This window comes from Megascapheus bottae, chromosome 1 (genome assembly GCF_031878675.1).
Source record: "Megascapheus bottae isolate mThoBot1 chromosome 1, mThoBot2.hap1, whole genome shotgun sequence".
In the NCBI taxonomy this organism is placed as follows: Eukaryota; Metazoa; Chordata; class Mammalia; order Rodentia; family Geomyidae; genus Megascapheus; species Megascapheus bottae.
In genome coordinates, this window is record NC_143509.1 from 99,766,013 (window position 1) to 100,051,603 (window position 285,591).

At 45.1% G+C, this 285,591-nt stretch overlaps 7 protein-coding genes across 13 annotated transcripts; 5 read left to right on the plus strand and 2 right to left on the minus strand.

Annotated features, from left to right (window-relative positions):
* Nucleotides 1-38,585: 38,585 nt before the first annotated feature.
* Setd4 (SET domain containing 4) lies at nt 38,586-59,447 on the minus strand. 4 transcript variants are annotated; one of them, XM_090349160.1, is made up of 11 exons: nt 59,367-59,447; nt 57,809-57,918; nt 55,615-55,710; nt 53,319-53,356; nt 51,337-51,422; nt 49,471-49,900; nt 46,923-47,097; nt 43,829-43,910; nt 42,028-42,108; nt 39,776-39,899; nt 38,586-38,809 (listed from the first exon to the last, which is right to left on the minus strand). In XM_090349160.1, exons 2-11 carry the CDS (start codon nt 57,879-57,881, stop codon nt 38,675-38,677), a joined length of 1,320 nt encoding a protein of 439 aa, XP_090205286.1. In that variant the 5' UTR covers nt 57,882-57,918; nt 59,367-59,447; the 3' UTR covers nt 38,586-38,674. The 4 variants fall into 4 exon arrangements, with proteins under 4 accessions (XP_090205286.1, XP_090205280.1, XP_090205292.1 ...); XM_090349154.1 differs by having other exon boundaries at nt 51,337-51,425; XM_090349166.1 differs by lacking the exon at nt 51,337-51,422 and having other exon boundaries at nt 49,471-49,653.
* A 121-nt stretch (nt 59,448-59,568) lies between these two features.
* Nucleotides 59,569-65,237, plus strand: LOC150069685 (carbonyl reductase [NADPH] 1). The gene is made up of 4 exons (XM_090349182.1): nt 59,569-59,663; nt 61,793-62,098; nt 63,324-63,431; nt 64,579-65,237. Exons 2-4 carry the CDS (start codon nt 61,810-61,812, stop codon nt 65,013-65,015), a joined length of 834 nt encoding a protein of 277 aa, XP_090205308.1. The 5' UTR covers nt 59,569-59,663; nt 61,793-61,809; the 3' UTR covers nt 65,016-65,237.
* Nucleotides 65,238-75,436: 10,199 nt separating this feature from the next.
* LOC150069686 (carbonyl reductase [NADPH] 3) lies at nt 75,437-82,175 on the plus strand. The gene is made up of 3 exons (XM_090333712.1): nt 75,437-75,883; nt 77,428-77,535; nt 81,692-82,175. Exons 1-3 carry the CDS (start codon nt 75,595-75,597, stop codon nt 82,126-82,128), a joined length of 834 nt encoding a protein of 277 aa, XP_090189838.1. The 5' UTR covers nt 75,437-75,594; the 3' UTR covers nt 82,129-82,175.
* A 3,538-nt stretch (nt 82,176-85,713) lies between these two features.
* Dop1b (DOP1 leucine zipper like protein B) lies at nt 85,714-179,250 on the plus strand. Of its 4 annotated transcripts, XM_090349191.1 has the most exons (37): nt 85,714-85,799; nt 90,506-90,670; nt 112,418-112,599; nt 113,075-113,245; nt 114,594-114,783; nt 116,528-116,626; nt 116,939-117,062; nt 119,624-119,733; nt 120,766-120,880; nt 124,880-125,000; nt 125,988-126,107; nt 127,645-127,747; nt 129,091-129,282; nt 131,988-132,672; nt 134,177-134,448; nt 136,850-137,002; nt 139,008-139,108; nt 139,775-139,965; nt 143,351-144,959; nt 145,379-145,490; nt 146,367-146,555; nt 147,624-147,746; nt 149,881-150,015; nt 151,383-151,438; nt 153,819-153,923; nt 154,020-154,086; nt 158,928-159,072; nt 164,580-164,659; nt 165,014-165,123; nt 165,475-165,621; nt 168,818-168,879; nt 169,520-169,648; nt 172,965-173,101; nt 174,198-174,253; nt 174,552-174,713; nt 177,315-177,444; nt 178,656-179,250. In XM_090349191.1, exons 2-37 carry the CDS (start codon nt 90,533-90,535, stop codon nt 178,908-178,910), a joined length of 6,876 nt encoding a protein of 2,291 aa, XP_090205317.1. In that variant the 5' UTR covers nt 85,714-85,799; nt 90,506-90,532; the 3' UTR covers nt 178,911-179,250. The 4 variants fall into 4 exon arrangements, 3 of the variants coding, with proteins under 3 accessions (XP_090205317.1, XP_090205326.1, XP_090205332.1); XR_016538164.1 differs by lacking the exons at nt 174,552-174,713; nt 177,315-177,444; nt 178,656-179,250 and having other exon boundaries at nt 173,035-173,101; XM_090349200.1 differs by lacking the exons at nt 172,965-173,101; nt 174,198-174,253; nt 174,552-174,713; nt 177,315-177,444; nt 178,656-179,250 and adding an exon at nt 165,911-165,968 and having other exon boundaries at nt 169,520-169,609.
* A 7,776-nt stretch (nt 179,251-187,026) lies between these two features.
* On the plus strand, nt 187,027-227,473 carry Morc3 (MORC family CW-type zinc finger 3). Its single transcript, XM_090349216.1, has 17 exons — nt 187,027-187,080; nt 194,035-194,107; nt 195,717-195,849; nt 196,547-196,761; nt 198,005-198,152; nt 200,199-200,346; nt 203,907-204,035; nt 204,210-204,329; nt 204,956-205,053; nt 209,738-209,842; nt 212,177-212,299; nt 212,406-212,480; nt 213,823-213,868; nt 217,143-217,306; nt 220,859-221,720; nt 223,438-223,592; nt 225,374-227,473. Exons 1-17 carry the CDS (start codon nt 187,042-187,044, stop codon nt 225,525-225,527), a joined length of 2,787 nt encoding a protein of 928 aa, XP_090205342.1. The 5' UTR covers nt 187,027-187,041; the 3' UTR covers nt 225,528-227,473.
* A 3,817-nt stretch (nt 227,474-231,290) lies between these two features.
* Nucleotides 231,291-250,619, plus strand: Chaf1b (chromatin assembly factor 1 subunit B). Its single transcript, XM_090333718.1, has 14 exons — nt 231,291-231,370; nt 232,163-232,320; nt 233,512-233,644; nt 234,744-234,861; nt 235,696-235,799; nt 238,891-238,987; nt 240,681-240,765; nt 241,891-241,984; nt 243,459-243,528; nt 243,616-243,707; nt 245,351-245,510; nt 246,348-246,779; nt 248,710-248,804; nt 249,298-250,619. Exons 2-14 carry the CDS (start codon nt 232,195-232,197, stop codon nt 249,387-249,389), a joined length of 1,698 nt encoding a protein of 565 aa, XP_090189844.1. The 5' UTR covers nt 231,291-231,370; nt 232,163-232,194; the 3' UTR covers nt 249,390-250,619.
* Nucleotides 250,620-267,880: 17,261 nt separating this feature from the next.
* Nucleotides 267,881-268,964, minus strand: Cldn14 (claudin 14). The gene has a single exon (XM_090333723.1). The coding sequence runs from the start codon at nt 268,955-268,957 to the stop codon at nt 268,247-268,249; it is 711 nt and encodes a 236-aa protein (XP_090189849.1). The 5' UTR covers nt 268,958-268,964; the 3' UTR covers nt 267,881-268,246.
* Between the last annotated feature and the right edge of the window lie 16,627 nt (nt 268,965-285,591).

Consider the following 285,591-nt stretch of genomic DNA (forward strand, 5'->3'; position numbering starts at 1 on the left):
AGAATGACATCGCCCCATTTGTTAGGAAATGGAAAGACTTAGAAAAAAATCATATTAAGTGAAGTAAGCCAGACTCAAAGGAACTTAGACTCAATGGTTTCCCTCATTCGTCATAATCAATAGAAACCTTGGGCTCTACTAGCAGAGATTTGCAATAGAGCAAAATCTTGATACATAAGGACATATAATGTGAAGCTAATTGAAAGGACCTCCAGGATATTGAAACAAAAGCCATATAATGAATGATTGTTGTCCTTAATGTACTATGTTGTCTCTCATCTCCTTTGCTGTCCCTTGGTTATCTCATATTGTTACAGTATCTCACTTTGTTATCTGATATATTGAATTTATTTGTATTTGGATATTTGAAATTTGATAGGGAAGGGGGGAAAACCAAGACGGGTGGGGGGTGTGGAGGGGAGGGAAATGGGTACCAAGACATGTGAAAGGGTATCAATGTATGTGAATTAATGCACCTTCTATCTGGCAAATATCATGTAACCCTTTTACTAATTACAATAAAAAAAAGATAAGCGGGGGGGGGAGTGGAGAGGGAAGGGTCTGGTGGGGGGAGAGGGGGGAGGGAAATGGGGACCATGTCATGTCATGAGAAAGGGTATCAATGCTTGTGAAGTTATGCACCTTCTATCTGGTGAATATAATGTAACCCTTCTATTAATCACAATAAAAAAAATTACTTATGAGAAAAACCCAAGGATAGTGCTCAGGCCCAGAGTTTAAGCCCAGGACTGGCAAAAAAAAAAAAACCAGCTAATACAGACCAAGTCAAATGTTTTTCATTTTTGCTTCTTTTCAACACCTCAGCTAAAGGGAATCTGAGGGAATAGGAGATGAACTGTCTTCAGACTTCAAGGCCCAAGGAAGCCAAGAGCTTGTGAAGATTCATTAATTAACATTGCGGTAGTATCATACACTAAGGAGATAAAGTTCCAAAGCTCTTAAGAACCAGGTACCTCTAGCAGGCAGGTGGCCCAGTGGTGCCAGTGTCCTTCCTTATCAGGACATGGGAAGGACAGCCCAAGAATAGACAGTAAGGCTGAGCAATGATGGGCGCTATCTTTAGGTGATGCAAAATCCACAATTTGATGAGAGCTGGGGTCTTTCATGTTGCTCCAAGGGCAACACAGAGATTAAGAGATACCATTTGCAGCTTCATGAAAGGGAGAATTTTCAATAATTAAAATTATTCAAACTCTGGACCATCTTCTGATGTGATGAATTTTGCCATGGCTCCTGATCCAGACTTCTTTCCCCTCTCCAGGTCCAAGAGAATATAAGATTCTTCATGCTTCAAGGTTAGGTTTTACAGGAAATTTCCCACATGGACAGAGAGGTTAGGTTGACTGTCATCACATGATGACTTGACTCCCAGCTAATTTCCTATTACAAAGGATAGATCTTCAAGGAACATCCTAGAAGCATCATAAATACTTCCATCCTTTTTCCACCCTGACTTCCTCTCCCTATGACCTCTTATGCTCGGAGACATTTATGTGGTCCTCTCTCCTCCCCACCAACCAAATGTCACGCCCTGGGTCTTACTAAAAGCTGTCAACTATAAGCCTTATCATGTATAATGCAAAAATGGAATCAATGATTTTGTTCTGATTAGTCATCCTAATGCTTTTCTCTATCTCTACTTAATCACTGTGGTTTCTGAGAATAGAAAGCTTTCCTTTCTTTCTATGCAAGAATCTAAAGAGCGCTCTATACAGACACCAGCTGGGCAAACTGTACAGCACAAGGCCCAAGGCGATAAGAACAGCCACACCCTGAGCCCAGAACAAGTTCTCCAGTGCAGAGGCCAAATCACAATACAGAGGCTCCTACAGCTCTGACCATGGGGCACTTCCATTTCTTAAGAGAATATTTCATTCAGTGTTGCAGTTAATTGTAACATTTCAAATGATCAATGCACTAGAAAATGGACTAAAGCACCTGAGTGCTTCCCTTCCAGGACTGGACATGGACAGTGGCTGAGCAGAACTTAGAGAAGTGAGGAAGCGAGAAATAAAGCTGAAGCTGGGCAACGGGTGTAGTGAGGTGTTTCCACCACTGCAGCCCTCATTTACACAGCAGGCCTCCAGCGCTGCCTGGCATGTGGTCCTCGTCCTTGCACCCAGAGAAGAAGGCCTGTGTGCCTGTGTGTCTCTCCACCCTTACCCAGAAAGAAGACAAGATGGTTCGCAAACCCAAGCACTGATAAGACTTACTTCAGCATTCAAGAAAGCACACTGTGTCTTTCACTCTTTTTTTTTTTTTGGCCAGTCCTGGGCTTGAGCTCAGGGCTGGAGCACTGTCCTTGGACTTTCTCAAGGCTAGAGCTCTACCACTTGAGCCTCAGCACCACTTCCAGCTTTTTCTAAGTATGTGGTACCGAGGCATCAAACCCGGGTCTTCGTGCATGCTAGGCAAGCACTCTACCACTAGGTCAAACTCCTGGCCCCTGTGCCTTTCACTCTTAGAGAACATTTAGAGAGAGGGGAGTGGGGAACAAGCTGTGCCAGCTTATAAACTTATATAACACAGAATGAGAGCAAATGAAAAAAAATGGATGAATGGAAGAATGGATGGATAGAAAGATAGATGAATGAAAAAAGGAAAGGAAGGAAAGAAAGAAGACGAGAAGGAAGGAAGGATAGATGGCCTACATTAAATACTTGCTTAAGGAGGATGAGATGGGATAAGAATGAATGAATCTGTGAATGAAATAAGACTCCTGTGAAGTTGTAACAATTTTACTTGATAAATTTCATGAAGCTTTAACTCTTCTATAATAATACCTAGCTCAGTAAAGGCACAAAGGTGATGATGGTGGTGGTGGTGGTGGTGGTGTGTGTGTGTGTGTGTGTGTGTGTGTATGTATGTGTGTTGATCAACCACAGAGCCTTATGCATTCTAACAAGCTACCACTAAGCTACATCCCTAGCCCTTATTTCCTTTTTCAATCCTTATTTTATAATCATTTTTAGCATTCTTTAAACTTTTTGTAAAAAACTAAGACATAAACACAGACACTCACCTATGCCTTTACAGGGCCTGGAAGGGGCAATATCACCCCACCCCTACCACTGAAAACCACTGCTTTCACCATGGAAAGGGCAGGGTGAGAGGGGAAGCAGGACAAGAGGACAGAAGGTACCGTGTAATGTAGTTGGAGATCGTAGTGCATTGGAAGGGTGCATGATGTTGCACTCACCTGCCTCCTCATCTGAGGGCAGCGTAGGATGAGCAGCCATTCACAGCTGCTAACACAAAGCATGCTGACATTGGGGGGAGGGTAAAATGGGAGACGGACATTCCATCTTCAAAAGGAAAAACATCAAACCTCCGTGTCCACACCATTCTCCTGAAGGTTAAAAATACATAATGTAGACAGTGCCAGGGGCTCAAGCCCATAATCCTAGCTATTCAAGAGGCTGAAATCTGACGATCACAGTTCAAAGCCAGATCAGGCAGGAAAGTCCATGAGACACTTATCTCCAATTAACAGCCAGAAAACCAGAAGTGGAGCTATAGATCAAAGTGGTATGAGTGCCAGCATTAAGCAGGAAAGCTCAGACAGAGCTCAGACCTTGAGTCGAAACCCCAGGATCAGCACAAAACACATCAACCACTATGGAAAGCAGTGTGGCAGTGCCTCAAAAGCCTAAACAATTCCACTACTTGGCATTTACCTAATCATCCAGAAACAAGGGCATACTAAATCCACTAGCACAACGATGTTCATTGCAGCATTATTCACCATAGCAAAGATATGGAACCAACCCAGATGTCCCTCAGTTGATGAGTGGATCAACAAGTTGTGGTATTTGTACACAATGGAATTCTATGCTGCTGTCAGAAAGAATGACATCACACCATTTGTAAGGAAATGGAAAGACTTACAAAAAATATTAAGTGAAGTAAGCCAGACTCAAAGGAACATAGGCTCAATGATTTCCCTCATCTGTCATAATCAGTAGAAACCTTGGGCTCTCCTAGCAGAGATTTACAATAGAGCAAAACCGAGATACATAAGTTCATATTATGACCTCCAGGATATAGAAACAAAAGCCATATAATGAGCGGTTGTTGTCCTTAATGTACTATGTTATCTCTCATCTCTCTTGCTGTCCCTTGGTTATCTCATATAGTTACAGTATTTCACCTTGTTATCTCATATATTGTATATATGCTTATTTGGTTATTTGAAATAGGATAGAGAAGGGTGAAAACAAGATGAGGTGGGGGTGGGGGAGGGAAATGGGGACCAAGACATGAGAATGGGTATCAAAGTTTGTGAAGTAATGCACCTTCTATCTGATGAATGTAACTCTTCTATTGCAATAAAAAAAATGGAAAAAAAAACACAACAAAAAACCATACCTTTTAGCTAATGCAGAAATAGCACTAGAATCTGCACAATATATACTTTCATTCCTACATAAAATGTTAAAAACAGAAGGTCTTGCAAATTACTCCCTTCTCTGTATCCCCATGCAAAAACAAACCATCCATTCCAGAAAGGGCGAGTTGCTCTGCTGAACTTTAATGGAGTACCTTCGCCATCTGGTGGCCATGTGAAGAGTTGTCACCAAAACATGCATATCCCCTGGGATACTTGGCCACCTACCTTGTGGTCATCTCATTTCCAGTTGTTGATACTGGTCCTCCAAATCCATTCCCAGCTAGAGTATGATAGTTTGGAATAAAGGTAAATTACCACCTATGAGATTTAGAAGTCAAGTAACTCCTTAAAAACACAATTATTTGGTGTTCATTTAAAATGTTCCCTCAGCAGCTAACATTGTTCTGCAGCATTAATCCTCAGAAATACTTTAAATACATTACAGTGTTGAAAAGCAGGGCTTACACCTGTAATCCTAGCTATTCTGGAGGCTACGATTTGAGGATCAGGGTTCAAAGCCAGCCTGAGCAAAAGTTCATGAGACTCTTTTTGATGGTGGTAGTGGGACTTGAACTCTAGGCCAGGACACTCTCCCTGAGCTCTTCAGCTCAAGGTTACTGCTCTTCCCCATGAGCCACAGACCCACTTCTCATTTTCTAGTGGTTAATTGGGGATGAGTCTCCCGGGATTTTAATGCCTGGGGGCTGGCTTTGAACTTTGATCCTCACTTCTCAGCCACCTGAGTAGCTAGAATTACAGGCATGAGCCACCACACCCAGCCATGAGACTCTTATCTCCAATAAACTACTCAAAAAAAGCCAGAAGTAGAGCTGTGGCTCTATTGTGGAAGAGCACTAGCTTTGAGGGGGGGAAAAAAGTTCAAGGACAGTGCCCAAGCCAAAAAAACTAGCACCCAAAAACTAAATAAATATACATTTCAGTGTTCACACTTGGAGGCACAGCCAGTCAAGAAAGAAGAATCGATGGGAAAGAGAAGAAATTGAAAAATGGGGGAGTCAGGGTCACATCTGATAGGGAGATAAGGAAAATGCTAGTTAAGAAAAATATGCCTAGATATATTGAATATATATGCTAATATTCATATATTATGTGCATAGGTATATGTGCATGTACACTAATTAAAGGTTTCAATGGGCATGCCATTTTTCTTAGATATCTTAAAAACCTTCTCTAGGAAAATAAGAGATGACTTTTTAGCTAAAATATTAAGCTAACTTGAAAGTAGAATTGGTAGCCAGATAATTTGGGATGATAATATTTTTTTGCCAGTCCTGGGCCTTGATCTCAGGGTCTAAGCACTGTCCTTTCTCAAGGCTAGAGCTCTACTACTTGAGCCACAGCAACACTTCCAGCTTTTTTCTATATATGTGGTACCAAGGAATTGAACCCAGGTCTTAGTGCATATTAGACAAGCACTCTACCACTAGACCAAAATAACTTTTTTTGCCAGTCGTGGGCCTTGAGCTCAGGGCCTAAGCACTGTCCTTTCTCAAGGCTAGAGCTCTACCACTTGAGCCACAGCAGCACTTCTGGTTTTTTCTATGTATGTGGTACCAAGGAATCGAACCTGGGTCTTCGTGCATGCTAGGCAACCACTCTACCACTAGGCCAAACTCCCGGCCCAGAATAACTTTTTAATAATAAATTTGATTTAAAATGAAGTTGTTTTTCTAATATAACAATTTCATTCCTCAAATATTTAAACTGCTCGCTTCTTTCCATAAACATCATAGAAAGTACATAACACATTTTTACTGGTTAATTTTGACAAGTATTTGCTAAACATCTACTTTGTGCTGGGCACTTTGGAACATACCAGGGAGTGAGAGAGATACTGTTCTCGTGACACTTCCACTCTAACTGGGGGCAGGCACCCCACAAGTGAGCATGCCAAGTGCTCTATCATGTTACTTAGTTCTCCCAGCTCTCTGTCGTGGGCCTTGTTCACAGCCTCAGATCACTGCTTTGCTCAAGTCTCCGGAGAGTAAGTGGCAGAACCAGAGCTGAAGTCTTGTCCAGACTCCAGCCCCTAACACCCAGCTAGGAACTTCATCAGCAAGTACACTCGAGGCCAGAAAGATACAGGTACAATGCCAGATCCTGGGATACCAAGAGACATGGCACTGCCTCAAACACTTGTCCAGCCCACCAGAATTGGTGCCTGTGTCTCTTCTGTGTGCAAGAGCACACTCATCCTCAGAGATCACAAATTCTCCAACGCCCAAAGCCAACATTCTGTTAACAAACTTTGAACCAGGTGCTCCAGTGGCTCACACCTACAATCCTAACCACTCAAGAAGCTGGGATCTGAGGACCATGTTTGAAGTTAGCCCAGGCATTGAGTCCCTGAGACTCCTGTCTCCAAGTGGTAGAGAGCCAGCATGAGGGAAAACAAAAACAAAAACCTAAGGGACAATGCCCAGGTCCTGAGTTCAAGTTCCAGAACTGTGTGTGCACACATGCACACACACACACACACACACACACAAACACACACACACACAAACACACACACACACACACACACACACACACTTAAAAAACCAGCAAAAGTGAAATTCGACAGAGATTCACATCCAGACAGCATCCATGATGGTGTCATCTCCAGAATCCAGTGGTCCTGTTTTGTGAGGCTTTTCCAAAGCCCTCCCTTTGAATTACCAGAGAGCGAAGACGGGGTTAGAGTAGAACTCCGACTTTTTGCCAGTCCTGGGCTTGAGCTCAGGGCCTGAGCACTGTCCTTGGACTTTCTCAAGGCTAGAGCTCTACCACTTGAGCCTCAGCACCATTTCTGGCTTTTTTCTAAGTATGTGGTACCGAGGAATCGAACCCGGGTCTTCATGCATGCTAGGCAAGCACTTTAACCACTAGGCCAAACTCCCAGCCCTAGAACTCCGACTTCTACACTCAACCTGAAATGACACACATGTGACACCCACGAGGTGCCGGACTTGGAAGGAGTCACAAAACCTTGAAAGATGCTCCCCTCAAACAAGTGTGTGGTTGACACTCCCAACACTGCCTGTCCCTAACTGAGACCACATCTCCCGAGAAGCTGAGACCACAGGAGTGGGACAGCCCTGCCCACTCCTCCCCGCTGACGCCCACGGATCCCCAACAGCTTCTGGCAAACCTTTGTTCCCTATTTCTTGTCTGAAACACACTGTTTGCCGGACAAAAATCCAGGAGACGTGAGAACCTCCTACGGTAAATGTTGATCTAAAGGCAATGCCCTAAGTGGCCAAGGATATTTATCCAGCTATTATTTCTGCCACCTGCGCAGAGTTTACCAAGCAGGCGGGGTGGGTCGTTATCTTGTGTGTGCTCAGCTCAAGTTGCCTGGCTACTACATCTTGTGCTCAAAAGAGTCCATAAATGTAATTGTTCCCCTTTCCACCTAAACCATAAGGACTCCAAATTAGATCCCATCCCTGAGCACATGAACGAGCTCTGCGCATCTGAACTCTGTTTGGCTTGCCAGAAAGCAAAGGCAGGAAACTTTACCACACAAACAATGAGTTAGGCCAGGGTCTCATCCAACATGAATGTCTTTCAATAATCCCTCCCTTAGCAGGCCTCTTTTTGGGATCCATCACTTCTAAGTGCTGGTGATATTAAGGAACAGATTTCTGAAGTATGAAATACATTCTATTAATAACATCCGTGCCATTTAGGAGCATGATCATCAATGCCTATTAATTCTACAGCAAACTTGATTTCTATTTTAAAAAAAGGAGGGGGAAGCTGGGCACTGGTGGCTCGTGCCTGTAATCCTAGCTTCTCAGGAGGCTGAAATCTGAAGATTGTGGTTCAAAGCCAGCCCATGCAGAAAAGTCCCATGAGACTCTTACCTCCAATTAGTAACCAGAGAACCTGAAGTGAGCTGTGGCTGGAAGTGGTAGAACACTAGCCTTAAGCACAAAAGCTCTAAGACAGTTCCTGACTAGCCAAAAACAAAAGAAAAAAAGAGGGATAGGGAACATGGCCTGCTACATGCACAGAAAAAGCCAGAAGTGGTACAATGCCTCAAGTAGAAGGCTCAAGGAAAATGCCCAGGCTCATGAATTCAAGCCCCAGGACTGATGAAAGAGCAAGAGGGAGGGGTGGGTGGAGGGAAGGAAGGAAGGAAGGAAGGAAGGAAGGAAGGAAGGAAGGAAGGAAGGAAGGAAGGAAGGAAGGGAAAAAAGGAGATGGGGCAAAAATTTTTTTTAAAGACTCAATTATAGGGGCCGGGAGTTTGGCCTAGTGGTTAAAGTGCTTGCCTAGCATGCATGAAGACCCGGGTTCGATTCCTCGGTACCACATACATAGAAAAAAGCCGGAAGTGGTGATGAGGCTCAAGTGGTAGAGCTCTAGCCTTGAGAAAGTCCAAGGACAGTGCTCAGGCCCTGAGCTCAAGCACAGGACTGGCAAAAAAAAAAAAAAAAAAAAAAGACTCAATTATAATAAGTGTGTGTGTGTGTGTGTGTGTGTGTGTGTGTACATTGGGAATTGAACTCAGGGCCTTGCATATTTTCTTAGTTTTCTTCAAGGCTGGCACTGTTCTACTTGAGCCACATCTCCACTTCTGGCGTTTTGCTGGTTAACTGGAAATAGGTCTCTCAGATTTGTCTGCCTAGGCTGGTTTCAAATCGCAGTCCAAAGATCTCAGCCTCCTGAGTGGCTTGCATTATAGGAGTGAGCCAGCAGCATCCAGCTCAATTATAAATTTAAAGCAGAAATAAACTTCAAAGTTGTCCCTACTGTAGATAGTGAAAAAATGAAAATAAATTTACTACACATCATGGAGATCTTTAGTTTCTCTTTCCATGGAGATCTTTAATTTCTATTTCCATGAAGTCATATTTGAGTGCAATTTCATGTCACTGCATGTATCACAATTGTTAACTAATGAGTTATCTGCATAATGATTTCACACCGATCTCATTGTGTCTCCCTGGAAGAGAGAACCATGTGTCTGCATTCCTGATCTCCCACAGAGTATGGGCACCTCGTGGTATTTCTGTCAAGGACAGACTGAACATGTTTCTGTAGTTCCCCAAGAATTTAATAAAGCTAAAACATTTCTATCACCTCATATTTTTATGTGTGTGTGAACAGGTTTATGGCCACCCTACCACATAGAGCCGCAGCAGTTACAACTATCTAGGTTTGTATGAATTCACACAATGAAAAATTCTCACAAGGATAACCTGTCTAACGATGTGCTTCTCATTCTTAAATGGCAGATGCCTGAACTGACAGAGTAGAAGCTGGGGTTGGAAAACGCTCGGCTCTCTTGGCCCAGAATGTGACCGCAGTCAACCAATGTGTCATCAGCTGTCTCAAGACCACTTTGCTTCATTTCTGGATTTTGCTAACGCAGTTCAGGTATACGAGGCAACACATGAGGGAGACAAGTTAGTGGGGCAGCCCTCCCGAGCACACCTGAGTCCTGTTAGGGACTGTCACACGCTGCTGACAGTGGCAACTTTGTATTGAGCTTCCTTTAAAGTCTTGATTATACGCAGTGTTAATGTATTTCTTCTGTGAATGAGTAAAACTCTCGGAAGTAAACCACTGGGTCCCTTGATGGTGACTGACATACCCTTCCCTTACGTGTGGCAGCCTCAAAGGGAGACCTGTCATCCATTGTCCCCTTCTTGGCAGTCCCGCCATTCAGTGCACTTGGGGATCACCTTGAGGACATTCCAGCAGCTGCTGGGGAGCACGACCACCAGCAGCCTCAGGAAGGACAACCTCCATCCCCACATAAGCCCTCAACCCTCCAGAGGACCCTGTCACCTTGCAGCCAGCCTCCCTGGGGCAGGGGAGCACTTCCCAGTGGCTTAAGGGAAGCCTTCTCAGGGCTGTGATGGGAAGCCTGTAACTGTTCCTATCTAAGGTATGTGATGTGACTGGTGCAAATTACAAAACTCTCTGTGTGCTTGCCACACCCCATGCTAAGCCCTATTCTGGCTAGATAACCAAACTGTTCCGGTCAGCTAGAAGGTGCTTTCCAGCGCTGCCCCTGCTTTTGCAGCATTAAGCCCAATAAAAGCCTTCTACTCTCCGACTTGTTCTTGGCTACTTGTATGACCTTTATCTTGGGTCAAGCAGGTTGAGCTGGTAACACAAACAGCAGCAACAGTAACAGCAAGATGGCAGCTGAAGAACAGTTCAGACTTCACCCAGGAGCAGTGCCCAGGCCCTGAGTTCAAGCCCTAGGACTGGCAAAAAAAAAAAAGGAGGGGCCCCGAGTTTGACCTAGTGGTAAAGTGCTTGCCCAGCATGCACAAAGATCCGGGTTTGATTCCTTGGTACCACATACATAGAAAAAGCCCAATGTGGTGCTGTGGCTCAAGTGGTAGGGTTCTAGCCTTGAGAAAGTCCAAGGACAGTGCTCAGGCCTCAAGTTCAGGGCCCAAGACTGGCAAAATAAAAATAAAAGTCTAGCAAGGAAGTAAAGGGTTAATTGGCCTCTGTATATGTGTGATCATTTCCAAACAAAGTTTGAATTTATTGTAAAGGAGTTTGCTTCTGTCATGCCACCAACTCTTGGGCCTTGCCAAGATAGAAGGGACTCCATTCTGATCCCCTCACACTCATAATAAACTTGACATTGTGGTTTCTACAACTCTTCCCCCGAGCTTCGCTTGCAGCAGTTTAACCACAGCTAGAAACTCATCACCATTTGGCCTCAGTCCTGAACAAAGCCAAACATTTGTACCAAAGCCATCTTTCCCACACAGCCAGCTACAAAGCCAAGCATGGCAACAATTCTCCCAGAATGTATCCTTGTCTCCTCTACACAGAGACCGCCAAATGGTTGTCATATGGTAGGAACATTCAAGAGCTAGCTGGAATGCCAAGGGAGAAACGCCATGTTGAAGAGTGGGTCATCCTCTCAGGGTTTCTGGTTAGCTGTCACATACAGAGCATGTGTGCCTCACTTCCCAGGGGATGAAGACACCCTGAGGGGCAGCCTCACATCACACACAGAATCGGAACACCGAGAGACCAAGTGCCCTGAACCACTGTACAACGTATACTACCGGGCCGGGAGTTTGGCCTAGTGGTTAAAGTGCTTGCCTAGCATGCACGAAGACCCGGGTTCGATTCCTCAGTACCACATACATAGCAAAAAGCTGGAAGTGGTGCTGAGGCTCAAGTGGTAGAGCGCTAGCCTTGAGAAAGTCCAAGGACAGTGCTCAGGCCCTGAGCTCAAGCTCAGGACTGGACAAAAAAAAAAAAATACAAAGTACACTACCATCCACAGAAGGCCTCCCGGTCATAATGTTCAGATTATTACCTACTCCCCAAACTCTCCCCATATATCACCCCTGGAAAAGCTTTAAAATATTACTTGTGAACATTGTCTCCAAAAAATAGATGAAGCAATGTGAGACATACACATAAAGCCCAGCTATTGCTTGAATCACTCAGCGCCTCAAATGGAACATAAGCTTGTATCAACATATCAAAGGACTTCACCACAAGTAGCTCGCCTTGATGTGGCTCTGCAATGTCCTTGTCCTCAGCTGGAGAAGCAGGATCACGGAGTCCGGGCCCGACACGGGAAGGGGATAGTAAGTCTATTGCCAACAGCCAAACATTGGCCTCTCCCAATTCCTGTTTTCCTGCTTCTGTACTTACACCATTCTCTGAAAGTAGATTTTACTAGTGGCCACCCAGAGGGTAAACTTCCCCCACACACCCTGGTGCAGCACAACATCAGATGGCCCACATGCAGAGAAGGATGTGGCCACCACTGCCAAGGAGACAGAGAAAGAAACATCTTTTGCCCACATGTTACAACCATGGCCAGCAGAGACCAGAAAGGAAGCAGGATGGAAGTCACATGACTTACACATCTAATGAGATCTAATCAGCAGCCACAGAATACATACCTTCTCCACGATCTCCATCACACATGTCTTTTAGTCATTTGAGCCAGTGCATTTGGTCTCATCTCAACAAAAGCCCAGCTCTGCATTCAGCATGTTTGAACTTAAGATGGAAGACTGGAAACTGTCTTATCAGGAACCAGGACAAGTCACCCAGAAGCAGGGTGCAGCTGTGAACTCTCCTCTCACAGAAAAGAATGCTCCCCACTTGCTTTGAAAAAGGATGACAACTGAAGGACATGCAATAAATCTACCTCTCCCCCACTTTAAGCCACCTCTTTCCAGCAACCAGGAACATGTCATAAAGTCCATAAAGGAAAGAGAGGCCTATGAACACTGAGGGTTTGTGGTATGCCAGGAAGAGGACTCTTTAGAGAGACCTTTGCTGTCATTGTCTCTCTAAGCATCTTGATGCCAGCATGGCTGTGGTTTGGTCTTCAAACAAGGTAAGTAAATACCCTTCCTTCCATGGGCCATTTAACTTGCTTTCTTCAATCTCAAGTTGGTTTCATGACCAGCAGCAATAAAGCAGAAAACCGCAATACTCCCACAGAGCCCCAACTAGAATAAAACAAAATAAAGCAGTGTTTTCTACCCAAAGAATGAAATCAGTTTTTCCCCTGCCAGTTGTGGAGCTTGAACTCAGGGCCTGAGAGCAGTCTCTAAGCTTTTTTGCTCAAGGCTAGCACTAGAATAAAACAAAATAAAGCAGTGTTTTCTACCCAAAGAATGAAATCAGTTTTTCCCCTGCCAGTTGTGGAGCTTGAATTCAGGGCCTGAGAGCAGTCTTTAAGCTTTTTTGCTCAAGGTTAGCACTCTACCACTTTGAGCCACAGCACCATTTCCAGTTTTCTGGTGGTTAATTGGAGATAAGAGTTTCACAGACTTTCCTGCCCACGCTGGCTTCAGACCATGCTTCTAGGGACCAGGAGTTTGTGCATGCCAGGCAAGCACTCTACTACTAGGCCAAAGACCTGGATTCAATTCCTCGGTACTACATACATAGAAAAAAGCCCAAGTGGTGCTGAGGTTCAAGTGGTAGAGTTCTAGCCTTGAGAAAAATCCAAGGACAGTGCTCAGGCCCCAAGCTCAAGCCCAAAACTGGAAAGAAAAAACAACTCATTATTCTCAGATCTCAGTCTTCTAAGTAGCTAGAATTACAGCCATGAGCCACCAGCACCCAGCAAAATCAAGTTTAATTAAAAGGTAATATAGCCAACTACCACTGGTCATTTTGAATGATAAATGAGAGAATTAGAGAGATTAAAAGCTTGCCAAACATCACAAATGATGTCTTCACAACACCAAGATGAAAAAAAAATTGTTTTGTGCCAATTCCAGGGCTTGAATTCAGGGCCTGGGCACTGTTGTTGGACACTTTTTGCTGAAGGCTAGTATTCTGCCACTTGAAGGCTAGTATTCTGCCACTTGATCCACGGTGCCACTTCTGGCTTTTTCTGTAAACGTGGTACCAAAGAATCAAATCCAGGGCTTCCCGAATGCTAGGCAAGCACCACTAGGCCACACTCGCAGCCACGATGAAAAGTTATACAGTGTACTTAAACCTAAATCTCTGCTTTCCAATTCAGTAATCAACAGCCCTGTGGCATTATTGAAACTGAAATTTTAACTCATCTAAATAATATACAATTTCATATTCAGCTCTTCAGTCCTGCTAGCCACGTTTTGGATATTCAGGCCTCAAGTGGTTTGCACTACCATACTGGATAAACAGATCTAGAAGCTTCCTTCTACCATGGAATATCTCCCATTATCACCATCATTTGCCTTTGTGAAGCATTCTAGTTCCAACTCAGAAAGCTGTTTATTCTTGGGAGCCGGTCTCCAACATCTCTTTTAGAAAGGACCTCTTCCAGAGACGGGAGATTCGATTTCTTGGGAAAGAAATGCCTTTTTAAAGTGTTGGCATGCCCAAAGCAGGAGGCATCAGACACTGCTCTCTCTTCTTGGCAGCCTGAAGTGGTGTAGGAGATACTTCGAACTCCAAAAGCAAAAGCCAGCTCTATCTTCACATCCAAGGACGACTCTCATTGGCCCTGCTTTTGGTACTTCTGGTGTCAGTTTCATATCTTCACTCATAGTCATCATGGTGGGAAAGATAGGAAACTAAGTCAAACACCCACCAGGTCACCAATCCCCCCTTGACCATACAGAATGGAAGAACAATGCTAGGGGCCCAGAGAGGTGTTGTTACTGAAGAGAAACGTGCCAAACACACCAATATAGCAGATATCCACCACAGACTCATTCTGAGGAATTTCTACACTGTCGACCTGAAAAGATTAAGAACAGACAAGTCTAGTGGCACACACCTGTAAAATCAGCACCTGAGAAGCTGAGAAAGGATGTAAAGAGTTCAAGGCGAGCCTGGACCACATTAGAAGACCACCTCTCCCAAACTCTACACTCAAAAGAATAAAATAAAATCACAAACAAAAGGTTTTAATAGGCTGAAAACATTTACATAATATCTGCAAAAAGACTAAAGAATTTAAGAAGGTTATCCAAAAAGAAATATGGAAATGAGATAAGGAGCAAAAGAGTAAATAAACAGAAAGCCAAGAATGACCAAAGATAAGGAGAATAAACTAAAAACCAATAAAAGCTACTGCATAATGGCACCTTTGGTCTACGCACTAAATCCATTTAAACAACTCTGCAGTGTAGATTATAAACCCCAGTTTTAATCGAGAAGTCATGAGTTTCACACAGTCAAATAAACTCACTCAAGGTCACATAGCTACTTCCATGGAAGACATGGAAATCCAACCTAAATTAGACTGACCTCAAAACTTCTCCTTTCACATCTCTCCTCCCTCCCCCTCCCCCTCAACTCTTCCACACCCCAGTTCCCCAACTTGCAAAGTTTTCAGTTTAATCTTGGAAGATTTTGAATGTTGTTAACATGTCTGAGAGTACACGAATAACCATATCAAAAATCAGTGTGTAAGAGTTTAATAACTCCTTTGTGTGTGACTGGCAACTCTACAAGGAGTGTGAGAGGGCATCCCACATGCAAATTTGTAAGCATCTCTGGGCTCTGGTTGAAACTGTAGCTTCTGGGGAGCCAGGAGTTTGGCCTAGTGGTAGAGTGCTTGCCTAGCATGCACGAAGAGATTCCTCGGTACCACATACATAGAAAAAAGCCGGAAAGGGGTACTGAGGCTCAAGTGGTAGAGCTCTAGCCTTGAGAAAGTCCAAGGACAGTGCTCAGGCCCTGAGCTCAAGCCCAGGACTGGTAAAAAAAAAAAAAAAAACCTGCAGCTTCCATGGAGGAATGGCCCCCAAGAGATTCCAATATGTTGGGTCTTGGGTAAGACTCAGGAAGCACAGCATCAAGTACCTCTGAGGCAAGTGTTTAGAAACCCTAGTGAGAAATCATAGCAAATGAGTTATAGGTAGATGAGATAAATGATGGCAATATTTGTGCTGCAATCATGTGGAAGCTGAGAAGTCCCTCCAAGACAACCATGCATCCACTTCTCTGCGTTCAAAGGTACAGGGAGTCTTTACCCCAGGAAGAGACTGTTCTAGAAGAGCGAGGCAACTGGAAAAGGGAAAAGGAAGGGGAAATCAAAGGAGTCTTTTGCAACTCTGAGGGACAGAGAACCAAAGCGTAAGCTAAGGCTTAAAATAATTATTAATACTTGAGCTAAGGTTATAAACTGGTGAGGAATGAAAATAAGAGGAAAGAATGCACTAAGTCAATGTTATTGATTTACACTCTGAGAGAAATGCCAGAACTATTATTTAGATGTCAAAATAACTCTGAGAAGAGTACAAGACTGTTTTGATGATTTGAAACCAAATACCTGCCTTCTTTGAGATGAGGCTTTCAGACATAGAGCCTCCAAAAATTCCCACTGTGATGCTCTGAGCAGGTTACATTTCCTCTTCAAAGGTTATACCGTGTTAAATTATATGCCATTTCAAAAAGAACAAGTCCTTGTCCTGCTTCGCATCCCCCTTCTCTTAAAAGCATGTTTTGACTCGGATTAATTTATAGCCCAAGGAGATTTGGGGAAAAGAAAAAGCCTTGAAATTGCAAGTAAAAATAATGAAGAATTCCAGTCACTTCTTAAATATCAAATAATGTTGTTTTGGGAATAGGACTGGATCTGCAGAGCTACAGGTAAATGGACTGATTGTGGGATTTACAGGGTCCAGCAGTCACTTCAAGGGAGAGTCTTGCTGGACCTCAGAACACTAACTAGCTTTCATGAAAGCCCAACACTGGGCAACATGGAAGGCAGGGAAGTAGCAGAAAAGCAGAAGAAATAGGCACAGATGCTTAGTTAGGGTACAGACATGTTGTGAGGCTGAGGAGTGAGGGCTCACAATCAGCAGGAGGGCTGAGCCTTCGTTTCCAGGCTCCTGGGAAAGATGCAGGCTCCAGGGCATAACCACAGCTTGAGAATTCCAGATTCAATAGCCAGATCATCTCATCTGGAGTACTATTTCTGCATAAATAAACATTTAAAAATAAAAGGCATTTAAAAAAACATAATAGGCAAAAGGTAGAAAGAACTGCATTTGTTTAGTAAATCAATGTAACTAGTCATTGAGGATACTTTAAAGGCCCTGGAGACGCTACAGAGGCAGACCGGACTCACCCTCCTGGCAGACAGGCTTCTCTGGAGCTATCCTTGTGAAATGTAATTTTTGAGGACAATAATGCCTTTATACACAGTCTTTCTAGGAGGACAGGAGCCTAATTTTATAGACATCAATTAGCAGCGAGATGGGTTAATCAGAAAGACAAACATTTTCAAGTTTAGGAAATAACACTACCTGCAACACATCCAATCAACCTCACCATCAACATCCTCCCATAGTTTTCCATTAGTTCATCCCATTCCTTAACATCTCTCTTGCTGGACTGGGAGTTTGGCCTATTCGTAGAGTGCTTGCTTAGCATGCACGAAGACCCAGGTTCAATTTCTCAGTGCCATATACATAGAAAAGCCAGAAGTGGTGCTCTGGTTCAAGTGATAGAGCTCTAATCTTGAGAAAGCCCAAGGCCAGTGCTCAGGCCCTGAGTTCAAGTCCCAGGACTGGAAAAAAAAAAAAACTCTTACCTTCACCAGGCTTGCCTTTATTCCTATCTACTCTGGAGGCAGAGATTATGAGGATCAGGATTTGCAACCTGGGCAAAAAGTTTGCAAGACTTCATCTCAACCAGCAAAATGATGATGGTACACGTGTGTCATCCAAGCCTCTTAGGAAACATAAATGAGAGGATCATGGTTGAAGCTAGCCTGCATATAAACAAAATATCCTATCAAAAAAAATGGTTGATGGAGTGGCGCAATTGGGAAGTGCCCGTCTAGAAAATGCAAGGCCCTAAGATCAAACCCTAGGACTATTAAAAAAAAAATTTTTCCTGCTGTTTATTTTAGTGGAATTGAGTCACATTCCATTTTAGCCTTTCTCCCTAATTATAAATGTCCTTAAATAAAGTCTTCCTTACCTGCTTAACTTTGTCCAGTGCAACTTTTACCTTGGTAAAAGCATGTTATTCTTAGAACTTTGCTCTTTGGAAAAAAGGAAAAGCTTATTTGTTCTTGGATTCAGCAACTTATTTCACAATTAACAAATGGTCCATATTTGCTTCATGGTAATGCTTCTATAAAAAAAAATCTGTTGTGAAGCTGGCACCAGTGGCTCGTGTCTGTAATCCTAGCTACTAAGGAGGCTGAGATCTGAGGATTGTAGTTCAAAGCTAGCTCAGCAGGAAAGTCTGTGAGACTCTTATCCAGTTAACCAGCAGGAAAAAAAAGGGGGGGAAGTGACACTGTGGCTCAAGTGGTAGAATGTTAGCCTTAAGCTGAATTGCTCAGGGCCAATGCCCAGGTCCAGAGTTTAAGCCCCATGACAGACAAGGAAAAAAAATCTGTTGTGAATTGCCAGCAAGCAGCTTGAAAAATACCAACAGTCATACATCATTTAGGGAACGTGACAGATGTACCATTAGACAATTCCATCATTGTGTGAGCATCATAGAGTATTCTTATGCCAGCTGAGGTAGCTATGATATTACAGGAGAAATAATCTTATGAGACTACTATGGTTACTATGTGATCCACGGGTGACCAAACTTGGCATGTGGAACATATAGGTATTTACAGAGGACTCTAATGATATTAACCATCATCCATCCATTCATTCACTTGTTCATTCAACTAATATGCATGGAGTTTTGTCCAGGAATGCAGAGAGTAACATTACAAGACAGAAATCTGGGCAGCATCAACATGTTTTGTATGTGTGTATGTCTGCCCACAGTAGGGCCTGAACTCTAGGTACTGTCCTTGAACTTTTTGCTCAAGACTGGTTCTACTTTCCGGTATTTCTGCTGATACTTCCTAGTCTTGGGGCTTGAACACTGAGCCTCTACCTCTTGAGCCAGAGCACCAATTCTGGCTTTTTCTGAGTAGTTTATTGGTGATAAGAGTCTCACAGACTTTCCTGACCAGGCTGGCTTCACCCTGTGACCCTCAGATCTCAGCCTCCTGAGTAGCTAGGATTATAGGCAGTCTTGTTTTACTTCTGCTTGTCTTTGCTTGCAGTCAAAGGAATCCCTCCACCAAGGGCAAAGATGGAGAAAGAGTGAAAAGAGACAGAGTAAGGGGACCTTCTGTACACTTGAAAAGGTGATCTCAGCACAGGAGTGAGCCTTTCTGGCTGGGTCACTGATCTGAGAAAGAAGGTCCAGCTATCCTTGTTCTCATAGCAAAATACCAAGCAGAAGTCCTCTGCCAGCAAGAGAAGCAGTGTGATTTCCAGCAGTGATAGTTAAAGTTGAGATGAAAACAAGGAAGAGAAAAGGGAAGTTAGAAGTATCTCTGGAGAACTGAGTTTTTAGGAAGAGAAGAATAAGAATGGTTTTTCTTCTGATGACTCTGTGTCCATGCTGAGGTTTGATTAAAGAAATGACCTTGAACCATAGCAGGGAATAATAAAAGACAATTTCCAGTAAGTATGCCAGTTTGAATTAATGATTTACCTTTTATTTTAAAATTGAATTCAGTAGAGATCCACATGCATTAGGTTAAAATGATTAACATTTGAAATCGGACCTTGAAATAGTCTTTACATTGTAAATTCTTAATGACCAAAACAACGTTCTCAGAGATTATAACATATTAGTAATTAATTATTAAAAGAGAATAATTCCAAGTACATATTCCTAAAATCTCAAAAAAGGCTTTTAAACCATTTGTACAAATAACTGGACTTTTTTCACTTTCAAAAAAATCCATCAGTTCTCATTTTATTGTCAATGCATCAACAATGAACAAGACACTTCTATTTTGTTTTCTTAGCAGCTGCAAATGCATATGTCTATCTCTGATCCCATCAAAGCCAAAGAATGAAAGAAAGTTGCTCTATATAAATCAGAATGTTAAAAAAAAAAATTCCATTTCAGGCTGGGAGCATGACCTAGTGGTAGAGTGCTTGCCTAGCATGCACAAAGCTCTGGGTTCAATTACTCAGTACCACATACACAGAAAAAGCTACAAGTGGTGCTGTGGCTCAAGGGGTAGAATGCTAGCCTTGAGAAAGCCCAAGGACAGTGCTCAGGCCCTGAGTTCAAGCCCCAGGACTAGCAAAAAAATTCTAACGAGGTGCTAGTGGTTCACTCATACTAGTTATCCTAGCTACTCAGGAGCTCAGGAGGCTGAGATCTGAGGGTCACAGTTCAAAGCCAGTCTGAGCAGGAAAGTCTAATAGACTCCTAGCTCTAAGTAACCACCAAAAAGCTGGAAGTGGAGTTGTGGCTCAAGTGGTAGAACAAGGCTTTGAGCATTTAAAAAAAAAAGTTTAGAGACAGCACCAAGGCCCTGAGTTCAAGCCCAGCATAAAAATTAAACAAATAAAAAAGAATTCCAGTCAGGCATAGTGAGTCACTCCTATAATCCAGATTCTTGGGAGGCAGATGGTAGGATTGGGGTGCAGGCCAGCTTACTGAGACCCTATCTCCAAACAGCAATCCTAACTGCTGAGACAAATCTATGAGACTCTGTTCCCATTAGCCAGCAAAAAGCTGGAACTGAGCCAGGTGTGGTGGCTCACGACTACAATCCTAGCTACTCAGGAGGCTGAGATCTGAGGATCACAGTTCAAAGCCAGCCCCAGCACTGAAGGCTGTGAGACTCTTATCTCCAATTAACCACTAGAAAACCGGAAGTGGCACTGTGGCTCAAGGGGTAGGGCGGAAGCCTTGAGCTGAAGAGCTCAGGGACAGTGCCCAGGCCCAGGAGTAGGGTGGTAGCCTTGAGCTGAAGAGCTCAGAGATAGCACCTAGCCCAGAGTTAAAAACCCATGATCCACAAAAAAAAAAAAACAAAAACCACTGAAACTAGAGACATGGTTCAAGTTGCACAGCATTAGCCAAGCAAGAGCTTCAGGCTCTGAGTTCAAGCCCATTATACTAGCACACATGCACACACACACGCACGCATGCACACACACACACAAAGATGAGCATGGTAGTATATGCCTGTAAGCACAGCTACTTAAAGAAACAAAGTCAGGAGGATCACAAGAAGATCTGAAGCTGGCTCCCACAGAAGCCAGAAGAATTAAAAAGCTGGAAGTGGTGCTGTGGCTCAAGTGGTAGAGCTCTAGCCTTGAGAAAATCCAAGGACATTGCTCAGGCCCTCAAGCCCCAGGACTGGCACAAATAAAGAAGAAAACAAAAAGAAATTTAGAAGCAAAAACACTAGGGGTGTGACTCTAGAAGAACACTGAAAGGCTGTGTTCAAGCACACATAAATAAGGATATATGGTATCTATATATCCGGGGATGCCAATGGTTTACTCTGGTTTTCTGCTTTCTACTTTGCTTCCTTAGGCTGTGATTTGGATAGCTGCTTCATATGCCCAAAGGGCTGATACAGATCCAGCATCTAGAAGCACAGATAAGAATTAACATACCAAAAACAAAAAAATTACAAGAAAAGAGACTAATAGCTCTTTAACACATATAAACAGGGGCTGGGAGTTTGGCCTAGTGGTAGAGTGCTTGCCTAGCATGCACGAAGACCCAGGTTCAATTCCTCAGTACCCCACATACATAGCAAAAAGCTGGAAGTGGTACTGAGGCTCAAGTGGTAGAGTGTTAGCCTTGAGAAAGTCCAAGTACAGTGCTCAAGCCCTGAGCCCAAGCCCAGGACTGGCAAAAAAAAATAAAAAAATAAATAAAAATTAAAAAAAACACATATAAACATTGAAATCCTCAAGAATATACCAGCACACTGAATCTAGCAGCATCTAAAAAGGGTTATAAAATATGATCAAGAATACTTACCCCTGGAATGCAAGTTTGGTTGATTTGAAACTCAGTCAATGTAATTCACCTTATAAATATACTAAAGGACAAGAACCATGCAATCAAATACAGAAAATTATTTAAGAATCCTTTCATGTTTAAAAAGGAGTAAGGATGGGGAATAAGGAAGGGACAGATCACAACATAGGGACAAGAAGAAACAGGGACCTGAACAAGAACTGAGGGACCCTTAGGAAGGAAGAAGAAAGCCAACAGAGCTCCACAGAGGGGAAAGGATCTGAGGAGAGACTTGGTGGCCCAAGAGACACAGATCAGAGCAAACTGCATGTCTGAGAAAGAGAGTTCTGCTGGGGCAAAAGAACGAGCAAAGGAGATTAGGCACCGCCATCAATCAGTAAACCCCCATGTCACTTAGCCACAGGGACATGTTCTGAGAACCCCATTAAAACGCCATTTATCTTTCCATCACGTGAACAGCTCAGGATGCACTGACACCCACTAGCCAATAATGAATTTTTAGACACCTGCATAGATAATTTAACTTCCACGGGAATGTTACTTTAACTTGAAATTTGCTATTGATTGTCAGCAAACTTTTTCTGCCAATCCACAGTAAATACTTTTTAGCTTTTCGGGCCAATGCTGAAATCTGCCTTTGAATAAAACACAGGAGTGTTTTGGCCAGAAGTGTAGCCTAGTGGTAGAGTGCTTGCCTAGCATACACAAAGTCCTGGGTTCAATTCCTTGGCACCACATACTCAGAAAAAGCTGGAAATAGTGCTGTGGCTCTAGCCTTGAGAAAGTCCAAGGCCAGCACCCAGGCCCTGAGTTTGAGCCCCAGGACTGGCAAAAAAAAAAAAAAAAAACGAAACCCACAACTACAGACAATATGTAAATGTATTAGTGTGGCTGCTTTCCCATAATTTTTTTTTGCCAGTCTTGGGCTTGAACTCAGGGCCTGAGCACTGTCCTTGGGCTTTCTCAAGGCTAGAGCTCTACCACTTGAGCCTCAGCACCACTTCTGGCTTTTTTCTATGTATGTGGTACCAAGGAATTGAACCCGTGTCTTCGTGCATGATAGGCAAACACTCTACCACTAGGCCAAACTCCCAACCCTCTCACAAAATTTTTAAAAAACGGCATCAGGCCAAATGTAGTCTATGAACACAGTCACTCCAGTTTCATACTAGAATGTGCAGAGCCACGGGTTATGCTTTCATCCTTACACAGCTGTTGTCCTCCATGATTATATTTCATACTCATCCTGCTTCACACAAAACACCTTTCTCTTTGTAACTGCAAAACTGCAGGGTGATGCTATGTCACAAATGTAGAGATATCACACTTTAATGGGAGACATCGCTGGAAATCTCTCCAACACTGTCCTGTGGCCTCTAGGGTTGAGCTTCATGAAAATGGAACACTCCAGAAAGCCTGTCTCAAAGGATAGGGGAGTGAAGGCTGTGTTAGCTTATCCCCAGCTGCTCTTGTTCTCCCTATCAGCTCAAGGACCCTGGAGCTGATTCTGTTCTGCAATTCTTCACATGAAAGACTGGCTCTGCTTTGTTGTCCTCTGACCTCCTTCCAAGTAAGGCAGCCCTGGCTCCCATTTCCTTTCCTGTGTTTCACTCTCTCACTCTGGCTGGAGAAGCCAACAAGGGAATAATCTTATGCACTGAGATCAACCACACATCACTTCAGGCAGTTCTGAGAGGAACATAAATAATGTTATAAGAAAATTTAACATCCCTGATAAAATGATTACTCCTTTAGAAACAGAATGGATTAAATATTATCCCCAAATTAATGTCACTTCTAATGTGTTTTCTTGAATTAGGAGAGAAAAAGTTGGATTCAAATGAGGAAAAATACTTAACTACCTAATATTTCCTTCTCCTGCCTAGCCAGTAAACAGATGTGGAAACTACAAGTTGCTCATTCCTTGTAACTTGAGTCTTTATGGTTTCTGTTGTATTCTTTCTTTCTTTCTTTCTTCCTTCCTTTCTTTCTTCCTTTCTTTTTGTCAGTCATGAGGCTTGAACTCTGGGCCTGGATGTTGTCCCTGAGCTCACAGCTACCGCCCTACCTCTGGAGCCACAGGGCCACTTCCAGTTTTCTAGTGGCTAATTGGAGATGGGGATCTCTCAGACTTTAGTGCCCTAGCTGGCTTTGAACCGTGATCCTCAGATCCGCTAGCATTACAGGCGTGAGTCACTGCACCCAGCTTTGGAGCAAACTTTTTAACCTTATGGTCAGGACTTAGAGGGCCAGAGAGGAAAAAAATTACTTCCCTTCCAAATACATATGCCCAGTGACCTAAAGACCTCTACTAGATACCACCTCTCACGAGTGCCAAAATGAGGACCAAGCCTTTGACAGATGGGGTTTTCAGAGACTGTCCACATTCCAGCTATTGCAGCATGCTGAAGAAATCTGCAGCCATGCATATTGATTATTTCCCCGATATGACTATTTAGATTTACCTTCATACTTCATAAGAACAATCGAATGCCTTATTCCTTTCCAAACAAGGACAGCCACTGCAAGCTCTTGAGGATCAAGGCTGCCTTACCAGATCTCTTTATCCTAATAATATTCAAAACAAACTCTGAATTGTAATTTTGAATAAAAGTGGTATAGTTGGAGTGAATGAACTTCTGACACATGGACAAACCCTGAAAACATGTGTTACTGTCTTGGCATAATGAAATAAGTGAAGGAAGTCAGACACCAAAGGCAAAGGTTGTGTGAATTAGGCTTACATGAAGTTCCTCGAATGGAAAAGCAGAGGTTTCCAGCAGAAAAAAAGGAATCGGGAGTTATTCATAGATGCTACCGACCTTCAGCTTAACAGGATGCAAGGGTTTCAAAATTAGATATTGGGCATGTCCATCCAGCAATGGGAAAGCTCTCTGTGTAATGCATTCTATGATTTTTGAATGGCTGAAGTGAAAATTTTTATGTTAGGCTCATTTTGCCACAATGAAAAAAAGTTTGCCCTGTGGGGAGAAAAAAAAAACTTCATGTACAAAAATAGGGATTGGCCATAATTTTCCAAACCTAGGTGTAGAGTTTTCCACATCAACATGGCTCTTTGTGTCACTGTTCCAGGATGATCCCAGAATAACAGACACAAAGTGGTGGGTGCTTTCCCATAACCATCATGGAGCACAGTCATGGGCCTGTGTTTTGATTTCTAGGTAAACATATACAAATCTGGAACAAGGAGGAGGACATTGTTATATTGGCTGGTGTGAATTATGCTACATCCTGGCACTGAGAAAAGCACTGTCTAGTAGAAGGCCCCTGGCTTAGGAAGTCCCACTCTCCCTGTGGCCTTTGTCACATCTCTCAGGTACCCTGGGCCTGTTGGATCAGATGAGTCTAACTTGACATCCTGCCCCTGACCATGAAGCTTTACTCACAGAGCTCTTGAGGGTACACCGTGCCACTTAGTGACAACTGCCACCATCCTGAAGAACCAACACCCCTACAGAAAATGCACATGGAAGGAGAAGCCTGAAGTCATCATGCAACATAGAACAACCTGCAAACCTGGCAGGCTTATTAGGTAGCGAATAAAAATAAATCAAGGTCATGCTTTTCAAATGACTATTCGTGTGCTGTGGTTACTTCTCAGGCGACTGCAAATTGACTGGGAAGGGTTACTTCCTGCACACATTTTTCCTCAAGAATCCAGACACATATCGTGCCTGCAGAAAGATCAAATGTAGTTTTTTTTTTCTCTTTCAACATGGAGAATGGCTTTGAATGTGCCACTCAAACAGCCTTGAATACAGCCTCCGGGGTTGTCCAATTACTACTGACAAATACCATTTGGGCGTGAATGATGGCTTAAGTGAAATATAACAGTGGGAAGAAAAAACAACAGAACATGATAAAAGGGATTTTTCTTGGTCTGCTGAGAACTTACTATAAGTTGTGCATTCAGGATGAAGGCTGCTTCCTGCTTGTGATGAGCCCCACGTGATCTGGAGTGCTAAGGTGACTTTTGTTTGACAGTTTTCATGTCCCTTAAAAGGGATTCTGCTCTTTCTTCCTCCTACCAAAAAAAAAAATGTATATAAACAAAGAAAGGGACACCAGAATGACTGTCTGCAGTCATTCTGTGGGGTGTGAGGTAATGGGGGTAACAATGTCACGAGATGGGCCAGGCCAGCTCGCCCACAGCTCCACTTGTCTCGTAGTGTGACACATTAGAACCAGCTGCAGGATCCAAAGCCACAAGAAAGGGAAAGGAAAGGCTCAGGCAGAGCTCAAAGTGCGCTGTCCTGCTGGGACCTGCTCCTGAGCTCTGGAAGGGCCTTCTTCCCAGATCCTCTGCCCCAGACCCACAATGCCTAAGAAGCAGAGGTCAGACCCCAGCACCAATGCCCATCCCAAGCCTCCATTCTTCCCTGCCCCACTGGAAGGGTGTGGGGGGGGGTACTAGCCTGGGTGCTAACACTTAGCTGTTTTGTTCAAGACTAGCACTCTACCACTTGAACCACAGCTCTCCTTCTGGCTTTTTAGGTGGATAATTAGGGATAAAGATCTCACAAACTTTCCTGGCTAGGCTGGCTTCAAACCTCGAGCCTCACATCTCAGCCTCCTAAATAACTACAATTACACACGCATGTCACAGGCACCTGAATTTTTTTTCTCACTGTAATAATGTATTTTATTTAGCCTGATAGCTCCAAAACATTACCATTTTAAAGCAATTGTTTTGGTTTGAGTTTTTTTTTGGGGGGGGGTACTGTACTTTTTAGCCAGGTGCTGGTGTCTCACATCTATAATCCTAGCTACTCAGGAGGCTGAGATCTGAGGATGCTGTTTGAAGCCAGCCCACACAGGAAAAACCTTGATACTCTTATCTCCAATTGACCATCAGAAAACTGGAAGTGAAGCTGTGGCTCAAAGTGCCAGAGCGCTGGCCTGGAGAACAAAACAAAGCTCAAGGGCTGGGAGTTTGGCCTAGTGGTAGAGTGCTTGCCTAGCATGCATGAAGACCCAGGTTCGATTCCTTGGTACCACATATGTAGAAAAAAAGCCAGAAATGATGCTGTGGCTTAAGTGGTAGAGCTCTAGCCTTGAGAAAGCCCAAGGACAGTGCTCGGGCCCTGAGTTCAAGGTCCAGGACTGGCAAAAAAAGAAAAAAAAGCTCAGGGATAGTACCCAAGTTTTGAGTTCAAGCCCCATGACCAACACCCTTCCCCCCCCAAAAAAATACACTTCAATGTATATTCTACAAAATTAAGAAGAATTAGGAAAGGAGTAGAAAAGGGGGAATGGGTGAGAATGTTGGAAGGAGTGACATAGATCAAGATGCACTATATTCATAAAACCGCTCTGCTGAATGGCAACTGTTTTATAAAACTACTTGAAGAGAAAAAGAACTTCAATATCACAATAAGTGCCTCATTCAGTGCTATTGCTAGCTGTCTGAGGATCACAGTGCCATAGAAAAAACAAACTTCCTTTTTAGACAAAACCAGACTGACTGTAAAATAAAAAAGGGTGGAGGAGACAGCCTGGAGGGAAAAGTCATGTAGGAGCTTTCCAGTCTGTGAGCTCAGACCACCAAGATGTAAGAATGGGTAACAGTCACTGAGGAAGGCCAGCAGAACGAAGAACTCATTCCAAATGAAAGCACCAGTGCGAAGCTACAGGGTAATGCGGTATCAAGTCAGCCCACACCGGGATCTGCAGAGTGTGACCAGCTACAGACAGAGGAATGTGGAAACCTGAGAAACACCCCCCCACCTTGAAGCTCTGTCCTCAGATCAGACCAACACACAACTAACAATGGAGGGGCCTGCCTGCCTTCCCACCCCTGGAAATGATTCTTTCCAGTTCTCCACAAAATGCACAATTTGTACTCTAGAAATAGCTGACACATGAGTTACATAAGGTACAGGACTTCCCATGGGTGATTGACTTTGGCTCAAAAAAAAAAAAAAAACATTGCCAGGTGTGGTCGCTCACGACTATAATCCTAGCTACTCAGGAGGCTGAAATCTGAGGATCACGATTCAAAGCCAGCCTGGGCACTAGAGAACTAGAGAATTAACCACTAGAAAAAGGGAAATGGGGCTGTGGCTCAAGGGGTGGGGTAGTAGCCTTGTGCTGAAGAGCTCAAGGGCAATGCCCAGGCCCAGAGTTCAAGCCCCACTCCTGACATAGAACGAGAGAGAGAGAGAGAGAGAGAGAGAGAGAGAGAGAGAGAGAGAGAGAGAGAGAGAGAGAGAAACTAACTCTTCCTCTGTTTGCCTATCTTGTAATATCTGCCATCAATTAGGATAGAAGTTAAAATCTGCTACATGGTAAGAGAAATTTCTTCTTCTCAAACATGCTAAATATATCCATTTAGTTATAGCTTGTCTGTAGGCAGATAGAGTTGGTCTGTGTGTGTTTTGTTTTGTTTTGTTGCCAGCCCTGGGCTTGAGCTCAGGGCCTGAGCACTGTCCTTGGACTTTCTCAAGGCTAGAGCTCTACCACTTGAGCCTCAGCACCACTTCCGGCTTTTTTCTATGTATGTGGTACCGAGGAATCGAACCTGGGTCTTCATGCATGCTAGGCAAGCACTTTAACCACTAGGCCAAACTCCAGGCCCTGGTCTGTGTCTTATCTCTGCTTTTCTGCCAGGAGCTGCCACAAAGCTTCCCCTGATCCACCTGGCCAGGCCCCTTCCCCAGGCATTGTCACCCTGAATTAGTGTTTATCTGCCATTTCTCATGCAAGGAGAGCCAACGCCCCAAAACAAAACGTGAATGCCTGCATGGCTTTGGTCTTGCACTCTTCCCGATACTGGAGAGGGGGAAGCTTGCAGTACAAGGCTCAAAACAGTTTCTCAGCAATCCTCTCCTGACACCTAGTGTACAAAGATGGAAGTGGCTCAAGGAGACTGCAGAGTCATCCCACCTGTCTATGTAGGCATCAACTCAAACACTAAAAAACTGGCATTTCATATAATGAATGATTGTTGTCCTTAATGTACTATGTTGTCTCTCATCTCCTTTGCTGTCCCTTGGTTATCTCATATTGGTATAGTATCTCACTTTGTTATCTGATATATTGAATTTATTTGTATTTGGATATTTGAAATTTGATAGGGAAGGGGGGAAAACCAAGACGGGTGGGGGATGTGGGGGGGGAGGGAAATGGTTACCAAGACATGTGAAAGGGTATCAATGTATGTGAATTAATGCACCTTCTATCTGGTGAATATCATGTAACCCTTTTACTAATTACAATAAAAAAAATTTAAAAAACTGACTATAAAAATAAAAGGAAAAAAATCCAGACACCAGTGGCTCACGCCTGTAACCCTAGCTACTCAAGAGGAAGCGATCTGAGGACCTCGGTTCAAAGCCAGCTCAGGCACAAAAGTCTGTAAGACTCTTATCTTCAATTAACCACCAGAAAATCGGAAGTGGTGCTGTGGCTCAGTGCTAGCCCTGAGCTTCTGAAGAGCTCAGGGACAGTGCCCAGGCCCAGAGTTCAAGTCCTGCAACCAACAAAAAAAAATAGACACTGCTTGGCAAAGATATTTATTTTTATTTCTAAATTTGAGGATGTCCTTCGGTGGTTTTCCTCCTCTTCCACAGAGAGAGCAACTTCACAAATCCTCTTTACCTTAACAGGCAGTTGACTTAAGAGTGGCTGTGTGTGTTATAATTCACATCCTCAGAATGAGTATACAGTACAGGTAACTGTCATGCCCAGCATAGCAGCCACTGGATGGTTCTCACCCAACAGTTTGGTGCAGTTGTTTGTTAAACCCATGTTTTACATATTATTCAAAGTGGAGTTATAATATAAAGTCACAGTAATTTAATTTTTACAGTCATATTGTTATTATTGTAAGTTAAAAGTTACAAAGTCACAATAACTGAAACCGTGTGCAGATTCTTCTGAAGTGGCACTTAAAATGATTGTTGTTAGTACTTTCTCACGAGAGTCAGTCACATCACTAACACTGAATCCTAGCTGTTAAAAGTATGCAATAAATGAATTTTATAAATGAATAGATGCTTAAAAATAGGAAAAAAAAGAAAAATTGGTCATCTGTTGCAGGAAGGCACATATTTAACTGCAATTGCTGAATCAAATAATAAGGCATCTGATCTCTAGACTTGTCTGTACACATGAACTAGTACATATTAAAAGATTATTTATGGCCAGTAGTTTGGCCTAGTGGTAGAGTGCTTGCCTAGCATGCATGAAGACCCGGGTTCGATTCCTCAGTACCACATACATAGAAAAAAGCTGGAAGTGGTGTCATGGCTCAAGTGGTAGAGCTCTAGCCTTGAGAAAACCCAAGGACCTGAAGGAGGCTGGAGCAGAGGAAGGCGAGCTCAAGAGTCTGAGTGCCTCAGATTTAACAGCAGCTGAAAGGGAAGATACATCACTGCTTACACTTGCTGCCAAAAAGCTGAAAATAGACACCACGGAAAAGAAAGGGAGCAAAAAGTGGATGAGGATGAGATTCAAAAGATGCAAATCCTGGTTTTTTCTTTTTCTGAGGAGCAGCTGAATTGCCATGAAATGTACCACCGGTCAGCTTTTCCTAAGGCAGCCATTAAAAGGCTAATCCAGTCCATCACTGGCACGTCTGTGCCCCAGAATGTTGTTATTGCTATGTCTGGTATTTCCAAGGTTTTCGTCGGGGAGGTGGTAGAAGAAGCCCTGGATGTGTATGAGAAGTGGGGAGAAATGCCACCACTACAGCCCAAACACATGAGGGAGGCTGTTCGGAGGTTGAAGTCAAAGGGGCAGATATCTAACTCAAAGCACACACACAAAAAACATCTTCTAGAACCAAGCCTGGAAAGGCCCACTGATGACAGGGAATGCCTCTCCTATCAGGCTTTCTACACTGGTGCTTCAGTAAGTAGCTGTCCTCTGAGTATTCCAAGGTGACAATTTTAATGTCTTTATCCAAACAAACAAGTATTCATTGCACCTAAAATGTCAGACTTGTAGTAAATTTCAGATCTCTTGTGGCATTTGAGATGCTTTACTCTCAGCTCATTGAAAGAAGGTCCGTGGTCTTCAGCATCTTTTAAACAAAGATGCTGCTTTCAGAGATGCTGAGAGAACTTGATGGTCTCTCACGGAAGCCTAAAGTTGCTAAATTAAGACAAATTGTTTCTTAACTCTGGTTTTCAGTAGATGAAGCAACCAGAAACTTTCCCATTTCTGATACTTACCATGGCGGAGGTGATGACTAGTGGAATAGTTTGTGCTAGTTAACACTGAAGATTTTTCTGTAACTTTTGATAAGTGACCATAATTAAACTTTTTCAATTCGATATATGTTATTCATTTTGTGACTTGCTGGTTGGAATGGAGTTGATCTTTTTTTAATGTCTAAATAAAATTGCTCTTGGCTTTTCCATAAAAAAAATCTATGTAACCTTCTATCTGGCATGTAACCCTTTTATTAATTACAATAAAAAATATATTTTAAAAAAATCTATAGTAACCAAAAAGTCTTTGAAACTAGAATATTCTGGTTAAGAAAAGGGCAACTTGCTCCTGCACCTGAGGCTCAAAGAGGGAACCACAAATAGCGTGATGTGGGGATTTTATAATCCCAATGTCCTGGCAGACCAAGAGCAGATAAGTCAAATCCCCTTAAGGCCCCAGCCTCAAGACTTTAGTGCACAGCTAAGGTTTGGGAGACAGAGGTGCCACAGAACAGGTCTCAGAGACTGACTCAGGCCTAGTTCCTGGCTGCCCTTGGGCTTCACCTGCTTTCTTCATGACTTTCAGAACTCGTTTTCATCAGCAATTTAGAATTGCTCTAACTGTAACTATTTACCCCAATAAGGGCTAAACAGTCCTAGCCTTCTAAATCTAGGTTGGAAATAATATCAATTTGCCTGACTTAAGGAAAGTTGCTTGTAACCAATTGCCAGATCTGCATACATGGACAGGGACCCCTAAGGTCAACAGGTTAGCCCCAGCCCAGAACAGATGCATTTTCAGCCCAGTAATAGCAGCTATTGCCCTTGATGAGATGTGGGTTATGGTGAGATGTGGGTTAAGGTGATGATGTAATATGGAACTATTCAAGGTGAGGTTGCAGAAGAGGGCTTAACCCACACAGACTTGGGAGCAGGCCTTTTCTCTCTGAAGTGCAGCTCTCTGAGCAGAGTGGCCAGAAAAGTGTCCATTGGGTTGCAAAAACACCACATAGCAATGGGCTTAACTGATGGTACCCAGACTCTCTTCAAAGGCAGGGACAGGTACCACTGACAAACCAGACCTGTCCTCCCAACAGACATTTCTGGGTTCAAATCCTTGCTAGTGGTGTGGAGAAGTCAGTGTCTTTATGTTTCGTGAAAGATGCAATGCCCACCCCATAATGCTACTGTGAAAACTAAATGAGGGAAGAACCAGGGAGGACTCTATGCCATTAGTCCCTGCCCCTCTCCTTGAATAGAATCTACCCCTTCCCTTTCTCCTCCCATAGTTCTGCTCCAACTTTCTGGCTTTCACAATCATTGCAGTTGCTCCTGGAGAGGAACTGGGTCTTATAGTCTGAGAGGAGGCAGCAGGAGAAGAGACAGGACATTTGAAACTGTAAAAGCAACAACAAAATATAGTGGGGGGGTTGTCCCTGAATCCTTAATCTATGGCCTAGATCATGCTTCCCCCCCAAAACGAAGGGGGCAGTAAATTATCCCAAGGTTCCTTTAACTCCAATCATCTGATAGTAAACATACTAAGGAACCTCTGGATTCACCTGGTGCCTCTCCAGTCAAGGCAAGTTTATTATACATCAAGAGTTCACAAAAGCACCCCTAGCCATGAGCAGGAGGCTCAAGGTTCAAAGTCAGTTCCAGGCAGAAAACTGGTAAAACTTCTTATCTCCAAGTAACCACCAAAAAGCCAGAAGTGGAGCTGTGGCTTAAGTGATGAGTGCCAGCTTTGAGTGAGAAAGCTCAGGGATAACACCCAGGCAGACCCTAAATCTAAGGCCCAGGCCTGACACCTGTGCACACATGCATGCATGCACACATGCGCACCACACACACACACACACACACACACACACACACACACACACACACACACACACACATACACACACACCAGGAAAGCTCCTTCTTTGCAATCTCACATTGGTAGCTTGCAAATATCACCGTGGCTTGAAATCACCTGGGGTCCCTCTGAACCCCAGCATCCCAAACTCCACTCAAGTGGACTGGGTGGGTGGGCTCCTGCAATCTGGCTGCTCTGATGTGGCCTTTAGAGGAAATCTCACCCTCCACTCATGCACTCTGCACTCACTTGCACCTCCCCCGCCACCCAACCAGGGCACATGGCTGCCCATTCTCAGCCTGTTTCTAGAAAAACACGCCTCGTAATTCTCTTGCTCTGTCTCTCCCTTCCCCTCCCAAAAGCTTTGTCTGTTGTTTTTTTTTTTTTTTTTAACTGCGTCTGCTTATCCAACATAGGCCAGGATACACACAACATGAGAGGACTCTGAAATGCAGGACTGTATCTAACCTCAGGCACCAAAACTTTCTCTCCAGTTCTGACCATTTTCACACCATAAGATTCAAAATACTAATCCGGAACTATCTTCTGGTGTGACCCCAAAGGCACAAGGTGGGGCTCCTTACCTGGCCACTCAGCAGCTGTGTGACTTCCTCAATAATCTGACCCCTCTGAATTCTTATTTCCACACTTAGGAAATCAGAATCCAGAGGAATGAGAAGGTAATTGGGAGAGTAATATGACCAAAGTACATTACATGGAAGTATAAAAACAGCCCAGTAAAACCATTCCGTACAATTAACATAAGAAGGAAATCAAGGTCAAAGGGTGAGCCAGTGTAACAGCGATATTCACAAGATAATGAATAGGAAATGAACTCTACAACCTAAGAGGGGAAGGGGGAGGGAAAGCTGGAGAAAAACCTGAGAAGGGGTAACAATGTTCAAGAAGTAATATATTCACTACCTTACAAATGTAACTGTAACCCCTTTATACATCACCCTGATAAGAAAATTAAAAACAAAACAAAAAAGGAAATCGGGAGAACTGTGCCCAGACTAACCACTGAAAGACCTGAATGAGCAATAACAAAATCCATGGGTCTAACACTGGCAAGACTTCCCATCATCCTCATGCTGAACAAATGAACTTTCCTCAGCTACTCTAAAATGGAGGAAAGGGATATAGCTCAGTTGGAACCAAACTTACATTTAGTAAACAGCTTTGTTGAAATATAACCCACATACCACAAACATTATCCAAGCATACAATGCAATGAGATTGAGTTTCAGAGGTGTACAATTTCCACCACACATTTTAGAACATTTTCAGAAACCATGTCCCCTGCAGCTATCACCTTCTACTTGCTGTGTCACACACCCAGTTCTATGCAACCCAAATACACTTCTATACGCACTATTACTTTCCCTACTTCAGTCCTTTCTACAACAAGCACTCTAATCCTTTCTGAGGCTTAGCAATATTCCACTTTACAGATCACCCATTTCAGTAAAGGACTTAGATGTTTTCATGCACGCGCTCGCATAGCGAGCATACTTCCTTCTTCCTAATCTTGTACCCTTCAATTCAGATATATTTGTACTGGTCTTTAAGGAAGTCCTTGCCAAGGGAATCAACAGGTGGTGTCCCTGATAAAGTCTGACTCTCAGCCAACATTATCAACATGGGTCTTCCCTTCAGAATAAAATATGCCCCACCATACATTAGCACATCACACAGGACACACTCACCAAGTGAGACTAAATAAAATTCTCTTCAGTCCCAGAGAGCAGCACTCAGGTGTTTGGGAGCGAAAGGCCTTCCCACAGAACTGCAGCAGATATGCTAGGACACTGCCAGTTTCTGCCCAAGGGGCAAAAGCGTTTACAGCTCCCAGTGTGAGAAAAGGCCTCTGTCCTTTTTACCTTGAAGGATTTGAGGGATGCCTTCAGTCATCCTGAACTCTCTATCTGTCCTCTCATGCCATTCCAACATTTGGAGGTGATGCACCACAAACTCAGTGCCCAGCTACCCCGCAAAGCTGAGAGAACTCAGGAGCCTCAGACATGGTGAAGGCACAAGCAATAACAAAGCCAAAGGGAAGAAAAGGTATGCCTGGAAGTTCTATAGGAGGGTAGCAGACACTCCAATATAGTAAAATAGGGCCATTGGTAAAAAGCACCACAGGGGGGCCAGGAGTATGGTCTAATGGTAAGAGTACTTGCCTAGCATACACAAAGACCTGGGTTTGATTCCTTGGTACCACATACATAGAAAAAGCCGAAGTGGTGCTGTGGTTCAAGTGGTAGAGCTCTAGCCTTGACAATGCCCAAGGATAGTGTTCAGGCCCTGAGTTCAAACCCCAGGACTGGCAAAAAAAAAAAAAATGCACTGCAAGGTAGTCTTCCCCTCAGGGCAGAGTAGCCAGGAAAATGTGGTATCAACTTCAGGGCCAAATACTGGCCCACAAAAAGCCAGACTTCTTGCCAGAGTGTATGATTTCATATGAGTGAACATACAAGTCTTAAGTCATTCTTCAAATAAGTGCACATCAGACACATCAGAGAGTGAAATAGCAGACATCTGAAAATGTGTTTGAGTAGATGTTTTTGTCATTATTTATTTTCTTTTCATCACTGACCAAGTAAGCCTACAATTCTCACATGGCATGTGTGAAATTTCCAATGTTCAAGGAAGCTTTCACTTTGAACTTATAAAGGGTCTTAAATCTAGGGGACAAGATAAAGACATTCTGGAATTGCACAGGAGTTAAACTATGGTTTGCCAACTATCTTTGTAAATATGGGTTTATTTACACAGCCATGCAGTTTGGCCATAGGCTGCTTTGTAGGAGTTAGTACAGAAATCATATGATCCAGTAAATTTAAATATTCAGTATTCACCTCTCTACAAAGAGAGTTTTCTGACTTCTAGCATGGCATGGCATGAAATACACAGCAGCTATTAAAAACCAGGACCAGTACAAACCACAATGAAGATAGAAGACTGAAATGTTTATTTAAACTCTATTCCAGAGTGGAAGCCATGTACTTAGTTTCCTTGAGTGTCCCAATGAGGAAGTAGATGGAGCTCTAGGGAGGGAGGAGCTCAAAGGCAATGAGGACTCTGGGTAGTAGACTCTCAGAAATCCTGTGTAAGATTTCTCCAAAAGAAAATTCTGTTCATCCTAACCCCATTACTTACCCTGAGGGTTCCTCATATTGGTATAGTATCTCACTTTGTTATCTGATATATTGAACTTATTTGTATTTGGATATTTGAAATTTGATAGGGAAGGGGAGAAAACCAAGACGGGTGGGGGGTGTGGGGGAGGAGGGAAACGGGTACCAAGACATGTGAAAGGGTATCAATGTATGTGAATTAACGCACCTTCTATCTGGCAAATATCATGTAACCCTTTTACTAATTACAATAAAAAAAAGAAAAAAAAAATTCTGTTCATCCTAACCCCATTACTTACCCTGAGGGTTCCCAAAGGCCACAGACTGCTCAAGCTTTCTGGAGCATATGCCCCTTTTACTGCACCCTGGATTGGAAAAAGAGAAAAACTAAACCCAAAAGAAAAGATGGAGTCCACGATGTCATGGTGGCTTTTGATACCAGCCAATAAGCCTGCCCAAGGCACAGCTGTGCTGGGTGGAGCTGGGCTCCCCAAGCAGAAAGGCCTGCCCTGGAAAGATAACAGAACAAAACTGAGCCAAGTATGTCAGAGCTAGTCCTGCCTCAAATGCTCATAGCAAGTCCAGCCTTGGTGTATGGAGGCCATGTGCAAGTTTGGGAAATTTCTTCTCTCTATGACCCAAAAGGCCCCCTAGAAGCCTCATCAACACCTACTAGTGTTCCCACACAAGGCCAAGGGTTGCCTCATGCTCCCTGAGGCCATCACCCACCAACTTCCCTTATTTCCATGGATCAGAGTACCTCAGAAGAACAACTCCTCACCCTGGAACAAACAGGCCAAGTCAGATAAGGAAGCAGGGCATGGAGTGACACTCCACATGTGGCCCTTGGCTCCCTCACAGCCTCCCGACCCTTCAGTACAGCTCTCCTTTTTTCCTTCCCCACTGCCATTCAATGTTTGTAGAGTAGAGGTGCCCATGCATCTCCATATCCAGCGCCTCTTCAGATAGTCCTCCCTGTCCAAGGAGTGACAAGCACTCTACCCCATGAGGAACTGAAAAGTTCAGTATTTGAGCCAGGTGCAGTGGCTCACGCCTGGAATCCTAGCTACTTAGGAGGCTGAGATCTGAGGGTCATGGTTCAAAGCCAGCCCAGGCACTAAAGTGCATGACACTCTTATCTCCAATTAACCACCAGAAAACCTGAAGTGGTGCTGTGGCTCAAGGGATAGGGCAGTAGCCTTGAGCTGAAGAGCTCAGGGACTGCACCCAGGCCCAGAGTTCAAGCCCCACAACTGACAAAAAAGAAAAAAGGAAAAAGGAAAAAAAAAGTTCAATATTTGAGTCAGGAACCAGTTGCTTATGCCTGTATCCTAGCTACTCAGGAGGCTGAGATCTGAGGATCACGGTTCAAAGCCAACCTGGACAGAAAAGTCCATGGGCATCTTGTCTCCAAATAATTACAGAAAAAGCCAGAAGTGGAGCTGTGGCTCAGTGGTAGAGGTAGAGCCTTGAATAAAAAGAACCTTAGGTACAATGCCCAGGCCCAGAGTTCAAGCCCTAGAATAGGCAGGAAAAAAAAAAAAAAAGAAGAAGACAACCAAACAAAATTTAAAAATTCACCCCTGTAATCCTAGCTACTCAGGAGGCTGAGATCTGAAGATTTCAATTCAAAGCCAGCCCAGGCACTAAAAATAAAAAGTCTGTGAGACTCTTATCTCCAGTTAATCACCAGAATTCCCAGGATCAGGAAAATGAATAATAACAGATGCTGGAGGGGATGTGGCCAGGAGGGATCACTACTACACTGTTGGTGGGAGTGCAAACTCATTCAACCACTATGGAAAGCAGTATGGCAGTGCCTCAAAAGGCTAAACATAGAGCTCCCCTATGACCCAGCAATTCCACTACTTGGCATTTACCCAACCATCCAGAAACAAGGGCATACTAAATCCACTAGCACAACAATGTTCATTGCAGCATTATTCACCATAGCAAAGATATGGAACCAACCTAGATGTCCCTCAGTTGATGAGTGGATCAACAAGTTGTGGTATTTGTACACAATGGAATTCTATGCTGCTGTCAGAAAAAACGACATCGACCCATTTATTAGGAAATGGAAAGACTTAGAAAAAATCATATTAAGTGAAGTAAGCCAGACTCAAAGGAACATAGGCTCAATGGTTTCCCTCATTTGTCAAAATCAGTAGAAACCTTGGGCTCTACTAGCAGAGATCTGCAATAGAGCAAAACCTTGATACATAAGGCCTTATAGTATGAAGCTAATTGAAAGGACTTCCAGGATATTGAAAGAAAACCCATATAATGAATGACTGTTGTCCTTAATGTACTATGTTATCTCTCATCTCCTTTGCTGTCCCTTGGGTATCTCATATTGTTACAGTATCTCACTTTGTTATCTGATATATTGAATTTATTTGTATTTGAAATTTGATAGGGAAGGAGGGAAAACCAAGACAGGGGGAGGGTAATGGGTACCAAGACATGTGAAAGGGTATCAATGTATGTGAATTATTGTACCTCCTATCTGGCAAATATCATGTAACCCTTTTATTAATTACAATAAAAAATATTTTAAAAAAAGAAAGAAAATTAGAAGTGGCACTGTGGCTCAAGGGGTAGTGCAGTAGCCTTGAGCTGAAGAGCTCAGGGACAATGCTGAAACCCCGAGTTCAAGTCCCATGACCAACAGAAAAAAGAATTCAGTATTTTAGGAAAGTCACAATGAAAGTACTGGGTATGTAACTGTTTTACAGAAACCATTCAACAAATAATTCCATATAAATTAGTTTAATTCAATACTAGTTTAAAAACACTTAAGCCACACCCACCATAGGAGGTGATCAAATGCTTTTTAATGAAGTCAGGAAAAGGTGGATTGTAATCTGTTCAAGATTTCAGCAGAGACCTGGAGAATCTTCAGTTCTTCCATCCTTAGTGTTTCCACCAGAGTGAGCTGGCTGACCAAAGGCAATTTTTCTGTCTTCAAATGAGAAACCTGAAAGGTTTTTATGCTTTCTTATTATAGTAAAAAATAAATATACTATACAATTTACCACTAAATTTCAGCTGGATAAAAGAACAAGTATGGATCAGGAGTGTGACCTAGTGATAGAGTGCTTGCCTAGCATGCTTAAAGCTACATACACAGAAAAAGCCAAAAGTGGGTCTGTGGCTCAAGTGGTAAGAGTTCTAGGCTTGAGCAAAAGAAGCTGTGTGATAGAGTGCTATGAGCAAAAGAAGCTCAGCGATAATGCCCAGGCCATGAGTTCAAGGCCCAGGACTGGCAAAAAAAAAAGAACAAGTATGGGCTGGGAAGGTGGCTTCATGGTAGAGTGCTTGCCTGGCATGAATGAAGCCCTTAGTTGGATTCCTCAGAACCACATAAACAGAAAAAAACGGAAATTGCGCTGTGGCTCAAGTGGTAAGAGTTCTAGGCTTGAGCAAAAGAAGCTCATGTACAGCACCCAGACTCTGAGTTCAAGCCCCAGGATTGACAAAAAAAAAACATATATATATATATGAGAGCCACTCTACATCAACAGGGCCTATGGTTACTCATAATTCAGACAATATATATGAATGCTGCTAAGAAAGAAGCTCTGAAAGATTCTCCTCACAAAAGAAGGACAAGAGAATACATATGATAATGCATATGATAATTGGCAATATCTACACATATGTATATGTACATATATATGCATATGTGCGAAATATATGACACATATAGCTCAAAACATGAAGTCATACAATATAAAATGTGTATCATAAATGTACAATTTTCACAAGTCCCTTAAAAAGAAAAAATTAAAGATATAGATATTTAACAGTCAAATAAAAAATGATTATTGAAGGCATGTAACTGCACTCTTGTAAAATGTATTACATCTAATACCAGATACAAAATAAGTAATTCATAATCAAAATTCTTTTAAGAAAAAGATGTATTATTCTAGAAACACACCTTTAGAAGGATAGCATTAGTCTCTTCTATGGAATAACAGCATATTTTCTGGGCTACTTCCAAACTTTTCTTCTCATTCATATATGAAATTTTTTCTCCAAGAAGTACTTGTTTCCAGCACATACTAGAACCAAAATGTCATATGAAATCAAATCATTTCAGCAGATGCTGAAAGAATAGACACCTTGACACTGTAATACAACATACAAACTCTTCTATTATTCCAGAATCATAAAGTCATTCCACATACAGACTCTCTGAAACTTGCTACCACTTGCAGCCCCTGTATAGAAGTGACAAAAAAAAATATAAGAAGTAAGAAGCAATCCACAATAATTCAAGGGAAGTGGCAACTCTTGGCTGGCTGGGAAAGAATCTTGTTATCTATCATTTCAACCTTTTGTCAGGCACACAAGTAAGTGCCATGACAGCAAAGCAAAAGACAGAAACAGAAGAAACTGACAAATGCATAACATAGAGGACAGATAGTAAAGCAAGTCTACAACCAAAGCCAGAGTTTTCCTTCCCTTTAGATGATAGTCTTTTCTAAATGATGATAACTGGAATACATTTCACAAAGCAAACTGCTCTAGGTAAGCCTTTCTCTACATGCAGGTCACTGAACTTTGACACCACACACTTGGGAAGCAGTGGGACCAGCTTTCTAAAGACACAGGGGGGTCAGTGCATTAGGGTGGGCACCAGTGAGGCAAAACAGAACACTGAACCAGGGCAGACAGAGTCAAATCTAATTCACTTAGGAGAAGCAGTAGCCACGGAGCATGCATGGAGAGACAGACTGTGGAAGGAAAGCATACAGAAGGGGAGAAAGGAACTGGGAATGAGAAGGTGGTGCTGAATCATGAGGGTGGAGGCAAAGCAGTTGGCAATTCCAATAGCTGACAGAACACAACAGGGAACAGACGGTGTCCAGGCCCTGAGTTCCATTTCTCTTGACTGTGAATGCGACCCTGCCTACAATCTGTAAGGGTACATGTAGCTTCTGATAAATTCAAAGTTTTTATAATAAGTGTATGTATTTATGTGGTAGTGAATGGCAGGCTATTATATTATGGATTCACTTAAAATTTCTCAATATTTTTAGGATACTTCACTAGTCTGCAAGAATTTTAAACCCATGTTGTCCAAGGGTCAGCTGTATGTCAGGTGTTGGGACCAGGGAGATTTTATTTCCCACACCCCTACAGGAAAAGAAGCCAACATCATACACAGCATCACACATGGGCACCGACTACACACCAGCACTTGCTCAGGACTGTTTCTAAGCAGTTAGAAATCATGGTCATGTGCTAGGAATGTGGCATAGTGGTAGTGTTTGCCTAGCATTCTTGAAGCCCTGGGTTCAATTCCTCAGTACCACATCAATAGAAAAAGCTGCAAGTTGTGTTGTGGTTCAAGTGGTCGGGTGCTCAGGGACAGTGCTCAGCCCCGAGTTCAGGCCCCAGGACTGGCAAAAAAAAAAAAAAAGAAAAAGAAAAATCATTTAGTTATCCCAACCACTAGGGGAGAGCATCTCTCTCTTCAGGAAGTTCCCCTCCACACTGGGGGGGACAGCAATATGGCTGTTCTCCTGACCAGGGATCAGACTGGAAAAACTCTCAGGTTGGTCAGCCAATGTGCTGACAGCAGCCACTGAAAGAATGGAAAGCTCAGCCCGGAGTTTGGACTAGTGGTAGAGTGCTTGCCTCGGTACCCCACATACATAGCAAAAAGCCGGAAGTGGTGCTGAGGCTCAAGTGGTAGAGTGCTAGCCTTGAGAAAGTTCAAGGACAGTGCTCAGGCCCTGAGGTCAAGCCCAGGACTGGCAAAAAAAAAAAAAAAAAAAAAGAATGGAAAGCTCACTCATCAGTAAAGAGCCTGTGCGCACCAGAAGTCATCTACCTGCCTCTCCCTCGTGGAGAAGTCAGAGGTCTCCAGCAGGGCTTATGGACCTGGGTGGAGGGAGGGCGGTGGTAAAACCTGGTGGGGAGGCCTGGTTAGGAGATCTACTTGATCCCAGGAAAAATCCACCTCTCCAGAGCCTTCCTGAGTAGTGACAATACACACAGTTTATTTACTCTGATCAGGGCAATATCTGAGTAGAGACTGAAAAATTCTCACTCAGGATCATAATCATCACCCAGACTATGATCCTACAGACAAAATTCCAAAAGAGGGTAGGGGTTAGATGTAAAACACAAAGTTATGTTTCCACTGTAGCTATAGCAGCAACAAATACATGAGAGACTTACAATTTTTCAGCTTCCAGGCATAACAGCTTAAGTGCTGTGAGTAATCTCCAAGACGGTCCATCCCATCCAAACGTCAAATTTCTAAAATACAAAAATAAATCATGGCAAATCTGTAATGGCATGATGAAATAGGGAAAATGACAAATGCCTAAGAAGCCAAATGGTTCCTAATGGGGGGAGGAGCACAAACTATTGTTACCTACAATTTTTGTCAAAAAGGGAAGAGAGGTCAAGTCACAAATGGCTCTTTCCGTAATTCTAGACCCAAAGCATTTTAGTGGTTCAAGGCTAGCCTGGGCAGAAAAGTCTGTGAGACTCCATCTCTAAAAAATTAGCAAAAAGCATTGCTTAAGGGCTGGGAGTTTGGCCTAGTAGAAGAGTGCTTGCCTAGCATGCACAAAGACCCAGGTTAAATTCCTCAGTATCACATACATAGAAAAGCCAGAAGCAGTGCAGTGGCTCAAATGGTAGAGCTCTAGCCTTGAGAAAACCCAAGGACAGTGCTCAGACCCTGAGTTCAAGCTCCAGGACTGGGGGTAGAAAAAAAAAAGCATTGCTCAACTCAGAGAGGACCAAGTAAACAAACAAGCTTGAGTAAGTGTGAGACCCTGAGTTTAAATTCTAATACTGCCCCCCCCAAAAAAGATGGATGAGAAATAAATATGCAAGTACTTAAAAATAAAGACAATAACACAAGTCTCTTCATTTTTTTTTTTTTTACTAATGTAAAACACTATTTTTTTTCTGGTTGTGGGACTTGAACTCTGGGCCTGGGCATTGTCCCTGAGCTCTTCAGCTCAAGGCTACCATCCTACCCCTGGAGCCACAGCACCACTTCCAGTTTTATGGTGGTTCATTAGAGATGTGTGTCACAGACTTCAGTGCCTGGGCTGGCTTTGAACCGTGATCCTCAGATCTCAGCCTCCTGAGTAGCTAGGATTACAGGTGTGAGCTACCATGCCCAGCTAGTAAAACACTGTTCTTAATCAGTTTTCATAAAAGGCTAAAATTGATTGAAGAAGCTTCATTGAACGAATAAGCAGCAAAATGTACCATGATGTAAATGAGGAAAAATTTGGTATATCCTAGGGAACGAAACAAATGGAAGCCACAACTACTGGATTATTCTCACTCTACTTCTAGATTATATAAAACCTGATCTTATCCAGAAAACAGGAAAGGGACACCCTGAACCCTTCCTCTCCTGTGTGGTTGGAACTCGCAAGCCACTGACCTACCCAAGACCCTGTCTCCTGATATCAGGTGGCCTACATGTTCCAATGCATCCCACCTGCCCACAGACAAACTCACCCTAGGTTACTTCAATACATATGGAAATCTGTTTGAGCACAATAATTTAGTATTTTAAGATTGTATCATATTCCTAAATAAGGATTGCTAAGTGTCTTACTCTCGTTGTGTCTGTGCAACACTGAATGTTTGACTCGGTGCTAATTTCAGGTCACATACTGAATTAATCCCTACCTGCCAGCTAACAGTGAGGAGGGTCTCCAACATAGGGAAAACGCCTCAACTGTGCTATGAGAATTTCCAGAAGGAACTATTTATTTATTTACATATTTTATGAGGGGGGGAGAGAAGCACTGGGGATTAAACCCTGGGCCTTCTATGTTTTAGTACTCTACCACTTGAGCCATATACCTACTCCTTTCATTTGTCCATCGAGGTTCTTCTAATCTTCCTACCTCCTGAGCACCTGGGATTACAGACTATACAAGTGCTAAACCATAACCCTTAGGTTCTGCAGAAATAATTTCAAGAGGGAAAGAGAAATACTTACTCTATAAAGCCATGATCCTCTAAAATGGAAATCTTTTTGTGCATCTGCTTATCTATTTGTGGAAGATATTTGACAAGTATTTCTGTGTTATTAAAAAAAAAAGTACAAAATCAAACACCTTTAGCATATAATTCAGACACAAGTAATATCTTCCCTTCCCTTCTTGATCAAGGTACTTTTCCTTTCATTAACAATCAAGACATGTAAAATAGTTTCTCTTAATCCACATAAAAGAAATGTCCTGGGGCCAGGAGTTTGGCCTAGTGATAGGGTGCTTGCCTAGCATGCACGAAGACCAGGGTTCAATTCCCTGATACCACATACATAGAAAAAAGTCAGAAGTGGTGCTGTGGCTCAAGTGGTAGAGATCTAGCCTTGAGAAAACCCAAGGACAGTGCCCAGGCTCTGGGTTCAAGGCCCAGGACTGGCAAAAAAAAATACAAAGAAAAGAAAGAAAGAAAGAAAAAGAAATGTCTTAGCCGGGTGCTGGGCTCATACCTGTAATCCTAGCTACTCAGGAGGCTGAGATATGAGGACTGCAGTTTAAAGCCAGCCCAGACATGATCATGAGACTCATCTCTATTTAACCACCAGAAAACCCGAAGTGGCAGTGCTGTGGCTCAAGTGGTAGAGCACTAGCCTTGAGCTGAAGAGCTCAGGGACAACACCCAGGCCCTACAACCAAGAAAGGAAGAAAGAAAGAGAGAAAGAGAGAGAGAGAAACAAAGAAAGCTCTTCAAGTTCAATTCCCTAAGATCATTAGTCATCCCTAAAAAGCTATAAGAATTCCATGCTATCAGATCAACTACCCCCTGCTCAGCTCAGCCTCCCACCAAATCAACCACACAGCAAAACTCAATACTTATGACTTTAGAACACTATTGTGAAAGTGTAACCCACAAAAAAGCTCTGTAGAAATGAAAGTAAAAAGGTTCATAATACTGAAGTTTTGTCAATCAGCCAGAATTCAAAACAGTCAGATATTAGTGACTGCAACCACCAAACAATAAAAGTGAATATGCAAAAAGCACAAAGCTAGAATAGTAAGATTTCTCTCTCTTCCTCCTCCTTTTCTTTCCCTCCCTTCCTTTCCTCTCATGCTTCTTTCTTTTGTCAAATCTAAGGACTGTGAAATATGAAGCCTATTTTAAATCTGGTTTTCTAAAATACTCTACAACTCCCAGTTTTGACCTTTCTATGCTCATCCTAAGAAATACCGTTATCATTGTACCTACAGGTTGAGGTAGTATCACCTTGACCAAGTCACTTGAGCTTGAGCTTATACATATACCTCAAACTAAACTGTAGGGAAATCCCTACAAATTTCTTCCTGTCTTACAAAACTGCCTCTCTAGTGCTTCACGAGGGGAGAAAAATCCATTTTCTATGTGCTATTATTAGAACCTGCATATAAGAATTTGACAGCTACATTATTACATTGTAGTAGTGAGGTCAATGATGATCATTAGATCACACATGATCAACACACATAAGATCACATCTCATCATGGCAGTAAGCCCTAAAACTGAGGCTCACGTGTTAGACTTCTATCTAAGATTTGTAAAAGTGCTAGTAAGTCTGTATTCCTTCCTGTTCTACATTCCTCTTTATCATCAGTGATAGCAACAGCATCTCAACCTTCACCCTCGCAGGGCTCCTCCACCTGTCTGTCCTCCCTACTGCAGTGACATTCTTCAGGAGTCTTCTCATCCTCACCCTCAATCAGAGCTTTGCTGTCGTCACCTCAACAGTGACTTACACAATCAGTAAGAGCAAGACTAGCTGTACCCAGGAGAAAGTTGTGATACACCTTACATTTTTTTTGGAAAAATAGCTCTGAATATCTATAGTACTATTTCCAGGAAAAAGTATTAAAGTACTAAACTACTAATTTCAGGACGCAGAAACATGGAGGACTTTTTTGTGCATTTTAAAGATGGGGGGCCAGGCACGGTGACTCACACCTGTAATCCTAGCTACTCAGGAGGCTGTGATCTGAAGATTGTGGTTCAAAGCCAGCTCGGGCACTAAAGTCCATGAAACTCTTATCTCTAATTAACCACTAGAAAACTGGAAGAGGGGCTCTCCAGAGGTACGGCAGTAGCCTTGAGCTGAAGAGCTCAAGGATAACACCCAGGCCCAGAGTTCACATCCCACAACCCACAGAAAAAGAAAAAAGAAAGAAAGAAGAAAAGAAAAGATGAGTGGATCAGCAAGATGTGGTATTTATACACAATGGAATTCTATGCTGCTGTCAGAAAGAATGACATCACCCCATTTGTAAGGAAATGGAAAGACTTGGAAAAAATCATATTAAGTGAAGTAAGCCAGACTCAAAGGAACTTAGACTCAATGGTTTCCCTCATTTGTCATAATCAGTAGAAACCTTGGGCTCTACTAGCAGAAATTTACAATAGAACAAAACCTAGATACATAAGGCCATATAGTATGACACTAAAAAAAAGGACCTCCAGGATATAGAAACAAAAGCTATATAATGAATGATTGTTGTTCTTTATGTACTATGTTATGTCTCATCTCTTTTCCTGTCCCTTGGTTATCTCATATTATTACAATATTTCACCTTATTATCTGATATATTGTATATATGTGTATTTGGTTATTTGAAATAAGATAGGGAAGGGGGGAAAACAAGATAAGGGGTGGGGATGAGGGGAGGGAAATGGGGACCAAGACATGAGAAAGGGTATCAATGTTTGTGAAGTAATGCACCTTCTATCTGGTGAATATAATGTAACCCTTCTATTAATTACAATAAAAAATATATGAAAAGAAAAAAAAAAGAAAATTGTCAGGTGTTGGTGACTACTCAGGTGGCTGGGATCTGAGGATCACACTGCAAAGCCAGCCCAGGCAGAAAAGTCTATGAGACTCTTATCTCCAACTAACTACCAAAAAACTAGAAGTAGAAGCTGTGCACAAATGCTAGCCTTGAGCAAAAAAGCTCAGGGATAACACCCAGGCCATGAGCTCAAGTCCCAAGACCAGCACAAAAAAATAAATAACCCAGAAAATGATCACATCTCATAATGGGAAAAACATCCTATTATCTTAATGAAAATGAACTCTAACCTCTTGAGACATAAACACAGGCATGAGGATTGTGGAGGGAAACAAAGCCATACTCCAGAAGCAGCCTCTGATTATCATGAGGACCATAGCAGATGAACACCTCCTCGTGCTTCTGATAACGTGAAGCCGCTCTTATTTCGTAAGAGCCTGTTTCCTCATTAAATGCTGCCTTTACCTGTAATGGAAAATCACAGAGGTTTTTCTTTATGGTATACTACAAGCTGATTAGGTCACTGTTAAAGTAAGTGAGGTGCAGCTGTCGAGCTCTCATTCACTTCTGCGCTTCACCACCTTGGTGAGGGCAGGAACCCTGGCCCGGGGTACTGGGAACAGATCACTGGCAACTGAGACCAAGAATCTGGTTTGTACCAGCCTAGGGAGAAGAACAGGTAGTGACACCAGACATTAGCTGTAATGAACCACAGTAAATAGCTGAGACTACCCCAGTCCTGTAGTATCTGTCACAAGTATTGTTTTTCAATAACCCCTTAAGGCAATAAAAACTTAGCTCAGGACCCTCGAGTCACAGGCCTACTGTCTGTCTTCCTACAGTAGTCCATAAAACCACTGGTTTTCAACCTACACACACAAAAATCCCCAGAACAGGCTACCACATACTAGTTGAGTCCTATGACAGTATCTTACATAGCTGTACCCCCTGACATTCACCAACATCATCCACAGAAATACCCAACTGACCTCAGCCCCTGTGCTTCAGACTCTTGGAAATGTACCTGTCTATAAAAGTAACCACCATCAGGCCAGAGACTATCCTTGGCCTGAGAAAGTGGAGCAGCTCCTCCCTGAGCTGTCTTGTCACTGTCACCAGGACTAAAAGGTGACATGAGTCTCTTGTGGTGGCATGTCCCCTGAGGGGCCAGCACAGGCACAAACCCCATCCTATTGTAACCAGAGTGGGTTATAGGTAAGTAGACAACTGATTCTTCTCTGCCCTCCAAGGCAGGCCTGCAGCCCACTCAACATTTCCTGAAAATACTCTTCTCCAGAGGTGTTACATGAGAAAATGGTTGGGAAACACGAGATCTGTGGTCTCCTAAAGCAGGATTCTTTTTTCAATTTCCCCTTCAATTTCCTTTCTCTACAAATATTCTAACATATCTTCATTCAGTAGAAATGGACTAAAAGAAGCCAGGTGTGGTGGGCTCATGCCTATAATCCTAGCTACTCAGGAGGCTAAGATCTGGTTCAAAGCCAGCTCCAGCACTAAAGAACGTGAGATTCTTATCTGCAATTAACCACTAGAAAATGGGAAGTAGAGCTGAGGCTCAAGGGGTAGCACAGTAGCCTTGACAGCATCCAGGCCCAGAGTTTAAGCCCCACAACCCACAAATAAAAAAATTTTTTAAGGGCTGGGAGTTTGGCCTAGTGGTTAAAGTGTTTGCCTAGCATGCACGAAGACCCGGGTTCGATTCCTCGGTACCACATACATAGAAAAAAGCCAGAAGTGGTGCTGAGGCTCAAGTGGTAGAGCTCTAGCCTTGAGAAAGTCCCAGGACAGGGCTCAGGCCCTGAGTTTACGCCCAGGACTGGCAAAAAAAAACCAAAAACAACAACAAAAAAAATTTTTTTTTAAAAATGGATTAAACAGAGCTGAGCTCCAGTGGCTCAAACCTGTAATCTTAGCTGCTCAGGAGGCTGGGATCTGAGGATCTCATGATTCAAAGCCAACCTATGCACTCAAGTCTGTGAGACCCTTATCTTCAATAAACCACCAGAAAACCGGAAGTGACACTGTGGCTCAAGGGGTAAGGTGGTAACCTTGAGCTGAGGAGCTCAGGGACAATGCCCAGGCCCAGAGTTCAAATCTGACAACTGACAAAAAAAAAAACTGACTAAACAACAAGTATGATATGTGCTAGGCACTGCCCTAAATATTGGAGTTAAAAAAAACAAGATAACATCCCCACCTCAAAGACTTCAGAAGTCAGTGGGGAAGGAACGTGTCAATCACTGATCAGAACCAGGATAAACACTCACAGCTATGCCACCAGGTGTAAGGATGGAACAGGAAAGCATGTGAAACCTCACTCTAGTCTGGGTGGAACAAGAAGAAAGGAAGAATGTCGGGCACAGTGGCTCATGCCTGTAATCTTAGTACTCAGGAGGCTGAGATCTGAGGGCTGAGGTTCAAAGCCAGCCTGGGCACTAAAGTCTGTGACATTCTTATCTCCAATTAACCATCAGAAAACTGGCCTTGTGGCTCAAGGGTAGTGCAGTAGCCTTGAGCTGAACTGCTCGGGGACACAGTTCAAGTCCCATGACCATCAAAAAAAAAGGGAAGACTCTGTTCAATGAGTTGCTGCTACAAGCAGTCCAGCACTCTACATGCCTGGATAGATACCAATATATAGACACTGGGTAAAGTAAGAGTATACTGGGAATGGCAATGGAGTCAGGAAGAAACAGCATAGCAGCCTGAAGGCAGATTAGTCTATTCTGGCTACAGTTTCACCACACAAAGTCCCAGATTATGTGTGTGGAATTCTCCTCTGGAAATAGAGCATTCATCCCCATGTCGCCTTCTCACCTGGACATGTGGGCTGTGATTCAGCAGATCCAGGTATGGAGCCAGTGCGCATGTGTCAGGCTCTGCTGAAAGGCATTTCTGCAGTCTGGGCCTCAGGTACACAGCCCTGGTGTTGATAGTGCACCAGGCCCACAGGAAGGCACTGTAGCTGAAGATGCTGTCAATAGACTCCACAAAAAGAGGCTGAAGAGAACAAAAAAAGTCTCTAGAGGAAGCAAAGAATGTTTGCACATGGGCTCTCTGTGCTATGGCCTTGTCTTTCAAAGGCTGAGGAAGAAGATGCACCACTTCTGGCTCCAAGCAGACAGGGCAGGTGTATGACTTGGGTAAAATCTCTAGGTAGGGTTTCCACAGAGACCGGTCCCCAGCATGCTTTTCTGAAACTAAAAAGGTGCACAGGGCCAGCAGAGGAGATGGAGGAGGCTTCCACCTTGTAAAATTAAAAGACAGATTGAAGGAGTAACTTCTGTTCAAATCGCAGAAACAGCCCAGGGGTTTGTTTTGCTGCCACAGCAATTGCTCAAACTATCAACTATGTTTACTTACTGCACCCAAGAGAGCTGCGTGTTTCCTTACAGCCCTTCCTCTCTGGAGCACACACCAATACAAGTGCCTCCAACAAGACACAGTCAGAGGTCAGGAAAGCTCACTGACGGGGCAACGCCCATGGTGTTTATGAGTCCCTTTTCCTCCAACTATTTGAAAGCTTTTGCTGAAAGCTCATTCATTTCACTTTGTAAGGATATACAATACAACAGGAAAAACTGGTGGGAAAAACTTTGGCCTATACCCCATAACATGTTGACCCTTGGGTTCATGTAACTGTTTAGGGTTATTTACAATTAAATAATATTTAAAACTCAGTTTCTCAGAAAGACAAGACACGGGGCCGGGAGTTTGGCCTAGTGGTAGAGTGCTTGCCTAGCATGCACGAAGACCCTAGTTCAATTCCTTGGTACCACATAATAGAAAAAAGCCAGAGGTGGTGCAGTGGCTTAAGTGATCTCTAACCTTGAGAAAGTCCAAGGACAGTGCTCAGGCCCTGAGCTCAAGCCCAGGACTGGCAAAAAAAAAAGACAAGTCGAGTCACATTGTAATTATGAGTATCTGTAGCTGTTGGCTACCACATTGGACAAGACAAAACAGCTTTGCCATCTACTGAAAGTTCCACCAGATAGTATTGACTTGGCCTGGAAATTATACATCTGTTGTGCTTTATACATTTGTTGCAAGTCTGAAGCCCTTTATTATACTATGAGTTATATAATTTGATTTTTAATATTTATTAATATAGGCTCCCATACATCCTAAATCTACTTATAAAAAGTCATTAATTTTTCAAAGTCCAGACTCTTATATTCTAATACATTCTACTCAAAATTTCAGAATGATTCAAAAGTACAATCCTAAGCACATCCTTGCCTCTACTCATGTATCTAAAGATGTTGGGAGGGGGTAGGGGGAGTAGGCCTGGAGAGGGTAAGGGGAGTAGACTAGAAAGCTTACACCAAGTTAAGAAATAGTGCAGTATCCTCAGAATTTTGGAATTGCAACTGCTGAGGATCTCATTCACTCTGTCCTCAAACACATCACAATTCTGGGTCTTAATACATACATCACCAGCCCTTTTACACTTGAATAAAACTAGCTCCTTATAAGTCAAACCTCTCCACAATTGAAGAATTCTACTTGTAGCCTACTCTACAGAGTAAGCCTACAAGTGAGCTGACTAATATCTACCAAGACCTTCCATGATGGAGTGTGGGTAATACCTCGTATTAACAAGTGAAAGCTAACAGGTGATAGCTTGTCAACATTTTCCAGTGATAGAGGAACTGGCACAGGGGCACCGGTGTGGTTACTTACTTGGTAATGTATGGCCCTAAGTAGCTTTGAATCACTGTGTCCGTGGTGAGGAGGCAACTCTCAGGCAAGGAAATAATCATCTGTCCCTTCTAGCCAAACAAAAGTAAAGCATAAGACACCATGCGGAGGGAAGGCCCAATGACAATGTTCTGTAAGAGTCCTGGATCCCACCATCATCTACCAAGAACCCTCATAACCCAAGCACTAGCCACCAATGAGCAAATGACCTACAGCCCTGGTGCCAATTCCCTGAGGCAGGCAAGGCTGCTGCTGCACTGGGTACTAAAAGCCCAGCGGGAAGCTGGGAAAGTTCTTAGTAGGGCTATGTGCACCTCAACTGTTCACTAGAGGGTATGGAGAAACGTGGGCACAACCCAAATCACGCTGTTATTTCACTTTCTCAGGTGAGGAAACTGTGCCAAGTAGAACAGTCAGAAACCATCATAAAAATTCTATGCAATGAAGCTTGGCACATGGTATACACTATAGTGTCAGTGGGAAGGTCAGCTGAGCTGAGGATCTCAGCACCCGCCGGGTCATATCCTGTCCAAGAAATAATCCTAGCACTTAGAAAACTGGGGCTAGAAAACCACAAGCCAGGTGGAGTACACAGTGAGACTTTGTTTCAGAAAAGACGAAAACTACTACATGACCAGTGCCAGCAGGATTCAGAAGAGCCACCACTGCACCGATCTAACTCTACCACTTGCAAAAAAGTGTAGCTCTCAGTTTTCCCTATGACATGGAACCACAGGAAATATAATAGACACTAAACACCAACCTAATAAGTCACTAAGACGCCAGATATAAGATCCAGCTTTCATTCTAACCAGCACCTAGTGGCTTAAAAAAAAATCTCAGCCAAACATTATGTTTCGATTTCTCATTTCCAAATCCGTAAGTAGGATGAAAAAGCTGCTTGGATCATAGATTCTTCCAGCTGACATCATGATTTCTTCTTAAACAAGTCACTTCATAAAAACACACTTCATCTTTCCTGGGATGGACCTCATTGTCCAACACCTAAGATGTATACATGTAAAATACATCTCTAGTTCTTAAGCTTCACTAAAAAGTCACTTTTGTAAGTATGTACAGACAAATGTATGTAAGTATGTAAAACAAATGCCAATTATTTCATGATCTAAACAAAACTACTTATAGATATTACTGCAGATAAAGGAAAAGTATATTTCTGATTCTCAAATGATACCTCAGGATAAAGTCAATTATACCTTCCCCCAAAATTAGAAATTCTCTTCAGCAGTGCAACTGCCTCTAACACAAGAACAGCTCCACCAGCCCATTAACAATGTGGCCTGGAGCAGGGCAGATAAAGAACACCTACCACCCCCTCCTTTACAGCTAGCACGGCCCATGCCTGACTTCAGGCTAATGACCCAGGTGAGATCACTCTTAAATATGCCTGTCCCTTCACTCCTCCTCCGGTGCTCCCCCCCTGCTGTTTAAGCTCCAAGAGCCTTGGGGAGACCTAGGGACAGAGCTGGAATGTGCTGAGCCTGTCCCTCCAGACCTGTCTAAATGACAGCAAAACAAACTTCCATGTTGTTTTAGCGCTATGGCTTAGAGGTTTATTTTTATGTTCACTTGTTTATGTCCTGGGAATTGAACTCTGGGCTTGGGCACTGTCCCTGGGCTCTTTGTGCTCTACCACTTGAGTCACAACACTACTCTAGGCTTTAGGGGGTTAATTGGAGGTAAGAGTCTCACAGCATTTCTAGTCTGGACTGACTTTAAGCTGTTCTCCTCAGATCTCAGCCTACCACTAGGTCAAACTCCTGGCCAATATTTAATTTTTATAAGCTGCAAACAATCTCCCTTGATACAATCCTAATCAAAACAGAGCAATTAGGTAGAGAAATGCTAGTATGTGTGAACTACAATCAAGTGGCTTGATCTGAACCACAAATACAAGCCAGCAAATCTATACTGGGATTCAAGGATAAAAGTAAAGTTCTCACCTGCAAAGATATTTTGCTCATCAGCCCTCTTCCTGTTCCTAGGCAAAGAAAAACAGAAAAAAGATAAAGCCTCCCATACCTTCAAGGTCCTACACATCACTTTTGAATGAAACATGAATAAATTTCAAGCATATACAGAGCTGATGCTGGGTGTCTCTGAGCCTTTTTCATAGTACAGAAGTAGCCCAGAAGCTATTCTGACATCCTGGTGGGTTTTGCTTCTTGAAGAGCATAGCAAGGTTAGGGTCGAAAGCTAAAGACTTCAGGTACTGCAAAAAGCCTATTTTCTCCTGAAAAACTGGTGAAAAGTCTACCTACATAGTATAATGTAAGAGAATCGTTTTACTTTACTACTCATTCTTCAATACATTAAAGACAAAGCTAAACATTTTGTTTGTGACTAACAATATGGTTCCCAATCATAAAGAAGGGAAGAGCCTAATCGAAAATGCATCTATGAAGTTTTTAGAACCAAAATGAGTCACAAAGAGCCAGGGTAGGCCATGAAGGAAGACTCTCCAATGCTTAATTGTCTTACAGTAGGAACTACACAGCCGGGCACAGTGGCACATGCCTGTAATCTTGCTCAGGAGGCTGAGATCCAAGGATCATGGTTCAAAGCCAGCCTGGGCACTTAAGACTGTGAGACCCTTATCTCCAATTAACCAGAGGTAGGGCAAGAGCCTTGAGCTGAAGAGCTTAGAGACATCGCCCAGGGCCAGAGTTCAAGCCCCAGGACCCACCAAAAAAAAAAAAAAAATAGGAACTACACATACATATATTTGACAACTGAGGATGCCTACTCAGCAATCAAATGCTCAACCTTACACAAATGCCACACTGTTACTGATCCTAGTAGTATGTTTCAAAACAACTTAGTAACCTCCCACATTTACCTGAGCAGGCCCACAGTTCACTATGGCACAAGTATTCAACTATAATGTTCTCACCCAGGCACAATGGCTCCATGCCTGTAAACTTAGCTACTCAGGAGGCTGAGATTTGAGGATCAAGGTTCAAAGCCAACCCGGGCACTAAAGGGCACTAAAGACTGTGAGACTCTTATCTCCAATTAACTGCAAGAAAAATGGGAAGTGGGGCTGTGGCTCAAAGGTAGGGCATTAACCTTGAGCTGAAGAAGAGCTCAGGGACAAAACCCAGGCCCAGAGTTCAAGTCCCACAACCCCCCCCCCCCAAAAAAAATGTTCTCCAATTAACAGTTAACTCTGTTTGGGACAGCGACTTTCTATTAGTTGGGCTGATAATTCAATATCAACCATTTCAGCCAAGTCACCATGTGTAACTGACTCACAGGAAAGAACTTGATGCCCATCACCTCATCACTTATCGTTGGAGACGTAAAGGGGAGCTCTTTGTTCCAGATTTAACTATCTAATAGGTAGCTGATAATAGGTACTCCAACACCAGCGGGATTATTCAGTGGTATGTGCTTTAAGGTTTGGGTAAATTCAAATGTCTGCAGCCTGGCTTGTGATGGAGAATATAACTTCTTCAGTGCCCAGACAGAGTATTAATCTACCTCAGCTCAGGAAACTATGGAAACATACAGCTCTATAATTTACTTGCCACTCACAGAGCTCCTCTTCCACCCCAGTAACAGCACAGGTACAGACAAGCTGAGGGCTGGTATTAGCTGAAGCCTTGCGGCTTGCAGAGCCAGAGCACTCAAGATAATCTCAACTTGCCAGCTGGAACACCCGTCAACCTTGAAAACCACTCTTCCTGGGGCTTGAGATAATCCCACCAGCCTGCATGACACAAAAATCCTATGAAACCGCCTGGGGGGCGCTGCCGAAACATTAGTCACCACACTCTGTGTCTTTCCTCTGAGGAGCCAAGGAGGAGGTTTCCTTCAGGCAGGGATTACAGGAAAACCTGTACTTCTGCTGAGTACACAGTTTACACAGCACTCACTGAGATGCGAATCATTCATCCTAATGAACTGTATGGGTTCTTTGACAGACAGGTCAAAACTGTAGTTCATGTATAACAAATGTATAAAATTCTTATGTGTCTTCCATGTGTTACTCTTAGCTGAGGCTTCTTTTTCTATTTTCATTCCCCTTTTCTAAATTTAATTTTTTTTAATCATTCTGTCATTAGCCTCCACAAGATACTTTCATTTATCTGTGCAGTAAGACGAAGTACAAAGAAGTACTGCACACCTACCCACAGCAATAGCTATGCCCCAGGGAGTACACAGTCCATTGAACCATGGCCCCTGCTTTCCTCTGGGCACCCACTGAGGGCGGGAGAGCGGAATGCCAGTCCTTACCTGGAAAATGAGCAGGTACTAAGTTTACATCTTCGAACTTCCTAGCTTTCAGCCACTTCTTCAGTTCTATAAATTCAGACTTGTAGCTCTCGTTCACTAATCCAAAGAGCAAAGAAAAAATAGTACTTAAAATCACTGTTACCAAGCCAGGTGCCAGAGGCTTACTAAGACAAGTACTTCTCAAACTTTTTTTTTTTTTTTTGCCAGTCCTGGGCTTGGGTTCAGGGCTGAGCACTGTCCTGGGGTTTCCTCAAAGCTAGAGTTCTACCACTTGAACTGCAGCACCACTTCTGGCCTTTTCCTATGTATATGGTACCAAGGAATTGAACCTGGGTCTTTGTGCATGCTAGGCAAGCATTCTACCACTAGGCCAAACTCCTGGCCTCTCAAACTTTTTCATGAAATAGAAATGGGAGGATCACCAACCAAACACATTTTATGAAGCCAGCATAACACTCATCTCAAAACCAGGCTAGAAACCAATTTAAAAAAAAAAAAAGGACTATTCTCCAATCTCTTCAATGAACATAGATACAAATATCCTTAATAAAAATACTTGTCAAGGGGCCGGGAGTTTGGCCTAGTGGTAGAGTGCTCGACTAGCATGCACGAAGACCCGGGTTCCATTCCTCGGTACCACATACATAGAAAAAAAGCCAGAAGTGGTGCTGAGGCTCAAGTGGTAGAGCTCCAGCCTTGAGAAAGTCCAAGGACAGTGCTCAGGCCCTGAGCTCAAGCCCAGGACTGGCAAAAAAAAAAAATAGAATTTAACAACTAATCCAAAAATTATACACTACAAGTGGGTTTTTCTTAGAGATGCAAGGCTGTTTTAATATATGTAAATCAATAAATGTAATACATCACATTAACAGGACCAAAAATAAGAATCACATGGTCATCTCAACAAATACAGAAAAATCCTTTGACAAAATCCAACATCTGAGCCAGGTACTGATGGCTCACATCTGTAACCCTAGCTACTTAGGAAGCTGAGATGTGAGGATCACAGCTCAAAGCCAGCACAGGCAGGAAAATCCAAAGGACTCTTATCTCTAATTAACCACCAGAAAACCAGAAGTAGAACTGTGTAGAGAGCTAGCCTTAGGCAGAAAAGCTCAGGCACAGCACCAAGGCCCTGAGTTTTCAAGCCCCATGATGGACAAAAGAAAAAGGAAAAAAAAAAAATCCCAACAACCATTCATGTTAAAAGTTCTAGAGATGGGATGGTAGTTTTGCCTAGTGGTAAAGTGCTTGCCTAGTGAGGACCTGGGTTCAATTCCTCAGTACCACATACATAGAAAAAAAGCTGGAGTGGTGCTGTGACTCAAGTGGTAGAGCTCTAGAACAGTGCTCAGGCCCTGAGTTCAAGGCCCAGGATTGGCAAAAAAAAAAAAAAAAAAAAAAGTAGTAGTAGTAGTAGCAGTAATAATAGTTCTGGAAAGAAAAATATAGAACGCATGTATCTCCATATAATAAAGGAATAAAGACCCAGGTTCGATTCCTTGGTACCACATACTAAGAAAAAGCCAGAAGTGGTGCTTAGGCTCAAATAGTAGAGTTCTAACCTTGAGAAAAATCCAAGGACAGTCCTCAGACCCTGAGCTTAAGCCCAGGACTGGCAAAAAAAAAAGTAGTAGTAGTAATAGTAGTTCTGGGGAAAAAAATAGAAGGCGTGTATCTCAATGTAATAAAGGAATAAAGGCTGTATATAATAGACCGATTCCCTACTAAATGATAAAAAAACTAAAATCATTTCCTCTAAAATCAGGAGCAAGGCAAGGATGTCCATCTTTCCACTCCTTTTCAATGTAATTCTGGAACTCCCAGCCAGAACACCAAGGCAAGAGAAAGACATAAAAGATACACACGGGGGAAAGAAATCACTGTCCTTATTTGAAGATGACATGGTTTTATATCTAAAAGAGCCAGGAGATGATCCCCAAGCTCCTAGTGATTAAACTTCCTGTCTTTACCACCATGAGGAATACTATTTTGTATAAGCTACCCAGGCCTTGGGGTCTGCTTATGACAGCCCAAACTAAGACATAAAAAATAAAAAAAAAACAGATTCTAATCAAGTGAAATCATACGTGGTAAGCCTTAAAATCAACAGTAAGGAACTAATTCAAAAAATACAATGAAAAGACAAGAAATACAGCACTAATTTAATGCTAAAACAAAAACTTCACTGTACCTCCCCTCATTTCAGAAGTTTTGGAGTGTTTTCGCCTTCTGATTCTGCTTGTTCTCCCCTTTCCCTTCCGCATAATAAAATTGTGGTTTCTGTGCAGCTCGCTGCTCAATCTAAAATGAAAACCAATAATAATTACTTATTTTTACAATAATCCAGATTGAACATTGTACCTCTGAGGACACAAACATACATTTTGGTTAACTTTCTCTAAGTGATTTGTGTACACCAAATCTATATACCCAGAGCTGAATCAGGACCACTGTAAAAACAGAGTGCTCATAATGTGACACTCAAAACACCTGACTTCATTTTAATGTCCCACTAAGTAATTAATCATGAAATTTCTCACAGCAGATTCCATGAAGATGTTTGGGTGAGTTTCCCACCATGATCTTAGATAACACCTAGTAAAGAACCAACTGAAGTAAGAGTTCATAGTTTAAGCTGGGCTCCAGTAGTTTACAACAATGATTGATGCTAACTACTCAGGAAGCTGATACCCTGAAGACTAAGTTTTGAAGTCTGTTCAACCCTATCTTTGAACTATCAGGCAGAAAGCTGGAGGTGTGGCTCAAGTTTGAAACATATATATATATTTTAATTTACTATTTAGTGAAAATGGTACTGATGAACTCTAGTACATTCAGACGAGTTTATGGGTTTTCTCCTATGTCTTGAATGAGTAGACACTGGTTTAGACTCCAGAATCGCTAAATACAATTAAATGGGTGTTTAAGATTCAAGAGACAATTAGAGCCCAGAGCAAACGACCCAGAAACGACCCTCAAGACCCCAAGGAGCTACTAGTTTCAAGATGCTTCCTTCTTGGAAGCATGAAAGTGAAATCTATTAGGGGCCAGGAGTGTGGCCTAGTGGTAGAATGCTCACCTAGCATTTGATCAAATCCACCTGGATTTGATTACCCAGAACCACATACACAGAAAAAGCCAGAAGTGGTGCTGTGGCTCAAGAGGCAGAGCGCTAGCCTTGAGCAAAAAGTGTCCAAGGCCAGTGCCCAGGCCCTGCGTTCAAGCCCCAGGACAAGAAAGACAGAGAAAGAGAGGGAAGGAGGAGGGGGGGGTAGAGGAGGAGGGGGGGGTAGAGGAGGAGGAGTGAGGAGGAGGAAGGGAAAGAAGAATCCATTAAACACATCAGCACCACACAAGCCAGTAAGAGCGCAACTACTACTACAAGTTCATGCAGACACGATGAGAAAACAGAAGCCAACATGTAAAAAGCACAGAACTGCAGGCCTTTCGGGTCTACTTTTGAACAGCTGACCTAATAAATGGTTTTTTAAAAAAGAAAAACGTATTTGAAAACAGAAGACAGGGGCTTCGGTTGTTCCTGACACGCTGGGCGCCCGTGTCTGAGCCCCGTCACTCCCCACGCGGCCCTCGAGGGCAGCGGCGCCCATGCCAGGCCCGGGCCGGAAGCCTCGCGCCTGGCCTCCCCACACGCGCCGCGCCTGCTCCGGCCCTCGGAGCCCCGCGGTGCGCCCGCCCGAGCGCGGTCCTCACACGCGGTCGTCGCCCCCTCCCGCCGGCGCTGGCCCCACCTTCCGGCCGGGCCGCCACCACGGGGGCCGGAGCCACCGGGCCCGCGGCACTCGCTCCTGAGCGCTCGCCCCGACGCGCGAGGCGGCCGCGGAACCCCGTTTCCTGAGCCCAGACTCGCCCCGGGGGCGCTGAGGGGCGCCGGACCCACACACCGGAAGCCGCCGCGGGAGTGCTTCCGGCTCACTTCCGCACTCCCTGTGGCCTGCAGGGGGCGGGCCCCGGGCTGCGGAAGGCGAGTCCGCGGCCCTCCGTCCCGACTCGAGTCCAGCTAGCCGCTAAGCGGGGGGAGGAAGAGGGTGAGCGGAGGGCGCCAAGGGGCCCACGCCCACCTCCGAGCACTCCCAGCCCGGGTGGTGTGAGCACCCACGCCGTCCGCGCACCCCAGGGTTCCCACGAGCGCCTCCACGGGGTGGGAAAGGCGGGAGCCGGCGGGGCCCGGCGCGGCCCGGAGCGGGATCGGGGCGGGGACCGGCAGGGCGAGGGCTGGGGAGGACGGGGAGGGCCCGACGCGCTCCCGGACCTGGCTGCGAGCCCCTTCCGCGCCGGCCAGGGCCCTGCACAGCCCCGCCGCCCCCAGGTCTCGGCCGCGCTTCCCTGAAGCCCTCCGGGACTGCATCCCGGGGACTCGAGGATCGATCTAGTTAGGTGTTGTTAACCCCACCTCCCTTGCTCAGGATTCGTGCGTGGTGACTCCGATTCACATGGGTTGTGTAGAGAAGTAGGTTCAAGGTAGTCTCGAGATGATTCGAGCCCTCTCCGGCTTTACCTTTTGAAAACACGACGAACGGCGTCTCAGGTTCCCTTGCATGCCATTAACTTGTCTCTGAGCAGCTCGTATTAAATTGGATGCAACCCATATCCTTCTAACACAGGCAACAGCTACGTAAAATAGTGATGTTGCAACAATATATATATATATATATTAATACCAGAAAAAGTCTGTTCAGCAGTCCCATGTCTGTGAGCACAATTGTAAATAGAAGGGCAGCTGCGAAAAGAGACCAACGTTAGAGAAGCTGGGATGAGGGATCCATACAAATTGAGTCACTTGGCCAGCAAGTGTGAATCTGGCTGCCAGATTCACTCTTTTATAAAGCAGCTGGCACCCATTCGCCAAGGGCTGGCTACTTGGGCAAAATTCAGGTCGCTTTTCTTTATTTTTACTTTTGCCAAGTTTTGTTGGCTGTCTGCTTGCAAACTTCCTTACAAAACTCCCTCCAGATAAAAGGTCAGATCTGACTGTCTTCCTCCAAGCTCACATTCACTTAGTAATATCTTGCATACTCCAAGCATAAGAAATGACAATATTGGCCCTAAGTTTGACCTAATGGTAGAGTGCTTGCTTAGCATGCACGAAGCCCTGGGTTCGATTCCTTGATACCACATACATAGAAAAAGCTGGAAGTAATGCTGTGGTTCAAGTGGTAAAGCTCTAGCCTTGAGAAATCTCAAAACTTGGGACTAGAAAAGAAAGACAGGCAGACAATATTTCCTTCAAGGCAAAATGCTATAATGCTCTCGAGCAATAGGACAGCATTGAAACACGTAGATGGTATTTAGACAAGCAGCTACTTTTACAAAGTATAAGCCCTGTGAGAGTTGTATACTTGCACTTGTTGTTAGGAAAATGGAAGAGAAAGGAAAAGGAAAACACAGGACTCTGTTCTCAACAAGCTAGGGCTGTATATTGACATAACAGAGAGAAACCCAGCCTTCCCGTGGGCTTGGAGGGTGTAAATCGGGGATTTTATGGAGTCTGAGTGAGGAGATGGGATACTTGAGTTTAGTATACGGGGAGTGACTACAGACACAGGCTAAGACTAGGATAAGTAACCCTTTATCCAAGGGTTCAAGCTTTTTTTGTTTGTTTCTCCAGTCCTGGGCTTGAGCTCAGGGTCTGAGCACTGTCCTTGGACTTCCTTTCTCAAGGCTAGAGCTCTACCACTTGAGCCACAGCACCACTTCCAGCTTTTTTTTTTTCTACGTATGTGGTACCGAGGAATCGAACCCCGCTCTTTGGGCATGCAAGGCAAGCACTCTACCACTAGGCCAAACTCCCGGCGCCGGTTCAAGCCGGTTTAAATGTTCAAACACCTTGCCTAGCCGGTTTAACCATCACCAAGGTCCAGTTCTGTCTTCAAACCTCTCAACCCTTTCCTGGCCTCACAGCTTGGCAGCAGAGCCTCACAGTCCAGGCCCGCAAGGAAGGGTTTACAGCCAGGATCCGGTGGGGTTGTGGGGCCTTTGTCAAGGGCATTCCTGGGGTAACAGGGTCGGGTGGAGGTCAATCCTTCACTTGTGGGCTGACTGCCAATTTCTTACTTTCCCTGCAGCTCCTGAGCTGCGCGCCAAGCCACGCCCCCGAGGGGGCGGAGCCCGCGGTGCGCCTGCGCAGAGCCTCTCCCAGCCTGGCCTTTCATTTCAGGGGCTGCAGACCCGGTCATGTCGTCCACCAAGCGCGTGGCGCTGGTGACCGGAGCCAACAAGGGCATCGGCTTCGCCATCACGCGCGAGCTGTGCCGCCAGTTCTCGGGGGACGTGGTGCTCACGGCGCGGGACGAGGCGCGGGGCCGGGCGGCGGTGCAGCAGCTGCAGGCGGAGGGCCTGAGCCCGCGCTTCCACCCTCTGGACATCGACGACCTGCAGAGCATCCGCGCCCTGCGCGACTTCCTGCGCCGGGAGTACGGGGGACTGGACGTGCTGGTCAACAACGCGGGCATCGCCTTCAAGAGTAAGGGGCCGGGGTGCGCGGAGGGGAAGCGGCCCCCAGCCGGGGTGGGCGGCGTGGGGTGGGGCGCTCCTCACCCGTGGGGTCCACGATCGGCTCCCAGGGAGCAGCCGGGTCTGGACCTTAGGTTAACCCCACGGGGACTCCTAGGGCTCATTTCCAGGCTTCCTTCACCCAGCTTTTCTGTAATGGGTCTTTAGGACAGCAGGATGAACTCCCTTCCTCACCTTCCCCGGGTCCTGGGGCTTGAACTCTGGGCCTAGGCGCTGTCCCTGAGTTCAGCTCAAGGAGCTATCGCTTCTACCCCTTGAGCCACAGCACCATTTCTGGCTTTTTCCTCTGTAGGTGGTACCGAGGAATCGAACCCGGGTCTCTGTGCATGCTAGGCAAGCACTCTGTCACTCAGCCCAAACTCCCAGCCCAAGAGTGCCACGTTCTTACAGTGCCTAGGCTGGTTTTGAACTGTGATCCTCAGCTCTCAGCCTCCTGAGTAGCTAGGATTATAGGCGTGAGCCACCGCACCCAGCTGGATGAATTTTTTTTAACTGATCTTTTTTTTTTTTTTCCCCAGTCCTGGGGCTTGAACTCAGGGCCTGAGCACTGTGCTTGGGCTTTCTCAAGGCTAGAGCTCTACCCCTTGAGCCACAGCACCATTTTCAGCTTATTCTATGTTTGTGGTAGCAAGGAGTTGAACTCCAGTCTTTGTGCCTGCTAGGCAAGAATTCTACCACGAGGCCTGTGAGCCACTTTTTTTTTTTGGTGGGTCTTGGGACTTGAACTCTGCCTGGGCCTTGTCCCTGAGCTCTTCAGCTCAAGGCTACAGCCCTACCCCTTGGCCTGGGTGTTGTCCCTTCACTTCTAGGCTGTAGCCCCACCCTTGAGCCAATCCCCACTTATCCTTTTCTAGTGGTTAGTTAGAGATAAGAGTCTCAGGCCCTTTTGTGTGTTCAAGGCTTTGAACCTTGACTCTTCCTTCATGGCCCACTTTTTAACTGATCTTGAAATAACAAAGTCTGGGGAAACAAAAAGTGGCTAACTCACCCAGTTGTGCCATCTTATAAAAATAATTAAGCATCATCAAGCATCATCAAACCACATGGACAGTGGCACAATTCCGTAACTAGGATTTACTTAAAATACTCAGATTTCAAACACTACTTGACTATGACTTCTGTGAAAGCCCATCCCTCGAATGCAGTTTGTGACTCTTATCTTTCTCCCCTAAAAGGGGTTGATCCCACACCCTTTGATGTTCAAGCGGAAGTGACGATGAAAACAAACTATTTTGGTACCAAAGATGTCAGCACGGAGCTACTTCCTCTCGTGAAGCCCCTAGGTGAGTGTGGGGGAATCTGCCCTGCCCACTAGGGCTCCTCCTCCTCTTACCCAAAGCTGCAGCTGCACCAGTCTTCCCACTGGACCTCTAGCCTGCAGGTACAGCTATGTACTTTTCTCTTATCTTTGTACATCTGGTTCTTTCTTATCCTTCAAGTCTTGGTTCAGAGAAATCCTGAGAACAGGTTTACCTGTCCCCACATGCCATCACGTTATCAGCCTGTAAGATTCACGCTGTATCCCTCTCTCCTGTTGCAGCGATCTTTCACACGCTAATGGAGCCTTCGCTACTGCCCAGTCAATAGGTCATCTACCTCAAGTTTGTCACCAGCCTACAGCACTCATATCAGCACACATCTGTGTCCTGCTTCTACATCCCCGATGTTCCTCATCTACAGCAGGCATTTCCAGAAAGTACTTTCCTTCTCCCTAACTCATCTTAGCTACTATTATCCCCAGGGAATCTCATTATTACTTAGCTCCTGACTTTTTTTTTTGAGGGGGGGGAATACAGTCGTGGGACTTGAACTCTGGACGCTGTCCCTGAGTTCTTCAGCTTAGGGCTACTGCCCTATTCATTGAGCTCCAGCACCACTTCTGGTTTTCTCGTGGTTAACTGAAAATAAGAGTCTCATGGACTTTAGTGCCTGCCTGGGCTGGCTTTGAACCTTAATCCTCAGATCTCTTTTTTTTTTTAATACCCACCAATCTGCCCTGTGTTCTGCACAACAAACTATCCTGATTCCTTCATTGTACATTGCTCTAATACTTCAGGTCATTTACATACCAAGTCACCCACAACACTCACTAAATACACACTAGGGAAGACTCAAGGTCACTTTAGAAGAAATGCAGGGCAGAGTTGAGTGCTTATATGTGCAGCTTTTTCTCGACTCCTCTGTTTCCTATCTTATCCAGAAGGTTCCAGTGTTTCCAGACTCATCACCAGAACCAAAAGGAAGGTCTTTCCCGTGTTACCCACTTCCTTCACCTGTCTTCATCTTGACAGCTACAGCACTGTCTGTGTATAGTCTTCTAACTCATGCTGCTCATTTCCTCTCCAGTGGAAATTTGTAGAAATGTCCTGATCTATAAATTCCAAGCCACCTTTCATTCATACCTCTCTGATCATTTCTGATGTATTTTAGGCAGAGTGGTCAATGTGTCAAGCTCTCTGAGTGTGAAGTCCCTTCAAAGCTGCAGCCGAGAGCTTCAGGAGAAGTTTCGGAGTGAAACCATTACTGAAGAGGAGCTATCGCAGCTTATGAACAAGTTTGTGGAAGATACCAAGAAAGGAGTGCATCAGCAGGAAGGCTGGCCCAACTCCGCTTATGGGGTGACCAAGATTGGAGTCACAGTCTTGTCCAGAATTCATGCCAGAAAGCTCAACGAGGAGAGGCGGGGGGACAAAATCCTCCTGAATGCCTGCTGCCCAGGGTGGGTGAGAACCGACATGGCAGGACCCATGGCTGTCAAAAGCCCAGAAGAAGGAGCAGAGACCCCTGTGTATTTGGCTCTTCTACCCCCAGATGCAGAGGGGCCTCACGGACAGTTTGTCAATGAGAAAAAAGTTGAAGCATGGTGAGTTCAGCTCTCCTCCACCTGTGGTCTGTATTTTTTTCCTTGACCTGATATGCCTGAAGAACATTTACACTCCTAATACCTTACTGAAACAAAACAAAACAAGAAAACTTCCCTTTCAGGTTTTCTGTACTAATCTGCTACTGATTGATAGACTATTTAATGACTAAATCTAGAAAGTCTTGTGATTTCTTCTGATGCAGAGAGAAAAATAAATAAATAAAAATTGAGAATCCAGATATCTGAATGGACCATTTCTGCAGTTCTTTTCAGGTTGAATCAGCTTCTCGGGAGTATAATCCACACAGAAGGTAGGTCAGGGGAAGGACAGCACAGTTCACGGTGGCAGATCTAGGAGCAAGTACCTGCATTCTGTTGCAACTCAAATCTACCACTGTAGGAAGGCAAACAATACAGAAACCCAAGGCAGAGCTGGATGTGACCCTTGGACAGACTTTCTTTAAAGCCTGAGTCACTTCAGATACCTATACACTGGCAACAAGTGAAAAGTAGTTTTTGTTGTTGATGTTTTCATTTTCTTTTTTTTGTCTTGTGTATCCGTCTTTGGGAATGCTAAGGGAGGCACAGAATCGATAGCACTTGTAACTAGAGAAAACATAAAAATACATGGGAACTAAACAATACACTTCCGAATGATCAGTGGATTATCAAAGGAATGATGGTAGGGAGGGATTTTAAATTCCTAGGATCAAATGAAAGTAAAATCATAACTTACCAGAACCTGTGGGATATAATTAAAACAAGGAAATAAGGAAGTTTATAGCTATAGATACCTACAGTTTAAAAATCTGTGGGATAGGAGTTGGGAATGTGGCATGAAGCCCTGGGTTCGATTCCTCAGTACCACATGAACAGAAAAAAAAAAAAAAATAGCAGGTGCTGTGGCTCAAGTACTCGAGTGTTAGCCTTGAGCAAAAGAAGCTCAGGACAGTGTCAAGGCCCTGAGTTCAAGCCGCAGGCCTGGCCAAAAAAAAAAAAATCTATGGGATACATGTAAAATAATTAGAATAAGGAAGTTTATAGCTGTAAATATCTACATTTAAAAATCAAGGTGAGACTGCCGCGTGTGTGCGCATATGTGTGACCTGTTAAAAATTGTCCCTGTCCCAGCTATTGAACAGAAAAGAACGATGGCATTTCTTTTTATATAATTTTTTATTGTAATTAATAGAACGGTTACATTATATTCATCAGATAGCAAGTGCAGGGGCCGGGAATTTGGCCTAGTGGTTAAAGTGCTTGCCTAGCATGCACGAAGACCCGGGTTCGATTCCTCGGTACCACATACATAGAAAAAAGCTGGAAGTGGTGCTGAGGCTCAAGTGGTAGAGCTCTAGCCTTGAGAAAGTCCAAGGACAGTGCTCAGGCCCTGAGCTCAAGCCCAGGACTGGCAAAAAAAAAAAAAAAGAAAGTGCTTTACTTCACAAACATTGATACCCTTTCTCATGTCTTGGTCCCCATTTCCCTCCCCCCACCCCCGCCCCTCATCTTGTTTTCCCCCTTCCCTATCCTATTTCAAATAACCAAATAAGCATATATACAATATATCAGATAACAAGGTAAGAACGGTGGCATTTCTAAACCAGTTTGTGGTGCACACAGTACAGTTCCTCAACTACTTTTCTACAGTTTGTGAGAAGAAACTCAGACCTTTCTCTTCGAATCCAACAAATTGAAATGACACTCAATATTTTAGATGCAAAGTTGTCCTCTATCCCAGGCTTAGATAATGTCATGTTTGAAGTATCTTCTAGAAGTGTCCCTAATGTCACAAATGAATCATGTTATGAAACTACCTCAGAGCAATCACAGGGCTTGAACTGAGGGCCTCACACTCCCACTATTTTCCACACATGGCTAATCCTCTACCACTTGACACACACCTCCAGACCAGCTCTTTCACTGCTTAATTGGAGACAGAGCCATGCCGACTTCTCTGCCCAGGCTAGGTTTAAACTTCAATTCTCAGATTTCAGCCTCCTGAATAGGCAAGAATATAGGTATGAGCCATCGACACCTGGCTTATTATGGAATTTTGTTGTAATTTCTTATAAGAAATATGCTTTTAGCCAGGAGCCAATGGGTCACACCTGTAATCCTAGCTACTCAGGAAGCTGAGATCTGAGCATCAAGGTTCAAAGCCAGCCCAGGCACAAAGAGTTCATGAAACTCATATCTCCAATTAACCATTAGAAAATCTAAGTGGTGCTTTGGCTCAAGTGATAGAAGGCTAGCCTTCAGCTGAATTGCTCAGGACCAGAACACAGGCCTAGAGTTCAAGCCCCATGAAAGAAAGAAAAATTACATTTTTAACATGCCTTATTATAAATTTTATGAACATAAACAGAAATTGAGTAATACCATAAATACTCAAATTCACATTACCTTTTTATTCTAAGTAATTCTTTATGGATATCAAATACAAATAACTTACCTGAAAAGAAACAAAGGCAAACTTTATTTAAAAGGTAGACTGTGTTTATGTGATCATCCTTTACTTAAAACATTATTTCATTTAGGGCTTCAGAATTTTTTTTTAAGTATACGAGTGAAACAAGCAAAGTTTAATGAAGGGATGATTTTATTTGCAAAGATAAGAGCAGAACTAAGGGAAATCATCAAAAGAAATATTCTAGGAGTAGCAAGAGCTGAGAATTGATCACTCTTAGTGAAGATAAGAGAAGATAGGCAACCAAAATGCAGAGAGAAGTAGTGCTGAATTAACACAGCCAATTGAACCAGAGATGGTGGCTCAAACCAGTAATCCCAGCTACCCATGATGAGATCTGGGAGATGGTGGTTCAAAGCCAGATTGAACAGGACAGCAAGACCCAATCTCCACATGAGCTGTATGTGATAGTTCACAGCTAAGATCCTAGCTACATGGGAGTTGTAGAAGAAACTCGTGGTCCTGGCCAGCCCTGAACAAAAGTACAATATTCCACATGAAAATAACTAAGGAAAAAGCAAGTGCATGGCTCAAGTGGTGGAATACCTACCTAGCAGGAATTCAAGCCCCACTCCACCACAAGATTAAAACAATGCTACTTTACAGAAATTATAGCATTATGAATAAAAATATAGCTATCCAATGTAAGTCTGTCAGGAAGGGAGATAGAGATAAGTCTTTTTTTTTTCCTTGCCTAAATAAATCCCAAACATCATGTCTTTTTGCCCTTGCATAATTCCTTGAGCATCTCTGAGAAGATTTTGTTTTTTCACGTAATGTACTTCTTACATAAATGTGTCTATATTGTTTTGTCATATATAATATAATGAACAATAATCCTCTGGTTTCATTTAACCTCGTTACTTGAAGTGTGTCTCATGGACTAACTGCATGGACCTCACTTTGTTTGGTAGAAATGAAGAATCTCAGGCTACACTCTGTAAATTCTGAAACACAATCTTCATCTTAACAAAATCCATAGGTGATTGTATGCTCTTAAAATCTGAGCATTACTGACGTTAGAAAAGCATTTATCCAAAGAGTTGATTTGTTGGCATTTTCAGCCTAATATTTGGTCTTTTATATTTGGCCCTTATGTCTTAATGTTCTTTTATGCTTCTGTATAGATTTAAAAGATCAGATATCTCAGTGGGCTATTAGGATTCAAAATAAAACCAGTTACTTCTATGTTGGCCTACCAAAGTAAAACTAATCAAGTAGATCTCAATATAATTGAATTCTGCATTTCTACTAAGAAGTACTTTTCACAGAATGTTTTTAGGCAATAATGATGTTGATAGTGATGTTAGTAATAAAAGATGCTTATTATGTGCCAAAGTAAAAAAAAAAATCAAGGTGGTCATAAATAATGTAATCATGAAGATCTTGAGTCCCAAGCCTAGAGCACTGGTTGCCAAAAATGGGCAGCAACTGATCCTTTGTAGAGCTTGCATGTACAATGAGGATCTGAAGCCAGAGACACAAGATCAAGATAGGAAAGAATGGAGAGAGGGAGGGGAGGGGAACAGAGAGAGGGAAGGATAGGGAGAGGGGGAGAGGGAAAGGGAGAAAAATACAAGTCTCACAGATTTTCCTGCCCTGACTGACTTCAAACCATGATCCTTAGACCTCAGCCTCCTGAGGCGGTAACATTACCGCCACACTGCCACCCTGCTAAGCACCATATTTCTTAGGTTCAGATGCTTCCCTGACCTGATGGGCCCTGAGTACCCTTTCCTCCCCACCCCCCAGCTTACCTAATACTCCTTGGGTCCTGGAACCCAGGCTTTTTAATACAACAATAACCTCACGCTGCTGTAGCAGGAAGAGTACCTGAATCTAAAGGCCAGGAAACAATTCCAGGGTACCAAAGGGACAGTCACTATGGTGACCTAGAGATGAGTTATATATCTGCTTACCTGGCCTGCTCCAGCCTTGGGGGCCTTGGCCACATTCTCAGCAATAAGAGCAGAGCACATGTGCAGGCAGCTCAGGGGGTGAGACACCACCTGGACTCGGCCACCTCCATGGCATGCGTGGCCCTGTTTTCTTGACCCTGGTACACTTTGTGGCCTGTCCCTTGGAAGGGCAGCAGTGAAGAACCAAGGGTGAAGAGGAGGAATAAAGTGACCAAGCTGTCCCCTTCTGGGTTTTTGGGTTGTTTGTTTTGTTTTGTTTGAACTCAGGGCCTGGCACTGGCCATGACCTCTTTTACTCGAGGCTAGACTGGGCCACTTTGGACCACAGTTCTAGGTTTTGTGTGGTAAATTCAAGATGCAAGTCTCATGGGGACTTTCCTGTGTGAGCTGGCTTTGAACCTCAGTCTTCAGATCTCGGCCTTCCGAGGAGCTAGGATTACAGGCGTGAGCCACCAGCGCCTGGCTGTCTGTTCCCTTCTGTTGACTCAGGAACCTGTTCTCACCTTCCCTCCCAAATGACAATGGACTTCCCTCCTGCCCAGACCTGCCTTCAGCAAGTCTTTGGGAGGGACAGGTGAGCTGCACACAGCTTCTCCAGCCTCCCTTCTCCACTACTGTTGTTATCTGCCTCTAGCAAGTATTATTACTGTGCCTTGCAGAGCTGTGTATCCAAAAGCACTTCAATAGATAGCTGTACACAAGCTAACAGATGGATTTAGGGGCTTGTCTGTCCCTTTGCAGAAGAATAGAATAGATGCCATATGTCCTCTTACCATATGACAACACTCTCCTGAGCTTTCATAATATGAACTCATTTAACCAGCAGCAATCGTAAGAGTTAGCACTAAAATTATTCACACTTTACAGATGAGCGAACTGAAATACTGAGAAATTAGGAAGCTCATCCAAGATCACACAGCGAACAAGACACAGAGCTGGGACCCGTTCCATGGGAGCGGGGTGTTTCCCCAGCCTTGTCGCCTTCTTCCTGAACATAGTATCTGTGCTGTCACGGATACTCTGTTCTTGGTGGCATGGAAGTAAGAGAAGGAAGAGCTGTGGATATCCATTTCAGGGCAACAACAGGACTTTCAAGGGAGAAGAATCCTGACTGTACGGTGTTGAGGGTAAAAGTTTTAGTTTTTACTCTAACGATTCAGGAAACCCAGAGGGACAATCATTTTACTAAGTGAGAGAAATGTCTATTTGAGCAAGCTGGGCACTAGTGGCTTGTGTCTGTAATCATAGCTACTTAGGAGGTTGAGATCTGAGAATCAAGGCTCAACTCCAGCCAGGGCAGGAAAGTCTGCGAGACTCTCATCCCCAGTTAATGAGCACAGATTCAGACATGGGGCTATCACTCAAGTGGTAGAACGCCTTGAGCAAAAAGGTAAGGGCCATCACGCAGGCCCCGAGTTCAACTCCAGTACCATCACAACAACAAGAAAGGTAAAAGGAAAAGAGAAACACCACATCCTATTATTTAAAAACCAGCAGAGCCATTGCTATTCCAAACACAAGCACATGGCTCTTGCCACAGTGAGGATTTGTTTTTGGTCCTGCAGCTTCTTCACCACATTTTTCTTCCCTAAATCACTCCCTTTCAAAAGATTTGCTAACAATACCAATCTCTCTGTGCAAAGCTGCACTGGGTAGCAGTCACACAGGTGCTTCTCTTTGGCCCTGAACTTGGTCTTGAACTTGGGATGGGAATCAAGCTGGATAACTTGAATCATTTCTGATGACTGCCACCACAAATCACCACCAACTCAGAGGCTTATGACATTCATATTACACAAGAACTGTAAAGTTCTTGAGGCCAGAAGTCCTAGGGGCTAAGGAGGTCAACAGAATAATTGGTCTCCTGGAGGCTGTAGGAAAGGGTTCGGCTTCTTCAGGCCACCTGCATTCCTGGCTCTTGGTTCCTACCTCCAGGACCAAAGCTGAGTGTAACATCACAACCTGTGCTTCTGTCACATTTCCTGCTTCTCACTCATAAAGACCCTTGTGATTGTAGCAGGTGTACCCGGACAGCCCAGGCCCCCTCCCCACATTGACAGCCTTATTACACAGATGAACACTAGGTAGTTTGGAATTAAAAATCCCAGCTACTCAGGAAGTAGGACGATTTCCAGTTTTTTTTCTTTCCTAAAAAAAGGAAGGAAGGAAAGGTAGCAGAGAAAGAAAGAAAGGAAAGAAGAGAAAAGAAAAAGGGAAAAATCCTTAGTCCCATCTGCAAAGCGTTGGAAGGCCCTGGGAAGCATAGGTGTGTGTTTTGGAGGTGGGACACTCCCATATCACTATAATAACCTGCGCCAGTTCCAAACCCTTCTCTTTTCTCTTTCAAGAACCACAACTCAAGCGGGCATGATGGCTCATGCCTGTAATCCTAGCTTCTCAGGAGGCTTAGATCTGAGGATTAAGGTCCAAAGCCAGCTGGGCATTAAAGACCTTGAGACTCTTACCTCCAATTAATCATTAGAAAAGGCAAGTGGAGCTGTGGCTCAAGGGGTAGGGTGGGTAGCCTTGAGCTGAAAAGCTGAGGAACAATGCCCAGGCCCAGAGTTCAAGCCCCAGGACTGACAAAAATAATGATGAAGATGATGATGATGATAACATTTACTGGGGACAGGGGGACTAGGAGCATGGCCTAGTGGTAGAGTGCCTAACATGCACAAAGCCCTGGGTTCGATCCCTAGGTACTACATACACAGAAAAAAGCTAGAAGTGGCGCTGTGGCTCAAGTGGTAGAGCACTAGCCTTAAGAAAGCTCAAGGACAGTGTTCAGGCCCTGAATTCAAGCCCCAAAACTGGCCCAAAAAATTACATTCACTGGGCCAGGCATATGACCTAGTGGTAGAGTGCTTGCCTAGCATGCACAAAGCCCTGAGTGGGATTCCTCAATACCATATACACAAAAAAGCCAGAAGTGGTGCTGTGGCTCAAAGAGCTAACGTTGAGCAAAAGTGCTCAAGGATAGCAACCAGACCCTGAGTTCAAGCCCCAGGAGTGGAAAAAAAAAAAACAAAAACTTTTTTTTACATTTATTTATGTTTAAATAGTCGTACAAAGAAGTTACCAGTCAACTAATCAGTTTACCACTATCATCAATGTCACACTTTCATCATTCTACCCCATGCAACCCAACCCTCCCCTTCCCCACTATGTTCTTAATTTTGTAGGATAGCATTGAATTTTATGACTGAATCCTCCTTCCCTGCCCTTTCCTCTCTCCCTCTCTCTCTCTCTCTCTCTCTCTCTCTCTCTCTCTCTCTCTCTCTCTCTCTCTCTCTCTCTCTCTCTCTTTTTTTTTCCTGGTCCTGGACTTGAGCTCAGGGCCTGAGCACTGTCCTTGGACTTTCTCAAGGCTAGAGCTCTACCGCTTGAGCATCAGCACCACTTCTTGCTTTTTTCTATGTATGTGGTACTGAGGAATCGAACCCGGGTCTTGGTGCATACTAGGCAAGCACTCTACCACTAGGCCAAACTCCCAGCCCCCCCCCCTTTCTTTCTTTGTTTTTTTGTTTGTTTTTTTGTTTGTTTGCCAGTCCTGGGCTTAAGCTCAGGGCCTGTGCACTATCCTTGAGTTTCTTTTTGCTCAAGGCTAGAACTCTACCACTTGAGCCTCAGCACCACTTCTGGCTTTTTCTAAGTATGTGGTACCAAGGAATCGAACCCGGGTCTTCATGCATGCTAGGCAAGCACTCTTCCACTAGGCCAAACTCCCAGCCCCCCCGCCTTTCTCTCTTTAACCATCTATCCAAGAAGATCTTCTTAAATTACTATTATTTTATTTTTGGTGCCAGTACTGGCGCTTTAACTCAGAGCCTTGAGCTCTTACTTGGCTTTATTTTTTTTTCCCTCAAGGTTGGCTCTCTACCACTTGAGCCACAGCTCCGCTTCTGGCTTTTGGATGTTAATTGGAGATACAAATCTCATGGATTTGTCTGTCCTAGCTGGGATCCTCAGATCTCAGTCTCCTGAGTAGTGAGGATTACAGGCATGAGCCACCAGCTCCCATCCAGTTTTATTTTATTTTATAACACTGTAAAATATACAATCATTTTACCAATTACAATTCTCTCCCATCACCCACTCCTTATATTTTCATGTGGAGGTCAATTAGCAGATCAAGGAGCAACGTTCTCAAAGTTTTAATAATATACCATTGATAAATGCAATTGGGAGCTGTGGGGGTTTCATTGCTTTTTCTTGGAGGGCTGTGACAAAGATGAGCTTTAGGTTTATAAGTAACCAGATGTGTCAAACTTGCCTTTTCACCAATTCAAACTTTCATAGAGTTTTGGCTGAAAGATGTTCTAAAAATAAAGCAGTGTATGTAGATGTAGTCCTTTGGGTTTGCTTGCAAGGCCATCCATTTTCATAACTCTGTTTTCCTTACTGTTCATAGTTTCCTGGTCTGTGATTTATACTGGCTTAGTAGACAAGGTTAGGGTAGCCAGATGTCCAGACTCCAATGGAGATAAATGTTGATGTTTTTCCTGTCACCATAACAAAGAATGATTTGCACAGTAATTGAGGTCATGAGATTCAGAATTTCTTTCCTTTCTTTTTCTTTTTTGTCGGTTGTGGGGTTTGAACTCTGGGCCTGGGCATTGTCCCTGAGCCCTTCAGCTCAAGGCTATAGCCCTACCCCTTGAGCCACAGCACCACTTCCGGTTTTCTGGCTGTTAATTGGAGATAAGAGTGTCACAGACTTTAGTGCCCAGGCTGGCCCTGACCTGTGTCTCACAGTAGCCCAGGCTGGCTATTGACTGCCATCCTCAGATCTTGGCATGAGCAGCTAAGATTACAGGTATGAGCCACTGGGCAACTGGGCAGTGCTACAAGCCCTCATCTCAAAAAAAAAAAAATAATAATAATAATAATAATAGCAATGAGATAAAATGAATGCCATGGAAGGAAAAGAGGCACACATGACTGCATGAATAGCACCGATTTCAGTCTTCTTTTTTCTTAAAGCCTTTTACTTTTGACATAGTGAATTAACATCTTACACACATGTAAAAAGAGAAGACATGATCACCGTGGAGCGCAGAGAATCTAGTGGGAAAACTCTAGTGCCGCTCAGCTAACGTTAAAAGGGAAGTTGTGGGGAGTGTGCGGTGCTGCAGGGCCAAGGATAAGTGATTAGTACTCCTGGCCTTCTTCCTCCCTCTCGCCTTCAGCAGAACCCACACCAGCCTCAAATCCTTCTCAGGGGCCTCAGAAAACGCTCCTTCCTCCATCCCCTCACGCACGGACCAGGAGACAAAGGCACGCTTGGCATCCACCAGGCCAAACTTGTGATCCAGGCGGGCCCAGGCCCTCAGCAATGGCTGTGGTGTCGCTCCGCATGCACGGATCTATCTTTAGGGGGAAATCAAGGCACTCAGGTCCTGACTGGCTCGAAGGTGGAGTCCAGGCAGCACAGGCTCGGCTAGAAAGACAGCGAGTCACCAAGAGGACGGAGTGTCCTTAGCTCTGGGAGTCCCGCATGGCACACGCTCGGATGCAAGGCCCTCGAGATGACACCAAACGTGGGCTCTGTCCTAACCCCTAGGTCTGGGGCTGCGCGCCTCAGACCCGCCTAGACCTGGACCGACCTCTCCACGCCTCGTGCGTCCTCCCGGACCCAGCTGAAGGCCGGTGGTGGGTCGCGCAGTGGGTCGGGGTTGAGTAGGTCTCGGGAGGCCTCCCTCGGGCTTCCAGGCCGCCTCCATCCCGAGGTCTGCAGAAGCCGTTCCAGGGAACTTCCCTGACAGCTTGGCAAAGGCAGCCGCTGGCATCTGGTAGCAAATCGGCGACCTTACTCAGCCTGTTTTCCTCCCTTTGGGGATCCCTCCCCACCCACTGCCGCGAATCCGTGGCTCCCACCCAGCGGACGCACCGTGGTGCAGCACAGCACGCAACCCCGCACCCTGACCCCCCCACCCGACCACACCCGCAGCCGCCCGCGGAGAAGGCGGGCCACGGGGCGTTCCGAAACCTTAGGGAGCCCAGGGCCCCTCCTCGCAGGGGAGGGACCGACCCCCGCGGCCTTCCTTGTCCTCTAGGAGTCTCCCCGAGCGTGGTTCCTGCTCTGAGCCCGGCCGGGCTCCCCGCGCACCCGGCACCGCCCGCGCTGTGCGCCCCCCGGGGATCGGCGCCCGGCCAGCCCTCCGCGCGGGGGGCTCCGCGCTGCCCGCCCGGCCATGTCGTCCTGCAGCCGCGTGGCGCTGGTGACCGGAGCCAACAAGGGCATCGGCTTCGCCATCACGCGTGAGCTGTGCCGCCAGTTCTCGGGGGACGTAGTGCTCACGGCGCGGGACGAGGCGCGGGGCCGGGCGGCGGTGCAGCAGCTGCAGGCCGAGGGCCTGAGCCCGCGCTTCCACCCACTGGACATCGACGACCTGCAGAGCATCCGCGCCCTGCGCGACTTCCTGCGCCGGGAGTACGGGGGACTCAACGTGCTGGTCAACAACGCGGGCATCGCCTTCAAGAGTAGGTGCGGGGACGGAGGAGGGGGTCCCTGGGCCACTTCCGGGGTGCAGGGTGGCAAGGCCCGGGCCCTCGGACCCTCCTCACGAGACGGGGAGGGCGGCACAGACCCGGCGGGATGCGCCCGGCTCCGCCGATCCTGCGCCCGGTCTGGCCCTCCAGTCCCCGGACTGGGCGGGCTCGGTGCCCTACCCGGGCCTCCCGGAACTTTCGGTTGGGACAGCCAGAAAAGCAGCCGCCTGGGAGGGAACCCCGCCCTGCTAAGCTCATCAGTATTCTATCCAGGGCAAAATCCATTCTTGAATGCCGTTTCCAAAATCGCTGTGGGCTTTGCGCGGAACAACGGCGCATTCACACTTCCCCAGGCCCCTGGCGGACGGGCAGGAAGACTCAGCGCCCGCTGGCACAGCAGTGCGGCTGACAACTTCGCTTATTGGGGCGCTTCCATTGGCTCCCGCAAAGAAAAGGGAAGCGAGCCCCGGTTCCTTCCTCCAGAGAGCTGCTTGCTGGCGGTTATCCAAATTCGAACCTTGATTTTTGGGTTCATCTTCCTTTGGGGACGGGGCGCTGACTTCTAAATACCCAGCTGGAGTGTGGCGGGAATATTAAGTGATCCACATGCTGACTTCGTTGGCAATCTAGTGAGGAAGAAAAGCTGAGGTTGGACAGAAGAAAAGGAATGATGGTGGGCAAGTGTCCATCTCTTTCATCCTGGGCCCTGGACCTCGTTTGTGAGACAAGACGGGGCACCGGGATTCCTTCCAGCAAAGCCTGGTGGCTTTGGGGAGTCTGGGGAGAGCAAATGAGTTCCTTCCGCCCACACCAAGCTGGAGAGGTTGGTGGATTCATTCCTTAGCAACAAGTGTTTGGAACCCTCTGCGTGCTGGAAGGCCCTGCCTGCTCAGGGTGGGCCGGTCTTCAGCCCTAGACACACGCTGTCCACACAGCAGCTCTGGGCACATTTTTGGCACACCATCAGCCTGGGCTACACCCATCCCAGCATCTGATACTGAGCTCCTGTAGCTCACATCTGTCATGCCAGCTACTCAGGAAGCTGAGGTGGGAGGATGAAAAGCTCAAAACCAACCAAGGCAGATAGATAATTCTGAGACTCATCTCCAATTAACCAGCAAAAGGCTGGATGTGGAGATGCGGGCCCACGGGATGGAGCACCAGCTTTAAGTGGGAAAGCAAGAACTCAAGGGCCTGAGTTTCAGCTCCAGTACACAGACAAACAAACAAACAAACACACACACACACACACACACACACACACACACACACACACACACAATGAGCACTGCACAGGAACCACTTGCACTCTGCTTTGAGCAGCTGTAAGGGAATCAAGCCCTCACACAACATGGCTGGATGGCTGTGGCTTTTCCCCAGTGAGCTGCAGACTTGTAAGGTGATGTCCTTGAGAAGCAACCAATGGTTTAAAATGGTTTGAAGATTAGCTTGTTTCTCCTTTAATTGCTTTGGCGATAGAACTGCTGATTTCATAGTAGTCTCGTGAGAAATGTGTCACTTTCTCTGTTTGAAAGTGGATGACCCAACACCCTTCGACATCCAAGCTGAGATGACACTGAAGACGAACTTTTTTGCCACGAGGAATGTCTGCATGGAGTTACTGCCCATCGTGAAACCCCATGGTAAGCCCAAGGTGTGGGTGTTGGATGGGCTGGGCCCCTTGGGAACCAGTGAGCCAGGTCAGGGATCCTTGTCCTACAGGAGTTAACCAGGGCTGCCAGGTCTAAGTTGGAGGAAAAAAAGCAAAAAAAAAGCCTTATTTTCTCAGCATCCTGCGCTTCTCTTGCACCTTTACCATTTGTGTTCAAAGATACATATGGCCGATCCTAAGCTTCTTAGGATCTGTGTCATAAACTCAACATATTGACAAGATGCTGAAAATGCCCAAAAGGCTCTGATCCTTCTCACCGATCCCTTCTCCAGAAGCCAAAGACAGGCCCACAGCTGGCCTGTCAGGAGTCCTGTGGTATGTGGCCTAGCACTACAATTTTTTCTTTTCTATTTTTTGGAGGGGGGAGGCGCAGATACTTGAACCCAAGGCAAGAATACTGTCCCTCAGCTTTTTCACTCAAAGCTAATGCTCTACCACTTAAGCAACAGCTCCCCTTCCAGCTTTTTTGGTGGCTAACTGGAAATAAGAGCTTCAGGGACTCACCTGTCCAGGTTGGCTGGCTTCCATCTATGAAACTCAGATCTCAGCCTCCTGAGTAGGTAGGAGTAGTAAGCAGAAATCACAGGCACTCAGCAGAGGTTACTTTTTTCATTTTGATAAATATTTTATATGGTCACATGTACATAGGCATTGAGCCTTTGTATTCCTCTCCTAAGAATATCCCAGAGGTTACTTTTGATTCTGGACTTAATTTGTTCTAGTCTGAGCAAACAGGTTAAGTGACATTGAACCACTAGAGGGCACTACATACCTGCTCTTGCTAGCCGGAAGCTCTGCACCAGAAGGGTCCCCTGGACCTCAGAGGAGGGTGAAGTCGGTGCAGACGGTTGGGTGCACCTCTCCTGAGGACTGACAAGACCCATCTGGTTTCCTTCTCTTTGTCATCTGGTTTCAGGTCAAACAGAACACCTCCCCTTCAGAGAATTGACATTTCCTCAAAGGCCTTGAAATGCTTTTCCTTTTTGCCCCTTTAAATTTCATTCCTTTCAGTCTCTGAGTGACTCAGAACAGAACAAAGCTACTTAAAAGGTAATGAAGAGCCCTGGTGGCTGACATCTGTAATCCTAGTTACTCAGGAGGCTGAGATCTGAGGATCGCAGTTCAAAGTCAGCCTGGGCACTAAAGTCCATGAGACTATTATCTTCAATTAACCACCAGAAAACCAGAAGTGACGCTGTGGCTCAATGGGTAGGGCGGTAGTCTTGAGCTGAAGAGCTCAGGGAACGCCCAGGCCCAGAGTTCAAGTCCTATTATGGAGAGAGAGAGAGAAAGAGAGAGAGAGAGAGAGAGAGAGAGAGAGAGAGAGAGAGAGAGAGAGAGAGAGAGAGAGAGAAATGAAGAATGTACTGCCATGAGTCTTCCTGTCTGGAAATATATTTTGTGTGGGTACCAATCCTGAGGTTTGAACTCAAGGTCTAGATGCTGTCCCCTGAGGGTTTTTTTTTGTTGTTGTTATTGTTGTTCAAGACTAGCATTTGTACTGCTTGAATCACAGCTCCTGACTTGGAAATATTGACCCAAATATAAACCATAAATCCAACCCATCCAACAAGTAACGGACTATAAAATAATACAGATATGCACTCTTCAAAACAGATCACTGTAAACTACTCTTGATGAAAATATATTACTTTTAGAGCTATGACAACTAAATGCAATCCATGCTCCCACACTAGAACTTGGAATGAAAGACAAGAACTATGAAGAAGCAACTGGAACAACTGGACTCTATGAAAGTTCATGTGGTCCAGCTTCTAGATCCACTGATTCCGTACCTGTGGATTCAGCCAACTAGAGGTTAAAAATACTTGGAGGGAAAGATTGTGTCTGCACTGGACATGTGTAGATGGTTTCTTAATCCCTACAATAATATATAGTTTCTACTTACATAGTGTTCACATCCCACTAGGTATGTATTATAAGTAATCTAGAGATGATTTGAAGTATATGGGGATACAGGAGGCTATGTGTAAATTATATGCAAATACTCTGCCATCCAATGGAAAAGACATGAGCACCTGCAGATCTGGTATCCCATATCCCAGGAGATCCTGGAGCCATTCTCACATAGACAGAGGGGATCACTGCAAATATGCAAATACTCAAGGTCCGCAGGGCACTGGTGGCTTATTACCTGCAATCCTAGATTTTTTTTTTTTTTTGCCAGTCCTGGGGCTTGAACTCAGGGCCTGAGTACTGTCCTTGGGCTTTCTCAAGGCTAAAGCTCTACCACTTGAGCTACAGCACCAGTTCCAGCTTTTTCTATGTATGTGGTACCAAAGAATCGAACCCTGGTCTTCATGCATTCTAGACAAGCACTCTATCACTAGGCCAAACTCCCAGCTCCAATCCTAGATTCTTAAGAAGCTGAGGTCTGAGGATCAAGGTTTGAAGCCAGCCCAGTCAGACATGTCTGTGAGACTTGTATCTCAAATTAGCTAGCAAAAACAAACAAAAAACCAGAAGTAGAGATGTGACTCAAGTAGTAGAGTGCCCACTTTTGAATATAAAATCCAAACAAGGGCATAAGGCTCTTAGTTTAAACCTAGGATTGGCACAAAACAGATAGATAGATAGATAGATAGATAGATAGATAGATAGATAGATAGATAGATAGATATACATGCATACATAATTAAGAATAAGCAAAGATGTATATATTACATTAAGAGGGAGAATAAAAGGAAAAAAAGGCTCAAGTGTTGTAGGTCCCTGGGGATCACTGGGAGTGTTTGTCAAGGACAGATGGACAGTATCTCTCCTTGGGGTCAGGGCCCTTAACAGTGTCTAGCACACTGTTCCAAGCACCCCAAATGTGCACCTGGGGTGCACAGAAAATGAAGCTAAATCTGGAGATCGCATTGGATAAAGAGAATATAGCTTCAGAATACAGTGTTAGACCCCCTCCCCCTCCCACACAACTCACACATACACACCCATACACACATACGTGGCTGAGCACTGGTGGTTCACACCGGCAATCTAGCTATGCAGCTTGGATGACAGGCATGAGTCATAATGTCCAAGCTATTGGGTAAGAAGGGGTCCACCTACCACATTGCTAGGATCCCAGGCCTGTGTCACTATATCCAGATTGGTTTTGCTAATTGCCCATGCTAGCCTCGAACCACGGTTCTCCCATCTTTACTTCCCAGATAGCAGAAATTGCAGCAATGTGGTACTGTGATTAGCAGAAACTATGAATTATCACAGCATGAAGAGCAATACTTATTAGCTGTTAAATACTCACAATATATTCTTACGCTTAATGAATCAGAACCACAATCAGAACCACCCTGGTTTGGGCACTCAAGCTGATAAACAGCTTCCCGTGACCTTAGGAAATCGTGCACATTTGGGAATTGAGAGCTTTGGTCCTGCCCCACAACGTGGGTTTATAAGTACCAGGTGAATCTGTCACTTGAATCAGAGACATAATAATTGGCTAGGAACAAAGCTGGATTGAAATGGTTTCAGGCAAGACTTTATCAGGACAGTCTGCTTCACATAGGTAGGAGACATGGCTCTGAGCAAGAACCAGTTAGCTGGTGGCCCCCTAAACGCAGGGAAAGAGGGAGCTAATACAAAAAGAGTTCCCACTGAAAGTTTCCTTATACAAAGTTCCTTTGTGCAAATAAGGGATTCGTGCTCTCAGAGTGGCTAGTTCTGACTGGTCCAGGCCAGTCCTGACTGGTCCAAGTCTTGGCCCAGGTGTAGGCAGCTCAGGAGTCAGCTTTGACCATTCAGGTAAGGCATGTTTTCAGGAGTCTGACCCTTGCCTGCATCTATGAACGTGCAGTGTGTTTGTAGCCATATCTTTATCTCCAGAGCTGCATGTGAGCCATGTGCTCCCATTTATACCCTTATTTGGCTTTGCTATGAAAGAAAACAACCGGTATGACACTTGCAGGCCTCTTCCTACCCTCTCAGCATTGTATTCCCAATCCACTGGTGTGCGGATTTTATGCCTTCTGGACTCGTTTCTTTCTTTTTTTAATTTTTTATGTATCAGTGCCTCACTGCACCATGGCTTGGCTGTGTGTTTGGTATATCCAGGCAACAAATGCTTCTTGGTGATGGACTTCTTTGTTTGCTTCCTGTCCCAGGGAGAGTGGTCAATATCAGCAGTTTCCAGGGCTCCAAAGCTCTTGAAAACTGCAGCGAAGACCTGCAGGAAAAATTCCGATGTGATGCACTCACGGAGCAAGATCTGGTGGACCTCATGAAAAAGTTTGTGGAAGACACAAAAAATGAGGTGCATGAAAGGGAAGGCTGGCCCAACTCAGCTTATGGTGTGTCCAAGTTAGGGGTCACTGTCTTGTCAAGAATCCTGGCCCGGAGGCTGGATGAGAAGAGAAAGGCTGACAGGATTCTGCTAAATGCTTGCTGCCCTGGCTGGATGCAGACAGACATGGCTGGGGACCAGGGCTCCAGAACTGTGGAGGAGGGGGCTGAGACCCCTGTCTACCTGGCCCTCCTGCCTCCAGATGCAACGGAGCCTCAAGGCCAGCTGGTCCAGGATAAAATTGTACAAACTTGGTGAACATCAGCTTCCTAGCTTAACATTTAATAAATGGTGGAAGGAAGGAATGGATTCTGCTGGGCAGTTTAATTCTATTTCTATCATTGAGAGGAAATGTGCATCTGAGTCTTCTTGAATAGGAGATAGATATCTCGATCCAGAATTTGAGGCTCAACCATTTTGCCATTATGGGTTTTTTTGTTGGTCATGGGACTTGAACTCAGTGCCTGGGTGCTGTCCCTGAGCATTCTCACTCAAGGCTCGTGCACTACCACTTTGAGCCACAATGCCACTTCTGGTTTTCTGGTGGTTAATTGGCGATAAGAGTGTCATGGATTTTGCTGCCTAGGCTGGCTTTGAACTGAGATCCTCTGATCTCAGCCTTTTGAATAGCTAGGATTACAGTCATACGCTACCAGCACTTGACCCATTTTGCCATTTCAATATACATATATATATATACATATACATATATATATATATATTTGGGTTCTAGTACTGGAGCTTGAACTCACGGCCTTGTGCTCTTGGTTTGGCTTTTTTCACTAACGGCTATTAATTTACTATTTGAGCCATACTTCCATTTCTAGCTTTTTGGTGGTTTCTTGGAGGTAGGAGTCTCAAGGAATGTTCCTACCTAGGCTGGTTTTGAGCCATGATTCTCAGAGCTCAGCTTCTTAAGAAGTTAAAATTTCAGGTCACTGCCTATCACCATTCCCACATTTTTTTGGGGGGGAGGGTCATGAGGTTTGAACTCGTCCTCGGCACTGTCCCTGAGCTCTTCAGCTCAAGGATACTGCCCCAACGCTGGGGCTGGGCACTATCCTTGAGCTCTTCAGCTCAAAGCTGCCATCCTATCCTTGAGCCAAGCCCTATTTCCTGTTTTCTAGAGGTTTATTAGAGATAAGAGTCTCAGGTCCTTTTGTGCCCCAGCTAGCTTTGAACCTTGATCCTCAGATCTCAGCCTCCTGAGTCGCTAGGGTTACAGGCATGAGCCACTGTGATGGCCCATTCCCACATTTTTTAGCCTGAGACAGAACAGAACATGTAATAGTTGGGACAGGAGTTTGGCCTACTGGTAGAGTGCTTGCCTAGCATGCACAAAGACCAGGGTTTGATTCCTTGGTACCACATATGTAGAAAAAAGCCACAAGTGGTGCTAAGGCTCAAGTGGTAGAGTTCTAGCCTCGAGAAAATCCAAGGACAGTACTCAGACCCTGAGCTTAAGCCCAGGACTGGCAAAAAAAAAAAAAAAAAAAGAACATGCAATAGTCTCAGACTCTATTGGGTGTTACCATGAACTGGTGCTGTACTGCTTCTTCCATCTCAGTGTGTCTATAGTAGAGCCCACAATTGCATTTTTAATATGCTCCCAGGCAATCTGGATGCTGTCAGCCTTGGGAGGGCGCTTTCAAGAGTGGTTGTAGAATTACAGATTCAGATCCCAGCTGTTTCTCCATAGTTTCTAGTATATTATGTAAAGATGACAATTTATCTTGTTTCCTTAATACTCCAAGCTTTCTTTATACTTATTCTGTTTTGTTAGATTTGAGAAGGTTGTTTTGCTTTTGTGGCAGTCCTCAATCACGATCTTCATATCTGAGCCTCATTTGTAACTAAGATTATTAGCATCTGCCACCAGTGCTTTGCTTGTTGTTTTGAGCCCAGTGTTGAGGCACGTTCTTATTATGTACCCCAGACTGCCCTTGAGTGATTGAATTACAGCTGTGCATCACCATGTTGTTTACATTTTTATTGGTTCTATCAAAAGACCAAATTGTAACAATTTAAAGATGTTAGATGCCTTTTATTTGCAATTGTAAGAATGAGGTCAGCTTCATCTCATTAAGCAAAGCAAGTTACTCTTAAGGAGCTGAGCATAGGTTAGTCTTAAGGATGGAAAGTTGGGGATGAGACTGCCCTGCCTTCTGTTTCACCTTGTTCATGCTTCCGAAACTGGATCATCTTTCTGCTCTGACTAAGATGTCTTTACCTGGTCTCACTCCTCACTAAGCTACAGCCAGGATGACTTAAAAAAAAATATTTGATGGTGGTGGTGGTAGTATTGGGACTGGCACTCATAACGTCATGCTTGCTAGGCAGGTCCTCCAGTATCTGAACCAGTACCCAGCCCTGTTGGTTTTTAGGTTATTTTTAAGATAGGGTCTTTATTTTTGCTTAAAGCCACTTGGCCTCTTTGCCTGCCTGGCCTTCTACACTCTTGAGTCTGCAAGTGACTCCAGGCCCCTTTAGAGTGTCAATGACAACAGGTGAATCCTCATAATAAGATTGGATTGCCAATGGGTCTTCAGAGTTCTTGATTTGGATCTTGTAGAAAAAGGCTTGGGGACGAGAGGATCTTATGAAAGAGAAGAAAGGACCTTAAAATTAAAATGTATATCACATCTATGCCACGTTTCTTTATGAAACATTTACCCAAGCTCACTTGAAGATCAAATAACCAGATAATATCACTTAGATTAAGTATTATCACCCTTAATTTACTATTACTATTATTATTAGTTTATGCAATATGCTTGAACACAGAGGCCTCGCTACCACTTAGCCACATACCCAGAGGGTGGGTCAGGATGACAGGCAGGGTGAGGGTTGGTCTGGAAATGGTAATGATCTATAGAACTGACTAGACGTTCTTCTTCCTGAGCCAGCCCGCACACAAGGAGGCGGAAACGAGCCCTTTCCATGCCCCCGAGAGGGCCAGGTGCCGTCAGCAGCGCCGCCCAGTCCTCCTCACGGGAGGGCCCGCGTGGTCCCCACAGAAAGGGCGGGATGAGACGGATAGCTCTGGTGTTCACCGCGTGCGAGGCTCTCCGAGCTTCAGCCTTAGAAAGGCGAGGGCACCCGGCTCACCTGCGCGCCTCGCTCGGCCTCCAGGCGACGCCCACAGCGAGAAGACGAGGAAAACTCGGGCCTCGGCTTCCCTGGCTGGGCGGGGACGCAGGGTTCAGGCCCAGGGCCCTCCCCTCTCCATTCGAGTCCTCCCCCAAAGCCCGGCCCGACCTCTCAGTCCCCGCCCTGTGCCCGGAGACCCGACCCGATCCCGCCTGCAGGACTCCACCTTCCGGTTTCCAGAAGCTACGCCCCCAGATCGAGGCTCGGTTTCCCAGACACTGCCCCACCAGAGCCACGCCCCCGGGACAAGCCACGCCCTCCAGGAGGCCCCGCCCCGCTCTCAGCCTTTCCATCCAGCCCAACCCAGGCCCCGCCCCCGCCCGCCTCCCGTGACCAGGACCCCGCCCCTCGGAGGCCCCGCCCCGCTCTCAGCCTTTCCATCCAGCCCAACCCAGGCCCCGCCCCCGCCCGCCTCCCGTGACCAGGACCCCGCCCCTCGGAGGCCCCGCCCCGCTCTCAGCCTTTCCATCCAGCCCAACCCAGGCCCCGCCCCCACCCGCCTCCCGTGACCAGGACCACGCCCCTCGGAGGCCCCGCCCCGCTCTCAGCCTTTCCATCCAGCCCTACCCAGGCCCCGCCCCCGCCCGCCTCCCGTGACCAGGACCACGCCCCTCGGAGGCCCCGCCCCCAGGGTAGCGGGCGCCGGGGCTCGGGCGCGGCGTTTCCTCACTGCTCTCGGTGCGCCGCGGCGGCCAGCGCTCCCGGCTCTCTCCGGTGAAGCTTCCTGGCTCCGCCGTGCCGCTTGTGGGCGCGCCCGCCCACCAGGGCTGCTGCCGCTGGTAAGTCGTGCCTGCGCCCTTACCTAGCGTTCACCCCCTCGGCCTCCTGGAGTACCCGGCTTCTGGTTCCCGCGGGGCCCCGGGGCGTGAGGCGGCGCGGACGGCCTGCGGGTTCGGAGGGCGCGGTGGCGGCCCCAGGACGCAGGTGGAGGCGGGCCCGGTGGCCCGGGTCGCGGAGCGCGCTGCTGCAGTGCGGGGCCAGCCCTGGCCTGCGGAGGCCGCGCGTGGGCGCGGGACCCGGGCCGGGAACCCCGGGGCAACCCGGGAGGGGTCGGCTCCGGCGTCCCGGTCCCCGCGGAGGAGGATGCGGGACCCGGGCCGGGAACCCCCGGGGCAGCCCGGGAGGGGTCGGCTCCGGAGTCCCCGTCCTCGCGGAGGAGGATGCGCGGCCTGGGTCCCGTCCCGCAGGCGCCGGTGCCCTGGGCCTGCAGCTGAAGCTCAGCCTTTGTTTGCGGGTGCACACCTGGAGGGACGGAGGAGGAGGGGCTTCCTGCTCTGGGGAGACCCCGGTTCTCCTGGGTTGTCCCCGAGAAGGGATCCCCGCCGCCGTGCGCGCAGGGCGGGCCGGGCCCCAGCCGCTCGCCCTAGCCGAGGCTCCAGGCAGTGACCACAGATGTCGCCCCGCGACTCTGGGGAGGTGTTGGAGACTCTCCGCGGGGGTGGCGGGGGTGGCGGGGAATACCGGTACTTGGGCTTGCAGTCAGTGCCTGGATGTTATCCTTTTCTTTTTTCACTCAGGGCTGGTGCTCTACCTCTTGGGCCACACCTCCACTTCCGTCTTTTTTTTAAAATGCTGATTAATTGGAGATAAGAGTATCCATTTATGGACGTTTCTTGTCTGCCTTCGAACTGTGATCCTCTGAGCTCAGCCTCCTGAGTAGCTAGGATTAAAGGTGGGAACCAACACACACATTGGTGTATGTGCCCAACCAAGTGCGTGCTTGCCTGCTCTTTCTTCCTTCCCTTCCTTCTTTCTTCCTTCCTTCCCTTCCCTTGCCTTCCCCTTCCCTTCCCCTTCTCCTTCCTTCCTTCCTTCCTTCCTTCCTTCCTTCCTTCTTTCCTTCCTTTCTTTCTTTCTCTTTCTTTCTTTCCTTCTTTCTTTTCCTTCTTTGTCAGTCGTGGGGCTTGAACTCTGGGCCTGGGCGCTGTCCCTGAGCAATTCAGCTCAAGGCAAGTGCTCCACCACTTGAGCCACAGCACCACTTCCCCTTCATTGTTTTTCAATACGCCTTAATCATGACTTGAAAGACGAAATTTAGAATAATGTGCCCCGGAGATGATAAGAACCTAGTTGAGGCTGAGTGATTCTGTGCTGCAGTGTGCTCATTATTTACGGATAAATGTTCTTGCTTCTGGAAGGCTTTGCCATTTTGCAGTCTTCATTCTCATCTAACACTTCCTCCTGGTAGGCAAATTAACTTCTTTAGTCTCTGGCAGATGTTTTGATTTGTTTTCACTTGAACTTATTTTTAAGAAATTAAGAGTGGGTAAAATGAGAAATTTCCTGTATACATTTTTTATTGTTTTTGGTGATATTAATTTATTTCTGCTCAAGTGCACTTGGTGTGGATGATTACTACTGTGACTGTCATCTTACTGAACAACCTAACCGCACAAAAAATGCAGGACAGTGTGCAAGATCACTGATGAAAGAGCTTGTGATGGGTCAAGCTAGTCTCTTTTGTGCTCATGTAATGAACTTACTGAACTGAGTTGGAATCCTTTGTCTGCCAGCTGCCCCCAGAGGGACAGGGGAAGATTATTGTTGTTGTTGTTAGTGGTTGTAGGGCTTGAACTCTGGGCCTGGGCATTGTCCCTGAGCTCTTCTCCCTGAGCTCTTCAGCGCAAGGCTACCACCCTACCCCTTGTGCCACAGTACCACTTCCCATTTTCTAGTGGTTAATTGGAGATAAGAGTCTCATAGTCTTTAGTGCCTGGATTGACTTTGAATCGCTATCCTCAGATCTCAGCCTCCTGAATAGCTAGGATTAAAGGCATGAGCCATCACGCTGGTACAGGAGATTTTTAAGTGGCCTGACTTCCAGTATTCCTCATTGTCCTTGGGGACAATAATACCCATGTTGTGGTACTCCTATGTGATGTACAGAACAAACACATGCGGAATTGATGTATGTCCAAGCTCATGCAGAAGAGGAAACTGGGCCCCATACTTTAAACCATTGTTTCCAAACTTCTCACATGTTACGTTATACCAGGTAGTACTTCAGCCAGTCATAACAAACATTCAGCTCTAGTTACCTCCTGTTACCTAGCTGACTGTCTTCTTGCCAGGAGTAAAGTGGTAAAGCACCCTATGCCCTGCCCTCTAGACACACACCTCATCAGCGATGCAGCTCTTTTCCTGGTAGCCTGAGCCACCCACACCTGTAGACTTTGAGGACTCCCCTGCTGTGACTGGACTTCCTCTTTCCTCTTGCCCCAGTCAGACTTGTTTCTCAGAATGCCTCTCTTCCTTAGTGTGTTACCTTAAGTTGTAATTACATGTTAGATATTTATTTCCTCCTTTCATTAGGCTATGGACTTTGAGACTAGGACTCCGTGTTATTCAAGTTCCTTTCATCAGCTCAGACTACACACATGGTATATGTCAGTGCTGCAGGTACACTGAATTTCTTCCCGGGGAACTGAAAGACCCAGCAATGGAATTTCTGCAGATGCCAAGCTTTCATTCTTCACTTCGCAAGACAAAACCACTACCTCTTATTGCATTGTTCCCTTACTATTTTCAGACTGTGAGGGCTGTTGTCTCAGAAGAGGGCATAAAGAGGTCATAGGTCTTCTTAAAAATTAATTTTGTAGGGGTACATGCAAAGGCTTTGTGGTGGGGTGAGTCTGCCTTGAGTCATGCACAGGGCAATGAGAACAGAAGATGAGCCCTTGTGGGCTGGAGATGAAAGAATTTTACACTTATTATAAGCTTAGTAGGAAGAGTTTTGAATGTAACAAAAATAGGTATTTGATTTATGTTTCAAGAGGACTCTTGGACTACTGTGTAAAAGGAAATACATTAAACAGGCAAGGAGAAAGCCATTTGGAAACTTGCTCATACAACAGTGCACTGTGGTAAAGAGCAATTGAATCATTGTTGTGGAAAGAAAACCAACAGGATTTGAGTGACAAGGGCAGGGAAGAGTACAGAACAATCAAAAAATCTCAAGAAGGGATAGACTGAGGGCTGGGAATGTGACTGAGTGGTAGAAGGCTTGCCTCGCATGCATGAAACCCTGCGTTTGATTCCTCGGTACCATATAAATAAGGCTAGAAATGGCGCTATGGCTCAAGTGGTAGAGTGCTAGCCTTGAGTAGAAGAAAGTCAAGGATAGTACTCAGGTTCTGAGTTTAAGTCCCAGGACTGGGGAAAAGAAAAAAAAATAGGACAGACTAAGGAAGCTGAGTGGATGCAATTCAGAATTTAGTGGTTTTTTTGTTTGTTTGTTTTTGTTTTTATTTTTTATACTGGGGCTTTAACTGTTCTCTCATTCATGCACAGCTTTTTTGTTCATGATTGAGCCATGCACGTGAGCCATACCTCCAGCCCAGCTTTTTGCTGGTTAATTGGAGATGGAGTCTCTTGAACTTTTCTCCCTAAGTGGACTTCAAACCTTGTTCCTCTAGATTTCAGTCTTCTGAGTACCTAGAATTACAGATAAGAGGCCTCAGCATCCCACCCAATCATTTTTTCTCTGGAATTTTTGTTTGCCTATTTGGTGTTTGTTTTCAGAGATCAAACCTAGGGTCTCACAAATGACTATGCATTCTTTATTTTTTTGGTCAGTCCTGGGGTTTGAAACTCAGAGCCTAGGCCCTATCCTTGAGTTTTCTCAAGGCTAGTGCTCTATCACTTATGCCACAGCACTACTTCTGACTTTTCTTGTGTATGTTACCCAGGAATTGAGCACAAGGCTTTATGTATGCTAGGCAAGCACTCTACCACTAGGCCATACTCCTGGCCCTAACAAATGGCTGTGTACATATTCTACCACTGAGCTACATCATAGCCCACATCCTTATTTTCTTTAATTTTTTTCTTCCACCTGATTTTCTTGTAGAATATTTCCATTCTAGTTGTAGAAGATTGAATTTCTAAATGAATCTGCCATTCAAGTGAACATCAGTTACAACTATATTAAGATAATAAAAATATTTTTTTAAAAAATAACATGTCTGTAATCCTAGCTACACAGGAGGCTAAGATCTGAGGATTGTGGTTCAAAGCCAGAAAAGTCTCTGTGAGACTCTATCTCCAGTTAACTACACAGAAACCAGAAGTGGAGCTGTGGCTCAAAGTGGTAAAGTGCAAAACTGCTCAGGGACAGCACTCAGGCCCTGAGTTCAAGCCCCGCAACTGACAATAAATAAATGCTGTGTGGGAGAGAAGCTCTGCCTAACAACGTCTTTGCATGTTTGACTTCTAGAATTAACTCTATCAATTAGGTAGGACCTGGTATCATTCTTGCGTCTCATCTGTACATTTGTCTCCCTGAGAATCCATGAGGACCGGAACTCTTTATCTTTTATTTACTGCAGTGCCTGGGCCAGAAGCCTTGCTAAATATTTGAACTGGATTGTCCAGTGAGTGTATGCAGAGTGCTTTTGTAGACACGTGTCTTTTTAGCTCTGGGTCAGGAAGGATTTGCATCATCCAATAGCTTCCTCACTGGTATTCCTGTTTCCTTTGCTTATAGAGACGTTCTTCTTTGTGAGAATGTAAGATGGATCCTGAAGAGCAGGAGCTCTTAAATGATTACAGATACCGGAGCTACTCTTCAGTGATTGAAAAGGCTTTGAGAAACTTTGAGTCCTCAAGTGAATGGGCAGACCTCATATCTTCTCTTGGCAAGCTCAACAAGGTAGGTGGGTAGGTATTGTGTGGGTTGCATGGGTGTTGGGGACACACACCTGTCCTTTTATAATTGCAAAGGACTTGTGATGATTACAACAATTTGAAGATACAGGAAGAAAAAGCCACCCATGATCCTGTTACCCATAATTACCTTTGATTAGCTTAGAGTGAAAACCTCCTTCCAGCATTTTCTGTGCATAGGGTGATTTACAGTGTTGATATGGTTGCATAGACTTTGTGTTAGCCATGTTTTACCTACATGAGATAAAACTTGAAATTGTCAGCTCAGTTATTCAAAAATTGTTCACTATATGCTGCTCAGAATTGTTACTCCATCTTTTTTTGTCTTTCCTCTGCCTTTTTTCCTGCCAGCTTATAATTCTAAAAGTAATGAAGGATGAAATAGCATGTGTATAATCTCGGTATAAGAGGAAGCAACAGGAAAATCATGGTTTGAGGCCACCCCAGACCAAAGTTAGCAAGCTCCTGTCTCTACAGCAGGCTGGGTGTGGCGTTGCACATCCGTAATCCTGGCTACTCAGGAGATGGAGGTCTGAGGCTTACTAGTTCCAAGACCAGCCCAGGGAAAAAGCACAAGACCCTATCTAAAAAGTAAACCAGCCAGGTGCTAGTGGTTTACGCCTATAATTCTAGCTACTCAGAAATCTGAGATCTGAGGATCATAGTTTGAAGCGAGCCTAGGCAGGAAAAGAAGGTCTATGAAACTCTTACTTCCATTAAACTACTCAAAGAAAGCTGGAAGTGGAGCTGTGGTTCAAATAGTAGAGTTCAAACCTTAAGCAAAATAAGCTCAGGGTTAGTACCCAGGCTCTGAGTTCAAGCCCCAGGACTGACACCCCCCCCCCCCACAGATGTAAACTAAAAGAAAACAAGACGGGTTCTGGGTGCTGTAATCCTAACTACTCAGGAGGCTGAGATATGAAGAATACAGCTTGAAGCCAGCACAGAGAGAAAAATCAGTGAGACTCTTATCTCCAGTTGACCACCAAAAAGCCAGAAGTGGAGGTATGGTTCAAGAGTATAGCAGCCTGGGCCGGGAGTTTGGCCTAGTGGTAGAGTGCTTGCCTAGCATGCACGAAGACCTGAGTTCAATTCCTTGGTACCACATACATAGAAAAAAACAGAAGTGGTTCTGAGGCTCAACTGGTAGAGCTCTAGCCTGGAGAAAGTCTAAGGACAGTTCTCAGGCCCTAAGCTCAAGCCCAGGACTGGCCAAAAAAAAAAAAAAAAAAAAAAAAAAAAAAAAAAAAAAGTATAGCAGCCTGGAGTAGAAAAAGCTAAGGGATGGCACATAAGTGCTGAGTTCAAGTCCCAGTATAAATCTGTCAGTTTAATCAGTCAGTCCTTTTTGTTTATGTATATAAGCATATGTAAACACATGTATGTGTTTGGATGGGGAAAAGGTGTGGGACCTGGAAAGATCCCAGCAGGTTAGCTGCAGTCTTGACTCAGGGCTCTCAATTTGAATGACAGAGGGAACCATGGCAGTCTCTCATCCTGCTCAAAGTGAGGGAAACACAAGCTCTCAGGCAATCACAAAGAACATCAGGGCTTAAAGAGATGGCACCCATTTCCATGGGTGTCTGAGGACTTGAGTTTAGATGGTGACTGCCAAGTGGGATTTCTGCAGGTGGAGACTCCCTAGGTCAGACACCCTGAGGATGCTAACAAACCTCAGCCTGAAGAGAGCTAGCCTCCTCTCCCCTGCCCATCTGAGGGTGGGGGGCGTGAAGGGTGAGCAGCATGAGCCTCTCCTGGCAGCCATCCAACTCTTATGGCCAGAAAGTGACTCTCAGCCTTGACAGGTGGCTGTCAGGCTCATTGGAGAAAGGCAGCTGTTACAGCTGGTCCCTTTCTTACAAGGCATTTTACAACATGTAAATATGGAGGCCAACAGCTGGCTGTTGTGTACAAATGTGTGCTTTCTGAGATCTTCTTTTTAGAGAAGAAACAAGAGCTTGAGAATTGTGCAACCCCAGCTGAAGAGATGTGACGCTGGACGTAGCATTTATGTACTTGCCTGAAGGCAGGCTGCTTACTGTTATTATTTTTTGGTCTTGGGGCCTGAACACTGGACCTGGGTGCTGTCCCTGAGTTCTTTATCTTAAGGCTATTGCTCTACCCCTTGAGCCACAGCACCATTTACAGTTTATAGGTAGTTAACTGGAGATAAGAGTCTCATGGACTTTAATGCCCAGGCAAGCTTTGAACCTTGATCCCCAGATCTCAGCCTCCTGAGTAGCTAAGATTACAGATGTGAGCCACCAGCGCCTGGCCTGAGGCTGCTTATTTAGGGAAAATGGAGATACCATACAATGGGACTGAGACAGGTTCAGGTTCTGACTGTTTCATTGGTTCAGTACTTGCTTATCTGGAATCTATGACTGTACATTTTTTGGGTGGAGAGGAAACGGCAGTGTTCATTACTTTTGTCTTTGTTCATGAGATAAAATTCACCATTTTACATTTTAAAGTGTACCGTTGAATGGCTTTTACTTCATTTACAGGATGTCATGATCTTCACTGCCGAGTTTCAGAACATTTTCCTTACCAGAAGGAAACTTTATCCCAATTAAATAGTGCTCCCCAGCATTCTACCCTCTCTAGCCACCAGAAACCACCACTGTGTCCTCCACCTACATGTACACTTCATGTAAATGCTGTGAACACTATGCATCCTTTGCTACTGGCTGATTTCACTTACCCTACAGTTCTGAGAGTACATCTATGTAGTGTGTATAAGAAATTACCTTTTTTGGTCCGGGAGTTTGGCCTAGTGGTTAAAGTGCTGGCCTAGCATGCGTGAAGACCCAGGTTCGATTCCTTGGTCCCACATACATAGAAAAAAGCCGGAAGTGGTGTTGAGGCTCAAATGGTAGAGCTCTAGCCTTGAGAAAAAAGTGTCCAAGGACAGTGCTCAGGCCCTGAGCTCAAGCCCAGGACTGGCAAAAAGAAAAAAAAAAGAAATTACCTTTTTTTTTTTTTTTGCAGTCTGGCTTGAACTCAGAGCCTGTGCACTGTCCTTGGACAATTTTTGCTCAAGGCTAGTGCTCTGCCACTTGAACCACAGTACCACTTCCAGCTTTTTCTGTGTATGTGGTATCAAGGAATCGAATGCTTTGTGCATGTGAGGCGAGCACTTTACCACTAGGCTGACTACCCGTTGTGTGGGTAGACAACATTTTCTTCATCCATTCATCAGTGGACAGGCTTTAAGGTTTCTACCTTTTAGGTATCATGAATAGTGATCCTATGAATATTCCTGTGTACATTTTTGTCTGAACAATTGATTCCTCTCCCCCTTCAGTGCTAGAAATTGAACCTTGTGTATGGCAGGTACCACTGAGTTGCATCCCCAGCCCTGTAACTCATTTTTTTCCACACGTATACTTAGAAGTAGAATTGCTGGGTCATCTGGAAGATCTGCACATAACTTCAGTGAAAAATTACAAAACTGCTTTTCCTGTCAGTAGGCACCATTCTTCAGGCAATTTCTGCCCATCCTTATTGAGGCTTAGTTCCATGTTTTTCTATAATGACTACCCTGATGTGCTAAATTAACACTTCACTGTGGTTTTAATTTGTGTTTCCTAGTGAGGTATCTATGTGTATATAGGCCATTTATGGGGGGGGAAGGGGAGATTGATGCTGGTGCTAGTGCAAGGGTTTGAATTCAGGACCTCAAGTTCTAGCTAAGCACTTTCCCTTAAGGCTGGTACTCTAACCACTTCAACCACAGTTGTATTTTAGGTTTTTAGTTAATTAGAAGTTAGTGTCTCTTGGATTTGTCTGCTTGATTATTTTAGAACTGAGATTCTCAAATCTCAGCCTAATAAGTAGCTAGTATCTCAGATGTATAATCAATCTCTGGCTTACATCTCTTTTGAATAAATTTCTATTCAGGTACTTTGCTCATTTTGAAACTGGGCTGTTTATCAGTTTGTTGCCCTTCATGCTTTCATGCTTTCTTTTCTATACTTTTGATACCCAATTTGCAAATATTTTCCCCATTCTTTAGGATGTCATTTCATGGGTTTGTGTGTTGGTTTTCTGAAGCCAGCATGTCATTGTGTAATCTAGTTTGACCTTGAACTCTGTGTAACCCAGGTTGGCTTGGAGTTCACATCCATCTATAGCCTTCCTAGTGCTGATATTACTAGCATATGCGCCAAAATGTCCAGATTTTGTTTTGCGTGGGTGTGTGTTTTCCATGCATCTATCGTGAGGCTTGAACTCGGGGTCTGGGCACTGTCCCTGAGTTGAGTTTTGTTTTTGCTCAAGATGAGTGTTCTACCACTTGAGCCATAGATCCACTTCTGGCTTTTGAGTGGTTAGAGATAAAAGTCTTATAGACTTTCTTCCTTAGGCTGGTTTTGGGTTGTATTCTTCGTTCTCAACCTCCTGAGCAGGAGTGCAGGTATGAGCCAACAGTGACTGGCTTTTTTAGCTTTTGGATACTGTCCTTCATGCAAAATTTTTTATTTTGAAGCCCAGCTATATTATTTTTGTGATTTTCATTTTAAGAACAGCCAGAGTTGTTGGTGTTTTATATAAACATTGGCTGCCAAATATAAGATCATAAAGACTTAGTTTTAGACCTAAATGTAGGTCTTTGATTCATTTTGAGTTAATTTTTGTCCATGTGTGGGAAAGGGAGTCCATCTTCACTCTGCATATAGAGATCCAGTTGTGCTGGCACAGACTGTTCTTTTCCTGTTGAGTGGTCCTGGAACCCATGTTGATAATAAACTAATCATAGAGTATGGCACTGTTTTGGACACTTGTTTCATTTCCATTGTTCTGAATGTCTATACCAATGTTAGTATTATACTGTAGGGTTTTTTGGGAGGAGGGGGTGGGAAGATGTGTTTTGTTTTTGTTTCGTTCTAGGACGTAAACTCAGGGCCTCATACCTGTAAAAGGATGTGCTCTGTCACTCAACCGTGCCTCAGTTCCAGTCACACCGTTTTGATTTTTGTTGTTGTTGTTTGTTTTGTTTTTGTTTCTGTTTTGTGCAGTCCTGGGGCTTTTAAACTCATGGCCTGAGTACTGTTCCTGCACTCTTTTACTCAAGGCTGGCACTCTACTACTTGAATTGCAGCTCCACTTCTGGCTTTTGGTTGTTAATGGGAGATAAGAGTCTCCTGCCTGGTTAACTTCAAACCACAATCCTCATACCTAAGTCTTCTGAGAAGCTAGGATTATAGATGTGAGCCACTGGTGCCTGGCCTGTAGTTCTAACATTTTTTTTTTTAGTTATGGGACTTGAACTCTGGGCCTGGGCATTGTCCCTGAGCTCTTCCTCTCAAGGCTACTGCCCTACCCCTTGAACCATAGCGCCACTTCCTAGTTCTAACTTTTAACAGCACTACAGCTTTAACTTAGGGCCTGTGCTTGCCAGGTTCCATTGGCTTGCGCTTGAAATTCTAGCTACTTAAAAAGCTGAGATCTGAGGATTCTAGTTAGAAACCAGCCTGGGAAAGAAAGTCTGTGAGGCATTTATTTCCAGTTAATCATCAATAGGCCAGAAGTGAAGCTGTGGCTCCAAATACTTGAGCAAAAAAATCTCAGGTTTAGCTGGGCGCAGTAGTTCACACCTGTAATCCTAGCTACTCAGAAGGCTGAAATCTGAGGATCTTGGTTCAAAGCCAGCCCAGGCATGAAAGTCTGTGAGACGCTTATCTCCAATTAACCACCAGAAAACTGAAAGTGGGGCTGTTGCTCCAGGGGTAGGGCAGTAGCACCCAGGCCCAGATTCAAGTCCCATCACCAACAAAAAAAGAAAAAAAAATCTCAAGGTCAATGACTCATAAGGACTGGAGAGAGAAAAAGGGGGGCGCAGGGAGAGACCAGTAACAAGATGAGTGTGGGGAAGATGAGTGGGACAGGATAAGAAGAGATGATAGAGCTAGCCAAATGTGGTGCTCAGATATGCTTGGAGTGAATCTCAGACTGGGAATAAAATAGAACAACTAATAAATCAAACAGGGTCAGGTTCATCCTTTCAGCCCCTGGTTTGCCAATATTGTAGTGGCCCAGTTAAAGTATGCTATTTTACATTAACTGGCTCAACCCAGGAGAAAGATGCCGCCATTGTCCCATGTTTTAGACAGAAATCAAAGCAGTATGCTAACTTGATATCATGGCCCCAGCTACCACATGCCGGCTTTCTGCAGCTCCTCATGCCTAGGTGTATGAACTCCAGATAGTGTCTCAGTCGTCTGCATGTGCCGTGTGTGTGTGTGTGTGTGTGTGTGTGTGTGTGTGTGTGTGTGTGTGTGTGTGTATGTATGCTGGTCCTGGAGCTTGAACTCTAGGCCTGGGTGCTGTCTTAAAGCTTTTTTGCTCAAGGCTAGTCTTCTACCACTTGAGCTACAGCTCTACTTCCACCTTTTTGTTGTTAACTGGCAATAAGACTCTCATGGACTTTGCTTGAACTCTAGGCCTGGGTGCTGTCTTAAAGCTTTTTTGCTCAAGGCTAGTGTTCTACCACTTGAGCTACAGCTCTACTTCACCTTTTTGTTGTTAACTGGCAATAAGACTCTCATGGACTTTCCTGCCTTGTCTGGCTTCAAAGGATGATCCTTAGATCACAGCCTCCTGAGTAGCTAGGATTACAGATGTGAGTCACTAACACAGGGCTCTAAGTATCATCTTGAAGCCCATGAGCCCTGAATACCACACGGACCTGGCCTAATTTTAGTTTTGGATCCTAGTGATGTAGGAATGACCCCCACTCTGTGTGAACAAGGCCTAGATCAGAAGGCCACAGAAGTGCACAACACTTGGGCATAGCTCTTCCTGCCCTCAGGAATATAGCGGGCAGACAGGTTCCATCACCCCTTCTGGAAACATCCTGTTCTCCATTGACACCCATCCACCAACCATTTGTAGGAAGAAATGATGTAGTCTTCTGTTCATTCCCTTCCAATCTCAGGAAGGACCATAGTCCAGTTGCAAACATCTTCCCTTCTTGGAAGAATTGCTCACTGATTGTATAAAAGTTCTAAAAGACAGCAGTTTGTTAGGATTGCTGTCCAGGGGTCCCCACTGCACTGTCAGGGTGGCTTCCCTCCCTGTCTTCTGCCACCATCATTGAGCCGTGACTAAACCAGCCTCCCTGAAGGATTTGAGGCCCTGAATGACACTGTGAGATTCCACTCCTGCCCTGTCTCTGGTGGTTGATGTCAGAGAACTAGCTGTCGGTGTTCCAGGGACTTCTGTGCAGTGTCATGCAATTTCTGCAATGTATCTTGAGATCAGGGTTAAGCAACTTGTGCTGGGTCACAGACAGCTGTGGTAGGGCGGTCTCCACCCCCTTGTGGCCTGGCCCCAAGCTGTGCTCTTGAGGAGGAGTTCTCTGCCTTTTCTGTGGTGGTGGCTGTGCAACATGAATAAAGGGAAAGGGTGGGGCATCTCCATTGTCAGGGCCTAACATCATTGCCTAAACAAGGCTGGGCCCTTTACCAGTGCTTCGTATTTTTTTTTGTTTTTTTGTTTTAATTTTTTTTAAATTTATTTTTTATTGTAATTAGTAAAAGGGTTACATGATATTTGCCAGATAGAAGGTGCATTAATTCACATACATTGATACCCCTTCACATGTCTTGGTCCCCATTACCCTCCCCCCACCCCCCCACCAGTGCTTCTTAACTTACCCATTGTCATATAACTACAGTGGTTATGGTTTGAATTCTGTCTTCCAGGAAATGGGCTCTTCATAGAGATGATTGAGCTAAATTGAGGCCATTAGTATATGGCTGTAAGCTGGCGTAACCCGTGTCTTTATGAAAAGAAGAAGTATGGACACAGACCCAGACATGCACCGAGGGAAGGTGCAGACCAAGGCAGGGATGAGGATGATGTGTCTGCCAGCTAAGGAGCATGGCAGAGATGCTGCAGACCACCAGAAGCTAAGGAGGAATATAGGGTAGCCTGTCTTCCTTAGTGTTCCACAGGAGATCTGTTGGCACCTTGACTAAAGACTAGAAGTGTATGTGAGGCAGGAAAGTTTTTGTCATTTAAGTGTGTGGGTCCTGGTGACAGCAGCTCCATCAAAGGTCCACAGAGCTAGAGCTGGGACTCCCTGAGAGCTGGATTGCTGGGACATGGCATTAACACCAGATCACCACCCTCCCGGGATGGATGCATTTACTGGTAGGCTAGGATGCTTTTGGTGCTGAGTGCTAAGAAGAAAATAAAGCTGGGGTATGGGGTGGTGAGAAGGAGGATGAGGTGCTATTTTAGACAGAGATGGCTCTCTGATACCCTGACATTTGAGCAGAGACCTGGGTGCAGTGAGTGAGCTGGCAGGGAGACCATCTGCGATGCAGGCCTAGGTCCAAGGCACAGGAAGGGGACAGACGTGAGGCAGCAAGGGAGAAAAGTGTAGGAAGAGAGGAAGGAATGGCGGTGGGACCAGATCACAGATGGAGCTTTTATTCAGGAGTTGGGAGAGGAAGGGAGCCCTGAGCTCTCTTCCAGTGAGGTTCTTTCTGTTAAAAAATCCCTCTGAAGTCAGGTATGATGGTGCATGCCTGTCCTTCCAGTGCTCCAGTGACTGAGGAGGAAGAGCAAGATTTTGAGAGCAGCTACATACAAAACAAAAGACCCACCCTCTGGCTGCCTCTGCACAAAGGAAAGTGAAATGGCGCCTTGGCGCTGAGATCAGTTATGAACTGTGAGGCTTAGGTGGCACTAGAAGGTACACTCTGAGACTTGCAGCTTGTGGTGAACCCTGCCTGAAGGAGCTAATGTGAGCAGTTTTCTTAAGGCTTTAGGTCAGATACCTTGGATTATTATTATTATTGATTTATTTTTGTCAGTTGTGAGGCTTGAATTCAAGGACTGGATGCTATCCCTGTGCCCTTTTTTAAAACTATTTTTTTTATTAAAGAATTTATTAATGTTGATTTTTACATCATATTTTAAATGACAAGTTAAACAAGTGTTCAAGGAGGGAATCTCTATTTACAATCACTGGGACTTAGTATTTAGAACTTAATCAAAATTAGGCTAAGGGTTTGTATGTCATAGAAACATATTAATTTATGAAATAAAACATTATGTCTATAGAGTCATAGGTTTTTATGTCTATATAGTTATGTTTATATTTCCATTACCATGTCCATAGCTTTGGGTATACAGTTATTGAGTCCTCGCTCTTGTACTCTTTGGATTTAATAGCCACATATTAAGGATACCATGCGCCTTTTGTTCCTTAGGTCTTGACTTGTCTCACTCAACATGATCCTTGCGCCCTTTTGTTCAAGGCTAGCATTCTACCACGTTGAGCCGCAGTTCCACGTCCAGTTTTCTGATGGTTAATTGGAGATAAGAGTCTTATGGATTTTCCTACTCAGGCTGGCTCTGAACCTTGATCTCAGCCTTCTGAGTAGCTAGAATTACACTCATGGCACCTGGCTATCTTGGATTATGAATGTGTATGCACAGAACTACAGTAAGTTAGAGCTGAAAGTAAGAGCCTTTACAATGCAGATGTAAATGGGGCTGTAGATCAGGGGTCATAACCCCTGATCGAGGTGGCTTTTTTTTTCCATTTTTTTTTTTTTACAAATTTGCTAAACAAAATTTGTATCATATCTTGAAATTGCCTATTTTAGAAACTAATTTACCTTTCCTAGCTTTAGGTATATCAACCTGGACAGAATAATGTTTGCTTAATTGCTTATCTGAGATTTTAAACTGTCTCATCTTTTCCTTACTTTAAGATAAATTCTAATCTGTAAAATAAACACAATGACATGTAGTTCAGCCTTCACAAAAGTGGAAATTCATGTCGGTTAGGAGAAGTGGTTGAATATAAAGGTGTTAAGTGAGAAAAATCCAGATATAAAACAACAAATAATGTGGAGTATAAAAAGTTGAACTTCTAGAAGCACATAGCATGGTGGTCATTGGAAGTGGGTATTGGAAGAAGTAGAGTATTGCCCAAAGAAATAAAAAAATGTCACTTGGACTCTGGGCCTAGGCATTGTCCCTGAGCTCTTCAGCTCAAGGCTACTGCCCTACCCCTTGAGCAACAGCACCACTTCTGGTTTTCTTATGGTTAATTGGAGATTTAAGAATCTTATGGACTTTAGTGCTTGGTCTGGCTTTGAATCGTGATCCTCAGAACTCAGCCTCCTTAGTAGCTCAGATTATAGGCATGAACCACCACGCTCGGCCCAGTTATTGTTTTTAATCACCAAGTACTTCCTTGAAGCTTTACTCTTCCAGCCACTGTGCTAACTGCTGGTGCCAGTTGGGTTTAGAAAGGACTGGTAGTGATAGGTAACTATTGACTTTTAAATTTTATCACTAAAGTTTCTTTTTGTGTGTGTGTGTGTGTATGTGTTACTAAGATTTGACCTTAGGGCTTTGTATATTAAGAACCCCTCCCCCTCCTTTTTTTAAAATTGCACTGGTTATCTTGAGATGGGATCTTCCTTACTGCTCAGGTAAAGATTGTGGTCCCCTGCTTCCTGCTGTAGCTAGGATCACAGGCTCACATCACCACGCCCAGCTATTGAGCAAAGATTCTAATATGCTGAGGTTATCCTAGAACCATGATCTTCCTTTAAAAAAAAAGTCATAATTGGGGTTTCATGTGTGGTGCAGTCAGTAGCATGGTTGCCAGAGAGAGAAAGCATCAGATACTGAGTTCTAATGTCAGGAAAAAAAAGTCATAGTGATCCTCAATGAACCACCTCTTTTTTTTTTTTTTGTGCCAGTTCTGGAGCTTGAACTCAGGGCTTGAGCACTGTCCTTGGGCTTTCTCAAGGCTAGAGCTCTACCGCTTGAGTCACAGGACTACTTCTGGCCTTTTCTATGTATGTGGTACCAAGAAATTGAACCCAGGTCTCCGTGTATGCTAGGCAAGCACTCTACCAGTAGGCCAAACTCTGGGCCTGAACTACTTCTTTTTGGATTCTTTTATTCTACAACCCTCTACTGTCGCCCAGACTGTCCAGCAGGCAGGTTTCATGAGTAGCATGCACCGTAGGTCTTGAGTATCCCAGTTCAACTACTAGTTGTAAGCCCTACTTGTGAAGCAGCTTTTTCAAGGAGCATCTCTTTATTATATGTTTTAGAATCAGTGCTGCAGCACAAGAGAAATGTGAGCTGTTCTCACCTTTTCTAGAGTCCAGACATAACTTTTTTTTTTCTTTTTGTGGGTCATGGGTCTCGCACTCAGGCCCTGGATGTTGTCCCTGATTTCTTTTTGCTCAAGGCCAGTGATCTACCACATTGAGCCACAGCACCACTTCCAGTTTTCTGTTGGTTAATTAGAGATGAGCCTCACAGGGCTGGGAATGTGGCTTAGTGGTAGAGTGCTTGCCCAGCATGCATGAAGCCCTGGGTTTGATTCCTTATCATCACATAAACAGAAAATGCCGGAAGTGGCACCCCAAGCTCTATATGTAGCACACTAGATTGGCCCACCAGGGGGCTTCACTGTATCTTAACTTCACTGTATCTTAACTACTCTTTAAAAGGTCCTGTCCACACCTATAGGCCTATTAGGAGATATTGAAAGTCAGACCTTCAATGTGATTCAGTTCATAACTAGGTCTGAAGATGAAGTGCAGATTGTCTCCCACATTCCACCTTGTTTAACATGTTCATTTCTCTTAGAGTTCCAGATGTTTTGCATCACATGCCTTATGGATGCAGTGTTATTTCTTGAATCCCTTTCACTACCCACAAGCACCATGGAGGCCTTCTTGTCTGTGCAAGTTGTGCCAAGCTGCATCATGGTACGTTGCGTACCTTGGTACCCAAAACAGAGGGGATCAGAGCAGGACACAGCCCTAGGGTATTAGCAGCCATCCTGGTCCACGTCCCCTCCTCTCTTCCAGAGCTCACCACCAGTGTAGTCATGCAGGTCTGCTTGGGAGGGTCCTCAAGCCTTCCTATGTCTTGCCAGGTCTTGATGCCACAGTTTACCCATTCCTCCTCACCCCTGCTGGCTAGACTCTGAGTAGGAGGCTGGGAGGCAGACCCCTCAGCATGTAGGATACTGATTTGATCTGTCTTTTCTCTAGCAGGGCCCCATCTGTTAGTGTCTAGTACTTCAGTTTGGGACTATTGCCATCAACCTTCCGAGTTCTCTCTGCCTTCAAGTTATCCTGTAAGAGCCGTGTTAGGTCCTGTTGGGATCTTGGAAGGCCCGAATTCCTTCTGTCATGAGGTCCAGTTGAAAAGATGCTAGCGATTACTCTCCTTACTTAAAATGAAGTAGATCCTGTCCCTTGAAGTTGAGAGGCCAGCACAGGATCTGTTTCTGGCAGTGTTCTGATGTCATGGCACCATAATTCAGAAGATGCTGCTAGAGTTAGACATCCTGCCTAACTCTGGCTCTAATGTGCAGCAGAGCTTCTGAGTGCTGTCTGTTGTGAGTGGTGGGTGGAACTCGGGTGGCTTCATTCTCTCTTCTGAGTTATCTGGAAGGCATGAGAGTCTACAAGGGCATTGCCATTCAGGCCTGATTGGCAGCCTTGTGTGAGCCATCCATGGGGCTGAGATGGTCTTTTGCAAAAACCATTCTGTTTGCCAAGGAGTCTGCTATGCTTTTCAGTAATTTTGTAGCTGGGCCAGTCTGTTTATCTTCTGTTTGAATAAAATGCGTACTTTTGCTTTCTTCCTCTCCATCTGATGGAGAGACAGCAGTAGTCCGGGCCTGCACAGATGACTTAACTTTCCATAACCTGGTGACAAAGCTCAGTTCACAGAACCAAGTTTATACATAGAGGAAGGGGCCAGTCACCTGCTTCAATATTCTGCCAACTTTCAGGTCAAACATGGTGTGGAAGGAATGGAAATATTCTTCTCTTCCACCTCAAATTTATATCTGGAGAAAGGGGTGATTAGCAGGCAATTTGATAAATGAGATCCTAATCTGATAGGGTCCTCATCTAGTAAGACTATGGCATTAAAAGAAGAGGAAGAGGACTAGCTCTCCTTTCCCACTCCCTCAGCCAATCAATGTGAGGACACGGCCAGAAGGCAGACATCAGCAAGCCAAGAGAACTTAGGGACTGTCGCCTTTGAGAAGCAAGGGTCTGTTGTTTAAAGCACACAGGGTGTGGCATTTTGTGATGACAGTCAGATCAGAACAATATGGAGCAACACAGATAAACATGTCTGCTTTTCAGTTATGACAACCTTTACATCTGAGCACCAGCATTCAGCCTAGTGTGTGAAGTAATGTCATTTATCTCTCTCTCTCTCTCTCTCTCTCTCTCTCTCTCTCTCTCTCTCTCTCTCTCTCTCTCTCTCTCTCTCTCTCTCTCTGTTTTTGTTTTTTTGGTCGTTTGTGGGGCTTGAACTTAGGGCTGGGTGGGCGCTGTCTTTGAGCTCTTGGTGCTCAAGGCAAGCACTCTACCACTTTGAACCATGGCCCCACTTCTGGCTTTTGAGTGATTAATTGGAGATAAAGACTTCAGGGATTATGGGGGACTTCTCTGCACAGGCTGGCTTTGAACCAAGAGTCTCAGATCTCAGCCTCCTGAGTTGCTAGGATTACAGGCATGAACCATGGGCACCCAGCTTTATTTATCTCTTAAAATAGCCTTTTCCGTTCTTCTCTTTCAGCTTTACTGACACACAGTAAACTGCATGTGTGTGGCAGGTGGAGGAAGGGAGGAAGGAGATAACTGTATAGTATACACCCAGGTTCTCATAAATGCTGGACAGTCTCCTTCTGAGCCACATTCCAATCTTTCATATATTTAAAGTATGTAATTTTATGGATTTTTATACACATACATCACTGTGAAAACTTCACTGCAATCAAGTTAATGACTGTGGGTCTGTCAACCTAGCAGTCACCCCTCGCCTTCAAAACTACTCTCTCCCGACCTATCTCCCAGACAACTGCTGGTCTGCTTTCTGTCACCATAGATTCCTTTGCTTAAAAATCTTTTGTATAAACAGAATCTTCTTTATTTCTTCTGGCCTGGCTTCTTTGTCCCAGCAATGCTGTTCTGAGAGTCATCCAAGTTATGAATATTAATAGTTCATTCCTTTTTGTATTGCTGAGTAAGATTCACAAGATATGCACTTATCCATTTTCTTGTTAATAGACATTGGGTTCTTTCCAAGTGGCCATGTTTAATTTTTTAAGAATCCACCAAACCATTTTCCAAGGTGACTGCATTTTTTTTTTTTTTGGTCAGTCATGGGGCTTGAACTCTGTGCCTGCTGTGAGCTCTTCTGCTCGAGGCTACACCTTTACCACTTGAGCTACAGCACCACTTCCGGCTTTCTAGTGGTTAATTGGAGATCAGAGTCTCACAATTTTTCATACCTGGTCTGGCTTTGAACTGCGATTCTTAGATCTCAGTCTCCTGAGTAGCTAGGATTATAGGTGTGAGCCCCCGGCTCCTGGATTATGACTACATCATTTTAAACCCCCTTCCCCATCTGCCATGTATGACAGCTGTGTCTTCCCATATCCTCACCACCACTTGTGTGGTCAGTAGTTAGAGCCACCTCAGGGACAGCAGAGTCCTATCTCATGTTGGCTTTTGCATTTCCCACACAACAGATGACAGATGATTAGAAAAATACAACCTGGTCATTGTAAATTTTAATCCCATAGACATATAGAGATAATTGTGGGACTCTTCACTGTTTTGTTCTTGGTGTATGCAGTGTTCAGGGCATAAGATGCCTTTGAACAGAGGTGACTTAGAGTCTCTAATCTGACAACTCCTTGAGATAAAACAAGGGGTACGGAAGAAGGTTATCCATTTATATACAGCTCATGTGTGTGTGTATGCAAATGCATGCATGCATATTGTCTATCAGTACGGACTTTTCCCCCTAATATTTTGCTAGTATTTTCTAGACTAATGTTAAATATTTGTGGTACTGTCTCTGAATTAGTAATATTAGCTGCTCTAACAAAAAAGTCTAAAATATTCAATGTTGTATAAAACAGGAATGGAGAGGCATTTTGTTTTTCAGTGCAGAGCAATACATATGCCTTCTGTGTGTTATGCAAGTGCTATACCACTAAGCCTTACCCTGAACCCCAAGTGAGGTGGTATTTATTTATTTAATGTTCTGGTATTGGGGCTTGAACTCAGGGTCTTAAGCTCTTGCTTAAATTTTTTTTTTTTTTTTTTTTTGCCAGTCCTGGACTTGAGTTCCAGGCCTGAGCACTCCGGGCCTGAGCACTGTCCTTGGGATTTCTCAAGGCTAGCGCTACTACCACTTTAGCCACAGCACCATTTCTAGATTTTTTCGGTGTATGTGGTACTAAGGAATCAAACCTGGGTCTTTGTGCATGGTAGGCAAGCACTCTGCCACTAAGCCAAACTCCCAGACCCTTGCTTAATTTTTTTACTCAAAGATGGTACACTTGAGCCACAAATCTACTTGCAGGTTTTTGCTGATTAATTGAAGGTAAGAATCTCATGAACTTCCCTGCCCTGGCTGACTTTGACCTCAACCTTCCTAGTAGATATGATTACAGTTTCGAGCCACCAGTGTCCAGCTTTTGTTTTTTTCTGAGTTGGAGATTGAACACAAGGCCTTATGCATGCTATGCAATACTCTACTACCACACTGCCATCCCCTCTGGTGGTGCTGTTCGTTTCCTGTTTGTTTTCTTTCCAGAAAGAACCTGTTCATGTTTAGATGTCAGGTGGCAGTGTGCCCAGGAGGGTGGCCCCAGTAGTAAATGTTGGACGAGTTCTCCTAGTCATCCTGTTTCCCTTGGCAGAGATATATGTATGTGTGGACCCGTGACTTCTCTGGCCCATGAGATGTGGAAGAAAGCCCCTGAGCCAGCTTTTGGAAAGGGGCTCTCCAATACAAAGATATATAAAATCAAGAAAGTCTTGTTTGTTTGTTGCATTGGTCTATATGAAACTTTAAAGCCTGCATCTATGCCCGGCATCTGAGACATGAAAGGAAAAAAGAAGTTCAAAGTTGAAGCCCACTCTTGGCAGCACACAAGCATGAAAAGGCTTTTGGTAGTGTTCTGGGGCAGTTTGCATAAAGCAAAGCCAGAACTGTGCTTCTTTGCACTGAGGTGTCTTGGCCTGGTTGGGTGCCAAGCCCTGGAAGGTGTTTTTTTTTTTTTTTTTTTTTTTGCCAGTCCTGGGCTTGAGCTCAGGGCCTGAGCACTGTCCTTGGACTTTCTCAAGGCTAGAGCTCTACCACTTGAGCCTCAGCACCACTTCCGGCTTTTTTCTATGTATGTGGTACCGAGGAATCGAACCCGGGTCTTCGTGCATGCTAGGCAAGCACTTTAACCACTAGGCCAAACTCCCGGCCCTGGAAGGTGTGTTTTTAACCATCCTGGCTTCTTCTCACTCCATGCCAGGCTACCTTCCCCACTCCATGGTGATGGCTACAGCATCTCCTGACACTGTGAAATGTCCCCTAGTGACAAAGTAACACTGAGAACTATTGCCCTAGACTGGGTTTTGTAAAACAGTATGTTTTCTTCGTTGAAGCCCATGTGCCTAGGTGGGCCCTTCTCTGCCACCTTGGATCTCCCTTCATGGAGCCTGTTTCTCTCCAGGCTTGTCTCTTGACAGTAAAGACATTTTCATGTCCTCAGAAAAAGCAGGCAACCCTTGCTCTCGCCATCTGCACTGCAGTGGCTGCTGACTGGGTCCAAACCACTAAGCAGAGGCTGTTGGTGTTCCAAGTATAAAACCTTCATTGCATTTCTGAGGAGGTCATGTTCTGCCAGCGCTCAGCACTCCGCTCTTTCTTCTGAATGTCCTGGAACCACATTTTAGAGCCAGTGGTGTTTGGGGCTTGACTTTATTTGGAAGAAGCCCAGCTTTAGAGTCCTTGTCCCACTTCCTGTGTAGCCACCAAAGGACAGTTCCAGCACAGTCTCAGCCCCTTGCAGATGGCTTGTTTCCAGGGCAGCGAAGCAGAAAGAAGGAAAGCCTGACCAGACCAGATAAGCAAGTGCTGTCAACCCAATCATAGAGAGCTGTGCCCTTCTCAGCCGGTTATTCTTGCTAGTTGGCCTGTCACCAGCTGTCTCATTGAGTAGCCCTATACATTTCAGGTGTGGGGCATCTTGTGTGCTGGAGGGTACCAGAACATTTTAGAAGCTTTCCCCCAAGTTCTAGAAGCTGTTCTGTTCCAGCACTGAGGATTGATATTTAGTTCCAGAAACCTCCAAACAAAGGCATTGTGGAGGAAGAGATAACACGAAGTCCCAGCAGACTGGAACATGCCAGCTCTGTTCTTCTGAATGTGATTCTTGAAGAATACTGAGTTCTGTCAGTGGAACTTTTGGGGGCTGAGATCTGTCAGGGATTTGTAATGAGACTCTTGTTTTCCAGGATGTTCTTTCTTCTCTCCTAGCTCTGACGTTATGAAGTTGTTTCCCATATGTGTTAGCTCTGTGTCATTTGTTAGTTCTGTCATTTGCATGTAGATAAAAATATGGAATCATTTGCTGATTCCATGCCTGGTACCATTACACCCATTAGACCTCTGACACATGATCGTATATCCTTGTATTCCATGTATTTCAGTGTTCTCTGCATTGCAAGCTTTAGGCAACCTTCAGGGTGTGTGCTGCATCTTTCCTCTTCCCACCACTTACCATCACTTGTGAACTTATTCTTAAGTCCTGAAATGGAAATTATATCCTTCTGATGCATGTTTTTTTTTTCCTCTGTGAGCACCTGTGATATGCGTGTTCTCTGTTCTGTTCAGATTATGGTCCTCCACATCTGCTGCTGTTTAGCCTCTACTGATTGATGAAGACACTGATTGGTACTTGCTGGAGGCTTCACAGTGCAGACAGCATTTCCCTTCCGTGTTCTGGCGCAACCCGAGCCTCTGCAATGCCCATGCTCTCTGGGGATGGGTAGGTGACTATATCAGGGGAGCCTCAGGCATGTGCAATGTGTGTCTAGAAACAAGTAGTACTGGAGAGCCTTGAGGTCATCCAAAGTTGCTTTGTGGGAAGATGGGAAAAACATCAGTGGGCAGATGAAGTGGCTTTAAGAATCTAAACTCTGCTGAGGAGTAGTATTTGCATGTCAGTTGTGGCTTGCTGACTGTGAGGTAGTGCATGTGTTAGGGTGTATTTAAAAAGCAGTTTGTGCTGAGTGTGGTGGTACAGGCCTGTAATCCCAGCTTTTAGGAGGCTGAGACAAAGGATCATGAGTTTGAGGCTTATAGTGAGACTCTTAAGAAAAAAAATCTACATAGATTCTCAAGCCAACTTGAAGTCATCGTAACCATGAGACTGGACACACCCTGTGTGGTTGAAGGGCCTGTGGCTCAAGACTCCCATGCATGTAGAGTTGTGTGTACATGTGTTTGTGGGATAGCGGATATGTGTACATGTGTGCACTGTGTGTACTTGAGATGTGTGAGGTTGTGCTCTTACATATGCATATGTTCTGTATGTACATGTGGGGTCTATACCCATGTGTGTGCAGGTGTGCACATGTGTGTGGAATGCCACTGTGTGTGTGTGTGTGTGTGTGTGTGTGTGTGTGTGTGTGTGTGTGTGTGGTCTGTGTTCAGCATTGATCTTGCTGCGGGAAATATAGATGGAACAGTTGTTGCTTCAGCTCCTGTCAGAGGGTTGGTGACAGCATGTTTATGTGGAGCAGACAACACCTCAGAACACTCAGGGAGCCATGATAGGCTCAAAGAGTGAGCCCCAGCCTAGCCTGGTCCAGCTGGTCAGAGCCTGTATGCCCTCTTCACTGCCATGCCACTGGCTTTCTGGACACTTTCTGGGAGAGAGATCGGCAGAGCACTCCCTCCCAGACAGACATACAGACAGAGCCAGCTCTGGGTAAATAGTGAGGCTGCAAGTGCCAGCTGTGCAGCTGCATCCTGGGGGCTGACCACACCCTCTTTGTTTACCCCACCCCAGCAGCAGGGCATGCTGGGAGAGCAGAATCAGCGCAGTTAGAGCAAACTTCAGAGCAAACGTCTGTAAGAGGGGACAAGAAGACTGCTGGTTCATAGTCAGAAGGCAGTTTGAAGAACATTCTCAAATGTGTCTCTAAGCTATGTGGAAAGTTGGGCTAACCCATGTGTCTGCAGCTTTCCTGCTGCATGCCCAGTAGGGATAGGGGTTGGTGGTTGGAGCCCACTCTACCCAGGATTCCACGGCTGACCATCTGGGAGGAGGCAGCTCCCTCTGCCTGCAGGTGGTGATGTAGCAGTGGGCGACATTCAGAAGGCAGCTTCCTCTTTATATAGAAATTGTAACCGTTAAAGGCCACCTGTGGGACCCCAAGGCCTGAAATGCTCCCAGAGGCCTTGCCAGTGTGCCCTTTCTCCAGTTTGTCTCTTGCAGCCTCCACTTCCCAGCCCCCAAACCATGCTAAACCCTGGCCAGTTCGTTCTTACTCAATGTCTTCTCTCTCGATCTGTCTAAAGGGCACTGTTGGTGTCCCTTGGCAAGGATGTCACCTGAATGTTGAACTTTGTGCTGCCTGACCAGTGTGACTCAACTGAAATACCTTACAGTTTCATCGTAATGGGTGACAGACTTGCAGAAGGAAGCCATGCCGGTGCTGTCTTTGTTCGCCTGTTGAGAGGTGTAATTGAAGTTGGCGTGTCCATGGTTTTTTGTAGACAGCATATGGGATCTGTGAAAGCAGGTTTGCACTGTCCCTTCTGGGAACTTCTAAAGGAAATATTTTGCTACATTTATTTAAAAATTAACCATAACTCTTCACCTTTCTTTCCCATATTGTTAATTTATCTTTGCTTTAAACATTGTTACTCAGTGGTAAAACATGCAGAGCCTAAAATTTATCACCTTAAACATTTTAAAGCATATCAAATTACTTTTGAGTTCATGGTCTGCCTTTCTAAATCAGTTTGTGTTCTGGAGAATGTCATCCTGTCAGTTTGTATAATGTTGGGGAAAAAAAAAACCATGGCAGAGATGTTTCCTTGGAACCAAATGAGCTCTTTCTTGGCATCTAGTTTATAAATATTTTTTCAAACTTATATTTTATAACTATATCTTTATTTATTTATTTATTTACTGATTGTTGCTGGGGATTCAACCCAGGCTCTTGCACATGCCAATAAGCACGTATACACCACTGACCTACATCTCAGCCCCTACTATTTTAAGATCAGTCTATGAGCCTATGAATGTAATGCGGTCACAAATACTATAATTACATCTTAACTATAGCTCTGGAAATGCTTTTAGGTTAGTATAGTCCCTAAGTGAAATGATAGAAAGTTTAATTTCCTGTTAATGCCAGTGTTTTCTTTCCCATACAGCACATTGAAAACATGGCCATTTGCCCCTATCAGTTACCCTCCTTCTCTGAGAGATTTGCTCCTTGCTGTAGAATATTGAGACATTTAGAATATCCCCTAAACTACAACTAACTAAGCTTATGAACTAGCCAGTTGGGGTTTCTGATTTCCTGAAAAGCCACACCCACATATGAAGCTACTCTAGAAGTATTTGCTGAACTTTTAAAAGTCACTGGAAAAAGTTCTTGTCTACACAAACTTATTAGCTGGAGGCTGGCAAGGGAAAGATAGATACTGGCTGCCTACCTACCAGAATGCCAGCCTTGGTAGCTCTCACTGTGGGAGGAGGGATAAGATGGAAGGCATGGGAAGAGAGGTGGTTCTTCACATGGGCTCTCCTATAAGAGGAGCCATACAGTGTCTCTTGTGACTGACAGGGTTCTCAGGGTGTGTCCTGTTAGCATGTGTCAGAGCTGCCTTTCTGTTCAAGGCAGTGCGTTAATCCCCTCCTTCATTTGTAGACACCTGGATGGCTTCCACATGGGGAGGATTGTGAGTGGAGTGGTGCTGCAATGAGCTTGGGAGTGAGTCCTTCCCCTAGAAGGGGGCCACTGGGTCATGTGGTAACTGGATGTTTAGCCATTGGAGATGTTCCCTCACTGGCTGCCACAGTGGCCATGTTGAGCCCTCCTTGTAGAACACTTGTATAAAAGCATAGACAGGGGGCCGGGAGTTTGGCCTAGTGGTTAAAGTGCTTGCCTAGCATGCATGAAGACCCGGGTTCGATTCCTCGGTACCACATACATAGAAAAAAGCCGGAAGTGGTGCTGAGGCTCTAGTGGTAGAGCTCTAGCCTTGAGAAAGTCCAAGGACAGTGCTCAGGCCCTGAGCTCAAGCCCAGGACTGGCAAAAAAAAAAAAGCATAGACAGATTTGAACCACTTGCCCCCAGCTCCTGCGTTCTCAGATGCTGCTGTAGTGTCTGAGAGTGTGAGCACTAATGGCTCACAGGTTTCTGAGTCAGGAGGTCTGACCAGAATGAGCCATCAAGGCATTGTTGGGCTCCATGGAGCGCTGAGCTGGCAGCAGCCAGAGGAAGGGAGTTTGTGACAGGATAACTCATTCTTATGGATAAGTCATAGCATTCATCTAAGAAAGACGCTTCTCCTTCTCTTGCGTCCTGCTTGGCATGTCAGCCACCCCTGTGCAGCATCTCCATACTGTCTGATTGCTTCTTGCCCATTTGTCACTTAGTAGCATTGTGGTCAGCCTCTTAGCAGGAAGAGGTTTTCTGCCCCAATGCAGCATGTGTTTTGAGCAGTCACGGATGCCTGCCTCTGTTCCAGCATTGCCGAGCTATGGCTCTCCTCTGTCCTCCGTGTCCTTGTCCTGTGTACCCCTTTCTTCCAGCAGTTTGGAGGGCTTCTGACCTGGGAGGTTTGCTCGAATTCTGTGTTGCACCCTTGCCTTCATCTTCACTTCTCCTTTTTCTGCAGGCACTTCAGAGCAACCTGAAGTATTCCTTGTTGCCAAGGCGCCTCATTATCAGCAAGAGATTAGCACAATGTTTGCACCCTGCCCTACCCAGTGGCGTGCATTTAAAAGCCCTGGAAACCTATGAGATTATCTTTAAAATCGTGGGGACCAAATGGCTGGCCAAGGACTTGTTCCTGTACAGGTACAATGACTTCTCTGCTGGAGTACTTTTTATTACCTGTGCAATCCACATTTCAGTGCACAAGATTAGAACTTATACAACAGGCAAACAGCAGGGACACATGGCACAACTCAGTCATGAAACCCACATGCAGTGGGGGAAGGGTGGGGAGGGGATCACCCGGGAAAAGTCTGCATCCAGCTTATGAAGGGAACCCGGATACATGGGCATATAGCTTAGCACCTTGCTCTTTAAAAAATGATGTCTTATGACTGACTCCTGTCAAACTTGAATCTGCATCACTGGTTCAAATGGCACTCAGGCTCTTTATAACTCCCTTCTGGGGATGGGGTGCAGTTAGCGACATGATTTGCCCAGCATGCATGCTGGGGGTTCCATCTCCAGCAATGGTGAAAACATGCGATCGCCAGAATCAGGATCTCTCCCTTCTGATCACCTATAACTTCTAACTACCACCCTGCTTTTCTTTCTAAAGCTGTGGCCTGTTTCCCCTCCTGGCGAACGCAGCCATGTCCGTGCGTCCAGTGCTGCTGGGGCTATATGAGAAGTACTTCCTCCCGCTGCAGAAGCTGCTTCTACCCAGTCTCCAGGCCTTTCTTGTGGGCCTGCTGCCTGGCCTGGAGGAAGGCTCTGAGATCTACGACAGGTAAGTTGACATTCTGCAGCCACATTTTTTTTTTTTTTTTTGCCAGTCCTGGTCTTGAGCTCAGGGCCTGAGCACTGTCCTTGGACTTTCTCAGGGCTAGAGCTCTACCACTTGAGCCTCAGCACCACTTCCAGCTTTTTTCTATGTATGTGGTACTGAGGAATCGAATCCAGGTCTTCTTGCATCCTAGGTAAGAACTCTACCACTAGGCCAAACTCCTGGTCCCACATTTTATATCAGATAGATCAGATAGAAATAGAAAGAAGCCAAGACACATGCAGTCATGGGGCTGCTTCCCATGCCTGTGTGCCCTACTTGAGGTAGCATCTTTCCCCAGGAGCCTTGCCCCGAGCCCACTGAGAGGACATGCTTTACCCATGGAAGTGCCCTGGCTCGGAAGGGAGACTTTGTTTAGATCTCCATTGTGCCCTGTCCTGGTTGTCTGTGGCAGGGGTGACACATATGACACATGGCTCTGGGTCATGACACACTTGTCCTGGAGCCTACCACCAGGAGTTGGACCCGGAGAGAGCTGACTCTAGAACCCCAGGTGAGCTGCCACGGCACATACTGGGAACATGTAAGAAATGGAATCCTTAACTAGGAGATTGGAAGGGAAAGGATAGCATTGTCCAAAAAAGAAATGTACTCACTATCTGACGTGTGTAACTGTAACCCCTCTGTACATCACCTTTACAACAGTAATAGAAAATTTAGGAAGTGGCGCTGTGGCTCAAGGGGTAGAGCGCTAGCCTTGAGCTAAAGAGTTCAGGGACAGCACCCAGGCCCAGAGTTCAAGCCCCATGACTAACAACAACAACAACAACAAAAACACAATTATGTATTTATTTTTTGTCAGTTGTGAGAAATGTAATACTGCTCCAGATGTATGGAATTTTCATGCTTGCCCGGCTGGCCTGTGTTCTGAAGTTAATACCACCTGGCACATTTCTGGCTGTGATTGCACAGGGAGGTCTTTATAGTTGTAAGCCTTCAGTTTGTCACATCAGCATTTTGGTGTGTTTTCTAATACATGGAGGACACCTTGCACTCTCACTATGAAGCCATTGATCTGCTTCCCTCTTGATTGGGCCACGCCTGGGGGTGGAGGCAGTCCTTGAGTACTGGTGACATGACTGCTCAGTTTCCTGTTGGCAAGCTCACTGTTCCTCTCAATGATATGTTTGTTTTTAGGAAATTTCCATTCATTGTGACATCTGAGGTGGGAGGGGGGACAGCAGCATCTCAGAACAGGAGAAGGATATGCCTCCCCAATAGGGGGTGAGTCTGTTCGTGGAAATCTGGAAGATGAGATGAGCCACTGAGTCCTTTCATCTCCTCTCTACAGGACAGACGCCTTGCTCCTGAGACTGTCTCTGGTGGTGGGAAGGGAAGTGTTCTACACTGCCCTATGGGGGAGTATCCTGGCGAGCCCATCCATTCGCCTCCCTGCCTCGCTCTTTGTGGTGGGTCATATCAACAGGGACTTGCCTGGCAAGGAGCAGAAATACATGCTGGGGACCGACCACCGCCTCACGGTAGGTCCTGCACTCTTCCCAGGGGTGGAGGTGAGGGCATGGTCTCTGGAATGCCAGGGTTGTTACCAAGGCTGCAGAAGAGCATCAGGGAGCAGGGAAAAGGGAGCATTTGCTGGTGATGAGCTACCAACAAGAGATGAGGCTGCATCACCATGGCATCATGCAGTCAAGTTTGGTGATGGGTTTCTTTTGTAAACTTAGGCATGAACGGTCATACATTTGGGGAAGTTACATCCATGAGATTCTGTGTGAGTTGTATCTGAGCATGCCTGGAGAGCCTCTGAATTGAACCTCAGCTGCTTAGCTTCAATCTTGTTGCTCCCTTGCCTCGTCCAGTCCTGCCGCTTTCTTTTTCTCTGCTCTCCTCTGACTGCTCTTAAACCTAAGTTTCAGTTTCTCCAGGTGTTGGGCTACAGGCCCTTGGCAAGAAGCTGTGTTCTCTGGGCAGCTATGTCTCTTCTCATGAGCTGAGAAACATCAGTTTCCCAAAGCTTTGTCCTTGCCCATCCCTACCTCTTGTGTTTTTAATGGCCTGCTGTGTCTCACCACCTGCTGGTAGATCCTCACTCTGACTTTAAAATGCCCAAATTGAATGGGTTACACAGCCTGCCACTTGGTATAAGTTACCCCTCTGAGTCTATTGTCTTTGCAGAGTGGGCATGGTAGAGCTCTATCACAGGACTTTCTGAGGATTCGGTGAGGATTAAGAGGGATGAAGAGTTTCTCGTGATATTCTTTCTCACCCAAAGCTGTTTCCTGTGCCCATTTCTCTTCATTCACAGCTGCTCTTGGACCAAGACATAATTTTCTAACTGGTTTTTCTCCATCTGATCCATATTCATTGTCAAGAGATTTGCTTTGTTGAAGCCTAACTCTGCTTATACCTACCTTAAGCCTTTGAGATACCTGGCTTCCTCTTGCTTGTAGAGCAAGCCCAACCTTAAAGAGTCCTTTCCTGCCCTACCACTCACTGGCTTTCCCCTTGAACCTTTCACACTTGCATTGAAATCTGGCCTCCTGTGGCTTGAGGTTGTGTCCTCACCCTGGCCAGTTTTCTGCCTTTATACTCAGTGGCTCTTCCAGCTCCATGTCTATACATGTCTATATGGTTGTTTTTGACCTTGGAGCCCAGCTTTCTTACAAAACTTCATTTTCCTCCATTAGAAAGGGTTCTCTCACTTGTCTTCTGATTTTTCATAGCTTTTTAAATTAAAAAAAATTGGGGAGGGGATATACTAGGGTTTGAAATCAGGGTCTTACATTTGCTCAGCAGGCACCCTACCACTTGAGCCAGGCCTGCTAGCTTGCCTTTCGCTATGGCTCTTAGCCAGGATCATCTGTGTAGTCCTTGCTGTATTCTGAAAGACACTATGAGTAGGTATTTACATAGAGTGATTTGGAGTACACTGGCCTGAGTGTCTTCAGAGCTTTAGTTTAAGCTGAGGTTGTTGTTGTGTCCGGGTCTAGGGATTACAAATTGAGATCTGTGAGCCTGGCCATCTGGTCAGTTCCTCTGATCAGCTCTCAGGAAGGGCAGGCGAGGTAGGCAGCTATATATCTTTCCCTTGTTACTCAGTTCCCAGCCTGTAGAGCTTAATCCTCAGCCACTGAGCCCCCACTTGCTGTCTTCCGTGTGCTCTGACGTGGTGGCGGCAAGTCTTACTTGTTAGGCCTGCACAGGGCATCCTATAGAGACTATTACATGTGCTTGGAACAAACTTGGATTGTTGTTTATCACTTACAGGTGAAATCGCTGTGTGCATCTCTGCTGGACTCGAATGTTCTTGTGCAAAGAAATAATCTGGAAATTGTCTTGTTTTTCTTCCCATTTTATACCTGCCTGGTAAGTCACACATGCAGATGTGGACAAGTCCTCCCGATTCCCCAGTCAAAGCTTGGGGCTTGGACTTCTGGGTCTTTGTCAAGGGCAGAACATGGTTCTCCATGATTACCTTTTCAGCCAGTGGGAGGCCCACAGAATTTTGTGAGGATCATGTTTCCATAGCAGATACTGGTGGTTAGCTTCTTTCCATGGGAAACAGGAAGAGCCAACCTCTTCTGAGAAATGGCTTTTGGGGATGGATGAATAGATTAGAAGGAGCAAGTATCAAGAATTTTTTTTCCACTTTACCACTCCCTTTCTCTGTTCTCACAGGATCCCAATGAGCAAGCCATTCCCCTGCTTAGATCTGACATTGTACGCATCCTTTCAGCCGCCACCCAGACCCTGCTGAGAAGGGACATGTCTCTCAACAGAAGACTCTATGCCTGGTTACTAGGTACAGAACACTAGGGAGAGGGAAAGCTGTAGCGCTGGGTTTGGGGGGTTTCAGTCTTGGTGATATAGTTCGGCAGTGTGGAAAGACCCTGAAGTGACTAAATGCATCGGTGAGTTGAGATCTCCTTCCTACACATGGCTTCTATTCTCAGCTTTTTCCTTTCTTTTAAAAAGAGAAATAAAGGGGCCGGGAGTTTGGCCTAGTGGTTCAAGTGCTTGCCTAGCATGCATGAAGACTCGGGTTCGATTCCTCGGTACCACATATAGAAAAAAGCCGGAAGTGGTGCTGAGGCTCAAGTGGTAGAGCTCTAGCCTTGAGAAAGTCCAAGGACAGTGCTCAGGCCCTGAGCTCAAGCCCAGGACTGGCCAAAAAAAAAAAAGAGAGAGAAATAAAATACTTAGGCTTTCCAGCCCAAGATTAGCTAAAAAGAAGAAAATACTTAGGTAGTGGGATATTGTGTTTTTCATTTCTGTTATTTCACTGGTCTTTATTTGATATTATAACTGTTTGGAATCTAGGTATGGCTAGATTTTATTTCTCATCTTTAAAATTTCCTCTTTGGGGGTGAGTGAGAATGTTGAAAGGGTAACTCTGATCAAAGTTCATTGTATGCATAAACTCTTATATAGATACTTAAATAAAAATTTAAAAATATCTTATTTTGGGCCAGTAGTTTGGCTTAGTGGTAGAGTGCTTGCCTAGCATGCACGAAGACCCGGGTTCGATTCCTTGGTACAACATACATAGAAAAAAGCCTGAAGTGGTGCTGAGGCTCAAGTGGTAGAGCTCTAGCCTTGAGAAAGTGCAAGGACAGTGCTCAGACCCTGAGCTCAAGCCCAGGACTGGCAAAAAAAAAAAATCTTATTTTAAACTAGTAAAAAAAGAGAAAGAGAAGTAAATAGGATTTTTTTTTTTCAATGCTATCTGGATGACGGTGCCATGGCTCAAACAAGCACAAAACCCTAAATACACAACCCCAAACCATATAAACAGAAAGTCAGCTGAATTCCATCTTAAAATATAGAATAAAAAATTACAGCTAAATGGTTCTAAAGCCAGGCATGGTAATGCTTCATGTAATCCCAACATTGAGATGACTGAGGCAGAAGGATCCAACATTCCAGGACAGCTTAGGCTATATAGTGAAACCCTGTCTCAAATTTTAGAAAGGGCTGGAGCATAGCTCCCTAGTGAAGTTTGAAGCCATCCCAGGCAGGAAAATTTGTGAGACTTTTTAATTAATTAATTTTTTGTTGGTCGTGGGGCTTGAACTCTGGGCCTGGGCATTGTCCCTGAGCTCTTCAGCTCAAGGCTACATCCCTACCCCTTGAGCCACAGTGCCATTTCCAGTTTTCTAGTGGTTAATTGGAGATAAGAGTCTCATGGACTTTTTAGTGACTGGCTGGCTTCGAATCTCGATTCTCAGATCTCAGCCTCCTGAGTAGCTAGGGGATTACAGGCATGAAGCCACCACGTCCGTCTGGTTGTGGCTATGAGACTTATCTCTGGTTAACTACCAAAAAAGCTGGAAGTGGAGCTAAGGTTACAGGTGTGTGCCACCACACTCCTGGCTGCTACTTTATTTTTCATTTTTGAATGGAAAACACTGAAAAAATGTAGCAGTTTGCATATTTTAAAATATTTAATATTCAAAATTTTGCTTATAATGTTTAAATACATTAGTACCTTTCTTAGACTCCCCAAATTGGCTTTGTATAGGTTAAAGACTAAACAGTTGATTTTTTCAATGAGAAAGAAAACTGCTGATTCATGAAAGCCAGAGAAATCCTAAAATCAGGTAAAACCACAAACTGAATGAATTGTCACCATCTCAGGAAACTTTCCCCAGAAGAACTTGAACTTCTGGGAGACTCAGAAATGTCCTTTTCCATGTCCCTAAAATGGGAACTGTTTTTGTTCCTTTGCAAACAGCTGTGGATTTGAAGAGTGCCTGGTATTTCTGAAGTGTTATGGAGAAAGGACTTAATTCTATTGAAGGAAATCTGTGTGACAGTCAGGTGCTGGTGACTCACGCCTATAATCTTAGCTGTTCAAGAGGCTGAGATTTGAGGATTGCAGTCTGAAGCTAGCCTATACAGGAAAAACCATGAGACACTTATCTCCAAGTAACTCCAAAAAAGTTGGAAGCCAGGCACTGATGGCTCACGCTTGTAATCCTAACTACTCAGAAGACAACCCTGGCAGAAAGGTCTCATCTCCAATTAACCACCCCCCAAAAAACTGAAGTGGAGCTGTGGCTTAAAGTGGTAGAATGCTCGCCTTGAGCAAAAATAAGCTCAGGACTGTTCCTAGGATCTGAGTTCAAGTTCCATGGACAGTACAAAAAAGAAGAAAATCTATGTGAAAAATACTGGGTTTTGTTCAGATAAGTAAATTCATAATATTCTTTACTTACTTAACTGGTTTATAATCTATGTATGTTTATATTTATATTTTTGTATATATATATAGATATATATGTACACACACATACATTAGACCATGAGAATTTTGCACAGTACAGTGTCCTCTAGCAGCTCATTGTGTTTGTTCTTTCGTAGGTTCAGACATTAAAGGGAATACCATTGTGCCAGAATCTGAAATCTCAAGTTCTTTTGAAGATCAGTCCTCTTATTTGTTTGAAAAATACTCTAAGGATCTTTTAGTGGAGGTATGGACATTTTGTTTGTTTGGTCATTCCTGGGACGTGCACTTGGCCTGAGTGCTGTCCCTGAGCTCTTCAGCTCAAGGCTAATGCTCTACCACTTTGATCCATAGCACCACTTTCCGTTTTCTGGTGGTTAATTGGAGATTAGAGTCTCACAGACTTTTATGCCCAGACAGGCTTTGAAATGCGATCCTCAGATCTCAGCCTCTTGAAATACCTAGAATTACAGGCTTGAGCTACCAGCATCCTGCTATGGACATTTTTTGATAATCCTATTGAGGTTATTTCCTCATGATGAATTTTTCTTTTTTGTTGGTCATGGGACTCTGGACCTGGGCACCACTCTACCCCTTGAGCCACAGCTGATTTTCTAGTGGTTATCTGGAGATAAGAGTCTCACAGACTTTAATGCCCAGGCTGGCTTTGAACTGCAATCCTCAGAGCTCTGCTTTCTGAGTAGCTAGGATTACAGGCAACTGGCCTTCATCATGAATTTTTTCTTTTTGGCATACCTGCTTGCTAAGCAGGTACTCTGCCATTTGAGCCACATTGTCAGGCCCCGCTTGTGTTAGCTATTTTCAGTATGGAGTTTTTCTTTAGGTCTTGGCCAGCATGGACTGTGATCCTCCTATTTGAGCTTCCCTTTGTAGCCAGTCTGGCAGCATGTACCATGATACCTGGATATTGTTGCTCCCTGTAGCTTGAGTGTAAGCAATTGGTCAAGATGGAGTCTCACAAACTTCCTTTTTGCCTGAGCTGACTTCAAATCAAGATCCCCAAATATCTACCAAGTAGCTAGGTTTACAGGTACCTGGCTTTCTTTTTCCCCCACTATTAGTTACTCTACCCCATGAGCCACTCCTCCAGCCCCCTTATCACCATCTTCAGAGGGTTTCTTTGGATCTGGTTCTTGACACATGGCTTGGAGAGCTATAGGACTGGGTCTCTTAGAATGTTTTAGAGTTGGAACAACTGAAGATGTCACACATCATGCTGTGCAGTGTCCGATTGACATGTGCCTTTTTGAACAACCAGAGTCTGTCTAGGATTCTGCACCAGAAGTTCTTAGACGCTGATGTGGAGGAGCGCCATCATGCATATCTGAAGCCTTTCCGCATCCTCGTCAGTCTGCTGGACAAGCCAGAAATCGGTATGGTGGGAAAAGCCACTGCCTGTCATGGTGGAGAGATACACAGGATTCCAGGGAATTGAAACACAGTGAGATACAATCACAGTGTGGCACTTGAACCACTGTAATTCACTTTTTTGGAATTGTGAAATGGTAGTCATGTGGTCGTTTAGGTCTCATGTCTGAAACTGCCTTAAGGTTTTACTTAAAATAGTTTGGGATGTGGCTCAGTGGAAAAGTGCTTCCCTAGCATACACAAGGTATCTTAGACTTTCCTGCCCAGGTTGGCTTTGAGCCACCAGCACTCAGCTTCTGCCTCACTTGAAAAAAAAACTAAATAAATAAACTCTGCCATTTACCATCAGACAGATCAGACATCTAGTGACTGAGCCTCCGGGCAGAGACCTGCATGTCCTCCATTGCCATGGCAGCTCCAAGCTGCCTGAGTGCTCAGGACATGCTACCTTCTGGCTGCTGTTTGCAGAGAAGAGAGCTGACATTCTGCCACACTCATCTCTCCGGCCTGTGGGCAGAGGCCCTTGCTGGTCCACTCATTGCATCTGCTAAGCGGCAAGGATGTCTGAGCTCAAGAGCTACAAAGGGACCACACGTGTTGGTGGCTCATGCCTATAATCCTAGCTACTCAGGGGGATGAGATCTGCAAATCACAGTTCAAAGGCCATCCCAGGCAGGAAAGTGCATAAGACTCTTGATCTCTGATAAACCACCAGAAAGCTGGAAGTGGCACTGTAGCTTAAAAAGTGGTAGAGTGCTACTCTTGAGCAGCAGAGCTCAGGGGCACTGCCTAGGCCCCTGCATTCAAACCCCATGACTGACAAAAAAGAAAAGCTACAAAGGGGCAGAGGCTTCATTCATATCCTGTTGGAAGGGATGCTGAGGTCTATAGTGTTTGCAGTGCTCCTTAACATTAGCCATGCTGATGAGGTTTTGAGTTAACTATTTTGTACCAGGTGATTTATAAACAGGATGGCATGATGGATCGCTTGATTGAGGTACTAGGCTCTGAACCCAAGATGTGGTACATTGCCAGGCAAGTGCATTACTGCTTGATCCTTTTCCCTATGTGTAGGCATGTCTTTTAATGTGTAGTTCCCAACTTCTAGCAACACTGAGTGGGTTTTCTTGTACTACCCATGTTAATGGGGTAGATCCTGATAGTGAAGCGGGCTGAGCCATTTGCCAAAGGTCACCCTGAGCAGAGCAAAAGCTCTCCTTGTTGGCACACTGCTGCTGTGCTAGCCTGATGACTGAGGCCATTTGTCCCGAGATGGTTCCTTGTGTGACAAAGAGCTCTTCCAACCTATGCCCCTCTGGCTGTTTTAACCAACTCAAAGTGTGAATCCTTTGTTCTTCTGAGCAAGTCTTGCATTTTAAGCCCAAGGTACTTCCACCGCGCTCAGCCTCCTTTCTCCACCTCCAGCATGAATAGATAGGTCTGTGAGTGGAGTAATGGCAGCTCTGAAAAAAGGAGTTTAGCCTAGAAGGCAGAACAAGATATGTTGGGAGCTTGGCATGCAAAGAGGATGTGTGTTTTATGTCAAAGTGAGGTATCTGTTCTGCCAGTTGGTCATCTCGTAGGAGATGAATGGCAGCTTTGCCTAGTCAATGTTATATGCTCTGCCTGATGGCCTGTTTGTCTGAGGCAAAGGCTCAGACCATTCAGAACAAGAGCACAGGATGCTCACTCAATCCTCACACTTCAGTGCCTCTGAAGGGGCGTTAGCCTCTGTTAAGTGCAGTGACAAAACTGCCTTTGTTTTATTTTATTTTATCTTTATTTATTTTTGCCAGTCAGGGCCTGAGTCCTGTCCTTGGACTTTCTCAAGGCTAGAGCTCTACCACTAGAGCCTCAGCACCACTTCAGGCTTTTTTCTACGTATGTGGTACTGAGGAATCGAACCCAGGTCTTCGTGCATGCTAGGCAAGCACTCTACCACTAGGCCAAACTCCCGGCCCCTGCCTTTGTTTTATATACAGCCCCTGACATTCACTCCTACCGCTCTAAGTCCCCACTGGCGGCTGGTCATGGGCCTGGCTGCCTCTTGTGGCTGTCCCTTGCTTTCCATCTCCCACTGAGGCACATAAACACTTACCTGCTTTTTTTTTCCCCATTTGCTCATTGTATTATTTTTCTTTTGTCTTTTTTAGTACTGGGGATCAAACCCAGGCCATTGTACTTGCTAGGCAAACGCTTTGCCACTGAGCTACCTCCCAGCTCTTCTTGTCAGTGTGAAAAAAAAATTTACTATATACTAATCATACAAATGAGTTTATTGTATATTTCCACATAGGCTTATAATATTTTGATCATATTAATCCCCTAATTACTTTCTTCCTAACTCCCCCTCTTTTTTTGTTTTGCGATTTTAGCGTATTTCATTATCCTATTTTCACACATGAATATAATGTACTTAAATCCTACTCATCTCTCTCCTGCTATAAAATACTCACAAAGTTTATCATGAAACTAAGTGTTCTTAAAGGCATACACACATATGCTATATATATATATATGTATATATGTATATATGTAGGTATATCTATATGTAATTGGTTATGGGGCTTGAATTCTGGGTCTGGTCGTTTTCCCTGAGCTCTTCAGATCAAGGCTACCACCCTACCCCTTGAGCTGCAGCTACTTCCCGTTTTTTTTTTCAATTTTTTATTGTAATTAATAGAAGAGTTACATTATATTCACCAAATAGAAAGTGCCCGAGCTGGGCACTAAACCGCAATCCTCAGATCTCAGCCTCCTGAGTAGCCAGGCTTACAGGCTTGAGCCACCGTGCCAGCAAGGCATATGTTTTGATTTTGTGAAAAGTCTGAAATATGAGATTAAAGCTAGGTGCAGTGGCTCAAGTCTGTAATCCTGGCTACTTGGGAGGAGGCGATCAAAAAGTCATGGTTGGAAAGCAGCCAAGCAAAAAGAAGGTCTTGAGACTCCATCTCAACCAGCGTGACTGTATATCTTGTCATCCCAGCTAGGGGGAAAGCACAGCAGCTGGGCACAGTGATGTATGCACCTGCCATCCCCCATGGGAAAGCACAAGTAGAAGAGTTGAGGCCCAGGTCAGCCTGGGCACAAAAGCTAGATCCTATCTCAAATAATAGCCAAAGGAAAAAGGAGCTGGGAACTTGGTTCATGTGATAGAGTATCTGGTAGCAAGCCCAAGTCATGAGTTCAATTCCTAGTACCAAAAGGAAAAAAAAAAGAGAGGAAGTTACTACAGAGCCTAGGAATACAAGCTCGGTGGTAGAATGTTTACTTAGTGTGTGCAGGGCCCCAGGTTCCATCTCCAGCACTGCAGGAAGGAGAGTATATGAATCTGCTGATTGCTTAATGCACAGCGATGTTGGCAGAATGTTTGTGTTCTGTGAATGAACATGCCTTCGCCTCTCCAGATCGTGAGTAAAAATCTGTTCCCCAGCTGCCTGGCATGACTGCCCTGCCCCCACACTTTCTGACCAGCAAGGACCCCACTTTCACAGCTGGTGTAGTTCTTTGTGGATCTTCATGATCTTTTCAGGTGTGGAGTTACTTCTTTTGTGTTCTCATCCATAATGAAAAACCAGAGCAGAAGGACGGTTCCCGTGCATGTACACATTTCTGAGGAGGAGTATGTATGCCTGGCCTAGCAGATTAGCACCGGAACATAAAGCATACAGTGACACTGGCTTTACCACTCCATTACCTGTGTGCCATCAGGGTAATGTGCGATCTCTGCTCACATGGCCCTGTAGAGGATTTAGTCATTCCTGGGTGTGAAATGCCAATATCAGCATTCAGCACGTGGTGAGCTCTGCAGAAGCATGGGTCATTTTCCTGAAAGTCCTTCTCTAGCTAAAACTTTCATCATCACAGAAGTATGTTTCTGTGCAATTGGAGTGCATAAAAGGATGTATTTATGAGGTTACTCTGTGCGTGCATCGTGAGTGTCTTGGGCTGATTTTACTGTGAATTGTTAGTTCCTCCTCTGTTCATTTTCTTTTTGATTTCAGGGCCTCAGGTGGTTGAGAATTTGTTTCTCGAAGTCATCAGAGCCTTTTATTCTTACTGTAGAGATGCCCTTGGCTCCGACCTTAAACTTAGCTACACTCAGAGTGGAAATATGCTGCTAAGGTATGATGTGAATATGACCTCTGACCTCACAGGCTTCCTCAGTGCCAAACACACACCAGTGAGGCTTGAACTCAGGGTCTTGTGCTCTTGCTTACTTTTGTGTGTGTGTGCTGATCTGAGGCTTGAATTCAAGGCCTAGGCATTTTCTTTGAGCTTTTTGTTTTGGCTCAAGACTAGCATCCTACCACTTGAGCCACAGCTCCACTTCTGGCTTGTTGGTGGTTAACTAGAGACTCTAAACTCTAGCCCTCTACCTGGGCTGGCTTTAAACCACAATGCTTAGGTCTCAGCCTCCAAGTAGCTAGGGTTACAGGCAAGAGCCACTGTTACCTACTGTTACCTGGCTTTGCTTAACCTAGAAAACGGAAAGTGGGGCTTGGCTCAAGGGTGGGGTGGTAGCTTTGAGCTGAAGAGCTCAGGGACAATGCCCAGGTCCAGGGATAGGATGGTAACCTTGAGCTGAAGAGCTCTGGGACTGCTTCCGGGCCTAGTTCAAGCCCCATGACCCACAAAAAAAAAGCTAGCAATATAGCTCAGTAGTAGATCACCTGGTAACAAGTGTTCAGTACAGTACCATCAAAAGAAGTAGTTTTCTTTTTTGGATTTTGTTTTGTTTTCAGCTAAGGCCTGGGAAAGTGGTGTAGCTCAGTAATAGAGCAATTGCCTAGTGTATATATAAGGCCCTAGATTAGACCTAAATTTTCCTGTCAAGTGGCTCCATGTTATTTCATTAATAGTGTATTTAAAATTGGGCTGAAGCTGTTTTCTATACCAAATTATTTTACAGTAGCTTTTATACTTATTTCTAGGAGAAAGTGTCAGTATAAATATTATTTAATATGGCAGTATGCAAAAAAAAATAGTAATATTTTTGTCTTTAGCTTGTTATCATCTCTGGAAATAAGTTGTAAATGGTAAAATGAGCTACAAACTTTCAGACTGTTCTTGTAATGCATAATTTTTCAGGCATGCTCATTTGTCTTACAGTATAATCAAAGAAAACAGAAATGCCTCTGAGATCGTGAAGACAGTGAATCTGCTCATCTCCTCCCTGAGCACTGACTTTGTCTGGGATTATATGACAAGGTGTTTTGAGGCATGCTTCAGGTAAGTTGAGGATGGGCACGTTTGGGAAGGCAGAACAGGTGAGACTATTCTGTAGCTGATTGGAAGGGCCCAATTATCACTGGCATTGGTAGCTCATGCCTGTAACCCTAACTACTCATGAAGTTAAGATCTAAAGATCACGATTCAAAGCCACCCTGTACAGGCAAGTCTGTGAGACTCTTATCTCCAGTTAACCAGAAAAAAGCTAGAAGTGGAGATGTGGCTCAAGTAGTAGAGAACCAACCTTGAGCAAAAAAATTAAGGAACAGTGCCTAGGCCCTGAGTTCAAACTCCAGGACCAGCACTAAAATGGGGGTGGGGAGGTTGCCAATTATGCATAAGCAGCTGAAGCTAGTGGTCTCTCCTATGCTAGGAGTTTCAGCTGAAACAGAATTGGAAGGAATTTGTATATTATTTCAATAGAACAAAGAACATATGCCATAAGATGATTCACATCATCTTTGCCACATTTTTCTGTGGCTTCTCCATTCTTTATTAAAGTCTAGCTTTAGAAAATGGTCTGTATTGTCCAGTTCTACCTCATAGTTCTCCGAGAAGCCTAGTGTACTTAATACAGCTCTGTCTGGTGTCTCTGGGTCTGGGTGGAGTGTTTTGAACTCTTACAGCTTCTTAAATTATTACAAATTATTACTGAAATTAGTATGTAACTGGTTGGATCAGAACATTTATGATTTAAGCTACTGTAATCAGCTTTACTGTCCCTGTTAATCTGAGGGTGAATTGCACAACCTCAGAGCTGTGATTAGGGGCTTGCTCAGGGAGCAGGCTTCCTGGGAGCAGCCTTTCTCTTGCATTTTTTTTTTAACTGAAGGAATAGTGCAGCCAGCCCTGGTCCTGAGGGGTGTGCTGTAGATCTTCCTTCTTGTTAATGTGCATTGAAACTTGACCTTCTCTCCATGTTCCACAAGCTGCACTGCTATAATTAAAACTGTCCCTATAAATACTTGAGTGTGCCCTGGACTGCAGAGCCTGACTTTAATCCTTGGTTATCATACTTTTGATGTGTAGAAAGCTAGAGCCCAGAGGCATGAAGTTTCTTGTCCAGTGTTGCATAGCAAATTGATCACAACAGAACTTAGAATTCAGCCTGACTTAGCAGTCTCCTTCTTAGCTGCTTTTCTGCCTCCCCCAGCACTAGGCCTACAGGGCGTTGCTCTTGTGATAAGTTAGTTGCTTATCACTGTTATCTGTGGGCTAGAGCAAGAACTTGTGATACTAAAGTTACAGTATGCTTTGGTCAGCAGAAGGGGAAAAAATAATATGATGCTACCCAGATAGAGCAGTTTCCAGAGTCAATCCCTGTCCTGGAATTCGTGTCTGTCCTTCTCAGGACAGGATGCTACACTGTTACAGCAGGTGTATGTCCATGAGCCTGTGTAGTCCACTGAAATTTTGTATGCTATCTGGTCTGGGGCTTACATGGGCTCTATAGCATGTTCCTATCTCAAACAAACCAATGTTTACACATATTATAGAAGAAAGAATTAATTTCCTTTTCTTTCTGTGGTTCATATAGACCAGTGAAGCAGAGTGACACCATTGGAACGACCATCAGTCCTCCCGCCACGGTCTCTGAGCTCTGCACCCTCCTCGTGTTCCTCCTGGACGTTATTCCCTTGGTGAGTGCTGTGCTGGGAAGTGACTGCTTAGTACGTGCTCCTGTGGCAGTCTTAGTGCCATTGGCCTGCTCTGTACACCCAGATTTACTGAGCAGGATTTTTGTGTAAGTACACGGCAGATTTTATATTTGGTTTGCTGTGGAACATGTAGCCATATAGCCTAATTTTGTTTGTTTTCCTTTTTATTTTTTTGATGTGTGTATGTGTTACTTGAGATTGAACTCAGGCCTTTGTATTTACTACACAAATGTTCTACAGTTCTACCATTTGAGCCACATCTATCCTTTTGCCTTTAGTTAGTTAGTTTTTCAGATAAGGTCCTGTGCTTTTGCCCAGGGCAGGTTCAGATCATGATCTTCCTTCCCCAGCCTTCTGAATGTCTGGGACCACAAGCATACATTCCCCCAAATGTTTTCCTTTTTCAGTATTTTAGAAGGCCTTCCTTAAAATTCTGTTATTCTGCATTTGTCCTTGTGTACCTATATAAGGATTTCTATAATAGAATAAATTTCCTTATCCATAGAAGATGAACTCTTAGCCAAGGGTTAGAGATGTAGTTCAGTGGTGGAGTAGTTTCCAAGCATGAGCAGAGTCCTGGGGTTTGATCCCTAGTACTGCAATCACAATAAATTAATAAAGTGTTCTGCTGACTGGTTTGTATTATGTTATTTTACTGAGAGAGTATCTTTTTTGAGATAAGATCTTGCTAATTTTTTCAGGCTGTCCCCAACTACAATTTTCCTGTCCCTGCTTCCAAAGTAGCTGGGATTACAGGTGCCCAGCTCTTTTGCCTTTTCGCTACTGAAGATGGAACACAGTTCCTCTTCGACACTGTACTTTGTCTAACAATGAGCTATCCACCCCTGCCCTCTTATATTTTTATTGTCCTACTAAATGTGGATTATACTTCCTAGTGTAAGTGTTGTAAGCTGAGGAAAGCCACATGATGTGATACTACAGTTATTTAGGGCAAATACACTTTCTACTTAAAATTATGCAGTTAGCTAATTTTCTTGAAGGACATTAATATTTTTGTTGTTGTTTTCTTGTTTGGAGATGGGCTTTCCCTATGCGCATCTCCTGCTTTAGACTCCTGAGTGCTGAGATTATTGGAGGACACCACCACACCAACTTCTAACTTTATTAATACAGAAATATAGGTGGCGGTCCTGTGCTTTTCCTCCTGTAGGGTAGAATCACTTGGGGAAGAAGATACGCTTGATTTCTCCAGATCAAAAGAAAATACTGCCATTCCTGACTTAGGAACTAACCTGAAGCATAGGCTGTGAGATTCTATTTCCTCCACTCCGCCCCAACAGTGTGTGCTGTGCTGTGTTTTGCAGGAGCTCTACTCTGAGGTACAAACCCAGTACCTACCGCAGGTGCTTGGCTGCCTTGTACAGCCGCTTGCAGAGCAAGTGGAGGCCTTAAGCTTGCCTGGGCTCACGCATGCCTTGAAGACGTGTTTCAAGGTGCTCAGCAAAGTCCAGATGCCACCTTCCTACCTGGATACGGAGACCCCCAGCGGCAGCTTGGTATGTGCCCCAAGGACAGAGGTGGTGGGCACTAGGGGTGGTCAGGATTGCTTATACATGAGAACATGTATCAAATGTGTCCAGTGAACTTGTAAAGTACTTGAACACCTAGAGGTTGGTGTGACTAACGCTCGTCATTTCACCCTCTCCCCTGCTTTCTGATTGCCGCTATCGGCTAGATACAGTTAGTGGCCACAGTCAGTGGCCATTTATTGTAGCTCTCCTTCCAGGCCTCTGAGTTTGGGTTTGGTGTACATGACTTGGTTATTGGAAGTAACTCAGCATGCGTAGACAGTTGATTTGCCAGGGCTGCTATCACAAAGGGCTTAACAACAGAAATTATTTTTTTTTCATAGTTGCGGCGGCCAGGGTATAATAACAAAGATACTAGCAGGGTTGGTCTTTTTGAGTGTGCTAGGTGTGAAGAATCTGTTCCAGGCCTCTGTGAGCTTTCACTGCCTTTCCAGCTGCCTTCTGTGTCCTCAGCTTGTGGATTCCCCACCTGTCTACGTCCTGGTATTGTTCCCTTGGTGTTTCCCTGTGTGTCTGTCTGTCCTTGTTGCCACATCTCCTTTCTCAAGGACGTAAGTCTTATTGAATTTAGGCCCATTCCAATGTGTCTGTCTTAATTCTTTTGGGGGGGGAGGTCATGGGGCTTGAACTCTGGGCCTGGGCACTGTCCCTGAGCTCTTCAGCTCAAGGCTACTACTCTACCCCTGGGCCTGGTCACTGTCCCTGAGCTCTTCAGCTCAAGGCTACCACCCTACCTCTTGAGCCACAGCTCCACTTCCCCTTTTCTAGGATTAATTGGAGATAAGAGTCTCATAGTCTTTTGTACCCGGGTTGTGCTTCAGATCTCAGCCTCCTGAGTAGCTAGAATTACAAGCCTGAGCCACTGCGCCCAGCTCCAATGTGTCTGTCTTAATTTGATCATCTGCCAATATCTTATTTCCAAATATGGTACTGTAGGTTAAGACGTCAGCTTCAATCCCTAAATCATTGTTTTACCAATGATTGTGGTTTTCATTCAAACAACATTTTAGGGACAGCTTTGCATAGACATATATATAAAGATGCTCTTTTCTTTTTCATTCTCTACATAGTAGTCTATACTGTGAACTTAACCATTTAACTGTTTCTCTGCTGACATTATGTAAGATCTTTTCTGTTTTTCACCATTAAACCATTTTGCACTCCACAGCCATATAGAGTATCTGAAGAAGAAGCTTTTGGCAGTGGGTCAGTATTTGGAAGGTCAAGCATGGGCCTTTAGACAGATTGTCTTTCTAAAAGACTAACCATGTTAAGTCTTTAAATTATTCTAATTTACTACTTCATTTAGAAGTTTGGCAGTTTTCCCCTGCAAATCAGCTTCGTGCAGTGAGAGACATATGTCTGGGAGAATGCTATATTGGGGGCAGGGAGGGGTACCATTAGTGTTAAGAGATAAAGGAAGAATTAGGGTTATAAGGGTTAAATGTTCGTAGTTCATAAATGTGAATACCAAGATTTTGTGCTGATGGCTTATGACTGTTGTCTGCTAGCTACTCAGGATGTCATGATCTGAGAATTATGGTTTCAGCCCAGGAAGCAAAGTCCATGAGACTTTTATCTCTAATTAACCATATAAAAGCCAGAATGGACAACAAATTATATACACACACATGAATTACATTATGTTTCAGAGCTCTCATGCTTCCTTGTTCTGAGGGAGCAAAGTAGAATAAATATTAGTTTCAGGTTTAATGTAATATTACCTAAGAACTAGTACAGGAAAAGAAAATGATCCTTTCATAGTTGGAGTATTATTACTTTGAAAAACCATACTGTTTATCTATGTGTGTATATATACATGTATATGTACATATATTCAAATGTAGCTAAGTAACCCATGTCCAAAAATGCTTAGGATTTGAGGTCTTTTGCATTTTAGTTTTTCAAAGTTTATAATATTTGCATATTGACAATGAGAGACCATAGGAAATAGGACCTGAATCTAAACATGAACCTGGAAGCCATTTTCCACAGTATGTTTATGCCCCTGTATTCTCACTCTGACACACCGCAGGAAGTCGAGTATAAAATTTTCCATGGGTAGCATTGTATTTAGTGCTAAAAATATTTGGATTTGGAGTGTTTTTGCTTCTGAGGTTTTAGATTGAGTCATTCAATCTGTCTTTGAATTTTGCTCTAGCTTTCTACTTATTTTAGTTCTTTTGTGTGTTGGGTGAATGGATGGGTACTGGGCTTGAACTAGGCCTCATATTTCTGCTCAGCTTTTTACAGTTGGCTGTACTCTCCCACTTGAGCCACACTTCCAGTCCCAGCTTTTTGTTAATTGGAGACAACAGTCTTGAGGATTTGTCTGCCAAGGGTGGCTTTGAACTGCAGTCCCCAGATTTCAGCCTGGGGTGCTGCTCAGGGACAGTGCTCAGACTCTCAGCTCAAGCCCCATGGCTGACCAAAAAATAATAGTAACAATAAGATAAAACAGGCTGAGAGATCAGACACCATAAAAGTGGATGGCGCCTAGCTGCTTCCTCAGGCCTGCACCCCTGTCCTGCCTCTATTTCACCTGCCTTCTTCACTTCATGATGCACCCTTCCAGAACTGCAACTCAAGACTCAGTTGAACTGAGTCTTGAATCCCTTGGTTTTAGGAGCTGTACAGCATAATTTTTTATTTTTACTTATTTACTTTTGCAGAGTCCGGTAAAAGGTGAGAATAGTGATATTATTTTGGAAACAAAGGCAATAGTTTCCGGTGATGAAGATACCTCCTTTCACCCACTCAAGTCTGAGGACAGTGGAATTGGGCTCAGCGCCTCATCACCAGAGCTCTCTGAGCACCTGAGGGTGCCTCGAGTTTCTCCTGAAAAAGATGATGTTTGGAAGAAAGGTGGGGCAATGCAAAGGACATTTCTTTGCATCCAGCAGCTAATTGCCAACTTTGCCAGCAAGAACATTTTTGCAGCACCACTGACGGTGCCTGGAGAAGAAAGCAGGTTTGAAGAGCCTGCAGGGAGGAAGGACCAGGGCAGGGCCCAGAGCACGGTAGATGACAGCTCTGCCAGGAAGAACTCCTGGGAGGCCAAGCCCATCACTGTGCCCCAGTTCAAGCAAATACTTTCAGATCTGTTCACGGTGCGTGGGTCTCCATTTAAGACAAAAAATTCAGAGTCACCATCATCTGTGCCCAGTAGCCCTGGCAGAAAAGTGGAAGCAGAATGGGATGTTGACCAGTTAATTATCGAACTGGGGGGCTCCAAGGAGGAGTGCAGAGAGGCCTTCGCTGCCGCCTGCCACCTGCTGCTGGATTGTGCCACCTTCCCTGTCTACTTGTCTGAGGAGGAGACGGAACAGCTCTGTGAAATGCTCTTCCAGCCTCCAGGTGAGAGGGCGGCCCTGCCAAGTCCACTGTTGTGAATTCTAATACTGAGGCTATATACTCACAGGCTAGCTCAGGTCAGCCGAGATGAGACCATAGGTAGCTTATCCTACTCCAGAATCTAAAGTGCTCAGAAGTGCTTTGAACATTGACATAGGATTCTGGAGCATTTTTTGGGTAACAGACAAGGACTGTGGTGTTCCAGTAGCCATTGGAGGGTTTGCTTCAGACCCAAGAATGTGTGGTCTGTGTGTCGTGGCTTCTGTCATAATCTCTTCAGATACTCCACAATACCAAAAAAACAAACAAAAAACCTGAAACACTTCTGGTCCTCCATCTTTTTTTTTTTTTTTTTGATCATAGGACTTAAACTCAGGGAGTGGTCACTATCCCTGAACTTTTTTTTCACTAAAGGCTAGTATTCTATCACTTTGACCCTCAAACTATACTTCCACTTTTCTTTTTTTCTTCTTTTTTTTTTCCAGTCCTGGGGGCAAAACTGTCTTTGGGCTTTCCTCAGGGTTAGTGTTCTACCACTTAAGTCACAGCACCACTTCCAGCTTTTTTATGTATGTGGTCCCGAAGAATCGAACCTGGGTCTTCGTGTATGCTAGGCAAGCACTCTTCCACTGGGCCAAACTCCCAGCCCCATACTCCAGTTTTCTAGTGGTTAATTGGAGTTCCACAGACTTTCTTGGCCTGGCACAAATCTTTTAAATAAGATACTCCACTTGTGTGGGCTAAGTTTGTTTCTTCTCTCATTTTGTGATTAGTTGTGTTCAGTGTCTGTTTGGTGCTAGAAATTGAAGTTGTGTATGTTTTTGATTTGTGTGTTAGCATACAAGTTGGTAATGGCTGGGACATCAGAAGATCTAGTATACTAAACATTCTCAATGCTAGCCAGTAAATAGTCTTAGCACAAATGCACAATACATATGTGCTGCTAGTCATATAATATTCACTGAAATCAATTCCAGGAAATGGAAAAAAAAAAGTAGATTATTAAGTGATTCCTGTTGTTCAAGATTTAGAAAGTAGTTTGTCATAGCTGCCATAACAGATGACTACAAGCTGAGTGACTTAAACAGCAGAAGCTTACTGTCTCGTGGTTCTAGAAACCAGAAGTCCACATTCAAGCGGTCAGCAAGGCATACTTGCTCTAAGACTCTAGGTAGAACCCTTCATTGCAGAATCCAAGCTCCTGGTGATGACCAGCGGTATTCAGCCTTCCTTTTTCGTGTCACTCCAGTGTCTGTCTTCATGTCATAGCATCCTTTCCTAAGGACACCGTCATCCTAGAATAGGGCCACACTGACGAGCACACCATCATTCCATTACTGCTATAATCAGTGTCACCACCACAAGTTAGCACATTGCTAGGCACTGGGACTCTGAAGTCATTTCCCCAGTCCCGGGTGCTGTAGAGTCTGTAAGTTGGGAAACCATTCTCACCTACTGATTTGTCTGTTGCCTATTACTGTGTCTGTGTGTGGCTGACTCCTTTTAGGAGGCAGCGATTGCAGCTTTCCCCCCTGGCTGAAGTCCCTTATGACCATTTGCTGCTGTGTGAAGGACTGCTACCTACAGAACGTGGCCATCTCCACCCTGCTGGAAGTAATAAACCATTCCCAGTCCCTCGCGCTTGTTATTGAAGACAAGATGAAGCGATACAAAAGCTCTGGGCACAATCCATTCTTCGGCAAGCTGCAGATGGTGACGGTTCCTCCCATAGCTCCAGGAATATTGAAAGTCATTGCAGAGAAGACAGACTTCTACCAGGTATTTTGCATGGGGAAGAAGTAGACAAGGGGCAGTAGGCTGTTTGTTTAAGGTTGTCACTAACACTTGGCTTACTGAGCAGGACAAGGGCTGTGCCATTCCAGTGGCCATCAGAGGGTTTGCTTGAGACCCAAGAATGCCTTGTCTGCATCCTGGCTTCTGTCACAATCTCTGTCCTGAAACTGAGCCAAAGGTCCCAAGGTCCTCTGGTTTTCTCAGCATTCCTTTCCTTGCGTATCACTTCCACCCTGTAAGCAAACTACAGAGAGAACAATTAAGGCCTTAGTATTTTTGGCCTGCTGTGCCTAAATGAATTGTCTACATATAAGTGGGGGCTATATGGAGGCGGGGGGCCATGACCGCCTACACTCACCTGGGTGGATCCTCGGCCGTGTAGAGGAGTGGGACAGCAACATGCTGGTGGCCCATGCCAGAGTCCTTGACTGGAAGCTAGGTGCAGAGATCACCCAAGAGTCTTATCACATCTGCAGTGGACAGTCACATTTCCATCAAGCTGAACTAGGGCAAGATATTCACATGGAGAGGTTTATGGCTCAAGTGCCACAAATGTTTGCTGTTTTATCATAATTTAGGTTTTCCTTTTCTTTTTTTCTTTTTTAAAATAGAGATAGGCTCTTGCAATACAGACTGGCTTTGAATTTACAACCCTTCAAGCCTCTGCTATTCTGGTGATGGGATTACAGCTGAGGACTACTACACCTGACTTGATTTTCTTCAATACATGTTTCATTGTTTCTTGAATGTCTTTAAGATCATTTCTAAAAGCTCTAAATGGTTGTAGACTTTGGATTATTGCTGCCAGTGGCACTGCCAGTCCAATTCAGCCTCAGTTGTGTGAGGCGGGGTCCTGTCTGTTGTTCTCTGACACATGCTTCCTCTTCCCTTCCTGTCAGTGTTGAGTCATCATGTAGATCATGAGTCTGTAGAACTTGGAACCAGGACAAAAGGCCCTGCAAGCAGCAGGGTTTGGCCAAGTCTTCACAAAGTGCTGTATAGATCAGAATGACTAGCAAAATTGCACTGTAGGCCTAGGGACTTATAAAGAAGATTGAATTTGGCCTGCGTATCTTTGAAATGGTATTTATAGAATAAAAAGGGCATCATTTTTCTTTCTTATAGGGAGGCGAGTTATGATTTTCATGAAATCTCAACTTTTTTGTGTGCTAGTCCTAGGGCTTGAACTCAGGACCTGGACACTGTCCTTGAGCTCTTTATTTTGCTCAAGGCTAGAACTCTACCACTTGAATCATAGCTCCACTCTAGTCTAGCTTTTTGGTGGTTCATTGGAGATAAGAATCTCATGGAGGACTGGGAGTTTGGCCTAGTGGTAGACTGCTTACCTAGCATTCACGAAGACCGGATTCGATTCCTCAGTACCACATACATAGAAAAAAGCCGGAAGTGGTGCTGAGGCTCAAGTGGTAGAGCTCTAGCTTTGAGAAAGTCCAAGGACAGTGCTCAGGCCCTGAGCTCAAGCCCAGGACTGGCAAAAAAAAAAATCTCATGGAATTTCTTGCCCAAGTTGGCTTCAAACCATGATCCTCAGATCTCAGCCTCCTGAGTAGCTAGGATTCCAGGTGTGCATTACTGGTGTCTGACTTTGCACTTTTCTTTTTTCCATTTTTTTTTTTTTTTTTTTTTTTGCCAGTCCTGGGCTTGAGCTCAGGGCTTGAGCACTGTCCTTGGACTTTCTCAAGGTTAGAACTCTACCACTTGAGCCTCAGCACCACTTCCAGTTTTTTTCTATGTATGTGGTACGGAGGACTGGAACCCGGGTCTTCATGCATGCTAGGCAAGCACTCTACCACCAGGCCAAACTCCCGGCCCCTGGACTTTTCTTTTGATGGTTGTCTGTATGGAGAGTGTCGGGGTTTTTAGTCCTCGGTCCCTCCCGACCCGTAGAAGGGATAGGGAGAACACACCCCAACCAGGACAAGCCGAGAGAGGAGAGGGCCCACTGACCGCCGCACCCAGCCCTCCCTCGTCAGGGAGATTTGTCAAGGAGGAACTTTCTCTTTATTCCAGAAGTCCCCTCCAGCTAATACCGGGTGCCAGAGCCTATCAGCACAAAGGTGGGCAGAACAGGGGAGGTCCACGTGTTTTTTCTTATTATAGGCCTCAGCAGAGAGTGATAAAGCAGTAACGCATTTGTACCCAATGGTAATCAAGTCTCAGCAGAAAGTGATTCACAATACTGACGATATAGCTCAAAGTCAGGCATGGTGTTAATACATGACAGCTCATTTCTTTGCGTGGCTATCCTACTCAGTGATGCAGATTCATGGGCCAGCATGACCCTGCACTCGGCTCCCAGCAGAGAGAAGGATGGGAGCAGCAGTATCCCCTGTGCCCCCATGGCCCTGTCCACTTTTCTTTGCAGAGGGTAGCTCATGTGCTTTGGAATCAGCTGAACAAGGAGAGCCGGGAACACCACATCACGTGCGTAGAGCTGTTCTACAGGCTACACTGCCTGGCCCCTACGGCCAGCGTCTGTGAGGACATCATCTGTCACGCCCTCCTGGACCCTGACAAGGTAAGCCTTCCTTCCACCAGAGTGCACCATTACTGCTGCTGGGGCAGCCCCACTTCATATCTCCTAGGAAGACTGGGCCATACCCAGCCAGTCTCTGGGACTCCATGGTCATCCTCATTTATGAGCTGAAATAGTCAAGAACTTCAAGTCTGGCAGATTTCTGAGAGCTCAGACCACCCCCTTCCCAGTCCTAAAAACATGTTTGTATGTTTATGAAGGCTCCTGGAGAAACCCTCTCACCCCCAAGTCAGGACTCTCAAAGTTTCTTCAGGTACTGGAAAGCAAGTGATTATTGAAAAGATGTTGGCTGTATTGTCCTTTAAAAATGTACTGAGAGGGGCCGGGAGTTTGGCCGAGTGATAGAGAAGTTGCTTAGCATGCAGGAAGACCTGGGTTCAATTCCTCGGTACCACGTACATAGAGGGGGAAAAAAGCCAAAAGTGGTGCCCTGGCTCAAGTGGTAGAGCGTTAGCCTTGAGGAAGGACAAGGACAATGTTCAGGCCCTGAGTTCAAACCCCAGGACTGGCAAAAAAATAAAAATGTACTGAGGGTGTTAGGAATGTGGCTTAGTGGTAGAGTGCTCGCCTAGCATGCATGAGGCCCTAGGTTCGATTCCTTAGTACTACATAAACAAAAAATAAAGTTTTTGGTTTTGTTTTGTTTTGTTTTTTTGTGGGTCATTGGGCTTGAACTGGGCCTGGGTGTTGTCTCTGAGCTCTTCAGCTCAAGACTACTGTCCTATCCTTGAGCCAAGCTCCATTTCCCATTTTCTAGAAGTTGGGCTGGCTTTGAACCCTCAGATCTCAGCCTCCTGAGTAGCTAGGATTATAGGCATGAGCCACTACACACAGCCAGTAAAGTTAATTTTTAAAAAATGTATTGAGAGGGGCTGGGAGTATGGCCTAGTGGTAGAGTACTTGCCTAGCATTCATGAAGCTCTGGGTTCGATTCCTTGGTACTAGTACCACTTCTACAGAAAAAGCCGGAAGTGGTGCTATGGCTCAAGTGGTAGAACATTAGCCTTGAGAAAGCTCACGGACAGTGCCCAGGTCCTGAGTTCAAGTCCCAGGACTGGCAAAATAATAATAATAATAATAATGTACTGAGAGCTGGCTGTCAGTGGCTCTCCCCTGTAATCTAGCTACTTAGGAGGCTCAGATTTGAGGATAGCCATTCAATGCCAGTTCAGGCAGAAAAGTCCACAAGACTTACTTCCTATTAACCACCAGAAGTAGCACTGAGGCTCAAAGTTGTAGCCTTGAGCAAAAAAAGCTCAGGGGGACTGCACCCAGACCCTGAGTTTAAGACCCACAGTTGACAAAAGAAAAAGAAATGTATTGCAAGATTTCTGGGCACTGGTGGCTCACGCCCATAATCCTAGCTATTCAGGAGGCTGAGATCTGAGAACCCTGTTTTGAAGCCAGCCCGAGCAGGAAAGTCTGTGAGACTCTTATTCCAAAAGTCCACTCAGAAAAAGCTGCAAGTGGTGCTAAGGTTCAAGTGATAGAGCACTAGCCTTAAGGAAAAAAAATCTCAGGGACGTTGCCTAGACCCTGAATTCAAGCTCCAGGACTGGTACACATGCAAACACACACACACACACACAACTTGGTTGCCCTGGTACACATGCACACACACACACACACACACAACTTGGTTGCCCTGGTACACATGCACACACACACACACACTCAACTTGATTGCCCTGGTGCCACCTGGTTCTGGTTCTGGGCCTGGCACTTCCAAACAGTGCTCTACTTTTCCTTAGACCACGTTCTTCAGGTGACCCTGGACACAGACCAAAGCTGAGTCTTCAGTGTGCCCTTTACTGTCAAAAAGCATGAGAGTGTTGGGCTTTTCCTTTCCTTCTGAAAAGCCCCACAGGAAAATACAGCACGTGGCTATGGTGTTGACAGTAGTCATTTGTTATTTAAATAGGCTCACTGTGACTGAACACAGCGTTAGGAAACCTGCTTTCTCACACGTGTACATTTCCTAATCAAGGGAACAAGGTTGGAGGCCCTGTTTCGATTTTCCGTGATCTGGCACCTGACGAGGGAGATCCAAGGCAGCCGTGTCACCTCCCACAACCGCTCCTTTGATCGGTGAGCCCCTTCTCATTGGACCCCAGAAGTTCCTGGTCCATGTGGGAGGCTGGGTCACATGCACATGACTTTCACTGCATGTGCAATGGTGCTCTGAATGAATTAGGCCCAAAGCGTGGGACGCACGAGGAATGTTCTTAATTTGGTGGGGGAGGGAAGATGCTCGCATGCTTTGGATCAGCCATGGAGCTCTGTATCTTCTTTGCGTGAAGGACTGTGGAGGGAGAGTGGGAAGCCTCACACCTTCACTGTGACTGACTGCACGGTCGTGGGCAGTCGCTCAGGAGCAGCACATGCCTGAGGTACAAGTTTTATGGTAGAAACATTCTACTTGTTGGCTTCATGTAGCCCACCATTTCTCAAATCATCTAGACCAGGCACCACAGCCTAGGAGAGGTTCAGGGCCCATCCCCAGCCTAGAGCCTGGGCAATTCACAGAGAAGCCTGGGAGGTTAACGCTCCTCCACAATTGTAACAAGAAACCAAGGAGGAGAACCCTCTTGTCCTCCTGTGCTTCTGTTTGGAAGGTGGTGAGGCGTGTTGTCCCTGTCTCTCTCATATATGTATTACATGTGTATATGTATATATGTCTGGCTTCCCATGGTGTCGATCGGCCACCATGCCTGGCACGCAGAACTGGACTCAGAACTGGACTCCCCCACACAGGTCCTTGTTTGTCGTCCTGGACAGCTTGGCCTGCACGGATGGTGCTATCAGTGCCGCGGCCCAGTGCTGGCTGGTGCGTGCACTCTCCCTTGGGGATGTGGCGCGTATCCTTGAACCTGTGCTGCTGTTGCTGCTCCAGCCCAAAACCCAGAGGACTTCCATCCACTGCCTGAAACAGGAGAACTCAGCTGGTGAGCTACAACGTTGGGTCCCCCACATGGGAGGGAGGCCCTCAGTTGCCTTGGCCACCATTAAGGGACTAGACCCACTTGGCAATCTTGCTGGATTCAGATGCCTTGAAAATGCCTGTCAACTGTGGATATTGTGAAATTTTAAGGACCCAGGAATTAGCATTCAGCATTGAACTTTAGTGGATTGTTGCTTTCACTAAAGAAACCAAGAAGGTTCTGTTCCAAAAGAAGGAACATTTGAAGTATATTTGTTATTAACTGTGGTCACCACACTGTGTAGTAGCTCACTAAAACTTAATCCTCTTATCCAACTAAATCTTCCTACCTTTAGCTTTTTGCCCATCTTCATTCTATCCATATTCTAGTCTCTACTTCTGTGGGAATAGATTTTGCCCATCCTTACCACCAGAAAATGGTGAGGGGAAATATGTTAGTTTGATTTAATAATTATATAATATATACTTTGTCTTTTGTCTAGTGGTACTGGGATTTTTAACTCAGGCCTTCAAATTTGCTAGATAGGCTTTCTACAACTTTGTCCACATCTCTGGCCTTTTATGCTTTTGTGATATTTCGAAAAAATCATTTTCCTGGGATAGCCTGGACCATGATTCTCCTATTTGTACTTTTCTAGTAGCTAATAGCAGGTGCCTGCTACTGTATGGAGCTTTTTGTTGAATTGCTGTCCTTAAGTCATTTAGTCTATGACTGAATTGCTAATCTCAGCCTCTGAGGGGCTAGGATTACAGATATCAGCCACCATGCCAAGCTCATAATATATATATATATATATACATATATATATACATACACACAATACATTGTACCCCATAAAAATATAATGATTATTTGTTTTATTATTTTTAATCAGTCCATGTTTAAGTAAAAGTAAGGATTCTTAGCCAGGTACAGATGGCTCACACCTGTAACCCTAACTACTCAGGAGGCTAAGATTTAGAAAAACATGGTTTGAAACTAGCCCAGGCAGAAAAGTCTACCTCCAAAAATCTTATCTCTAATTACCCAGCAAAATGCTGAAACCAGAGGCATGGTTAAAGTGTAAAAGTGCCAGCCATGAACAGGAAAAGCCAAATGTGACCTAGAGGTCCTAAGTTCAAGCCTCAGTACTCACACAAAACAAATGTGGCTTTTTGTTCTCATGGCAGCTACATTTATAATATTTGTACCTGGGTGGGGTTTTTTTTTTGGAATTTATATTTTTATTGTAAAGGTGGTGTACAGAGGGATTACAATTGCATCAGATAGTTATTGAGTACATTTCTTTTTTAGAAGAAAGTTTGGACTCCATAGATTTTGAGGTTTAGGAAGTCTCAGCCCTGCCTTATTTCTAACGTGTTCTCTGCCCATTAACAGAGCTGTCTGAGAGCCCTTAGAAGAGAATATTCTTGCTCTACCACTTTCTCTCTCTGGTAGACATGCGAAGAGTGCTGCCTACCCCTTCCTCCTTTTCCTCCTCCTGCCATCCTGTAGCAATCTATTTGGAAAATGTTAAACCTCAAGCAGGCCAATATTTCTGATATCTTATTCTTCCTTCTCTTCATTCTTGCTTAGGGTTCACAGCATGGATTTGTTAAAAGCTACCAATAGACAGTATTTATAAATACTAAAGACTTTTGGCTTTTACTAAAGAGAACTAAATATTTAAGAGGTCTGTATATATTCTGTCTATAGACATATCTATGTGCAGCCAGACTCAGTGGCTCATGCCTGTAATCCTAGCTACTCAGGAAGCTGAGATCTAAGGATCACAGTTCAAAGCCAGCCTAGGCACAAAATGTCCTTAAGACTCTTCTCTCCAATTAACCACCAGAAAACCGGATGTGGCACTGTGGTTTAAGCCTTGAGCTGAAGAGCTCAGGGACAGCGCCCAGGCCCAGAGTTCAAGCCCTACAACCAACAACAACAACAAAAAAGTGTCAGTATGGTTCTTTTTTTTTTTTTTTTTTTTTTTGCCAGTCCTGGGGCTTGAATTCAGGGCCTAAATGCTCTCCTTGGATACTTTTTGCTCAAGGCTAACACTCTGCCACTTGAGCCACAGTGCCATTTGTGGCTTTTTCTGTGTATGTGGTTCCAGGGAATTGAACCTAGGGCCTCATACCTGCTAGGCAAGCACACTACCACTAGTCCAAGCTCCTAGCCCAATGTACTTATTTTTTTTGTGGGGGGAGGCAGTCCTGGGCCTTGAACTCAGGGCCTGAGCACTGTCCTTGGTCTTTCTCAAGGCTAGAGCTATACCACTGGAGCCGCAGCACCATTTCCAGCTTTTTTTCTATATATGTGGTACCGAGGAATCAAACCTGGGTCTTCGTACATGCTAGGCAAGCACTCTTATCACTAGGCCAAACTCCCAGCCTGTGCTTCTTTTTAAAAGTGGGTTAATGAGGAAGTAGAAGCACAGGTGGAAGTCCATGGTGGCACCACCTGCAGGTTAAACAGACACTGTTCTGTCCACACTGCTGTGCTTCTGCTTTTCCCTGCATTCAGTAGGTCCTACACACTGATCTTATCAGCACAAGGAACACGTGTTCTAAGCCCCTGAGCAGTAGCCTGCCATGTGCATGGATCTGATGTGTTCACTGTGCTCCACATCTTGAATCCTTAGTTCACTCAGTAGCTCTGTTCACACATGACATTTTCGATGGAAACCCTTATCTTCATAGCTATGAGAACTTGTTGGCATTTCTGCGAGATAACAATTCTAGAAAAGGAATTGCTAGAACAAAATTATAAATATTTTTTAATTGCTTCCCATAGAAATGTTGAGAAATGGTTCTGTGGCTCAAGTGATATAGCACTAGCCTTGAGCTGAAGAGCTCAGGAGCAGCATCCAGGCCCAGAGTTCAAGCCCCACGATTGACCCAAAAAAAACCCAAAATTGTGATTGGGGCTTAGTGGTAGAGTGCTTGTCTAGCATATATGAAGCCCTGGGTTCATTTCCTCAGAACCACATAAACAGAAAGAGCCAGAAGTAGCACTGTGGCTCAAGTGGTAGAGTGATAGCCTTGAGCAAAAGAGGCTGAGGGCCAGTGCTAAGGCCCTGAGTTCAAGCTTGAGGAATGGCAAAAAAAGAAAGAAATGTTGTGATAACAGCATTTCTTATGAGTATCATGCACTAACCAGTTGCACCACTGGAACTCCATAACAGCATTTCTGTGACAACATAACTGAATTACCTAATCCCTTGAGCATTCCAAAACACAAACTCATTTTCCTGTGTTTCTACCTTTTGCCCTCATGTAACTAGACTGGTTGGTTTCATGTGGGAATTTTATTACTACTGATCGTTCTGTCTGACTTTACGACAGCACATTCACCATTGCTAGCCTCTCTGTTCTAAAATCAGCTGTCATTTTGTGTTTTCCAGAGGACTTGCATCGTTGGTTTAACCGAAAGAAACCTTATAAAGAGGCTTCGGGGTGCCTCCAGGATAGCAGTTCTGAAGAGCCCCTCCCTCTAAGCCAGCTTACCACAGTGGATCGAGAAGCCATTTGGGCTGAAGTAGAGAAGGAACCAGAGAAGTGCCCGCCCAGAAGTGAGCTGAGTGAGGAAGACCTGCCCTACTACATGGACCTTCCAGACAGAACAGCGTCGGGCAGCGTGGACAGCAGTGAGCACACTGAGTCTGCAGACACGAGCTCTGGCCACACTGACAGTGAGAACACGTCCAGTTTCTCATCTCCCTCCCACAACCCTCAGGAGCTGAGCCATGAGGAAAACTGCTGCGCACCCCTCCCCATGGCTGGCAGAGCGTACCCCAAGCGCTCGGCCTTGCTGGCAGAAAACTTCAAGTCTAATACCAAGTTGGGCCTGGTGAGGGTGGACTCGGATAAGACACAGGCCTCGGAGTCTTTCTCGAGTGATGAGGAGGCAGACTTGGAGCTGCAGGCCCTCACCACATCTCGGCTGCTGAAACAACAGAAGGAGAGGCAGGAGACACTGGAGGCTTTGTTTAAGCACATCCTGCTCTACCTGCAACCCTACGACTCGCGGCGGGTTCTGTACGCCTTCTCCGTGCTGGAGGCCATACTCAAGACCAACCCGAAGGAGTTCATCGAGGCTGTGTCCAGGACCAGCATGGACACCAGCTCCACCGCACACCTCAATCTCATTTCCAACCTTCTTGCACGCCACCAGGAGGCCCTAGTTGGGCAAAGTTTCTACGGAAAGCTCCAGACCCAGGCCCCCAATGTGTGCCCCCACTCTCTGCTAATCGAGCTCCTCACCTACCTCTGCCTGAGCTTCCTGCGCTCCTACTACCCTTGCTACTTAAAGGTGTGCCACCGGGACATCCTGGGCAACCGAGACGTGCAGGTGAAGAGCGTCGAGGTGCTCATCCGAATCATCACGCAGCTGGTGTCGGTGGCCAAGTCCACTGAGGGGAAGAATGTGGAGTTCATCCACAGCCTACTGCAGAGGTGCAAGGTGCAGGAGTTTGTCCTGCTCTCACTCTCAGCATCCATGTACACAAGCCAGAAGCGCTACGGCCTGGCTGTGGCAGACAGGGGCTGTGCCCTGCTGGGGGACAGTCTGTTTGAAGAGAGCCTTATCAACCTGGGACAGGACCAAATCTGGAGTGAACACCCACTGCAGATTGAGCTGCTTAAGCTCCTGCAGGCACTCATTGTCTTGGAGCACCACCTGGGCCAGGTCCAGGAGGAGGCTGAGAGCCAGCCAGCCCTATCCCGGGAGTGGCAGAAGGCCCTTAACTTCCAGCAAGCCATCGGTGCCATGCAGTATGTGCAGCCCCACCCACTCACCTCCCAGGGCCTTCTGGTGTCTGCCGTGGTGAGAGGCCTGCAGCCTGCCTATGGCTATGGCATGCACCCCGCCTGGGTGAGCCTGGTCACACATTCTTTGCCATACTTTGGAAAGTCTCTAGGCTGGACCGTGACACCCTTTGTCATCCAGATTTGCAAAAACTTGGATGAGCTGGTCAAACAGTATGAATGTGAATCTGTGAAGCTGTCCATCAGGTATGTTGAAGTCTTGGAGGCGTCGCATCACTTCCATGACAGTGGATGGCCATTTCACTGGGCCTGAGTGCCAAGTGGAGCACAGCTCAGCCTACTGAGAAGCCTGGCTAGTGTTGTCATTCCACACACATACTCAGACTCGTTAGGGTCTTTACATGAATCAATCACTCAACGGGTCAGTTGATTTTTGCCAATCAGATAAACAGTAAGCAGAGTCACCTCCTCTGCAACTTGCAAACATCTTAAACCGTTTTCCAAAGTGACTATGACTATAAGGTAGCAGAGGTGCTAGTCATTCTTGCACTGTTTCATTAGCAGAGTCCAAATTCATTTACAATAGGGTTTTCAGTGTTTGCATGTCAAGTTATAACTCCAGTCTCTAAAATTCTCTAAACCACTTTCTCGTTTTTTCATCAAAGCTCAACCTCAACGAAGGAAAACATTTCTCCAGATTATCCACTCACTCTTCTGGAGGGTCTAACAACCATTAGTCATTTCTGTCTTTTGGAACAACCCAACCAAAACAAAAAGGTACTTTAATTTACTTTTTTCTGCACTTGGGGTAATTGACAATACAGTGTGTTGTCATTATTGGATTATAACTGTTTCACATGAATGACATGATGTATTTATGTGAGTTATGCAAATTTGTTTAGTAAGGCATACACATTTGGTTTTGATCTAGCATTTCCCACCATGGTCTTCAGCCCTTGCCTCTTGTGTAGTCAGAAACAATATAATAGAAAACATATAGCCACTTGTTTGATTTTAGGTTTATGTTCATTTTCTTTTTTTGTTGTTGTTGGTTGTGGGGTTGAACTCTGGGCCTAGGTGCTATCCCTGAACTCTTCAGCTTAAGGCTACTGCCCTACCTGTTGAGCCACAGTGCCACTTCCAGTTTTCTAGCAATTAATTGGAGGTAAGAAATTCACGGTCTTTAATGCCCAGGATGGCTTTGAACCTCTATCCTCAGATCTCAGCCTCCTGAGTAGCTAGGATTACAGGCATTAGCACTGCGCCTGGCTATTATGTACATTTCTTAATGCTTATGTTCATTGTCTTACTGTGTGTTCATTCTACTTGCTGGCATGGTGCTTATGAAGCCTGCATTGGAAGGCATGATAGATGTTAGCTGCAGTACAGGGACTGGGATTACATCTTAGCATACCTCCAGTGCTTGGGGTGGACTAGTAAAAGAGTTTGTAATCTAGAGTTCCCTCCCACTGGTTCCCTCCCTCTCCTTAAAAGAAAGCCAAGATTGAAACAGACAGAAGAGAGGTCATTACTTCCAGACAGCACTGACTTACTGGAGAGGCCAGCACCCACCTGAGCCCCAGAAGCTCCCATCACCTTCCTGGAGAAAAGCTCCGGTGATGCCAGGTCTCACTCGTCCATTTTCACTTTCAGACTGCTGCTGCGAGTGACCCTATCAGCTTGAGAAATGCCAAGAATGCCATTTTAGAAGAGCTTCCTCGCATTGTAAACACCATGGCCCTCCTCTGGAGTGTTCTCAGAAAGGAGGAGTCTCAGAAGAGGCCGGTGGATCTCCTGGGAGCCACAAAAGGATCTTCTTCTGTTTACTTTAAAACCACCAAGGTGAGGGGCCTTTCTCCTTGTTGCTCTGGCGTTTTGATGCTGTGATGCACAGGTGGCTTCCAGAATGTTCTTTCAGTGCCAAAGGTGCTTTGAAGGAATTGTGTAGCAGTTCAAGCCTGCTGGGAAAGGTTCAGAAAAAAAATTTGCATTTAGCTTTTCTGGACCTCAGCTTCCTCATCTGTGTGATAGGCTGTTGCTAGGCTTCTGCCCTGTGGACCAGTGGAGATGAATCATGGTATCACCAGGTACCATGACTGAGCACCTGGCTCCTAGCCTTTCCACAGCTGTGGATCGGGACCCGGGGCGGCATCTCAGGAGCACAAACCTGGTAGAATGGAGGAGACAGCTCCATGCTAGGCTCAGCTTTGTCTGTGGTGATCTAAGCATGGGCAATGAGTACTGGTTCTCAGGTGTTCCCGTGCCTGCTGTGTGCACCAGGCCCTGTTCCTTTGTCTGTGGACAAGATAGATGGAGCCCAGTCCTCCTGGGCAGTGACAGGGGAGAGAAAGAAGGAGGGAGGGATGGAAGGAGGAAGGAAGGAATGGAGGGGAAGTGTGAGAGAGAGACAGAGAGGGATTCTTGAAGGAAATGCAGTGCTCTGAACTTGTGTGAGGCTCTGGGAGGAGAGCAGTCGGGAGACTGATCCTAAGGCAGACAGGCCTTGCTGAGGCTCCAGGCTGACTAGCTGAGAAGGAAATACAATAAAAACAGTACCACCCACTCACAGTTGGGGGAAGGAGTTGCCAGTAGGGTTGGGGGGTTGGGGGAAGAGATATGGCTCATCTCCTGGGACTCTTGTCAACTTGGCTAGCCATGTCCCTACACCATGCACTATACCCTCCCTTTGGCACCACAGCCAGTATCATCTCCCATCCAGCCCCTTTAATGCCTGTTCCTCCTGTTTCCTGGATCCGCCCAATTGTGAAACCTGCTGTTTTAATACTGATACTAGAGGTCCTTGTACTCAGTACCTACCATAGGTGGTAGCTAGATGTGGATTCCATGAGAGCTCTGATATTATTATACAACAGATCTTTTCTTTTTCTTTTTTTCCTTTCTATTTTCTAGACCATAAGACAAAAGATTTTGGACTTCTTGAACCCCTTGACAGCCCATCTCGGAGTCCAGCTGATAGCTGCTGTTGCCGCAGTCTGGAGTAGAAAGAAAGCTCAACGCCACAGCAAGACAAAGGTAAACTCACTTTGGCAAAGAAACCCCAAAGGAGCCTGGGAAGAACAGGTGACACAGAGGCCAGCTGAGTTAGTTTCACCATCTTCAGTGCTAAACCCAAAAGAGTCATGGGTTTAGTGCAGCTCTGCCTTCTAGTTGCTACTTTTTCTATAATGGATATAATTTTCTTTTTTTTTGCCCTCTTTTCATCTAATATGCCTGCAAGAATACAGAGAATGTTGTCTTATTTTAAAGAATTAAGAAGATTGGGCCGGGAGTGTGGCCTAGTGGTAGTATGCTCGCCTAACCTGCTGAAAATCCTGGGTTCGATTCCCTGGAACCAAATATACAGAAAAGGCCAGACGTGGTGCTGTAGCACAAGTGGCAGAGTGCTAGCCTTGAGCAAAAAGTGTCCAAGGACAGTGCCCAGGCCTTGAGTTCAAGCCTGAGGACTGGCAAAAAAAAAAAGAAAGAAAAAGAAAAACTGCTGGGACTGAGACTGTGGTTTAGTGGTAGAGTGCTTGCATGAAGCCCTGGGTTCAATTCCTCGGTACCACATAAACAGAAAAAGCTGGACATGGCACTATGGCCCAAGTGGTAGAGTGCTAGCCTTGAGCAAAATTAGCTTGGGGATAGTGGCTGGGCCTAGAATTCAAGCCCCAGAATTGGCAAGAAGAAAAGAAAAAGAAAAAGCTCAGACAGTACCACCAAAAGAAAAAAGAAAAAAACCCCAAATTTTAAAGTACTATAACCCTCTCACCCAGCTAAAGAATCCATCCATTGTCTTCCCTGTGAAGACTACGTGGCCTATTCCTTGGTTCCACGTATCACTTCTTTAATACAGGACAGTATCACTTGTCCCTGATAATAAGGAAGAATGAGTGATTCTTACAAGTGAATGAATGATGACTTCTCCCTGGATTTGCTTCATTTATTGTCCTCTCAGTGGTCCATCGGGACACCCTCCAGGACTTAGTTTACTTACTGCCGCAAAGCCAACACACTTTCCCATTATTCCACCGGGGCAGGTACAGGGGTGGGGTGGGGGAAGAGGGGTCCCTCCTCCTGGATGAGCCTAGTGTCCTAACCTCCACGGCTATGGTGGGCTGCTGCTGTCTGAGGAAGACTGAGCAGTGGGGTCTCGGCCACCCTCCCTCACATCGTGTGGTGCTTTCCCAGCAGTCAACCTGGTGCTAGCTGGGTTTTTGTTTGTTTGTTTGTTTGTTTGTTTGTTTTTGGTTGTTGTTGGTTTTCCATTTCTTGTGAGCATGATTTGTAGACTGGGGTACAAGTGTGCCCACGATCTCAGGCACTTCCTGCCAGGGCCTGCCAGCCTGAACTTGCTCTGTCTAGAGTTTTCCCTCGTGTCTTCATACTTTCAGTTTCATTTCTTCATTCTAGCTGCTTCCTTCAAGTTTATGCATCTGTTTCTAAAATACTTTTTACTCTTGTGTACCATGACTATTGCCTGTGCCCCTATACCTTTTCTTCTTGATTGCTCTAAACCCACCACTTTTTCTTTTTTCTTTTTTTTTTTTTTTGCCAGTCCTGGGCTTGGGCTCAGGCCTTGAGCACTGTCCTTGGACTTTCTCAAGGCTAGGACTCTACCACTTGAGCCTCAGCACTACTTCTGGCTTTTTTGCTATGTATGTGGGATACCGAGGAATGGAACCCAGGTCTTTGTGCATGCTAGGCAAGCACTCTACCACTAGGCCAAACTCCCGGCCCCCACCACTTTTTAAAGTGCAGTAGAAGATAAGGTTTCGACAGGGTGTGTGTGTGTGTGTGTGTCTCTGTCTGTCTGTCTGTCTGTGGGAGTCAGCCGGATGTTGGTGACTCGCACTTGTAATCCTAGCTGCTCAGGAGGCTGAAATCTAAAGGAACATGGTTTGAAACTAGCACAGGCAGAAAAGTTCATCTCCAGAGGTCTTATCTCCAGTTAGCTAGAAAAACACTGGAACCAGAGGAGGCATGGTTCAGATGTTAAAGTGCCAGCCAAGAGCAAGAAAAGTCAAGTGCAAGTTTGAGGTCCCAGGACCAGAAAAAAGAAGGAAGATATTGGTGTCAAAGATCATTTGCTGAGAAGAGCTGCTTCCAACACCTTTACCTTTATTTGCTCTGTGCAAGCCTTCAAGGAATTACTTTTTCTTGGCAGATAGTCCCAGTGGCCAGTACATCCCAGCTCACTCTGGTCGACTTGGTTTGTGCACTCAGCACCCTGCAGACAGACACGGTGCTGCATCTGGTGAAGGAGGTGGTGAAGAGGCCACCACAAATCAAAGGGGACGAGGTGAGCCTGCAGATCTCTTCCCAGTGCTCCTGTCTGCACGTTGTGTGTATCCAGGAGAGAAGCGTAGCGGATGGGAGCATGAGGAACTTCCTGAGATGTGGTATTCCTGTGCTTCTGGAGAAGCCAGTTGCTCCAGTGCTGCTGTCTGAAGCAGGAACCACCAGAGGTCAGACCCCACGGCCTGGACTCCCACCGCTTGGTGTTCCCATTCTTAGCACCTCTGTGCACCACCTAAAATGGCATTTAGAAACAGGAAATGACTCCTGTCTCAAAAAGCACAGTCTTAAAGGTGTCAAGTAAACCCAGCCAGCCTCTGCCCAAGGTGATGCTGGCAGGTGTGAATCATGGCTGCCACAGTGGGGAAGGAGCTGGGCTCAGTTCTGACCTGTGCAGAAGGATTAGAGGGAGGAGTGACTGACCAGGAAGGGCAAGGAACAGGGGAGAGAAGGAAATTACAGACAAGCAGGTGTGTAGAGGAGTGGGATTGATGTGATTGGGCTGTTAAGGCTTCAGGGGGAGGGAATTCCACACCCCTCCCAGTGGGGATTCCATGTCCCACCAGAGTCCACCACGCAGAGCCAGTCTCATTTAAAAAAAAAAATGGTGAATTTATTGGGGAAGTAAATAGTGAGCTAGCCAGCCAGGGACACAGTGCAGACTTGGGAGCTAACGCTGTGATCCCGAGTGGTTCCCAAGCTGGGCTTTTAAGGGCAAAAACCATGTGGTCGAGCCCAGCCACACAGGTGGCCAATGGGGTTGTAACATACACAGAGGGACTGCATAGTCAAATCCGGCTACATGGAGGTAGCTGATATGGCTACAGGCTGCCTCTTAGTAACTGTTTGAACTAATCTATCATCTTGGTTTAAATTTGCCTGCGAATTTGGAGGGTCCTCACACAAAGCAGGCAAATATTCTAGCTCATGGGGGCAGGGATAAGGTTACTCCTTCCTGGAAGGGCAAGGGCAACTGGGCTGTTTTACTATTGTTGAACATTCCCCGACAGGGCTGGGGAGCTCTTAGTTTTTGCTCCCCTTAACGGGGTCATCTGGGTTTACTAGTTCACACCCTCCTGTGGAGGCCAGAGCCTGAGGCCAGTCTTCTTGGCGATTGTACATCAAAGGATGGTCCCTAGGTTGAGAAGTCTTTAAGTTGTAGGAGACATACATTGAAAGGGCCAAGGGGACATTTACAGTTATAAGTTTTTTATAAATAAATGCTCTCAGAAAGGGAGGGAAGGTGCTTATAGTTGGGTATTGGGGTATTGGCTCAGACCTTTGGTTTGATAGGTACATGACTTTGCCTGTTGTATTGAAATTGATATCCTCACTTCCTACCAGTGTAAAATAATAGCTTTTATTTTTCAGAAATCTCCTCTCGTGGATATTCCTGTTTTGCAGTTTTGTTATGCTTTCATCCAGAGGTAACAATGTCCCCTCACAAACTCTTCTGCACTGTAGGTGCCATTGTTGTGACCATGAATTAATTAACCTCTGATTTTCTTTTTTTGCGGGGAGGGGAGTTTGTAGAGGAATGCTATTTAAACTCATGGTCTCGCATGTACTAAAGCAGGTGTTTTACTACTTGTGCCACTCTCCCAGTCCCTTTTTACATTAGTTATTTTGAGATAAGGAGTTGCTGAGATGACAGACACATATCACTGTGTCCCCAGTCATGGACTGAGATTGAGTCTTGAGAATTTTTTTTTTGCCAGTCCTGGGCTTGAGCTCAGGGCCTGAGCACTGTCCTTGGACTTTTCTCAAGGCTAAAACTCTACCACTTGAGCATCAGCACCACTTCTGGCTTTTTCTATATATTTGGTACCATGGAATCGAACCCGGGTCTTCGTGCATGCTAGGCAAGCACTTTTACCACTAAGCCAAACTCCCGGCCCCAGACTTGAGAACTTTTTATCTCTGGATTGGTTTCAAATCATAATCATCAATCTTTGCTTCGCAAGTAGTTAGGATTATAGACATATAGCCACCATGCTTGGCTCTGGTTTTATTTCGTGACAGCTGGAGAGTCTTAGTTCCAAGATTATTCCACTGGTATCTTAATACCTTCCTGAGATGTGGGACTGGCTTGGTGTGTATTTACTTTTCCCTCTCCAGAGATGTGACCTATATGCTACACATGGAATACTTCTGTCAGTACAGCTTTATATAAAGCATATTAAACTTTAAAGAGATTCAGAAATCTATAATGAAATACATAAATGAAATAGATACATAATAAGTAAAACCCCAAATATATAGGAAAGTGCTGAAGCTGTCTTAGAGAGATTCCTCTGCATGCTCAGTGTCTCCCGTGGTTTCTGCGGGCTGACTTGTGCTCTGATTTACTCAGCAGAATCTCAGCCTGGCTGGGCGCGGGTGGCTCACACCTCTAATCCACCTACTCAGGAAGCTGAGGTCTGAGAGTCTTGGTTCAGAATCGGCCCAGGCAGGAAAGTCCATGAGACTCTTACCTCAAGTTAACTGCTCAAAACTGGACGTGGAGTTGTGGCTCACAGTGGTAGAGCATTAGCCCTGAGCACAAAAGCTTGGGGACAGTGTCTAAGCCTTGAGTTCAAGCCCCACAACTGACCAAAAAAAAAAGTATCTCTCTGGGGCTGTAGTGGGACTGAAGGGGATTCCCTGCACTCGGAGGAAAATTCCCTGGGTCTCGTTCAGGGCAGCACCCCAGACATCCCTCCCAGTCCTTTCTAGGTAGGACCTTCAGTGTTTCAGTGAGGGTGGAGTAGGTACAGGTGCTTCTTGGGGGCTCATTGTCCTTTCCTGTCCACCAGAAAATAACCCTGACAACCAGGGACAGTCCTTGGCCCACACAGTTACATTTTCAGTTATTCCTACTTTCTACTATCTGAAGTGGCAACAAGGTAAATGGAGTCCTTGGACTAAGAGTTAAAAGGGGGGGCAGTTTTTGCCCTTCACCCACAGGTGTTTCTGCAGTTCTCTCTTGTATACTGTGTTGCCCCCTTAGCCCTGAGTGGGCTCTGAGCTTGCCAGCCACTGCAGAGTAGGTTCTTATCATCCTGCTGCCAGGGAGGATATGCTAAGGTTGCACACGAGATAAGAAGGTAGACCAGGATTGGTCCTGGGACCCTGTGGTTGCATCTGAGCTTTAGTCTACCTCGCTTTGTAGTCCTAAAGTCAGCACCCTCCCCCTCCCCTTGATGTCTGAATGCTGGGTAGGGCCATGATCCATCTCCTGATGGTCATTTTCCTAACCTAACACTCTGACCACTGACTTAAATTACCAGAGAGGCTGGGAAAGCGGAATATTAGAAAAAATAGAACAAGAGGTCAAAGCTGAGGGTATGGGGTAAGGTCTTCCTTTTCTGGATGAGGCAGCCAGGATCATCTCATCTGGCCTGATTTCAGATCTCCTAAATCCAAGTGCTAGCCCAAATACAAACAGAAGGTAAAACAAGTAACAGGCTAGTCAGACTGCTTCTCCAGACTGAGATTAGAAACCAGCAGAAGGAGGAAGACTAGAGAGTGTGGAGGGGGTGAATGTGATCCATGGATTTCACATGCAGGTATGAGAATAGAATATTGACACCTTTCACAGAGGGAATGAGGGACATGAAAGAGCCATAGAGGCGGTGAATTCCATTGAAGTTCATTATATGTGTGTTTGGAAAGGAGTAAAAGCTCATTGTACAGTTAACTCACACTAACAAAAATTGGAGTTTGCTGCTCCGTTTTCTAAACTTTGGGATCTAAAATTTGCTTATTAAGTAAGTATTCTACTTTAAGTTGTTCACAGTTGGACATTTTTTCTATTTTTAAAAACAGACTTCCAGTACTGGACTTGCAAGAGAATTTCCCTTCACTGTTGGGAGTACTGAAGGAGTCTGCGCAGTTGAATCTCGCCCCACCTGGATATTTCCTGCTTCTCAGGTATCCTGTCACTGGCTTTACATCGATGTGCTTTCTGTTGGGACATATTTTATTTCTGCAGCACTTTTTGATGGGAAGCTGATTGTCTCTCAACAGCGTGCTGAATGACTTCATAACAAGAACCCCCACCCTGGAAAGCAAGAAGGATCAAAAAGACCTGCAGGTCTGTATGCTTTTTTTTTTTCTACAGTGCCATCCATCTTTATGGATAATAAATCATGCATACAATCTCATCCTAGCTGTTGACAGAGGAATGGGCAGCTTGGACATTGTTTACTGATGAAGGCACTTGTGCTGTGATGGAGCCATACCTATGTTTTCCTCACCATTCTCAGTGTGCCAATGTCTCCAGCATAAATCACTCTGCATGAATTTCTTTCCTTAAAAGGATTTCTTCAAGCTGGGCACTGATGCCTCATGCCTGTAATCCTAGCTACCCAGAAGACTAGGATCTTGGGATCATAGTTCAAAGCCAGCTGGGGCAGAAAAGTCCCTGGGATACTTTTATCTCCAGTTAACCACTCAAAATCCATTGATAGAGTGCTGGTCTTGAACAAAAGAGCTCAAGGACAGCCAAGGGCCTGAGTTCAAGCCTCACAACAGATGGGTACGGGGGAAGCTGTTCTTCACCAGGTGCAAACAAGACATGCCTGTAATTCTAGCTACCCAGTAAGCTAAGACCTGAGGATCGTTGTATGAAGCCAGCCCAGGTAGAAAGTCTGAGAGACTCTCTCCAGTTAATCAGCAAAAGGCTAGAAATGGAAGTGTGTGATTGAAGTGGTAGAGCCCTAGCAATGAAAAAGCTAAGGAAGGATGCCATGTACAACACACACACACACACACACACACACACACACACACACACTTTTTTTCATTATAAAAACAACACATGCTCAGAGGAGATTTTAAGAATAGTAAAATAATAATAATAATAAAGCTTAGCCAGAGGAGAAAATAAACTTCCCAAAGTAGAATGCTGAGTAATACAGAAGTCATGAAGGAATATGAAAACCAGTTTTATGAGTTAGTTTCATCTAAGGCTTCAATTAAATTGGGATATAATCCCTTAGTCCACAAATGCCAAAATTGAAGCTTGTTTGAGCTCTCATAAAATGACAGTGTTTGCACATAACTTGTGCATATCCTCATGTATGTGTCTGTATATATGTGTGTGTGTATGTTATACATATGTGTGCGTGTGTATGTGTGTACTGTACTGAAAATCAAAGGACTTTTTATGTATTAGGCAAGCAGTCTCCCACTGAGCTACATATCCGGCCAGTGGTGGTTTTTTGTTTGTTAGTTTTGTTTTTTGGGATGGGGGTATCAATATATAGCCCAGAATATGTGTGTTTATGTTTCCCTGAGACTGCTAATCTACATTCTCAGCCAGTTTTTGAAATTTTATTTTCAGACAAGATGTCATTAAAGCTGACATTGAACTTGCAAGCCTCCTGCAAAAAAAAAATATTTTTGTCAATTGTGGGACTTGAACTCTGGGCCTGGACACTGTCTCTGAACTCTTCATCTTAAGGCTACCACCCTACCCCTTGAACCACAGTACCACTTCCGGTTTTCTGGTGGTTAATTAGAGATAGAGTCTCACGGACTTTGGTGCCCAGGCTGGTTTTGAACCATGGTCCTCAGATCTCAGCCTCCTGAGTAGCTAGGATTACATGTGTAAGCCATCAGTACCTAGCTCCGATTTAAATCTTTTTAGTTGACTTTATTTGTGATTCAAGAATCAGGAAATACTCCATTCCATGCAGTGGAGTAAGTGTTCTGGTTGGTTTTATAGACAGAGAAGGACTAAAGAAAGCAGAAGCAAAGAACAGAAAGCAAAATGTCGTCTCAATTACTTTCCTAGTAAGGCAGAAACATGAAAATGGGTCAGTTAAAAAAAAAAATAAAAGATACAGCCGGGAGTTTGGCCTAGTGGTTAAAGTGCTTGCCTAGCATGCACGAAGACCCGGGTTCAATTCCTCCGTACCACATACATAGAAAAAAACCAGAAATGGTGCTGAGGCTCAAGCACTAGAGCTCTAGCCTTGAGAAAGTCCTAGGACAGTGCTCAGGCCCTGAGCTCAAGCCCAGGACTGGCAAAAAAAAAAAAAAAAAAAGAAAAGAAAAGAAAATCTATTTAAGAAATAAAAATGAAAGAAAAATAAAGTTTAAAAAAAATAAATTAAAAGATAAAAAAGCTTGCCGAGTGCCAGTGGCTCACACCTATAATCCTAGCTACTCAGGAGGCTGAGATCTGAGGATCTCAGTTTGAAGCCAAACCAAGCAGGAAAATGTGAGATTCTTATCTCCATTTAAGCATTAGAAAATTGGAAATAGCACAAAAAATAAAAAACCTTTACAGATTAACATCAGGTTTCTCACTGTAAGGCTTGGCTTTGAGCTCAAAAGCTCACCTGCATTAAGAAAAAGCACCAAGAGGGGTGGATGGTGAGAAAATGAGAAGATACAACCCAAGCCAGGAAACGCATATGTGTAGATTTAGTTATGGGCTCTAAGAACTGGGAGGAATATTTTTTTCCAGCTCCAGGAGCCAGAGATTTAGCAGGTAGGCTATTTTCACCTCCAGCATGGAATTTCCTATAGGAAACAGCAGCTGAAAGGACCTTTTTTGAGAATAGATCCTAATTTCTAGGGCTTTGAGAATTCCTCTCGTTATTGGTCCATTCCTACCTTGAGGGATTTGAAATGTAATGTCTTCAAGTTGATTGTCTATTACTACATGGGTATATGAATTTCATTGAGGGCATTTGAAACATCTAAGTAAAAACAGAGCCAGATGTTTGTTCTGAAAGTAGAAGGACCTTTGCAAACTGTAGAGCAGAAAACATGTAGGAACTAAATCTGATGATATAGCTTGTAGCTCCACCTGGTGGAAAGAGAAGAAAACATGCAGAAAAGTTACCACGAAAAGCTTACCTCCAGTTAACCACTCAAAAACTAGTAGTGGTGCTGTGTCTCAAGTGGTAGAGTGCTAGCTAGCCTTGAACAAAAGAAGCTAAGGGAGCTAGGTGCTGGAGACTCAGGCCTGTGATCCTAGCTACTCAGGAGGCTGAGATCTAAGGATCTCGGTTCAAAGCGCCCCAAAAAAGCTCAAGGACAGTACCCAGGCCCTGACTCGAAGCCCCAAGACTGGCAAAAAAAAAAGATAAGTACTCAGAGATCTTTTTATGTAAACCAAGGTGAATCACTTAGGAAAAAATAGCACTATATTATATTTAACAAACTGTAAACATTTTGTTAGGAATCATCTCAAAAGTTTCAAAAATCAGTTATTTCCTAGAATCTGATTTGTCTGAGATTTTAACCATGCAAAATACCAGGAATCACATTTTAACAATTAGCTGCATTCATTTTTGTTTTGTTGGATAGCATCTTTAGATAGATCTCACATAGCTGCAAAACTGAAAGCAGACTATAAGAATAATTGCTTATTTACCAACTGAGAACTTATATAAATGACATTTTAAATGTACCTTACCATATAGCTCAGGCAACTGAGAAAACCCCTGTCTTAGATATATCTTAAAATCTTTTTTTTCTTTCTTTTTATTGTAATGTATACAGGGGTTACAGTTATATTCACCAGATAGAAGGTGCATTACTTCTTACACATTGATATTCTTTCTCACATTTTTGTCCCCATTTCCCTCCTTCCACCCCCTCCCAATCATCTTGTTTTCCCCCCTTCCCTTTCTTAAAAATCTTTTAAACATTTCGAAATTAGGATAAGTACAACCAGATTGCTCCTTACTAACTTGTGGAAAGCTACTTATGTCCTCTAAAATGAATGAAACTCCAGGTGAGATGGCCCATACACTGTGGAAGCTGAGGCAGGAGCATCATGACTGAGTTCAGGGTGACAACCTATTTCCCTCTGTGGCTCAGTTGGTAGAACATTTGCCCAGCTGGAACAAGGCCCTTTGTTCCGTCCCCAGCACCACACCCCAAAATGGTGAATTAAACAACAGTAACAGCTGGGTGGATGCTGGTGTTGCCCAGCTGTAATCCTAATTATTCAGGAGGCTGAGAGCTGAGGGTTGTGCTTTGAATCCAGCTCCCGCAAGGAAAATCGTGAACTACAATTAATAACCAAAAAAGCTGAAAAGGAGCTATGGCCCAAGTGATAGGGCGCTAACCTTGAGCAAAAAGAGCTCAGGGACAGATAGTACATAGTCCCAGAATTTAAGCTCCAGGACCAGCACCAAAACAAACAAACTTTACAGAGAGCCAGAACCTCCATCCTCCAAAACTCATGAGTACACACTTGTGTGCACACACTCACACGTACTTTTTTTCCATTGGTCACGGGGCTTGAACTCTGGGCCTGGGCGCTGTCCCTGAGCTCTTCAGCTCTAAGGTAGCACTCTACCACTTGATCCACAGCGCCACTTCCAGTTTTCTTGTGGTTAATTGGAGATTATAGAGTCTCATGGACTTTCATGCCCCGGCTAGCATTGAACTGAGATCTTAGATCTGTCTCCTAAGTGGCTAGGATTATACATGTGAGCCATTAACACGCATCCGCATACACACTTTTTCCATGTATTTAAATTAATGTTTATAATGTGTACATGTCAAGAATTTCAACATGAAATCCTTTTGTACCATTCAGTCTGCTAATAGAGCTTTATTTTTTAAAGAACATATTAATATTAGCTACACTTATTTTTTGTCTTTCAGTCTGATTCCTAGAATGTTCTGGCACATTATGTTACACAAATGAAACACAGTTGTACCTGGATATTCTCTCCCCCACTCTTTCTCCTCTGCTCCTCCTCTCTCCCCCTCTCTCCCCTTCTCTCCCCTTCTCTCCCCTTCTCTCCCCTTCTCTTCCCCTCTCTCCCCCTTCTTTCTCCTTCTCTCCCCCTCTCTCCCCCTCTTTTCCTATCTCTTCCCCTCTCTCCCCATCCCCCCCTCAGACAATACTGCCTACTTTCAGACACTAAACTGCCTAACTCCTTTTTTTTCTGATGCTCTCAGGAAATCACTCAGAAAATTCTGGAAGCTATAGGGAATGTTGCTGGCTCCTCCTTGGAGCAAACCAGCTGGCTCAGCAGAAACCTGGAAGTGAAGGCTCAGCCTCAGGTCACGCTAGAAGAATCTGATGCTGAGGACGATTTGTACGGTACGTGTAGGAGGGTGGGCAGGTCACGCTCGCAGTCAGCTATCAGTGCTGTTTTCTCTTAGATCTTGTGTTAATGACACACAAAGTCCAATGCAATAATTTTTTTAAAAGAACAAAATTTATGTGTAGATTTGGAGTTGATGGAGATGTTAACTAATGTAGTTACAGATACTTTAAAAGTGTACACGTATGTGGAAACATCAAGTTTTAACCTTCAGTATAGACAATTTTATTTGTCAATTTTTCCTTAGTGTACCCACATGGCATTGGAAAGTATATAAGCATAGGAAAAAGCATCTTGCCTTCTTAGGTCTGTGTTCATTCACCCAGGCTCCTTCTTTGTACTCATTAGGTAAATGGTAAACAATGTATGCTTCTTACCAGCTACACTGTATGTTTAATGAACAAGACTCCATTGGTAATACTTTAGGAATTGAGCTACTGTGTTAAATCTTCCCTCATGAAAGAAAGAATTCTAAAGTGTTGGAAATACAATAACCTCCCAGTGTCAGAAAATGAATAGACCCACAAGAGATATACCAGATTCTGTCAAGGTATTTTACTTGGGTACAGAAGAGTAATCTGCTTGGGCTTTTTATCCTAATCTAAGGGGTGACATTGCCCCTTCCCCTATTACAAAGGGTCAGGCTCACAGTTTTGTTTTAGTTGATTACCAGGTGATGAGGCAATACAATAATGGTAGAAAGAGCTCTGTCTGTGAAAGGTTCCTTTTGGATTAGGCAGAGACAGTGCTTTTGGAAGCATAGGCGCATGCTCTGCTCCTCATGCCAGGCTGGGAACTGCAATGAAAACAGGGCTACTGGTGGTTACAATTAGAGGAAGTCTGTGAAAAGTTCCTGTTCCATTGGTGAGGACTTACACCCTGACATGGCTTTCTGGATACAGACAACATAGATGTGATAGTTATTTGAAGTCAAGAATTAAGCAGTACCAGGAAAGATGTCAGTACCAGGAAATCTCCATAAAGGCTGATGACTTGTTACAAATGGAGTCATTTTAATTTGACAGAAAAGATTTGCTTTTTCCCACAAAAGCAACTTCTAGGTGTACTGAATGGGGACTTGGTGACAAACATCTATGGGAGATAGACGTGGAGAACATTGTGCTTTCCTTTTCATGAAACTGCAAGGAAGGATGCTTAGCACACTGATCAGATGCGTTTCCCTTTCTTCCCAGTGGATCCCAGGTTGTTCCCTAGGGTGGGAAGACAGGAGGAATGGTAGAGCCCAAAAGATTCTGTTCCCATGAGGAGGCTACATAGGGTGCTGGGCAAACAAATCTAGATAACCTTCCCAGTCAGTTAATTCTTCCATGTTTGTTGGATAGTTCGCTTCATGGCTCGCATAAGAGAGAGTTGTACTCTTATTTTGTGAAGACGAATGAAACTAGGATGCAAAGCTACCACAGCCCAGGCGGTAGTGACCAGGGTTGTGTGGAGGGCCCTCTGGCCTCCCCTCCACCCTTCTTATCTCCTTTTGTTTCCAGCACAGGTGCAGATGAGACCGTTTCCCTATATGGCATCTTTTTTCACCTTGTTGTGTCAAGTATTATTCAGTGGGTTTGGGGTAGTAATTGCATTTCACCTAAAGACAGTGTTGTAGGAAAACGACTACTTGGATTTTGTAAAAAAAAATTCTTACAAATGATAGAATTCTAAACCTGGGCATGAGTTTTTGAGCTTCTTGATAAGCCTTAATAGCAATTTACAGAGAATCAAATAACTGCCTGTTTGAATCATAACAGAATCAAGGATACATATAGGCCTTATTAAGAATTCAGCTTCAAAATGTTTTTCCTCCTCTTAAGGTGTCTGCATCTGCAATAAATGTGCAAATTCTTTTTTTTTTTTTATCTATTGGTCCTGGGGCTTGAACTCTGGGCCTGGACGCTGTCCCTGAGCACTTCAGCTCAAGGCTGCTGCCCTACCCCTTGAGTCACAGTGCCACTTCAGGTTTTCTAGTGGTTAATTAGAGATAAGACTCTCACTGTCTTTAGTGCCTGAGTTGGCTTTGAACCTGATCTTCAGATCTCAGCCTCCTGAGTAGCTAGGATTATAGGTGTGAGCCACCATGCCCAGCTAGATGTGTGCATTCTTGAGTATATTTTTGTGAGAGAAATAGCCATTGGTGGAGTTGCTCTGGGTTTGGGTTCATGGTGATAGGGAGAAATGATAATCACAAAGAGAATTGCCACTGACAACTTTGTGTCTTCTGAAGATCTAAAATTCGTTCAAAATAAATTTCTATAATAACAAAAAATTCAGTTGTCAGCCAGATGCTGGTGGCTCACACCTATAATCCTACATAGTTTGGAGCCAGTCCAGGCAGAAAAGTTTAAGAGACTTCTCTTAAACAATAACAACATGGTGGTGTGTGTCTTGTCATCCTAGCCACATGCAAAGATAGGATAGAGAAGCTCACAATTCCAGGGCCAGGCCAGCTCAGGCAGAGCAGTCTGCATCTCAACAGCAGCAGTTGGCTATGGTGGCATATATCTGTCATCCAGCTAATGCAGGAAGTGAAAAATTAGTCCATTTACTTAATTAAGACCCTACCTGTGGCACGGGCCAGGAGTTTGTTTGGCCTAGTGGTAGAGTGTTTATCTAGCAAGCATGAAGACCCAGGTTCGATTACTCCCTACCATTTACATAGATAAAAGCCGGAAATGGTAATGTGGATCAAATGGTAGAGCTTTAACCTTGAGAAAACCTCAGGCCAGTGCTCAGGCCTGAGTTCAAGCCCTGACACTGGCAAAAAAGAATGCCCTGCAGGGAAGTGGGGTGTGGAGGGGTGGCTAATGGTAGGGCACCTGCCTAGTAAGAGCAAGGCCCTAAGCTGAACTGTGACACTGCCAAAAAAAAAAAAGTAATTACCAAGAGAATTGCTGGTATTTCATTTCTGAGTAGTATGAGAAAAATAATGATAAGAAGTGATTGGGAGGAGACAGGGCTCTTTAGATATGACAGAACATGTCACCATGGAGGTGGCATCTGTGCAGAGAAAGGAAAGCTGAGACAGCTGTGCGGAAATCTAGGAAGGCCTTGCAGAGAGGGCACAAATGCCTGAGGTGGGAGTGGACACAGGGCGAGATACCTGAAGACCAGTGTGGCTGGAGCTGAATGAGTGGTTGGAAGTGGTGAGTAGGAATGGCTGGAAGCTGAGTGTCCTGGTGGGAAGAGGTGAGCGGGGATGGCAGTTGAGTGCTATTGAGCTGATAGCCTGATACAAGCTCAGGTCTTATGCTCAGGTCCTGCTGCAGGAGGCCATTGCCTTACTCCTCAGTGATGTAATTACATTCAGTCTCCAGAAAACATCACTCTGGCAGCTTGAGTAATACAGTTTCTCTTGTGCAAGAGCAGAAACTAGAAATCTATTAAAGGAATTTGCTGTGATTTGGGTATGACTTATATTGGCTTGGAAATAATGCTGAGCAAGATTTGCCAGTGTATCCTAGCTAGTCAGGAAGCCGAGATCCAGAGGATCATGGTTTGAAGCCAGCTTGCACAGAAAAATGCTCAAGACTCCAACTTCAAGTAGCTCAAGTGATAGAGCCTAAGCTAAGCAATCACAGGCTCTGACCTTAGGCCTTAGCAAGAAAAGACTGGCCAGGAATTGCAGTCAAGGCTACTTAAGTTTTTGTTTTGTTTTGTTTTTTGCCAGTCCTAGGGCGTGAACTCAGGGCCTAGGTGATGTCCCTGAGCTTCTTTTGCTCAAAGCTGGCACTCTATCACTTGAGCCACTGTTCTACTTCCAGCTTTTTTGGAGGTTACTTGTAGATAAATAAGAGTCCCATAGACTTTGCCATTGGTTTGGCTTTGAACCGTGATCCTCAGATCTCAACCTCCTAAGTAGCTAGGATTATAGCCATGAGCCACGAGCACCCAACTGACTTGAGTTTTGGCACAAGCAATTTACTGAGGTAGAAGACTGAGAAGGAACATGGTGGAGAGGGAAATTGAGTTGCTGTGGTATAGACACCACATCTAAAATGGCAGCAAATATGAGCAAGTTGTCACTGGATCAGAGGAAAACCAAGAACATAGTCATGGAACCTAGGGGTCCGAATTCCCAGGAGGGAAATGCTGGTGTAGAGGCATGGATGGCTCTACCAGTGCTAGCTGTTGGCACCAGCCCAGCAAACCACATGGACACACAGTCCCATAGAAGAAAGGATTTATTATCAGCCAAAGCCCGGCAGGGGAGGTAATTATATGGTATAGGAGACTGAAGCAAGAGAAGGGGCTGGGAGCAGGAAATCTTTTTTTTTTTTTTGCCGGTCCTGGGCTTGGGCTCAGGCCTTGAGCACTGTCCTTGGAATTTCTCAAGGCTAACACTCTACCACTTGAGCCACAGCATCACTTCCGGCTTTTTTCTATGTATGTGGTACCTAGGAATTGAACCTCGGTCTTCATGCATGCTAAGCAAGCACTCTACCACTAGGCCAAACTCCCAGCCCAAAATCTTTGAAGTCCCAGCTGAATACTGGAGATATCAGACAGCTAGACCAGGACTTTCTACAACTGGCTTGTAGGCAGGGAAAACATCCTATATCTGGCATGTAGCCGAGGCAGTACATTCTATAGCTGGACACTAGAAATAGTGTGTGACCAGGAATGGGCATCCAGACTATGGCAGCATCATGTTGCTGATGCAGTTAGGGCTGGTGGGGGGGATACATGCAGTATTATGGAGGGGAATGGGCATCTGTGGCCAGGCCTAGCTTGTGGATGACCCAAGATGAAGGCTATTAACCCAAAATAGGGGTGAATATGCTAACACCATGAGTAAAAAAGCTGAGTGAAAGTCTAAGGCCTGGCTTTGGCGCAAAAAGGAACATGAAATGGTATAGCCATTCACCCATATTCTCACCATAGCATTAGACATTCTTCTGAGATCAGAAGAGATAGAGCTGTGGACAACATTGCGTTTCTAGGTGAATTCTTCAGGGGGAGGGAAAAGCATAAGTTCCGGGTGCTGCCCAGGTAGGTAAGAGAACACAGGAGTGAGGAGCCGGTCCTGCAAGAGTGCCTGTAGGGCAGGGTTAACGGATTCAGGAAGTGGGGGCTGTACAGAGATTCAGAAAAATACTGCCTCTGAGTGCTCAGAACTAGAGGTGGGGGTTGTGGGAACCGTGATGTAAGGGAGTGACAGGGACAGTTGGTAGCTGAGCCAGAGCAGAGTGCAAGATTGTTGGGAGAAGAGATTTCAAGGCACTAAAAGACCAGAATACTAGCTAACTGGATCCCAAGAGTACACTGAAACTCTGAGTAGACACAAGGGGGGTCAGGGAGTTGGTGCTAAGTTACTTGCTAAATGTCTATGTTCTCAGTTGCTGAAATTGAATATCAACAGGGAAGAATACCTGAGTCCTATATCCAAGGTCAGAATGAAAGGTAGGAGCTTCCTAACTCAGGTTTATGCAGTGCTTTGGGGACCAGAAATTGTGAGAACTCTCCTAGCTAAGCCAGTACCCCTTTCCATCTGCAGATGCTGCTGTGGCTTCAGCAATGGTGTCTGCGTCTGCACCCTCTGTGTACAGCGTGCAAGCCCTCTCTCTCTTGGCAGAGGTAAACACATGCCTCATTGTGGGCCCTTGTGGAGTTGCTTACCATTCTGCATCATAGGGAAAACACGCATGAGCTGGGGCAGGGAGTGAGAGGCAAGCAGAGAAAAAGGCAGGACCCTTGTCAGGGGCATGACTTCCTTCTGTAAGCCTCTCCTGCAGTTTCCACCACTTCCCCGTCATGCCACAGGATGGCATGGATGCCATCAACACATGGGCCTTTGGGGAAGCATGCTAGACCCAAACTAGGCCTCAAGTGCCCCCTGACTTTTTTCCTTGGGTTTTACTTGGAGAACAGAAGTTCTCTTTCTTACTTGCTTCAGTGGTTTCTGATTTCATACTGGCCTCGTTCTTTCAGGTTCTGGCTTCTCTCCTGGACATGGTTTACCGCAGTGATGAGAAAGAGAAAGCAGTGCCGTTAATCTCACGCTTGCTTTACTATGTCTTCCCTTACTTGCGCAACCACAGGTGATGTTGTTTCTATTTCATCCCATACAATTGCAGAAAAAAAAAAAAAAACCATGAGTTTTTTTGTTCTGATTTTGTACCACTTCTAAAGCTTGGAAACAGCTTGGGTACTGTCCCTTAGCTTTTTCACTCAAAGCTGGCACTCTGCCTACCACTTGAACCACAGGTCCACTTCCAGCTTTTTGGTGGTTAATTGGAGATACAGGCCTCAAGGACTTTTCTACTAGAGGCTGGCTTCAAACACTAGTCCTCAGATCTCTGCCTCCTAAGTAGTTAGGATTGCAGGTGTGGTGCACCTGGTGAAGAAAGGTGTTGACAGTCTTTAACCTTGACTATTTTCTCTTCCCATAGTGCCTATAATGCTCCCAGCTTCAGGGCCAGTGCTCAGCTACTGAGCTCCCTGAGTGGCTATGCCTACACAAAACGTGCCTGGAAGAAAGAAGCATTGGAATTGTTTTTGGACCCTACTTTCTTTCAAATGGATACTTCCTGTGTTTAGTAAGAAATGCTGTCCTGATTTTTTTTTAAAAATGTGTTGTTGTTTTGGATTAGTCATGGAACTTGAACTTCAAGGTCTGAGCACTGTTACTTAGCTCTTTTGCTTAAGGCTAGTACTCTACCACTTTGTGCCACAGCTTCAATTTTGGTTTTCTAGAGGTAAGAGTTTCCCAGACTTTCCTGCTTGGGTTTGCTTTGAACATAGACTCTCAGATCTTAGCCTCCTGAGTAGCAGATTACTGGCCACCAGCCACTAGAGGTGGTCTAAGCATATGCCTTGTCCTTACAGCCATCCCGTGCCTTGCTGGGAGGAGGGGGTTTTCCACCCAGCTCTGAAAACACTTGAGGTGAGAGAGGCCATTCCTTGAATTGCAGATGTCATACTGTTTAGCCCCTGTTTATAAGATTTATCAGTTTAACCTTGACTGTTTCCCCTAACTCTAGCTATTTGCCCATTAGGTCTTCTGTTAGAATTAGAGCCCAACCCCAAACATGTGGTTTTTGTCTTTTAAAAACTTTATTTAAGCTCCATTCTAGACTGTAGGTCTTTGAGACAGGAATTCACCTGTAGTCCCTGGCTCTCTAATAAAGACTCCCAATTCAACCATAATATATATATACACATATATGTATATATGTGTATATATATATATATATGCTCTTTATTTTCTTAAGTTTTACATAATTCTTGTTTCAGTACCAGCAACTACCTGCATCAGGTTCCTGCAGCAACCTTACGTCTACTTTGGTTTTTTTTTTTTTGAGTTTTAAAAATATTTTTTATTGCGTAAGACAAAGAAGTAAATCAATAGAGCTTCTAGATAACAAATAAAGCAAATAATTCAGGTACTAAGTATAAAAACATAAGCGTATAAAATGCAAATTAATAGCCCTTAGAAATACTGACACATAGGCCAATTTGCCTCTCCTTTCTCCTATAAGTTTAATTTTTAAGTCTAAACTCAGCCTTATGTTTACTTTCAAATGCAAAGGCACCTTTTCTCCAAAGCATCATCTCAGTAAATTAGGAGAGCAAATTATTCCTAAAGAGACTGTGGTTTAGGGACATTTGGACTTGCACTGCCTTATCATGTAATCTTTTGACCAGTGTTGAGATGAGAAAGCCCTTAGGTCACCATGGCATTATCTTTAACCCACTTCAGTTCACATACCCCAAATCTATGCCCAGATGGGCTTCCTGTGTCTTCTGGAGATGGGGGACTCCACTCCTGACCTTTCTTTTCTAGCTTACTCAAGACAGAGATGGATGGTAGGAGGGATAGCCTGGATAGCCTTTGTACAGCCTGAAAGTTTGTTCTGTAATGGAAGGCTGTTTTGGCCCTTGAGCAGTTATGAGCATCTGTCCCTAGGTCCCTACAGATACAAAAACCCATGGATGCCAAAGGCCTTCTATCAGGATGTCATGGTATTTACACATAACAACACATATACTCCAGTATACTTGAAATCTTCTTCATATTACTCAGAATACTTAACAAAATATCAATAGTCATGTCATTTTTTAAAGGGAATAATGACAAGAAAAAAATGTCTATGCCAGCTAGTACTGGTGGCTCACGTCTGTAATCTTAGCTACTCAGGAGGCTAAGATCTGAGGATTGTAGTTCAAAGTCAGCCTGGCAGAAAAGTCTATGAGACTCATCTCCACTTAACCACCAGAAAACTGGAAGTGGTACTGTGACTAAAAGTGATAAAGAAGTAACCTTAAGCAAAAGAGCTCAGGAACAGTGCCCAGGCTCTGAGTTCAAGCCCCATGACTGACAGAAAAAAAAGTATGCATGTTCAGTACAGATGCATTTTTTTCTGAGTATTTTTCATACATGATTGGTTGAGTGTGTGGATATCAAACCCAGGAATACAAAGGGCTGGCTGGGGTCCTGTGACTTTCCTACACTGGCTTCCTTTAGTAAAAGCTAAGGGGGAGAGGAGTATTTGCTCACATGACCCCTCCCCCCTTCCCATCAACAAACTAAACAGTAAAACTGTGTGACCAATTGGAAGGGCACCCTTGAAAATGCAACAGCCCCTTGCCAACTGGTTTCTCTTTATAGTAAGCTAAGAAATGTCATTCTTTATAAAGAAAAGTTGTTGCTTGGTCTTTCCTGATTTTTTTTTGCCAGTCCTAGGGCTTGAACTCAGGTCCTGGGCATTGTCCTTGGGCTTTCTCAAGGCTAGCACACTACCACTTGAGCTACAGAACCACTTTCATATTTTTCTGTGTATGTGGTACCAAGGAAATGAACCCAAGGCTTCATATATGCTAGGCAAGAATTCTACTACTAGGTCAGATTTTTTTTTCCAATCCTGAGCTTGAGCTCAGGGCCTGAGCACTGTTCTTGGGTTTTCTCAAGGCTAGAGCTCTATCACTAGAGCCAGAGCGCCACTTCTGGCTTTTTGTTCTATGTACGTGGTACCAAGGAATCAAACCTGGGTCTTCATGCATACTGTGCAAGCATACTACCACTAGGCCAAACTACTCCCTCCCATTTTTTTTTTAAAGATTTTATTAACCCTGATTTTTGTTTTTACTTCAGATGTCAAGTTTAACAAACAAGTATGCAAGAATGGAATCTCTATATGCAATTACTGGCATAGAACAAAATTAAGAACAACATTAAAATTAAACTGAGATTTTGTGATAGATACACATCACTCTATCTAATGTATCAATATGTCTATAGAATATATATCTCATCATAGATTTATATCTATATAATTATAGTTATATCTCCAAGTTCATGGCAATGACCTAGAGTATCCAAGGACTGAGTCATCACTCTTATACTGTTTGGATCTAATATTAAGGAGACCATGCACCTTTTGTTCCTTTGGTCTTGGTTTATCTTGCTCAACATGATTTGCTCTAGTTCCATACACTTGCCAGCGAATGCCATTATTTCATCTTGTCTGGTGGCTATGTAGAATTCCATTGTGTATATGTACCACATTTTTTGGGATCTATTCATTAGTAGGGGGGCATCTAAGTTGTTTCCATTGCTTGGCTGTTGTGAATAGTGCAATGATGAACATCTGACCCCAGATTTTTTTTAGTGAACTATTACTTTGTGCCACTAATCCTGTTTCATAGAACCGATTTCAACATATTTTAAAGCAGTATTTAATCAGATTGTTACCCATGGCGTCTTTAACTAATTTTACTTTTCTTCCTATGCAGCTGGAAGTCCATTATTGACCATCTTCTGACTCATGAGAAAACAATGTTTAAGGATTTAATGAGTAAGTTGTGTGTTATTTTTCACATTTCAAGGACCAGTGCCATTTAGGCAGCTTTGACCACGCCCACCATTTTGCAGTGCTAAGATGAGATGTGTTGGGTAGACCATGTCAGGGCTAAATGAACTGGTCATCCCACTGCTGTCTCTGGACCAGGAGACCTCAATAACCATGGCTTTACAGGTTCAGGATAGGTCCATGCTGCTGAAAGCAGCTGTCCAGTTCCTATCCTGACATTTGTTTTGAAAATAGTAAGGTGTGTGTGTGTGTGTGTGTGTGTGTGTGTGTGTGTGTGTGTGTGTGTGTGTGTGTGTGTGTGTGTGTGTGCTGGCTTTTGAGATAGGGTTTTGCTGTGGAGCTCAGGCTTGCCTTGAACTCTTGTTCCTCTTACTTCCAGAGAGCCAGGATTTCAGATATATGCCACCATGTCTAGTTTAGGAGTAGCTTTCTACACCTGAGATCCACTTTTAATGCCTGATCATTACATAGTAATGAAATAAGCTTTTTTTAATGTACAAGGAAATAATCACATGCTTTCATTACATGAGAGCATGATTGGAGTGGGGACTGGGAAGAGAGGACTTGGTTTTTATCTCTGAATGTGGCGTTCCTCTCGCATGCTTGCTTGCTGTGTTTGTTTCAGGTATGCAGAGCAGCTCTTTAAAGCTATTTTCTAGTTTTGAGCAAAAGGCCATGCTGCTAAAACGCCAGGCTTTTGCTGTCTTCAGCGGTGAGCTGGATCAGTACCATCTGTACCTTCCCCTGATACAAGGTAAGTTGCAGTCTTGGACGGCCTGTGCTGCTAGGCAGGGTGATCCATGGTGAACAGAAAAGACTCCCTTCCAACTCGGGGAGTTGGAAGTACAATGCCTGTCCTGTCTTATCTTGTGGCAGAAAGCCCAGGTCAAGAGAGCAAAATGGACCAGATTTACCTTTTGTTATGCCACAACCCCGTTTGTGAATGTCTAATCATGTCCTAAAGGCCCAGGGTCATTGCACTGACAATTAAATGTCAATATGAACCTGCGTGCCTGTGGCTCACACCTGTAATCCTAGCTACTCAGGAGGTTGATATTTGAGGATCAAAATTAAATGATGGCTTGGGCAGGAAAGTCTGTGAGACTTGATTTCCAGTTATGGCAAAAGCTGGAAATGGAGTTATGGCTAAAGTGGTATAATACAAACCCTGAGCCAAAAAGCAAAGGGACAGTGTCAAGGCCCTGAGTTCAAGCGCCAGTACCTGTATGGTAGGTAGGGTAGACAATAGAAAGAGAATGAGTTTTGGAGGAAGTAAACATTAAACAAAGCAGTGGCCACCATTCCTTCCCTCCCCTCTCCCCCAAACACAGACAGTCCCCAAGAGGGCCTCACTGATTTCCAGCCATGATCAAGTGTCACAGTGAGCAGGCATGATGCATAAGTATCATGGAACCTCAGAGGCATGTGTCAGTAAATCTGAGACTTAAACCTATTGATACTATTATATAATATATTTAATGTTTTGCAGTTTTATTAGTAGATTTTAGAAGTCTGTACAGTATGGGGTAACATTCTGGGCCTTATCTGCTGCTGAATTCCTGGGCAATTAGGAATTTTATATTATCTATGTAAAGTTACTTCATTCTACCTGTCTCTAGAAACTAGTGAAGAAGAAAGGTTTTAGGTTTTTGCCTTCTTTTGTATTTTTTAAAATAACATTTTATTTTATTGTAATGGTGCTATATAGAGGGGTTTCAGTTACGTAAGTAATGAATACATTTCCTTTCCTTTTTTTCTTTCTTTTTTTTTTTTTTTTTTTTTTTTTTGGTCAGTTGTGGGGCTTGAACTCTGGTCCTAGACACTGTCCCTGAGCTCTTTTGCTCAGGTCTAGCACCCAGCCACTTGAGCTACAGCACCACTTCTGGTTTTCTGGTGGCTAATTGGAGATAAGAGTCTCATGGACTTTAGTGCCTGGGCTGGCTCTGAATCTCAGTCCTAAGATCTCAGCCTCCTGAGTAGCTAGGATCACAGGTGTGAGCCACTGCACCTGGCTATCATGAGTACATTTCTTGTCCAGCAGTGTTATCCCCTCCCTCATTTTTTTCCCACTACCCTTCCCACACACACCCCTGTGTGTGTGTGTGTGTATGTGTGTGTGTGTGTATGTGTGTGTGTGCGCGCACACATGCACCTGTCCTGCGATTTGAACTCAAGCCTAGAGGTTGTACTTGAGCTTCTTTTGCCCAAGGCTACCACTCTACCACTTGAGCCACAGCTTCACTTCTGGCATTTCTTTTTCTTTTTTCCTAGTGTACCACTGGGCCAAACTCCTGGACCCCCACTTCTGGCATTTTGTGGTCAATTGAAGATCAGAAATTCAGGGGCTAGGAATTTGGCCTAGTGGTAGAGTGCTTTCCTAGGATGCACAAAGACCTAGGTTCGAGTCCTCGGTACCACATACATAGAAAATCTGAAAGTGGTGTTGTGACTTGAGTAGTAGAGCTCTAGCCTTGAGAAAGCCCAAGGACAGTGCTCAGGACCAGAGCTCAAGCCCCGGACTGTAATCCTAGCTACTCAGGAGGTTGAGATCTGAGAGATGACGGTTCAAAACCAGCTGGGACACTGAAGTCCGAGAGACTTTTATCTCCAATTAACCACTAGAAAATGGAAGTGGCACTGTGGCTCCAGGAGCTGGGTGGTAGCCTTGAGCTGAAGACAGGGCCCAGGGGTAGGGCAGTAGCCTTGAGCTGAAGAGCTCAGGGGCAGTGCTGAGACCCAGAGTTCAAGCCCCATGACCAAAAAAAAAAAAGAAATTCAGGACTTTTCATACTGAGGCTGACTTCAAATCATGATGATCAGACACAGCTTCTTGAGAAGCTTACATGTGTGAACCACCTGCATCTAGCCTCCTCCTGCCTGTCAAGCACTGGTGTAATAGGCAGGCACCAACACACTTCGGTTATATAATTTTGTTTGTTTGTGGTGGGGCTTGAACTCAGGGCTGGGACACTATCTCTGAGCCTTTTTGTGCTCAAGGCTAGTGCTACCACTTGAGCCCCAGTGCTGCTTCCATTTTTTGAGTAGTGGGTTGGAGATAAGAGTCTCATGGTGGGGCTTTTCTGTCCAGAAAGGCTTCAAACTATGATCCTCAGATCTCAGCCTCCTGAGTAGCTGGGATTACAGGCATACCCGCTGGTGCCCAGCTGGTCATATTACTTTTAAAGGGAAGAAATAATAATGCTAAAGCATACGTTAGTTAACATCACTGTTTTCTCTAGCAATGTGTTACAGCCCTAAGAACTTTAAAATCCTTGTTTTCTTGTTTTCTGGAACCATATAGAAATGAAGTCAGGAATCGTGAGAACTCGAGTAAGGAAAGTTTATTGCAAAGCAAAAGCATTGGCTACTCAGGCGAACAGAAAGTGAGCAGCAGGCCAGAAACAGGTTGTCCATTTCAGCTCCTCAGGGCAGCTCCTTTTCTTTACCCTAGTTTTGAGTCCACAGACAGGGGACTAGCTACGTTTCTAGGAAGAGCATAGGGAAATGTCGCATCACCACTGTTCAAAGGCCTCTGTACAATGACTGTGGTTTTCTCTATTAATCCCATCCTCAAGATAATTTTCGGAGTGTTGGGGCTTGAGAATCGTCCTTTCAAATTTTCCTTCCTCTACAGGGAAGAAAGTTTGTGTTGTGGTCATCACCTCTTGTCTTATTCATTACTTCATTTCCCACTCATTGCTCCCTAAGTATGTATGCCTGGCAAACCTACTTGTCTAAGCTCTCTGCTCTCTGAGTCTCAGATTCTTATTCCTAGAAAGAAATGTAAGTTGTCATTGGCAACCCAGTAGATTTTCAGTCAGTGCCCTGTGCTTTATCCTCAGCCATCCTGGGAGGATGGAATGACAGTCACCTGAGTCCACCTTTAGCAAGGGCCATGAGGTTTTATGACATGCAGGGGGAGCTATCCCACCACTTGTCCTCCAGCACTTGTCTCTTATACTGGGTTGTCATCAGAATGCCAAAAAAAGCAATTGCAATTTTATTTTTCTTCTTTGACTAATGAGAAACCCCAGGGAATGTTTGACTTCTTTACAATCTTCTTTCCTTAGAACGCCTGACAGACAATCTCAGAGTGGGACAGACATCCACAGTTGCTGCTCAGATGTTTCTTTTTTTCAGAGTTTTGCTGCTAAGAATTTCTCCTCAACATCTGACCTCACTCTGGCCAATAATGGTCTCTGAGTTGGTGAGTACACGTATTTTACTCTGTAATGCCTACACTACAGGACCACCACCAAGAAGACCACCGAGAGCCAGATGTTCTGAAATGCAAAAGCAAGGCTTTATTCAGGCGGGCTGCAGCTCGGGCCTCGTCCTACACACCAACACAGCGGAACTTAGGAGAAACCCCCGAGCTGAAATTTTACAGGGCTTATAAAGGCAAGGACCACAGATTTACAGCAACTAGGTGTTTGAGTAAGATAAGGTAGAGGTTAGGGACATTCCAGGGCAGCCAGTTGAATCCTAATTAGCTGTCTTGAGGGTAGTTTTATGGCTTAGAAAACAAATGCTATCCCTGGAATTTACGCGATTTTTAGTTAATTTTAACACTACAGTTCTGTTTCTTTAATTCATGTGTGCTTTTGGGTCACTCATAGTTTATATAAACAGCAAGGTGGTTAGTGCCTCAGAATGGGGGGTACTTTTTAGCTCCTCAACTCTTGAGAGCAAGGTGTTTTTCATGACCAGATGATGCTGTTTTGTAAGCATCAGTTTTCTCTAAACGTTGTATTTAATCAGGCTGGAGGCACTCTGTTAACTCTTAGTTAAATAGAGGAGAATCTATTCAATAATCATATTTGTACCACTTGCTGTTCTGTGGTAGTTTTGTTGTTATTGCTGTTGAAGCCCAGGGCTTCCCTGCATGTTAGGCTAACACTTTACCCCTGAGCTACCTCCCCAGCCATGCTTGTTTCTTATAGAAAGTTAGATAAGTCTAAAGCTGGGTGCCAATGGCTCACTCCTATAACCCAAGCTACATAGGCTGAGATCTGAGAATTGTGGTTCGAAGCCAGCCTAAGCAGGAGAATTCATGAGATTCTTATGTCCAATAAACTTTCAAAAAAGTCAGAAGTAAAGTTGTGTTTCAAGAGATAGAGCACCATCCTTGAGCAGAAGAAGCTCAGGAACTGTGCCCAGGCCCAGAGTTCAAGCCCTAGAACTGGTACACACACGCGCTCACGCGCGCACACATACACACACACACACACACACACACACACACACATTAAGTAAATTTAATCTCTTCAGATGATAACTTAAATATACCTTTTCCTTTTAAGATTCAGACATTCCTACAGCTTGAAGATTATCTTAAAGAGGAAGATGAGTCGTTGAGGTAAGGAGGAGAGATGGGTCAGGACAAGGGGACATCACTGTGGGACTCAGGGCCATTGAATGCCAGCACTCTCCTTGGTGTCTTGGGAAGGACCAAGGTACTTGAAAAATGCCTTAAAAGAAAATGACTGGCTACTGGTGACTTATACCTATAATCCTAGCTACACAGGAGGCTGCCCCAGGGCCAGCCAAAAAAAGGAAGGGAAGGAAAAAGAAAACTCCACCTTGCCAACTTTGAATAAGCAAGTGGACTGCAAAAAATGTAAACCATAACAAAAATTTTCCTTTCAAATTTACAGAAACAGCAACAAAATGAACAGAATAAAAGTCTCAAGCACTGATGGAAACGGGCCTTTGGTGAGAGAAGTGACACCTAGTGACCTCATCTTGTATGTATCAGCATGCAAATTCTTGGACACGGCGCTTTCTTTTCCTCCTGACAAGATGCCGTTATTTCAGATGTAAGTCTGAGTGGCCTAGAGCAACCTCATGCCCCAGTCAGAGGGTCTCCTCCCCAGCTGTCATGTCTTCCCTTGGGCTGTCATGTCTAGTGGCTAGTGAGTTCAAGAGTTGTGGTTTCAGATTACTCCTGACATCTGTGGTTTCCAGATTGGCTTCTAATTGTGTTGAGTGTGTCACTATGGAGTCTCTGTCTTTCTGGGTAGTTTTTGCTACTGAATGCTTATAAAACAGCATCACCCCCTGAGGGCCTTACTGCATTTGAATAGAACGTGCGATCTATCTGTGGTTACATGCTGAAGCTCTTATTTAGAGTCTGCCTCTCCAAATCACTTTGCCCCTTTGGCACACACTCCTGATAGGCTTACCACAGCCTCCTGGGTTTCATTTCAGGCCTGGCTGAGGCTGCCTGTCTCTGTTCTTGACCCCCAAAGACTGGTCAAGTAGAAACATTTGTAGTTAAAACATTTTTGGGAAAACTTAAATGTCTGTTTTTAAGTAAAAGAAGTCAGTCTCCACACACTGTACCATTTCATTTATGTGACTGGAAAAAGACAAAACTATAAGAACAGAGCTTGATGCTGATAGCTCCTGCCATTAATCCTAGCTACTACAGAGGCTAAGAGGATCCCAGTTCAAAGCCAGCCCAGGAAGAAAAATCCAAAAGACTGCATTGCACCTTCAATTTACCAGCAAGATGCCAGACTGATGGATCGAGTGCTGGAACACCAGTTGCTCACAAGTAGTCAAGCAAGAGCAAGGCTCAGAGCTTTAAGCCCTGGTAGGAGCACAAAAACAAAAGGCACAACAGTAAAGGATGTTAAAAGAGGAATTCATGGGGTCAGGAGTCTGGGCTAGTAGTACAGTGTTTGCCTAGCATGCACAATTCCTTGGTACCACATATATAGAGAAAGCCAGAAATGGTGCTGTGGCTCAAGTGGTAGAGCTCTAGCCTTGAGAAAGCTCAAGGACAGTGCTCATGCCCTGAGTTCAAGACCAAGACTGGCAGAAAAGAAAGAAATAAAAGAAGGGTGGTAGGGAGGGGAAAAAAGAGGAATGCATGTGAGGACAGGGAGTAGGGGAGCTAGAGCAGGGTTTTTACTGTAATGAGACCACTCTAGGACACTGCAGCAGTAGATGCAGTGATAAGCATTTGTCAGAACTCATACAATGGCTACTAAGGAGGCTGAAATTGGGAGGATCATGGTTCGAGTCAAAAGGTTCACAGGACCTTAACAGAAAACACTGGGCATGGTGGTATATGCTTGTCATGTACACTACAATGGGAACATAATTAGGTGTTTCCAGTCCAGGCTGACCTGTGTAAAACAAACAAACAAACCAGGGTCATGGCTCAAGTGGTAGAGCGACTACTTAGCAAGGAAGTCAATTTAAAAGATGTGGAGCCGGGCATGGTGGCTCATGCCTGTAATCCTAGTTACTCAGGAAGCTGAGATCTGAGGATTGCAGTTCAAAGCCAGCCTGGGCACTAAATTAATGTGAGATTCTTATCTCCAGTTAATCACTAGAAAACGGAAAGTGGGACTGTGGCTCAAGGAGTAGGGCTTGAGCTGAAGATCTTAGAGACAGCACTTAGGCCCAGAGTTCAAGGTCCATGACCCACACACATACAAAAAATAGATGTGGAGTGGGGAAGGCCAGGGATATAGCTATGTAGCTTATTGCTGCTTGCCTACCTGTACAATGTTCTGGGTTCAGTCCCAGAAAAAAGGGAGAGTGTACAAAAATGTGCAGAGCCTGGGGCTGGAAGTTTGGCCTAGTGGTAGAGTGCTTGCCTAGCATGCACGAAGACCCGAGTTCGATTCCTTGATACCACGTACATAGACTCAAGTGGTAGATCTCTAGCCTTGAGAAAGTCCAAGGACAGTGCTCAGGCCCTGAGCTCACACAGCATTATTTCTAACAGCCAGGAAATGGAGACAAGGCATGTGGCAGCCAAGTAACAAATGGGTATATAAGCTGTGGTATGACCATCTGTGAACTGTTACTCAGCAAGAAGAAGAAAAGAAATATTGACACTGGGCACATGGATGAGCCTTGAGAATATTACAGATACACAGACTCTACACAACATGCATTATACAATGACATTCATCCAGAGTATCCAGAATAAGAAAACTTGTAAAGCTGGATGCCAGTGGCTCATGCCTATAATCCTAGTTACTAAGGATGACCTGAGGATTGTATTTCAAAACCAGCCAGGGCAGGAAAGTCCACAAGACTTTTGTCTCTAAGAAACTACTCAGAAAAAGTTGGAAGTGGTACTATAGCATTAGCCTTGAGCACAGAAAGGCTCAGGGACAAAGCCCAAGCTCTGAGACCAGTGAGAGAGAGAAAGAGAGGGGCGGGGGAGAGGAAAATGTGTAAGCAGGAAGACCAGTGGGTTGCCTAGATCAGGGGGCCTTGGGGTATCTAGAGGTGATGCTGAGAATAGGGCTGCTATAATTGATTATATTCATAAATGAACAATTCTATGACTATACTAAGAACATTGAGTATGATGTGAATTGTATCATAATTGAACTTTTTTACAGGGACTGTGGCTCAGCATTCCTGACCCTGGGATTTTTCTTTCCCTCCAGTTACAGGTGGGCATTTGTTCCAGAAGTGGACACTGCAGGCTCTACCTACCTGTCGGATCTAGAGGAGAATCACCAAGAGTGCAAACCCCACACTGTCAGGATTCTAGAACTTCTAAGATTAAAATATGGGGTAAATGTTTTCCTTTTAAAAACCATATTCATGGCTGGGAGTTTGGTAGAGTGCTCACCTAGCATGTATGAAGCCCCAGGTTTGTTTTCTTGGGGATCACATACACAGAAAAAGCCAGAAGTGGTGCTGTGTCTCAAGTAGCAGGACACTATAGCCTTTAGCAAAAAGTACTCAAGAACAGTGCCCAGGACCTGAGTTCAAGCCCCAGAACTGACAAACATATTCACTGCAAAGACAAGGAGTAGGCAGTAAGAAGCCTGCTGTGAGCTGATGGCTCACACCTATAATCCTAGCTACTTAGAGAGGCTAAGATCATTGTTCAGGAAAGTCTGTGAGACTCATATCTCCAATTAATCACAGAAAAAGCCAAAAGTGACACTGTGGCTCAGGTGATAGAATACTAGCCTTGAACAAAAATGTCTCAGGGATAGCACCTAGGCCATGTTCAACGCTCATGACCAGCAACAGCAACAAAAAAAACCCATGTCTTAGGTCATTTGATTTCAATGGTTTTAAATACTTTCTAAATATGTTTTAGTTTTAAATTTCAAGATGATTCCAAATTCCATCTTTATCTTTTTCTACATCATGCCAACAGCAATCCCACTAGCTGAGAAGCATAGTCTGCCAGCTTACACTGTCCCACAGAAATGGCTTGCCTCCTGAGTACTCTGCCACTTCAACTTTTACAGTCCAAGAGGGAGGGCCTGATAGGAAGAATAGCCACAACCTCAAGTTTGGCTGTGCCCAGGGTAAAAACTGACAGAAAACGTGAATTAAAGTCAAGCACTGGTGGCTTATACCTATAATCCTAGCTACTCAGGAGACTTAAGATCTAAGAATCATGATTTGAAGCCAGCCCAGATAAGAAAGTCTTTGAGACTCTTCTTACCTCCAATTAACTTGCAAAAAACTGGAAATAGAGCAGTGGCTCAAATGGTAGAGCTTTAGCTTTGGGGAAAAAAAAAAAAAAAAAAACAAGGGATAGTTGTCAGGGCCAGAGTATAAGCCCCAGCAATACCAGCAAGAGAGAGAGAAAGAAAAGACTTAGGATTTGAAGCTTTGCCTGTCACTGGAGCTGTGATGAGTCTTCCTGAAGAACCTATCCCTTAGCTTTGGCTGCAGTTTGCTTTTTAGGTTCCCTAACCCCAAGAAATGCCCTCTCATCTCTGTGCCCTGTCATCTTTGTGGTTTTGGTCCTTTTTTTGCAGGACATTAGTGAAACTGATGAGCTCAACATGAAGAGTGAATTTCCTCTTCTGCGCCAACACTCTGTCTCCAGCATTAGGCAGTTGATGCCATTCTTCAAGACTCTGAACTATGCATTTAAAACCCAGAGTCAGCCAGCGCCCACTGATGCCCCAGTAGCCGCACACCCAGAGCTTCCTGTCACTGACAGTCCCAGAGTCTTAAGACTGCTGGAAGAATGTGTTGAATATGATTTTTTGGAACATCCTGAATGCTAAAATTATGGGAGAGTTTGATCCATTTACTGATGAAAAAACAAGAATATATTCTAAATAAGTTCACTTAAGATAATTTTCTGTTCAGCGACAAAACACATCTCTCTCGATGCTTTTATAATATATTTGAATTTCATCCTGTGTTTCTTTCTTGATATGTGTAATGGGAATAAAATTAATATATTGTCTAACAGTGGCAGGACACATCTGTAATGTGAAGTTTAAAGCATGCACAGAATGAAGGAGTCATGATGTTTGTGGGAGGAGATACATGGGCCTCAGTGTATTTCTCTAAGTAGTTTAAACTTATTAAAAGAATGCTATTTTTAATGTTTCGCACAAATGTCCTTTAAAGCATTTATTTTGGTATGGTCTTTTGAAATGCAAATGTATTGTTTTCTGAAAATAATAGCCCATTTACCTTCTCAGCACTTGAATATATCCCAGTGTATTTACCTCTTGCCCATTAAAGTCACATTGTGCTGTTTAACTGCAGAAGTGCATAGTGTTACAATTCTAGCAGCTGTAATGCCTCATGGGTGCACCACAGTCTACGTTCCAAGCCCTGTTGAATCCAATCAGGCAATGAAGTCGTGGATGTGGAGTGCTTGAAACTGCTGTCAGAACCCTTCCTGCATGCTCTTCTCTCTGGATCAGTTTACCTTTTTGCATCACTATACATTAAACTAATCCTCTGCTTTTGTAGCCTCATCCCACTCTCTTGCAAGCCTATCTTGCTGCCAGCTACTCCACTTCCATCCTGGATTGGAGCCATTTCTGTGCAATAGGAGCTTTGACTCCCTGCCAGGCAGCCCTGTGCAATTCCAGGCATCAAGAATTAATTATGTAAAACTTAGACACTGAATAATGAAGAAAATAAAGAGCACATTTTTATACCAGGCACTGATGACTCATGCCTGTCACCTAGCTACTCAGGAGGCTGAGATCTGAGGATCAGGTTCAAAGCCAGCCCTAGCAGTAAAGTTCATGAGAAACCAGAAAACCTGAAGTGGCACTGCGGCTCAAAGTGGATGAGCACTAGCCTTGAGCAAAATAGCTCATAGATAGTACCCATGCCCTGAATTTCAAGCCGTTGGACAACCCTCCCCCCCAAAAAAAATGAATTGGGTCATTTTGTATGCGAGGTACTATCCTTAACATAAATTCTATGCTGAGTTACTTGTGATTGAAACTTGCTGATATCAGGTAAGCTGTATATATCCAGTTAGCAAAATTTATAATAAAATCAGTGACTGGATTATGTCACTGTACCTTTGACACTGGGGAGTTCTGTGTCTTCACATACATTTAAAAATTCAGCTCTTCGGTATTTTCTCCATAATATCTAATACTATTTCTGATGATACCAAATTGAATTGAATCCTTATTTGCTAAGTAGAAATCCTAGGAGACAGAAGTTCACCACTTCCATCCTCAATGTTGCCCAAGAACCTAGATAAGCAGTGGGTGTCTGCACATGCTCTTGTTGTGCCATGTGTTATCACTGAGGTGCTGGCTCTGGGGTCCACTTTTCAGGTGTGACTCTTAACTTCCCTGTATACTAACTAGCAAATGCTTTTTGTCCCCAGCATCCCATCTAGCCAGTGCTACTGTCCAGATTGGCAGCAATTAACCAGCTCTGTGCCACCTCAGAAATGTCCCTGGGCTGGGAGCCTGGTCTAGTGGTAGAGTGCTTGCCTACCATGCATGAAGCCCTGGGTTTGATTCCAGGGTACACATACATAGGAAAAGCTAGAAGTGGTGCTCTGGCTCAAGTGGTAGAGCATTAGTCTTGAGAAAGCCCAAGGACAGTGCTCAGGCCCTGAGTTCAAGCCCCCGTACTGGCAAAAAAAAAAAGTCTCATCAGTCTTCATAGTATGAGAAAAACAAAAATGGGCAGCTTTGATATTCTCTACTTTCTCCCTAACAGCTGAGCTTCCCTTATCCCACTTTGGAGACTTCACTACCCTGGTAATGGTGCTAAGGGTCAAAGGGCCGACATCATGCTGGGAGAGGCTAGTGGCAGCAGCTGCAAGGCAGAATTCAAGGGTGTTGCTGGGAATGGAGTCCAGGTGTACTGGCACGAAATGAGCTCTGGGGCAGGAACCAGGCGTGGTGCCCAGGCCTTAACATGCAAGAGTACATTTCTTACTACCCCCTCAGAATGAAGGCCTGTCACCAGTTTTCCAAGCCAGCAGGATTGAGGCCAGAGAAGCAGAGCCGGGAATGGGACCTAGGTTCTTCTGGCTCTGGAGTGCCACTTTGTCAACCCCAGGGCTGAGGAAATGAGAAAGGCCCAACAGCTGCTGCTGTTCAGCCAAGAGTGGAAATAGAAGAGTTCTGGAAGTCTTCCTGACAGCTTCCTGAAGGAGCCCTGCAGCCCCGGTCCCCAGATCCCGAGGTACAGTGACAGCCTTAGTATGTTACATGAACTCTGCAGGTAAGAGTAGTGAGTTGGATGCTGGTGGCTGAGACTTAGGAGGCTGAAATCTCAGGATCATGCTTCAAAGCCGGTCGGGGCAGGAAAATCTGTGACTTTTTTAATGTTAGTCCTTGAACTCTGGGCCTGGGTGCTGTCCCTGAGCTCTTCAGCTCAAGTCTACCACCTCATCCCTTGAGCCACAGAGCCAACACTTTGGGTTTTCTAGAGGTTAATTGGAGATAAGAGTCTCGCAGACTTTTATGCCCAGACTGGCTTTGAGCAGCAGTCCTCAGATCTCAGCTTCCTGTGTAGCTAGGATTACAGGCATGAGCCTGTAAATGCTCAGCCGTGTGTGGGGGGGGATGGGGGATGGTGTAAGTAAGTGGTAGAGATGTGGGGGGTGTTGGGGCTAGAACTCAGGCCTTGTTCTCACTAGGCTTTTTCTTTGGCTTTTTCACTCAATGCAATCTATCAGGGAACCCCATCTCCAGTTCCGGCTTTTTGTTAGTCAATAGAATTAAGAATCTCATGGAGTTTTCTGCCCAGGCAGGCTTTGAGATGTAATCCTCAAACCCGGACCTCCTTTGTAGCTAGGATTACTGGCTTAAATCTCCAGTTCCCGCAGCTGCCTCTGCCTATTCATCTATTTCCCCCCGTTAAATTTAGGAGTTTGGATCATAAAACTCAAATTGTTGTTTTGGGGCAATATATATGTATATTTTTTAAGTGGCTGAGAATAGTATATTCCTTTAATCTCAGCTACAAGGGAGGTGGATCTCAGTTTGAAGCTAGTTGAGACAAAAAGGAAGACATCTCAACAAACAAACTGAGCATGGTGGTTTATGGCTATAAACCCAACTATGTGAAAGGCTAAGAATCACATCCTCAGATGTTAGCTTCCCAACTAGCTAGGATTACAGGATTATGGACTTAAACCACTGGCGCCCATCTCGTTGCACTGGAAGCAACATGAAAATTCCAAATTAATCTCAACAAGCTTCATCCCTTCATTTTCTACTCAGACCCATAAAGTATTTTGATCACATTCACTTTCCTTCACCTCCATTAACTTTCCTCTCTCTTGCTTCTCCAGGCAGTACCTGTTTTCCATTCTTTTCAGTGTATGCTAATTATTCCCTGAGGTTTCCCCTCTCAAGACACAAAGTACTTTCACCTGAACAATTCCTTCAACTTTCTCTTCCATCAGAAGAATCCCTTTTGGTGAGTTTGGTTTTGCCATCCTCATTCACACGTGTTGTGTAGCTCAGCACTGTTCGCTCTAACATTCTGTCTTCTCCCACCCCTCCTCTAACTCCCATGCACAATCCCACCATTTCGAATTAGTTCTATCCATTCATGTGTGAAGAAATATGGACCACTTCATGAATTCACACATCATCCTTGCCCAGGGAGTGTGCTAATCGGTATGGCTGTAAATTTAGTGTGTGAGCTGCCTATGTGAGACGTGGTTTTCTTAGGGAACTGGCTGTAGTGCATATTGGCTTTTTAATTCCTTCTTGTTTTTAGTGTTCATTACTGAAATGACCCATTTCCAACGGTAAAATGGGTTGTAGCATCTACTTTCTAAATTTCCTATTTAATGTCTTTCAGTTTTTAATGCTTTTCATTTCACTTTTTTTTTTTCTTTTGCCAGTCCTGGGCCTTGAACTCAGGGCCTGAGCACTTTCTCAAGGCTAGAGCTCTACCACTTAAGTCACAGCACCACTTCTAGTTTTTTCTATGTATATGGTACTGAGGAATCAAGCCGGGGTCTTTGTGCATGCTAGGCAAGCACCCTACTACTAGGCCAAACTCTCAGCCCCAGTTTCATCTATTTTTGTGAGTACTTTCTTTTGATATGCTATTAGCTATAAATTATATTATTAAGGGGCCAGGAGTTTGGTCTAGTGATAGAGTGCTTGCCTAGCATGCATGAAGACCCGGGTTCGGTTCCTCGGTACCCCACATACATAGCAAAAAAGCCAGAAGTGGTGCTGAGGCTCAAATGGTAGAGTGCTAGCCTTGAGAAAGTCCAAGGACAGTGCTCAAGCCCTGAGCCCAAGCGCAGGACTGGCAAAAAAAAAAAAAGAAAAAAAAATTACATTATTCAGTTCCTTATTCTTTCATCTACCATTTTCAATGATATGTTATCATAATCTTTTTCTTTCCTTTTTTTTTTTTTTTTTTTTGCCAGTCCTGGGCTTAAGCTCAGGGCCTGAGCACTGTCCTTGGATTTTTCTCAAGGCTAGAACTCTACCACTTGAGCCTCAGCACCACTTCTGGCTTTTTCTAAGTATGTGGTACCAAGGAATCGAACCCGGGTCTTCGTGCATGCTAGGTAAGCACTCTACCACTAGGCCAAACTCCTGGCCCCTCTTTTTCTTTCTTATTATGCCACTCCTGGGGCTTGAACTCAGGGCTTCTAGCCCTCACTTGGATTTTTTTGTTCAAGAGTGGTGCTCTACCACTGCATTCAGACCTTCTCTTTCCAGCTTTTGGATGGTTGGAGATAAGAGTCTCAGACTTTTCTGATGGATTTGCTATGAACCTTGACCCTCATCTCAGCCTCCTGAGTAACTAACTAAGATTGCAGGCTTGAACCACCAGCATAAGATGCTTCAGCCATGTGGGTATGGGTGTGGGTGTGTGGTAGGGGATGTTTTGGGGTTTGAACTCAGGACCTGGGAGCTGTCCCTGAGCTTCTTTGCTCAGAGCCAGTGCTCTACCACTTGCGTTATGGCTCCACTTTGGGCCTTTTTGGTGGTGGGGGTTATTTAATTGGATATAAGAATCTCACAGGCTTTCCTGCCCAACATAGCTTTGAACCAAGATCCTCAGATCTCAGCCTCCTTAGTTGCTAGGATTGCAGGCTTGAGCCACCAGTATCCAACTTCTTTAGCCTTTTAGACCACAACATACATAGCATGTATATATGTATGTAAAATGTCCAGCTCCCAGCTTCTCTCTCTTCATTTATTATATTTATCATTCATATAGCAGTTACTGCGTGCCAGAAACTGCTCAGAGTACTTGTACAAGTATTCACTCAGTCAGTTCTCATGAAACCCCATTAGGAAAGTTTACTCATATTGTCCTCACTTTACAGGTGAGGACACTGGGAGAGATAAAACAACTTGCTGAACATCACACTATCCATAAGAACAGAAGGTAGATTTAAACTCAGACCCTGCACTGTGCAATTATATTCAAATTCTAGAACTTGGGAGGACAGGCATGAGTTCAAGGCCAGTCTGGGCTACAGAGCAAGACTTTGATCTCAATTAAAAAAAAAAAAAAGTGGGGGGGCCGGGAGTTTGGCCTAGTGGTTAAAGTGCTTACCTAGCATGCATGAAGACCCGGGTTCGATTCCTCGGTACCACATACATACAAAAAAGCCGGAAGTGGTGCTGAGGCTCAAGTGGTAGAGCTCTAGCCTTGAGAAAGTCCAAGGACAGTGCTCAGGCCCTGAGCTCAAGCCCAGGACTGGCAAAAAAAAAAAAAAAAAGTGGGGGCCAGGAGTTTGGCCTAATAGTAGAGTGCTTGCCTAGCATGCAAAAAGACCTGAGTTCGATTCTTCAGTACCACAAACATAGAAAAGGCTGGAAGTGGTGCAGTGGCTCAAGTGGTAGTGGTAGAGCTCTAGCGTTGAGAAAGCCCAAAGACAGTGCTCAGACCTTGAGTTCAAGCCCCAGGACTGGCAAAAAAAAAAAAAAAAAGGACATTATGGTTTTACAAAGTCCTGTTATGACTCACTATAATTCCATAACATGCTAACAGGGCACAAACTATGGCTTAACTGTTGTAACACCCTAAATTCTTCCCATTCTGCTCCCCAAGCACAGGCTGGATCAAGAGCTTTGCACTTGATCATACAGTTTGAAATCTGAAGGACTCCTGAGAAATTTTGGCAGGGTATTAACAAGTACTCTTAGGTGACTAGCTGTAGGTTATTTTACCACTTATCAGTGACAAAGGCAACAGGATTGTTTTTGTTTGCTCATTTACCAATTCAAAAACACTTGCATATTTACCTACTTCAAGTTGAGACAAGTTATAGAACACAAGTTGTGGGCCGGGAGTTTGGCCTAGTGGTTAAAGTGCTTGCCTAGCATGCATAAAGACCCGGGTTTGATTCCTTGGTACCACATACACAGAAAAAAGCCGGAAGTGGTGCTGAGGCTCAAGTGGTAGAGCTCTAGCCTTGAGAAAGTCCAAGGACAGTGCTCAGGCCCTGAGCTCGAGCCCAGGACTGGAAAAAAAAAAAAAAAAAAAGAACACAAGTTGTAGAAGAGCTGAGTCATATATACAAACAATATTTAGTAGATTGTAAATCTGGAGCAAGGTTCAAATTGTTTATTCCAATAAACAGGATTGGGGAAAGTTTTTATGTTTTTGTATTACTTGAAAATTTATAAATACTCGTGTATTTTATGAAATGGCAATATATGTTTGAAAACCTCTCACTTGTAGTAGTCTTCACTTGTAGTATTCAGAAATCCTTGCTCACACCTGTAATCCTAGCTAGTCAGGAGGCTGATTTCTGAGAATCATGGTTCAAAGCCAACCCAGGAAGGAAAATCCCTAAAATGCTTATCTAATTAACCACCAGAGAATAGAGAAAGTAGTGCTGTGGCTCAAAGTGGTAGAGCACTAGCCTTGAGCTGAAGAGCTCAGGGACAGCACCTAGGCCCAGAGTTCAATCCCCACCACCACCACCAAAAAAAAAATCCTTGCTAGATTTACTTCTACATACAACTTAACTTAGTCCAACATTGACCTCAGCGTTGACACTGAAGAGCCTTGCACTTGCTAGACAGGTATGCTACTACTTGAGTCATGCCTTCCATTCTATTTTTTTTCAGGTGGAGTTATTTGCTCAAAAAATCCTGGATGTTGGCTGGGCATGTGGCTTAGTGGTAGAGTGCTTGCGTGAAGTCCTGGGTTCCATAAACAGAAAAAGGCGGGAATGGCGCTGTGGCTCAAGTGGTGGAGTGCTAACCTTGAGCCAAAGCAGCCCAGGGATGGTACTCAAGCCGTAAGTTCAAGCCCCAGTGCTGGCAAAAAACAAAACAAAACAAAAACATTCCTTGGTTGATTCATTTAAAAACGTCGTGGTGGTGGCCGTGTGTTTATCTGTGCTGTCCCGAGTATGTTTGCTCAAGGTTTTGCAGTCTGAGTCCCAGATCCACTTCCCGCTGTTCGGGAGCTCCGTGGAGATGAGTCTCTGGACTTTTCTGTCTTGGCTGGCTTTGAACCTTGATCCTCGTCCTACCCCTGCGTAGCTAGGATTGCAGACAGGAGCCACGGCAGTCCGGCTGGGGGTTGCTTTCTTCAACGCATTTCACATTCCACGAGGTCGAGTGCCCCGGACCTGCCCCTAAAATGTGCGGGCACGGTTCTGGCTCGGAAACCCGACCCTTGGGCGTGAACTTGCCCCTTCGGGCCTGGAGGCTGCCTGCCCACGCATGCGCCCTTCCGCGCGCCCGCTCGCGCACACCCAACCACCCGGCAGAACCGGTCTCTCCGCTTCCCGGGTTCCCACTCCCTAATTCGCCTTTGCCTGGAGGCGGAAGTGTGTGGGCGGGACCTCGAGCCGGCCACGCCCCGGAAGTGGGTGGAGCGCCTCACTCTCCCCCCCCCCCCCCACAGCTGCCCGCCGCCTCCCAGTCGGGTCGTGGCTGAGGCCGGTCCTGGCTTTGTAGCTCGCTGAAGATGGCGGCGCAGTCACCCAGCGGGATCCCCTTCAGTGCGGTGAGCCGTCGCGAGGGGAGGAGCGGGACGAGTCCCAGGAGGGAGGGCGGGCAGGAGGCGGGGAGGGGGGACACGGCGGTGCGCGGCGGGGACTCCTCGAGGCCCCGGGCGGGGACCGGCGTCTCGCTCCGGTGGACCGAGAGCTCGCAGCCGAGGCGGGCCGGGCGACGCGGGCCGGGCTGCGGGCCAGACGGCGGCCCCTCCCGGGCATGCCGCGGCGCCGCGCAGCTGTCGTCGGAGGGCGAGGCCGGGGCCTCCCCCGCCGATCGGCCTGGCGGAGAGGAGCCGCGGGGCCTCGCCCTTCCCGGACAGCGCCGAGGCCCGTCCTGCCGCCCGCCCGCCCGCCCGCCCGCCGGCCCGCGGGACGCGGGTTCGAGGCCGAGGGCCCGGCGCCGAGCTGCGGGCGTCGCTCCCGCCGCGGCCAGCCTCGGCGGCGGGGTGTTGGAAGACGTCGCGGGCTGTCTCCGGAGCGGTCACGGCGAGCGGCGTGGACCTGCAGGACCTACAACACGGGGGCGTGGCCTCCGCCCGACTCTTCCCCGCCGGGCCCCTTCCCGCACCCCCAGCCCTGCCGAAGTGCGGTCTCCACGCCGCACCGAGGGGGATCTCCTCGGAATGCTTTCAATATTGGCCGGGACAGGCGCTCCGTGCCTCCGAGCAGTCGTAATGGAACCGTGCGCGGGTCCTCCGCGGGTCCTCCGCGGGCACTCGCTTGGCCAGGCGTGCGTGCGTGCGTGGCTTGGAACGTTGGTCGCTGCCCTTTGGCGTTTGTTTCTTCCTCAAGTGTGGTTGGCATTCTACCACTTGGGCCGCAGCTCCACTGATGGTTTTTGCCGGCTTGTGTGGGTGGTCTCCAAACCTCAATCCTTAAGCCTCAGTCTTTTGAGTACTGGGAACCGCAGGTATGAGCCCTCGATACCCAGCTTTACATAGATTTTTCTTTTTCTTTTTCTTTCTTTTTGAGTTGTTCCTGGGGCTTGAACTCAGGGCCCGGTCAGTGTTCCTGAGCTGCTTTTGTTAGAGCTTTACCACTTGAGCCATGACTTTGAAATGTGGTCCTCAGATCTCAGCCTCCTGAGTAGCTAGAATCACAGGAGCGAGCCACCAGCACGTGGCTTTTTTTTTTTTTTTGGCTTTATTGGAATTTGGACTCAAAAGTTTCCAGCTTTCCAGGTGTGCTCAGTGTTGCCTCCACTTCTTGTTTAGTTATTTTCAAGAGAGGGTCTCTCTTTTTACCTAGGCTATTCTGGATCCACTTATCTTTCAGGTTTTTCAGTAGAAATTAGATCATGTGAATGACTTTACTACCCTAAATCAGCTTCCAGGTTAGCTGGAAGGCCTACCATCAGCTATTGGTTGATAGGGTGTCTTGAAGACTTTTTGCATAGGCTGGTCCTATGCCCATCTCTGTTTCCTGACTATTGAGGATTATGTGTTGGTTGCCACGATGTCCTTGTTGGTATTTTTGCTTTGTCACTTGCCTATTAGTCCCCTTATTGACCGAAATCTTTATTGACTTATGATCCTTGTGCACATATTCTGGATAAGGTACATATTCTGGTTAGGTAACTGGTTTATTGAATGGCATAGTCTTAATATCTGGGATATAGAATGCAGCATTATTCTTTCTTACTACTGGGTGTGATCTTTGTTACTTGTCCACCCCTCACCTCTATGAATCCTGGCAGATTTTTTTTCTTCCTGTCCTGGGGCTTGAACTCAGGGACTAGGCACTGTCCTTGGACACTTTTGCTCAAGAATAGTGCTCTGCCACTTAAGCCACAGGACCACTTCTAGCTTTTTTCTGAATGTATGGTACTGAGGAATTGAACTTAGGGCTTCATGCATGCTAGACAAACACGATACCACTAGGCTACACTTCCACCCCTGGCAGATTTTTTAAAGCTTTCTAGTATTGGAAACCAAATACAGTTCTTTTTCATACTCAAATATAAATGACCAAGGCCCTGGAACTCATATTGCATTCTTACCTTTAAATGTCAGTTAAGTTTGTCTGTGCTTACCTCGAATTTTACCATGGTAGTAAGGAAAATGTTAGGTCAGATATAGAGGTTTATAGTAAATGTCCATTAAAAAGGACTAAAGAGGGGCCAGAAGTTTGGCCTAGTGGTAGGAGAAGACCCAGATTCAATTCCTTGGTACCACATACATAGAAAAAAGCCAAAGTGGTGCTGTGGCTCAAGTGGTAGAGCTCTAGCCTTGAAAGTCTTAAGGGCAGCGCTCAGGCCCTGAGTTCAAGGCCGAGGACTGGCAAATAAATAATTTTAAAAAAGGACTAAAGAGAGGCCACAAGTGTGGCCTAGTGTTAGAGTGCTTGCCTAGCATGCACAAAGACCTGGGCTCAGTTCCTCTCTACCACAGACATAGAAGAAAAAAAAAAAGACCAAGATCATTTGGGCTGTTAGTCTGCCACATTCCATCTCCTTTCCAGGCCTGCTTTTCTAACAATCTTTGGGCTCTTCAGGATGGGAGTGGCTTCACAGAGAATTTGGTCAAATTCAGGCCCAAAATCCCTATAAAGAAAGAAATGGGGGCCGGGAGTTTGGCCTAGTGATAGAGTGCTTGCCTAGCATGCACGAAGACCCGGGTTCGAGTCCTTGGTACCACATACTTAGAAAAAGCCGGAAGTGGTGCTGAGGCTCAAGTGGTAGAGCTCTAGCCTTGAGAAAAATCCAAGGACAGTGCTCAGGCCCTGAGCTTAAGCCCAAGACTGGCAAAAAAAAAAAAGAAAGAAATGACTGGTTTTCTCCACTGGTTCTGCATTTAGGTTCTCTTGTCACTTCCTCATCTTCTCGCACATTCAGATATTGCATTCTCATTGTCTGCCCCTTCAAGAATGAAATGAGAAGTCCAGCAAAAAAAAGCTCAACTAGTAAATTAGTTTGTGTGTGTGTGTGTGTGTGTGTGTCCGCGTGTGTGCTTGCATGCATGCATGCACACGCCCAAGTAATGAAGCTTGAACTTTGGGACTGCATATTGCCCCTTTGCTTTTTCTACTCAGGGCTGACACTCTACCATTTGGGGCATGGCCCTACTTCTTGCTATTTACTGGTCAATTGGAGATTAAATATCATGAATTTTCTTGCCTGGGCTGGCTCAAACCTCAGTTCTCAGATCTCAGCCTCCTGAATAGCTAAAATTATAGGTGTGAGACGCCAGCATCTGACTCAAAAGAGAATTTTTGTTTTTTTGTTTTTGCCAGTCCTGGGGCTTGATCTCAGGACCTGAGTGTTGTCCACGGTCTTTTCTCAAGGCTTGAGCTCTACCACTTGAACCACAGCACCATTTCTGGCTTTTTCTATGTACATGTGGTACTGAGTAATCGAACCTGGGTCTTTGTGAATGCCAGGCAATCACTCTACCATTAGGCCAAACTCCCGGCCCCAAAAGAAAATGTTTTATGACTTGAGTTACGCGAAAGCTAGGGTCTGGTGGCTGGCATCTGTAATTCTAGCTACTCAGGAGTCTGAGATCTGAGGATCCCAGCATAGAGCCAGCTTGGGCAGGAAAGTTTGAGACTTACCTCTAACTAACCATTAGAAAACCAGGACTGTAGCTGCCACTGAAGGAGTAGAGTGCTGGCCTTGAGCAGAAGAGCTCATGGACAGTGCCTAGCCCCTGAATTCAAGCCCACAACCAACAAAAAGAAAAAAAGAAAGTTAATATGAAATACGTGCATCTGTGTCTGGAAAGTCTTATTGGAGCACAGCCTTTCGCATTTATTTGCCCATAGTTCTGAAGATACTTGAATTAGGAAAGTGTATAAAAAATTAATCTTTTTTGCATTTGCAAAGCTGAGGAACTAAAAACCCAAAAGGACAACTTTCACATATGCAGATTCAAATTAGGAACTGCCATCTTCAGTCCCACAATCAAACCCAGGGCCTTGGGTATGCTAGGCAAGCTTTCTTCCTGTGAGCTACTTTATGCACATTTAAGAAACACTTAGGGAGTGCGGGCGCGGTGACTCTCACACCTGTAATTCTAGCTAGTCTGGAGGCTGAGATGTGAAGATTGTTGTTCAAAGTGAGCCTGGGCACTACAGTCCATGAGACTCTTATCTCCATGTAACCACCAGAAAACTGTGATGCTGTGGTTCAAGTGGTAGGACCGTAGCCTTGAACTGATTGCTCAGGGATAGCATCCAGACCCAGAGTTCAAGTCTCATGGCTGACAAAAAAGAGAGAGAGATTTAGGGGGCCAGGAATTTGGCCTATTGGTAGACTGCTTGCCTAGCATGCATGAAGACCCAGGTTTGATTCCTTGGTACCACATCCATAGAAAAAGCCAAAAATGGTGCTGTGACTCAAGTGGTAGGGTTCTAGCCTTGAGAAAGCCAAGGACAGTGGTCAGGCCCTGAGTTCAAGGCCCAGGACTGGCAAAAAACATTTAGGGGGTCTGGATGGAGTGCAGAGTGACAAATATTTTATTTATTTTTTCTTCTGTATTTTAAGTAGTATTCCCCCCCCCAATACCATTGATTCACACCTGTAATCCTAGCTACCCCAGAAGCTGAGATATGTGGATCACAGTTCCAAGCCAACCCAGGCAGGAAAATCCTTGAGACTCTTATTTTCAATCAGTAAAAAGCTGGAAGTGGCACTGTGGCTCAAGTAGTAGAGCCCTAGCCTTGAGCAAAAAGCTCCAGGACAGTGGCTTGGAATTTAAGCTCCAAGACTGACCAAAAAAAGAAAACTCTTGGAGTAGACATAACCAACACAGCACACTTTTCATCTTTCCAACTTCTGTCTTGCCCTCCCCCCCCCCTTTTCTGCTCAGTGTTAGTACTCTATTACTATTACTGTTGCTAGTCTTGCTTCCTATTTTCTGATGGTTAATTGGAGAGGAGTCTCACAGGGACTTTCAGCCTTGGTTGACTTCCAATGATGTTCTCAGATCTCAGCCTCCTGAATAGCTAGGATTACAGGGATGAGCCACTGGTGCCAGCCTCCACCTTCAGTTTCATTGGTTAAATTACTACATGTGTTGTCCTTACTCATTCTGTGCCTACCAGTGTACTATGGTCATGGTATCTATGCAAAGTCAGTAGTTGGTTTATGTTTTATGTAGTTTTCTCTGTATTGATTACCAGATCATCTGAACTTTCAGAAGAACTGGGCAGTGTTTTCCAGATGTGTTCAGACCCAGTCAGTATCTTATTGAGAGTCATTAGTTCCATGTGGCTTAGGGACTTTCCTTTAACATTTTTTTGGTTTTCCCCCCCCTTTTTCGTACACCTCCTCATCCAAATTATTCTTTTGGCCTTAACATGTTCTTTCTTTAAGTTGTACAAAGTGGTTTCAATAAACAAGTCAGATTATGAGTTCAGTGTGCAATGTATCTTGATAAATGTTGCCCCTATGATTTTCCTTCTTTCCCAAACCCATCCATACCTTTCTATACAGATTAGTGACTTGCAGCACAGGCTCTAAAGCCTGGTAGATAGATGGGTGTGTGATGAAGAACAAGTCATTTATCCCTGTCCTATACAGTTTCTATCTGGATGATGGTACTAGACTTAATGTAATGCCATCTCCCTCTTTTTCTTAAATATAAGATAATCTGTTCAAAATGAGCACCAAATGAGTATGGAGCTGTTCCAAGCCTTAACCTTTTAATGCTGCGGGTACATTTTTATACATTTGACAGTATCAAGGCTTGAACTCAGGACCTGTACTTGCCAGTTGTTATTCTATCACTTGAGCCACACTTTCTTTCATACATTTTATACATCATCCTCTTCTTTTCTTTTTTGCCAGTCCTGGGGCTTGAACTCAGGGACTGGGGACTGTCTTTGAATACTTTTTTTTGCTCAAGGCTAGTACTCTGCCACTTGAGCCACAGTGCCACTTCTGGCTTTTTCTGAGTATGTGGTACCAAAGAATCAAACCTAGGGCTTCATGAATGGTAGCCGAGCACTCTACCACTAGGCTATGTTTCCAGCCCCATCCTCATTTATTTATTTGTTTGTTTATTTTTGCCAGTCCTGGACCTTGAACGCAGGGCCTGAGCACTGTCCTTGGGCATTTTCAAGGCTAGTGCTCTACCACTGGAGCCACAGCACCATTTCCAGCTTTTTTCTGTATATGTGGTACTGAGGAATTGAACCTGGGTCTTTGTGCATGCTAGGCAAGCACTCTTACCACTAGGCCAAACTCCTGGCCCCCATCCACATTTTTTTTTATATATCTGACGTCTCCAACACTCAGGAACTTGGAGTGTTCTCTACAACATGAGGTTGGTTGGTAAATTATTCTTTTATAGTATATTACGGAGTAAGATCAGATTTAAAAGCCTTAGAAATCAAGATGGTTGGTTGCATTGTAACTGGTGCTATTTTAAGAGTATAGATATATACTATTCCACTGCCTCCATTGCCCCAATTAGCAATAATGAATTGTAGCCAATTCAAAATGTCAAATATTGATCAAGCAAAGTAGTAGGTTTATTAGAAGTAATACACTAAGGAGAAAATTCCTTTGACAGAGTTATGTCTCAAAGTAGGAGTATTAGGAAATAATGCTTGGAGAATTTCAGGGCCTTGGGGGAAGGTAAATGGGGACAAAAACATGAGAAGGGGTATCAATGTGTGAGAAATAATTCACCTACTACCTGGCAAATGTAGCTGTAACCTGTATACATTACCTTGACAATAAAAAAAAAATTCAGGGCCTTGCCTATGACATAGTGAGATTTTTGCAAGGTCAATTTCTGTTGGGGGTAGACATGATAGACCACAAGGAAAACAGGACTTGAAAGAAGTCTTCCTGTGTGAAGCTCTTTTGTTGGTTCAGACTCCTAAGTTGTACTTTCAGATACCCTGGAACAAGCACCTGAATGGTTTTTGTATAGTATTCTTTATACAAATTGTGTATTTTTGTTCATAAAATTAAAACCTGAATTAATTTATATGAATCATTTGTTTTGTTGCAGCTTTGTCCAAAATTTTTACATACAAACTCTACAAGTCATACTTGGCCCTTCAGTGCAGTTGCTGAGTTAATAGGTATGTAAATTGGCATTTCATGTACTATATCTTGCTTCCAATTACACTTTTATAAAAATTTAAAAGTGACACACAAGTGTACTTTTACAGATATATTCTAGTACATAAATCTTAACAGGGTAACAACTATTCAAATAGATATCAAGTTAGTCTCTGCTCAGCCTTCCTAAGTATTTCATGTTAGGGTTTCAGTTACTAACTTGATTTGTTTATAGAAAATATTTTCATTAGAAAGTGTAAAATGAGAATTAGCCTTTCAGTAGGATATGTGTGTAACATTTGTTAATCTGGTGTTATCAAGGATTTATGGCAGCGGGACATGGGACACTGCTCACAATTGTAATCCTAGCTACTCAGGAGGCTGAGATCTGAGGATCACGGTTCAAAGCCAGGCTGGTCACTAAAGACCCTGAGACTCTTATCTCCAGTTAATCTCTAGAAAACAGGAAGTGGTGCTGTGGCTCCAGGGGTAGGGCTGTAGCCTTGAGTTGAAGAGCTGAGGGATAGCACCTGACAGTCACTCCAGATAGGAGAGAGTAAAGAGACTTTTATCCCCATTGACCCCTACAAACCAAATTTGGAGCTATTGCTGAAAGTGGTAGAACATTAGCCAAAGGGGGAAAAAAAGCTCAGAGACAACAAACACCCAGGACCCGACAATCCCCACAACTGCTCCCCCCCCCCAAAAAAAAAATAAAGTCAGGAATTCTTGGGTAGGCTGTAGTTTCTTCACCAAAGAAGGATCTTACCTTAAATGTGCAAGCAAAGGAAGGACCTTTTGGTCAAGTGCCTTCAAGGTTCTTTAGTATAATTATGTTTTCCAGAGTATCACAGCTATAATTCGTGTTCGGGTGATAATTGTCAAAACCTAGAGCAACTGTAGTATGGTATGCCAGTGCAGTTCTTGTTTTTATGTCGTTTTCAGGATTACTTGTAACTTCCATGATGTTCTTTGATATACAAAGTTTTTCCTGAAACTGTTGAAAAAATTATGATTTAAATGTAGGTTTGCTTTGTAGAAAAACAATTTGAAACCCATTGTTTATATTATAAAAATGTCAAAATATATTTCAGTTATCTAAGGTATTGGGATCATTCACCAGTTGATTTTACTACAGGTCAACTCTTTGTGTACTATTTAATTGAAGTGAGTATGCTTAGTAAGGGTGACAGAAATGCAAAGCCACAAATGATCATAGACATTTCTAGAAGGTGAATCTCCCATCGTGCATGTCACTTAGTAGAAAATGATTCTATCTTCTCATTTATCTATTAACTATTGTATAACTTCCCTGACAGGTTCACTTTCCCTCAGGATGGTCAGATGATCTTCCCGTTTATCATCTCTACAAAGAGAGATATTTTATACATCTTCATTGTGGCAGTTACCAGCCTTTGATCCTTCCTTAGGCATGAAAGGCTTGGAATGAGTTAATTCTGCTATATTCACTAAGTGCAGTTTAGTTTCATGTTTTCTTACCTTAGGAGTTCCCAAAAATTGTCTGAAAAGTAAGATTAAATATGATACTCTTTTCCTTAAGTTGTTCTGAACTAACTACTCTTCTTTAGACTGTAGACTCAAAATTTTTTAAAATCATCTGTTTCCCAGATAATGCTTATGATCCTGATGTGAATGCTAAACAGATATGGATTGACAAAACGGTGATAAATAACCGTATATGCTTGACATTCACTGATAACGGGAATGGTATGACACCAGATAAGTTGCATAAAATGCTGAGGTATGTAAAAGTGCACCACACTTAGGAGAAGCTAGGCAGATTGTTAGGCACAACACACTTAGGAGCAGCTAGGCAGATAATTAGGTGGTCCCATTTCTCTTCACCCCTCCTTGTGTCTTAGTTTTCTAAAATTTCACCATTTCTTTCTAGCTGTCACATGCTCTTGATAGATATTTAAACATTAGTGGCAATTAGCTTCAAAACAGGATTTCAGTATAAGTCAAATGTGCCTATAATGGGAATAATATATTGCAGGTACAAGGTAGAGATAGAGGAGGAATTTAGGTGCAGAATTCTTCTGCTGTTACAAAAATATTCCTTAAGCTGCCAAAAGGTCATATTTGCCCATCACTGATCATAGTGCAGTAAGCCACTGAGATCAAGAGAATTACTCTCCACTAGAGGAAGAGATTTGAAGGTCCCCTAGGATCCTAGATGATAACTCAGACCTTTATCTGTGTGTACCAGGCAATGAACTCCTGTGTAATTACCCAAAATCCTTGTGTCTGGGTGATGCAGAATTGATTTCCTTCAGTTCAGAAATGAGGAAAACATCAAGGTAGTAATTTGTCAATTATACAGTCAGCAAAGGTGAAGTCAGCATTTGCATACAGGTTTCTTACTTGGCAATTACACTTACTGAATTAAAAAATGGAGGATGATAAATGTTAATTTTTTGTCCTATCTTTCCTTTTAGCTTTGGCTTCAGTGACAAAGTCACTATGAATGGTCATGTTCCAGTTGGATTGTATGGGAATGGCTTCAAGTCGGGTTCAATGCGTTTGGGTAAAGATGCAATAGTTTTCACCAAAAATGGAGAAAGCATGAGCGTGGGCTTCTTATCTCAGACCTACTTGGAAGTCATAAAAGCAGAGCACGTTATTGTTCCAATTGTGACATTCAACAGGCACCATATCCTTTTTTTGATTTTGAAATACATACATACAAAACATACATATTCTGAGTACCCCATCTTTTTGCCTTCTTCCAAGTATTTATATTTTATAGTTGTGATGATTTTTTTGGAGGCAAATTCTTCCAACAGACCAAGCTGGTCTTCCTGATTTTGCCTCCACCTCCAAAGTTCTTGTATTAGAAGTAGGTCTACTATACCCATCCAAATTCTGTGTGTGTGTGTGGTGTGTGTGTGTGTATGAATGTGATGGGGTTTGAACTTGACCTGGTGTGTGTGTGTGTGTGTGTGTGTGTGTGTGTGTGTGTGTGTGTGTGTGTGTGATGGCATTTGAACTTGACCTGGGCCGCTGTCCCTGAACTCTTCAGCTTTAGGCTACCACCCTACCCATTTTCTAGAGGTTAATTGGAGTCTCAGGTCCTTTTGTGCCGGGCTGGCTTTGAATCTTGATCCTTAGAGCTCAGCCTCCTGAGTAGCTAGGATTACAGGCATGAGCCACCTGTACCTGGCTCCAAACAAATTCTTGTGGTTTTATTAAGATATATTCTACTTCTTGTCTGTGTCCATTGTCCTTACCCTGTACCTGCAGCTCAGCGTTGACTCTTTCTCTGTTCCAAGGCTGAGGCTACGTCTCAATGGTGGTGGTGCTTTACCTACCATGTACGAGACCTTGGGTTCCATTCCTAGCACTGCTAAACATTGTATTTCCATAGTTCTTCTCTTTTCCTTTGGACATAGATTTTTGCTGTGCTGCCAAAGTGTCCTCTTGCCTCAGTCTCCTGTGAGTAGCTGGGATTACAGATGTGAACTACCACATCTGGCTCCTACCACCATACCTAGCTCTCCTCATTTCAGGCTTATTATAGACTAGTATAGTTTCTGGTCTGGCTTAAAGGCTTTTCCTTAATGACAATGAAATATAGGATAACTTTAGAAAGTGTCTTCTGTATAAATTCCATGAAGTGCTAGAAAGCAATAAAATAGAAATAATAAAGTTGCTTCCTCCTGTCCCTTTTCTGTTTTAAGTCAAATCAGGATCTTACCAGCTTTCCCAGCTGGCTTTAAACTCTAAATCTTTCTGCCTCAGCCTCCCTGGCATCTGAGATTATTGTTCTTGGTGTTTATTTGAAAGCACCCTGCCATTTAATTTAGGAAATTATTGCTCTGATATTTATTAGAGTTGGTTTCTGTGATATAATTGTGGAAAATATATTGGTTATCATTCTTTAACTAAGGACATACGGCAGATGATTAATTTAGCAGAATCAAATGCAAGCCTTGCTGCAATTCTGGAACATTCTCTGTTTTCTACAGAACAGAAATTACTGGCAGAACTTGATGCTATTATGGGTAAGAAGGGGACAAGGATCATCATTTGGAATCTTAGAAGGTAAATGTAGACATGAGCTAGTTGTTGACCGTTTGGGAAGTAAAGTGCAGGGTCAGTTTCACTGTGTTGAGCCCTGTCATAAGAGAAAAGCACAGAGAGGTTCTCATTTGGGGCATGTTTAATGATTTGTCTTTTACAAGAACATTTTATTACAGCCACTTTGGCTTCAATTTGAGATATTTCATATTGTTATTTTTTTTAAAAAGTTGCTCTTTCTGCCATTCTACCTCCATTAGCATTCTGTTCACTCTTAGTCTACCTCTATTCTAAAACAAAACTAAAAAGTAAAAAGTCTCAAGCCCCTTTAAGTACAGATTGTGAGTTAGGGAGGAAGATCTTTATCCATTTTGTTTGTACTGAAATTTAAACATGAGCCTTGTCAGGAGAGTAATACAGATGAGAACGTTGTCTTAATAAAATGTATAGTCCTTAATCATGTGAGGAACAGAGTCTTTAAGATTAATGTGTAGTAGTAACAGACTAAGAAACTGAGCCAGGCTAGAAATGTGGCCTACTGGTAGAGTACTTGCCTAGCATGTTTGTAGCCCTGGGTTTGATTCCTCAGTACCACATAAACAGAAAAGGCCCAGAGTAGTGTTGTGGTGCAAGTGATAGAGAACTAGCCTTGAGCAAAAGAAGCTTAGGATCAGTGCCCAGGCTCAGAGTCCAAGCCTCAGGACTGGTCAAAAAACAACCAAAAAAAGTGAGCCATTGGAATAAAGCACAAATCATCTTTGAAACTTGGATTTTTCTGTCCTCTTCAATTACTACTTCTTTTAATTTTCCCTTTCTTTTACTTCCCTGACCATCCTCTTGGAACTTTTTTTTTTTTTTTTTTAGCCAGTCCCTAAGGCTTGAACTCAGCGCTTGAGGTAGTATCCTGAGCTGCTTTTTGCTCAAGCCTAATACTCTACCACTTGTGCTAGAGCTACAGCACTACTTCTGGCCTTTTCTGTTTATGTATGACTCATCTGTTCCCCTTCTGTAATTTTGTCACTTCAGTGTAATCTAAGTGAAGCCTTTTGGGATTGCCCTTTTTTTTTTTTTTCATTTAGAATATTTCTTTCGCAGCCTATCCAGTTTCTTATGCATATCAGTAGTTTACTTTTCCTGGTAATAGCATGTAGACAGACTCAGTTAGGTTTATTCACTCACCTAGTGGAAGGATGTCTGAGTTCACACTTTGGTGCTCCTACAACAGTGGGAATAAAGTTTCATTTTTCAAACATAAATGTCCAACAGTGTAAATGCTATGTCATATGTTGTAGTTTTAGGAACCTGCCAGACTGATTTCCTGGGCAGCTGTACTATTTTACATTCCTGCATTAGTGATACAGTTATCTTAATCTTTCTGATTTCTTTTTCTTTCTCTTTGCTTACTTTGTACCTTGCACTCCCCAGAAAGTCTACTGTTTTTAGGTTATTTTATTTATATTTTTAAAAAATTGGTGGAGGTTTTAGGTTATTTTATATTAAAAAAAAATGGGCTTGAACTTGGGGCCTTCGACACTGTCCCTAAGCTCTTCCTCAAGGCTAGTGCTCTGCCATTTTGAGCCACAGCTCTACTTGCGTTTTTTCTGGTGTTTAATTGGAGATGTCTCACAGACTTTCCAGTTTATGCTGGCTTTGAACTTTAGTCCCCAGATTGCAGCCTTCTGAGGATTACAGGTGCAAGCCATCAGCACCCAGCTTTTTAGGTTATTATTATTTTTTTTTTAAATTATGGGTCATGGAGCTTGAACTCTGGGCCTCAGCTCTTCAGCTCAAGGCTACTGCCCTACCCCTGGAGCCACAGCCCCACTTTCCCTTTTTCTAGTGATTAATTAGAGATAAGAGTCTCACAGCCTTTAGTGCCCCAGCTGGCTTTGAACCTTGATCCTCAGATCTCAGCCTCCTGAGTAGGATTACTGGAATGAGCCACCATGCCTGGTCTCAGGTTAATTTTTGTTTGGTTGTTTTTCTCCCTTCCTAACTACTTGGTATTTATTTACTCCTTTATCCTAATGCAAAGTTAAATTTTGTTTCTCTTTGAAAATCATTTTACAGTTACAAAAATGCAACAGAATTTGACTTTGATAAGGATAAATATGACATCAGAATCCCCGAGGATTTAGATGAAATAGCAGGGAAAAAGGGATACAAGAAACAAGAAAGAATGGACCAAATTGCCCCAGAGAGTGATTATTCCTTGCGGGTATGTATGAGTTCCACTGTCTTCATGGAAGAGAGCATCATCTGGTCATAGACATATTATCGTCCTTCTCTTACCAACAGTCAGTTATCTCTGAATGCAAATATATTGGACAAGAATAAAATTACTGGTTCTGGGAGTTTGGCCTAGTGGTAGAGTGCTGCGTGAAGACCCGGGTTCAATTCCTATGTATGGTACCACATACATAGAAAAAAGCCAGAAGTGGAGCTGTGGCTTGAATGGTAGAGCTGTAGCCTTGAGAAAGCCCAGGGATAGTGCTCAGGCCTTGAGCTCAAACCCAGGACTGGCACCAAAAATTAATTAATTAATTAATTAATTACTAATGTGAAGCCACACTGGGCAAAAAAAAAAAATCCTTGAAACCCTTATTAACCAAGAAAGAGCCAGATTCGGAAGTTCTGTTTTGTTTCTTTTTTGTTGCTGTTTTTGTGAGTTTTTTTGTTTGTTTCGTGGCTTGAACTAAAGGCCTAGGTGCTGAACCCGAGCTTTTTTGTGTACAAGTCTAGTGGTCTACCACTTGATCCACAATGCCACTTCTGTAGGTTTGGTTTGAGTAGTAGTGCTAATTATAACTTGAAAAAAGGCTGAATGAGAGCTTGAGGACCTAAGTTCCAGCTCTGAGACAGCACAGTAACAATAAAAATGAATCAATACATTTGGTTTTTCATTAGTATATAGTTGTTGTACTTGCTTAGAAAATCTTGTTTTAATTGCAGAGGTCTTAGAATCCTTTAATTAGATTATTTGAACTGGCAATACTGGTTATCAGTATTTTATGATGGGCTTACAGAATTACAAAACAGCAAATTTGAAGAGCTTTAAATTTTGTAATTTTTTGACTTTTTTTATTAAAGAATTTATTAACATTGATTTTTACATCATATTTTAAATGACAGGTTTAACAAACAAGTATTCAAGGAGGGAATCTATTTACAATCACTGAGACTTAGTATTTAGAACTTAATCAAAATTAGGCTAAGGGTTTGTACGTCATAGAAACATATTAATTTATGAAATAAAACATTATGTCTATAGAGTCATAGGTTTTTATGTCTATATAGTTATGTTTATATTTCCATTACCATGTCCATAGCTTTGGGTATGCAGTTATTGAGTCCTCACTCTTGTACTCTTTGGATTTAATAGCCACATTTTGTAATATTTTAACATACACTTATCACTAAATTGTCCTTAAGGAAGTAAGTTACAGACTAAAATGGTAATATACAATACAATTTTGTGATAAATATCTGAGGTTTGACCTTAGATTTAAAGATTGAAGAAATGAAAATCTCAACAATGACACTGTTGATGATAATACGAAATTTCTTGGCTGGGCAGGTGGCTCATGCTTGTAATTCTGGCTACTCAGGATCACAGTCCAAAGCCAACCCCAGGCACTAAAGTCCATGAGACTTTTGTCTTCAATTAACCAGTAGAAAAAGGGAAGTGGTGCGGTGGCTCAACTGTAGGGGGGTAGGTAGCCTTGAGCTGAAGTGTTCAGGGACAGTGCCCAAGCCCAGAGTTCAAGCCCCACACTGACAAAAAAAAGAAAAAGAAATTTCTTGGCAGTTTTTATTTTTGTTTTTGCTCAAGCCCCTGGGTTCAGTCCTAAGCACTATCGAAAGGAAAACATACTAAGTTTATTAGTATGGTAAGATATGTACAAAAAGTAAGCAAAAAGTTATTATCTCCCCAGCTGGGAATGTATCTGACATTTACAGCTTTGCCATGATACTTTTTCTGAGGTCATTAAAGAAATCTTGTTCAAGTATGAAATCAGTCCAGAGATGGTAGGAACAGATATTTCACCATTTTTTTTTTTCTTTCTGGTCCTGGGACTTGAACTCTGGGCCTGGGCACTATCCCTAGTCTCCTTTTCTCAAGGCTAGCACTCTGCCAGTTGAGCCACAGTGAAACTTCTGGCTTTTCCTGTGATTATTTGGAGATAACTCTCAACGCCTTTCTTGCCCAGGCTGGCTTCAAAATGGAATCCTCAAATCTCAACCTCCTGAGTAGCTAGTATGATAGGTGGGAGCCACTGGCACCTGGCATGTATAATGTTTTAAAGTATTATATTAGATCCTGCTCATTATTTTTACTTAAATAAAACGATTATACATTATAAAAGCAATCTGTCAATATGCAATTGACAGAAAGTAAAAAATTGTCCTTCTTTGTACTTAAAAATACAAATGATACGCTATACATTTTTTTTTTTGTCAATAACAGTGTCTAGATAGCTATTTCAGTAGCCTGTTACTGATCATTTTATTAATGCTGATACTTTTTCCCTGTAGTACTGGCATTTGAACTCAGTCTTGAACGTGCCAGGCAAGCACTCTGCTACTTGATCCACATGTTCAGCTTTTTGGGCTTTAGTTACAATTTTGCATTTATACCAAGGCTTTCCTGGGCAATAATCTTATTTGTAGTTCCTACTTAACTGATGTGGCAAGCACACACCCAGCTTTTTATTGGTTAAGAAGTCTGATAGGTACCACATACATACAAAAAAGCTGGAGTGGTGCTGAGGCTCAAGTGGTAGAGCTCTAGCCTTGAGAAAGTCCAAGTACAGTGCTCAGGCCCTGGGCTCAAGCCTAGGACTGGCAAAAAAAAAAAAAAGAAGTATGATAGACTTTTTGGTTGAGTTCACCTGTAACCAGTGTGCTCCTAATCTAAGATTACAGATGTGAGTTATTGTGCCTGGCTACATTTCCTTTTTATTATTTATTTATCTCTCTCTTTTTTTTTTTTTTGCCAGTCCTGGGACTTGAACTCTGGGCCTAAGCGCTGTCTTTGGACTTTCTCAAGGCTAGTGTTCTAACACTTAAGCCACAGCACCACGTCTGGCTTTTTCTATGTATGTGTTATCGAGGAATGGAACACAGGTCTCTGTGCATGCTAGGCAAGCACTCTACCACTAGGCCAAACTCCTGGCCCTGGCTACATTTTTTTTTTTAAAGAATTTATTAATGTTGATTTTTACATCATATTTTAAATGACAAGTTTAACAAGTGTTCAAGGAGGGAATCTCCATTTATAATCATTGGGACTTAGTATTTAGAACTTAATTTTTAAAATTTTATTAATTTAATTTAATTTTTTGCCAGGACTTGAACTCAGTACCTGAGCACTGTCCTTGGACTCTTCTCAAGGCTAGAGCTCTACCGCTTGAGCCACAGCCTCACTTCCAGCTTTATGTATGTATGTGGTACCAAGGAATTGAACCTGGGCCTTAGTGCTTACTAGACAAGCACTCTACCACTACGTGAAACTCCCAGTCTGGCTACATTTATTTTTAATGGAAAATAATCACAGCTTTATACGCATTCTGTATTGTAGTTATTTTTTGGTGATGGGGAATTGAACCTGGGACCTCACATGCTAAGTACACACTTTACCCCTGCGCTGGTCTGTTATTTTATTGAAGAGCTAATGTATCTGTTACCAAAGCAGTATAAATCACAATGTCTGAGTATGTTGAACAAACCTACACATCAGTATTTTGAAAGGACAAATATTGCTATGTTTCTTTGCAGGCTTACTGCAGTATATTATATCTAAAGCCAAGAATGCAGATCATCTTACGTGGACAGAAAGTGAAAACACAGCTAGTTTCCAAGAGTCTTGCCTACATCGAACGTGATGTTTATCGACCTAAATTTTTGGTATCCTTCATTTTGTGCTGCTAACATGTCAGTGCAGCTTGTCCTCCCTTTCCCCTTCTTCCTGATGGGGATTCTGGCCTTTTCTATGAGAGTGTACGCTTACTCGTAATGAATTAGAAATGAGGATTAGAAGGCAGTGTAAGATTGTGTGCAGAGTTTCCTTAACATTTTAAGACTAGAACAGTGCGAATTACTTTTGGATTCAACTGCAGAAACAAAGATCATTATGGGATAATGATGTATCATAGAAATAGACTCATCAAGGCCTATGAAAAAGTTGGATGTCAGTTGCGGGTAAGCTTGACATTTGAAAAGAAAATGTCTTTTTTTTAAAAATCAAACTAGAATAATGTTATTTGGTCATAGGTATCTTTTTTTTTTTGGCCTGTGACTTTTATATGTAACTTTTAAAAATAAACCTTTAAACTTTTTCTTTTTTATGGAGTTATTTTTGGCTCCTACTGTCTAAGAAATTGCATTCTAATACAGTTAGTCTTTTGCCTTTGTATTAAAAATGATGATGATTGAATGGATATATATTGAATGTCGGAAGGCACTAGTGAAAAGTTAACATATTTAAAAATTAACTCCTGCCAGGGATGGTGACTCACACCTGTAATCCTAGCTACTCAAGAGCTGAGATCTGAGAATCATGATTCAAAGCCAGCCCAGGCATGAAAGTCAGTGAAACTCTTATCTCCAAATAACCACCAGAAAACCAGAAGTGGTGCTCTATGGCTCCAGGGGTAGGGCAGTAGCCTTGAGCTGAAGAGCTCAGGGAAAGTGCCCAAGCCTGTAGTTCAGGCCCCAAACATCCCACAACCAGCGCCCCTCAAAAAAAAACAAAAACAAAAACCTAAAAATAATCACCTACCAGAAATATTTATCTTGAAAATGTTATTGTTGTTTTGTTATTTCAGGCAAACAACATGGGTGTTGGAGTAGTTGGAATTATAGAGTGCAATTTCCTTCAGCCAACTCACAATAAGCAAGATTTTGACTACACTAATGAGTACAGGTACTATATTAGTGTCTGATTTTTTTTTTTTTTTTTTTGGTATATAGCCTGAACCCTGAGATTTTTGTTCTCAAGGTTAGTGCTCTACACTTTCTACCATTGAGCCACAGCTCTTCTTCTGCCTTTTTTGGTGCTTAATCAGAGATAAGAGTTTCATATACTTTAGTGCCAGGGCTGGCTTTGAACCATAATCCTCAGCTCTCGGCCTGCTGAGTAGCTGAGATTATAGGTATGAGCCACCATTCCTAGCTGTGATTCTTTTTTCTTTTCCTTTTTTTTTTTTTCCTGTGTTGGGCTTGAACACTTCCAGTTTTCTGGTGGTTAATTGGAGGAGATAAAAATCCGAAGCTGTGCAACTGAGATCTGAGGATCAAGTTTCATAGCCAGCCCCGGCACTAGAGTCAAAGTTCATAGACTCTTTATCTCCAAGGGGTAGTGCAGTGGCCTTGAGCTGAAGAGCTCAGGAACAAATGCCAGGCCCAGAGTTCAAGTCCCACAACTGACAAAAAAACCAGAGAATCCTAGGCTGGCTTTGAACCACGATCCTTAGATTTCAGCCTAAGTAACTAGGGATTATAGCAGTGAGCACCAGCACCCCGCTGTGACTTAGATTCTTAAGAAATGTGGTGCCATACCTGCCCTAGTCTCTAAATTCAGAAATATGCCTCACTGATAAACAACAGTCAAATTTCTCTCTGTGAAAAAATCTATTACATTTCCTAGGATGGAAAAAGTTAATGTGATTTTTATATAAGCCCTTTATCTCCTTTCTTAACATAATGTATTTATAATTTTGTAAAATGAGATATAAAAATGCCCTCAGATGGCAAAAAAGATTAGCTTAGAAGTTATAGAAATAAACTTGTAGTTAGTGACTAAGGAGGGGCCAGCCCAGTGCCTGAGCTGTAGAAGATACCTCTGGAGGTTGGGGGCTGCTGCTGGTAGAACTTGGTTGAGGATGCAGCAGGAGCTCCAAATAGATAGCCAGAATCTGGTGGTTCCATCCTAGCTACTCAGACTGAAATCCTGAAATCTAAGGATAACGGATCAAAGCAGTCCTAGGCAGGACAGTCCATGAGACTCTTACTCCAGTTAACCAACAAAAAAGCCAGAAGTGGCTTTGTGGCTCAAGTGGTAAAGCAGTAGCCTTGAACTGAAGAGCTCAGGGACAGAGCCCAGGACCAGAGTTCAAGCCCCATGACTGACTAAAAAAAAAAATTAAGTATTTTAAGGGCTGGGAGTATAGCCTAGTGGAAAAATGCCCAGCTAACATGCATGAAGCCCTGAGTTGGATTCCTCTGTACCATGTACACAGAAAAAGCCAGAGGTGGTGCTGTGGCTCAAGTGGCAGAGCACTAGCCTTGAGCAAAAATGTATCCAAGGACAGTGCCCAAGCCCTGAGTTCAAGCCCCAGGACAGGCAAAAAGAGGGTGGGTGGCCAGGAGTTTGGCCTAGTGGTGGAGTGCTTGCCTAGCATGAATGAAGACCCAGGTTCGATTCCTTGGTATCACATACATAGAAAAAAGCTGGAAATGGTGCTGAGGCTCAAGTAGTAGAGCTCTAGCCTCAAGAAAGTCCAAGGACAGTGCTCAGGCCCTGAGCTCAAGCCCAGGATTGGCAAAAAAAAAGGGGGGGGGGAGTTGGGGGGGTATGGGAGTTGGCTTAGTGGTAGAGTGCTCACCTAGTATGCATGAAGCCCGGGGTTCAATTCCTCTGTACCACACATACAGAAAAAGCAGAAGTGGTGCTGTGGCTCAAGTGGCAGAGCACTAGCCTTGAGCAAATTGTGTTCGAGGACAGTGCCTAAACCCTGATATCAAGCCCCAGGACTGGCAAAGAAAAAAAGAGGCCAGAAGTAGAGCACTGGCACCAGTGGTGGAGTCTTAGACCTGAGCAAAAAGAGCTTAAGACAGCTTCCAGACCCTGAATTCAAGCCCCAGGACCAGAAAAGCAGAAGGAGAAGGAAGAAGGAAGAAAGAAAGAAAACTAAGATGCATTGTACTCATAAATTGACATGTTGGCCGGGAGTTTGGCCTAGTGGTAGAGTGCTTGCCTAGCATGCACGAAGACCCAGGTTCAATTCCTCAGTACCACATACATAGAAAAAAGCCGGAAGTGGTGCTATGGCTCAAGTGGTAGAGCTCTAGCCTTGAGAAAGTCCAAGGACAGTGCTCAGGCCCTGAGCTCAAGCCCAGGACTGGCAAAAATAAATAAATAAATAAATAAATTGACATGTTGAGTTAAAACCCTTTTTTTTTCAACTTGCTATTTATTTTAAAGATATTTGGCAATTATAGGAAAAAAGTTAGCTTATTGAAATCTAAACTAAAAGTATATTTGAAAATGATTGTACATGTATGAGATGATATGAACAAAATTCTTTACTGTGGCATATGTACAGTAGAGAAAGACACACAAAGTCTCAAATTGAACATATAGTAATATTTCACATGGAAAAATAATATTGATGTCCAATTCTGTTATAGAGGTAAACAGTGAAGAAAATTGATCTATGTAAATGTACATGCAATATGTAGTTTTGATTTAATTATAATATCTTACTAATTATATTGTTTTGATATTTGTTTTTACCAAATGTTAACATATCCTAAAGAATTTTACACACACACATACACACACATAAATTTTTAGATAAATATTTCAGCTGCTGGGTAATTTGATTATAATTCTCAAATAATTTACCAATCTATCCCTTGCTGCACATTTACTGTGTCCAGTGTTCCAAACACTGATGGAAGCAGTGCTACAGAAAGTCATATTCACATATGGAAGTCGATCCTTGTGTATCTCTTAAGTGTGCACAGCAGGAATAAGGAATCATCACTTTAAAGGAAGAAAGCTCTGATATTCTCAGTGCTCATATTCAGGGCCTGCAGCAGGAAAAGTATCCATGAAGGAATGACTTCATGTTTGTGAATAGATTAAAATCATAAAATAATAGAAACTTATGTGAGATTATTTTCTTCTATTGCATGGTCATACTTTGCCTTGCACGCTTAATTTTGAGCTGCTCTATGTTATTTCATCAAACAAGCTTAAGTTTTTTACAGCTTAGCACTTCCTCTAATTGTACATATTTTCCTGTCTTTGGATTCAGGAAGAGACTTTAGACATGGTTTATGGTTTGTTTTTATTTTTGTTTTTGATTGTGGGACTTGAACTCTGGGCCTGGGTGCTGTCCCTGAGCTCTTGAGTTGAAACCTTTTGTAAAAATATTTAAATAGGGGCAGGAATTTGGCCCAGTGGTAGCGTGCTTGACTAGCATGCACGAAGACTGGGTTCGATTCCTCGGTACCACATACATAGAAAAAAAGCCAGAAGTGGTGCTGAGGCTCAAGTGCTAGAGCTCTAGCCTTGAGAAAGTCTAAGGACAGTGCTCAGGCCCTGAGCTCAAGCACAGGACTGGCCAAAAAAAAAAAGAAAAAGGACTGGCCAAAAAAAAAAATGTGTGTGTGTATATAATTTTTTTTTTTTTAAACTCAGTAGCTTGGGCCAGGAGTTTGGCCTAGTGGTAGAGTGCTTGCTTAGCATGCACAAAGACCCAGGTTTGATTCCTTGGTACCACGTATCCATAGAAAAGGCCAGAAATGGTGCTGTGGCTCAAGTGGTAGAGTTCTAGCCTTGAGAAAGTCCAGGGACAGTGCTCAGGCTCTGAGTTTAAGGCCCAGGACTGGGGGGCAAAAAAAAAAAACCTCTGGAGCTTTTCTTCAGAACAGAAGAACACTTGGAATTTTTTCCTTTGTGCTCTTACTGGGACTTGGACTCAGGGTCTTCCTGAGTCACTTGTCTTTTTCCATCAAGGCTGGCACTTTATTACTTGGCAGTAAGAGTGCTGGGTTAGCTGCTCAGATTAGCTTTACATCTGGCTTTGAAGCTGTTTTTAGAACTCACCCTCCTGAGTAGCTGGTATATAGGCATGAGCTTGCAGCTTTAGAAGTTTCAGTTTTGGATCATAAGTGGTAATGAAGTATATGGACTGGTAATGATAACTTTCATAAACTAAAAGTCTGAGTTCTGATTTTAATTGAATCTAAGTTTATTGGTTAGATTTAAAAGGTAAGAAGACTTTGGTTCTCCAACTCAGCATATTGCTGTTGTTAGTTCTTCCCTCCATAGCCTCCCCTAATTCCCTCCCTCCTCTACCTTCATTTCTGTCAGTTTTATCTATTATCTATCTCTTCTTTCCATATTTATTTTTTGTGGTACTGGGGACTGAACCCAGAACTATAAATCAGGCCACCACTGTGGTACACTTGTAGCCCTGCTATTGTCATGTATCTTGCTTCCTAAGTAATCCTATCTCTGCCTTAGGAACTTAAAGGCCCTTTACAGAAGATTCTCCCTCCTCACTCTGTCCATGTAATAATTGCTAGATTAAGTTTTTTTTTTTCTGTTGCCAGTCATGGGATACTGAACTCAGGGCCTGAGCACTGTCCTTGGACTTTCTCAAAGCTACAACTCTACCACTTGAGCCACAACACCCCTTCCAGCTTTTTGCTATGTATGTGGTACTCAGGAATTGAACCCAGGTCTTCATGCATGCTAGGCAAGCACTTTACCACTAGGCCAATCTCCCAGTCCCTAGATTATTGTTTTATCTTGTAGCTGAAAAAATTTCAGTTTTAATATTTCTTGATGTTACATTTTGCCACTTTTTTTTAAGGCTTACAATAACAGCATTAGGAGAAAAGCTCAATGATTACTGGAATGAAATGAAAGTGAAGAAAAATGCAGAATATCCTCTAAATTTGCCAGTTGAAGATATACAGTAAGTTCATATAGAAAAAAAATACGAAATTACCATAGCTGATGTCAAGATACAGGTTATTGGATACCTACAACTAACTCATAGTAATTGTATACTATAAATCAGCACACTGAAAAATAAATGATTTAGGTATGTGTACATACACAGCTCATCAACAATATTTACCTGAATGATATGGGTAGATATGACCATTCTAAAAATGCTTGTATTTTGAGGATCATTCCTGCTATATAATCATGGTGTAGACTATGGCTGTGTTGAATTGAATATTGAGTGTTGTTAGAATTAGAGTGTTGTCAGACAAGCCCTGAAAAAACACGTAGTTACAAATCTAGTGAATGAGTGAATACTACTTAAATGTGTTGGTAAGGAAAGATAACCAAGATAGATTAAAAGACAAGAAAGATATGGTTCACAGGCCCGGAGTTTGGCCTAGTGGTAGAGTGCTTGCCTAGCATGCGCAAAGACCCAGGTTCAATTCCTCGGTATCACGTACATAGTAAAAAAAAGCTAGAAGTGGTGCTGAGGCTCAAGTGGTAGAGCTCTAACCTTGAGGACAAGTGCTTAGGCCCTGAGCTCAAGCCCAGGACTGGCAAAAAAAAAAAAAAATGATACTGTTCAGTATATGTTTTGCATTGTTAGTATGTGTATATATACCGATTTTTATAAGCATGAAAAATTCTGCCAATATTTAAATATTGCCAGTAGCAATTCCTTCGAACCAAGTTTTATAGGAATGTAAATATTTTATTTATGCATTACTAAAGATCAATACCAAAGCTTTACATATGTTACACAAGCCCTCTTTTACTGCTATTTTCCCATAATTTGGTTTGTTTTCAATTTTTTTTATATATTAGCTTGAATTCAATCTCAAGTTTCTTTTTTCTTTTTTTTTTGTGTGTGTGTCAGTCATGAGACTTGAACTCTAGGCCCTGGGGCATTGTTCCTGAACTCTTCAGCTCAAGGCTCCTGCCCTCACCCTTAAGCCCCAGTGCCACTTCTAGTTTTCTGGTGGTTAACTGGAGAAAAAAGAATCTTACGCACTTTGACTTTAGTGCCCAGGCTGGCTTTGAACCTCTGTCCTCAGATCTCAGTCTTCTGAGTAGCTAGAATTATAGGTGTGAGCCACCACACCCTGCAGCCCCTGAGCTTTTTTGCTCAAGACTAGCACTCTACCACTTTGAGCCACAGTTCCACTTACAGTTTTCTGTTGGTTAAAACCAACAGTGGTAGCTAGCATGCATGACGATTTGGTTTCAATTCCTTGGTACCACATACATAGAAAAGCCAGAAGTGATGCTATGGCTCAAGTACTAGAGCACTGGCCTTAAGGAAAGCCCAAGGACAGTGCTCAGGCCCTGAGACCAGTACTGAGAACTGGCCAAAAAAAAATTACTGCTTGGGTTGATTTTGAACCATGATCTTCAGATCTCACCCTCCTGAGGAACTAGAATTATAGGCATGAGCCACCATTAACTTGTTATTGTTGTTGTTGCTGTTACTTGTCCTGTAACCTGAACTTAGTTTCTGGGTGCTGCTCTTGAATTTTTGTGCTCCAAGCTAGCAAACCACAGCTGCAGTTCTGGCTTTTGGCTGGTTGATTGAAGAAAGACTTTCGTAGACTTTTCTGCCTAGTATGACTTGAATCACAGTCCTCAGGTCTTCGCCTATTGAGCAGCTAGGATTACAGGTGTAAGCCACTGGTACCCAGTTAAATAATGTGTAGGGGTTTTTTTTTGGCCAGTTCTGGGGTTTGAACTCGGAGCCTGTCCATTGTCCCTGAGCCTTATTGTCCTCAAGGCTAGCATTCTACCACTTGGGCCACAGTTGCATTTCCAGCTTTTTCTATTTGGAGTGTATGCTAGGCAAACACTCTTAACACTAAGCCACATTCCTTCCCAGCCTTAATAGTGTCCTCTTAATCAAGACATTTAAGTTACTTTGTTTGTATTGTAGTGTGACTTCTTTTGAAGGTAACCAAAGTGATTTTTTAAATTTTAATTTGATATATAACAAATATAATTATCACATTTTTTTTTTCCCAGTCCTGGCTTGAACTCAGGTCTGGAGCATTGTCCTTGGACTTTCTCAAGGCTAGAGCTCTACCACTTGAGCCACAGAACCACTTCTGGCCTTTTTTCTATGTATGTGATTTTGAGGAATAGAACCTGGCAGCTCTTCATGCATGCTAGGCAAGCACTCTACCACTAGGCCAAACTCCCAGCCTATCACAGAATTTTTAAGAAAATAATTACAGGTATTAGGTGGCAGATATGATGTAGGAAGTCTGGTAAGTACTTACATTGTATTTTGTTCTCATTTTTTTTATAGGAAGCGTCCTGATCAGACATGGGTTCAATGTGATGCTTGTCTAAAGTGGCGAAAATTACCAGATGGGATAGATCAACTTCCTGAAAAATGGTATTGCTCCAATAACCCTGACCCACAGTTCAGGTACCACATAGCTGGAGTACCCTTTTTGGAAAGGCAGAAAAGTATTGTTTGAGTTGTTTGAGTAGGTGAGGGTGATATGCTATTCCCGTGTGGTTTTTCTGTCTAGAAATTGTGAAGTTCCAGAAGAACCAGAAGATGAGGATTTGGTACATCCTACCTACGAAAAAACCTACAAAAAGAGGTAAGTGAGGCAGGTATCGTGTTCAGCAAGGTTACTACCCACGACTAATATTAATGGCAGCTTCATTGATCTCTCTTTTAAGACTAAGGTAATGTAACTAAAGGATGGCATCTAGTGCAGTACAGCAAATGCTGTTTTCTTAAACTCATGCATTGAGTAGCTATTGTTTAATCTTTGTGTTTATTGTATCTTATCAGTGAGATACTTTTTTCTTTTTTTTTTTTTTTTCTGCCAGTCCTGGGCTTGAGCTCAGGGCCTGAGCACTGTCCTTGGACTTTCTCAAGGCTAGAGCTCTACCACTTGAGCCTCAGCACCACTTCCGGCTTTTTTCTATGTATGTGGTACAGAGCAATTGAACTGGGTCTTTGTGCATACTAGGCAAGCACTCTACCACTAGGCCAAACTCCCAACCCCACCATCAGTGAAATACTTTGCATGGGTGTCTGGAACCTTGATAGATGGACCCTTTGAGTGCTCCCCTTAGGAGTGCACAGTCTTGCAAGAGGGCAAGACACCTGTCTAGCCAGTTGGAAGTTGATGTTGCTGTGTTAGCTGCAATCCAGCCTTGCAAGGAAGTTCTAAGAAGGTATTGCTCATGGCTGGGGGAGGAGAGAACAGATAGGAAGCAGAAGTTCATGAGGGAGGCCATTTTGCAATAGCCTTTACAGGACAAATACAATAAGAATGTAAAAGGGAGCAGTGATGTGTACAGCTTAACTAGAATGAACCTGTGAATGAATAGACAAAGTAGGTAGGAAAAGATCTGCCTCAGGAGCTCTGGTAAGGCCAGGTCCACCATGTAGTGTAGGTTCTGTTCTTTTTTTTTTTTTTTTTTATTTTGTTTTTTAGTTTATTAGTACATGGTTCTTTAATTAATTAGAAGTAGCATAAGCAATGAAGAGAAGCCTGTGTGATTTCCTACCTCAAAGGTCTAAGATTCAACGTTGCAGAAATTTTATTTATAGATTTCCTCATCTAGGAGCTTGCCTTACTAGTGATTATAATAAAATAAGTAATGATAAGTGTGCAATCGGAGTAATTTGTTAGTGATGTCCTTAAAACATAGGATTGAGGGGCCGGGAGTTTGGCGTGGTAGAGTGCTTGCCTAGCATGCACTAAGACCCGGGTTCAATTCCTCGGTACCACATACATAGAAAAAAGCTGGAAGTGGTGCTCAAGTGGAAGCTCAAGTGGTAGAGCTCTAGCCTTGAGAAAGTCCAAGGACAGTGCTCAGGCCCTGAGCTCAAGCCCAGGACTGGAAAAAAACAAAAAAACAAAAAACATAGGATTGAAAAGTAATAATGAGTAAATATATATATTCATTTTTGTCTTTCTTTTAAAGCAACAAGGAAAGATTCAGAATCAGACAACCAGAAGTGATTCCTCAGGTAATTAAGCCTTCCATTTTATAACTCTTCCCCCACCCCCTTTTTTTAAATTGGTAGTATTTAGTTTAATCCTCAGTTCTAAAGTTTTGGACTTTACAAACAAGGATCTTATTTGTTCAGCCTTATTGTCTTTTTTTTTTTTTTTTGTAGCCCTCCTTGATTCCCCCCTTTCTTCCCCAACTCTTAATTCATAAAGCAACTGTCACTTTAGACTGTTAGTCTGTTAGTTAGACTGTTTAATTGTATGGTATAGTTGAGTGTCATCTAAGTAAGGAAAACATTCTTTTAAGAATTTTATTGTTAGCCAGGCACTAGTGGAGCACGCCTGTTAATTCTACCTGATGAGGAGGCTGAAGTCTGAGGATTGGTGTTTGAAGCCAGCTCAGGCAGAAAACTCTCCGTGAGACCTTTCTTTTTTGTGGGTCATGGGGCTTGATCTCCCCGTCTGGGTGTCGTCCCTGAGCTCTTTTAGAGCTCAAGGCTACCGCCCTACCCTTGGGCCAAACCCTACTTCCTATTTTCTAGAGTTTAATCGGAGATAAGAGCCTCAGGTCCCTTTGTGCCTGGGCTGGCTTTGAAACTTGGTTCTCAGATCTCAGCCTCCTGAGTAAGATTACAGACGTGAACCACCAAGGTGCAAATAAGCAGAGGAAAGATGTTTAAGAGGACATCTTTTGAAAGTGACAAGTCCCTACATGACAAGTCCCTCATGAGCAACCAGTACACTTCACCACAGGTTGAACCTAAGAACAAAATAGTGGCTAAAATGCAGTCTTCCATTTGTGGATGCCTGATGAAACCTTTGTGAGACAGTATGTGGTAGGAACACAATGCCCTTTAAAATATTTATCTATTTGTTTGCCTGTCCTGGAGCTTGAACTAAGGGCCTGGGCACCATCTCTGAGCTTCTTTTGCTCAAGGCTATCACTCTACCACTTAAGCCACAGCATCACTTCTAACTTTTTCTGTTATTGTAAGAAAAAAAAATTAATTAAGTCCCCTTCCCCTCAGTCTAACCAAGCTGTTCTTAGCTTCTGTATAAATATGCTTTGCTATAGAAATTAGGCTACCTAAACCCCCCCCCCCCCCAGGATGAAGCCCACGTCCTGCTTGTTCTGTTATCCGTAACGTCCTGTTTGCTCTGCTATCTGTAATCGACAACTGGCCGGCAGTAGCACCATCCAGGCCTTGAAAGGAGCTAATTCTATACCAGGACAAGGGTCGCTTCCCCTAGCCCACATCCTGCTGACCAGTCTCCGCAGCTAGCCATCCTACCTCACAAACAACATGTGCTAACTCAGATAAGGGTCGCTTCCCCATCCAAAGGCCAGAGGGATACAACTCAGCACATATTTCCCGCCGGGCCCTGTCTGAGCGATTATTGGTCAAAATGTATAATTTGTTTCAAAAGGATTGGCTGCCTGTGTGCAGACCTTGCTGTAATGCTTTAAACTTATTGGCTGTAAAAGCGCGGACTCTGCTATAACGGACTGTAGGACTGTATAAAAAGTCACTCCCGAGACAGATCGGGGCTCTCAGCCACTGACCCGAACCTCACGGATCTCGAGGTCACGTGTACCTGAGAAGCCCGAACCCAGACACTGACCCGAACCTTGCGGATCTCGTGGTCAAGTGGACTTGGGAGCCCGAGCATATGCCGGAATAAAATCCTCTTGCCTATTGCATCCAGTGGTCCATGTGTGCGTCCTTGGGTGCGGGGTCTCCGCGGGTCTTTCGTTATAAGAGACTGAGGAATCAAACTCAGGATTTCATGCATGCTAGGCAAGCACTCTACCACTAAGCCACATTCCCAGCACTATCATCATTATTAACATTATCATCATCATCATCATCATGGTGCTTTATAGAGGAGTTACAATTCTATAAGTCAGATAATGAGTACAGTTCTTTTTCTTGGGTAATGTCCCCCTTTCTTTGCTTACCTTCTGTTTCCCCCTCCTGTCCTGACCAATGATGCGTGGTTCTTTTTTTTTTTTTTTTTTTTTGGTGGGTCATGGGGCTTGAATTCAGCCTGGGCCCTTTCTCTGAGCTCTTCAGCTCAAGGCTACCACCCTGTCGCTGTGTCTGGGTATTGTTCCTGAGCTCTTTAGCTCAAGGCTACCAATTTACCTTTTCTAGAGGTTAATTGGAGGTAAGAGTCTCAGGTCCTTTTGTGCCTGAACTGGCTTTGAACCTCGATCCTCAGATCCTAGCCTCCTGAGTAGTATGGTTCATTTTTTTTGTTTTAAAGATACTATCTTGAGGGTTTTTTTTCTATGTGTGCTGCTACTGGGATTTGAACTCAGGGGCTTACACTTTTTCTTATCTTTTGTGTTTACAGCTGGTAATCTATCACTTGAGCCACACCTTTAGTTCTGGCTTTTTGCTGCTTAGTTGGAGTTGAAAGTAGCAGATTTGCTCCCAAACAAGATCCTTAGATCTCAGCCTCCTGAGTAGCTAGGATTACAGGCATAAGCCTTTGGTGCCCTGCAAAAGGCAGTGTCTTTTTTTTGTCCTGTCCTATGACATGAACTTGGGGCCTGGGCACTGTCTTTGAGCTTTCTAAAGGCTAGTGTTCTACCACTTAAGCTACAGCACTACTTCCAGCTTTTTCTATGCATGTAGCACCAAGGAATCAAACCCAGGGCTTCATGCATACTAGATAAGCACTCTGCCACTAGGTCACACTGTGGCCCAAGGCAGTGTCTTTGTGGATTTTTTGTTGTTTGTTTGTTTGTTTTTAGTTTTTGCTAGTCCCAGGACTTGTACTTAAGGCCTGAGCACTGTCCTTGAGCTTGTTCAAGGCTAGCACTCCTCCACGAGAGCCACAGTACCACTTCCAACTTTTTCTAGGTATGTGGTACTGAGAAATCGAACCCAAGTATTCATGCATGATAGGCAAGCACTCTACCACCGGCCCAAGGCAGTATCTTTATAACTAACTATATTCAGTTACTTCTCTTAGAAAAACATTTCTTAAAAATTATCTTGATGAGTCCTACATAGTAAGCCTATTTGGGCTCTGAGGACCTTGTGCAATCTCTGTTGCATGTTCTGTTTTGTTCATATAGCTTAAAAATGGGAACCCACTTTTCACTCCCAGGCAGGTGCATTTGGCTCAATGTTCTGTTAATTCCTGGTCAACAGAAGTCATTTACATAGAATAATTCCCAATGTCTTCCAGGATCAAAGTGAGGAGATTATGTCTTACCTTTTGTTTCAGGCATGTCCTATTAAAATAGTTCCTAAAGATTCATTCTTTTTGCTCTGACAGATCAACGCTGACCTGTTGTTTCGGACACCCCCTGTTTCCAGCCCAAGCTTTCCTTCTGTGAAGGAGAGTGTGCCAAGAGGGCATCTTTCGGAAGTGGCAAGTCCCTATACAACAAGACTCATGAGCAACCAACGTGCTTCACTCCAGGCTGAATCTGAAAACAAGTTAGTGGCTGAAATGCATTTTTTCCATTTGTGGATATCAAATGAAACTTTGTGACACAAGGTGTGGCAGGAACACAATTGAAGTTGATTCCAGTTGGCAAGGACATGAATGTAAAGTCTTTGGAACAGATCACTTTGCCACACCCATTGAAAATAGTAAATATCAACTGAGGGACTTGATCTAATTGTCAACTCCTTGAACTTCAATATTTATGAGGATTTCTACTTTTTTCTCCCTCAGACCAAGGCTTGAACTCAGGGCTACTCCAAACTTTTTCTGCTAATGGCTAGTTCTCTACCCCCTGAGCTACACAGCTACTCCATTTTTCCCCCTGATTAATTGTTGATAGAATCTCACAGATTTTATGTTCCAGTTGTCTGTTTCACAGAGAGCCAAGTACCACCAGATGTGAGATCTTCACATAGGAGCCCAAAACAAAAGGATTAGAAGACAACAGTGTGCCACTTACTGAGGAGAAGAGGGGTAAATGGTACTGGGTACTAGTGATTCCCACCTGTGATCTCAGGAAACTCAAATCTGAGGATTATAATACAAAGCCCCAGCCTGGGCAAGAAAGTCTGTGGGACTCTTATTATCTCCAACAGACTACTCAGAAAAAGCCAAAATGATGCTCTGGCTCAAGTGATAAAGCACTAGCCACGAATAGAAAGGAAGCTCAAGGACAGTGCCCAGTTCCTAAGTTCAAGCCCCCAGGACTGGTGTGTGCGTGCACGCATACACACACACACAAAGTATAAATGGATGATGATTAAAAAAGAAAGAGAGGGGCCGGGAGTTTGGCCTAGTGGTTAAAGTGCTTGCCTAGCATGCACGAAGACCCGGGTTCAATTCCTCAGTACCACATACATAGAAAAAAGCTGGAAGTGGTGCTGAGGCTCAAGTGGTAGAGCTCTAGCCTTGAGAAAGTCCAAGGACAGTGCTCAGGCCCTGAGCTTAAGCCCAGGACTGGCAATAAATAAGTAAATTTAAAATTTAAAAACTAATAAAGGTTATCTTAAAAAAAGAAGAAAAAGAGGGCTGGGAATTTGGCCTAGTGGTGGAGAGCTTGCCTAGCATGCATGAAGATCTGGGTTCAATTCCTAGGCACCACATACATAGAAAAAGAGCCAGAAGTGGTGCTGTAGCTCAAGTGGTAGAGCTCTAGCCTTGAGAAAACCCAAGGACAGTGCTCATGCCCTAAGCCCAAGCCCAGGACTGGCAAAAAAGAAAAGAAAAAGAAAATCCGAAACCAGGCACCAATATTTCACACCTGTAATCCTAGCTGCTTAGGAGGCTGAGACTTGGGGATCGCAGTTCAAAAGCAGCTAGGCCAGAAAAAGTCCATGGGATTATTATCTCCAATTAACCACCAGAAAACTGGAAGTGGTCCTGTGGCTCAAAGTGATACAGTACTAGCTATGAGCAAAAAACGTTCAGGTACATCACTCAGTCCCTGAGTTCCAGCACTATGACTAACAACAACAACAAAAAGTAGCAAAAACCAGCTGACAAGCTGGCTCACACCTGTAACCCGAGCTATTCAGGTAGCTGAGATGTGAGGACCAAGGTTCAATCCAAAGCCAGCCTATACACAAAAGAACCTGAGACTCTTATTTCCAATTAACCCGTAGAAAATGGGAAGTGGGGCTTGGCTCAAGGGTAGGGTGCTAACCTTGAGCTGAAGAGGTCAGGGACAGTGCCCAGGCCACGTTCAAGCTCCATGACCCACAAAAAGAAAAAGAAAAAAGAAGAAAACAAAAAAATAGACCATAGAGGGTAGCATCTGAGTAAGGGAGTTTCTGAATAGGCAACTGGGACAAAGAGCTAAGGGAAGAGAAGCTAATACTCAGCATGAGATAGTAAGCTCAAGGAGGCTGACACCTAAGGCCCAACTAGCAAACCAGCACACAGACATGTGAGATGCAGTACTTTAGTAGTGAATGAAAAAAACAAAGCAATTTTATATTCAGAGAACTTTTTGATGAAATGATGGGGAGTATTTATTTATATTTTTTTCCTTTGACTAGTGACTATGGACAAAAATATAGTAGGCAAACTGTAAATACTGCCATTCTCTCAAGCTTACAACCTATTGTTGTTGTGCATTCCTTGAATTGCTTGGAGACCATCATAGGAAGTAGCTGATAATTTAGAGAGCTGTACTTTAGAGATCTCAGTGGCTAGTTATTCCTGATCTGTAAAAGAAGGCCATAATTACCAGAACAGTTCAATGATAATACTGTCATGCCATTTTTAAAAAGTGAGCATGGGGGCTGGGAGTTTAGCCTAGTGGTAGAGTGCTTGCCTAGTATGCCCTAAGACCTGGGTTCAATTCCTTGGTACCGTATACATAGAAAAAAAAGCTGGAAGTTGATGCTCAAGTGGTAGAGCTCTAGCCTTGAGGAAATCCAAGGGCAGTCCTCAGGCCCTGAGCTCAAGCCCAGGACTGGCAAAAAAAAAAAAGTGAGCATGGGGCCAGGCACTGCTGGCTCATGCCTGTGATCCTAGCGATTCAGGAAGCTGAATCTGATGATCGCAGTTCAAAGCTCCAGTTAGCCACCAAAAGCTGTAAATGGAGCTGTGACTCAAGTAATAGAGTGCTAGACTTGGGGGAGAAAGCTCAGGAACAGCAAGCATCCAGTCCCTGAGTTCAAGCCCCAGTACTGATTGGGAGGTGAGGGGGGGGGGGCAGGATGGGTGAATATGGGAAGCTGTGCTAGTGGTTCCCGCCTATAATCCTAGTTATTCAAGCGGTCACTGTAAAGCCAGCATTACAGAGAAGAATGAAAGACTTCCTCTTCAAGATAACTAGCAAAAAAGCCTGGTTGGAGGCATGGCTTAAGAAGAGCACCTGCTGTCCCAGCAAAGTGGCTCATGCCTGTAATTCTAGCTACTCAGGAGACTCAGTTCTGAAGGTCAAGGTTCAAAGCCAGCCCGGGCTCAAAAGGACCTGAGACTCTTATCTCCAATTAACCTCTAGAAGATGGGAAGTGTGGCTTGGCTTGGGTAGAGTAGTAGCCTCGAGCTAAAGAGCTCAGGGACAATGCCCAGGCTGAGTTCAACCCCTATGCCCCACAAAAAAAAAAGAAGAAGAAGAAGAGTACCTGCTGAGCACGAGTACAAATTCTGGTACTATTTTCTTTTTCTTTTTTTTTTTTTTGCCAGTCCTAGGGTTTGAACTCAGGGCCTGAACACTCCTTGGGCTTTCCTCAAGACTAGCACTCTACCACTTGAGCCACAGCACTATTTTCAGCTTTTTCTATGTATGTGGTACCAAGGAATTGAACCCGGGTCCTCATGAATGCTAGGCAAGCACTCTACCACTAGGCCAAACTCCCAGCCCACTAATTTTTTCTTTTAAAAGGGAGCATTGGCATTTCCTAGAATGCCATGATAATTGTAATTACAGTAGTGCATTTGTTAGAATGATGACTTCATAGAATCCCGTGATAATTATATAATAGTTACAGTGGTGCACTTTTTAGAAGGATGACTTCTTGGTTATCTTTTTCATATTCACATTTTGTAATCTCATATAAACTTTTTTCTAGCCTGAAACGGAGATTGTCTCCTCGTTCTTCAGTTTTGAATTCAAAGAATCGGAGGCTGAATAATCAATCATTTGAAAATTCAACTTACAAAGTTGATGATGATGAAGATGTCATCATCTTAGAAGAAAATAGTACTCCCAAACCTGCAGTAGATCATGACATTGAAATTAAGCCGGAACAGAGTCACACTGAACAAAGTGCACTTCAGATTGTGCGCAGTACTGAGCCTTGTGGGCAGATGAGCTTAACAAATAAGTGTGATCTGGGTACTGCGGCAGCCACCCAGACTGAAGCACCAACTTTAGTTGTTAAAAAGGAGGAGGTTATTGAAGATGAGATTGGGGCAGGAAATGATCTAGCAATACTGCCCACCTGTGTAGATGCTGAAGCAAAGATACAGGAAACCATCAGTAAGTCTGCAGATGACGTTGGCTACCAGTTACAAGAACTGAGAAATGAGCTACACTTAGTTACCCAGGAAAAAGATAATTATAAAAGACAATGTCATGTGTTTACTGACCAAATCAAAGCATTACAACAGAGGATATTGGAAATGAATGACAAATACGTGAAGAAGGAAACTTGCCATCAGTCTACTGAAACTGACAGTGTCTTCTTACTTGACAATATTAATGGCCAATCTGAAAGTCCAGTCTCTATAGTATCTCAGTATCAGAAAGCTTTGGAGGAAATAGAAAGACTGAAAAACCAGTGTAGCACTTTGCAACAAGTAAAGGCTGAATGCAGTCATTGTTCTAACAGTGAGAGTAAGAGTGAGATGGATGAAATGGCTGTGCAGCTTGACGATGTATTTAGACAGCTGGACAAGTGCACTGTTGAGAGGGACCAGTATAAAAGCGAGGTAAGTCATTGCATCCAACAGCCATTTAAACCTTAAGCACCACTTCTGCATTGAAATACTTAGAGTAATCCTGATGCTGTTTTGTTCTAAACTAGGAGTGGGCCTTCTTGGCAGCATAGAGACATGTCCTGACATTTTGAGGTCTTACCTTACATTGAACAGGTTGCTGAAAAAAATAGTAGGAGGTGACCAGGTATGGTTAATGGCCTCCAGAGAATAGATTATCAATATCCAGTATACCAGAATACCAATATTGTCGCCACTAGCCACTCAAGTACTCAGTTACATCCACTGTAAACCTACCTTTTGATAACTTTATATAATAGGTGTTAATGTCCTCATTTTATAGATGAATCCTTTGTTGGGATTAGATCTACTCATAGCTGACATTATGTTCCCCCAAAGTGGCAACTCCACAGTTATCTGAAATCTGGGCCTCTTCTGCATTGCTTTTCCAGATGCAGCTGTGACTGCTGGAGGTGCCTCTTTGTTGGAATTTTTTTTATTTTTTTGGTTGGTCATAGGCTTTGAACACTGGGCCTGAGTTCTTCAGCTCAAGGCTGTTGTCCTACCCCTTGAGCCACAGCGCCACTTCTGATTTTCTGGTGGTTAATTGGAGAGAAGAATCTTATGGACTTCAGTGTTTGGGCAGCCTTTGATCTCAGCCTCCTGAGTAGCGTAAGCCACTGTGCCTGGCCTGGGGATGGCTCTTTAGGCCAGCTATTACATTTATGTTCTAAGCTACAGGAGGGGAAAAGAAAGTGGATTGCTTAGATGCCATCTGGTGAATGGGTGCCTGGAAAATGCAATTTCTCTTCCAGGAGTCTTTTACTGAGGAAGGAGGAGAAAGACAGTAGACACCAGGAGATAGATGGCAGCCCTGGCATGTACCCCCTTCAGATTTAGGAAGTTCCCTTTCACAGTTACATGTGGCGCTTAGGAAGTGTCATACTTACTCTTTGTGGAACTACTGCTTAATTCAACTATTCTTTCTTGCTTAATGATGGGTTAGCTCAGGAACTGAATGACAAAATATATACAAATCAATATCGATCTATGTTGTAACTTAATATTGAGTGTGTATGAAATGAATGCTGCAGTGACTTTCATATAGCCATTGGTATTTTGGTGTTTTAGTTTGTAGACCATTGAATTTTGGTTAATAAAGTGTCAACCTTTTTTTGGTGCTGTTACTGCGGCTTGAACTCAAGACCAGAGTGTTGTCCCTTAGCTTTTTCACTCAAGGCTGGTACTCTACCACTTGAACCACAGCTCCATTTCCAGCTTTTTGCTGGTTAATTGGAGGTAAGAATCTCGTGGACCTCCCTGCCTGGGTTGGCTTTGAACTGGGATTCTCAGATCCTACCAATGCCTGGCAACAATGAATAGTTGCTTCCCATGCTATAAAAAGATTCAAGGAGGGTAGATCATCTACCCACCTAGTGTACGGCCCCGCCAAAAAAACAACAAAACAAAGTTATAGAAGTAGAGCTATAAACAAATGAAACTTTGTTTATAGGAGTTCTTTGAGGCCTTGGGGATATAGCTTAGTGGTAGAATGCTTACCACAAAAGAGTTAAGTCCTGGGTTTGATCCCCAGCACTTGGAAAATTTTTCCTTTTTTATTGGCTGCTAATTTCATCGTCTTTGCTTATATTTGGATTTTAATAGTATCTCAAATTTTTATGGTTACAATATTCATTTATTTTTTTGCCAGGTTGAATTACTAACATTGGAGAAATCACAGATTGGTTCTCAGTGTGAAGAACTGAAAAATGAAATTGAACAGTTGAAGTCTACAAATCAGCAAATAGGAGCAGAGGTTTCCACTTCCGGGATGGAGGAAGCTATGAATTACACAGACAGGGAAAGGTGATCTGCATGAAGCTTTGGCTGGGGTCATAGTTGTGATTGACAAGCTAGTTGAGTACTAATTATATTAATCAGAAGATGCCATCGTTGCCCACCTCAAGCCTTTCCCCCTGCCCCCACACACTATAATGGAGAGAATCCAAGAAGGCTCACAATATCCCTGCAAGGTGTTGCCAGTTTGTTCATTGAAGCGAAATGGGAATTTAGAGTGGTGTCATACATTTTTGAGGAAAAGTGCAAACTGAGCTAGCTAGATCTTGAAGGAAGGTGTGAATTTGGAGACACCAGATGGCAGGGGACACTTCTTGAGACTATCTTTTCAACCTGATTTATTTATGACACATACTTAAGTGAGTTCCTATCCTTCTTTACTGTATGAATTCTGTTATCTTGCAGGGTATCACAAAATTAAGTAGAAATGGTCCCAGAATAGATATTATTCAAACATCCTGTTAAAACAATAAAATAGTAAGTGAATGACTATCCTCTCAGTAAGATCCAAAATGTGTTTGAGCTTCTGTTTAGATTTGTTGTTGGTTGTTGTCTGTTTTGTTCTTAAGTTTTTGGTCGGTCATGGGATGTGAACTCTGGACCTCGGCGCTGTCCCTGAGCTCTTCAGCTCAAGGCTACTCTTTGAGCCCCAGTGCCACTTTTGGTTTTCTAATGGTTTAGTTGGAGATAAGAGTCTCGCGGTCTTCAGCTCTTCAGTGCCTGGGCTCACTTTGAACTGTGATCCTCAGATGTCAGCCTCCTGAGTAGTTAGGATTACAGGTGTGAGCCACCACGCCCAGCTCTTGCTGGTGTTTTTTAGATAGGATCTAACTACGTAGCCAGCCATTCTCAAGGCTAGAACTCTACCACTTGAGCCACAGTACCACTTCTGGTTTTGTTCTATATATGTGGTACTGAGGAATCGAACCCGGGTCTTTGTGCATGCTAGGCAAGCACTCTATCACTAGGCCAAACTCCCAGCCTGACACACAGCTACTTTTAAGTATGAAATGTTGACATTCATAAATTTGGAAGGAAATGATCATAATCATGTTTTTGTGAGTGTTTATGAGCACATGTGTGCATCTGTGTTCATGTGTGTGTGCATGTATATGCACTGGGGCTTGAACTCAGGGCTTTATACTCCTTATACTCAGCTTTTTCACTCAAAGCTAGTATTTTGGCACTCAAGTCAGCTCTACTTTCAGCTCTTTGCTAGTGAAGTAGAGGTAAAAGTCTGCCTGGACTGACTTCAACTTACAGTTCTTAGAATCTCAGTCTCCTGAGTAGGTAGGATTATAGGAATGAGGCACTGGCACCAGACAATAATAATTGTCTTACTAATGGATCATGTAAATGGAAAGTCAGTAAATCTGAGTACAAGTTTAGAGAAATACTATACTTTTAAAAGTTTGCCTACATTTTATTTACCTTAGTTTGGTGAGCTTATTTGATCACCTTCAGTTATTATGATCAAAAGGAAGCTGAAATTCAAAGAAAAGTCTGTTTTTCATATGCTATGTTAACACACCTATATTATGTGTAGACGCTGTTTTTCTATTCTACAAACTTAAAGTATGAGTCAAACCCAAACTTTAGCCACTAGTTTTCTGAAGCACTTTACCCGGACCTGGGTTAGCATCTATGGGTAAAATGAATGTATTGACTCCTTCTCAGAAAGGGTTTTACTTTTCTTGACTTTTTATCATTCTACAGAGATTTGATTTGTAGCTTGTACATGACAGTGCTGTTGTGGTGTTCATCTAGTGAGACTACGTTTGTATTTGCAGCCTCAAGCTTCGATCTCTGCGAGTGAATGTGGGACAGCTCCTCGCCATGATTGTGCCTGATCTTGATCTGCAGCAGGTGAACTATGATGTTGATGTCGTCGATGAGATTCTGGGACAAGTTGTAGAACAAATGAGTGAAATCAGTAGTACTTAAGGGAATGATTCATGTGATCAAAATATTTGCTCAGTTCTTTCAGTTGTACATGTTTCAAAATGTAAAAAGTTTTGTTTTACAAGTATGTTCGGTAATAGTTTGGTTTTACAGATGTGTTAGGATGTTGCCTATTTGACAGGCTGAAGAACCATATCTTTACCAAATTCTATGCATTGAAATGTGGTCACAAGTACTGTGGACACATCATAATTTTTTTAAAAAACCTGTGAATTGTTGGTATTGAGCAGCTGACCAGCTAAGTTATTGTGGTTTGAATGTAAATATTTGTAATTAATCCCATACATATTTTTTTATTGCCCTTGAAACTTAGGTGTTTTTCACCAAGAGCTTTTCAGGTTGCTCCTAAGGTTTGTGCAATTTTTCTGGTCCTCTAAAGTGTATTTTTCTTGAAGTTAGGGTTGTGCCATAATACAGATGGATATGTTCTAAAGTTACAAGTAAGGTTTTTAAATACCAGTCTCTAAGTGTCTGAGGGTATTGAGCATTAGTGTTTCTCTGTTTTGGTTTGGTTTTGTTTTGATGGTGCTGGGATTTGAACTTGGGCCTCACATCAGGCAGATGCTCTAACACTTGAGCTTCACCCAAACCTTTTTACTTTACTTTATTTTCAGATAGGGAGTCTGGCTTTTTTTTTTTTCTCCAAATATCAAAATACATATTACTCTGGATCTCTTTCAGATCTGGTATAAATTATAGTTATCAAAGCAATATAATACAAAGGGATATGCAACAACAACTACATGTGCTTGGAAAGGATAAAGGGGTCACTGGAACAAATCATTGTGTCATGGAAGCAAGCACATTATAAATGTGATTTCATTATGAACAGTGTAGAACATGCACGTCAGTCTTCCTTACACAGTAATCATGAACGCAGAACAATAAACACAAGCTGTCATGGCCTGGTTTACACTTTTACAATAATTTTAAATTTACATGACTAAAGAAATGATGCAGACATTTTAGTTCTAAGATCTGCTTTTTAAATTTTGGTCCTGGCTCGTCCCCCTCCCCTGCCTCGCACGTAGGCGCAGCTTACAAATAAATACCACCATGCCCAGCTTGTTTGCCCAGGCTGGTGGGAACCACACTCTGCCTAGTCCTCACTCCCATGCAGCTCAGAGACAAACAGGGCCAGTACGCCCAGAAGCACTAGTGTTTCTCATTTCTTAATACCTATTAATGCAGTATTTTATTTACAAAAATAAAGTAAGCAAAAACCAATTCTACTTTGCCTGGAAATTTTTTTTGTGTGTGTGCTAAGATTGCCAACTGTGATTAAATACAAGTATATATGGTATTGAAAATAATCTAATCATGTGACTGCCACATTGATTTGGAGAGGGAGGCGGTAGTGGAGCTTGAACTCTGAGCTCTTCAGCTCAAGGCTACCTCCCTACCCCTGGAGCCACAGTGCCACTTCCAGTTTTCTAGTGGTTAACTGGAGATAAGAGTGTCATAGGCTTTAGTGTGCAGGCTGGCTTTGAACCACAATCCTCAGATCTCAGCCTCTTGAGTAGCGAGGATTACAGGTGTGAGCCACTGCTCCTGGCTTACTACATTGATTTTAAGGTCCATGTTTGGCTGTGTGTTCAGCAGGAGGTGGGCACAGTGATTATTATTTCTTTTTGTGAAATTTCCTATGAAACCTGCTGTGGGGTTGCTGCAGGTGACTGACTTGAGGAAGGCTATTTTTCTCAATACTTCATACCTTTTATTGCAAACACAAGTGTTTTATATCCTAGAGTTAAGGAACAGTTTGGCCTGGGATTATAGTATTACATGCCATGAAATATGCTTTATTGGTGCCATGTTTTGTGCAATCTTAAAGAGGAGGTAGCTTTCTATTAAGTACAAAGCTATGTGTATATAATTTAGAATCATATTTTCCTCAATTAAAATGTGTATTATTTTTTCCAAAATTCTATCATTGCTATTTATTTTAACTTTTATGTATGCTTAAGTACATGTCTGTCATATATAATACTGAATTTTTACTGTATATTACCTTCTAAAAAGATTAAATAAATGAAATTCATTTTTATTTGCTTGGCCAAGTAATTGAAAGTATATTTTTGGTATGAAACTGATTTTCTGCCACAGTTATAACTGCCCCAAATTGAATATACCTCAATAAAATAAAAGTGTACAATACCTAGCTCTCCTATTTTTAACTTTCATAAAGGATTCAATAATAGATTTATATTGTCATCATCATCATCATCCTCATCATCTCATTATCATTATCATTTTTTGCCAGTCCTGGAGCTTGAACTCAGGGCCTGAGCACTGTCCTTGTGCTTTCTCAAGGCTAGAGCTCTACCATTTGGGCCACAGAGCCACTTCTGGCTTTTTCTATGTACGTGGTACGAGGACTCAAACCTGGGTCTTCCTGCATTCTAGGCAAGCACTCAACTAGTAGGCCAAACTAGCAGCCCTAGATTTACATTATTTTTACACTAAAATTCTATTAGAGGGCTAGGAATGTGGCTTAGTGGTAGAGTTCTTACCTAGCATCTATGAAGCCCTGGGTTCAATTCCTCAGGACCACAAAAACAGAAAAAGATGGAAGTGGTAGAATCAGCAGCTAGAGGTGAGACCATTTAGGACAAATCACTTGCATCACTTCTTGAGGGTAATCACAATTCAAGCCTAACAATCAAGCCTCGGGTCACCAGGAGGACCCAGGGGACATTTGAGGCCCACAGGAAGGAAAGACCCAGAAACATATCTTGCTGATGATAAAGGGTGAAGATTCAGCAAAAAGATTCTCTTTAAAATCCTATTGTTAAGGTCCAGGAGTTTGGCCTAGTGGTTAAAGTGCTTGCCTAGCATGCATGAAGACCCAGGTTCGATTCCTCGGTACCACATACATAGAAAAAAGCCAGAAGTGGTGCTGAGGCTCAAGTGGTAGAGCTCTAGCCTTGAGAAAGTCCAAGGACAGTGCTCAGGCCCTGAGCTCAAGCCCAGGACTGGCAAAAAAAAAAAAACTTATGGTTAATTATTAGGAAAACAGCCATATCAAATACATTTTGTAAACATAGAAGCTAACCAGTAAAAGTAAATTTATGACCAGTTTACATATTCAAACAATTTTTGTGATTTAGACCAAGTTTCTCCATTTTCAGCTTTATTTGTATATATGATACTGGGGAATCAAACCCAGGGTTTCAGGTATGCTAGGCAGGCACTCTATCGCTAGGCCACCCCAGACCCAGCATGTTTTGTTTTCTTGATGACCGCCGTTCTAACTGGTGTGAAAGGGAATCTCAGTGTAGTTTTGATTTGCATTTCCTTTTTGGCTAGAACATTGAACATTTAATGTATTTATCAGTTTTATTTCTTTGGGAAACTTTCATTTACTCATTTACTAACTGATTTTTTCTTATTTTTTAAGCTTTTTGTACATTATAAATATTAATCCTTCAACTATTGAATAGCTAGCAAGGATTTTCCTCTCATCTGGGTACCAGTGGCTCATGCTTATAACCCTAGCTACTCAGGAGGCTAAGATCTAAGGATTGTGATTCAAAATCCGCCGAGGCAAGCAAGTCCATGAGACTCTTATCTTCTACTACTGATAATAATAAAACTGGAAGTGAAGCTGTGATTCAAGTGGTAGAGCACTAGCTTTGAGCTGAAAAAGCTCAGGAACAGTGCCCAGGCTCTGAATTCAACCCCAGGACTGAAGAAAAAATTCATCTGTTGGCTGTTTTATACTAGTAATTATTCCTTTTGATGTATAGAAACTGTAGGTAGCTAAGGGATATATTTTGTTATCTTACACTTTTCTCTTTCTCTATTTGGAAAGACTTCCTGGATTTGACTACTATTTGATTCTGAATCTCATGTTATGTCAAATTCTGTCATGCCTCACACTTACAAACCTATTTGTGAGGCAGAGATCTATAAAATTCAAGGCTAGCCTGACCGAAAAGTGTGAATCCATCCTCACCTCACCTATCAGTGCATGGTGGGGCATGCCTTTCATCCCAGCTACAGAAAAACTGAGCTAGCATGAAGTAATAAGTTCTCTATCTGCAAAATAGCCAATGCAAAAGGTCTACAAGAGTGGTTCTTGCTATCTAACTAGCAAGCATGAAGCCACCCCCTTAATATAAACTTAATGTAACCAATATTCTAAGTATATTAATACTGACATCCTGTATACTCTACTTTATAGAAGCCATTGTATTAAAAGGCATAGATGGGGCTGGGAGTTTGGCCTAGTGGTAGAATGATTGCCTAGCATGCACATAAGCCCTTTGTTTGATTTTTTTGGTACCACATACACAGGAAAATCCAAAAACATACTGTGGCTCAAGTGGTAAAGCACTAGCCTTGAGAAATCTCGGGGTCAGTGCTCAGGCCCAGGACTGGCAAAAAAAAAAGGAATAGTTGTGTTTGGTGTAGATGTGTGTGTTTGTCTATGTTAGTGACAAGGTGCTGAGCAGGAGAGCCTTGGGTGAGGCAATGGGCTTTCTCCATGAGGTTGTGCTGGGGTAGCCTTCATTTGGCAGAGTCCCTTGGCCTTGTAGGCGTAAAGGCCTGCTTGGTAGTCACCATATGGAGGGTGTTGATTTGCCAAGGCCCATCTCAACCAAATTCCCAGATTAACCTGTTTTAATCAGAAGTCCAACTAATTTAGGAGAGTTGTGGTGCGTACCAGTCCTCAGGCCTGTGTAATCCCAGCTACTCGGAGATTGAGATCTGAGAATTATGGGTTTGAAACTAACCTTGGTAGAAAAGGCCCCTGAGAGTCTTATCTTCAATTAACCAGCCTAAAGCTGGAAGTGGGACCGTGGCTCTAGCTAGAGAGCACCAGACTTGAGTGAAAAAGTTAAGGGAGGGCAGTTTGGCCCTGAGTTCAAGCCTCAGGACCGCCCCTCCCACCAACACACACACACACACACACACACACACACCCCTACCCCTTCAATCCGATGTAACATTGTCATAACATTGTAGCATTGTCATCAGAACTCTAAGGGCACCTTGTATTTTTCACTTTTTTTTGGGGGGGGGGTGGTCATAGGGCTTGAACTTGGCCTGGGCGCTGTCCCAGAACTCTTTGCTCAAGGCTACTACCCTACCCCTAGGTCTGGGCGTTGTCCCTGAGCTTTTCAGCTCCAGGCCCTACCCTTGAGCCAAGCCCCACTTCCTGTTTTCTAGAGGTTCAGTGGAGATAGAGTCTCAGGTCCTTCTTCTGTGCCCGGGCTGGCTTTGAACCTTGATCCTCAGATCTCAGCCTCCTGAGTAGCTAGGATGACAGGCGTGAGCCACGATGCCTGGCCAGGTTGAACCCTCTTAGGAGTGACAGTCTTAAGTTACTGGCTCCACCAGTGAGCGACATTTGTGTTCTGCCTGTCCTATCTATGGAGGGCTCTTCTTTTCCTTTTAACCTGAGTCAGCGTCACTCAACTCTGGGTAGCCAGAGCCAGCACACACCATCTAGAGTATCAGAAGATCGCAGACACTCAGGTGGGTGCCTTTCTTCCATCAGCCTGGGTCAGGACTGAGTCTGCGCGGGTGGGAGGAAGACCGCCACCTACAGGCTGCGGCTGCGCCGGTCTCCACCTCGGCCCACTGCAAGACCAGGGAGCGCCCTAGCCGCGCCCACCGCGAGGCGGGCCCCGCCTCCGCCACGCCCACTTGTGGGTGGGGCCTGCGGCGCGCGGGAAGCGCCGTGCGACGGCGGGAGGCGGTGGTGCGGCGGACTCGGCGCCTCTTTTCTGGTTCTGCTTCTGGAGTTGGTGACCCCCCCCCCTGCATACACACCGACTCCCACGGTTCTGCCGAGGCCAGCCAGGCCCGGGCAAGAGGTACTCGCGGGGAGCGGGGTGCTGCTGGGGAGGGGATTCGTTCCGGAGTGGCAGGCGTGCGGTCGGCCATCCGGCCCGGAGCCCTGCGCGGCCTCCTCCTGATAGGCCTGCCGGGCTTTCCGAGCCCCTGTCCTCTCCCCGAGCAGGGGACTCCCCTGTTCCTTCCCCTCCCCCCCACTGTCCTCGGTCCCCTCCCCGAGGAGGGGCCACTGTCTCCTCCTTGAGGAGGGGGCCTCCCTTCCAGCCCACCCTCCCCACCAGGGTGCTTTTCCCGAGGAGGGGACTTCCCACCAGTGTCCTGCCCCTGTGTCTCGCAGATGTGGCTTCCTTACCCTGGAGACTCCTCCCGGGACTCCTTCCTCCTCTCCTGACCTCTGGGATCCCCCCCCTCACGAATCCCCTGGCTCCCCAGTGCGGTGGGCTCCTGTGACTCCTCCTCCCCTGATTCCCTCCAGGCAGAGCTTTCCTCCATTGTCAGATGCCCCCCCCCACCCCATGGTACACCCCTCCTTGGGCTCTGTGGCTGCTCCTCCACTGCCAGTCTGCCTGGTTGTTTTTTGTTTTGTTTTGTTTTCATTTTGCTTTTCTGGGTGTAGCAGAATCGTGAAGTTTAGGAAGGCAGGGATCAAGGAAGCATTTGAAGCCGACCCTTCCTGGGTCTTCCCCCTGCCCTTCGTCCCTTCTTAGTGGCTAGCAAGGATTTCTGGCTTGGGTAAAGCCAGCACTTTCTCAATAGACTTTCACTGCTACAGTGCCCTAGAATTCATTGTTAGTGTTTTTTGCTTGCTGCAGGAGAAACTTTTTGTGGGTCCAGACGTGGAAGGATGAAGGTCATCACGTGTGAAATAGCCTGGCACAACAAGGAGCCTGTGTACAGCCTGGACTTCCAGCACACCACAAACGGGAAGATCCACAGGCTAGCATCAGCTGGGGTGGACACTGCTGTCAGGGTAAATCCGGGCAGAGAACATAAGATTCAGAGAAGCCTTACTCAGAGCTGAAATTTTCATTCCTTTATTTATATAAAACTAATTAAGCTCACACTTGTAATCTTAACTACTCAGGAGACTGAGGATTGGGATTCAAAGCCAGGAAGGGGCTGTGAGACTCTTTATCTCCAATTAATCACCAAAAAAGCAGGAAGTAGAGCTGTTGCTCAACTAGTAGAGTACTGGTTTTGATCCAACAAATCAGATAGTATTTGGGCCTTGAGTTCAAGCTCCAGTAGCAGCACACACAAAAATTAAAGTAAATGAATAAATAGAACTAATGTCAACCAACCCCAATGCACTGCCATATAGCCTGGGAAATTCTCAGGGCTTGGAGTAACAGTGAAAGTCAAAAGAGTACTTTCATACTAACATTCCTTACCTTGGGGCCACAGGGTACCAGTCATTTTACAATGTGTTAGTGGGTCCCCATGGGGTGACTCCTTCTAGGCAGCACACATCACAGTTACTGCTGCATGATTTAGATAGCATTTAATGTCTCCACAGAGAGAATTAATTTTTTTCTTTTGTAAATAAGTATAGTATTGTTTTACACAAACAACATAGTAGGAGTTCATTGTATGTTTTTCTTGGTGCTTGAACTCAGGGACTCACACTTTCAATTGGCTTTTCTACTCAAGGCTTGTGTGCTACCACTTTGAACCACATCCTCACTAACAGCTTTTTGCTTATTAGAGAGAGCAGTTTTGCAGATTTGTCCACTGAGGCTGTGAACTGCAATCCTCCATCTCAGTCTCCTGAGTAGCTAGGCTTACAGGCCTGAACCACCAGTATCTGGCAACAGTGTGTTTTTGTGTTTTGTTTTGTTTTACCCACCTGGGGCTTGGACTCTGGGCCTGGGCAGCTATCCCTAAGATCTTCAGCTCAAGGATACTGCCCTAGACCTGGGCCTGGGCTTTGTTCCTGAGCTCTTCAGCTCCAGGATACTACCCTAGCCCTAGCCCTTGAGCCACAGGGCCAGTTCCACTTTTCTAGTGTTTAATTGGAAATAAGACTCTTAATGGTCTTTAGTGCCTAGGCTGGCTTTGAACCTTGATCCTTGGATCTCAGCTTCCTGAGTAGCTAGGATTACAGGTGTGAGCCACCACTTCCAGCCATTTTTCTAGTGATTTTTTTTTTTGCTGTCAACAGATCTGGAAGGTAGAAAAAGGACCAGATGGAAAAGCCATTGTGGAGTTTTTGTCCAATCTTGCTCGTCACACCAAAGCTGTTAATGTTGTGCGTTTTTCTCCAGCTGGGGGAATTTTAGCATCAGGAGGAGATGGTGAGTATTGTACTTCCAGATTCCCTTGAAAACCTGACACCTGTAAGTCTCGTGTCATGAACTGGATTACACACCTGTAATCCAAGCACTTGGTGGGGGGGGGGGGAGAAGAGGCTGCAGTAGAAGAGTTGAGTTCGAAGACAATATAGGCTATATAGCAAACCTTGTATATCCCTCCAGCCTCCACCCCTGCAAAAAAAATTGAGCTGGATTAGCGTTCTTCTTGTGACATCAGGATTTAGGTAGCTCAGCAAAATAACATTTGGAGATGAGTCAGAGTAAAGGAGTGGTGGGTGGAACCCTAAACCTCAGGATGGAGTTGAGAACAGCTCTTCCCCTGTTCCTGGGCAGTGGCTCTGGTTTGGATTAGAAGCTTTATATCAGCAATGTTCAGAGTCAGTTTCTTGTCTCTGTAATGAATTATCTTTGGGAGAATTTTAGGGCCTGGCCTTAGAATGAATGCTTGTTCCTATTTGCTTCTTGTGTTTAAATAAGGTAAAAACTGTGTAGAATAAACTTATACTTAGGAGATGGATCTCAGATACTAGAGTGCCTGTCTGGTGAGCATAAGGCCCAATATTCAAACACCAATACCACAAAAACAAAAAAGTAAGCCTTTATACCATACTTTAAAATAGTGTAGAAAACGGTATAAAGTAAAACAGATACCTCAGGTTTTGTTTAGAACAAAGGAAAAGACCTGATTGAGTTTGGTGCCACATGTCCAGAGTGTGGCATGTATACACCCGAGGTTGCACAGGACAGCTCAGGTTTTACAAAGTCCTTTGGTCTTGATGTCCCAGAAGCCTGAATTGATTGATTGATGGATTGATGGATTGATGGTCTTGGGGCTTGAACTCGGTGCCTGGGCCTGAGCTTTTTTGCTGGAACTCTACCACTTGAGCCATAGCTCCACTGGTAGCATTTTGATGGTTAGTAGGAGGTAAGAATCTCAATGACTTTCTTTCCTCTCTCTGCTGGCCTCAAACTATGATCCTCAAATCTCAGCCTTCTGAGTAGCTAGGATTATAGGATTATAGGTGTGGGCTACTTTCCTGAGTTGTCAGGCTGGCATGTGTTCAATTGACCCCTGGCATAGATGCTGTCATTCTGCTGTGGAAGGTGAACGACAACAAGGAGCCAGAACAGATTGCTTTTCAGGACGAGGACGAGGCTCAGCTGAATAAGGAGAACTGGACTGTTGTGAAAACCCTGAGGTATCCTGGGGTGGGGTTCTGGAGTGATTCTCTCTACAACAAGCATGCTTTCAGTGCCTTCTGTCTGTGTGACTGCTTTTATTTTTTATTTTTATTATTTCTTTATTGAGACTGTCACAGCCCAGGCTGGTATGGAACTCACTGTGTAATCCAGGATGTCCTCTGACTTGTCATTATATGGTGTGTCTGCCTCCAGTGCTGGGATTATAGACGTGTACCCCCACACTTGGTTTTGTTTTGAGGCAGGGTCTAGGTATGTATAGTTCACCCTGGCCTCGAATTCACAATCCTACCATCAGCCTGTAATTACAGAAGCCAGCCTAGACAGCATTGTGGCGGTTGAGATGAGTCTTCTGGGTTTGTCTGCCCAGGCTGGCTTTGAACCTCAGTCTTCAGATCACAACCTCTTGAGTAGCTAGGTTTACAGGCACAAACCACCAGCACTCCATTAAAATGAATCTGTTTTAAAGATACAAATATTCTTTTTTTTTTTTTTTTTTTTGCCAGTCCTGGGCTTGAGCTCAGGGCCTGAGCACTGTCCTTGGACTTTCTCAAGGCTAGAGCTCTACCACTTGAGCCTCAGCACCACTTCCGGCTTTTTTCTATATATGTGGTACCAAGGAATCGAACCCGGGTCTTCATGCATGCTAGGCAAGCACTTTAACCACTAGGCCAAACTCCCGGCCCAAAATACAAATATTCTTGAACATGTTTGTAGGTAGGGTTAGAGATTTCTAGAATTGCATCCTAGAGATTCTAGGATCTCCTGTGTTTGATCACTTCTGGGGGACCATAATGGCCTGCTAGTTTTTCCCTGTCATCCCTGGACTGCAGGGGCCACTTGGAGGACGTGTATGACATCTGCTGGGCAGCGGATGGGAATCTGATGGCCTCGGCCTCAGTGGACAACACAGCCATCATATGGGATGTCAGTAAAGGTAGGTGGGCCGATGTCACCATCTGGAGAAGGAATGGCCTGGCCTGCTTTACCTTCAAGAGCTGTGAGAAAGATTTATTCAGTGAACTGAAGTTAGCCAGCAAGAGACAGATTGGTCCAAAATGCCACGGACCCAACTTAATTTTTGGCATCCCAGTTAGAACCTAGGAAGCTTGTTGGTGGTGTTGAAAATTGCCTGGGAGAGGCAAAATCTAAATATATCCTCTGGGTACAGAGATAAGGAGCACGCACTGAGCTGAGGTCTTGAGAGGGTAGAAAAGTCCTGTATATGGGGCTGGGAAGGTTGGTCTTCATTCCAGGAGATCATGGGAAGCTGAGGACACCATGTTCTGCTCTGGTACTGGGGACAGGGACATGTGAGACGCTCGCTGCTGTAGAAATTGCAGCAGATGCCGAAGCACAAGTAGCTAATTCCTCATTGTTTTCCTTTCAAACTTCTTTTGGTGCAAACCTCTTCCAGTGCCTTGTCTAGTGTACAGGCTACGCATCGTTCCACAGTCCTGGAGCCCGGGACCTGGGGAAGCAGGCCTGGCCTTTGCCAGTGCCTCAGCACTGCATCAGTTAATCTCTGTGCTTAGTTCTTTCAGTTCAGCTGTCTTCTGCCTGCCTCATCTCCGGCATTTTTCCTTCTTCGTTCCTGCCTCCCTCCTTCCCTCCCTGTCTTCCTCCCTCCCTCCCTTTCTTCCTTCTTTCCTTTTTTCCTTTCTTCCTCTGCCTTCTTTTCTTCCTTCTTTATTATCTTTCTTTACTATTGTGGGTGTGTGTGTTTATGTGTATGTGTGTGTGTGTGCCCATACTGGTCTTGAACTTGGGGCCTCATAGTGTCTTGGCTTTTTTTTTCCCACCCAAGACTGGTGTTCTGCAACCTGAGCCACACCTCCACTCCCAGCTTTTTGTTGGTTAATTGGATATATGAATCATGATCCTCAGATCTTCTCCTCCTTCGTAGCTCGGTGTACAGGCATGAGCCCAGTGCCCAGTGGTCTTCCTCTTTCTAATGAACGTCCAGCATTCTTTTTCTTGGTAAAATGAAGGCAAGTGAGAGGCATTGTCATCCCAGCACTGTTGCTATGGGAACAGCAAGAGAGCCCCCAGTAGGAGTTACAGATTCAGAGTAGAAACTGGAATAAAGGAAGGAAGGAAGATCTGAGCAACTGAAGTTGAGGAGGTAAAGTGTAGGTCACGCACAATTGTGGACCCTGGAGAGAATTTTAGATTTTACCCTAAACATGACCAATTGCCACATGTCTGAATGCTTATGTTTCTAGAAGAATCCCTGGGTGGGGCACATGGCCGACGTAGTCTAGAGTAACAGGGAGGCAGGCCAAAGCCTGTTAGTGGAGGGGAAGGGATTCAGAGCCAATGAGCAAGGATTTGGTTGGATTTCGTGTGAAGGGAGGACTGATGGGAGCTATGTGGATGTTGGTGCCAGTGGCAGTGATTAGGGGTGCTGAGAAGAGGGGCATGTCTGGCAGAGGCTGAGGTCAAGGCTAATCCTGACCTCTGCCACAGCTTCCTTGTCCATGCCAGCCTCAGCCAATGTGTTCTCTCTCTGGAGTCTTTGCTCCTCCTCTCCACATTCTCAGAGCTTTATCTCCTCTGACCTCTCTGGCTTCTGTTCTGTCTGCCCAGATTACTTGTAGTACTCGCGTTGCTGCATGGTCCCTTTTATTGCATCTCATTCACCAAAACAAGCCCCGGCCTGGAATCCCTGTTAAAATGTTATTGGAGCCAGCACTGCTGGCTTGCACCTAACGGCTCAGAAGGCTGAGACTGAGAATCAAGGTTCAAAGTTAGCCCAGGTAGGAAAGTCTGTAAGACTTTATCTCCAATGAACCATCAGAAAACTGGAAGTGTTGCTGTGACTCAATGTTGCAGAGTGCAATTCTTGGGACAGTGTCCAGGCCTTGAGGTCAAGCCTCAAAACCAACAACAAAAAGCATCTATTGATTTTCTAGTTTGTGTTTGCTTGGTCTTTGTGCCAATAGGTCTTGAACTCAGGGCCTAAAGTTCTCACTCAGCTTTGTCGTCTGATGCTTCGCCTCTTGAGCTATACCTCCACGTCCAGCTTTTAGGTGCTTATTTGGAAATAAGTGTCTTCCATATTTGTCTGCCTGAGTTAGCTTGGAACCATGATTCTCAGGTCTTGGTCTCCTGATTATAGGTTAGCTAGGATTACAAGTGAGAGCCACTGGTACGCAGCCTGGGCTGCTGGCTTCACCTCTAAGTATCTGCCCCAGAGTTCTTTTGCCATCCCTTCTCTCCTCAGCTCTTCATAGTCGGTATCACCTTCTAAACCTGCACCCTGTGCATCTTTTCTGAACGCCAGTTTCTTCTTTAAAACATGGGTCACCTCCCAGCTCAGTGTTTCTCTCGGCCCACACAATGCTCGGGCCTTTTCCTACCTACCTAATCTCTGTCAAGCATGGTTCCCATGATCTTGCCTACTGGGCTACTTTACGCATTAGCCAGTCTCAGGCACTTACCATTGCACTGTTGTGCTCAGCACAGCTGTCATGGCATGGCTTTCGGCCTCCCTTCCATTCTCCTTTACCATTCCTTTATCCTCTTCCTTCATCCTGTGGAACATGGACACCTAAACTCAGGGTTTCCCTGATGCCCATGCTGTCCCCTCCTCCAAGACACATGGTTGCACTGGCCTGTAGTCGCATGGCTCCATCTTGATTCCAACCTTGGGGCCTGAACTCAGGGTCTAGACACCGTCATTGAGCTTTTTTGCTCAAGATTGACACTCTCCACTTGGGCCATATCTCCACTTCTGGCTTTTTGATAGTTAATTCGAGATAAGAATCTCATGGACTTTCCTGCCCAAGTTGGCCTTGAACCACAATCCTCAGCTCATGAGTAACTAGGATTACAAGCACGAGCACTGACACCCGGTTCTGTGAATTTCTTGAGGATATAGCATATGGATGGAGCTTCTATGGGATTGACACAGGACTTTGAACAGAGCCCCTCCCTTACTGAATGATGGGATAATACTTAAGCTGTAATATACAAAATTTGTGCCCAAGTGGGTTTTGATAATGCTTTGTGGATTTATTTTGTAGGACAAAAGCTTTCCATTTTTAATGAACATAAAAGTTACGTACAAGGAGTAACCTGGGACCCTTTGGGTCAGTACATCGCTACTCTGAGTTGTGACAGGTATGGCAGTATTTGGCACATTGTCTCTTGGTTACTTGAAATTTTTAAGATTTTATTAACATTGATGTTTGCATCATATTTCAAATGTCATGTTTTAACAAGTATTCAAGAAGGGATTCTCAAGCCAGTCCTGGGCTTGAGCTCAGGGCCTGAGCACTGTCCTTGGACTTTCTCAAGGCTAGAGCTCTACCACTTGAGCCTCAGCACCACTTCCAACTTTTTTCTATGTATGTGGTACCGAGGAATCGAACCCGGGTCTTCATGCATGCTAGGCAAGCACTTTAACCACTAGGCCAAACTCCCGGCCCTTACTTGAAATTTTTTGCAGAGCTCTTTTAAATCATAACTTTACCAAGATAAATTACAGCCTAGATTCAGTTCATTTGTTCTTGTTTCTTTTGTACTGTGTTGGCAGTAATCGTGTTTAACTGTTTTTCTGAACAAAGAGTTAAAAATTGGGGATCTTATGTATATTATTTAATGAATAGTCCTTTAAAAATTCATCTAACTATTGTTAATTAAAAATCGAATTTAGGGTTCGGGAGTAGCTGGAGTGGTTAAAAGAGTACCTTCTTCCCCTCCCCTGCTGCCCTGAATCCTACGATCCTAGGGCTTGAACTCAGGTCCTGGGTGCTGTCTGTGAGACTCTTTGTGCTCCCAGCTATCACTCTACCACTTAAGCTATAGCACCACTTCCAGCTATCAGTGCCAGGCTAAGAATGCCTTCCTAAGGACTGAACTCAATCCGGGTGTTACGGTGACTCACACCTGTAATCGTAGCTAATCAGGCCGAGATCAAGGATCATGGTTCAAAGCTGGCCTGGGTAGGAAAGTCAGTGAAACTCTTATCTCTTAACAACTAAAAAGCCAGAAATGGAGCTGGGGCTCAAAGTGGTAGTGCACTAAGGTTGAGCACAAAAGCTTAGGGACAGTGCCCAGGCCCTGAGTTCAAGCCCTAGGACAGGTGCAAATGAAAAAAAAAAAAATCAAACTCCATATAACCCTGGGCTGGTGGAATGACTCAAAGTGTGAGGCACTGAGTTCAAATCCATTACCACCACAAGAAATAAGCAACAGGTGAAGGTAGTGTTTATCTTGTGCAGACCCCTCAGCTGTAGTGTGAACGCCCTTCGTTTTCTGACCTTCAGGAGATCTGGAGTACCGAGAAGTGATTAGTGGGAATAATGTTTAGCAACCAGATTTGGCTGGGATGTTAAGGCTCACGTGGTAAAGCCCTAGTCTAGCAAGCTCATTTTAATCTCTAGAACTGCAAGAGGAAACAAACAGAAAGTAACAAGAGAAGCCAAATTTGCTGGCTGTTTTCCTTGGTCTAAGAAGCAAGACCTTTACACACAAAACAAACTTCAACAGACTATATTATTTGTCACAGGGCCAGATGTCCTAGACCTGAAAAGTCACACCAGGCCTCAGGTACCTCTTACTTGAAAAAAAAAGCACTGAATGCAAACAAGATTCCCACACCCTTCTACCACAGTGACCTTTACTCTGTTAGTACCTGCTTTAACTGGAATGTTTCCTTAGCTCTGTGGCCTAGTCTTGGTTAGTAAGGTGACTAGTGGAGCTCCTACAAGCTGAGAATGGTTTGGGCGGTCCCAGACGGGTGCAGATTGCTTCTGTGTGAAGCATCATTCACTTACCTGAGGCAGAAACTCAGACTTGTGTGCTCTCACAGGGTATTGCGAGTGTACAACACGCAGAAGAAACGTGTGGCTTTTAATGTGTCGAAGATGCTGTCTGGAATAGGGGCTGAGGGAGAGGTACCGTCACTTTGACATTCTTCTTCAATAGAACTTTATTTTACTTATTGATCGGAAATTGAACTTAGAGCTGTGGGCTTTACTTCTGGGATGAGAAGGCTCCGTTAACGGGAGGGCTGAGCCATACTGTATGAAAGTGGGGCCATCCTGGGAACAGGGCAGAGATTTATCTGTGTGTGTGTGTACCAGAACTGGGATTTGAACTCCAAGCCTCACAGTCTTGCTCAGCATTTTTACTTGAAACTGCCATTCTACCACTGGAGCCTCACCTGTGGTCCAGCTTTTTGCTTGTTAATTGGAGATCATCTTTCAGACTGTTCTACCCAGTCTGACCATGCCTGTCAGATCCCAGTTTCCTCAATGGCTAGGATTACAGATGTGACCCACTGACCACTTGCAGTGGAGAGCTTTTATCCTGAGGGGCCACCTGAAAAGCATGGTTGCTTAGTGTGTGATTCACGTGGCCAGAGATCAACGGGGCCCCCACAATTCTGAGATGTAGCAAGGGTCAAGCATTGATGGACTCGAAGAAAGCAGAGGGGACGACACCAGCATGACAGGTAGGGGAGAGCAAAGACCATCCGTTAGGCTGGTGTTGAGCAAGAGGAAGGATCTAGAAGACTGTGAAGGTGCACACATGGAGGTGAAAGGAGTAAGTCACCTACCGGGGCAGCGAAGGGACTTGTGCGTAGGCTCCAGGGCAAGGCTGAGCCAGCGGGCTCTGAGGGCGCATTGTCTGTAGTGCCTGTCGAGAGCCTGAGAAGCCTGTGTCGACCCAGTGTCAGTAAATGGTGACACAGCTGTCCCACACAGCAAGTGAAAGACAGAGGTCACCTGATCTTCCTGTGTCTCCCAGTCCCCTCCCAAGACTGAGCACTGTGGACTACGCGTTCTCACAAAGTTGATTGAAAAACTAATTTTGCGGCCACCCAGATGTGCACATATGTGTAGCCTTCCTTAGCGAATGTGAGAGATCGGTTCCCGTGAATGATTACTTGGCAGGCTTACGTGATTATTTGGTTGTAATGTGCTTCAGTTTCGTGTATTACTAAGTCAGCAATCAGTAGTGTGCCTTTATCATGAGTGTGAGGATTTGGCATGACTTCTAAACTTCCTGTGTCACAGGCAAGAAGTTACCGGATGTTTCATGATGACAGCATGAAATCCTTCTTTCGTAGACTCAGTTTCACCCCTGATGGATCTTTGCTCCTCACACCAGGTGTGTTTGACAGGTTTGACTTCAGGTGGATGGCAGAGCCAGGACGGCTGGGTCCCACGGGGTGATGCTGCCGTTCAGCTCAGTGAAGTCCCATCAGAGCAGCGATTGCCAACCTGTCCACGCAGTGGACTGACTGTCCAGGCTACGACTGCCCGTGTCCTCTGTGGTGATTTAAGTCCATCTGGGGAGGCTGTTGAATCTTTTGGAATTGTCTGAAGATTCACTAAGGACTCTAATGATCTGTCAGTTTTGACAGAGTTTCTTTTACATAGATTGCAATTTAAAATTTTTACTGTTTAAGTGGGACACCGGTGGCTCACGCCTATAATCTTAGCTACTTTGGAGGCAAAGAACTAGAGGATCAAGGTTCAAAGTCAGCCCAGCAGAAAAGTACTTAAGACTCCTAACCAACAAAATACTACAACCGGAGGCATGGCTCAAATGGTAGAGTGCCGACTGAGCCAAACAAGTGAGACCTCCTAGTTCAAACCCTGGTACCAGCAAAATATACATAAATTCCAGATGCCTTCAGTACTTAAATATAAATATAAAAACAATACTTATGCAAGAAAATCTCAAGAACTATTTTAGGAATGAGGAAGACCTAAGAAGGAAACTTAGACATTATTAAAAAGTGTGAGACCTGTTTGTGTTTGAAGTAGAACTTTCATTTGGAGAGGGAGAGAGAGAGAGCGAGACAGACACAGAGAGAGAGACAGAGAAAGAGAGACAGAGACAGACAGTCAGGACACGGACTGGGGGGTGGTGGTGCTTGTCTTGCAAGAGTGAAGCTCTGAGTTCAAGTCTCAGTACCGCCCCCCCCCAGAAAAAAAAAGGTGGGGTGGAGAAAAGAGAAGTATTGGCAAGAACAACCCCAGTGAGGAAAACACTGAAGGAAGAGTTGTTCTCTAGAGCTGGAGGAGGCTGAGCTGGCAGCCCAGGTCAATGTGCTGCGGGCCAGCCTGCTGGCACCCTCAGGGCAGGCCAGAGACTCGGCCCTTCTGTGATAGCCAGTGTCTGAATGCAGGCCACAGGCGGTCACAGTGTGTCACCAGCCCATTTGTCAAGGAAGGTGTTTGTTAGCAAGGCTTTGCAGCATCATGGCCTTCCTGCCCCAGCGTCCCCGGGGGCTTCGAGCCCTCAGCTGGAGTTGACGGGCAGGTAGGTATGGAACGAGAGTGACAACTCACAAGAGAACACGTGGGTGTGTTCTCAGAATCTAAAACTGGAAATCAAGGCTAGGACTGGAGTGGGGAAATGGGAGAGAATGAAGGAAGGGGTGGTCATTCAAGAAATATTGTACTCATAACCTGACGTAGGGCATCGTAACCCCTTTGTACAACTACGTCGTCATCGTCATCGAGTCAAAACTACTGTCCAGAGAATGCTACCTGAGGGGATGCTACTTGAGCTTTGGCTGGGAAGTGGTTTAGTATAACGCCAGTTGTCTCCTCCTCTTTTCCTTGTCCCTTAGCTGGATGTGTGGAATCGGGCGAGAATGTAATGAACACAACTTACGTTTTCTCCAGGAAAAACCTGAAGAGGTATGCAATTGGAAACATTAGAACTGCGACAGGCCTTTGTGCCTTTGTGGAGTAGTGGCTGACATCTAACCTGTGGTCATCTTGCAGGCCTGTGGCTCATCTTCCCTGCCCCGGAAAAGCCACGCTGGCTGTTCGCTGCTGCCCAGTCTACTTTGAGTTAAGGCCTGCTGTGGAAGCAGGTACCATCCAAGTGCAGTACTGCCACTCTCTTCTGTTCTCGGCCTGGGTCAGGGTGGCGGGGGTCGGGGTTGGTGAGGGGCGGGGCGGGGGAGAACTGGATTATCCTCTGGGAAAAGGTCAGTATGCAGGTTTGGTTTGTCCTGTTGATGGGAAGCCATATGACATGCTGTGTTTATTTATTTTGAACTCTTTGGTAGCACTGGGAATTGAACTTGGGCCTTTTGCTTGCTAGGCAGGGCTTTACCACTTGGGCCATGCGCCCAGCCCTTTTTGCTTTCATTATTTTTCAAATAAGGTCTTGATATTTGTCTGGGCCAGCCTACATTGCCATTCTCCTCTTTATGTTCCCACATGGCCAGAATAAGCATGCACCACCATACTCAGCTTTTATTGGTTGAGATGAGGTTCCATGGGCTTTACTCTCCCAGGTTAGCCTTGAATCTTGATCCTTCTGTTCTTTGCCTCTTGTCAAGCTAGGATTACTGATGTAAACCACTGCGTCCAGCTCTATGTGATATTATTCTGATACTTTATTTATTTTGCCAGTCCTGGCGCTTGAACTCAGGGCCTGGCCACTGTCGTTGGGCTTTCTCAAGGCTAGAGCTCTACCACTTGAGCCACAGCACCACTTCTGGCTTTTTCTATGTATGTGGTACCAAGGAATCGAACCCAGGGCTTTTTGTATGCTAGGCAAGCATTCTACCACTAGGCCACACTCCCAGTCCTTCATACGTTTTTAATTGTATGATGTCCATATCAGGGTGTATGCATCTCAAAACAGTTGGCAATTTCTGTTGGGCAATCATTGAACGATCCCCGGCTAGACTTTCTGAAACAGGCAGGACATCGTTATCTGCGGTTGTTCTCCTGTGCAAGGACATAGCAGAGCTCATTTCGCTTGTAACTAGTGTCTGTGGCCAGCAACTCCCCAGCCCTCCCTCCACTCCCCTGCTTCAGCCTCCAGGGACCCTGTCCCCTCTGGCCAGAAAGCACACCTGTTCTGGCCTGGTGGAGCCTCAGGACGGGTTCCTGTGGTGAGTCCGGCCAGCCTCCGGTAGTGTCTTCCGAGGCCAGCCCTGGCCCGAGCTCAGCTGATGCCAGGAGTGGACCTTGGCCTTCCCCAATTCTGCCTTCTCGACGAAGACCCTGCAGGCCCTGCCTGGGTTCTCTGCCCGCACATGTCAGGCCATGGAGGCCACGGTGGGCCTGACCCTCTCTTGGGGACCCTGAGCCTTATTGCTGTGGTCAGTCCTTGGTATTTTAGTGTTTCTCAGTTGGGAAATAAAGCCAGTCCTTGTGTACCCTATCGCTTGAACCAGCTGTTTTTAGCCTTTTGATCCTTAATGTAAATAAGTACATTTACTTATAAATGTAAGACTAGGTAGAGAATTGAAGACACTAGATGAAGTGTTTCTTTAAAGTGCTTCAGCATGGGAGGGCTTCCCCTTCGCCTCACTTCCTGACTTTCGGATCTCAGTGCCTGTGAGTCTAGGAGCCCAATTCTTTTGTAATTGTTACAGAAAACTGAATTTTAGTAAAGCGATGTCTCGCACGGCCCACCCCGGGAGAGAGCTTTGGGGAGATTGGTTCTTCCCTCTGGGAAGCTGGGCTTAGTGTGTTTCCCTTGCCTGCCGTCCTGCAGAGGAAGCTCAAGCGCCCAGCACGCAGCTGCTGAGGTTGCCCTACCGCGTGGTGTTCGCCGTGGCGTCCGAAGACTCCGTGCTGCTGTACGACACCCAGCAGCCATTCCCCTTCGGCTACGTGTCCAACATCCACTACCACACGCTGAGTGACATCTCCTGGTGAGTGCGCGCCTGCGCAGGGGCCACGAGGAGCTCCCGCGGAAGGGGAAGCCCTGGCCAGCCCACCTCGTGCTCGCCTCCTCCCTTCAGGAGGGTCTTCTGTGCCCAGGCTTCCCCACATCCAAGGGTCCCTGCTTGTTTTTAGATACATTCAGTCCTCTGGAGGAAGCCATCACCTGACAGCGCCCAAAGACCCCAGAACCAGGACTGTCCCTGGAATGCCACTTGACACTCTGCCCTTCCCCTGCCACCTTTGGTCCTTGCTCACCCTCTGCCTTCTGCCTGGTCCATGCTCACTCTGGTTGAGGCCTAACTCCCTGCCGTCTATTCGTTTTTTCTTTTCTCTTTTGTTTTGTTTGGCCTGTACCAGGGTTTGATCTCAGGGGCTTGTACTTGTTTAGTTTGCTTGCTCAACTGGTGCTCTCCCATTTAGCCACACCTTTAGCCTGGCTTTTTGCTGGCTGTTTTAGAGATAGAGTCTTGAAGACTGTTCTTCCCATGCTGCTGTTCTCTGGGTCTTGGTCTTCTGGAGGAGTAGCAAGGAACGAGTGTGAGCTACTGGCACCTACCTTCCAGTTTGTTCTATGTAACTTCTTCCCTTTTAATTGCCTTTCCATCTTGGGAAAAAGAAAGGTCAGTGCACATAGCTTGCATTGGAAGTGGGAAGTCAGGACAGGATGCTTGCCTAGGATGTTTGTATAAATCACCATTGCCTGGTTGTGCTCACGCTGGGCTTTTGCTTAACTTCCTCTTCTTAACCAATCAGGAAAAGATTAAGCACAGTCCATAGATTTTTAGTAATGTCCCTTTTTTTACCCCTTTGCTTTGGGAACACAGGTCCAGCGATGGAACCTTCCTGGCCATTTCTTCTACCGATGGTTACTGCTCGTTTGTGACATTCGAGAAAGATGAACTTGGCATACCATTGAAAGAGAAGCCAGTGTTGACTGCGAGAACGCCTGATACAGCAAAGAAAACCAAGAGTCAGCTGCAGCAGGGAGTTTCCCCAGGGGCCAGACCAGCCGAGGGAGGTGTGGCCAGCAGAGCTCAAGACTCCAGCAGCCCTGGGCCATCACCCCCTCCAGCCACACCGGCTCCAGCCCCAGCAGCCCCCAAGGACATGCCATCAGTCACCCCTGCTGTCAAAAGCCCCCCGCCAGGGCCTTCAGAGGAGAAGATCCTGCAGCCCAGCAGTCAAAACCCCAGACCCCCCCCATCACGGAGGGTCACACTGAACACCTTACAGGCCTGGAGCAAGACTCCCCCGAGGTAAGAGCACTGGGCCAAGGCACCATTGCAGAATGATCACGGGCAGTCCACCACAGTGATGCTTACACAGAACGAAGGCTCGCTCCCTCTGACTGCGAGTTCTCTGCAGCCCCCCGTCCCACCCTCGGGGACAGAGCACATGCTGTTCTGCATGGTCACGCCCTGGCACATCCTGTGACATCCCGAGGCACAGTCGTCACACGAGTTCAGTTCCAAGCTTAGGGCGGTGCATTGAGTGCACGCTGAGGCCTGTGTCCTGTGAGGCCTGTGCCTGACCTCCCTTAGAAAACCCATTCCTGCCACTCCTTGTGGCTCTTGACTTGATTAGTGAACTTGAACCCGGCCAGGGCACTGTCCCTTAGCTTTTTTTGCTCAAAGCTACCACTCTTCTCACTTGAGCCACACCTGCGCTTCAGCTTTTTGATGGCTAATTGGAGATAAGAGTCTTGTGGAGTCATCCGCTTTGAATCAGTCCTCACATCTCAGCCTCCTGAGTAGCTAGGATTATAGGTGTGAGCCACTGCCTGGCCTAGAGTCTTGGAAGACCCATTGAACAGTGCCTTCGCTGCTTGCTGCTCTGCTCGTGGTCTTTGTGCTCTTCAGCCCTCCCTCTCTTCAGCCCTCCCTCCGAGCAGACATTTGATAACAGGTGTTTGATAGCCCCCCTCCCCCCACCTCCTCCTAGATTAGGAGGCCTGCAGGACAGGAAATGTCCTTGTTTCTTTCCTGGCTCACTTGCCCAGGGCAGCAGGCACTTTCCAACATGCAGATCAAGGGAGCACTGTGATCTGCATCCTGTTGTCGTGACCTTATACCCCAGGCCATCAGTATATGAGGATGAAAGCCTGATTTGGGCTCTTGAGAGATTTCAGGCTGTGGTCACTCAGCCCTACTGCCGTGGCCTGTGGCAGCAGTGTCTATGGTGGCAGGAGTCAGTGGCAGAGCAAAGTGCTCCAGCATGGAGTCTGGGAAGCAGAGACAGGAAGGGGCGGGACACTGTGTCCCCTTACAGGCCAGGCCCCACCAATCTGACTTCCTTTCGTTAGGTCTGCCCCTTTGGGGGGCTATTTATCTAAACTATAACAAGTGCCTTTTTAAAATTCAGTTTTATTTTGCTCTTCATCTGCATGTCAGATGTCCAGGTTTCAGTGTGATCATGAACACATTGAGCTCCCATCACCAAATGCACCATTCAGTGCAGCATACAGGGTGTGTCTTCTCTGGCCCGAACTCTACCTCCACAACCACCATTTCACTTCACCTTTGAAGGTTTAATTCCTGCAGAGTAGCTGAGTATTGTTTAAGCTTTTTATTTTTTAGATAGACGTATTCTGTGAAATGTCTTTGGTAATGAGTTACTTTTAATGTCTTGGTTTTTTTTGTTGTTTTTTTGCCAGTCCTGGGCTTGAGCTCAGGGCCTGAGCACTGTTCTTGGGCTTTCTCAAGGCTAGAACTCTACGTCTTGAGCTACAGCACCACTTCTAGCATTTGTCTATGTATGTGGTACTGAGGAATCAAACCCGGGTCTTTGTGCATGCTAGGCAAGCACTTTACCACCAGGCCAGTCTCCCAGCCCTAGTGTCTTGATTACTAAAAATCATTTACTAACTTCCTTGTAGTTATCATTTTTAAACTGTTAAATGCAAACTTTAGATTTAAAAACAAGAGTTATCTGTTTTGGTACTTACTTTCCAAAGGCAGACACTATGTCTGCTCATGAACAGAATTCAGCCAGTGCAGCTTGCAGGTGACCTGGGGACAAGGTCAGCTGAGTATTGTCAATGTGACCATCAGACTTAGTATGGGAATGCAGTCCCTATTTACTATACCTGGGACCTCGGTAATTTTATTCCTGGCCTGAAACTTAGTACCGTGCGTACACAGTTCCTTTGTTACTAAGGAATTTTTACCTTTTACTCTTTCAATCAAGGAGAATAAACTTAACACCCATAAAGACAGATACTCCACCAAACTCTCTATCAAGCGGCCCAGTGTCTACCACTTCCGCAGAAGAAATGGAATCAGGTAAGTCATGTGCTTACTGGTTTCATATTTTCACAGATAAGACTATCTTCTCTTTGGTTCATTTGAAAATTTCATCATGTGGTTTTAAGTCAGCTCGGAGGAAGCACAGATGCATGCTGGGAACTGTTAGATTTTCTGGCTGTGTCTCCGAGGGAATAAAATCATACCCACGAACTCAATAGTGGCTTCACAGTGGGTTTCTTCACCTGCTGGCTGCTAATGCTTTGGGGTCTTTGATCTGAAGAGCTCCCCTGTGTGTTCAACAACCAGTGCCACTCCTTTCCTAATGACAGTCTCTGGTGTGGCTGTCCCAGGACAGCCAGCGTCACCTGATGAAGAGTCAGTGGTGCAGATCCCTTTTCCTCTAGTTTAGGATCTTGCCAGGCTCTTCACTTTCAAATTTTGGTTCTGCACGTTGTAAACATCAGCTCAATGTACCTCGACAGAGAGAAATCTTCCTTTCTTGCTGACCCTATGGCTGTTAATATTTCAGAGATGCCTGAAGACCCTCAGGGTAGTTCTCCAGAACTGAAACGGCCCAGATTTGAGGAAGACAAGGGAGACACCCAAAGCCCAGACTCTTGATGTGACCTGGATTCCGTCTGAGGCCTGGCAGGCCTGACACACTGTGTGCACAGGGAAGGAGCGGGGAAGCCAGAGACACAGCTATCAGCATCAGACTGGAACAGACGTCTACCCATAAATTGATTTGTGATAGCAAGAAACACATGCACTGGTTTTTCCCCAGAAGTATTCATGTTCTTGGACTCAGCCATTTATTCTCAACTAGAGAATGTGGCTAGCATAACAGACTAAATCCTCCCTCTGATGAGTTTGTGAAACCAGAGCAGTCCAGCATTATCTAGTGTGCAAATCAGTAATCCTCCTGGAAACACTGGTGGAAGCACAGAGACTTCCTGGAGGGATTGCCTGTAAAAGGACAACTAGGAAGTAAAGGGCAGCATTTTTACTGTTGGATTTTAAAGTGTTTAAAGTGATCATTAGACTTAGCTTCTGATTAGTTGATTAAATGTAGAAAGTTGTTTCTGTCCTGGTTTTCTCCAATGTGAGGTAGCAGTGCCATGCCAGGTAGCCACTGCCATGAAGGGAAGGAAGGAGAGCAGATGGGCAGGCTAGGGTGCAAGGCCTGGGATCTCAGTGCCAGCAGGAAGCCTCACTGGGGAAGACAATCATGTCTCAGCATTGTTGTGGGGTTTCTAAAGGGGAAAATTTGGGGTGTTGTTTTAGATACAGTAAATTAAATTTTAGGTGCTTCAAAGCAAAGAGAAAAACCACCCAAAAAGTTAGCCATTTATGTCTTTTTGCTTGCTTTCTTGGGGCTCCAGAAAGATCCTGCGTTCTTTTCTCTGAGGGGTGAGTATGAGTTGTGACTGAAGTTGCTAAGGCCCTGGAGCCCCTGCAGCACAGGAGGTGCTGGGTGCCTTGTGGTCAAGAGGCCTTAGTTGTCTGTGGCTCCTGGGCTGAGCCCAGGTTCTGTTCTTTCGAGGCGCTGGGTGGATGCTCATCCCCCTGATGTGTAAATAAAAGGAGCCATCCAGATAGGGACAGAAAGCCTGCAGCCTCCCTCCAGTCTGTGACCACTGAGGGCAAGAAGTGATACACCATGATAGAAAGATGATAATATTTAATTTAGTAATAATAACAAGGAATTGCTAAATAGAACTCATAATTATTAAATGTCACTTTATTGATGAATGCTGAAAATAACAGCTGCAAAGTAAAGTAGCTGACAATTTAGGCAATAAATGAGGCAAGATTCCTGTGATCTGTGGGTTCTACATTTAGTAGGCAACATTCAACCAAATAAAAGTTTATTTTGCTTTATGAGAAAAAAAGTTCTAATTTCAAAAGGACAAAGAAGGGTGAGAAATGGTGAGGAGGAGGAGGAGGAGAAGGATGCCTCCAAATTTAGCAGTGGCGACAAGAATCAGAAGCATCAGTTTGATGCTTGCCTCTCACTGGGGACAGGAAGGGAGTCATAGTGTCCAGGAGCTGACCACCTCCAGGGGTCAGGCCTGCCTGGTCTCCGTCTGTGCAGTCAGCAGTGAGTCACGGGGAGGGATCTTCTCCAGGGTTGTTTGTTTCTGTGGAAAGCTTCTTGGTCTTTGCTTCAATGCTGATTGACATTCCTTCACCGTGTTGCCAGACTGGAGGACAGAAGGCAGGTGCATCCACCTGCAGATCTGCTTCTGCAGCTGTAGTTCATAGCTCGTAACCCCTGTGCGCTGGTGGGGTCCCTGTTCTGGTGAGCAAACCTGCTTCCAAGCCATACCAGGATGTCATGGTGGTAGGTTTTACCAGGGGGTGGCAGGACACACCTACAGCCTGAGAATACGCTTGTGATGACTATGGAACTGCCTTTCCTCACTTGTCCCCCTTGATGTGACAAGGGTGACAGCCTAGAAGGTCCAGGCCTGTCCCCTCTTAGTCCAGAACCTGCTCCCTCATCTGGTTAATTGAAGAAGCCCTGTACGCCGGAGCCTCATCTGAAATGGGTGTTTCCCTCACGGTCTGCCGTCCTGGGTGGAACTTGGATGGGGTTTTGTTGGTATGTGTTTTGAACAATGTTTCCAGCGAGTCTTCTGTTGACTTTCAGTTCCTGCTCTTAGATGGCTGAGAAGGACCGAGCCTTGGAGAGTCTGCTGGGAAGAGGTCAGGTGCCATTAGGAAGACAGGCCTGCCTTTGCCAGGGTGTTTACAGAAGGGAAGCTGGCAGGCTCACATGAGGAGCCTCCATTATAGGCTGGGATGCGGGGTTGGGGGGGCGTGCATGCCAGGCAAGGATGGATGCCTGGGACCTCCTGTGAATAAGGATTCCCCATTCTCAGTCGGAGCCGCCCAGCAGGCAGGGCATGCTACAATGGGCAGGCTCCAGGTAGCCCTCATTTGCTGGGTTTTGTCCTTTGCAGCATTCTATTATATTTGTTGAAAGAACATCTACTTAAAGGTACCCCTGACCCTTGTAACAAAAATGGCCATTAGTCCATTTGAACACCCCTGGTTCTGAGCCCTTGGTTCTGGAGTTGTCAGGTGGGTGTAGAGATGACTTGGTCCATTCTGTTCCTGGACTTTTTGTTTGTCTTTGTTTCTGCCTCTGGTCCCCCTCCCTTAGGGAATGTGTGTGTGTGTGTGTGTGTGTGTGTGTGTGTGTGTGTGTGTGTGTGTGTGTGTGTGAGAGAGAGAGAGAGAGAGAGAGAGAAAGAGAGAGAGAGAGAGAGGGAGAGAGAGAGAGTGACTAGTTGACTGACCCACCTTGGGTATGGGCTTCGTTGATCTGTACTTTAATGTCTACACCTGAAGATTCCTTATAGCTTTAGAAACCTGGAACTTGTCTACTTTGGTAGGGGACAGACAGATCAGAGGAAAGAGGGCCATCCATGCTCAAGTGAAATGAGATCCTACTTCCCTTGTGGTTGAAGCATGTGCATGTTCTCAGCGGCCACTGGAGGTCACTGTGCCCACTGCAAATCTGCTAGGTAGTTGAGCTGGGCTGGCAGCTCTGTGGGAGCAGTCAGGGCTGGCCTTAGACCCACCTTATCCCCTGGCCTGCAGGTGGGGATGTAGGGAAACACTCTCCTTGTGTTCATTCATTTACTCATTCAAGAAATGTCTGTCACACATCCCCTGGTCCTGGAGAATAATCACAACCTAACATTCTCCGCCCTGTGGAACTTTCATATTAGTTGGTAGAGACTAGCAGCAAGTAACTTAATATATGGATTATATGAAAAGATGACGGTACTTTAAGAAAAATGGAGACATGAGCAGCCTAAAGAGAGCTGGAAAGTTGATTGTAACCCCAAAGAGGAGGGCCTGGCTGAGGACCCAGGAGGGAGGCAGAGGCAGCGGCCTAGTGGGGGCATGGTTTTTCCCCCATGAGGGACCCAGGGTATCTATGGGCCCTGGGAGTGTTTTTGGAACCCCTGAATTCAGGTACCCCTGAGGAACATATAAGAGGGCAGTCTGCAGCTTCCCACTTGTGTAGACACATCTGGGGTGGGTCCCCCTACCGCCTAGGCCCTCCCAGCCTGGGCTCTGGGGGTGACCTGTCACCTGCCACTTAGAGCAAGTGGTTTGAGTAGCAGAGGCGCCAACTTGATCATGGTAAGCCATCTTTGGTGTGCTATTGGAAGCTAGCTGAGCTAGCTGTACCTCTGACAGATTAAAGGAACAGCTGTGCACAATCCAGCTGTTAAACCGGCGAGCTGACTCAACAGTCTAGACTAAACAGTGATAGGTCTTGATCCCCACCTGATTTGGCCTCCCACACACTGAATGAAGCACCCCTACTCCATCCAAGTTCCTTCACCAGCAAAATGGAAAGATGTAGTACTCTGGAGTCCCTTAAGGATTAAAGTGTCTCCTGCTCCCCGTGGTACTGGGTTTAAAGTCAGGACCTCACGCTTGCATGCCAGACACTGGCACTTGAGCCACACACACACATGCAACCCAGAAGTGGCTTCCTTCCCCTGCGCAGCGACAGCTAACAATACTAAGAGTAAACTTGGAATGTGAAAGTTAGGTGTCAAGTGGCATGGCAGAGCCCCACTGCGGTCTTGTGTGGCTGTGATGAGCTGTGTGTCGGGGATCTGTAGATCAACAACACTCGCCAGCCATTACGCCTTCCTAGACCTCTGAAACCCACCCCTCTGCTGTGTGTGCCAGGTGCCTGTGCTGCTAGGTTTGGGGGGGGGCAACCCAAAGTGTTGGTCTGTAGTTCACATAGCTGCTTCTCACTGAACACCCCTCAGTCTCCTCACCAGCTCACTGCTCCTCACAGACATCAGCATGACTCGCTGAAGCAGAACAGGCATGGGGTCCATGCTTCCCTAAGCATCCTGTTGCTTCAGAGAACCGCCGCCCCCCGCCCCCCACTCTCTTGCTGTCTGTTTTGGTGCTGGTCTTGGGGGTTGAACTTAGAGCCAAGGCACTGGTCCTGAGCGTTTTTGCTCAAGGCTAGCACTCGAACGTTTGAACCGCAGCTCCAGTGCCAGCTTTTTGGTTAATTGGAGATGAGAGTCTCCTGGACATTGCTGCTGGGCTGGCTTTGATCCTCAGTTCTCAGCTTCAGGACTAGCCAAGATTACAGACAGGAGCCATTGGCACAGCACTTTTCTTGTCTCTTGTTGCTTCTAGTCTTGCTTGCCTTCATCCATTTCAGCCTCCCTCTTCCTAGGACCCTGTCTTCTTCTCAAAGAAGGACACTTGGCAGTTGCTTTAGGGTCCTCATTCAGAAGGATCTCATTTAAAAAAGCTTAGTAATACTTTCAAAGAATCGTGTGTGTGTGTATGTGTGTGTGTGTGTGTGTGTGTGTGTGTGTGTGTGTGTGTGTGTACGTACATGCATGCATGCACATGCATACATGCGCATTTACTGGTCCTGGGGTTTGAATTCAGCCTGGTCTCTGTCCCTGAGTTTTTTCACTCAAGGCTAGCACTCCTCCACTTGAGCCATAGCACCATTTTTGGCTTTTTGATGCTTACCTGAAGATGGGAGTTTCAGGGATTTCACTGACAGGCTTGGAATAGCGATCCTCGGATATGAGCCTCCTGAGTAGCCAGGCAGTCTCACTGACTCAAGATTCTGATTCTTCTTCTCAGTAAGGCCACCTTGTCATCTCAGGAGGGCTTGGGAGGACAGATTTAGCACAGCACACTGTACCATGAGAAGGATCTGGGTGGAAGGTGGTTTCACAGCTTGGTAAACTGTGGGACTGCAACAAGGCCCTGCCTGTCCCAGCTGCCCCTGGCTTGCTATTGTTTCCTAGGCCTTTGCTAGTGCTCGCTAAAAGAGGGCAAGATGGCACGTGAGCCCTAGAGGGATTGCTGAAACTCACCTCGTGTCATCCACATCAGCAACCTCACCACAGGTCCTGAAGGACAAGGAAATGGAGGCACACATGACCTGGGCAACTGCTTAGTTTCTTGAAATCACAGCTAGTAACTGGCTAGGTGCCAGCTGGCTCTGAAGTCTGTGCTTCCAACTACTTGCTACCCTGAATCCTCATCTTTATATGGAGAATGTGGTCACGAAACTGCAGCCAGACCCTCGCTACCAGGGTGAAAGAGGTCAAAGGAAGCCAGACTGAACTCCTAGCTCATCCATCGTCAAGGGCTGAGTTTCCTTTCACTGGCTGAAGAATGCAAAGACCCCCATCCGCAATCCAAGTAAGACAGGGCGTTGCGGCTAGATTGTCTGAGTTTGGCTTTGCAATGGGTCCCTCTAACCCTCTGGACACTGGAACCCAGCAGGTGAGAAACCCTGAGGTGAGGGAGGCTGGAAAGTCTGAAATGGGGGCCAAGTAGAAGAGATAGCAATCGTCTTACAGCCTGACCATGGCACTTGGCATATGCACAGGTGGTCCCAAGGGGCAAGGCTAGAGAACAGTGGCGGCCCAGGCAAAGCAAGATGGACCTATGGCTGATGTGAGGAGGTGATCTGTAACCTGAGATTCAACACTGGACGGGATGGATGTTTCCAAGCAAAAGAATTAGCCAGAAACCACAAGCCCTCTCCAGGAAGGCCTAGAGGACTGGAGCCTGTGTGGCTGGAGCCCAGTTGAGCCAGAATACCAGAGATGTGTGGTGGATAAAGAGGCGGAGGTCAGGAGAGGGTGTCTCAGTATGTTTACAGCACAAATAGCAGAAGTGGCTAGCAGCGCAAGCCCTGTCAGGAAGCTACTGTAGTGGTCCACGCCAAGGAACCACAGGTCTCAGAGTGGTCCTGGCTTGTGGCCGTTAGGGATGGGCAAATTTGAGGGGAATTTTGGATGATCAAGATGATCAAGATGAGCTTAGATCGAAGAATCACAGAGGATCACAGCTGGAAACCAATCCTGGGCAGCGAAGTCTGTCTGTGAGACTCTTATCTCCAAAAGCTCGGGGACAAAGCCTAGGCCCTGAGTTCGAGCCCCAGGACTGGCTTATTTTGCTTATGGTGTAAAATTCTAGAACCTTTTTTTTTTTGTCGGTTGCAGGGATTGAACTCTAGGCCTGGATGCTGTCCCTGAGCTCTTCAGCTCAAGGCTACCAGCCTTCCCCACGAGCCACAGGGCCACTTCCAGTTTTCTAGAGGTTAATTGGAGATAGGAGTCTCCCGGACTTTGGACTTTAGAACCACAGTCCTCAGATCTCCGCCTCCTGAATAGCTGGGGTTGCAGGCGTGAGGCACCATGCCCAGTAAAATTCTAGAACCCTCTTACTGGGGACAAGAAGCTGATCCAATGGAATCGTTCTTGCCTACTCAATTTCCCCAAAGGAGGATCGAGGACTAGGAAGGAGTGTCAGGGAGTTAGATGCTTGAAGCCACAGGGCCAGAGTCCAAAGCATTCCCCTAGTGTAGGAACGTAAGTCACTTCTGGCTCCTTCAGCTCCTGCAGCCTCAGCTTAATCCCTCCTAGCCCTGGGCACTCGACAGCCACTTGCCGCTCACCACTGCTGGGGAAGCTTGCTTCATTTCCATTCAGTCCCCTGGCAGGCGGTTCTTCCCCACACCCAGCCAAGACCCGGCTCAGCTTCGAGTCCCTCCGCCCCGCACAGCAGCCACGTCCCCATCCCACTCTTTAAGATCATTCTATTCCTCTTTTGGGATTTTCTTTTCCAGGCTAAACATCCCTCAGGAAAAGAGGGCCCTCCAGACCCCAAAGCTGCCAAACCACTCCAACAGCACAGGGAACAAGAGCCCCATAGAGCAGCTGGGCCCAAGTGGACAAAACGGGGTCTGTACGCTGCTGGCCTGGCCTCTGAGTCACTGGCTATTTTTTTTCTTCTAAGGCCAGAGCTGGGGATTTCTCGGCTCCTGTTTCCTGGCTGGGGAACAGATGGAAGAAACACAATCCAGCCGCCCCAGGCCCTGTCGGGCGATGACCCAAGCCCTCTGTGGGACCAGGGACTGCCTCTGCCCCGCTGAGTCACTGGCCAGTGGAGTCTTTGCCTCCATCTCTGATTGGCTTCCAGTGCTGCTCTTCTCAGCAACATCCTGGGAAGATGTCCAAGTTTCCATGGTAACAGGAAGGGCCGCACTGTTATACCACGCTAAAAAGACTGGTAGAGCCGGGCTGCGATGTCCTCATGCCAGCCTGTAAGTGAAAACGGGGTTTCTCACCAGCCACTGGCAGCCCAGCCTGAAATGCTACTTACTCAGAAGGCTGAGATCTGAGGATTGCATGTCGATGCCAACCCAGGCAGAAACATCCATGAGGCTCTTACCTGCAGTTAACCAACAAAAAAGCCAGAAGTGGAGCTGGGGGTCAGGTGGTAAAGAGCATTGAGCAAAGACATCCAGGTGAGAGTTTGAGACCCTGAGTTCAAATCCCATTACCAGAACAACAGCAACATTTCTCCGGGTGCTCTCAGTGAGTTTTCAAGGAGTCAGCTCGTCAGCTCCAGGATGATGGTGAGTGGCCCTTCCCAGACTCTCTCTTTGCATCACCTCAGAGCTACAGCATGTCCAGTGGAGGTTCTGGAATGACCTCTGCAGAATCTAGAATGTTCCATGAAGGACCTTAGCCACAGATGGTAGAAAGAGAAGCCTAAGCTTGCTCTGTCCTGACTGCCATTGGCCCAAAGGGGGCAGTGTGGGCCCTGACTAGCCTTTGCCTTGAACACGTTATGTGGCCTCTGTGCCTTGAACTAAGGGCCTGGGCTCCATCACTAAACCCCTTTATGCTCAAATCTAGCACCATTTCGGGCTTTTTTTTTTAAGGTAGTTTATTGGAGATAAGCATCTCATGGACTCTTCTGCCTGGGCTGGCTTTGAACCATGATCCTCAGATCTTAGCTTCCCGAGTAGCTAGGATTACAGGTGTAAGTCACTAGCACCAGCAAAATATGCCATTTTATTCTTTTATTTATTTCCCAATCCTGGGGCTTGAATTCAGGACCTAGACACTGTCCTTGGGCTGTCTCAAGGCTAATGCTCTACCACTTGAGCCGCAGCACCACTTCTGGCTTCGTGCATGCTAGGCAAGCACTCCTACCACTAGGTCACACTCCCAGCCCTGAAATGTGCTATTTTAATCACCTTTGAGTGTAACATCCCTGCCACTACATTCAGTGTTGTGTGACTGTCACCACCATCCATCCACAGATCTGCTCTTCCGCCAATAGACAGTGACTATCTAGCTCCCTCTACCCCAGCCTTTGTTTTCTGTCGTCTGCCCCCTTTGCCTCTACTACCTTGCTTTTCTTGGTCTCTACGACTGTTTTAGATGTTTCATAGGAGTTGAAGCTTCCGTCCGGCTTATTTCACATAGCATGCTGTGTGGAAGTGGGTGATGAATCCACACTACATTCTTTTCATGGCCAAGTAACATTCCTTGTATGGATGTACAGCTCTAGTGTGAGCTACATCTTTCTCTCTCTCTGCACTAGTTACTGCTGAGCTAAGGTCTCATTTCCCGCCCAGGCTCACACTTGTGTGGGATCTATCACTAACTACCCTCTCTGGAAAGAGCAGGAATCACCATGATGACATTAAGTTTCCCAGTGTGGACAAGACAACACGCTCTCACCACCACACCCAGGGCTGTGCTGAGACTGGAAAGACCAGGAACTTTAAACTCCCCACCTCCATCTCCAAGTACTTAGGATTATGAGGTTTCATGGTTCATTTTTGTACACGCAAATAAAGCACAGCCATCATATGCACACTCCTTCACCCTTCCATTCCTCCTCTCCTCCCCACTAGCACCCCAGGGCCCGCTTTACATTCTCACCATGCACTTTTTTTTTTTTTTTTTGCCAATCCTGGGCTTGAACTCAGGGCCTGAGCACTGTTCTTGGGCTTTTCTCAAAGCTAGCACGCTGCCACTTGAACCACAGCACCACTTCCAGCCTTTTTCTATGTATGTGGTACGGAGGAATCGAACCTGGGTCTTCGTGCATGCTAGCAGGCACTCTACCACTAGGCCAAACTCCTGGCCCCTCACCATGCACTTTTATTTTAGGTGTACATAAATTGTGCAAAGAGCGAAGCCAGGATGTCTTTGAAGATAGTTCAGGACAAGAGGCCGGGCTGTCTGCATAGGCCTCTGGTCTGCCGTGCGACCCGTAGCTTCCTTGCACACAGCCTCTGTGAGGGCCTCCTGGCCTGGGGTTCGGCTCAGAGCCCTCTTTCCCAGGTCTCCACTGGCTAGCAGAGTCCCGGGCTCATTTTCCTCCTGCCATAGGTCACAGCTTATGATTATACCCTTTGTTTGTGTCTTGTGTCGGTTTGTTGAATTTAGCTGTGTATATACAAGGCGAGGGCTCTGCCACCCGGCCTTGCCCCTGGTCCTGATTGTGTCTTTTGTCTTTCTTTCTCCAGATTGTAAATGCATCTTATTAGGAAAGAAATCGAGCCAACATGTTGCCTCGTGCTCAACCAAAACTTGACAATGAGTAAGTAGCTGTTGAGTGAATGAACCATTCATGATGGTAAGAGAGGACCTGCCACTGCACCACCAATGACAGCCGAGACGGTGCAAACGGGGCGGAAGTCCCGCCAGCTACAGGAAGGGCGCTCACAACGTGGAAATCATTAAGCCACAGAGGAGCATTCGTTTCTCAAATCGCCCTTTAACTGGAAGACGTGCTGTGATGGCTGTACACACCCGCCCTTTCTTCCCAAGGGGCAATTGTAGCTTTATCTTCCTTTCGGCAACCATTCCATCATCCCCCCAAACCCCTGCTGCCTGCCTGCCGTCTAAGCCTGCGTGCATCCATTCATGCTTTCCTTACCTGCCTGTGGCCTGGAGTCTGGGCGTGGTTTGGGGTTAGGTGGTCAGGTGCATTCTACAGGAAGCTGCAGATGACTTTTCCTTCTGGATTTCCCCAATCTGAGGGGTACAGTAGAGCCCTGGCAGAGTGAGTTCAAAGACTGGCCAGGGATTCTGTGTGACCAGAGGCCTGTGTCTGACCCCACTCCTCCACCTCTCCTCAGGATCCTCAGTTCTCAGTCTCCCCAGGTAGCTAGGATTTTAGGCCTGAACCACCACAAGCACCGGGGAAATAGTCTGTCTAACTTTTTTCCTGTTTGGCTTGGATTGACCTCAACATTTAATCCTCCTGGTTTCCATTTCCCGAATGGCTGGGATTGCAGTCAGGAGCCACTGTGCCTGTGCTGTTTGCATTTTTACTGTAATGGCTGAGTTTGGCCTTCACACTTTTACTGAATCGGTTTTGGTAAGGACACTTTCTTACGAGGCTGTTCACTTGCACAGGCTCGCTAGGGACTATCTAACCATGATTACCCTTCCTGCATCCTAATTTCGTGCATGGAGCTCCCCCATTCCTGTCTTATAAATTTACGACCAAGTGCTTTGTGGCCTCTCTCCTTTGTTCTTCAAAAAGAAAGAAATCTTCAACTCATTATAAATTGTTCTGTTTTTTCCTCTCCTCTGTTTTCTTTACCTTTTGTTGTAATTTTTCTGCATTTTCTCCCCAGAAGGCTCCTTTCATTTTTGCAATCCATGAAGTATTTAAGAACATGATTATTATTTTGCCTTCAGCTTTGACCCTATCCCATGGGGTTCTGATATATAATATCCTCGTTACTGTAATTTCCGAGATAGGCAGTTTGATTTCCTTTTTAAAATAAGGAAAAACCAATTTTTTTTCTTTTAACATTTTCAATAGGTTGAGTATTAATTTTTTTCTTCAACATTATTAATTTTAGTTTTATTGCAAGTGGAGAATGTGGTTTATATTTCACTTCTTAGAATTTATTAAGTTTGGAAGTTTTCTTTGTGATCTAATGTATTGTAAAATTGTGTAAGTTTTTCATTATGCTTAAAGCGACAGTATATTGCATTTTTTCTCTTATAATTAGATGTAGATGTATATGATACTTTAAAAAAATTTAGGATTCATTAGTTGTACAAAGGGTTTTGCATGAAAATCCCACAGATGTGCACAAGGGTAATTTCAGAAAGTTTACCCTTTAGTCCTTTTCCACCCTGTCTGGACCACCTGTTACTTATTTTATGCCAGTCCTGGGGCTTGAACTCAGGACTTGTGCACTGTGTCTTAGCTTTTTTGCTCAGTGCTAGTCCTCTGCCATTTTTAGCCACAGCTCCACTTCTGGCTTTTTGCTGGGTAACTGGAGGTAAGAATCTTATGAACTTTCCTGCCTTGGCTGGCTTCAAACCATAGTCCTCAGATCTCAGCCACTTGAGTAGTTAAGATTATAGATGTAAGCCACTGTGCGTACCACCTCTCTTTTTTTTTTTTTTTTTTTGGGCCAGTCCTGGGTTCGGGTTCACTGTCCTTAGGTTTTCTCAAGAGTAGACTCTACTACAGCACCACTTCTGGCTTTTTTTTTTTATGTATATGGTACCAAACCCAGGTCTTTGTGCATGCTAGGCAAGTACCACTAGACCAAACTCCTGGCCGCCCATCTACATTTTTTGTCTTACTTAATAGAAACCAACATGAATGAATTAAAATAACATAATGTGTTTCTCTCATAGTTTTTTTTTTTTTTGCCAGTTCACGAGAAATGTCATTTCACTGTGGATCATAAAACTTATCATGATAATTGGGTCATAACTTAATAAATTTTCTTTGAATTGTACTCTCTCAGCTATGAGTATTAGATCCTTTTCTTTCTTTTTTTTCTTTAGATAATATCATTTTACCTATAATTTTGCTTGTAATTTGACCTTTAGCTTCTGAGTCATTTTTTAATATAAACATATACATGTGTGTGTGTGTGTATGTGTGTGTGTGCACGTGCCTGTACTACAGCTTGAACTTAAAGCCTCTCCCTTGACTTTTATTTTTTTATTTTTATTTTTTTTCCTGAAGGCTGGTACTCTGTTGCTCGAGTCACAGCTTCACTTCCGGCTTTTTGCTGGCTAATTGCACACTTGGGTCTTATGGACTTTTCTGCCCAGACGGGGATCCTGAGGTCTCTGCTTCCTGGGTGGCTAGGATTACAGAGGACCTTGAATCTCAGAACGCCTTCCATCACTTGAGGCTTTTTCCTGAAGCCTCTGCTTTGACCCTAGTCCTGACCACATTCAGGCCCAGTGACTGTGTCTGCCATCTGCTGCTGGCATTCCAGGTGAGATAGGGTCAGCTTCCCCTGGGCTTTTGGGTAGTGTGCAAAGCTCATTTCCATGCATGCTGTCCATGCTTTCCACAGAGTCCAGGCCTCCCCTGGCAGTAAAGTGGCCCAAGGTGCTCCCCTCATACTGTGGTCCTACAAAATTCTTACAAGTGGACTTCCTCCCTCTCTCCCTCCCTCCCTCCCTCCCTCCCTCCCTTCCTTCCTTCCTTCCTTCCTTCCTTCCTTCCTTCCTTCCTTCCTTCCTTCTTTCCTTTCTTCCTTTCTTGAAGTACTAGGATTTGAACTCAGGGCCTCACACTTGCTGGGCAGACTCTCTAAGACTACTGAGCCATGCATCTAGCCCAATTCATGGATTTTTTTTTTAAAGTTAAACTAAGTTATCTGGAAAATTTATTAGAGTCATTTATCTAATATGACCCAAGTACTCCAGACTTTTGCCAAGTACAAAGCCATGGTTGAGCCATAAACTAGTTGTTGAGCGACTCCAGCATAGAAGACGTGGGAGTGAGCACGTGAGCTGGTCAGCCATGTTCACAGCCCACTGGGGAAAGCAAATTAGCAGACACTAATTGTGCGTTCACCTGCAATCCTGGCCACGGGGTGGGGCTGGAGAGTGGGGGTCTTGCTCCTCGGCTGCCAGAGGCTCCACCCACTTCTGCGGTCCCTCTACCCACTTCAGCTTGCAGACCCTTGGTATCGCCGCTCTTCTAAACTAGTCATGAATCATTCTGGCAGTGGGAACTGAACTCAGCGTCTGGCACTCTGCCATTCAAGCTCCACACGGCCAGCCCCTCTTTGCTTTGGTAAGGTCTGACCTTATGTCCTGGCTCACCTGGGCCTTCGTCCTCCTATTTGTGTACGGAAAGCCCAGGAATCGCTCAGGCAGGCAGGTAGCACCCCTCCCAGCCATTGGGTGAGGTGGGTTTTTGTTAACGAGTATGTCTGGATTGGCCTTGAACCTGGATGCTCACATACCTACTTCTCAGGTAGCCAGGACTACAGACTTGCTCCACTACATCAAGCTGAATCAAATTTGAATTTAGAAAGATGAAAGCAGGCTGGCATGCACACCTGGAATCCTAGCTACTCAGGAGGCTGAGATGTAAGAATCATGGTTGAAAGCCAACCCAGGCATAAAAATCTGTGAGATTCTTATCTCCAGTGCACCACCAGAAAACTGCAAGTGGTGCTGTGGCTCAAATGGTAGAGCATTAGCCTTGAGCTAAAAAGCTCAGGGACAGCGCCCAGGCTGAGTTCAAGCCCCATGGCTAAAGAATAGACACACAAGCCAAACAAACAAAAGCCACGAAAGCATGTGATGGGCGGGTAGGGATGAGGAGGCAAATGGTGTGAGGGGCCTCCCCCTTTCCCTCTGCACCATCCCCCCTGCCTCCCACTCCAGACCCCTGAGGTCACAGGGACCCCCCTCGACCCCCAGCCAGGCACTGCCTCTCCACACACCTGTGGAAGCCACTAGACCAGATCAGCTCTGCGCGCTGGCTGTGAAACCTCATCTTCTTGCTATTTATTATGCAGGATGGGAAGGGGATGCGAATGCTTTATTTTGGAAAAATGCCTGCGATGACTAAGGAAAAAAAAGAGAACCCCCCCAAAAAAAACAATTCCCAGACCTCACCAGATGGAGGCAGCTGTTGCCCTGAGCAGGAGCTGGTGGGCCGCCCTGCCCAGGGGAGACTTGAACCCATTAATCATTTACTGAAGCTTTGGGGAAGGTAGGAAGCTTTTAAATAAAGGAATGAAAATGGATGTGTGCTGGCTGGCCTGCCTGCCTGCCTGCCTGCCTGCCTGCCTGTGGTGACACCAGAGCTAAGCAAGAGAGGACAGGGAAGAGCCAAGTGACCCCTGCCCAGGCCGCTGGACAGGGTGGCCCGCTGGCCTTTCCCAGACAGGAAATGGGCTGCTCACCCACCCCCCACCCTGTGCCTGCTCACCCCTGGAAATACAGTGGGGAGCATTAGAAAGCGATCTGCCAGAGCGAGCTCCGGGTTTTCCGGTGCAAAGTCACCCAGTAATTGGCATGGTGCCAGTGCAAAGTCACCCAGTAACTGGCATGGTGTAATTGGTGGGTGGTGGCTTTATTTATTTATTTATTTATTTTGATTCAAGAAATGGCTGAAAACACGCAGGATCTTGGGTTGTGATGTTTCTCTCCTAGGTTCTGTTTTTTTGCTCTGCCCTCTCCCCCACACACATGCACACACACATACATGCTCACACGGACAGTGTGTCTCTTCTAAGGGGAGAGAGGTCCAAGGGTTGTCTGCATTCTCCCTCCTCTTCTCATGGTGACAGCTCAGGCACAGGGCACGGCCAATTGAGATTTTTTTTTTGGTCTGAAATTGGTGCTTTTGGCAGAAGGGATGTGTACATGGCTGCCTGTTGGCTTGACTTGGCTACATGGTTTAACAGGACTTTTCTGGAAGCTCTCCTGCCTCCCTCTTCTCTTCTTCTCTTCCCTCTCTTCCCCCTCTTCTCTTCCTCTCTCCATCCTTCTACTCTCTTCTTCCCTTCTTCCTCCCCGCCTCCTTCCTCCTCTCACTTCTCTCCTCCCTCCTCTTCCCTTTCTCCTTCCTCTTCCCTCCTCTTCTCTTCCTCTTCCCTCCCTCCTCTTCTGGCCTCCTCCTCCCTCTCTATCTCTAGGTCATGGGACACGAGGGTGGTATCTGATTTCAGGTGTACATCTTGGCTTATTAACTATGAAGTAATTACTGTCACTCTACAATTTGTGCATCTGCTGCAGTCTTTAAAAGTATTTCCGTGTGGGGCTGCAGTGGCTGGTGTGGAAGGAGGAGCCTCTGGGGGATTTTGGAGGCCCAGAGCCTTGAGAGCCGTTTGCTGTCCAGCAGCTGGGGCGGTGGCTCCCACTACAGGACAGTCCCGGGATGGACTTCCCAGACGCCCCTGGGAAAGAGGTGAGCGCTTTCTCCAGGGCTCCACAGGGAGCCCCGACCCTCCACCCTGCACCCCAACTCCTTTCAGGCTTAGGACATGCAGGGCTGGGACCTGAGGCCTTCTCACGTTAGGAAGAATGAACCAGAAATCACGTTTGGCTTCCGAACTCTCTGGATTATGACCAAATCTGATTTGCTTTGGAGAAATGAAGCATTTCCCAGCCCTTGAGGGCCCTGCTGCAGTAGACCTGCAAGATGCCTTCCTGAGACCTGGGCTGCAGCTCATGTTTCTTCTTTATTCTGAAACTTGAGGTCGTGTGCTGGGTTTCCAGAAAGGAAGCCGGACTTGTATCTGTCAAAACTATCTGGTTAAGACTTCTAATCCTGAAATGTGTGCAGACAGGCATCTGTTTCATGACTGTGGTTGTGATGTGGCAAAAACAAGAGGCCAGGGAGGTGCTGGTGGCTCATGCCTGTGGCATCAGCTATTCGGGAGGCTGAGATCTGAGGCTCATTGTTCAAAGCTATCCAATTAGCCACCAAAAAACCAGAGGTGTAGCTGTGGCTTGCAGAATGGTAGCCTTGGGCAAAACAGAAAAACAAACCCAAAGAATAGCACCTAGGTTTTGAGTTCAAACCCCAGTACTGGCACATGTACACACACACACACACACACACACACACACACACACACACACACACACACACACACACACACACACAGAGGAGCTCAGAGGAGCCAAGGTTCTAGAGTTGGGAGTGAATGAAAGGAAGCGAGCAGGAGGAAGATGGCAGGCGGGGAGGGGGGGGGGAGGGGAGGCGGGGGAGGGTTGTGGCTGTGGTCGCACGTGCTTTCACCCAAAGAGGAGCATCAGGGCCCTCTGTCCTCCTTCCTGTTTCAGCTGGTTGGCTGTAGGCTCAAGATGTGTCATGGCCACCGACCTCCCCTTGAGAGCCCGAATGTGGACTCTGGGTCTCAAATCATCCTCATCCTATCTAGTCAGAAGTCACTGTACACTCGCTGGGCGATGGTTTGGAAAGATCTAGAAATGATGAGGAAATGACTCCGTGATTTGGATTCAGGACAGAAACACAATCTGATGAGACTAGAGGCATGCGCCTGTTGGCATCCCGTATTTACCCCTTGTTTCCTGGTCTCCATTCCAGTCCTGAATCTACTGGCTCCACCGCCCTGGACGGGTTAACGCCAACTCTGTGCTGTGGTCTCCTTGTCAAGCGGGGTTCTCAGTGGGATTCTCAATGGCTTGACATGTATCTCATTGGATCTGATCAGCACGTTGTAAACGTTCAGTAAACGCTGGTCATTGCTGTCCGTTTCTCTGAGTGGGAGAGACATTTTTAGTAGCAACCAAATGCTGAGAAAGAATTTGAAAAGCAGTTTATTTTTTTCTCCCTTGGTCAATTAACTAGAAAATAACCCATTAACACATTCTGGACTGTGATTTCAAGTAGAGATCCACAAGAGAACATCACTCTGCATGTAGAAAACTTTATTCCTCTTTTTTAAAAAATTCATTCGGATTCATCTCTTTTTTAAATAATATTTTAAATGGTAGATTATTTATTTTTTTCATTTGAACTGGGGATGTAGCGCAAGCGGTATGGGGCCCTGAGTTTAAAAAAAACAAAAAGAGGAAGTGCTGTGGTCAAAACAATCCCAGTTTTTTCTTTTATCATAAATAAATGATGACTTTTCTGGTGTCAATGCCCAGAAAAAAGTGAGATGGTAGTTCTCCACCTTCTTGACTTCTCTGCTGTCACATACAAACCAAAATGTGGCACCTGCGCTATCAGGGACGGTGCCTGCTACCTGGGCTTGAGAAGTGTGTGTGTGTGTGTGTGTGTGTCTGCCTGTCTGTCTGTCTGTCTGTCCCTGCAGCCCTTGGCTTTGCACTATTGCTAGGCGTGGTCCCTGACTGATATCACGGACAGGTTGTTGCCGTGGTTATTGTTGTTAGTAGGTATGGCGGGAACCTGGGGAAGCTAGAGGTTGCGCAGCTCAGCTCGCACACATTCTGCAGGCGCCTCTGCGGCCAGGGAGGGAGCAGCTGGGCTTCTCAGCCCTATCTGGAAGAAGTCAAGGGTCTAGAGGAAGCAGTTGCTCAGGAAATGTGAGTAAACTCCAGGCATGGCTGGTTCTAGCCGCTTTGGGTTTTGCCTCACCTGGCCTTTCTCTTGATACCTGTTCGTAGGCTGCTTGACCCTTGTCCCGAAGTCACCCTGGCCCCGGGCATGGGGTCATCAGGCCACTCCAGGAAGCCTTGCTAGTGACCCCGCGGCTCTACCTGCACACTGTGATGCTCAGGCCTTCAGCAGAGGCAGCTTCCTTCCACGCTCAGAGCTGGGGTTCAGGGCACAGACCCGGACAGGGAGCGGCCAGAGGCCAAGTGAGCACGTGAGTCTGGGGGCAGAAGGGCAAGGCTCTGCAGGCTGTGTCTATGTGAGTGTCCATGCGTGTGTGTGTGTATCCATGCGTGTGTGTGTGTGTGTGTGCAAGAGGACCTCCATGCTCTCAAAGTGGTCAGGCTCTCCTGACAGTTGGAACTGGCACCCCAGAAAAGCAGCCATGGGGTCCCACCAAGGTTCCCTGAGGAGGGGGCGAGCTGGTTCCTTGCCAAGACTGAGAAAGCCAACACGTCACGTTCATTCTCACCTCTCATTTTTCTCTTCTACAATGTGGGGGCCTGTCACTCACAGGCAGAGTGGACATAACCATCATTCTGCCATCTCCTGCAACTCTCTCTTCTCAGGGAAGTCCCTCCTCTCTTCCCCCTGCCTGGCTTTCACAGGGGCACCGGGATGCTCTGTGCTTGGAGTAGCCCAAACGTCACTTGCCTTGGTATTAGTGAGTGAGGCTAGCCTTTGATTTTCCCACCAGGCACTGGGGCGGCCACTGCCCCATCACACTTAGCTACACTTACCTTGTCATCTTGGCTACATGGCCTCAAAATCCTCACAGGCTCAGACTGAGATGACCATCACCTTATCACACAGAACAGACTGGAAACAGAAACTACCACCATCTATGTCATAAACAACCATTCGCCTAAAGTTTAGTCTTGTATCCCCACACAAATCTCACTGGCCAAACATCCCTTTATTGAGCACTTAGTCACCACCCCACATAAATACATAGAATAAATACAAAAACAGCAAAGATGGTGTTGAGCGTCTTTGGTATCACAGCTCTCTCCTCTCCTCCTCTCTCCCCTCCTTCCCTGGGCACATTTTCCTCACGTGCATATTATTTTGTTGGACTCACACACAGTCCACAAGTAAACATTGTGCTGGAGCCTCTGCCCCAGTGAGAAGTCCAGGTGTGTGTGTGTGTGTGTGTGTGTGTGTGTGTGTGTGTGTGTGTGTGTGTGTGTGTGTGTGTGGAGGGTGGGGAGTCCAGCAGTCCTGAGGGCCGTCTGGAGAGGGACAGGCCCTGGCACTCACACGTAGTCGTTCAGCCTGTATCCGCTGTGCGATGCCGAGGCCACGGAGGGGGCCCGGTTGTCCTTGTAGGCGGCGGGCGGGTGGTAGGCGGGCGCTGGGGTCATGGCTGGCCTGGGCTGGCCATGGTAGGGCCTGTAGGGGGTTTCTTCCTGGCAGGCCAGACAGAGCAAGGTGCCGCCGATGAGTGAGAGGGAGGAGGAGATGAAACCCAGGTACAGCGCCTGGCCGATCTCGAACTTCATGCCGCTGGGCAGCAGTGGGTTGTAGAAGTTCTGCACCACGTCGTTGGTGGTCCAGGACACGGCCACCAGGCACAGCAGGCCGGCCAGCAGGAAGAGGCCGCCCCCCAGCACGGCGAATGTGGTCTTGGCGGGCGTGCCCTTGGCACAGCGCGTGCACTTCATGCCAATCACGGCGCAGACGCAGGCCATGCCGGACAGCAGGCAGGAGATGACCATGAGGGCCCGGGCGGCCTGCAGGTCTTGGGGCAGCGCCAGCAGCGAGCGGTAGATCTGGCACTGGTAGATGCCCGTGCTGTGCCACACGCATTCCATCCACAGCCCCTTCAGGTAGGACACGGCCGTCAGGATGTTGGTGCCCACGTGTGCCGTGCGCCTCCAGTGCGGCAGGAGGGTGGTGATGAGGGTGCCCACCAGGCCCAGGAAGCTGAGCAGGAAGCCCAGGAGCTGCACGGCTGTGCTGGCCATGCCGGGGGCCCCGCTAACCCCGCTGCGCCGCGCCTGGGTGCCCCAGAATCACAGCACTGCTGCGGCGACCGCCCAGGTCCTAATAAAGCCAGGTGGGGAGGAGAGAGAGGACGCGGTTAAACGTTAAACATTAAACACTGCTGGCTTTGGCAACGTTGACTGGTATGAGCATTAGCATACTCTGCAAAACAGTTCCTGACACTGATGAACTGCCTTCCCTGGAAGGGCAGAGCTAGGCGGGGGGGGGGGGGGGGGGGGGGGGGGGGGGGCAGTCGATCTGAGTGGCATTCTGGGGACCTCAGGGAAGGACCCTGCAGAGGTCCCAGTTTCTGGCTTCTTCTCACACAGACTTCTGGGAGTCATGGGTGGGAAGTTGTATCTTCAAGGACTTCTGTTTGTCACAGATTGACACATGTGGGGGTGTGATCTAGAAACAGCCTTGAGTGCCTGTCAGGGTGCCGAACCCCCAAGGTGGGACAGGGCCCAGACACGGATCTGGCGAGGGGCAGGCCTGCCAGGCCACCAGTTCCGTAGGGGACTGTGCCAGGACTCCACGGGGCTCTCCCTGGGCCCCCCAGCCTTGAGACAGCTCTGCTGCAAGACATTGGAGATGGGACTTCAGGTTTTAACCTCATCCCAAGCCTGGCAACATCTGGAAGGCAGGGAGAAGGGAGAGGGCCAGGGCACAGTGCCTCTCCAGTGCCTGGAATACTGAGGACACTCGAAAGGAGGGCAGGGAAAGGTGCTCTAACGGTGCACACCTTCTCACCCCTCCAGTTCTCCCTATTCAACAGAGGGTCAATGCCTGCACCCCCGACGATGGTGGGCAGCGGCTACGGAAGAGCTAAGTTGGTACCTTCCCCGGTGCCAACTCACTTTTACTCTTGCCATGGTGTGCCTGACTTCTCGTGTTAGACACAGATACAATCAATCATTTGCACTAAACTTTTTATTACACTGGCTTTACATGTTCTTTTCTTTCTTTTTTTTAAATTGTCATTTGTTGGTTGTGGGCCTTGAACTCAGGACGTGGGCTTTTGCGCGCAAGGCTAGTACTCTACCACTTGATCCACAGCTCCACTTCTGGCTTTTTTGGTGCTTCGTTGGAGATAAGGGTCTCGTGGGCTTTCCTGCCCAGGCTGACTTTGGACTGCCATGCTCAGGCCCCAGCCTCCTTAGAAACAAGGATTACAGGTGCGAGCCACCGGCATCCAGTCTTTTCCTTCTTTCTTAGAATTCTTTTGGACACTGGCTTTCCTGAGGCTCTGTTCACCCCGCCCCCAGCCTGCCCCGCCGGTGGGGACAGAGTTCTTGGCTCTGCCTCCCAGTGTCTGCACAGGGCAGCCTCTTTCTGGTCCCTGCTATGGTGGCCAGGCCAGTCTGTGGCAGCTGCTGGTAGAGCTGGCCCACGCTGTCAGCCACCAGTGGGCTGCCAGGCGCAGCTCTGGTTCTACTTGCTGTGGAGACATATCTGTTTCTTCCCCTGAGGGAGGCAGGGAAGTTACCACCCCATCTCCACAGAGGAGGTGGCTGTGCAGGCCTGGCCTCCCACTTTCTTCCCCCTCGAGGGCACAGCCTTCTTCCATTAAGTCAGAGCTTAGGCGTAGAGCCAGGGGAGCTGAATCTTCAACCCAAAGCTGTCCCACAACAGAGACAGCTTTTGTAGAGGTTTCAGAAGCCGGGCTTGGAGCCTAAGTGGCTCTGTAGCTGGGGGACGGGGGAAGGGGGGCTCTGAGGCACCCCCGGCCCTGCGGGGGGCAGCTCCATGGACGGGGTGTGTCTGGTGGCTTCTCTTTCAAGGTCAGTCAGCAAGCTGAGGACTCTGGACCCTAGACCGGGACCTGAGGAGGTGTAGTGGTGGGGAGTGCACTGGAGGTCAGAATGCTTGTGGAAAGCAATGAGGACTAATTTTAGAAGCCATTAGCTTGCTATTTTTAAACTTAGGCTAACAGGACTTGCTAATTTAAGAAGTATGAATGCACCCCTCCCTCCCCCCAGCTGCAGCTGCCCTGGCATCAGGAAATACCTCAACTTCTCAGTAACGACTTGTCAGGTTGGCACCATTCAGTGGAAAAACAGTCTTCACAGAATGCATCTCCCCAGAAGCCATGTAAAATTCCTCCTCTGCTACAGAGCTGTACACCTGGATGTCTGTGTGCATAGGACAGAGCCTGACCAGGCCCTGCCTCAGGTCAGGCTGACACCAGCTGCAGGTCAAGCCAACGCTGGTGTGTGTGTGTGTGTGTGTGTGTGTGGTGTGTGTATGCTCATGTGTGCACATGAGCTAGGGGGAGGGAGGGGAGAGAGAGAGATAGAGAGAGAGAGAGAGAGAGAGAGAGAGAGAGAGAGAGAGAGAGAGAGAGAGAGAGAGAGGACTTTTGCTAGCAAGATATGGGTCTGAAACAAATAGGATTTGAAGCATCAAGTTCCAGAAGGACATTGCTGGGCTGGCTGGGTGGGGCAGAGTCCAGGGGGAATAAATGCTGGCTCTTGCACGGAGGTGCACAGATCCGGAAAGCATGGTCCTGGGTGGGCAGGTGATGGCCTGGCTTAGTTCTAATGGGATTTAGGGCAAGTTTGCAACAAGTGCTTCAGGGAAAGGCGCTGTCCTGCTTTGGGGGAGGGAAGAGGTTCGTATGTCAAGAGTACCTGACAGAAAGCGGAGTGACCAAATAGTACCTCTAGTAGTTGCAGCTACTCAGGAGATGAGGACTGGTGACACCGTGGGTGGGAGGGGAAGGAGCATAAGACCTCATCTCAACCAATCAAAAAAGCCTCGGTGTAGTGACAGCCAGCTGTGTAGGTGGCACGGGTGGCTCAGGCTGCAGTCTGAGGCTGGCTCTGGGCAGAAATGTGAAATCCTTTCTAAAAAATTACTTTAAAAAAAACAATAAAATGAATGTATAGAACATAAAGTAATAAAAAGTGAAAAACGAACTCAGTGGGAAAAAAAGAATATATAGAAAATAAAAAGTGAAAAAAGAAAGAGTAAAAATGAATAAATACAAAATGAAAAGGGACATTTAACAAAAGATGCCTTGCTTTTGAGGGCAGTGAAGGAGCAGCAGTAGGTGTCGCCAGCTGGGTGTCTGACTTGCCCCGCCCAGAGCAGCAGTTAGAAGAGCCCGGGCTGTAAATTAATGTGAAAATCTGCGAAGGGCAGCTGTGAAAAGCCCAGAGCTGCCCCTGGCCCCGCATCTGGGACCTGGTTTTATGAGCCCAGCTCTGAAGGGAGAGTATTTTTTTCCATATAAACTTTCAGGTTGTCTCTTCTATGGTCTGTGAGTGGCTTTTTTTTTAAGGAAATGTATTTATAGCTGGGTTCTCAGCATACCGTGGAGTTCTCTTCTTTTTCCTACCTGCCAGTTTCATCTCCAAGTGAAGCATCACTTATTGGATGGCAGTACCCAGTTGGGGAGTCGCCCAGCCAAAACTAAGGATCTGATGTGCCAGTCCTTGCCCCCACCTTCGGACAATCCAATGTCCAGACACAATATCCTGTCTTCTGGCCACCTTTCTCCCAGTCTGGTTCAGCCCTCTCCACCATTCAGCTTCTTGGATGGTCTTGGATGAGAAGCCAGGAGGGCTCCCCATTGGCTGTTTGTAGTTGTCCCTCATCCCCAGAGGTCTTTCTATTGGCTACTTGCAGCTGTGCCTCACCCTTGCAAAACCTCCTCTAGTATGGGAGCTGTCTGCTGCATATACCCCTGACCACCTAAGAACTCCAGCGTTGTGTTGAGTCCATTATAAGAAATGGCTAAGGTCTGGATTTACCCTTGTAATGTTAACAGAGAACAAATGGAAGAGCTGCCTCAGAGTAAACAGGGGCCATTGTCTCCTCAGAGACTGCACAGTGGCTTCACCGCTGGTGTTCGGCAATTTAAAGAAAATCTCTGGTTCAAGCACCTGTGTGTTTTCCCTGTCTCAGGCATCCATCGCTTCTTTGTTCTTTAGGTAATTCCTAAATGCTCACATTTGGGAACAAAGATAAACTGGAGGCCAGTTGGTTCACCTTTTTGAGTTAGTTTAGTAAAAACCAACCAACACAAAAGAGGAAAATCATTTTTGTGCTCTATGGGAGAGAAATAACTGACTAGCACTCCCTGGGGCCATGTTGGGGCCTGGGTTATTACTCATACAGAAAGCAGATGGGCCTCTTTACTGCACGCTTAGGTGGGCTTGGCAGATGTTACTTTAGCACATCTGTATGGGCAAGTATATGTGAGTTATGAGAAAACCATTGAGTAATGCCTCGGAAAAATCATTTTGCATGCGTTTAGGATGGACTGTTGTGTGACATTTTGGCTGTACAAATGAAGTTTCCTTCATTAACTGTCCCCAACTTTCTGTAACTTTCCTTGAGGAATTTTTTAAAAGCTATCCACACCACTTTTCCTGTAGTATTTCCTTGAGAGGTAGAGATGGGATACTTAAATGATTAGAACAATGCTTACTAAGAATCTCTATTTGTCATAACAAGCTCAGCTGGGGGAAATCTTGATTTACTGAAAATGACAAAGTCAAGCCACTGCGAACACTGAAATTCTAAAGCCTGTTCCAGGAGGCATTTGCTGTCTTCTCAACTCATTGAATTTCATCAGAATTCTTTACAAATATGGGGGAGCCACTTTTTTTTTTGCCAGTCCTGGGCTTGAGCTCAGGGCCTGAGCACTGTCCTTGGACTTTCCCAAGGCTAGAGCTCTACCACTTGAGCCACAGCACCATTTCCAGCTTTTTTCTGTGTATGTGGTACCGAGGAATCGAACCCAGGTCTTCGTGCATGCCAGGCAAGCACTCTACTACTAGGCCAAACTCCCAGCCTGGGAGCCACTTTTTAAAAAAATAAAACCATCGATTTTCCTTTAACAAAATACACTGATCTCTTTTCATAGGTCTTTTTCCTAACAAAATAGTTGCACAGAGTTTGTGATGTTAAGCATTTTCACATTTCAGGGATCAGATAACTAAAAAAATCTGCCACAGGAGAAAAGAAAATACTAGAAAGTTCTCACTCCACAGGGTGCCAGAGGGGTCAGTTTGAAGGGGTGAGTGATTGTTAGTAAATTTTTTTCTTCTGATCCTGGGGCTTGAACTCAAGGCCTGGGTGCTGTCCCTGAGCTTCTTTTTTTTTTTTTTTTTTTTTTTTTTGCCAGTCCTGGGCTTGAGCTCAGGGCCTGAGCACTGTCCTTGGACTTTCTCAAGGCTAGAGCTCTACCACTTGAGCCTCAGCACCACTTTCAGCTTTTTTTTTTTCTATGTATGTGGTACTGAGGAATCGAACCCGGGTCTTCATGCATGCTAGGCAAGCACTTTAACCACTAGGCCAAACTCCCGGCCTGTCCCTGAGCTTCTTTTGCTCAAGGCAGCACTCTGTCACTAGCTAGGACTCTAGCCACAGCTATATTTTGCTCTATTTCCAGATGTTTGGAGGTTAATTGGAGGTGAGAATCTCATAGATTTTCCTGCTCAGGTTGGCTTTGAACCATGCTCCTCAGAGTAGCTAGGATTACAGGCATGAGCCATGGGTATTGGTTTAAGTGTTCTGTGAAAAAGTCTAAGTGGAGGGTGCTGCGGATTGAATTGTGTTCTCTAAGCAGGTCTGTTAAATCCTAATCCCCAGGCCCCCAGAATGATCTATTTTGGCAGTAGGGTCCCTGGTTCCAGGGGAAGTCTATTCTGGGTCTCTTTACTGCACGCTTAGATGGGCTTGGCAGATACTATTTTAGCACATCTGTATGCACAAGTATATGTGAGTTATGAGAAAACCACTGAGTAATACCTTGGAAACTTATTTTTCACGCATTTAGGATGGACTGCTGTGTGGGATTTTGGCTGTACAGACCAACAAGACTGATGTCCTCATGAAAGAATACCTTTGGACCCAGGCCTCCTGGACAGAATGTTAGCCTAGCAAGCCAAAACCAGAGACAGAAGAGACGTTACTTTGGAAAATCTTGCTTCTGCCCTTCCCCAGCTCCTTCTATTTTCCATATCCTTCCTGTGACCCTGGAGAGAGGCTTTACAGAGGAATGCAGTTAGGAATTAACCAATCAGAACATTGTGGGGCCCAACCAATAAAGGGCCCCTTCCAAAATGAGGATAACCAATCAGAGCGCAGCCCAAGGTATAAGAAACCCTACACTCAGAATCCCTCTAGAGAGAGCCATCTGGAGAAGAGAGAGGATGGGTGACCATGATAACAGACAGACAGCAGAACAGAGAGAACACAGGGTGAGAGACACTTGGGAATCAAGATCTTCACACTCATTTCATTCACTGAATTCCTGAGTTAAGAAGCCAAGATGCAACACTGGCAGGCATTTTCTGCTACAGAGCTGAAACGCTCGCGGACTCGCTGGCCATAGAGCCAGAAGGGCTGTTTCATATGGGCTCTGCCCACGGCGACCAGATCGATGACAGAAAATTCGGTATCATTTATGAGAAGATACCATGTGAAGACAGAAATAAGAGAAAACCACATGGAATGGATGCTGAGCTTGAAGCCGAAAATATCCTATTTTGCCTTGCGTAGCTATCAGAAGGTAGGAAAGATCCCAGATCCCTCCTAGATTTTACACTTGTAGTCTCTACAACTGTGAGAGCATCGATTTCTGTGGTGAAGCTATGCTGTGGGTTCTTTGTTATGGTGACCCCAGGACATTTCCTCAACCTGGGTTACAGGAAAAAAAACAAAAACCCCACTCAGATCTGTGTGAGTACAGGAAGTGAGTCCCCTGCCAGAACAGGCATTCCACATGGCCTGGCGGCCCACATGTGCCACTATGAAAAGCCAATCTGGGGTCAGCTTCGTGTCCAGAGTGCAGAAGGCAGGGTCCAGGAAAGAGCTCAACAGAGCTCAAGTTCAAAAGCAAGCTCCGCCGATGCTAAGCAGCCACATCGTGATCAGATGACTCAGCCCGGCTTGATTTAAAAAGCGCAGGAAGGCACTGAACCTACGAGGGGTTTAGGGTCTTGGCTCTCGCACCGGCGTGCAGTTGCTGGGCTGCGTTCAGATTGGTGGTTGGCCCTTTCCGTCTGGATGTCTGGTTTTCTTAAATCAACATGTTTCGTAGACCATAAAAAAACTCTCAAATTTGGGGTGCAGGCCAGGTTTGGATAAGGTGACTCAGAAGATTGGCCTAGGTTTTTGCTTCGAAATCTAGCAGAGCTCAATGGGGCCTCTTTTTAGTTCAGACTTACACCAAAACAGAAAAAAAACAAAACAAAACAAATAACCCCAAACTAAGCAGCGGAACATTGTCACAGCTGGACGGGAGACCTCCGTGAATCTTGTATGCTTCTGAAAAAAATGTTATGTGAACATTGTATATATTACCAGAGTTATGAGGGTGGCATCAACCAAAACCTATGAGCAAGATTTACTAATGCTAAATAAAAATCCCGTGAATTTTTTTTTGTCGGTCATGGGTTTGAGCTCTGGGCCTGGGTGCTGTCTCTGAGCTCTTCAGCTCAAGGCTACCACCCTACCCCTTGAGCCACAGCACCACTTCCCATTTTCTAGTGATTAATTGGATATAAGAGTCTCACAGACTTTAGTGCCCTGGCTGGCTTTGAACTGAGATCCTCAGATCTCAGCCTCCTGAGTAGCTAGGATTATAGGCCTGAGCCACTGCGCCTGGCTCCGTGAAATGTTTAAAGTCTCATTTTCGTCAACTCCTTTTGAGCCTAGGCATTAGAAAGCTATTAGGTATTAATGATAAGAGTAAAAACAATCCTGGCTAAATTTACTGAGTGGTTATGATATGTCAAACTAGTGCAAGGTATTTCACTGCTGTTTAATATTTTTCTTAGACCTACTGTGTGTTCTTGCTATCCTCATTTATAGGCGGAGAAACTAAGATTTAGAGAGTTCAAGCAACTTGTTCAAGATCTTGCCTGGGCTGAAATCGGAGACCAGAGAGTTGGCTACTGAGACCCCTAGGCAGAAGATCTGGAAGAATGGAGTCAGGATTGTAGCTACAAAGCTAGATGCTGGCCAAGACTGTGGCTCACCTAGCATGCACAGAGCCCTGGGTTCAATTCCTCAGTACCGCATACACAGAAAAAGCCAAACGTGGCACTGTGGCTCAAGTGGCAGAGCTCTAGCCTTGAGCAAAAAGGATCCAAGGACAGTGTCCAGGCTCCAGTTCAAGCCCCAGGAATGGCAAAAAATATATATATTCTGAGAAAAAAGTTGGTTTCAGAACTCATTTCAGGGGTGAGGCTGGCGGTGATGCAGCTGTGCGGTTTAAGAAATAGACAGCCATGGCCCTTGCCTTGGGCCACTGGAAAAATGGAGTTACCAGGTATTTGGACAGTGAAGACACTGGACAGAAGTGGAGATCTGGATTTGAGGCCATGAGGGTTCATTTTATGTGACAACTTGCCTGCGTCACAGGCAACCCAGATATCTGGCCCAATACTTTGTCTCTGCGATGGTGCTGGAGACGAAATTGACCCTAGGTCAGCAGATGCTGCACCCTCCCTGCATTCAACTAGTTGAAGGTGTGAATGGCTTCGTCAGCTCCAGCTGTATAACAGAGTACCATGGAGAGGGTCACTTGAGCTACACAAAATTATTTTAGTACACTTTTGGAGGTCAAGGTTCTGGCACACTGTCACTGGTAGGGGCTTTCACTGTGGGCTTCTTGGTGAGCACACAGGGAATCCTTTCTCATAAGGCTAGAAACCTAGGATGGGGCCTCTCACATGACCTAATCTCACCCAAGGCCCTCTCCAAGGCCCCATCTCTGAAGAGGACACATTGAGGAGTGAGGACTTCAGCATGTGAGGTGGAGGAGAGAGCTGGAGTCAAGAGAGAGAAGTCTCTTGAATGTGTCAAGTTTTCTCCAGCAGATGACTTGTAGATGCCCGGCCCTGGGCTCCGCTTCACAGCCCACGGCCTGCCCGCCATCCTGCCCCACACCCAGCACCCAGCACGCCACTTGCAGACTCCCTGTAGAGTGGAGGTGGGCCTCACCAGCTGCAAGGGGGGATATCTGGGCTTCAATGATCCTAGCTGCTCAGGAGATTGTGATCTGGGGATCGCATCATGATTCAGAACCAGCCTAGGGAGGGAAGTCCACGAGACCCCCCTTTCCAATTAACCACCCCAAAGCCTGAAGTGGAACTGTGATTCAAATGGCAGAAGGCCAGCTTTGAGTGAAAAAGCTAAGGGACAGTGCCAAGGCCCTAGTACTCCTTCCCCCCCCCCCCACAACTCAGTTGGCAAGGCTGGACACTTGTGTTTAAAAATGACACTCGCGGGGCTGGGAGTTTGGCCTAGTGGTAGAGTGCTGGCCTAGCATGCATGATGACCCAGGTTCAATTCGTTGGTACCACATACATTAAAAAAAAAAAAAAAACAACAACAGAAGTGGTGCTGAGCCAGCACTGGTAAAAAAAAAAAAAAATGAAAAAATGACACTAGCATAGGCCTTAACTTTTACTTTCGAAGATCTTTACCCATGTAAGAAAAAACAAAGACTTTCTTAGGAGGCATTGATCACATTGTCTAGATGGGTAAGAAAAAGAGAAAGCCTAGGACACTGGCAGGTTGGAAACTGCAGGAAAGAGAAGAGGCTGGCCTGGCCTCCGCCTGCCTAATCCTGGGCAAACTGCTCAGGCTTGTGTGACTCACTTTGACAGCAGCTCCAGAGCCTGCTGGAAGATGCAAAGATAACACCCAGAAGCCCTGCAGAGGCGAGGTGTGTGCTGAGATTTGGTTCCTTACAGATGGCCAGCTTCCCCATGCTAAGGAACCAGACAGACCTGGCACAGCCGCAGAGCCCAGATCCAGCCTTAGACCCAGGCTGGGTGAGCCTCTCAGCTCTGCCTGCTGCTTAGGAGACTTTTGGCTTTGGACAATGCAGAAATTAAGCTGCATGGTAGGACTGAAAAGCCAAAACCAGAGCCCAGAGCATGCAAGGTTTGGGGATTCTTCAAGGCCCTAATCCTGGTTCCATTTCAACATTGCCTGGGTCTCTTGAGAAGGTAGCAGCGGGCTGCTGGTGATAGGGTGTTCAAGGTACCCAAAGGACGAACCTCACAGCTATGCCACTGGCAAATCCTGCCAACCTCACCCCTGAAATGTGTTCAGCACCTAGTTTAGTAGCTACAGGTTATCAGATTATGTGGAATCCCCGTCTTCCATATCCTGTTTCTTAAAAGCCTTCTTACTAAGAGCGAGCTACAGGTTTCCTGCCTCTCCTTCCTTGTGCAGTGTGTTGGGGTGTGGGGGGGTGGGGGCAATGGGTGGAGAGCACAGCTCAGCCCATCTGGAAGCTCTGAGTCCTGCCTGGCCCCTTCTGCAGGAAAAACCAAGGAGGCAGATCAGATGGAAGTGGAAAGTGACAAGGGGGCCCCCCAAACTCCCCACAGGTTCAGTTCCTGCCCCCAGACTGACTCCCAGCAAGGAGCAGAGAGCTGGGCCTGGCCCTCTGGAACTGATCCCATCCTCCCTGGACCAGAGGCTCCCACTCTCCTCCCGACTTCTCAGGGTGCTCTAAGCTTCATGGCCGGCTGGAAGCTGCCTCTCCTGAAGGGACCATAATGCCTGATTCTCCTGGACAATGTCCCCTCCCCCAGCCTCCCAGACAGATGAGGGCCAGCTCACCCCACCCCAACCCATAGCTTGAACCCCAACTCACATGCAGTGTACCTCGAGTCCCATCCAGCTGCTCTGGAACCGGCCAGCACCAGCTCACGGGGACAAGCAGGCCACAGCAGAGACACCGTGGCCCTCCAGCCTTTCCTCCTCCACAGACTGGAGGCTCCAAGGACGGGTATCCGAGAGGAGATTGTCTAGACAATTACCACGCTCCTGGAGCATGGCGTGCGTGGGCACGTGTGCCCTTCAGTTAGAGGGTTAAATGCCCTGTGTACCACAGCATCCTGTCCCAGGCAGACATTCAAGACCAACCAGAAATGTCATTTTGACGTTCTGGAACCAGAGTGCCTGAGACACCAGCCATGGTCATCTCCTTCCTGACACACCCTCTAATGGCCCAAGGCCAGCAGGTGAGGCCTTGTGTCCCCAACCCACAGTCCATTGGAGCCATGCTCTTGTCAACACTCATGGCTTCTCCCAGCAACCCCCGCCTCCTATCAATGGCTGCAAGACCTCTCCTGAGTCCTGACCTCCTGGCTAGTTACAGTAGTGTCCTTGTCCTCAGAACCTCTTACTTGGCACTTGACCTCATGCTGCTCTCACTCTCACTCTTCTCCTCCTTCCTGGGTATTGTCGTCTCCTCCTCCTCTTCCTCCTCCTCCGTTGTTTTCACTCAAGGCTTGTGTTCTGCCACTGGATGCAGCTCCACTCCTGGCTTTGGGTGGTGAATTGGAGGAAGGAGTCTCCTAGACTTTGCTGCCAAGGTTGGTTTTGAACCATGATCCTCAGATCTCAGCCTTCTCAGTATCTAGGACAACTACCAACTACTGACTACAACCAAGTACTCCTGGTAGCTCCACCCTGGAGACCAAACCTTGAACATGGGGGCTTTGGGGAGGCAGTCCATCCAGATCTAAACCACAAATGACAGAGGACATATTGGCCTGGCCTGTTCCCACCAAATGTGGTCTTGTGGCTGGCTGTCCACTGGCTTATGTGTAAGGAGTTTTATGGGAATTAATGTGTTTGGTGATGAGGGAGGGCTCCTTTGGCCTGGCCTGGAGGGGTCCCACAGGAAGGGACAGCCATGTGGCCTGTGGCAGGGCCCTGGGGTGTAGCTGTGACATCAGGTAGGTGGGGAAACCTGAGCCCATTTGCCCTTCTGCCACACCTGTCCTGGACGCCACCTGATTGCCACCTCCTTATCACACTCATCTCTGGACAGCCAGGGTCACACTTCCAGTGTGTTCCAACCTTATAATCTCCTTTGATCAATGAAACCCATGACTCCTTGTGTGTATGTTTGAAGGGAAGTGCTATCATTGCCAGGCATCTCGTCTGGATCCCACAGCTGGTGATAAAGAGGCCCCTGAGAGAGACCATGTGTGCAGCTCAGTCCCCTGCCCTCCCTGGAGCCATTGGCAAGGCTCCATCCACAGCAAGCAGGTTCGCGGAGGGGCGCTGAGCCCTCGCCAGGAGCCGTTGGTGACCAAGGGTGGGTCTCAAGCCTGGTTTGCTGCCATCTTGCTCCCCACACCCAGTCTTTCCTGTGTCTAATACCACTAATGGGTCAGGAGGACTTGCCAGGCCTGGCGTGATGGACCTTTAAAGTATCTCAGTGCCACAGACCACACAGCATGGGGAAAAGAGAAGTCAGAGGCTTAAGAGACACCACCAGACACCATTAAGAGCTTGTCCAAAGGGAAGAACACACACACACACACACACACACACACACACACACACACACACACACAACGTACCTAGACACATGGTAACTTCTGACAGAGGTAAAAAAAAACAAGTCTCCCAAATTTTTAGTAAGTCAGGAAAAAAGGAAATAACTTAGAGCCCGAAAAAGGCATTTTTGCCATCACTGAATACAAGACATGGGTCAGCAGCCTCTCTTGTCCTGGACCCATGGAACTGGCCATGAGATTGCAGGGCACAGGGCTGGTCCACAATGTTCTTGATTCTGGACATCTGGCCTCCCAGCTTTCCGGATGAGGAATTAGACTGTTCCTCCTTTGTGGGTGGCAGTGTAGCTCTGAGGCTGGAGCCTCAAGGGAAAAGATGGGTCACAGAGACAAGCACATCAGCTCCTTGGCCTTAAGGAGTTTATGTTCAGAATAATCTTAAAAGAACACTTGTTTGAGTCCCCCCCCTCCTCTGTGTGTGTGTGTGTGTGTGTGTGTGTGTGTGTGTGTGTGTGTATGCGTGGGGGTGGGGGGGCTTGTTTCCCGCTTCCTATGAGGAGACTGGGGTTCTCCAGGGCTCAGAGGGGAAGGAACTCAGCCTCACAAGAGTTATGGGGGACAGGGACATTGAGAAGGGGCCATCTCTACAGATTGGGACATTGAGGGGTGCACTACAGAAGTCCTAGCTGGAGATCTGTGAGTGGGGATGGCTCTTTTCTGGCCACTCTTTTGTAGTGTGATGAGGTCACACTACAAATGTGACTGCTAGGTCTGTCCCAGCAACAGACACATGGGCAAGAAATCCCAATACTGGTGTTTACGTGGAGACGCAGTGGCCTTGGCAGGCCAGGAGAGCACTCTGCCAGGTGTTTGAAGTCACCCAGTTGTGTCCCTTTGTCACCTCACAGGTGGCAGTATAAGCTTGGGTTAGCCTATGTATGCAACTTAAGATGCCTTAGCAGCCAGGTGATTCCAAATCGAATCCCAGGTAAGGGACTCAGTGTACAAGAAATTCACACTGCGTCTCTGTAAACCATGCCTGGTCCTTTAGAAGCTTAAAGCAACCATCAGGAACCGCCAAGGGGGAATTAGACATAGGGATCTGGACTGTCTTCCATCAAGAGAGGAGAAGGGCTGGGAGGAAAAAGAATCACTGGGACCTGGCACCTGTACAGAATTGAACTTGTAACCCTAGCTACTCAGGAAGCTGAGAGCTGAGGATCACAGTTCAATCTGGCCCAGAAAAGGCAAAGTTGCGAGACTCTTATCCAATCCCCCCCCCCCCACACACACATGCACACACACACGCACGCACACAAAATGACTGGGGATATGGCTTAGTCGTACAGTGCTTGCCTAGCATGCACGAAGCCTTGGGTTCCATTCCTCAGTACCACATACACAGAAAAAGCTGAAGTGGCGCTGTGGCTCAAGTGGTAGAGCACTAGCCTTGAACCAAAGAAGCCCAGGGACAGTGCCCAGGCTCTGAGTTCAAGCTCCAGGACCAGCACACATGCACATATGCACGCACACGTGTACACACACACACATGCACACACACACACGCGGATCGCAGGGCCCCCTCAGAGCTCCTGGACATTCTTTGCTTTCCCACTGGAATTAGCTTAGAGTCTGTTTTCTTTCCTCTCTTCTTTCAAACAGAACTTTCATATCTCTTATCTTTCAGCAAACAGTGACAAGTCTAAGACTTCAAAGATTTCACACAAATGATCCTAAAAGCCGGACTGAACAAAGCCAGAACAAAGCCCAGAACTCACTGAGGTCCTCGTCGTCAAGGATCTGCTGTGGTTCTGTGCGGGTCCCCACGGCCTGTGACACCTGAGTGACCCCCACAGAGACAAGGAGCCCACTCACTGCCTGCTTTGCAGCCATTCCAGGAGTGCATGGCATGTCATGAGGAAGGGGTTTGTGAACTGGGAGCATTGCGAATGGAGAGAGAAGGAAAAATGGAAATTAATAATAGTAATGCTTGCACTCCGGCTCTAGCTGGAATTTTAGGTTACTTATGTGGGGGGGGGGTTGAGGAGGGGGCTATGGTCCCTGGACTTGAACTAGGCCATGGGGCAGGAAAAGCAAAGGCAGATAGCTGCACTTCCTCCACCCCACGCAACAGCCTGGGCCACTGTGGTCCGGGGGAACCCGCTCTGTGCTCAGTCCACTCTAGAAAGACCCTGTTTCCCCTCTCCCTCTCCCCCAGTGCAGTCTCAGCCCTGGGGGAAGGTGGCCATGGACGCTCAGGGCGCCAGCCTGGACTCTGCCCCACGGCTGGCAAGGTTCTGACCTTTGCTTCCTGGTGGCTCGCTCAGGGACTTGTTTTTTGTTTTTCTTCTAATTCAGCCCCTGAGACCTTTTGTGGTCGTCCGCCTGGCGGACGCGTCTTTTGGCATGAGAGGCAGAAAGGCAGCACCATGTGGCCACATGGAGAGGAAGAGGAGGGGAAAGATGGATGGAGATGCCAGCCTCGAGGAACAGGCCACACAGCACGTGTGGGTCATGATCCAGCAAACCCAAACTCAAGGGAGACCCGCCTTTCAAGTGCTCACGTGAAAAGGGACATTCTGCCTTCAGCCTTCTCCAACTTGCACTTTCTAGGGGCTACAATCTGGGGAAGAGAGAGGGGCCATTGTATTTTTCCTTTTCAAGTGTCCACACATACCAAAGGGGCAACACAAGATCCGTTCTTCATAATCATTTTGTATATATATCATCACCAGGGGGGAAAAAAGCCTTTCATTTCCAGAGGAGGCTTAGAGACAGACCTTTTCTGCATATGAATCTTGTGATATCTGCTGAGAAAATTCTGGAAGCAGGAGAAGAGATGGTGGAGGCTGGCTGGGGGAGGAAGGGCTCTGCTCTCCTTCTAGGACGTGGCCTCCAGCTGTGTGGCAAATATGCACTTCCTGTATCCCAGCCCAAGACTTCCAGCCACCTCCCAGCCTCCTTCACTGTCTACTTGCATGAGCATTGGAGTCCACCTTATCTCAATGACCTTTTCCTGAACTGGGACTGGGACTTGAACTCAGGGCCTTTCACTGTTGCTTGGCCTTTTTTGTGCGTGTGCTGCCCGTAGAGCATGGACTCAAGGGTCTGGGCTCTTTCCCTAAGCCGTGTGGTGCTCAAGGCCAGCATTCAAGTGGTACTTGAACCACAGTGCCTCTCCCAGCCTTTTCTGAATAGTTTATTGGAGACAAGAATCTCTGAGACTTTTTTTCTGCCTGGGCTGGCTTTGAACTGCAGTCCTCAGATCCCAGCTTCCTGAGTAACTAGGATTACAGGCGTGAGCCACTGGCATCTGGCTTATTGCTTGACCTTTTCATTGAACACTGGTTCTCTACCACTTGCATCACACCTTCACTTCCAGCTTTCTGGTGATTCACTGGGTGATTAAAAGAATGAGCCCTGTGGTTTTGTCTACCTGGCCTGGCTCCTAAGTCTGATTCTCCTGAGTGGTGAGGATTCCAGGCTGGAGCTACCCCTTCCTTGGTGCCCAAGGGGCCTTGCCCGCCTTGCCCCCTCACTGGGGCTTCACTAACCAGCCTGGCTCTGACTAGATGTCTGCACAGTGCGGCTTTTTGCTTGGCGGCTGCATTCCCGGGAGGAGGAGTCAGGATATAAATCAACACCCACCGGAACAGGGAAGTTGTTCTCCAGGCTTAGAGGAGTGTCTGACTCGAGACCGGCTCTCCAGCCAGCACAGGGCTCACTGAAATGAACCTTCCAGGGTCCAACAGTTTGAGGTGAGGGTGGAGTCTGGAAGTCTGCTTTCATAGTCAGCTAGGTCCAGTCCACTGGCGTGTGTGTGTGTGTGTGTGTGTGTGTGTGTGTGTGTGTGTGTGTATGTGTGTGTGTGTGCGTTAGTACTGGAGCTTGAACTCAGAACCTGGGCACTGTCCCTTAGCTTTTTAATTCAAGGCTGGTACTCTACCACCTGAGCCATACCTCCACTTCTGATTTTTTTGCTGATTGATTATAGGTAAGAGTCTCACGGAGTTGCCTGCCCAAGCTGACTCTGAACTGCTGTGACCCTAAGCTCTCAGCCTCCGGAGTAGCTGGGATTACAGGCATAGCCACTGGTGACCAGCCTGCAGAAGGTCTGTTGATTCCCAATCCATATGCCTAGAGGACCGATGCACCTTGCAGACCTCATCCACTGTGGGTCCCTGCGGAGCTGTGGTCACTCCCAGCCCCTGAGGGTCACCAGCCACTCCGGAGCCACCAACCGCATCTCCCTGTGCAGAGCTGCTCTCACAGAATCAGGGGCTGGCAGGGCTGCCTGACTACCCTACCAGAGACCCCCGGGACAGTGC

Bases quoted from the DNA above. Each gene is read 5' to 3' on its own strand.
- Setd4 (XM_090349154.1), bottom strand. From the start codon at position 57,881: ATGCGGAAGGGAAAGGGGAGAACAAGCAGAATCAGAAGGCGAAAACAC. The intron at 55,711-57,808 runs GTACAGTGAAGT...TCTTTGGATTAG, and splicing joins AACTTCTGAAATGAGGGGAG to TGAACGAGAGCTACAAGTCT. The intron at 38,810-39,775 runs GTGTGTTTCTAG...AAAACCTTTCAG, and splicing joins CTAATGCTATCCTTCTAAAG to GTTTCTCATTTGAAGACAGA.
- LOC150069685 (XM_090349182.1), top strand. From the start codon at position 61,810: ATGTCGTCCACCAAGCGCGTGGCGCTGGTGACCGGAGCCAACAAGGGC. The intron at 62,099-63,323 runs GTAAGGGGCCGG...CTCCCCTAAAAG, and splicing joins CGCGGGCATCGCCTTCAAGA to GGGTTGATCCCACACCCTTT. The intron at 63,432-64,578 runs GTGAGTGTGGGG...GATGTATTTTAG, and splicing joins TCCTCTCGTGAAGCCCCTAG to GCAGAGTGGTCAATGTGTCA.
- LOC150069686 (XM_090333712.1), top strand. From the start codon at position 75,595: ATGTCGTCCTGCAGCCGCGTGGCGCTGGTGACCGGAGCCAACAAGGGC. The intron at 75,884-77,427 runs GTAGGTGCGGGG...TCTGTTTGAAAG, and splicing joins CGCGGGCATCGCCTTCAAGA to TGGATGACCCAACACCCTTC. The intron at 77,536-81,691 runs GTAAGCCCAAGG...TTCCTGTCCCAG, and splicing joins GCCCATCGTGAAACCCCATG to GGAGAGTGGTCAATATCAGC.
- Dop1b (XM_090349191.1), top strand. From the start codon at position 90,533: ATGGATCCTGAAGAGCAGGAGCTCTTAAATGATTACAGATACCGGAGC. The intron at 150,016-151,382 runs GTGAGCCTGCAG...TTTATTTTTCAG, and splicing joins CACAAATCAAAGGGGACGAG to AAATCTCCTCTCGTGGATAT. The intron at 165,622-168,817 runs GTAAGAAATGCT...CTTCCTATGCAG, and splicing joins ATGGATACTTCCTGTGTTTA to CTGGAAGTCCATTATTGACC.
- Morc3 (XM_090349216.1), top strand. From the start codon at position 187,042: ATGGCGGCGCAGTCACCCAGCGGGATCCCCTTCAGTGCG. The intron at 205,054-209,737 runs GTACTATATTAG...CTTTTTTTTAAG, and splicing joins GACTACACTAATGAGTACAG to GCTTACAATAACAGCATTAG. The intron at 223,593-225,373 runs GTGATCTGCATG...TTGTATTTGCAG, and splicing joins AATTACACAGACAGGGAAAG to CCTCAAGCTTCGATCTCTGC.
- Chaf1b (XM_090333718.1), top strand. From the start codon at position 232,195: ATGAAGGTCATCACGTGTGAAATAGCCTGGCACAACAAGGAGCCTGTG. The intron at 245,511-246,347 runs GTGAGTGCGCGC...TTGGGAACACAG, and splicing joins ACGCTGAGTGACATCTCCTG to GTCCAGCGATGGAACCTTCC. The intron at 246,780-248,709 runs GTAAGAGCACTG...CTTTCAATCAAG, and splicing joins TGGAGCAAGACTCCCCCGAG to GAGAATAAACTTAACACCCA.
- Cldn14 (XM_090333723.1), bottom strand. From the start codon at position 268,957: ATGGCCAGCACAGCCGTGCAGCTCCTGGGCTTCCTGCTCAGCTTCCTG.